This window comes from Cervus elaphus, chromosome 24 (genome assembly GCF_910594005.1).
Source record: "Cervus elaphus chromosome 24, mCerEla1.1, whole genome shotgun sequence".
In the NCBI taxonomy this organism is placed as follows: domain Eukaryota; kingdom Metazoa; phylum Chordata; class Mammalia; order Artiodactyla; family Cervidae; genus Cervus; species Cervus elaphus.
In genome coordinates, this window is record NC_057838.1 from 62726773 (window position 1) to 62949267 (window position 222495).

The window sequence follows — 222495 nt, forward strand, 5'->3', positions numbered from 1 at the left end:
GTAGTCAAAATCATACATAGAAGGTAGAACAATGGTTACCGGGTGGGTGGGGCAGAGGAACTGGAGAGTTATTGTTCAATGGGTACAGAATTTCAGTATGGGATGGTGAAAAAGTTCTGGAGATGGATGGTGCCACTGAACTGTAGACTTTAAACATGATTAAAATGGTTCATTTTATTCTATATGTAGTATACAACTTAAAAAAAGGAGTACTAAGAACGCTTAATGCTGACTCCGAACTCTACCACTGAGAAAGTTCAGGAAGATAAGCTATAACTTCGGTAAGTTTGGCAAGTAAAATCCTGCTCTATACTTGTTTGAAATCCCAGCTCCCAGTGAAACTCTTCACTGTACTATTGTGATTTATAATAAATGTATATTTGGTCTTCGTCTCCAGTCTCCATTTCTGGCACAGAGTTCCTAGATCCCTTGGAATTTCCTAAGCGGAAAGAGCAATAAAGATATCTTGATATTCATAACAAACTCTGGTCAACCACACCCGAGTTTATGTTAACTAAGTGACTTTTGGAAAGCACCTATGGATGGAGGCTGGTTGCCAGGGAAACTAACCAGGTGATTAGAGGCTGGAACTTTCATTCTGCCCCCTTGAACTCTGGGGAGGGGAGAGGGGCTGGAGGTTGAACCAATTGCCAGAGATTTAATAGATTCCATCTGTGTAAAACAGTCTCCATAAAAGTTCAGAAGGAGGGGTTCGGAGAGCTTCTGGGTTGGTGAATTCGTGGAGGTCCTAAAAGAGTGGTGTTCGAAGAGAAGGTATGGAAGCTTAAGCCCCTTCCCCAATACTCCGACCTGGGTACCTCTTGCATCTGGCTGTTCCTAAGTTATATTCCTTTATAATAAACCAGTCATTTAGGAAGTGAAAAGTTTCTCAGGGGACTTCCCTGGTGTCCAGTGGCTAAGACTTCATGCCCCCAACACAGGGGACCTGGGTTTGATCCCTAGTCAGGGAACTAGATCCCATATGCCACAACTAAGAGTTCGCGTGCCACAACTAAGGATCTTGCATGCTGACATTAAGACCCAGATGCAGCCAAATAAATATTAAAAAAAAAAATGTTGTCTAAGTTTCTCAGAGTTCTATGAGCTGCTCTAGCAAGTTAATCAAGCCCAAAGAGGGAATCCTTGGAGCCTCTGCTCTGTAGCTGGTGGGTCAGAAGCACAGGTGACAAGCTGGACTTGGGGTCAGTGTCTGGAGAGGCTGGGGGCAGTCTTGTAGGACTGAGCCCTTAACCTGTGTGATCTGATGTTATCTTGCTCTCTCCGGTCGGTTCGTGTCAGAAATGAGTTGGACTATAAGACACCCAGCTAGTGTCAGAGAATTGGTTGATGATGTGTAGGGGGAAAATACATCAGATTTGATGTCAGAATCAAAGCACTAAAGCAGGTCGAGGTGTGTCGGTTGATGTGACTTGATTATTACTCAGCATGTGTGTGCTATAGGTCTCCTTATGACAGGACGGCGCTGAGCACAGGGTTATTACTAAGACTTTGTTTTGTTTAATTAAGGTATAATTTACATACAGTAAAATACAATGTGGTTACAGCCCAATTAATTTTACCTACATATACACCCATTTAACTACTACCCAGATCAAGAGAGTTTAGCAGCCCAGAAAATTCCCTCACACTCCTCCACCCTTGGCAATACCCTCCCCCAGAGGGAATCATTAATTCTGCCTGTTTTGAATGCTGTATAAGTGGGATCACTTATTATTACATTTATGAACTCGTTTGTGTCCAGCCTTTCATTCCACACAGTATTTTTGAGACTTTATGTTGTTGGATGTGGTAGTTCTTCTTTTGTTGTTGTTTTTTTTAATTTTTTATTGCTGTGTAGGATTCCACCTGTGAGAGTGTGCCGCAATTCATTTACCCATTCCTTTCTGGATTTTTAGGTTAGTTCTAGCTTTTGCTTTTTACAAATAAAGATGCTCTGAACATTTTTGTGTAAGTGTACTTTTGCGCACAAGCATCCATTTCTCTTAAGGACCTATCCGGAGAAGAACTGCTGGATTGTAGAGGTGTTGTATGATTAATATTATTAGAATTATTCGATTATTAGTACAAGGAAGATGTTAAGTGGGCAAACTAAGGTTGAGATAAAGCTTTACAGGAATTCAGAGTTGAGAAAGCTCATTTCCAGTGGGGCAATCAGAAAAGTCTTCATGGAAGAGGCATTTGAGTTCAGGGCTGGAAGAGAAAGGTCAATGTAAAAATGTTCAGGATAAAGTTATAAGGGGTGGGTTGGGCAAGCTTTCTAGATGAGGGCAAAATGTGGGCCAAAGCAGGATCTATATATGTTTGGGGTGCATGACCTCTTAAGCTCCTGAGGACAGTGGCCACGCTGGTCTTGCCAGCTCACTGCCCTGTCTGCAGCGTCTGGGCTGGCACACAGGATACTCAGCAGAAATGTGCTGTTTTGAGCACTGAGTGGTTCAGTATGGCTGGAGCAGAGGGAGCTTGTTGAGAAGCAGTGGGGAGAAGGATAATGTCTTAGTTATCCTCTGCTATGCAACAAATTATCCAAAATTCAGTGACTTAATTTGATAAGAAACATTCATCATCTCTAGCAGTTTCTGTGGATCAGGAATTTGAGGATGACTTGGCTGGCCAGGCCTGGCTTGAAGTCTCAAGTGTTGTGGTCACACATGGGCTGGAGCCTCAGTCATCTGAAGGCTTCACTAAGGCTGGGGCATCCCCTTCCACAGGGCTCACTCACTTACCTGGCAAGCTGGTGCTGGCTTTGGTGGTGAGAGATGTCCCTTCCTCCCCTTGAGGGTTCCTCTATGGGACTGCTTAAGTGTCCTAAAAACATGGTACCCAACATCCCCCAGAGTGAGCGGTCCAAGAAGGAGCCAGGAGGAAGCTATAATCTCTTTATATGTTGGCCTCCAAAATCCGAGCATCATTTCTGCCATATTCTAAACAGTAGAAGTCATTAAATCTGCCTCACATTCAGTGGGATGGGAATGAGGCTCCACCTTTGAAAGGGAAATAACCAAGAATTCTTGGAAATATATTTTTTAATATATTAAAATTAAAAAAAAAAAACCTCTGAATCTTTTCTTTCTTTCTTTATTGTTCTACTGAGTCTTCATTGCTTTGTATGGGCTTTCTCTAGTTATGGCGAGCAGGGACTACTCTTCATTGCAGTGAACCGGCTCCTTATTGTGGTGGCTTCCTGAGATAGGGAGCATAGGCTTTAGGAGCAAGGGTTTCAGTAGTTGCGGTACATGGGCTCAGTTGCTCCACGGCATGTGGGGTCTTCCTGGGCCAGGAATTGAACCCATGTCCCCTGCATTGCCAGGCAAATACTTCTCCACTGAGCCACCAGGAAAGTCCTGGATGTATTTTGTGCAGGCATGCTAAGTCGTTTCAGTGGTGTCCCAATTCTTTGCAACCCCATGGACTGTAGCCCACCAGGCTCCTCCACCCATGGGATTTTCCAGGCGAGAATACTGGAGAAGATTGCCATGCCATCCTCCAGGAGATCTTCCTGACCCAGGGATTGAACCCTCTTATGTCTCCTGCATTGGCAGGTGGGTTCTTAACCACTAGTGCCAACTGGGGAGCCCAGACATATTTTACATAACCACAGGTAATGAGGGTGGGAAGGCTTGTCTGCTCAGAATTCACAGACTCTCAGAGGTGAGCAGGCTTCCAAGTGACCCAGCCTCCCTTGGGGATCCAGCCGTCCTGCCCCCGTGTCATCTATCCAGGGGACCACGAGCCCTGGCAGTGGTCAAGGCAGTGAAGTGTGCAACTCAGTGAAGACACAGCGCCACATGCTGTGGATGGAGGAATCAGAAGTGGCTTGGACCAGGGCAGGAGGTGCTCACCTGGTGAACGTGTAGCCCGAGGACATGAGCCTCCTCCCCGCGGGAGAGTCAGGGAGGGTTTGTCGGGGGTGGCGTCTGGGCTGCATTCTTCCAACACTTTTATTGAGCCCACAAGTGCGGTGCTGGCGATATCCATGGAAGGTTGACCGCACACGGTTTGCCTGCACAGAGAACATGGAAGCTGCTCCTGGGAGCCGAGGCCTGGAGGGACCCCCCCCCCCCACCCCCCCCACCCACGGGAGTCTACTCTCCTCTCTGCCGGCACTTCTCTGAACATGCCATGTGCCAGGCCACTTCTCAGCTTCCTAACTCTGCATCTTTGAGAGACCCTGGAAGGTCTCTTTCCCACCAATTGATTCTCAGGTGAACTTTCAGGATTTGGTCACTGAACGGATGAGTTTGAGGAACTCCTACTGCCTCTCAGGAAGCAGCAAATGCCACCTCTAGGCCTTTTCCTTTCTCCACCCAAGACTGGTGAGCAGCCCTTCCCACCCCCATCTTCCCAGTGTGCAGGCTTCCCTGGGGCAGGCTCCTCAGGGCCTGCATGGACTCTAGCTGTGGGGATTATAGTACATATTTTTAGAAGTCAGTGCTGGGCATATAGAACACTGAGTAACTGCTCCTTTTGATAGTTTGTGAATTTCTGGCATTTGGCTGTGTGACCTTGGGAAAGCCTCTCTGAGCTTCAGTTCCTTAACTGTTACAAGAGAAACATTCAAGCCTCATTGTGAGAGTTAAAGATGACCTGGGTGAAACTTTGAGCTGTTCCTTGAACTCAGGGTTGGGGGAAATGGGGCATTTCTGTCCTGCCCTCCTTGCAAGGCTGGCGTGCGGATTGAAAACAGGTGTTGTGGGTGCTGAACCAAGGAGGGCTGTGACTGTGCTGCATCCTTTTCTCTGAGTCACTGTCCTCTGTGAACTTGGGGAATGGAGGGCAGTTGTGGAGGAGAGCCAGAGGATTAGTGCCTGTGGCCCCAGGTTGTGCTTTTACATACCACTTTCTCGTTATTCACACAACCAGGGCTGTGGGAATCCTAACCTCTTTTCACGCTGTCAGCCCCGCCGAAGCTCAGAGCCTCCTGACCTGCCTGCAGGGTTCTTTGAAGCCTCAGCCCAGATCAGCCAGGAGCTGGAGCTGGACAGCACAGTGACAACCCTGACTGGGGAAGAAAGAGGTAGGATGGGAAAAAGTGAGGGCTGCAATCAGGGAGATACTGCACGTCAAGGGGAAAATGAACATTTGAGACGGAGCCTAGGATACTGGTTGCAAGAAGACCAGAGTTGGGCGTTCCCTGGTGCTTCAGTGATTAAGACTCCACGCTTCCACTGCAGGGGACATGGGTTCAATCCCTGACTGGGGACCTGAGATTCTCCAAGCCACAGTCAGTCAAAAAAAAAAAAAAAAATCACAGTAGAGAAGTTTTGAAACTGGAAGGAACCGTGAAGGATAATGGGAGCCAACACAACTGATTTACAAGTGAGAGATCTGGGCTGCACAGAGGGTTGGCGGCAACAGCAGGGCTGGAAAGCAGGCTTCTTGGCTCCCAGTGGGTTCATTCTGGAGGGTGCCGAGGGTGAGCTGCAGCTTCTGGGCTCTGACTGAGGGCCAGAGGGGAGGTCAGTGGGCAGCTTAGGCCTTCAAAGGGAACAGGAAGTCTTTAGGGAGGTTAAAGTTGCTGAAGAGCTGGGAATTAGAACAAACTGAATAATCTCCCAGATTCACTTGCAGACTTCTCATCTCCCGGAAGGTCATGACTTGACCAATTTTTCTGTCACAAAAGTTGCCCTCCTTGTCAGCTCCCGAATCACAACAATAGCAAACTTTGACCACCACACACAGGGCCTTGCTGTTCTCCCCATTGCTGGCTGTCTCTCCTGCCTAACTCTACCCTTGCTGTCAGATGTCAAAGCCTTACACACTCTCTCTCTCTCTCAGTGGTTCCCCATTGTTTACTGAGTCAAAACCACATGCTCTTGTCTATCTTTTAATTCCCATACCAGTCTGAGCACAGTTCAGCTCATTGGCCTCCTCTCTTTCCACTCTGCCCCCAAAGCCTGTCTGCTCCCTTGCATCTTCCCAGAAGGACCTAGCCTTTTCACACTGCCCTATTTTATCTGCTGGGTTGCCCTTTTCCCCCTTTCCCTACTCTGCCTTTAAAATCTAATCTTCCAGGCCCCTTTCCTAGGACTCCTCCTCTCTGAGACTCTCCTCGACCCCTGCCACCCTCCTTCCCCAGCAGAAGTCATCACTTTCTCCTCTCTGCTCCCACAGCAGAAAAAGCTGGTTATTTCGCTACCACATCATTCATCAAAGTCTGACTTGCACTCCACAACACTGGCTTTCCACCCCAACGTTTTCTTATGAAACATTTCACACGTACAGCAAAGTTGAGCAAATTTTCCAGTTAACTCCCATTTTTCTGACGTCTTGTTTCTACCATTAACAGTTTATCATCCTTGTTTGATTACATATCTGTCCATCTTTCCATGCTGCTATCCATCTAATAATCCGTATTATTTTTGATACATTTCAAAAGGAATTCTAGACATCAGTACGCGCATGCGTGCTAAGTTGCTTCAGTCATGTCCGACTCTGCGACCCCATAGACTGTAGCCGCCAGGCTGCTCTGTCCATGGGATTTTCCAGGCGAGAATACAGCAGTGAGTTGCCACAGCCTCCTCCAGGGTATCTTCCCAACCCAGGGATCAAACCCTCATCTCTTACATCTCCCGCATTGACAGGCAGTTTCTTTCCTACTAGTGCCACTTGGGAAGCCCAGAGGTAAGTAAACTTCTTGCTAAATACCTCTAGAAGTATACCATTAATCGAGTTCAATTGTTTGGTACAATTTTTTTTTTTCCTATTTTGATGTGAAATTTATATGCAATGAAACACACAAATCTTAAGTGAACAATTGCTGGATGTGAACACATGCATGCAGCTGTGCAATCCAGCCCCTCTCATCATATAGCTCAGGGTCATCACTCAGCATATTCCCTCCTGCCCCTTCCCAGCACCCCCTGCCCTGCCTTCCTCCTAGGCAAGCACTCTCTTGATGGTTTTTCCTGCCTTTCCTGTCCTGGAACTTCATATAAATGACTTCACATAATACGTACTCTTGTGTAAAGCGTCTTCCACTCAGCATGTTTTTGAGATTCAGACAGGTTACGTAAAATCAGTTGTTTGTTCCTCTTTATTGCTGAGTAGTATTCTATTGTGTGGATGTACTATAATTTTTGTTTGTCTGCTCACCTGTTGATGGATGCCTGGGTGTTTCCAGTTTGAGTCTATTAAGAATATATTTGCTGTAAACATTCTTGAAGAAATCTTTGTGTGAGGATGTTTGTTTTAATTTGGGGAGTGCTATGCTGTGTGCTCCGCTTTTTCATTCACTCCTGTCTGACTCTTTGTGACCCCACAGGCTGTAGCCCACCAGGCTCCTCTGTTCATGGGGATTCTCCAGGCAAGAATATTGGAGTGGGTTGCCATGCCCTTCTCCAGGGGATCTTCCCAACCTAGGGATTGAACCCAGGTCTCCTGCATTGCAGGTGGATTCTTTACCGTCTGAGCCACCAGGGAAGCCCAAGAATACTGGAGTGGGTAGCCTATCCCTTCTCCAGGGAATCTTCCTGACCCAGGAATTGAACCAGGGTCTCCTGCATTGCAGGCAGATTCTTTACCAGCGAAGCCCCAATTTGGGGAGGGGAAAAGGTAAATACTAGGACTGGAATTAAGTTTGTCTTTTTCTTCCTCTGGATTGTGAGCTTTTAGAAGGCTGAAGTATTTTGTCTCTAGCTGCCAGCATAGTGCCTTTGTATACGGTATATTCTCAGCATATGTTTGTGGAAATGAAACATAATTCAAGCACAACCTAATTTTCCCATATACTATATAACATGTACCTCTAATTTAGCATACCATGGGCCCAGTGAGATGAGTATTGTTTTCTGTAATCTTCCCAGTGAGCCTCTAAGGTAAGAGTTAGGAACCAGAGGGGGAAAGAAGTTAGGTGAGCTGTTGAAGGTCACAGAGCAGATGAGAGGAAGAGACAGAATTTGAAACAGACACTGTTTGTGTGAAGCCCCTGCATAGAGGAATCTCTGTGCCACTTTACTTCTCTTAGCTCCTTCAGCTGAAGCCTCGGAGTGGTTGTCCCAGTTCACCTTTATCTGCCCTTAGTGGTTGGGCGAGATTGGCCGTCTCCTTTCCCCCTGTTACACATGAATGACTGTTTTCTAGTGGAACTCCAGATCTCACTTACCTTGATAGAGATCAAAACAGGAGGGAGGGATCTAGTCAAGCACAAAACGCTGGGTGTCAACAGGTAACTGTGGAGAGAGAGATGGGATGAAAATGCATCACTGTGCAGTCATCACAGGGAAGGTTGGTTAGGCAAAAATCAACAGCGGATGACACATCTGGGGAGTAACTTTGACGAGAAGCAGCATCTGAGCATGTTGTGAAGCGTCTCTCCACAGACTGCATGTTAGTTGCAAGGGAGAAATTAGAGTACTCTGGGGAAGTCAGAATGCTCTTTGTCTCCATGATCAAAATTTACATCACTAGTGAATGGCAGATGGCCATGGGCCTCCTAGAATGATACCCTGAGGACATGCCATAGCTCATGTGGTATTCTTATGGGGATGTATTGATACAGGCTGATCTAACCACGAGAAAACATTGGACTCCCCAAATGAGATACCTTCTAATAAAAGAAAGGAATTTTGAAGAGTTTGTATTCTTCAAAAACGTTAATATCGTAAAGAAGATCCCCATGTACACACACACAAGGGCTGTGAAAATATTCCACGTTAAAGGAAATGAAGGAGACGTGACAAAGAAATGTGACATTTGATCCTGGACTGGATCCTGCTCTGGAGGAAGAAAAAACATACTTTAAGAGACATTACTGGGTCAATTGACAACATTGGAATATTCGTGGTAGATTACATAGAACTGAGTCAATTTAAATTTACTGAAGTTGAAGTCTGTATTATGGTTATAAGAAATACCTTCATTAGGAGCACACACTGAACTATTTAGGGATAAAAAAACTATGATGCATGTGATCTACACTCAGATAGCTCCCAAAATATTTTTTATGTGGGGTGTATGTGTGTGTGTGTAGCACATAATCTAGCAAATGAGAAAAATATGGAAAAGAGGTGAATTTTGGTAAAGTGTACATGAGAGTGCTATGCACTGTTTTTATCCTTGCAACTTAGTATGTTTTAAATTATTGCCAAAGAAAAGTTTTAGAAAATGCTCCCTTGCAAAGTGCCCAGAATCCTAATTCAGTCAGTGTGGACTGTGCCCACAGAAATTCCATGAACATGGGCAGCTCCTTGCTAAATATAAGTCAGTTTGTCAAGCCAAATGGTTGATCCCAAGCTAAATGAAGTGCCATGGAGCTAAGATAAGCATCTTCTAAAAGAATCCCTTTTTCTTTGTCTCCTCTCATCTAGAGCATCTTTCTAGAGCACATTCTCACCAGAGGCTTGTTGAGTTGGCCAGATCTGCTTTCTGGCTTCAGAGTGATGCCTAGTGAGCTCTAAATACAGGGTCTGAAGTCTGAGTCCTGCTTCCTCTCCTGCTGATCTGGTGCATGATGCTGGCCTCTTATCTGTGGGGTGAAGGGTTTGGACCAGAGCAGAGCTTGCCAACTGGAAAGCCAGGAGGCACTGGTTCATAGAGGTGTTTGGCCTACACAGTATTCTTTTAAAAAAAAAAAAACAACAAAAAACAAAATTCACATTTAGGTTGGGATAAACTATACAAAACTGATTTTAAAAAATTGATTTTCTTCACCAAAAATAACAGCAATATTTTCTGTATTATTCTTAGATAAACCACAAAACACTTATTTTTTGTAGGTTTTCTAGGTTTTGCTTGTAAATCAAGATGAGGCAGTAGATACAGTCATGGAAAAAGGCAGAAGAAAACAGACAAATCAGTTTTCAGTAACCATGGGCTCTGATCTTTTCTTGACCATGAAAGTGAAGTGTTCAACATATACTTGCCAAAAAACTTATAAAGATATGGGCTCATAAAGGAATGTAAGCAGCAACAACCAGATGTGGAGCAACAACGACATGGGCTACACAGTGTTCTGGGAAAGACTGAAGGCAGGAGGTGAAGGGGATGACAGAGGATGAGATGGTTGGATGGCACCACTGACTCCATGGACATGAATTTGAGCAAGCTCTGGGAGTTGGTGATGGACAGGGAGGCCTGGTGTGCTAGAGTCCATGGGGTTGCAAAGAGTCAGACATGACTGAGCAACTGAACACCGTATTCTTAAAAGCTTGATCAGTTGTTGACACTCAACAACCAGGGTACTGTACATAAATGGCTCCAGTGTGACCACACTGGGTCCACATTTCCAGTAACTGGCAGCAGTTAGCAATTAGCCAATTGCTGGAGGTGGGGTCTGTGCCCTCCTGCTCCTCACAGCCCCCACCCTACTCTTTTATATTGTGACTAACTAGCTTCCCCATTTACAATTTCTGCTGGCTGTTTGGACTGGAAGATCTTTAAGAGCCTTTCAGTTCACATCTTCTCTGACTGTGGCTTATCTCTTTAGGGGCTTCGGATGCTGAACAAGAGGTTGGATGAAGTGAAGAGTATGGTGAAGAAGCAATAATAGAACCAGGATGAGAGTTATCTGAAGTGTTTTGAGACAAAGGGCCAGAGTCTAGTTCAACCTGCTGATATACCCAGTGGAGCTCTAGATGGGATGTGATACTTGGTCAAAGCTGGGGAGAAACTAGGAGGTTTTATTGAGACCAAGTGTTCAGAATGGAAGATAGAAGAACTGGGGAAAAGCCACGTGTCGGCTGAGCTGGTCAAGTGCCTGGAACTGAAGCTGTGACTGTGATCAATCACAGTGATGGGGTCACAGTGGAGGGCAGTTTTGACTTGTAGCCAGGAAGTGGATCCTGGAGAGAAAAAGGAAAGAGGAAACAAAGTAATGAAGGTGTAGTGGAAAGAGCACTGAGCAAGGAATCAAAGGATGGGATTTCTGGTTCCAGATCTACCACTTACTCATCGTGTGATTGTGGGCATATTACTCCACATCCCTGAACCTGTTTCCTCAACTTCGAAACAGAGATGATAATACTAGCCCTGCCTATCTCAGAGTTATAGAAAGTTTAACTGTCATACCAGAGAGCAAAGCACTTAGCAGCTGGGGAAGCACTATCCCAATGTGAGATGGAATTCAGAAGGTATAATGTAGTCTTAGAATGTCAGGGCTGAAGGGCCATGTGAATGTCTGCAACCCTCTCATTTCACATATGACGAATTTGAGGCCCCGAGGAGAAATTTCACAGCAAGTGTAGGGCAGAGGTAGGCTCAGTGCTCCATTAGTTTCAGAGTAGAACTCCCTTTGTGCTCCCTCTAGGTGTAGGTAAATGAAACTCACCAAAGGAAGAGAGAGCTAGCTAGGGGACTTTGGGTTCAAGGGATACCCACCCCAAAAGGATGTGTTTCATCCTATGTACTCAAAAGTAACAGGCCTGGACTTCCCTGGTGGTGCAGTGGGTAAGGATCCACCTGCTAATGCAGGGGCCACGGGTTCAATCCCTGGTCTGGGAAGATTCCACATGCTACAGAGCGACTAAGCCCGTGCGTCACCATTACTGAAATCCAGGTGGCTAAAGTCTGTGCTCCATAGCAAGAGAAGCCGCTGCAATTAAGAAGCCTTCACTCCACAGCTAAAAGTAGTCCCAGCTCCCAGCAACTAGAGAAAGCTCACACAAAGCAACAAAAGACCCAGTGCAGCCAAAAAAAAAAAAAAAAAAGGACAGGCCCTTGTAATTTCTCTGGAGGTCACAGGAACAAGGAAATACTTAGTGAACCTTGAAAGAAGCAGTCTTCTTTTAAGGGAGAGGAAGTCCCACCCAGTGCATTACGCAGCACCTAAGTGAGGGAGATCACAGAGGGAGAGGTGAGACCATCTTGTTCTAGTTCCCCTGATAGAGATGAGGAACCTGAGGCCTAGGGATGGGAAATGGCTTGCCCAAGGCCATACGACTTGTTCCTGGCAGAGCTGGGACTGTCATGGGGTTTCTCAATCTGGAGCCCAGTTCTTTTACTCCATGTACTATTTGGGGTTGCATTTCACTGCAAATGGCAGAGACCAATGGTGCCTCACACCAGTGGATATTTGTTGCTAATGATGGCTTTAGGAGAGAGGAGTTACTTTTCTCTTTTGCTAAGAAGTCTGGAGGTGGGCAGTCAAAGATTAACATAGCTGCTGGAAGATGTTAAGGCCTTAGTCTCCTCTTATCTTCTCTTTTTGGTTTCTCTTTTTCTTTTTTTTTTTTCTTTTCCTCTTATCTTCTTATTTTCACCCTCAGCCCATGGCTTTTGTCCTTATTTTCTTGAGATGGCTGCTTTTCCTCTAGCCATTGTGTCCATATTCTGGACAGGTGGAAGAAATGAGGCTGAATTTGTGTTTTCATAAAGCCTTACCTGAAGGCTCCATATCATATATATATATATATATATATATATATATATATACATATATATAATATTTATATAAAATACTCTATGTTATATATTAACATGTTGTATTATATTTACATGTAATACAGTAAGTCCCTTACATACAAACCTTCAAGTTGTGAACTTTCAAAGATGCGAATGTTCATTCACACACATAAGTTAGTTCACATGTCGGGAGTACATTGCCCCATGTGTTCATCCCCTACAAGTGATTTTGCTTTTGTGTACTTTACTGTTCAGTGCTGGATAGAGTACAGTAGTACAGTAATTTTATTTCAAGCCCAGGATGTCTTGAAGCAAGCATAAAAGCAGTGGTGATATAGCGGTTACTACTGTATCTTTCAAGGTACTGTACTGTGAGGTTAAAAATGTTTTCTTTATTTTTTGTGTTTTTTTAATGTATTATTTGTGTAAAAAGTATTATAAACTGATTATAGTACAGTTTGGCTATATATATGGCTGATTGTGTGAGTTGAGTACTTAGACTAATTTTGTTGGACTTATGAACAAATTGGACTTAGGAACTCATTTTCAGAACAGAACTCATTCTTATGTAGGGGACTTACTGTATAAATTAATAAGTATATGTGTATGTACAGGTATATTATATATGCATATATGTATGCATATGTGTAATATATATATCAATTCAGTTCAGTTGCTCAGTTGTGTCGGACTCTTTGAGACCCCATGGACTGCAGCTTGCCAGGCTTCCCTGTCCATCACCAGCTAGCTCCCAGAGCTTGCTCAAAATCATGTCCATCGAGTTGGTGATTCCATCCAACCATCTTATCCTCTGTTGTCCCCTTCTCCTCCCGCCTTCAATCTTTCCCAGCATCAGGGTCTTTTCTAATGAGTCAGTTCTTCACATCAGGTGGCCAAAGTATTGGAGCTTCAGTTTTAGCATCAGTCCTTCCACTGAATATTCAGGACTGATTTCCTGAATGTGGGTTGTAGGATCTTAGTTCCTTGACCAAGGATCGAACCTATACCCCCCACACTGGAAGCTCAGAGTCTTAACTACTGGGCCATCAGGGAAGTCCTTCTTTCATCTCTAAAATGTGGGGTGTGCTGGTTCAATCCCTGGTCAAGGAGCTAAGATCCTACAACCCACATGCTGTGTGTAGTGGCAAATTTTTTTTTTTTACCATTTCTAAAAAGGGTTTGGGCTAAATGACCCCAAAAGACCCTTCTAGGTCCTAAATTCTATGACTCTATGCTATCTGAATTTGAATCCAAGTAATTATATTTCCCTCTCCTCATGGAATTCTAATGTAAACATCATAAATTATGATAAAACCTGGTATGTAAAAATTATGTATTTATTTGACAAGTGTTCATAGCAAGAAATTTCAGCCAGGGATTCCTACCTTGAGAGCATCAAGATATCTCCTTATATTTTCTTCTAAAAAGGTATAAAGTTTTATAGCATTTTTCTACAGGGGGTCTTACAACTCTGTTATCAGGTTTATTCCTAGGTTCCATGTCAATTTTGTTGTTTCATTGCGATGAATGAGATTTTTTTTTCTATCTCATTTTGTAATCCATGACTATTGGTATTTAGGACGGCTGTTCCTTTTTGTATGTTAACTTTGTATTCAGTAACGTTGCTGAATTCTCTTATTAATTCTAATAGTTTGTAGATCTTCCCAAATTTTCTGTGCAGAAAATATATTACCTACAATTCAGGATAGGCAGAGAAAACAGCTTGAGAAAAGTCTGGACGGGGAAAGTTCAGAAAACAAAGAAGGCAGATGCTGGGTATATTGAGAAACAAAACAAACGACATGGGGAAACAGACAGCATCACTGCACAGGGTCTTGGAGGCCATTTCCAGGATTGTCATGCAAAGAAAAGCTACTGAAGTAGTTTAGGTTAAAAATGGAGGGAAGGCTCTATGGTATGCCATTGGGTTCTACCCATGTTTGTGTCTTAGTCAATGGTTTGATCAAAATTTGGATGGATTAAAATTGGATGGACAAATATAAAGTATGCTTTTCATGGATAATAAATGTATTGGACAACTTTAAAATGTCTTACTGTGAACTTCTAGAGCCTCAAGAATATATCCTTAGACACTGGACTTTAGGTACAGGATGTTTGCTAAGATCCCCTCCAGCTCTGAGACGCTGGGGATCTATGTGTTTTTTTTTGTGTTGCACTGTGTGACTTGAGTGTTCTTAGTTCCCTGACCAGGGATACATCCCGAGCACCCAGCAGTGGAACCGCAGCATCCTAATCACTGGATTGTCAGGGATTCCTGGTGATCTGTGTTTCCATACTTCGTACCCTGAAACTGAAGGGAATGTTCTTTCCCATTGAAGGTGGGCAAACGAAAAGTACCTGTATCTCAAGAAAGAATCAGGGCAGATCCATGTTTATACAAATAATTTACCACATATGTGGTTCAGTTCAGTTTACTCAGTTGTGTCCAACTCTTTGCAACCCCATGGACTGCAGCACGCCAGGCCTCCCTGTCCATCACCAACTCCCAGAGTTTACTCAAACTCACGTCCATTGAGTTGGTGATGCCATCCAACCATCTCATCCTCTGTCATCCCCATCTCCTCTCACCTGCAATATTTCCCAGCATCAGGGTCTTTTCAAATGAGTCAGTTCTTCGCATCAGGTGGCCAAAGTATTGGAGTTTCAGCTTCAGCATCAGTGCTTCCAATGAACATTCACGTCTGAGTTTCTTTAGGATGGACTGGTTGCATCTCCTTGCAGTCCAAGGGACTCTCAAGGGTCTTCTCCAACACCACAGTTCAATAGTGTCAATTCTTCGGGCCTCAGCTTTCTTTATAGTCCAACTCTCACACCCATACATGACTACTGGAAAAATCATAGCTTTGACTAGACGGACCTTTGTTGGCAAAATAATATTTCTCCTTTTTCATATGCTGTCTAGGTTGGTCATAACTTTTCTTCCAAGAAGCAAGCGTCTTTTAATTTCATGGCTTCAATCACCATCTGCAGTGATTTTGGGAGCCCAAAAAGATGAAGTCTGTCACTGTTTCCACTGTTTCCCTGTCTATTTGCCATGAAGTGATGGGACCAGATGCCATAATCTTAGTTTTCTGAATGTTGGATTTTAAGCCAACTTTTTTCACTCTCCTCCTTCACTTTCATCAAGAGGCTCTTTAGTTTATATCTGGTAAGTCCTGTTAATAGGTATATAAGAGGTGCAGGAGCGGGTATATGAATTGGAGGGGGCATGCAGAAGGTCATCAAGCTTGGCAGAGGACTTGGAAGTAGCTATGGCAGTATACAGAGAAGAGAACAGGGAACAGCATCCATGTTGATAGAGATATTTCTGAGACAGGAGTATGTGGTAGGCCTGAGAAGGGAGAAGGAAGGGGATAACTGAGATGGGTGTCTAGCTTGGGATACACAGAACATGATGACTCTATTATCTTATGCAGTGGAGGATTCTAACACTTCTGAATCTTCCTAGCCATTTTATGTCTAAGGAGCTCAAAGCCCAAAGCCAATTCTCTTTGTGAAGCCTGGGGCACATCTCAGTTCAGTTTAGATGCTCAGTCGTGTCCGACTCTTTGCGACCCCATGAATCACAGCACGCCAGGCCTCCCTGTCCATCACCAAATCCTGGAGTTTACTCAAACCCATGTCCATCGAGTCGGTGATGCCATCCAGCTATCTCATCCTCTGTTGTCCCCTTCTCCTCCTGCCCCCAATCCCTCCCAGCATCAGGGTCTTTTCCAATGAGTCAACACTTCGCATGAGGTGGCTAAAGTATTGGAGTTTCAGCTTCAACATCAGTCCTTCCAATGAACACTCAGGACTGATCTCCTTTAGGATGGGCTGGTTGGATCTCCTTGCAGTCCAAGGGACTCTCAAGAGTCTTCTCCAACACCACAGTTCAAAAGCATCAATTTTTCGGCGCTCAGCTTTCTTCACAGTCCAACTCTCACATCCATACATGACCACTGGAAAAACCATAGCCTTCACTAGATGGACCTTTGTTGGCAAAGTAATGTTTCTGCTTTTTAATATGCTATCTAAGTTGGTCATAACTTTCCTTCCAAGGAGTAAGTGTGTTTTAATTTCATGGCTGCAATCACCATCTGCAGTGATTTTGGAGCCCAAATAAAGGGACACATCTAGGGGCTGATTATTCCAGGCAGCAGGAAGAAGGAACAAAGTAACTTTTATAGCTCCCACCTGTGTGGTTTCCTACAACAGTTAACTTCTTGCTTAGACCCACAGTGGGCTTTGGTGTGAAGTAATGCTAATTTCACCAGACAGGAAATCTATCTTATTCATCTTTGTACAGGTGCTCTTCACTGTGTGGCCCTTCCTGATATGCCAGTACTCCATCAACATCTGTTGGATGAGTGAATTCAGGCTTGGCAATGGTAGTTCTCCTACTTTGGAGTCTGGGTAAGGTGAGAGAGGGGGAAAGCCCTCGGTTTGGGCCAAGACACCTGGTTTATTAACTGATGTGTGATCTAGGCCAGTTATTTCAGTTAGCTGTGATTGTCCTAAAGTCCCTTCCAGTGCTCCAAATTCATACTGCTATTCCTTTCTCACTTATCTTTTAATTTATTTAATTTTATTAAGTATAGTTGATATGCAATATTTTAATTTTCAAGTATATAACAGTGAGTTAACATTTAAGTATATTACAAAATGATTACCATAATAAGTCTAATAACGATCAAAATTATTACAGTGTTTAGTAATTATTAACTATATCCCTTATGCTGTATACTACATTCCTGAGACTTAGCTGTAACTGGAAGTTCATACCTCTTAATCCCTTTCACCTATTTTGCCCAACTCCCCACCCTCCTCCTTCTCTAGCAGTCATCAGTTCTGTGTATCTATGAACTCGTTTGTTTTTGCTTTGTTTCATTTTTTTAAATCCTATAGATAAGTTAAATCATATGGTATTCATCTTTCTCTGTCTTAATTCATTTAACATAATGCCCTCTGGGTCTGTTCATGTTGCTGCAAATGACAAAATTTCATTTTTTCCTATGGCTGAGTAATATTCTATTGTATGTATCCCACACCTTCTTCATCCATTCATCTACTGATATGCTCTTGCAATGAACGTAGGGGTGCCTGTATCTTTTCAACTTAGTGTTTTTATTTTCTTTGGGTAAATAGCCCCACCCCCTTATCCTTCTACTCCCCCCACTTTTTTTTTTGGCAGCCTAGAAGGCATATGGGATCTTAGTTCCCCAACCAGGGATCAAACCTGCAACCCCTTGCATTGAAAGCGTGGAATCTTAACCACTGGACTGCCAGGGAAGTCCCCATCCTTTTACTGTTAATCCTTTCCTGTATGTCTAGGCTCTTAATACTCCTTTACAGTCATTATATTAATTGTAAACTCTGTAAGTGCTTATTGTTAGGCACCAACATAAGCACTTTGCTTATTAACACATTTGATCCACATAACACTAATAAGGTAGGCACCATTATTATGTATTTTATAGTTGAGGAAACTGAGGTACAGAGAAATTATATATCTTCCACAGGCTCACAAACTTGTAAGTAGCAGTGCTCAGGGAGTCCAGGTCAGAGTCCAGTTTAAACTACCTAAGTATGCTATCTCCAGGTCATCTTACCAGTAATTATGAGAGGCTGGTGATGTATTCTCTCATTTTTTATAAATAAGGCAACTGAAGCTTAACTGCTTTACTGTTACACAGCTAGAATGTATCAGGGCTGGACCTCTGGCTTTCAACCAAGTCCATGTTCTTTCTGGTAACCAGCCTGCTCTAGAGGTTGAGTATAAGGCCCCTAGTGCCTGGTTGACAGAGTCAAACCCCACTCTGTCAATTACTGGCTTGCTGACATTAGGTTAGTTCTGTGTTTGTTTTCTCATCTGTAAAATGAGAATGAGAACATGAATACCAACCGTACAGAATTGTCGTGATGATTAAATGAGTTATTAGGTGTCGAGTGCCTGGAGCATAGTGAGCATTCAGTAGGGTGTCAGCTATCACTTTTAAGTTCTGAACCAGCATTGCCCAACAGAAATACAATGTGAACCAAACAGTAATTCTAATTTTTTTCTAGTAGCCGCATTTTAAAAAGTAGTAAAAAAAATAAGATTATTTTAAACATATTTTACTTAACCAAAGATATTCCAAACTGCAATCAATTTTGTAACGACCCACATTGTAATCAATTTAAGCTTAAGAATGAGCTAAGCCTCGAAATTTCGGTGTGTATTCTATACTTTATAGCATATCTCAGCTTGGACTAGCCACGTCACTTGGGACTGGAGGCAGAGCAGCCCATGAGAGGCCCCCCCGCAGTCGCGTCCTCATCCCGCTACAGTTCTTTACCGCGACCAGCTGGCCGGCGCCCCGGGCCCCGCCCCGCGCCCCTCCCAGGTTACGTCATAGAGCCCACAGGCCCTGCCGGCGGGGAGACCCGGGCCCGGCCGCGTGTGCCGGGCCTCTCGCATCTTCCCCTCTCCCTGCACTCAGGTTCTAAAAGAAAGCGACGACCAGCACACAGAGCAGCGGGGGAGGTCGGCCGGTCCTCCCGCCGCCCAGGCAGCAGCAGCAAGCAGTAGCGGGCGGGCGGGAGACGCGCATCTGAAGCCCCCTCACGTATTTCGCCCGCCACTGCCCTCCTCCGCTTGGCCGCTACCCCGCCTAGGTCGAGGCGGCGGGGCCGGCCCCTATTGGTCCGCCGCGGCCCTCCGCCCGCCCCCTCGCCCCACTTATTGGCCGAAGCCGCCGCGCCCTCGGGATAGGCGGCGGCGGCGCCCCTCCCTCGCGCCGGCCCTCAAGAGGGCGACGAGGAAGCGGCCGCCTCCCTGCGTCCCGCCCCTCGGGCTCGCTCGCTGGCTCCCGGCTCCTCCCGGCCCTCTCCCGGCTCCCTCCGGCTCCGGCTCCGGCTCCGGCGCGGCGGCGGCGGCGGCGGGTAGGTGCAGCGGCAGGCGGGGCCCGATCGGAGGGGCGGCTTCCTCACTGTCCCCGGGACTGCCCGAGCCTCGCCCCGCGGTCGCCCGGGACCCCACCAGGCCCGCCCGAAGCGGGGAAGGGCGGTGGCCGCCGGCCTGCGGGACGCGGGGGCGGTCGGGCGAGGGGGGCCTGCGGGCGCGATCTTCCAAGTCTTGGAGGCACGATAAGGGGGCCCGCCGGGCGGGGCGGACCGAACCGAGAGGATCTGGAGCGACGGGGCTAAGCCGCACTTCTCAGGCGCGGGAGTGGGGCTGAGCCGGGTGAGCGAGGGTCGGCTGCAGCCTGGGGCCCTGGGTGGGGCTCGGGGACACTGGAGAACTCAAAGGTCGTGCTGTGAGGCTTTTGAGGGTCAAGTGAAGTGGGGCGGAGGTGAGCCTCAGAGAGGGTGCTGGGTCAGGGGGTTACGGGAGGAGGTAGGGGGTAGTCAAGAGAACGTGGCCCCAGGCTGGGCTCTCCCGGCGCGCGCTGCCCTAGCACTGTTTGGGGAGTAAGCATGTGTCTGGCTGCGGGAGTGCGCATGGGTCGCTGCCCGCGGATGCGAGGATAGGACCTGGAGGGGCAGTTAGAAATGTTACCCAGAACGGAGATCGTGATTTAGCACATGGGCCAGGTTCTCCACTAGTGTGTTGCCTTAGCTGTTCTTTGGAGAAATTACTCCTTGGGTGTGGGGGGAAGTGTTAGGGTTTTGCTTTCATACAGGAATGGGTAAAGTGAATGCATTTGGTGCTTTGGGGAGGAGACAGGATTACGTTTAGCTTTGTGTTTTAGGGACCCAGACCCAGAGTGAAACGTGCTTCTCAAGATAGTGTTACCCAGCTTTCTCCCGGGAACCCCCTCTTCTCCCCTCCCTCTTCGGGTCAGTTACAGTATTGCTCCCCAGGGCCTCTCGATTCCCTTTCCGTGGCTCCCTAGGATTGCTGTGTTTCTTGCTCTGTGTGTATCCCGCCCATTTCCCTGCTGCTGCACTTTTGGCAACTGCCTGTGCTCTTTCCCAGGGATGGTTGTGGCATTGCATCAGGGGATATTTGTGCTTGTAATTTGCTCACTCAGCCCAGGAAGAGGGAGAATAGTATGCTGCAGAGATGGGGGCTGGGGGAGGGGGAGGTGGTGCCGTTCGCTGGGCTGGGCAGACAGAGAAATGGGTGTGGTGAGGGAATACAGCTGCTCTAGGCCTATAGGGTAACACTGCCCAGTCATCAGCTCAAAGAGATTCAAAGAGCGGCAGCAGCAGCTATTTTTATAAATCAGTCCTGAATCCAAGCTGAGCACATGGATTTAGAGTGAACAGTTGTCATGCTCTAACTATTACGGTCTGGGTGTTTGGTCGACAACACTAGAGTTGCTAAGCAAGAGACTCCCTCTGTACAGTGCAGGGGGTACTTTACTTGCAACGTTTTAACTTTGCCTTTTTCAACTCTCTTGTACAGGACGTGTCTCTTCTGGGGGTGTCTTTTAAATTGTTGTGGTTTGACGGTCCATACAGCTGCTTTTTAAATGAAATGTTTTTACCTCATTTATACACTTGCTGTCAGATATGGCTTAAATAGAATAAAGCTATCACTTCTTGAGTACTTGCTGTCTTCCAGGCACTAGTTATAGGTGTTTATTTCTAGGTGAGGAAATTGAGACTGATGGAAATCAGAGGTCACACAGATTAAGTGGCATCAACACCAGGGTCCTTCTGACTCCCACACAGTAGTTCAGAAACTGTAGGTTCACACAGGGGTGAGTCAAGCTCTTGAGAATTTATTGGTGCAAAGTAATCTCACTGGAGAATGATAAGCCAGGTATCAGTTTATTTATGTCCAAAGTTTTAAGTGCCATGTGAACAACTGGCATTAATTACCTGCAGGCGCAGGACACCTCCTTTGTTTCTGGACAGGCAAATCAGTAATAAGAGTGCAGTTGATTATAGAATTGAAACTAGGAGCACTGGATTTTTTTTTTTTTTTAATTTTTTTATTAGTTGGAGGCTAATTACTTCACAACATTTCAGTGGGTTTTGTCATACATTGATATGAATCAGCCATAGATTTACACTTATTCCCCATCCCGATCCCCCCTCCCACCGCACTGGATGTTCTTAGGGAATGTTTTAATCAAGTTGCAGAAGCCTAGTGGGTCCGCCTTCTTTCTCCATTGTGCAGACTCACATATTTACTCACATATTTATATTGGACAGTGCTGGGGAGATTCTAACACATTTCCTCACTGTCTCAGTTTTTTTTTTTTTTAATAGATAATTTTATTTATTGTTGGGCAGGGACTTTTTCTAGTTGTGGCGAGAGGGGGCTACTCTGTAGTTGCAGTGCGTGAACCTCTCATTGAGTTGGCTTCTCTTGTTGCCTAACACGGTCTCTAGGTACTGGGGGTTTCGGTAGTTGTGGTACTCAGGCTCTAGAGCACAGGCTTAATAGATGTGGTGCACAAGCTTAGTTGCTCCGTGGCATGTGGGATATTCCTGGATCAGGGATCAGGGATCTAACCTGTGTATCCTGCATTGACAGGTAGATTCTTGACCACTGAGCCACCAAGGAAGCCTTTTCAGTTTTTTAAGTTGTCTCTGCATATATTTGTCATCCCAGCATACATACTTGAGTTAAAATTCCCAAATTTATAAATAAGTTTATATTACATATTTAAAAAGTCATTTTCCATTGTTTGGTGACAGTAAAGGAAACACCTGGATTTTCTTAGGTTTACGTGGCTTGGCTTTATTTTTTTAGAGAGTATAAAAATGTTTGTGTACTAATTGGCTTTCAAGGGAGAGAGTGACAAGTTTGTCAAACGTTTTCAGAGTGGCTTGAGAACAGGGAAAGATGCTTGCAGTTTTAATTTTGGTTGTCGAGTGGGGGTGGGTGGGGATGAGCTTTCCCTTGTGTGGCTTGAACCTCCCACCTACATCAAGATAGGTGGCTTAGTTTTAGAGATGTGGTTCCTAATCATCTTAGGGTCTTCTTCTTTTCACCGATCTTGTCTCTGAATTTGGTGATCCATCCTTTGGCTGTGTAAACTTTTGCTGTTGACACTTCAAATTTTTGGCATCACTATTCTCCTTTTCCTCTTTAAAGTATTAATCATCACTTGTTGATATGTAGGTTTTATTTTTCCTTAAAAAGCAAGGACATCTGAAAAGAACATTTTGAAGTTGTCTGGATATAGTTCGTATGATTTGCTTAATTTGAAAAGGAAACTGAGTAGATATCTCTGATTTCTTTGTCCTTCTAAATGGCATTCTTAGAACCAGCTTGTGTGTACGTGTGCTCAGTCAGTCTTGTCCAGCTTTTTCTGACTTCATGGTCTATCACCAGGCTTCTGCATTGGCAGGCAGTTTCTTTACCACTGTGCTACCTAGGAAGCCCCCAGAACCAGCTTACTGTGATAGCCTTATTGCTTGGAGTGAGTGTGTTGAGGACAATTAGGGTCAGGAAAGGGGATCAAACAAACATATTGTACCCACTACCTTCTTAGAGCATTCTACGCTAATTTCTGAGTGCAGAACTTAGGGGAACTGTTTTGTATGTCATTAAAATTTTAAGCTGGAAAGTCAACCGAGTTGACTTTTGTGATTCTTCACAGGTTAGACAGTTCATCTTGTCACCGTAAAACCTGTTTTATTAGTTTGCATTTATTTATCTTTTGACATTTATTTATAACCTTTCCTCATCCCCTTCCTAATTTTACAAGGAATATGCAGTTAAAAAAAAACTTTTACTTTGAAATAATTTTAGATTACAGAAGAGTTGTAAGGGTAGTACACAATTTCGCTATGCTCTTCATCCAGCTTCCCTTAATGTTAGGGTTTTATATAACCATGATAAATGTATCAAAATTAAGAGATCAACATTAGTTTGACATTAGCAACTGACTTACAACAGATTTTCCTGTGACTTCCCCAGTTTTTCCACACTGATAACCTTTTTGTGTTACAGGATTCAGTCCATGATACCACATTGCACTTAGATGTCGTGGTCCCTGAGTTTCTTCCAGTCAGTGACAGTTTCTTGGTTTCTCCTTGCCTTTGACACTTGACACTTTTGAAGAGTAGTGATCATTTGTAGAGTGTCCCTGAATTTGAGTTTTCTGTTTTCTCTTTTTTTTGTTATTTTGTTTTGTTTTTTCTCTTGATTAGTCTGAGATGAAGCATTTTAGGGAAGAATATCAAAGAGATAGTATGCCGCTCCTGTCACACATTTTGTATCAGATGATATCTGATATCAACATGGCTTATTGCTGATGTTAACTTTAGTAACTTGGTTTTAGTAACTTGACTGCCTCGTTTTTTATAAAGTGACTCTTTTTCCGTTTCCTTGCTTCATTTGTTAGAAGCTAGAAATGAGTCACTGAGTCAGGCCCACACTCCAGGGCAAGGGAATTTAAGCTCCACCTCCTGAGTATCAAAGACTTTGTGAGCATATGTTAAAACCACCCAGAGTAATTAGTAAATATCTCAGAAGAGGCTATACAAGGATCTGATTTTTTTCTTGAAGTTTCATCCTCTAATGTCAGTGAAACTTGCCCACAGCAGCAATTACTGTGCTATTCTAGTGGTGGTTTTCTATTTCTCTCATTCCTCCTACGTTTATTATTTGGAATTCTTCTGTAAGAAAGATTTGTACTTTTCCTCCCATTTACTTACTTTAATCATTTAGTATGGATTCATGAATATTTTTCCCCCTTTGGGTTGTATTTCATTGTATAAATTCTTCTAGTTCTGACCATTTGGCACCTATGTTCTTTTGACACGTCCCCCTCCTACCCTGTCCCTTTTTTCTTTTTTGGAGCACATTTTTACTTTCTGATATCACAGATGCTCCAGTCTGATCTTGTATTTTCTCTGCCTCAGTCCTAGAATCAACCATTTCTCCTGGTTTCTTTTATTGGAGAAAAATACTTCGAAACCAAGATCTGTTTTCTAAATGAACTGAGTGTACTCATTGCTACTGGGATATTACTGCTTCTTGACACTCTTAGGGAACAGAGTTAGGAAATATATTTATGTATACTGACCCAGGTATACATCTGATTTTTGTTTTTTTGGCCACCCCTCACGGAGTATTAGTTCCCTGACCAGAGATTGAACCTGTGCCTTCAGCAGTGAAAGGACAGAGTCCTAAGCACTGGACCGCCTGGGAATTCCCTACACATACCTGTTTCTGTATCTATTTGTATATAAATATAAACATGGGTTCATACTGGTCTCTCTGACTCTAATCCAGCATCACAGAGTTCATTGTAGTATTCCCCTCCTTGCTTATTTGTAATTTCTTTCTCTGACAGTGAGATACTTGGTTCTTTTTTTTTTTTCCTAAGTTCTGTGAGTCCTTCTAGTGAATTTTCTTTTTTTTTTTTTCCCATTTATTTTTATTAGTTGGAGGCTAATTACTTTACAATATTGTAGTGGTTTTTGCCATACATTGACATGAATCAGCCATGGATTTACATGTGTTCCCCTTCCCGATCCCCCCTCCTGGAGATATTTGGTTCTTATTATTATTATTATTATTTTTAATTTTATTTATTTATTTATTTGGCTGCTCTGGGTCTTAGTTGTAGCATGTGGGATCTAGCTCCCTGACCAGGGGTCGAACCTGGGCCTCCTGCACTGGGAGCTCAGAGTCTTAGCCACTGGACCACCAGGGAAGTCCCTGGTTCTTATTATTTACAATAGATTTACTTAATAGTTCAACCCTAATCTGTGTGTAAAGTAGCAAAGTACAGGGTTTTCTTTTAGTATTTCTTTTTTTTTTAATTTAATTTTTAACTGGAATATAGTTGATTTACAATATTGTGTTAGTTTCAGGTGGAAAGTACAGTTTTAATTGTCACCTAAGGTAAATTCCAAAGCATCTTGCTGTTAACCGATTTAAATTATATTCCTATAATATTGGTATTTTAAATTACTATTTTTCAGTTCCAGTGGAGAGATGAAATCATTTGCCCTGGCTAAACAGGGAATGAGTGACTTTAGCTGAAATTGGTGACCTATTCTCACTCCCAATGATAGGTTTAATCTTAGTCAAAGCAACCTCTAAGTATCTTGACTATCTTTGTCCCTTCTTGGTGGGATTGTTCCTTTAATTAACGAAGTTCCTGGATCTTAGTGTTTGGTTTTTTTTTAATTTTAAACTTGGGGAGTGTTGAGAGCAAGAACAGTTACTTTACTGGACTTCTTTCTACTTGCAGAATCATAGACTTGAAAGAGATCTTAGAGATAATCTAATGCAGCTTTCCACATGGTACAAGTGAATCCTCCAGCCCTTTCTTTTCATAAGTACTCCCCTAGATAGGGATTTCATAGCTGGTGGCTATCAATTCCAGGTTTGCAAGTTTGTCCTTTTCGGAAGACTTCCTTGATAAAGATCTCAGAGGTGCATCCCTGTAGTTTTTATTTACTGGTTCTACTTTTGCTCTCTACAGTTATTCCCTGTAGATCCAGTGTCCACTTTATAACTATTCAGTGACAGTTATTTTGTCCTACTTAAATTTTTTCTTTTCCAGACTAAACAGTTTTTTCCTTCTAGCCGTGTCTTCTGAAATTGGCTTTCTAAACTTTTTTTACCACGTTGGGCCTTATCCTGTGGACATGCTACAGTCTGTCACATGTGTTCTGTCCCCTAGAGCTTCTGAGGACAGCTCAGATGGTTCAGTTTTGGGAGACCCAGTTTCGATCCCTGGGTGGGGAAGATCCCCTGGAGAAGGGAATGGCAACTCATTCCCCATTCTTCCCTGGAGAATTCTATGGACAGAGGAGCCTTGTGTGCTAGAGTTCCTGGGGTTGCAGAGAGTCCCGACACAACTGAGCCACTAACACACACACACAGATAATACTGTATTAGGCCTTGGAAGTAAAGTGGTTAAGGAATTAGAAATGATCCCTGCCCTTAGTGAGCTAAGTTTCCATCAGTGCTGCTTCAGAATAAATTAGCTTCTTTTTTCTTCCAATATCCACTTTTTTTCAGTGTTAGTTTATACTTGTCTGATAGTAAGCGCATCTCTAGGTCTTTTTTTCTCTAGAGCTGCTGTTAACCAAAGTCTTTGTCCTTGGTTGGTTTCTTGAGACTATGTATAGGACTTCTTTACACTCCTATAAGTGAAGTCGCTCAGTCATGTCCAACTCTTTGCGACCTCATGGACTGTAGGTTACCACATTCCTCTGTCCATGGGATTTTCCAGGCAAGAGTACTGGAGTGGGTTGCCATTTCCTTCTCCAGAGGATCTTCCTGACCCAGGGATCAAATCCAGGTCTCCCACATTGTAGGCAGACACTTGACCATCTGACCTACTAGTACACTCCTATATCCTTTCTATAATTCCTGATTTCTCTCCATTGTTTCAAAGGGGACCTTTTGAATCCTGATTCCATTCTCTTTGCTTTATTTATCCTTTCTATGTCTATAACTTTGATATGTTCTTTCTTTATTTTTATTTGTATAGATTAATATTCAGCTAGAGAATTCCAAGATCAGATCCTGAAGTGAAGTGAAAGTCACTCAGTTGTGTCCGACTCTTTGTGACCCCATGGACTATACAGTCCATGGAATTCTCCAGGCCAGAATACTGGAGTGGGTAGCTGCTCCCTTCTCCAGGGGATCTTCCCAACCCAGGGATTGAACCGAGGTCTCCCTCATTGCAGGTGGATTCTTTACCAACTGAGCCACAAGGGAAGCCCTCAGTTCAGTTCAGTAGCTCAGTCATGTCCAACTCTTTGCGATCCAATGAATCGCAGCACGCCAGGCCTCCCTGTCCATCACCAACTCCCGGAGTTTACTCAATCTCATGTCCATTGAGTCGGTGATGCCATCCAGCCATCTCATTCTCTGTCGTCCCCTTCTCCTCCTGCCTCCAATCCCTCCCAGCATCAGGCTCTTTTCCAGTGAGTCAACTGTTCGCATGAGGTAGCCAAAGTATTGGAGCCTCAGCTTCAGCATCGGTCCTTCCAATGAATACCCAGGACTGATCTCCTTTAGGATGGACTAGTTGGATCTCCTTGCAGTCCAAGGGACTCTCAAGAGTCTTCTCCAACACCACAGTTCAAAAGCATCAATTCTTTGGTGCTCAGCTTTCTTCACAGTCCAACTCTCACATCCATACATGACCACTGAAAAACCATAAGCTTGACTAGACAGACAGACCTTTGTTGGCAAAGGTCTGCTTTTTAATATGCTATCTAGGTTGGTCATAACTTTCCTTCCAAGGAGTAAGCATCTTTTAATTTCATGGCTGCAGTCACCAACCCCTGCTACTGCTGCTAAGTCACCTCAGTCGTGTCCGACTCTGTGCGACCCCATCCCTGGGATTCTCCAGGCAAGAACACTGGAGGGGGTTGCCATTTCCTTCTCCAATGCATAAAAGTGAAACGTGAAAGTGAAGTCGCTCAGTCGTGTCCGACTCTTCACGACCCCATGGACTGCAGCCTACCAGGCTCCTCCGTCCGTGGGATTTTCCAGGCAAGAGTACTGGAGTGGGGGCCATTGCCTTCTCCCACCAACCCCTAGTAGTGTGTAATTAGAAACAAAACTTAATGTTTATTTTCTCCTTACTTCTGACTTTATTACTTAAGTATTAAAGTATTTCCGAAAGAGATCTTGATTCTTATTTTCTGCTGTAGTTTGTGTGCAAAATTGTAATTAAAATATTTTACATCTTACGACCCTAAAGGCACAGCTAGTTTCCTTCAAACAGTAGTTATTGATTACTGATTGAAGTTAGTTTATAAGATTTTTTCATTATGCCAAAGTATAGATTCTGACTTATAAGTGATTCACATATAAAATAGTTACAGCCTCTCTCTCATCCCTCACCCCACCCCCACCCCACATATGTTGAGACTGTCATGAAAAAAACTTAAAAAGCTTTGAGAAGATTATGCTATATTCTAAAAAAGGAAAAAAAATGGAAAAATTTAGGGGAGATTGGGGATAGGTGGTGAGTAGACACCCTTAAGAAAAAGTTTGCTTCATTAGCGTTGTTGTTGTTATTAAACTGTCTGAAATTCTCAGATATCGTTCTGCTGTTGTTGAACTGTCTGAAATAATACGATATCTTTTTTTTTTTGCGCTGTTGTTAAACACTGTCTGAAGTTCTCAGATATCATTTAGATTATAACCCATTTTCTCTTTTAGGAATAGAAATACACAGGAAGATTCTAGAGGGCTCTCAATTGTTTTCTTATAGGTAGAACATATTGGAGAAATGTGTATTCAGATCCTTCATCCATTTTAAATTAGGTTATTTGTTTTTAATCCATGAACTTTAAGAGTTCTTTATATAAATGACATATATATATTGTTCTTTATATTACATATATATATATGACAAATCCTTTGTCAGATATATGTGTTATAGTATGGCAGTATTAGCACTGAAGCAGATGTCAAAAAACAAGAGTTTAGGTCCAAACTCTATCACAAAAGAGTTCTGAAGTCTGGGGCAACTCAGTGAACCTTTTTATTTACAGAATCAGGGTGCTGATCATACCTATCTCACAGAGTTGTTGTGAGAATTAAGAGATATGTAAATGGGGAAGGCACCCTTTAAAATGCTAGTGAGATATTGCCTAGTGGTCCAAGTAAAATTATAATCTTGGTGGATGTGGAATTGGTGGTGAATTTTGGTGTTTTCAGTGGGAATTGCATTGCCTCTAAGTTTCATTTTACCATATATATGGTAAATTGGCTATAAAACGATGAAATTCATAGACTCATGAAACTACTGTGAGGCCCAGAATAATTGTCTTCTTTGAGGTCACATACCACAAAGCTGAGTCAGGACTTGAACTGTAATTTCTAGCGTTCTTTTTACTATGTTCAGTTTAATAGCACAGATCCTTCTGAATCTTCTTTACACATAGCATTGTGATAAGTGCTGTGGGTGATTTTGGGTGTGTGTGGTGTGTTTGTGTGTAGATACATACTTTTATTTTTTGAGTGGGTAACACTGAAAGTGGATTGGCTGGTTTGGAAGGTAGGTGTATATTTAACCTTTTAAGAAATTGCCCTGCAAGTAGCTTCCTCATTGCCTTCTTTCTAGATTCCATATATATGTGTTCAGTTCAGTACAGTTCAGTTGCCCAGTCATGTCCGACTCTTTGCAACCCTATGGACCACAGTACACCAGGCATCCCTGTCCATCACCAATTCCTAGAGTTTACCCAAACTCATGTCCATTGAGTCAGTGATGCCATTCGACCATCTTATCCTCTGTTGTCCCTTTCTCCTCCCACCTTCAATCTTTCCCAGCATCAGGGTCTTTTCAAATGAGTCAGCTCTTCGCATGAGGTGGCCAAAGTATTGGAGTTTCAGCTTCAGCGTCAGTCCTTCCAATGAACACTCAGGACTGATCTCCTTTAGGATGGATTGATTGGATCTCCTTGCAGTCCAAGGGACTCTCAAGAGTCTTCTCCAACACCACGGTTCAAAAGCATCAATTCTTCAGTGCTCAGCTTTCTTTATAGTCCAACGCTTACATCTGTACATGACTACTGGAAAAACCGTAGCCTTGACTAGATGGACCTTTGTTGGCAAAGTAATGTCTCTGCTTTTTAATATGCTGTCTAGGTTGGTCATAACTTTCCTTCCAAGGAGTAAGCGTCTTTTAATTTTATGGCTACAGTCACCATCTGGAGTGATTTTGGAGCCCAAAGTAAAGTCTCTTCTTTTTAATATGCTGTCTAGGTTGGTCGTAACTTTCCTTCCAAGGAGTAAGTGTCTTTTATTTTTATGGCTGCAGTCACCATCTGCAGTGATTTTGGAGCCCCAAAAAATAAAGTCAGCCACTGTTTCTCCATTTATTTGCCATGAAGTGATGGGACCGGATGCCATGATCTTAGTTTTCTGAATGTTGAGCTTTAAGCCAACTTTTTCACTCTCGTCTTTCACTTTCATCAAGAGATTCTTTAATTCTTCTTCACTTTCTGCCATAAGGGTGATGTCATCTTCATATCTGAGGTTATTGATATTCTCCCAGCTGTCTTGATTCCAGCTTGTGCTTCATCCAGTCCAGCATTTCTCATGATGTACTCTGCATATAAGTTAAATAAGCAGGGTGACAATATACAGCCTTGACGTACTCCTTTCCTGTTTGGAACCAATCTGTTGCTCCATGTCCAGTTCTAACTGTTGCTTCCTGACCTGCATACAGATTTCTCAAGAGGGAGGTCAGGTGATCTGGTATTCCCCTCTCTTGAAGAATTTTCCACAGTTTGTTGTGGTCCACACAGTCAAAGGCTTTGGTATAGTCAGTAAAGCAGAAATAGATGTTTTTCTGGAACTCTCTTGCTTTTTTGACGATCCAATGGATGTTGGCAATTTGATCTCTGGTTCCTCTGCCTTTTCTAAAACCAGCTTGAACATCTGGAAGTTCACGGTTCATATATTGCTTGGAGAATTTTGAGCATTACTTTGCTAGTGTGTGAGATGAGTGCAATTGTGCAGTAGTTTGAGCATTCTTTGGCATTGCCTTTCTTTGGGACTAGAATGAAAACTGACCTTTTTCCAGTCCTGTGGCCACTGCTGAGTTTTCCAAATTTGCTGGCATATTGAATGTAGCACTTTCACAGCATCATCTTTTAGGATTTGAAATAGCCAAACTGGAATTCCTTCACCTCCACTAGCTTTGTTCGTAGCGACGCTTCCTAAGGCCCACTTGACTTCACATTCCAGGATGTCTGGCTCTAGGTGAGTGACCACACCACTGTGATATTATCTGGGTCGTGAAGATCTTTTTTGTACAGTTTTCTGTGTATTCTTGCCACCTCTTCTTGATATCTTCTGCTTCTGTTAGGTCCATACCATTTCTGTCCTTTATTGAGCCCCTCTTTACATGAAATGTTCCCTTGGTATCTCTAATTTTCTTGAGGAGATCTCTAGTCTTTCCCATTCTATTGTTTTCCTCTGTTTCTTTGCTTTGATCACCAAGGAAGGCTTTCTTATCTCTCCTTGCTACTCTTTTGAACTCTGCATTCAAATGGTTATCTTTCCTTTTCTCCTTTGCCTTTAGTGTCTCTTCTTTTGTCAGCTATTTGTAAGGCCTCCTCAGACAACCATTTTGCTTTTTTGCATTTCTTTTTCTTGGGGATGGTCTTGATCCCTGTATCCTGTACAATGTCACAAACCTCTGTCCATAGTTCATCAGGTACTCTGTCTATCAGATCTAGTCCCTTAAACTTATTTGTCACTTCCATTGTATAATCATAAGGGATTTTATTTAGGTCATACCTGAATGGTCTAGTGGTTTTCCCTACTTCCTTTAATTTAAGTCTGAATTTGGCAATAAGGAGTTCATGATCTGAGCCACAGTCAGCTCCCAGCCTTGCTTTTGCTGACTGTATAGAGCTTCTCCATCTTTGGCTACAAAGAATATAATCAATCTGATTTCAGTGTTGACCATCTGATGATGTCCACGTATAAAGTCTTCTCTTGTGTTGTTGGTAGAGGGTGTTTGCGTTCTCTTGGCAACACTCTATTAGCCTTTGTTCTGCTTCATTCTGTACGCCAAGGCCTAATTTGCCTGTTACTCCAGGTGTTTCTTGACTTCCTACTTTTGCATTCCAGTCCCCTATAATGAAAAGGACATCTTTTTCGGGTGTTAGTTCTGAAAGGTCTTGTAGGTCTTCATAGAACCATTCAACTTTAGCTTCTTCAGCATTGCTGGTCGGGGCATAGACTTAGAGTACCATGATATTGAATGATTTGCCTTGGAAACAAACAGGGATCATTCTGTCGTTTTTGAGATTGCATCCAAGTACTGCATTTTGGACTCTTTTGTTGACTATGAGGGCTACTCCATTTTTTCTAAGGGATTCTTGCCCACAGTAGTAGATCCAATGGTTATCTGAGTTAAATTCTCCCATTCCAGTCCATTTTAGTTCGCTGATTCCTAAAATGTTGATGTTCACTCTTCTCATCTCCTGTTTGAGCACTTCCAATTTGCCTTGATTCATGGACCTAACATTCCAGGTTCCTATGCAATATTGCTCTTTACAGCATTGGAGTTTGCTTCTGTCACTGGTCACATCCACACTGGGTGTTTTGCTTTGGCTCCATCTCTTCATTCTGTCTGGAGTGTGTGTATATATATATATGTATATATATGTGTGTTAGTATATAATTTTTTTTTTCCTCTCTAACTTACTTCACTCTGTATGACATCCACATCACTATAAATGATGCACTTTCATTCCTTTTTATGGCTGAGTAATATTCCATTGTATAAATGTACAGCATAAACGAACAACATTGTAAAGCAGTTATACTCCAATAATAAAATAAAGAAATTGCCCAACTTTTTTCCATGGTGATTTTACTATTTCTGTGTCCTCACCCACAGTATAGGAGAGTCTTAGGGTGCATGGGTATTTAAAAGCTCCCTGCTGCTGCTACTGTTTTGTCATTAAGTTGTGTCTGACTCTTTCAAACCCCATGGACCGTAGCCTGCCAGGCTTCTCTGTCCATGGGATTTCGCAGGCAAGAATACTGGAGTGGGTTGCCATTTCCTTTTCTAGCCGCGGGTGATTTTTAACTTTTTAAACTTGGTTTTTTATTTTATTTCTCCATGTTTTTTTTTGGCCATGCCAGGTGGCTTGTGGTCTTTTTAGTTCCCCAGCCAGGGATTGAACCCTGGGGCCGCACCAGTGAAAGCTCTTGAGTCCTAACCACTGGACTGCTGGGGAATTCCCTAATCTTCCTTAGTTTTGATGGGTTCTCTAGGACTTTGTTCTGTTGTTAAGACTTTTTAGTAGGTAAGAAATGTCAGCTTAAAGACTTGCCTTGTGTTATGTTCCAAAGGAAATGTATTAGTGATATATGAATGCCTCAGTTTATATGATTTGGGATGTTGGGTCCCTTTTGGTGATGGAACTGCTGCACAATTCTGCTGCAAACTGATGATTCCTGAACCTGTGTATATTAAAAGCTGTATGATTGGGGAGGAAAAAAAAGCTATATGATTAATATTTTAAAGGCCAGAGGTATGAGAGAGATGTTCAAGAGTAGTTTAATTCTGAAATAATTAAGACTTCATGTGTCCATAGATTCAATGGATCATAAAGAATCAAAGTAAGCATAGTTGCTATTACTCTAAAGTTGATATCTTAGGTAGTTTTTTATCATTATCAACTTAGTTTATAAATAAGTTGGGCTGTAACTATGTTCTTTTACTTGAATTATTCCATCATAGAGCCTGTTAACTGACTGTTAACTCTACTTTCAGTTTCATTACTAATCATAAAGTCGGCTGATACTGCACCTAGATTTTCATATCAGGTGTTCATGCAGGGGAACTTAGTCAGAAAAGACAGTTGTTTTATTGTTTTTAAATGAAGTGACAACACAGGTCCTTGTATACATTTTTTTCCTTTAATTAATGAATGGCTTGGATATTTTTAGTAAAATTAGAGACTTTCTTGTTATTGAATGACAGTTTTGTCAGGTAAAGGGTCTTCAGTTCAGTTCAGTTCAGTTCAGTCGCGTCCAACTCTTTGCGACCCCATGAGCTGCAGCACGCCAGGCCTCCTTGTCCAACACCAACTCCCGGAGCCCACCCAAAGGGTCTTCCCTGTAGCTCAAATAGTAAAGAATCTTCCTGCAGTACAGGAGACCTGGGTTTGATCCCTGGGTCGGGAAGATCCTCTGGAGAAGGGAATGGCAATCCCCAGTATTCTTGCCAGGAGAATCCCATGGACAGAGTAGCCTCATGAGCTACAATCCATGGGATCACAGAGTCAGACATGACTGAGTGACTAACGCTACGCTTTGTCAGGTAAAAAGGGCTGTGCTCATACGTAATAGAGATGGTCACCAATTGTGACAGTTAATCTTAAAGACAGACCAATAAATTGATTGAGAGGTGAGTTGTTAGAATAAGAAATAACGACTTTAATCAGAAAGCTAGCAGACCAAAAAGATGGCAGAATAACATCTCAAAAAACTATCTTCTGGGCTTCCCTGGTGGCTCTGTCGTAAAGAATTTGCTGGCCAATGCATGAGACATGGGTTTGATCCCTGATCCGGCAAGACCCCATGTGCCCTGGAGCAACTAAGCCTGTGCGCCACAACTACTGAAGCCCAGGCTCCTTAAAGCCCGCACTCTGCAAGGAGAGAAGCCACCACAAGGAGAAGCCTGGGCACTGCAAATGGAGATTAGCCCCCACTGGCCTCAACTAGAGAAAAGCCTGCACAGCAACAAAGACCCAACACAGCCAATGATAAATAAAATTATATGTTGAAAAACCCATCTTCCCTCAGTCTGAATTTGGACTCCTTTTGTATACAGGAGAGGGAGGGGCCGTCTGGGCACTGACCAATGGCTGAGGAGAACCACTAACGGTCGCTGGTTGACAGTTGCTCACTAACGGTTGCTTGCTTGGGGGAGGTGCTCATTGTGGCACCAACCAATGGCTGAGCAGAACCACTAACGGTCGCTGGTTGATAGTTGCTTATTAACGGTTTCTTGCTTGGGGGAGGTGCTCATAGTGGCACCAACCAATGGCTGAGCAGAACCACTAACGGTTGCTGGTTGACAGTTGCTCACTAACGGCAGCTCCAGCAGCTGTCAATGTGTGTGCTGGCCTTGATGCCTCTATACTCGGAGCAGAAAGATGGGACACCAGAAAGTGACCAGGACCTCCAGCCCTCAGTGGAGCTAGGCTTGCAGATGGTGGAGACCTTGGTGGCCTTGCAGAGGCCGTTGACATGCCCATTAGTGGGATCACTGAGATGGCTGGTTCCGCCTGTGACTGGCCTCACTCATCAGCTGGTGACTGATGAGATAGCCTGGGGGCTGTTGTCCCCAGAGTGGGCAGGCCTGGTGAGCTAGTTGTGGCCACATGCGGGAGAGGTGCTTCAGAGCTGCCCGTGCCCTGCCTTAATGGAGCGGGGTCTGGCCTCAAAGATGGAGGAAGGGCCCCTCACACCTCAGGTTCCGGCTGGGGAGGCCGCTATTACTGGATACATGGTATTTATGTGCGCTGCTTGGTTTGTAAAGAATCTCTGCTATATGGTAATTTCAGATTTCATGCATAGTACTTTTTTTTTCAATTGAGGTTTATATTTTATTTTTTTATTATAGCTGATTTATAATGTGTTTGCTTTCAGTGTACAGCAAAGTAATTTAGTTATACATACATATTTTCATTTTCTTTTCCATCATGGTTTAGACAAGATATTGAATATAGTTCCCTGTGCTGTACAGCAGAATCTTGCTGTTTATCTGTTTTATATGTAGTAGTTTGTATCTGTTAATCTCAAACTCCTAATTGAATCCTCCCTCACCCTTGTTCCCTTTGGTAGCCACAAGTTTGTTTTCAATATGAGTCTGTTTCTGTTTTGTAAATAACTTCATTTGTGTCATATTTTAGATTCCACATATAAGTGATATCAGTTACTGTTCTTTTTGTGGAGAAATACCAGTATACTTTATTTTCTTGAAATCAGCTTTTTTGTTGTTGTTCTAAGATTGTTTTGTTTAAAACCAGTGAAATGGAACTGTTAGATTTTTAAGGGTCTTATTTTTGAAATGTTGATTATATTATTCAATCTAATTCAGTAAGTGATTTTTTTTTTTTTTTGACTGCCATGCAGCTTGCAGAATCTGTCTCCTGACCTGACCTGACCTGGTGGTATAAGCCCAGAATTCTAACCACAAGGCCAAGAGGGAACTCTTGGCCTTTTGAGTCTCTTACACATTCTAGGTTCAGTTTAGGTTCTTTGGGTATAAGACTGTGTGGCTTAGATGATAAAGAATCTTCCTGCATTGTGGGACACCTGGGTTTGATCCCTGGATTGGGAAGATCCCCTAGTGAAGGGAATGGCAACCCACTCCAGTATTGTTTCTTGGGAAATCCCACGGACAGAGGAGCCTGGCAGGCAGAGTTGAACCCAACTGTGTGACTAAAACTTTGACCTTCAAGTGCTGCCTTAAGAAGTCCAAATATTTAGTGTATTTGTCAGTTTTTTGTGTGGTTTTTGAATTCTGTTTTTTAATTAAACCTGTAACTTGGAGATAATTGTTGATTCATATGAGGTTGTAAGAAAACAATACAGAGAGATCTTTTGTACCCTTTGCCCTAGTAGTACTTTGCAAAACCATATAACAAGGATATTGACATAGAAACAGTTAACAGTAAATGGTACATCCCCTCTGGAAAACAGTTTGGCAGTTTGCCTGAGTACAACTGCTGGGTCATATGGTAGTTGCCTGTTTAGTTTTTAGAGAAATGACATTTATGTTGATATAATGTGGCAGTCTGGGCTCTGCAAGTGGTCTTCACTGATACTGCACTGATGCTTGCCTACTTCAGGGATGAAGTTTGGGATCCACTCCTTGGTCCCTGACTCCATCCTAGAGAGGGTTCCACCTTTGCCATACGGTAGTGTTGGGACTACTGTGTTTTCTCTGGTGTTTGGCTGAAGTAAAGTGGTTATTGTCTAAAAGTTTTCTGTCTTGCTTAGCTGCCTCTTTCCTGGTCCTTGGGCTAAAGTGAGCAGAGTTTTGTTGGAGTTTTCCTTGTCTGCACTCTTAGGTGTTTCTGGATTGCCAGGCTCGTCATTTCCAATATTGAGATATATTAGACAAAAAGAAAACGCAGGGAACTCATAACTTTTTTGTTCCTTAGTTTTCCAAGGTCCCTTGACATTTTACCTTCTCTCCACCTTTCAAAGTCTTATGTTTGTTTTATATATGTATAATATCCAGGATTTTTAGTTGTAACTAATGGGAGGAAGAGGAAAAAGTAGATCTGTATTTTCCAAGAAACATAAGAGTTTTTGTATTGTTTTAAAAATGACATTTATTTTTCTATTTATGAGAATGTATATTTAACGTAGAAAATTTAGAACATAAAAAAATGAAAGAATAACAACACTTTGATATATAATCTTTTAGCTGTTTTCTGTGAATATACATACTTATTTTTCTTCATACATAAAGTATGAACTGTTTATACTATTCAAGGACTTTCCACTTAACTATTATAAGTATCATTCCTTGTCAGTAAATGTTTATGTATAATGACATTTTTTGGTGGTATCAGTTAAGTTGTAATGTATATACTCAGGAGGTGATCCATATGTGTTACTCTGCTAGGTTAAGTGCCTAAGAGAGAGTCCCCATACATAAAAAGGATGTACTGTTTCCCATGAATCTCAGTGTTTAGACATGGCTTTTTTACAAGAGGGAGTCTGAAGTAAACCAGATTTAGCTATTAGTTTCAGAAACTCTGGGTGTATGGGTAGAAACTTAGGTTTTATAAGTATCCACATGTCTTTATGAATGCTATTTTGATTGAAATTCTTGTTCATATTTTCCATTATGTCATAAGAGGGGTCATTATACTTTTTAGGAGAAAATCAGAGATAATAATGGCTTTTTGTTTTTTCTTGGAGGAAATAGGAGATACCAGCAGTGTTTGTTTCAGTAAACCCTAGCATTAGTTTTCTGCTGGAGTTTGCAAAACATAAGCCAGAATGATTTTAATATTTTTCCATAGTGCAACTTTTTCTAATTGCTGTGCAATATATTTCCAGATGTTCAGATTTATTGGGAAGTTTAGATTATTTCATAGATTGGGATTTTTAATATTTGATGTCCAGATTCATGTAGCAGATCTAATTAAAAATTATTGTATTTCATTTTTCCACTTTGTATCTTTTTCTTAGTATCATGAATAGTTGCACTGTATGTCAAACTGAAACTAATAATGATAAAATCACTTTACAGATAAGCATACATGTAGAGGTATATAATATTTGGAGTTGTTTTAGTTTCTATTTCTTAAATATGAAGGTGTGTATGTCATAGTTTAGAAAGCTATTCTTTCAACCTAACATGGAGTCATTAATTAGACATAAAACTGTAATGTTACTGCTTAATATTTTTGAAACTTCAAAATCGTATCACTTTACTTTTGCTTTTCCAAAAGTGATAAGTAATGCTATGAAAAATTTTTTTAATTTAGAAAAAGGAAAATATTTACCAAGTTACCAGTCTTCATATTCTTTTTACAAGCAGTTAATCATTGAGGAGTGCTCAGCAAGCTGTTTCCTCTTTGCCAGTCTCTATAGCTTATGGTTTGGAATAGTCATCACTATCTGATAGTAAACCCCAAATGTCCCACACCAACCTCATTGGTCTCCTCCACGTCTGTTGTGGCAGATTGTGTTCACTCTCTTTAATCCCTCTACTGTACCAAAATCAGTGATTGCATAAAAGATTGTACATGGAGTCTGATTTTATAGTTTGTTTCTAAGAAAATACTTTAATGGAAATTCATTTAAAATGTCTCAATAGCCCTATAAATGAAGTTGGAGACTGACTGTAATATGACTTACTGGCAAAGGATGTATGTGTATGTTTTAAAATCTTAGGCTTTTCAGAGGTGGTGCTGTTTAATAAGACTAAATGTGAATCAAGATCTGTTTATCATCTCTTCCCTTATCTCTTCATTTTTTTCTTCATGTTTGTCCTGTATTATGTTTGGTAATATGGAGCACTAAAGAAAGGTAAAAGTCATCATCAGTTCAGTTCAGTTCAGTAGCTCAGTCATGTCCAACTCTGTGACCCCATGAATCCCAGTACACCAGGCCTCTCTGTCCATCACCAACTCCTGGAGTTTACTCAAACCCATGTCCATCGAGTTGGTGATGCCATCCAACCATCTCATCCTCTGTCGTCCCCTTCTCCTCCTGCCCCCAATCCCTCCCAGCATCAGGGCTTTTTCCAATGAGTCAACTCTTCTCATGAGGTGGCCAAAATACTGGAGTTTCAGCTTCAGCATCAGTCATTCCAATGAACACCCAGGACTGATCTCCTTTAGGATGGACTGGTTGGATCTCCTTGCAGTCCAAGGGAGCTTGTGCAGTCCAAGAAGCTTGTGTTTCTTCCAGCCCGGTGTTTACCATAATGTACTCTGCATATAAGTTAAATAAGCAGGGTGACAATATACAGCCTTGATATACTCCTTTCCCGATTTGGAACCAGTCTGTTGTTCCATGTCCAGTTCTCACTGTTGCTTCCTGACCTGTAACAGGTTTCTCAAGAGGCAGGTCAAGTGGTCTGGTATTCCCATCTCTTTCAGAATTTTCCAGTTTATTGTGATCCACACAGTCGAAGGCTTTGGCGTAGTCAATAAAGCAGAAATAGATGTTTTTCTGGAACTCTCTTGCTTTTTTGACGATCCAGTGGATGTTGGCAATTTGATCTCTGGTTCCTCTGCCTTTTCTAAAACCAGCTTGAACATCTGGAAGTTCACGGTTCACATTGCTGAACCCTAGCTTGGAGAATTTTGAGCATTACTTTACTAGCGTGTGAGATGAGTGCAATTGTGTGGTAGTTTGAGCATTCTTTGGGATTGCCTTTCTTAGGGATTGGAATGAAAACTGACCTTTTCCAGTCCTGTGGCCACTGCTGAGTTTTCCAAATTTGCTGGCATATTGAATGTAGCACTTTCACAGCATCATCTTTCAGGATTTGAAATAGCTCAACTGGAATTTCATCACCTCCACTAGCTTTGTTGGTAGCGACGCTTCCTAAGGCCCACTTGACTTCACATTCCAGGATGTCTGGCTCTAGGTGAGTGATCACACCACTGTGATTATCTGGGTCGTGAAGATCTTTTTTGTACAGTTCTGTGTATTCTTGCCACCTCTTCTTGATATCTTCTGCTTCTGTTAGGTCCATTAGCATTTCTGTCCTTTATCGAACCCATCTTTGCGTGAAATATTCCCTTGATACCTCTAATTTTCTTGAAGAGATCTCTAGTCTTTCCTGTTCTGTTGTTTTCCTCTGTTTACACTGATCGCTGAGGAGGTCTTTCTTATCTCGCCTTGCTATTCTTTGGCACTCTGCATTCAAATGGGAATTATCTTTCCTTTTCTCCTTTGCTTCTCTTCTTTTCACAGCTATTTGTAAGGCCTCCTCATCATACCTTTTCTTTTTTTTTTTTTTAGTCATCATACCTTTTCTTAAATGTATAATAGTATTGAGAAAAATCAGACATGTAATCTATGGGTGTTAAAATAACTTTTTTCTTGTAGGGAAAATGCAGTGATTAATTGAAGTAAATTTTTCAGTTAAACTCACTTTTAAAGTCTTCACAAATGGGAAGTTTTCTAAATGAAACAAAATTTTTCCAGAATGTGACACATGCTGAGTAATTAAAAAAAAAAAAAAAAAGTTTATGATGGGACTTCCCTGGTGACACAGTGGTAAAGAATCTACCTGCCAGTGTGGGAGGCAAGCATTCAATTCCTGATCCAGAGTGATCCCACATGTTGAGAGCCTGTGGCCCACAACAGTTGAGCCTGTGCTCTAGGGCGAAGGAATGCAAGTACTGAGCACATGTGCCGTAACTACTGAAGCCTGTGTGCCCTGGAGTCTGTGCAACAAGAGAAGTCACCACAGTGAGAAGCCCGCATACTGGAGCAGAGTAGTCCCTGGTCATCACAACTAGAGAAGAGCCCATGCAGCAACAAAGGCCCAGCACAGCCAAAAATGAATAAATAAATATTTTACAAAATGTTTATAAGTTAAGGCAAATAATCGTAAGAAAATAAAACAGTATAGGAATATTAAATGAAAACTGAAACTTTCTTCCTGGCAAATGAAAATTGGTTTCTCATTGATTAATTTGTATTTTTTTAACATGAGATAGGCTCTTATGAGTTTATTAATCATCTAAATTTCTATGAATAGTTTTGTATCCTGGGCTTGTTTTTCTGTTGGGTTGTTGACATTTTCTTATTGTGAGAGCTATTAGTACATTATAAAAGTTAAAAAGAAAGTTAGTCCTTTATTATTTGTAATACAGCTATTTTCCTCCTTGTTTGTTAAACTTTTGCCTTTTAACTTATGTTATTTTTAAAATAAGATTTAAAAATTTTTGCATAGTCACAATTTTCAATATTTTGATTTCTGGGCTTTTGAACTTTAGTAATAAAGTATTTCTTCCATATACACAAGGATAAAAAAAATTCTGGAGAGCCTTCTTGATAGGGAAGTTTGCATTTGAGAAATTTAGTAAGATTTTAACAATTATCTTCTTTATATGGACGTGGAATTGAGGTATCAAGAGATCACCACATAGTAAATGGTCGTCATACTTTTCACCACTGCGTAATGCTTTTCAGTGGAACTTGAAAGTGAATCCATGAAAAAGTGAATCCATAAAAGCCCTTATTTTATTGTTTAACTTTTTATTTGAAATTATTTTGGACTCACAGGAAGTTAAAAATAATAGTCTTGTGTACTCATTACCTAGCTACTCCCAATAGTGACTGACGTCTTAAACAGCTATAGTATAATATCAAAACCAGGAAATTTACATTGGTACATTACTGTTAACTGCATTACAGACCTTATTCAGTTTACCCTAATGTTTTATTTATTTATTTATTTTTAACTCTAACATTTTAAACCTGCATTTGTGTATGTGTGTATAGTTCTTGTAAACCTCTTCTTTCAACCTGTCTCAATCATTTGATAACCACTAATTTGTTCTCTATCTTTATAGTTTTGTCATTTTGAGAATGACATAAAATTAGAATCATAGTATGTGATCTGTTGAGATTAGCCTTTTTTCACTAAGCATAATGCCCTTGTGCCCCATTGTATCAATAGTTTGTTCCTTTTTATAGCTAAGTAATATTACATGGTACTCCAAGGCCAAACTTCCCTGTTACTCCAGGTAGCTCTTGACTTCCTACTTTTGCATTTCAATCTCCCATGATGATAAGGACATCTTTTTTTGGTGTTAGTTCCAGAAGGTCTTGTAGGTCTTCATAGAGCTGGCCAACTTCCGCTTTGGCATTAGTATTTGGGAATTGAGTTGGATTACTGTGATGTTGAATGGTTTGCCTTGGAAACCAACAAAGATTATTCTGTCATTTTTGGAGATTTCTCTCAAGTATTGTATTTTGAATTCTTTTGCTGACTATGAAGGTTATTCCATTTCTTTTAAGAGATTCTTAGCCACAGTAGTAGATACGTTGATCATCTGAATTAAAGTCACCCATTCCTGTTCATTTTAGTTCACTGATTCCTAAGATATCAATGTTCACTCTTGCAATATAGTGCTGGACCACATCCAATTTACCTTGATTCCTGGACCTAACATTCCAGGTTCCTATGCAATATTGTTCTTTACAGCATTGGACTTCACTTTCACCACCAGATACATCCACAACTGAGCGTCGTTTCTGCTTTGAGTCAGCCTCTTCTTACTTTCTGGAGCTGTCTCTGCTCTTCTCCAGTAGCATGATGGACATTTTCTGACCTGGGGGTGCTCATCTTCTGGTGTCATATCTTTTTGCCTTTTCATACTGTTCATGACGTTCTTGAGGTAAGAATACTGGAATGGTTTGCCATTCCCTCCTCCAATGATCTGTCCTTCTTGGGTGGTCCTGTGTGACAAGGCTCATAGCTTCACTGAATTAAGTAAGCCCCTTTGCCACAACAAGGCTCGTGAAGGTGAAATGCCGGACTGGATGGATCACAACCTGGAATCAAGATTGCTGGGAGAAATACCAACAACCTCAAATATGCAGATGATACCACTTAAATGGCAGAAAGTGAAGATGAACTAAAGAGCCTCTTGAGGGTGAAAGAGGAGAATGACAGTTGATGTGAAACTTAATATTCAAAAAGCTAAGATCATGGTATCCGGTCCCATTATTCATGGCAAATAGAAAGGGAAAACATGGAAACAGTGACAGAAATTTTATTTTTGGGGGCTCCAAAATCACTACAGATGGTGACTGCAGCTATGAAATTAAAAGACGCTTGCTCCTTGGAAGGAAAGCTATGAGAAACCTAGACAGAGTATTCAAAAGCAGAGACGTCATTTTGCTGACAAAGGTCCATATAGTCAAAGCTGTGGTTTTTCCAGTAGTCAGATGCAAATATGCGAGTTGGACTATAAAGAAGGCTGAGTGCTGAAGAATTGATGCTTTCAGATTGCTGTGCTGGAGAAGACTCAAGAATCCCTTGGACTGCAAGGAGATCAAACCAATTAATCCTAAAGGAAATCAACCCTGAATGTTCATTCATTGGAAGGACTGATGCTGAAGCTTTGGCCACCTGATGCGAAGAGCTGACTCATTGGAAAAGACTCTGATGCTGGGAAAGATGGGGGCAAGAGAAGAGGGTGACAGAGGATGAGATGGTTGGCTGGCATCACCAACTCAGTGGACATGAGTTTGAGCAAACTGTTGAGAGATAGTGAAGGACAGGGAAGGCTGGCATGCTGCAGTTCACAGGGTCGCAAAGAGTCGGACATGACTTAACAACTAAAAACCAACAAATGTTACATGGTATGGATGTCATGTGTTTAGCTTTATACTGTTGAAAGTTATTTGGGTTGATTCATATTTTGTTGTTGTGAATAAAGCTGCTATGAGCATTTGTGTATGCTCAATTGTTGTTGAGCATTGTGGAGGTTGTTGAGTGAACATAATGTTTTCTTTGGAATAAATACCCAAGAGTTTGATTGCTGACTTGTATGGGAAGGGTGTGTTTGATTTTTGAAGAAGCTGTCCAACTATTTTTCTGGATTGGCTGTAGCATTACATTCCCACCAGCAGTGTAGGAGAGATCCAGTTTTTTTGCATCCTCACTAGCATTTGGTATAGTCACTCTTTTTATTTTAGCTGCTTTAATCTGTGTGTGTATTTTTACAGTTCCTTAAATAGCAGACAGCTCATAATAAAACAGCTTCAAATACCTTAAATTCATAGATTTTCTCTTTCAGTTAAGTTTTTTACTTTCTGTACTTGCATTTCAAGTTTCAGTGTTTCATTGCATGTTGCACACGAACACCTTTTCGTATATGATCTTACATTTGATTATATTTAATAGCTTTAAAATTTGTTGTTTCATAACCACTATGTCCATCTCTGGATCAGATTGGTAGGGAGATGCAAAGTGACTTGGTTTCTTGAGGTGGGTAAAGCCTAAGTTAACCCCATTACCAAGTCCACATGTATTCTGGGATAATTTATCAACTTTCCCCACTTCATATGTTAGTAAAAGTTATGACCCATACTACTTTCTTTTTCACAAGAAGGTAATAATACTGACCTGTCATTGTTTACTCTATTTATTCATCTCTTCTTCCTGTATAAGTGCAGTTCCACAGCTAGCTGTCTCGACCTAAGATTGCATTACAAAAGTGACTTTTGTTGTATTATCCATTTATGTTCATTTTCGTTCCCCAGTTGCCCAGTTCCCTATTTTTACCTATCCCAGTAGGCATGACTTGGGAATTTCTTACCCTTAAATTGAATCTATTTTATAACTAAAATAGAATCTATATATATTTGAACTTGACAAAAAATAAGTTCATATATAGGAAGTGATTATTATAACCTGAATATAATATTTTCCATTAACTTGTCATTATTTTGTACAGCAAATATGATGGAACATAATATAGAATCATATCCTTCACATTCACTAAATCATGTAGGTTTTACCCCTAAGCTCCTCACATGGCTATGATTTTGAGTGCTTGCTTTGTAGTACTTCTGCCTTTACACTTTGTTCTGTTGGTTGGAGGGGGAAATCTTTATTTTTCTTTTCTAGTTTTTTTCTTCTGAACTGCTGTGGTTTATATTCAAATTGAGTTTGAGGGCTTTTATGACATACTTTTGCCTGGTCTGAGGCAGGCTTGTGCTGGGTGTTTCATGTATTACTTCATTCAGTCTTTATAATATTTCTGTGTAGACATTTTCCTTATCTATAAAGTTGGGAATAATAGATATTAGAGAAGATAAGGCCCAAGGTTGTACAGCCAATAAAAGGACAGATTCAGGTGTCAGTCTTTTTGATGATAAAGTGTATGTTCTTGCACAGTACCATGCAGCCTTGCCTGGTTAATTCCTTTCAGGCTTTTACTTGGTTCTAGATGTTCCCAGATACATGGCGCTATTTGAACTAGGTGTGGATGGAGGAACAGCATCCAAAGCAAGGGTATGAGATTGTAATACGAGGAGGGTGCTTGCTCCGTTACTTGTGGCTTTCATGTGTTGGTGTAATGGGAGAGGATCAGCCCACCAAGATCAGCTTACAGCTCAGGAGCAGCTCTACAACCTATTTTAGTTTCCAAGTTGTTATTATCTACCTTGTTCTTTGTCTTGTTTTTTTTCTCCATCATCCTTTTCGCTTTTCCCTTTTTGCTTTTAAGAGGTGGAAAACTAGGAACGTGTTGTTTAAGACCTAGCATTTTTTTCAAATGCTTAATATTTATGTACCTGATGAGTAGCCTTCATCAGTTTCCTTCGTTTAACAAATTCAAGACAGACCACCATTCCAAGTGAAATTTTATTTTGAAAGAGAATGCACTGAAAATCGGAACTGAGAATAATGAGATGAATAAACATTGAAATGCCAACTTATTTCTAAGGAATTAGGGTTACTAGTTGTGTATTGTAATTGTGTCTTCTTTTGACAAGTTGTTTTCTTTTAAAATTAAGTTTAATTACGCTTCCTTGGACTATTATTTGTTTCCTCAGTTTTGAAATTCATTTGATCTTTTAAAATTGTAGCTATCTTTTGACTCCTTGTAAGTTAAATAAGTTGTGTCAGGCCACCTCACTGAGCGAATTCCTGCCGTACCTTACTAGGTTTTTGATGCCCTACTCTGGGCCACCAGGGCTCCCTCCCCACCCCAAAACAAGGACTCTAACTTTGCTGTCCCCTACCTAGTGCTTTAGGCTGAATTGTTTGGCAAGAAGAGGATCAGATTTGATTTTTCGGGGGATAATTCTGATGACTGTATACAGTCGGGTGAGGAACTGTGTCGGAGAGCTCTGATAAGAGGCTGGTATAGAATCCAGGTAAGGGAGAAGATTTGAACCATGGCACATGGGGATCAATGAGGAAGCTCAAGCACTGTACAATTCATGATGGTGATATGATTAATTATAATGGCTATCATTTATTGAACACTTAATGTGTTAGAATTAGTGAGGTTAACTCTCATACAACTGTTGTAACAGCTCCATGATTGCAGGTCATAACATTTGTGTTGTACAGATAAGGAAACTGAGTCATGGAGAGATTACATAACTTGGGGCCCAAGTTTACCTAGCTCTGCACTATGCCAAAGCCTTTGACTATGTGGATCACAACAAACTGTGGAAAATTCTGAAAGAGATGGGAATACCAGACTACCTGACCTGCCTCTTGAGAAATCTGTATGCAGGTCAGGAAGCAACAGTTAGAACTGGACATGGAACAACAACAGACTGGTTCCAAATAGGAAAAGGAGTACATCAAGATTGTATGTTGTCACCCTGCTTATTTAACTTATATGCTGCCTACTTCATGCGAAATGCTGGGCTGGATGAAGCACAAGCTGGAATCAAGATTGCCAGGAGAAATATCAATAACTTCAGATATGCAGATGACACCACCCTTAATGGCAGAAAGAACTAAAGAGCCTCTTGATGGACATGAAAGAGGAAAGTGAAAAAGTTGGCTTAAAGCTCAACATTCAGAAAACTAAGATCATGGCATCTGGTCCCATCACTTCATGGCAAATAGATGGGGAAACAGTGACAGACTTTATTTTTGGGGGCTCCAAAATCACTGCAGATGGTGACTGCAGCCATGAAATTAAAAGACACTTGCTCCTTGGAAGAAAAGTGATGATCAACCTATACAGCACATTAAAAAACAGACATTGCTTTGCCAACAGAGGTCCATCTAGTCAAGGCTATGATTTTTCCAGTAGTCATGTATGGATGTGAGAGTTGGACTATAAAGAAAGCTGAGCACCAAAGAATTGATGCTTTTAAACTGTGGTGTTGGAGGACTCTTGAGAGTCCCTTGGACTGCAAGGAGATCCAACCAATCCATCCTAAAGGAAATCAGTCCTGAATATGCATTGGAAGGACTGATGTTGAAGCTGAAATGCCAATAATTTGGCCACCTGCTGCGAAGAACTGACTCATTTGAAAAGACCCTGATGCTGGGAAAGACTGAAGGCAGGAGGAGAAGGGGACGACAGAGGATGAGATGGTTGTATGGTATCACTGACTCGATGGACATGAGTTTGAGTAAACTCTGGGAGTTGGTGATGGACAGGGAGGCCTGGCGTGCTGCAGTCCATGGGGTCACAAAGAGTTGGACACGACTGAGTGACTGAACTGAACTGAACTGAACAAAAGGAAAAGCAGGATGGGAAGTCAGGCCTTCTGATCTTAGAACCAGTGCTATGACTGCTGGGGGTTTGATCATTAGAGCTGTGCAGCAGTGCAGGAGTTTTGCTGTGAAGTAATGTGTGCATGATGGTCACCAGTGTCGGCATCACTGACCCAGATATACTCTGTGGTTAGGTTAGATTACCCCGAGGGGACTGCCCAGAAGTCCCGAGATTCTGTGATTTAAGTAATACCGATTACCTAATAACACAATTCAGAGTTTATATTATATACTACCTGTTATTGGACAAACTACAAAATCGCTGCTAGCTCTTCTGTCTACAAATTACTATGTAAAAAACAGGTGTATATCAGTATCAGTGATTTGTTGTCTTACTCCTTTCAAAGGCTGTTGGTGACTGACTGATCACTGCACATCTGTTATTCAGTTCATGCACAGATAACAAAGCATGCAGTTCTCTTGCCTCCTTGTATGTGACATTTTACAAAAATGAACAGTTGAAAGAAGAAACTGGCCAATAAAGAAGAAAGTGCAGCAGAGAACCAGAGAGTTCACTTCCAGTGTTGGATATGAAATGCAAATTGTATGTGAATGGAATTAAAGAAGAAATAATACACTGTGGGAATGTTGACACTACTGTCATTAAAAAGACTCTGGATATGCAGCTATCGAAACTCAGTGAAGGTGAGCTCATCTCTGTAAATGAGGAAAAAAAGCTTAGTGAAAAAGATGAAGATGAAAAAAAAAAAGATGAAGGTGTCCCAGAGAAGGAAGTGACTCGGGCAGGAAATTTCACATTAAAAGCATGCTCGAAGGTACTTTTTGACATTGAAAACACAAAGGAAGCTAATGTAGACTTAGACAGGAGTGTAACAACTTGCCAAAGCATGGAAAAGATGCCCATTCCACATTACAGGTTAACTACTCTTGATAAGTTTTTTCGAATAACTTACACATGATTTTCAATGTTTCTAATCTTTTACAGCATACTAAATAAATGTTAATTTGCCTGTTTTTTTTATTCTTATACAATTATAAATGACAGAATTTTTAATATTTCAACAAAATTTTTAAAGACAACAGTTGTAATTTTCCTCATTGATCATTACTGGCATTTTGCATGGTTTCAACTTGTATTGTTACTTTGGTCTCACGCTGCTATGGAAAATGAAGACTGCCTACACTTCACTGTTGAAAGTTTAGTTTTTCTTGTCATCAGTGGCTCCCTGTAGCCTTTTCTTGCAGAAATTTTTATATGCATCTAACATTGTGTGTAATTTTATGTGCATCTAACATTGAATATAATTTCCTCAAACAACAAAGTGTGTTTCTTTTACCAAGCTTTGCTATTAAAAAAAAAAATTGTGCTTATGGAAAAAGAAATAAAATGTCTTCTGATAATAAAAAGAAAATATCCAAAAAAAAAAAAAAAAGAAAATATCCCTGAAGCTGATATTTGGGGTAATCTCATAGGAAAGATGTTAGTTTCACATGTCTGGTGCTGTTTGTCTTTCTCTCTTTTGGGGGGATGGGTAACAGTTTGAGATATTATTCACTTACATACAATTCAGCCATTTAAAGTGTAGAAATCCCTGGTTTTTAGTATAGTCACAGGTGTATGTGACTAATACTACAGTTTTAGAACATTTTCATCACTCCCAAAAGAAACCACATACTCTACAGGCATCTCTCTGATCTTTTTATTATCTACCTCCCACAAGCCCTTGAGAACCACTAATCTTTCTGTCCCTCTAGATTTGCTTGTTCTGGACATTTCATATAAATGAAGTGATACAGCATGTAGTCTTTTGTGACTGGCATCTTTCATTTAGCATGTTTTCAAGGTTCATCTGTCTTGTAGCTTGTATTAGTATCCTTCCTGTTTACAGACACACGAAATTCTACAGTTTGAATATATCACATTTTGTTTATTCATTCATCTGTAGATGGACATTTTTGTTTCCACTTTTTAGCTATTATGAATAATGCTGCTGTGAATGTTTGTGTTCAAGTTTTTGTGTGGACATATTTTAATTTCTCTTGGGTTTACACCTAGGAGTGGAATTACTGGATCATATGTTTAACCTGTTGAGGAGCTGCCATACTGCTTTCTAAAATACCCATACCATTTTACAATCCTCTTAGCAGTATATGCCCACTCCAGTGTTCTTGGGCTTCACTTATGGCTCAGCTGGTAAAGAATCTGCCTGCTATACGGGAGACCTGGGTACGATCCCTGGGTTGGGAAGATCCCCTGGAGAAGGGAAAGGCTACCCACTCCAGTATTCTGGCCTGGAGAATTCCATGGACTGTATAGTCCATGGGGTCACAAAGAGTTGGACACAACTGAGTTACTTTCACTAGCAGTGTATGATGGTTCCAGTTTCTGTCCTTGTAATTTTAAACATTTGTTATCTGTCCTTTCTTGGCTTATCATCATCCTAGTGTATCTGAAGTGATATCTCACTGTGGTATTGAGTTTAATTTTCCTAATGACTAATGTGCTTATTGGCTATTTATGTATCATCTTTGGAGAAATGTCTGCCTACATTATTTGCTCATTTTATTAATAAAATTAGGTAATTTTGTCTTTATTACTGCTTTGGAAGAGTATTTTTAGATATGTATTCTAGATAGAAGTTTCTTATTGTAGATATGTGATTTGTAAATATTTTCTCCTGTGTTGGATTGTGTGTGTCTTTTGTTTTTTGTATAATTTAAAAAATTTATTTTTTTCTATTTTTGGCTTTGCTAGATCTTCTCTTGCTGCCAGGGCTTTTCACTAATTGTTATGAGTGGGGCCTACTCTTTGTTGCTATATGCTGGCTTCTGATTGCAGGGGCTGGGGGGCGGTGGGAGGACATCTCTTGTTGCAGAGCATGGGCTCTAGGCACATGGGCTTCTGTAGTTGTAGTTGTGGCTCCTGGACTCTAGAGCACAGGCTCAATAGTTGTGGCCCATGAGCTCAGTTGCTCTGTGGCATGTGGATCCTCCCAGGTCAGGGAAGACTTCCTTTGTTGCTTGCACTTGGTGCTAAATTTAAGAAACTGTTGCCGAATAGAACCATGAAGATTTATCCCATGTTTTCCTGTAAGAGATTTATATTTATAGCGGTTGGATTTGGTCTTTGTTTCAGCTTGAGTTAATTTTTGTATATGGTGTGAGTAGGGGGTCCAACTTCACTTTTTGCTTGTGGATATCCAGTTGTTTCAGCACCATTTGTCAAAAAGACTGTTCTTTCCCTGTTAAATTGTATTTGCACCTTTCTTGCAAATTGACTATAAATGTGAAGATTTATTTTCAAACTTTCTATTCTGTTCCATTGATCTTTATATCTGTACTTGTACTAATGCTACATTGTCTTGATGGCTGTGACTTTGTAGTATGTTTTGAAATAAGGAAGTGTGAGTCCTCCAACTGTGCTGTTATTATTTCAAGATTGTTTTGGCTGTTTAGCTTGTCAGTTTCCGCAAAGAAGCCAACTGGGATTTTGATAGGGATTGCGTTGAGTCTGTAGATGAGTTGGGAGGCGTATTGCCTTCGTAACAATATTAAGTCTTCCCACCTATGAATTTGGGGCATGTTCTTTCTCTGTTTTTTTGTAGTCTTCATAGTACTATAAGTTGTTTTTTTTTTTTTAATAAATTTTGTACTTTGTTAAATTTATTGTGTTCTTTTTGATGATGTCAGTGGAATTAATCTCATTTTTGGATTGTTCATTGCAAGTGTTTGATGCTCTTTTAATATTGACTTTGTTGAATTTAAAACTTTCAGGAATCAAGGGTCTTCTTATTGGCTTGTAATTACAAGTGGAGGAGGCTTGTATTGTAGCTTTCAAGCAGTTTGTGGTCAGACGTTGAGTTATTCAGTGAGCACTTTTGAGCTATAGACCACTTGTACTTAGGAGTTCCAAACTGATGACTACATATGCCACTTGTATGGCCAGTGTGACTGGTTTTGAAAAGCCCTTTCAGTTCTAAAGCAAATGACTTGGCAACAAAAATGCCTTTCATTCATATCATTCTTTTGTTTTTCTTGGTGCAAATAGCTGTAGTTAAGAGGAACAGTTAGATTTTAGTGGTTTACCAAGATGCATTAGAGGAAGTCTATAAAAGGATTGTTGAGCCAGACAGCTTTCAGATTGAAGACCAGTCTATTAGCAAGGCAGGAACATCTTGCAGATAGTTTGGTTAACTTGTATGTTAGTGTAAGGAGAGTTGAAACTGTGTCTTTTGAGATGAAATCTGAAATTGTATGGGCATGTTTCTCATAAGTATAGTTTTATCATCTACATCAGAATGATTTGGGGTACTTCAAAAGGCAGAACATGGGCTTCTACCCAGACCTACTAAATCAGATTCTGGAGATAGGACTCTGTAATCTATTTTGAATCATCTTCCCAAGGAATGTCCACATTAAAGTTTGAAAACTGCTTTTGTGTACCTTTTTCTCTTAAGAGATTATTTTTACCAGAATAGAAAATTTTACAGGAAGACCTTAAAAAAACAGAACAGAAGATATCAGTACATTTTACATACTTCATTTATATGTTTCATTTATATGTATATGTGTGTGTAATATATAACTATATGGGTGCTAATATGGGTCATTATGTGAAATGATTTTTTTCCCTGTGGGTTGTGATCAAAAGAGAAAAAAATTGAAGGTGTCAGAATTAGAAAAATATTCAAGATATTTTATATTATTTTGTATCTTTCATTTTCATGGAACTGCAATAAGTGTTAGTGCGCATCACTGAACATTGTTGTTCTTGAGCTCACAGTTTATAGCAGGTAATTGTTGTTGTCTGACTGCTAAGTCGTGTCTGACTCTTTGCAACACCATGGACTGTAGCTTGTCAGGCTCCTTTGTCTATGGGATTTCTCAGGCAAGAATATTGCAGTGGGTTGCCGTTCCCTCCTCCAGGGGATCTTCCTAATCCAGGGATTGAACCTGTGTCTCTTGCATTGGCAGGCGGATTCTTTACCACTGAGCCACCAGGGAACCCCATAACAGGTAATAGACATATAAATAATAAAGTTGGTTAGTGGTGTGCTGGCAACACACATCGTATAGCTAGAGTGCTCTGAAAGCCATGGAGGCTTTCCTAGAGACTGAGTGAGTAAAGGTAGGCCTTGAAAAAAGTGGAAAAGAACAATGTCATTTTAGTTATTGAGAGAGAATTATTTTAGAATTGTAGAGGAAGAATTGCTATCTATCCATATTTAAGTTATTTCTGATTCGGTGTAGTGATGTACTTATCCACTCTTACTGCCTGCATGAATTCTGGTGTGGCGCCAGAGTGCATGGGGATCACTTAGGGTGTGAGGAGGTGAAGGGAGGTTCTCGAGCTCTTGTCACAGCTGTCCTCCTCCTGGAGACACTCTTTCTTTCCTTTTCTGGGAACTTTGTTTACTGGAGTTTGCTTGTTTCTTTTTCCGATTTTATTTCATGTTAGCGCTTGTGTTACTGACCTCCTTAGGTGTGTTTTTACCCTTTAAGAGTTCAGGACGTGGTGGGAGGGGGTGGTCTGGTTGAGATGTGGAGGAAGCGTCATGCATTTCAGAAGGGTCAGCTCTGTCTACTTCTGTCTTCAGAATCCTTTTCAGGCTCTTGGCCAGTAATTTAACTTTAGCCTTTATCTCTCAGTTGACTTTATAACCATCTTTTTGTTTCATCTTAAGGTAGGCCGGCATTCACCTTTAGAATGTCCAACAGCCTGTCCACAAACCATCAGAGGTTATGCTAGCTTTTGTTCCTTATGGTTGTCTGCTGTAGAATCCTTTGTTTACATCAGCCACCTTTAGTCACCTGATTTTCACATACATACTAACACAGAGATTTAGGACGATTCACTCTAAATAGTGCTCTTGATCTGTTTTGTTTTGCCTGAGTGTTTTAGAGCAGAGGCTGATCACTGGCCACGTAAGCAGAAGAAACAGCCTGGGTATGGCCCTGTGTGGGAGCATTTGTCCATAGCTCCATCGGTGACAGTATACCGCTTGGAGCCAAGCAGAGAAAAGGCACATCCATGTACTTTGAATGCCTCCAGTCTCTCAGTCGTGACTGACTCTTTGTGACCCAAATGAACTGCAGCATTCCAGGCTTCCCTGTCCTTCACTATCTCCCGGAGGTTGTTCAAACTCATGTCCATTGAGTAGATGATGCCATCCAACCATCTCATCCTCTGTCACCCACTTCTCCTCCTGCCCTTAGTCTTTCCCAGCACTGGAGTCTTTTCCACTGAGTCGGCTGTTTGCATCAAGTGGTCAAAGTATTGGAGCTTCTGCTTCAGCATCAGTCCTTCCAATGAATATTCAGGATTGATTTAGGATTGACAGGTTTGATCTTCTTGCTGTCCAAGGGACCCTCAAGAGTCTTCTCTAGCACCACAAATCAGGCAAGTTACTTAACCTCCAAGTGCCGTGGTGTCCTCATTTTAAATGGAAATAATAATATACCTCCATACTAGAATTGTTCAACATATTCCTTGAATTGATACATGTAAAGTGATTGGAATAATACCTGGAACACAAGCATGCAGTAAATGTTGAGGTGATGCTGGAGAGGAATCCTTATTTATTCATACAAATTGACCCAAAGTAGATTCAATATTTGGACTGGAATATGAAGTTTGCTTTTTTTTTTTTTTGGCCACACTCTATGGCATGTGGGATCTTAGTTCCCCGACTACGGCTAAAACCTGTGTTGCCTGCAGTGGAAGTGCAAAGTCTTAATCACTGGACCAGCAGAGAAGTCCCTGAGGTTTGCTTTTCACTTGTCACAATAATTATTTCTGGAGCATTGAACAGTTCTAAAAGTATTTCTTTTCGTTCAGTTGTTGTCAGTTATCAAAGAAAGGGAGAAATTCTGTAGAAAAAGTGATTTTTAAAAATGGTCAGTATGTGAGCTATATTTTTTCCTTTTGATTTCTTATTTTCATTTTCCATGCCTGGACAGTAAAAATAGATCTGGTTTCCTAGGTTATCACAGCTTGTAACAAAAAGCTTTTTGATAAAGTTGGCTGTTGGGTCAGTGGGATGAGATCATTCCTTCCTAAGTAGTTTGCAATGGTTGAAGTATTTACTGAAACAAAAGCCTGCTGGGTCAGCTAACCACACAATAAGCCTGATTTTGTGGTTATGTTCAGGGCAGGAGAGTGTGATAGAATACCCTTGATATGTGGAAGAAGGTGAAAGGTACTTGGCACAGTACCTCTGGACCGTGGCTGGGCACGCGTGGAAAGAGATTAGAATGATATAGGGTCTCAGGCCACACTTAAGGGTGGAACCTGGATTGAGGCCTTCCTTGAGATGTGATGAATTAATTGAAAACAGAGTAGTCCTTCTGCATTTGGATTAGTGCATCTCTAATTAAAAATGTTTGGCATTTTCAAACTAGAGAAAAGTTGATGCTTCAGTATTGAATACTTTAAAATGCTTAAGTGTATGTTCTGTAAATTTCAATAACAAAAGAAAAAGACCTATTAAGGATAATTGGAAGGAAAATTATACACTCATTTTTCTGATTGTACCAAATTAAACTGAACACTTAGAAGCTTTAACCAGGGCTTCAACGTTCACATGATGGGTATTGAATCCAAGAATAGATAATTAAATAGGAGACAAGAATCTATGTCAGGAGGGCCATTTCAAAAAGAATAGCTGTTTGGTGCTATTTCCAGTAGGTAGCCTGGCTTATTTTGTTGACCTCTGAGAAAACTAAAGCTTCCTAACCTAGCATAGGAAGTGTTCAGAATTTTAATACCCCTTATCTTTCCCTTGTTTCCTGCTTTGGAATAGTATGGAACTGAGAGGAAATCTTGGTTCTAGTTGAGATTTAGGAATGACCTTGAACAAGTGTCTTTGTTAATTCCCTTAGCCCTTTTCTCATAAAACGAGGAATTTGGATTCAGATGCCTTTTTGTGTGTGTGTTTGTGATTTGGTTGGAAATATTAGACATACATTGCTAAGTTATTTTGTTTCTCTGAATGTGGGATTCTACATTTCAGAGCATAGGTCCTTATTAGAGTTGGTCATTCTCTGTGAATCTACAAAGTTACAGAGTTAAGAGTATCAGTGAAAAAAAAAAAAAAAAAGTATCAGTGGTAGAACTTCAGATTTGAAACTTTAATGGAGAGCCAGCTAGTTTTCAGTGATTAGAGTCTTGGATGTTAATGTATAGACTTTCTTCCATGGTAAGTTTCTCATGGAATTGTAGATTTTGTGAGAGTGCAGTTTTAGGTCATGGATCAGATTTATCCCCTTCATGGATCACAGGCTTTTCAGGTTTTTCCAGTAGTCATGTGCAGTTGTGAGAGTTGGACCATAAGGCTGAGCAGTGAATAATTGATGCTTTTGAATTGTGATGCTGGAGAAGACTCTTGAGAGTCCCTTGGACTGTAAGGAGATCAAGCCAATCAATCAATCCTAGAGGAAATCAACCCTGAATATTCATTGGAAGGACTGATGCTGAAGCTCCAATACTTTGGCCACCTGATGCGAAGAGCTGATTCATTGGAAAAGACTCTGATGCTGGGAAAGATTGAAGGCAGGAGGAGTTGGGGATGACAGAGGATGAGATGGTTGGATGGCATCCCTGCCTCAATGGACATGATTTTGAGCAGGCTCCGGAAGATGGTGAAGGACAGGGAAGCCTGGCGTGCTGCAGTCGATGGGGTCACAAAGAGTTGGACACAACTTAGTGACTGAACAACAACAACAATCAAATTTAAGTTGAAAGTGAATACTGTTTGTTATTGGAATGTTGGAGATGGATATCACATACAGTTGTCCCTCAGTATTCACAAGGGACTGGTTCAAGGACCCACCTCAGATACCAAAATCCCCTGGAGGGCCGAGTTCCATAGCCAGCCCTCCATATCCGCATCTGTGGATTCAGCCACTGTGAATCATGTAGGGCTATACTGCTCTTTTCTTTAGATCTGTTTCTGAATACCTGTTATGGGAACAATAGGGGATATATTGTGGGCAATTTATGTTTTTCTGTATTTCAGAATTTCTGTAAATATGGCCCAAGTTCATGACTTGGATGCTTAAACAATGTAAAATACTGAAATGGCATCAGCCATTCAAGTGCTCGATTGCTTAGAGCCATAGCGCAATCTCCCTGATTACTTTGGAAGTGTACGTTTTGCCCATGTTCAGAAATAAAGACAGCTTATAATTATTACATCAATATTTTTATGTAAATAAGCCCATCTAAGTATTTTTAAACTTAATTTTGTAAACTATAGAAAATAGATTTAGATTTACAGAAAAGTTGTTAGGATCTTCCCTATTGTTAACATCTTAGATTAGTATGGTATATTTGTTATAATAATTAATTAATTTTAATACATTATTATTAATTATTGTTTGTTTGGATTTCCTAGTTTTTATCTAACAACCTTTTCTCTTCTGGGTCTCATCCAGGATACCATATTACATTTAGTTGTTAGGCTTCTCTTGGCTGGGACAGTTTCTCAGGCTTAATTTTTTATGACCTTTTTCATGACCTTGACATTTTTGCAGTGTATTGGTCTGTTATTTTGTAGATGCCTTCAGCTGGGATTTATCTGATTTTTTTCTTATGTTTTGACTGCTTATATTTTCAAGAGGAAGGTTATAGAGGTAAAATGCCCTTCTTATCATGTATCAAGGGTACATACCATCAGCATGACTCATCCCTGTTAGGTATCAGGTGATCAAGAGTAGGCTTCTCTTTTGTCTCCATTTTCATGCTGTACTTTTTTGGAAGGAGGTCACTGTGTGACCCACCACACTTAAGCAATCAGGGTTAAGTTCTACCACCTACAGGCTGAAAAGTCTAGACTAATGCTTTGGAATTCTTCGTGGTAGCTTTATTTGTTCTTCACTAATTTATTCAATCATTTATTTATATCAGTGTGGATTCATAAATGCTTGGGTTTTGAGTTACAATCATTTCAACTTTTAGTTAACCCGTGTGTTCCTTTCACATTGCCTCATTAATTAATTAATTATTTTAATAGCATTTCCTACCTTTCTGGCATTACAAGATGTCCCAGACTTTGCTTGTACAATTTCTGTCCTGATCCTAGAATCAGTCATATCTCCAAGGAGCCCGTTTTCCTGTGTAAGAGAAAATAATAGAAACCAAGGCCTGGATACTACGTGTGCTTGTTGCTTATTGGAATGCCCCTGAAGATTTTAATTAAACTTTATCTGTGTTTGAATGGAATGGAAATGTCCTATTTATGGGGGAAAGTTTAGGCTTGTTTCTTATTTATAGACCTCTTTCTCCCATTCTACTCTCTTTTCTGTCACCTCCTTTTTCAATACAGTGCTAAATTTTAAAATATGTATCATATAAAATGCCATTAAACTAGTGGTTTGTAGCTATAATATATAGAATTTAAAACTATTACTGCCTTAGGAAATATGAGTAACCATTATTGCTCTTTCCTTAAAGCAGCGGTATCTGGACACAGCTTTTCATGTCATTGACTAAAGCTCTTGAAAGAGGAGTTAGTAATTCTTACTTCCAGGAAAGTAAGACACTTAGGGCTGTGCCCTAAAGAAATTGCCACCGTTTTCATGCTATGTGTTTTTTTCGTCTCCCTCTTCCATCTTGCCTGTGTAGTAAGTAATTTAGTTAAACCCAGCTGCTAAAACACAGCAGAAATTCTATTACTATTAGGAACTGTTCAGAATTGATGATGCTTTAAATAACTCTAGAGTAGGAGTCAGACTCTTAGAGCAACCTGGCAGTTAAAGTGAGTAGAAGAGGATTCTGCTGCAACACTGTTTGAGTGGATGTCTGCTAAAGGCAGTCGCTTCTCAGCCCCTGTGTATTGTTGCTGAGTGGGAACGTTTACTAGTCTGATCTGACTTTTGAAAGAAGCTATAGATCTGTGTCTTCATTCACAGATTTCTGATTTTTGAGATGTTGGCACAGATTTTTCCAAAACACTCTGTAGGCCGCTGCACAAGGGGTCCTGTTAGACCTAGGATCACTGCTTTATGACCCCTGAACTAGGGCATCTCTTACAAATTCATTGAGTATGCACTCTGGGGAGAGAATTTCAGGCTGGGTGGCAGTTGTAAGACCTTGGTTCTGATTGTCGCTTTCCCATTAATTAGCTGGATGCCTTTGGGCAGAGGGAATCCTCTTTGGATCTCACTAGTTGTACAATATGAGAGTAAGCTGGATAATTTAAGAATGCCCCTTTATTCTTTATTATTCTATGTTTTTACGCATGTGTTTCACTTGAACTCTACAATGACCATACAGGTTTATCAGTATAAGCAGTTTAGGAATAGAGGGGTCATTAACGTTTTCTCCAAATGTAGATTCTTATAGACTACAGGTGCTTCCCAGATGGTGCCTGGAAAATCCCATGGACAGAGGAACCTGATGGGCTATAGTCCATTGGATCGAAAAGAGCTGAACAGGACTGAAGCAACTTGGCGTGCACATGGATAGACTCTAGAGGATTCTTGCCTGCTTTCCTGGCGGATCCGTCTGCCTACTTGCTGCCTCCATTCAGTATCTGGCAGTTGTGCACATGTAATGATACATGTTAATGTTTCTCTTTCTTCAGATAAATTGATTCTGACGAGAAAACCTGTATTGATAGCTGTATTGATGCGTGGGCCTTTTGGGGGCTACGATAAAACCGGCAGTGGACAGTTTTCTTAGTTATGAAGAACATAGTATCATTTCTGTAGTATGATTTGTTTCATTAGTTAAAGCTAATCAGATGGTGGCAGTTTGCAGTAATAATGTATTTGGTGTTCGCTGCTTAAAATCAACACATAAAATTGCATAATGACATCCTCATTAACAGCAAAATTGAAATCTGAAAAACTACATTCTGGAATTTAGTCTACAGAGATAAGAAAAGACTATTGTTACCTTCTCTTTTGACCTCAGACTGCTTTTTATCAAGAAGGTTTTATAGGAAGATTTAGATTCTTTTAGAAAAATATTAAAGACAGGAAATATAAATTTTTCAGGTACTTTGAGAATAATAATATTCACTTGATATACTTAGATCAGCTGTAGCATTTTTGGAACAATTTGTTCATTTGGCTCTGGAGATTGTCTTTGGAATGAAGTATCTTATTGTTAGGTAATTTGGTAACAAACATACTTCTATTCTGATGGCCAGTCTAAATTCCTATTTTGTATAGATTGCCAAAGTTTTTCAAGACACCTTTGATTTGATTGGGTGTAACATGAGCATTCATGATTTAGTCTTTCATGGGAATGGTTATTTACAGGTAATTTAATCCTCTGTGAACTTCACCAGGCAAACTTAACCCTAAATTTTAAGTAAAAGTCTAAACTAGTGGAGTAACAGACAGGTGGGATTTATGTTTATACAGGTACTGAAGCAATTTTGGCCAAAACATTTGAGTTAGTATTCGAATGCAGTATACTAATTAATGAAAATTATGTAGCTTCTTTGTAAATAGCACAAGCTATAAGAATTCAGAAGAGAATATGTAAGAGGTTTTTCTTTTCACATGTGTAGACTTTGCTCTTTAGCTCTTAATGACAGCAGTCAGGAGCCTCTAAATCAGCATAATAGTGGTTTTTTTTGCCCCTAAGCAAGTGCATTGGTGTACATGCCTAAAACAATTAGTATATTTTAAACACAGTGCATAGCACGTAGTATTAGGTCAAGCCTCACAAAAATGAAGGTTTTCTAGGTTAAAAACAAATATCAGTAATTTTATGTGGTTCCACTTAATAAATACTCAATACATTTTGTTGACTTGAATAGAATGAGATCATGGTAGGCTAAAAAAGGACTTCTGGATAATTCTTTTTATAAATAAAGTAAGGTGATTGGCCCAAGATCTTATATCCAGTTTATGGCAGAGGTAAAAAGATTGCAGATGATCTGCCAGTGGTGAATTATTTTAAATTTGACTTGATGGAGAAGGAAATGGCAAGCCACTCCAGCATTCTTGCCTGGTAACACCCATGGACAAAGGAGCCTGGTGGGCTACAGTCCATGTGGTCACAAGAGTTAGACATGATTTAGCAGCTAAACGAACACCACTGTCTATCGGGAATTAACTCTTGACTTTAACGAAGTTGTTGGACATTTTCCCAGAATTTTCATATGAGAAATGAGCAATCTGGGAAGCTTAAAATTAAATTTGATAATGAAAATCATAAACATGGTCTACATTTAGTGCTTTTGAAAATGTCAGTAACATGTATATAATTTTATAAAACTAAAGGAGTACAATATTTAAACTTAATATCCTGTAAAGTTCTACAAACTTAAGTCATCTAGTTTTTACTCATTGTATTAAATTTTGGCATTTTGTTTTTTTAAAGAAAATTTGACTTGAGATACTGTTAAAAGCTTCAGTTATTTTGTTTTCTTGTAGAAATAAACGCATAACCTGAAACTATGTATTTGACTATGGACCTAGTGCCCATGTTAGTTACTCTTCATAGAAAAGACTATTTTCACATAGTATAATACATTAAAATTACTTCATAGACGATAAGGAGATAATAGAGTAACAAATTACGTAGTTTTATGTAATTTATTTTTCTGTTGTGGTATACAAAATTTTAGATAATTTCTGCAATATTTTTAAAGATACAGGTCAGATGTGAGAGCTAGTGTCAGTCATAGTATTTGGGATGGATACCTCTGAGATTTTTTATATCTATTAATAAAATCCCTGTATTAGGGTAATTAATGCTGTCTAGTATATCTAGCATTTCAGTACTTTCAGTTCAGTTGCTCAGTCGTGTCCAACTCTTTGCAGTCCCATGGACTGCAGCATGCCAGGCTTCCCTGTCCGTCACCAACTCCTGGAGCTTGCTCAAACTTGAGTTCATTGAGTTGATGATGCCATCCAACCATCTCATCCTCTGTCGTCCCCTTCTCCTCCTGCCTTCAGTCTTTCCCAGCATCGGGGTCTTTTCCAGTGAGTCATTTCTTTGCATCAGGTGGCCAAAGTATTGGAGTTTCACCTTCAGTATCAGTCCTTCCAATGAATATTCAGGACTGATTTCCTTTAGGATGGACTGGTTTGATCTCCTTTCAGTCCAAGGGACTCTCAAGAGTCTTCTCCCACACCACAGTTCAAAAGCATCAGTTCTTTGGTGCTCAGCTTTCTTTATGGTCCAACTCTCACATCCATGCATGACTACTGGAAAAACCATAGCTTTGACTAGACAGACCTCTGTTGGCAGAGTGATGTCTCTGCTTTTTAATATGCTCTCTATGTTGGTCATAGCTTTTCTTCCAAGGAGCAAACGGCTTTTAATTTCATGGTTACAGCCACCATCTGCAGTGATTTTGGAGCCCCCAAAATAAAATGTGTCAGTGTTTCCCCATCTATATGCCATGATGTGATGGGACCAGAGGCCATGATGTTTGTTTTTTGAATGTTGAGCTTTAAACGAGCTTTTTCACTCTCCTCTTTTCACTTTCATCAAGAGGCTCTTTAGTTCTTTGCTTTTTGCCATAAGGGTGGTGTCATCTGTGCATCTGAGGTTGTTGATATTTCTCCCGGCAATCTTTATTCCAGCTTCTGCTTCATCCAGCCTAGCATTTCGCATGAAGTACTCTGCATATTAGTTAAATAAATAGGGTGACAATATACAGCCTTGACATACTGCAACAAATAGTTTCAAGGGATTAGATCTGGTAGACAGACTGCCTGAAGAACTATGGATGGAAGTTCATGGCATTATACAGGAGGCAGTGATCAAGACCATCCCTAAGAAAAAGAAATGCAAAAAGGCAAAATGGTTGTCTGAGGAGGCCTTACAAATAGCTGAGAAGAGAAGCTAAAGGCAAAGGAGAAAAGGAAAGATACATCCATTTGAATGCAGAGTTCCAAAGAATAGCAAGGAGAGATAAGAAAGCCTTCCTTAGTGGTCAATGCAAAGAAATAAAGGAAAACATCAAGAAAATTAGAGATAGCAAGGGAACATTTCATGCAAAGAGGGGCTCAATAAAAGACAGAAATGGTATGGACCTAACAGAAGCAGAAGATATTAAGAAGAGGTGGCAAGAATACACAGAAGAACTATACAAAAAGATCTTCATGACCCAGATAACCATTATGGTGTGGTCACTGACCCAGAGCCAGACATTCTGGAATGTGAAGTCAAGTGGGCCTTAGGAAGCATCTCTACGAACAAAGCTAGTGGAGGTGATAGAATTCCAGTTGAGCTATTTCAAATCCTACAAGATGATGATGTGAAAGTGCTGCACTCAACGTTCTAGCAGATTTGGAAAACTCAGCAGTGGCCACAGGACTGGAAAAGGTCAGTTTTCATTCCAATCCCAAAGAAAGGAAATGCCAAAGAATGCTCAAACTACTGCACAATTGCACTCATCTCACACTCTAGTAAGGTAATGCTCAAAATTCTCTAAGCCAGGCTTCAACAGTACGTGAACCATGAACTTCCAGATGTTCAAGCTGGATTTAGAAAAGGCAGAGGGACCAGAGATCAAATTGCCAACATCCGTTGGATCATCAAAAAAGCAAGAGAATACCAGAAAAACATCTACTTCTGCTTTGTTGATTATGCCAGTGCCTTTGACTGTGGATCACAACAAACTGTGGAAAATTCTTCAAGAGATGGGAATACCAGGCCACCTGACCTGCCTTCTGAGAAATCTCTATGCAGGTCAAGAATCAACAGTTAGAGGCAGACATTGAACAACTGACTTCTTCAAAATTGGGAAAGAAGTACATCAAGGCTGTATATTGTCACCTGCTTATTTAACTTACATGCAGAATACATCATGTGCAATGCTGGGCTGGATGAATCACAAACTGGAATCAAGAATTCTGGGAGAAATATCAACAACTTTAGATATGCAGATGATACCATCCTAATGGCAGAATTCGGAAAGGAACTAAAGAGCCTCTTGATGAGGGTGAAGAGGATAGTGAAAAAGCTGGCTTAAAACTCAACATTCAAAAAAACAAAGATCATGGCATCCGATCCCATCACTTCATGGCAAGTAGGGAAAAAAGTGGAGACTTCATTTTCTTGGACTCCAAAATCACTGCAGACAGTGACTGCATCCATGAAATTAAAAGACACTTGCTCCTTGGAAACAAAACTATGGCAAACTTAGTGTTTTCAGAAGCAAAGACGTCACTTTGCTGACAAAGGCTCATATAATCAAAGCTATAGTTTTTCCAGTTGTATGTACGGATGTGAGAGTTGGACCATAAGGAAGACTGAGTGCCAAAGAATTGATGCTTTCAAATTGTGGTGCTGGAGATGACTCTTAAGAGTCTGTTGGACAGCAAGGAGATCAAACCGGTCAGTCCTAAAGGAAATCAACTGTGAATATTCCTTGGAAGGACTGATGCTGAAGCTGAAATTCCAAATACTTTGGCCACCAGATGCGTAGAGCAGAGTCATTGGAAAAAACCCTGATACTGGAAAAGATCCGAGGCAAAAGGAGAAGAGGATGGCAGAGGATGAGATGGTTGAATAGTATCACTGATTCAGTGGACATTAACTTGGGCAAACTCTGGGAGATAGTGAGGGACAGGGAGACCTGGCTTGTTGCAGTGTATGCGGTTACAAAGAGTCAGACAGGACTTAGCAACTGAACAACAACAAATATTACTTTAGCTGGAATCCTGTTAACTAGAACCCAGTCACGTCGTCTGTCTTGTCACTGCAATGGAGGTGGGAGATGTTAGTTCTGAGTGCCCAGGAAGAAGAAAGCAGATTGGTTGAGCATTGAGCATCTCATACTCCCATTCAGTTTGTGCATTCTTAGATTCTGTATTTACCACAGAAATGTTTCTCTTATTGCTTGTTATTTTTTGTACCTTTGGTCATTCAGAATTTACTTCCAAATTTCTTAGAAGAAATTTAGTTTGAAAGTCTTTGTTATTTTAGTTTATAAACTCTTTGGTACTTGATATATTTAAGACATTTGTTGTTTGTTTGGTTTGTCTTTTTGGTCTTTTACCCCAGGATGGTTATATCATGTTATTTTCTTTTATAGTTTCATTATTGGTTTAAACTTTTTGAAAACTTCATTATGCCTTGTTTATTTTTGAAGGATTAAAAAATGCATCTATGGCAAACATCTCCCATTGCTTATTCAAGAAATACACTAGAATATTGAACATAGCCAGCACCAGAGCCACCAAGTCATTGTCCACTCATGTTCAGTCTGTCAGCCCACTAGCAGAAGGGAAAACAGAGAAACCTTATCCTGTTTTTTTAAAGGTCAGCACATGCAGGCTTGTAGACCAATAGAGAAGCACATTCCAGTGAGGAGGCAAAGTTCTCTTTGCCTTCTGCCCACTTGAGATTAAACTTAGAGAGTCAGCAGAAGCCTTTCAGCTTTCATTTCAGTTGCTGTTATAGTTATCCCACCCCCTTCTTTCTGTGATCCATTACATATACACTTCTGTACATTCTCGGTCACTCAGTCCTGTCCACCTCTTTGCGACCTCATGGACTATAGCTCGCCAAGCTCCTCTGTCTGTGGAATTTTCCAGGCAGTAATACTAGAGTGGGTTGCCCTTTCCAGCCCAGGGATTGAACTCTAATCTCCCGAGTCTCCTGCATTGGCACGCGGATTCTTTACTACTGAGCCACCTTGGGAAACCCCCATTCACTTTTGTACTTAAGACCAAAATGTATCTTTCCTCATAGATATGTCCTCTGTTAGTAAATCTTATGAGAATGTTTTAAGCCTAAGCATTAAATGTAATTTTCCCTTAAAACGTATAATTAGCTCAAAATAATGCCATAGTTCAGTTTGAAACAATTTGAATCAATACTTCTCTTGTATAGTTCTCCCTCTGATAAATCACACCTCTACCCCCACTGCAATTGGCCTTTTTTTCCCTTGTAGGCAGAAAAATATATGCTATCTGTACCACATATCTAAGTCTTTTAGCTTTTAAAAATTATACTGTTTTTGGAAAGATTGATTTTAGACAGAGTTGTTTCCATATCCTAGTGCATAACCATCATCCTGGGGTTTCTTTTCATATCTCTTACAGGATAATCGTACTATTATTTGGATACTGTGGCTTTCCTTGGATGCTGTGTTCATTCGTTCGTCACTTTTCTTAGACTCTGTGCTGAAAGTTCATTTTTAGGAAGGATGTCTGGAAAATAAACTTTTAAAAAATTTATTGCATGTTTGAATTTCCTGCTCTGGTCCTGATTCCATAGATGGCTTGAGTATAAAACTCTAGGTTCAAAATAACTTCTCTCACTTTTAAAAGCATCTCCCCGTTGCTTTCTTGCACCCTAGCATTTCTAGCATTCTAGTTGCTGTTGTTTCTCATAACTTGGTAGATATTGTTTGGGGGAATTTTCTTTCTTTCTCCTTTTCCCCTCTGTCCTTGTTTCTCTAACTCTGTCCATCATCTCTGTCTTCTGCTTCCCCCTTTTATGCTGTGATACATTATATATACCTTTTGGTATATAAAATGTGCAACATTTAAAGATAATAAAAAGGTAAACATTTATGACTCTACCAGCCAGCTTACAAAATTGTACTTTACTAAACCACTTGTTGTCTCTTCCCTTTTAATTTTTTTCCCCACCAGAGTATCACTGTTCTGAATTTGTGCCTTTCTTTGTGTTTAATATTTGTGTACAGATGTAGGACTCTGTTAACACTGTGTTGAAATTCATCCATGTTGATGTGTTTTTCTCTAATTGATTCATTTTCAGTGCTGTATTGATTTTATTCTCTGTATCTGTTGATGTACCTTAGGGTTCTTATGAGGTTATTGTTATTGTGAATAATATTGCTTTGACATTCTTGAACATGGATGCAAGAGCTTATCCAGGATATATGTCTAGAATTGGAAAGCCTGGGTCTAAGGATGTATACAAATTCTTGTAAACAATGACATGCTGTTGTTTAAAATGATTGTATCAATTTATAGCAGTGCAGGGGAGGTCCAGTTGCTGCTCATTCTTCCTAATGCTTGATATTGTCTGACGTTTTCATTTTAGCAACTCTGTCAGGTATTTACTGAATCTCAGAATAGTTTTTAAGTTACCTATCCCTGTTGATTAGTGAAAGTAAGCACTTTTTTTTTTTATTGAATTTTTGGATAGGCTCCTATAATTGTTAGCTGTTCTATTTTGTTGTGCTTTTCATTTGTAGAATTTCTTTATATATCTCATATATAGGTTTTTTTCTTTTTACATACTGTGGATATCGTCAGCTCTGGTTTGCTTTCACTCTCTTAATGGTATATTTGGGTGGTTATAGATTCTTACCTTTGATGTTGTCCAGTTTATCATTTTTAGCCTTTTATGGTTAGTGATTTGTGCGACCTTCCTCACTGCCTCGCCCTCTCTTTTCTGCCTTTTGACTTTAGTTCCTCATTGCTTCTCTCTCTGGTTCAAAAAGAACCTGGCATCTAGACCCCAACAAGATGATTGTTTTGAGACATTAGTCTGCCATCTTCTTAATCAGTCGGCTTTGTGAATAAAGTCATATTCCTTGCCTTAACAGCTTGTCTGTCAGATTCATTGGCCTGTTGTGCGGTAAGCAGAGTGAGCTTGGACTGGGCAACAGGCTTAGTTGCTCTGAGACATGTGAAATCTTTCCAATCCAGGGGTCGAGCCTGTGTCCTCTGCATTGGCAGGCGAATCTTAACCATTGGACCACCAGGAAGTTTGCTCTGCCTATTTTAATATAATCCCTGAGCTAGAGGCTTCTACATTTAAAAATGATTGACAGAAAGTTAAAAGGAGAAAAATATTTCATGACAAGCGAATACATGAAATTTGAGTTTGTGTCCATAAATAAAATTTTACTTTAACAGGGACACTTTCATTTCTTTATTGTCTTCTGAAGCTTTCGTACTGTAATGGCAGTGTTGAGTACAGGCAGCTCTTGCTGTGCACAGTTAGTTGTGGAGGACCTCACTTTAGCACAGTAGTTCAAGACTGTAAAAATGGCCATGCAGGGTGAAACTGTGCAAAGTATTAATAATCAATGGGAGGGACTTCCCTGGTGGTCCAGTGGTTAGGATTCTGCACTTCCGCTAGATGGGGCATCTGGTTAGGAAACCAAGATCCCTGTGTGCCATGCGACAAGGCAAAAAAAAAAATCAGTGTGAAAAATTATTGTGAACTTCAGAAACTTCTCTTGTTTCTTGTTATAAATGCATAGGGAAATTAAAAAAAAAGGAAAATGAATATATAGTACAGTGTAATTTAAAACATTAGAATCATTGAGAATTAAAATGTTTTCTTTCTTAGTAAAATCTTACCAAGAGTTGCTCTCTTTTTGTGATACGACGTGGAATGGGCCTCTTCTCTCTGCCTTGGCAAGTTGTCATCCCGGTTTCTAAGTTTGGATCAGCTCCCCACATTGTTTGCCTTGTGTTTTCAATGTCACAGTGTGCCTTTGAGAATTGTTTTAATGTCAAATATCTTGCCTGTGTCACTTCCTCTTGAACATCCTCATCTTTTTCACCAAAATACATAGATGAACTCACCTTTACTACGTTCCTCTGACTGCATGTACAGACTCTTTGGAGTGACTGTAGAGTCTGCATTCCCACAGTGAAGCTGTTGCTTCTGTTACTCCATTCACATTCAATTTGAATTTCACTTCCAGTGTTACTCTTCTTTAGTTCTTTGCTACACTTTCATTTTGACCAGTTCCCTCTTAAAGCTCCCTTTTTCTAAAATGTCACATGGGTTTATCACTGGTAGACGAGGCAACACAGGTTTGTACTTGAACTGAATAACAGATGCTCAGTCACAAGTCACTAACAGGCTTTGTGATGTGATAGGTCACTAATCTTGACGCACAAACTGTTATTCATGTAGTAATTTGTAGACTGAAGAGCTAGCAGCAAATTTGTGCTTTATGCAGTTATTCACAGTTAATATACTGGAACTTGAACCAGGTTGTTGAACTAGCTTATAATTTTTCACTACCATATTCTTGTCTGGTTTTGATATCAGGGTATATTACCAGTAATTATATAGTAATCACTAGCAAATACCTAAGGCACAGTGTTCCAGGCACTGTTCTAACATTTTATGTATCAGCAGATCCATAAGTAGTTAATTCTGTTATTCCCAACTTACATGTGAGGAAACTGAAGTAAAACAATTAAGAAACTTGCCCATGGTCACATAGATATTAAGTGATTTAGATATTAAGATTGAATGTGGGAGACTCAGGTTCGATCCCTGGGTTGGGAAGATCCCCTGGAGAAGGAGATGGCAGCCCACTCCAGTACTCTTGCCTGGAAAATCCCGTGGATGGAGGATTCTGGTAGGCTACAGTCCACGGGGTTGCAAAGACTCACGGCTGAGCGACTTCACTTTCACTTTCTGGTAGTCCAGTGTGGATCCCAGCCTCTCACGTACTACAGACAGCCTCTAACCTACTACATTACACTTACATACATTATACTTTTATTAGTCTTATAAAATGAGTTGAAGAGCATTATTTTTCTAATTTCTAGAGTTTGTGTTAGATCAGTACCTTAAATATTTGGTAGAATACTATAGAACCCTTTGTGGTGTGTGTCTGTATGTGTGTATGTATTTGGAATATTTAAAAATAACTTTCAGTTTCTTTAACTGATTTCATACTGTTGAGGTTTTCTATTTATCATATTTTGTACCAGTTTTTGTTATATATACTCTTTTAAGAATTGATCTTTTTCATCTCCTCTTAAAATTTGTTGTCATAGTCTTATAATCTTTTTTTTCTCTCTTCTGCATTTATGATATTTTTCTTTTTCCTTCCTAAAATTGTTCATTTATTCCTTCTCTTCTTTTTTGAACAATCTTCCCAGAGGTTTGTTAACTTTGTTGGTTAGTTGCTATATTGTGTCTGACTCTTTGGTGACCCCATGGACTGTAGCCCATCAGGTTCCTCTGTCCATGGGACTTTTTAGGCAGGAATACTGGAGTGAGTTCCCATTTCCTTCTCCAGGGATCTTCCCATCCCAGGGATCGAACCTGTGTCTCCCACATTGGCAGGCGGGTTCTTTAGCACTGAGCCACCAGAGAAGCCCCTGTTAACTTTATTAGTCCTCAAAGAGGACTTTTACTGATTTATTCGTGTTTCCTTGTGCTTTATTTTTGTTTATGAGTTTATTTTCCTTCCTTTGATTTTACTCAGATTTATTTTTATCTAAGATATATGTTAACCAATTAATTTTATTCTTCTTTACCTAATATAAGCACTTAAGACTAGGGACATTGCTTAAATTCTCTTTTTAGGTATATTCCACAAACCTTGCTATGTAATATTTTTGGTATTATTCAGTTCTAAGTATTTTTTTTCGTTATTATTATGGTTTAATCTATGGGTTATTTGTAGTGTTTTCAAATTTCCTAGTACAGGTTTTTATTTCTAATTTGTTCATATGTTTCATAAATGTGGAATGCATAATAATTTTTAAAATATGAGACATTTCCTAGTATACATTTATTTTAAAAAGAAAGTTTCATGAATGCTGGAAGAGAAAATGTCTTCTCCAATGTACCACGCCACTTTCCAGTGTAGTCTAGTAGTTGAAACTTGTATATTAAATTGCTCAAAGCTTGTATGTACTTACTGATTTTTTATATTCTTTTTTTTTTTATATTCTTGATGTGTCAGTTACTAGGAGAAGGTTTACAATGACATGCCCCTGTGAAGTTGGATTCATCTATTGCTCCTCATTACTATCACTTTTATGTGTTTTTGAATATCTGTGTTGTTAGATGGGGACAAGTTTAATATTGATAAATCTTAGTGAATTAAAATTTCTGTCATTTTATTTCTACTTACGGTGTTTTTGCTTCGAGTCAGTTTTGTTGCGGAGAAGGCAATGGCACTCACTCCAGGACTCTTGCCTGGAAATCCCATGGACGGAGGAGCCTGGTGGGCTGCAGTCCACGGGGTCGCGAAGAGTCTGGCACGACTGAGTGACTTCACTTTCACTTTTCCCTTTCATGCATTGGAGAAGGAAATGGCAACCCACTCCAGTGTTCTTGCCTGGAGAATCCCAGGGACAGGGGAGCCTGGTGGGCTGCCGTCTGTGGGGTCGCACAGAGTCGGACACGACTGCAGCGACTTAGCAGCAGCAGCAGCAGTCTTGTTGACAACTATATGCCTACACCAGTCTGGTACGCATTTTCTTACACGGTTGAACCTTCTCTAGTAGATGCTGCTGGTGCCCTGTCTGGATTCGGTTAACCAGCCAGCGTGTCACTCAGCTAACGACTGCTTTGCAAGGGTTACAGTAACCTGGCCCCTTACCTCTTGGCCCTGACTCGGGGCTGCAGGTGGGCTCCACAGCTTCCCCAGGGAGGAGGCAGAGGCTGGACTCAGCTAAACCCAGTTTTACCTCCCTTCCCTCTCCTGCCGCTTTCTCCTGAGGGTACTCTCTCGGTTTATAAAAAATCCATGTTTCAGGCTTTGCTTCTATTAAACTGAATCTAAAGCATCTACCATCTCAACAAGGGAGAACTTGATCTCTCTTTCTAGTGTTAAGTTGTACGAATCCTGTTTTATGTTTCATTTTGGTGAATTTCATCTTTAATGTATTGGGTAGATTTTGTTTTAATTCAGTAGCTCTCAACTGTGGGAGTCCTTCAGAATTAACTCATTTTGAAATTGCTGGACTGTCTGATCGATCCTGTGCCAGTGGCTTTTCACTTTATATCGGATGTTTTCCTCTATTTCACGTAAAATGTTAAAGGGTTTTGTTAAATAATAATTAGAAGAGTTCCTTTGACTTTTCATTTTGCTTGTTTGGTTTTCACTTTATGTTAAAGGTAAGACTTTTACCACCACTAAGGCTACTCTTCAGAATGCCTACTAAGTACTCCCATAGAGTTCATGCCGTCTTCTTTCCTGCTCAGGAGGGGGGAGCGCTGTGCTCCGGCGCGGATTCCGTGCCTAGACCAACAGCAGGAGAGCCAGCAGGCTCCTTCAGCGGGTGAGTGGCATCCCCACCAAGAAGAGGCTGGCGTCAGGACACGGAACAAGGCACAATCAGCAGAATGCCCGTGTGTTTAATGAGTGCCAAGAGGTGTCCCTTTTTTATACTAGATGCCTAGGATAAAAGGTGCTTTCTCTTCCATCTTGAAACTCGGAGTTCAGGGTGGGCTCGGGAAGAGAGACACACTGGCAATGAATAATTACAGAACTATGAGCACAAATTCCTATTTCCTCTTAGTTCTGTCTTCTTTTTCCCTTCACTTTCACGGACGTTTTATACGGTAAACTATGAAATACCATGGCTCTGAACTTCAGAGAGAAACTTCACTTAATGGAAAGGTTTTTCTTAAATAAAGTAGTTCTCTAAAGCTAAGAACTGAACAGTTACGATTATTCCATTCAATTTCCCTAACCTAAGTAGCTTAAAATTCCGTAATATATTTATTACTCCCTGACAGAGACAGGTGAGCTGTTGCTATAGAGATTTGACATTTTACCGATTATAGAAGTTTTAATATTTATATATAGTGATGTTAACATGATGGTGGTAGCTGGTCTCTTGAACAGAAAACAATTTGTTTTTGCCACATTGCATCACGTTGTTGGGCTTTTCTAAAAGCAGAGCGCTATTTTTATTGCCCTGCCTAATAATGATAAGATGACCAGCCTGGAGAGCTGGCTTGTCTGGTTACTCCCTGTTCACTTTCTTTTCATGATGGCTGTGTCACAGGCCATGTTTGGAAATAGAAGAAATGAGGTGAATATTCTTCATTAGTGATGACCTTTCCACCTTGAATCTGTTCATTCCTCTTCCAGTTCTGAATTTTGTAGCTTCAGCACCTCTAATTAATTTTAAAATAGGCGTGTTTTTCATTATCTTCTGTTTACCATTTTAGAGCTGTATGTTTAGTTCCCTGTGTTTTGTTGTCTTTTGTTGTTTCGGCCCATCTTCTGTGTAAAGTAAACCACTAAGAGAAGATATGCACATTACTTAGACAGGGTCTTTCCCCTTTGGGACCTAGTAGTTTACAGGAGCTCCTGGTATATACAGCTCACTCTAGTATAGATCAGACTGTACTGTTTGTTACAAGTATAGATGATGTATTAGTTCTGAATAGTACTGGAGAACAGATTCTAAAATGGAATCAGAGAAAAGGTGATAGATAGGATGTGGACCTCAATTATAAGACTAACAAAGAGGAAGTAGACAATTTGAAGTGTGGAGAGCAATATGAGCCAAGGTATGCAGGGATAACATCAGTGGTCTGCTTGTAAAATGGCAGGTGGTCTTTTGTGACTGAAATATATATAGAGACCCAAGTGGAAAACTGCTGATGGTTGTAGTAGGTGGTAGAACTGGGTCCTCTCAAATTGTGTGGCCTTGATATCACACTAAGAAGTTTGGTTTTATTTTTAAATAAGTGTTGGAATCCTCTTCAATCAACCAGCATATTTTCCTGACATTCAGATCTTTTCCCAACTGCTTTCATCCTTTAAGAAGGAGAGGTAGAGCAAAAAAATTGATTTTGAAGTGTAGTGATATCACTGTAAAATTTCAAGATTTCGCCAGTTTTGTCACATGCTGCGTCTGTGTCTGGTATTCTCTGGATCGCCTCTTAGCCTGATCCTCAACCCCAGTTTCATTTACAAGTGATTTGTTTTCTCTGTCTTTGTCATCTGTTAAAGTGAGAGACTTGAATCCTAGGTTATTTGAACTATTTTTCTTTTAACTAGTTTTTTTTTTTTTTTTAAAGCCTTTAGAGATCTTAAATGTTTAGAGATAATTTTTGGATAAGTGTAAGCAAACTCTGGATGTTTTTTTGCCTGCTAGACTGAGGTTAAATTAATTGGGACAAATAGTAAAGGTTTAAAAAATGCTTTCTCTTTTTCAACATTTGGGGGCATTAGGTATTGAGAATCAGCTTAAGGTTCACTCTTCTCCTAAAACAACTGAGATAAACCTTTGCTCTTGGGGATGGTCACAGCAGATGTCAAGTGCTGCGTCACTGTCGTCTCTTGGCGCGCACAGCCAGACTTCAGCAGACAGCATGCTCTGTATCACATGGCTGACAGTGGGAGGTATCCAGTGTAGATTCTTCTTGGGGAAATAGATTCAAATTTACTTGGATAGAAATGTGGCAGGTGCTTGTTTAGAGACCCAAAATGCATTCAGTCGGGATGGACTATAAGCTGCCTGGATAGCTGCTGTGTAAGTAAGCAAGCAAGGCTTTCCGCCTCATGCTGCAGGGTCTTAGTTACGTGAATATGCGTGTGCATGTGTGTGCAGTGTTTTCATATTACAGGACAAGGCTCCCTAAAATAGCAGTGCAAAAAGGAATTCTTTGCTCTGGGGACTGCATGGGAGTAATGTGAATCAGTGTGTTCTTTCATACAGGAATGTCACTGGGTAATGGCCTCAGCTATTCTAGTAATCAAGGACTCTCTCCTGTTGCTAATCCTATGATGAACAGGACAAATGGTGGTGGTGAACAGAACCTCGCCAAGCCTGGAAATTCCATCAGTTCGTCATAGTACAGCTGTTGTCCTTAGTGCTCAGGGAGGCACCTGGGGGTGGAAAATTAATATATTCCACGGGGGGTTGAGTTTATTGCTCAGGACAGTTAAGATGTTGCTGAGCTGTCTGTTGCCATTTCCAGCCTGGTTCTGGGGAGGAGCAGGAGAAAATTCACTTTAGCCTCAGGGGTCATACGTGCCTGCAAGCTGTATAAAGACCTCTTTTGTTATTGTTGTTCAGTCACTCAGTCGTGTCTGACTGTTTGTGACCCCATGGACTGCAGCACGCCAGGCTTCCCTGTCGTCCACTGTCTCCTGGAGTCTGCACAAACCCATGTCCATAAAGATTTGGTTTTACTTCAAAAGAAATACTATCTTGATTGAAAGTATAAACGAGTTTTCAAGTTGAATAAATTAAAAGCAGAGCACAGCCACCAGACGAGGTTCAGCTTGATGTGTAATAGACCTCTGAGAGGAGTTCATCAAACAGACCTAAGGGATAGAGTCCCCGTCTAGTGACTGAAAGCGTGCTGGGCAGACCAAAATGATTTCATGTTGAATATGAAATCTTAATGATGCAGACTATACCTTTCACCTTGTCAGATTATAAGTGATCCCTGGGACTGTCTGGGATGCTGGGTTTCTTCCAAGCCTGAGGAACAAGCTCTGCATTTTGGCCACAGCACTCTCTTGGGATGGCAGCTTAGTGCTGGCTTCAGAATTCTCTGTCATCCAAGAAAAAAAAGGAAGAAGAAAATATTAGCCCACATATCTTTACAGTTCCATGTCTTGTCCATAACTCTCCCCTCCACTCCCACCCCCTACTAAACAGGACAGAATATCAATCATGGAGACAATTTAAGTGAGTATTATGAACAGTTTCCTACCTGGAAGAATTATTATTAAATGTTTCTTTATTAAATTGATTATTTGAAACTCAATGCATTTCCCTTAGTTAAACAGTATTATAAATGATGATTAATTTTGATTCTAAGTTAATCCGATTACTGAGAAGCAAGCTTCTTCCTTTTTTCTAAAACTGACAGGAGTATTTCAAAAGGTTTCTGAGCTTGCCTTTGTCGTTCCTCTCTTCCTTTTACCTCCTAGGGCCTCTGGGCCCATATACCTTCTCCCTAGTTGGTTACCTTATCCAATCTGCTTTATTCCCTGAAGTATTCCATGTTGCTACATTATATTTCTTCCTTTTTACCCTAAAACCAGAAACTCAGACACTTTCAATGGAATTTACCTCAGGGGTTGAGAGGAAAGCTAACTTGATCACTAAATTCACACAAAGCAGAATGAAGGCCCTTCAAGGGGTGTATGTCTCCTTATGCCCCTTTAAATTGTGAAATAGGGTTCTGTACTTCTTATAAGAGAATGCTAGCTGCTGCAAGTGAATCTTAGCAGAAGTTTGGCTAATGTGACCAAGTGAAATGAAAATACCGTGGTTATGAGAAGTGTTTGAGTATGTTGGTGGGCATTAGGCTTCTGTTCTTCCTTTTCATGAGTTTTCTTCCTCCAGTTTAGTTTCAGAGTTTAGCAGTTTTGGTCAGGGGCTGGGATGGGGAGAAAAGTAGGGGAGGACAGAGGCAACAACAGGCCATTTACAAACGAGAATGCTAATTTCTCAGCAGACAACCAGACAGAAAGTGCACAGGTCCTAACTGAGTGACTATAGGTAAGACTGACCTAAATCTCTGGGAGCTTGAAAAGTTACCCATACTTCTGTGCATTTAAATTATATAGGAACACTATTTAATCTGTATAGACCTAGAAAATATTTTTAGTCCAGTAATTAATTCCAGAGTTTGTGATCTGAAGTAAACCATACAAAAGAGAAGGTGCTTGTGACTTCATCATATATTCTTATTTACTCTTTATGAGCACATAGCTATTAATAGTAAGGCTAGTCAAGAGACAAAAATTGTCTTCTGTGCTTCATCATCATGTCCTGTCATTTCCTCTTGCTTTTGGTTTACCTAGGTATTTTCAAAATCCTCAGTAGATAATTTCACGTCAGGCATGTAATCAGAATGAAGATCAGGTGTCAGGAGTGCTGTGTTTGTGTGTGTGTGCTCTGGTGTCTGGTTAAATAATGTGGGGCTTATTTTCTGGCAGAGTGGTGTCATATCTCCTTTGATGTTAGCCAGAACTGGGTGGGGTTTCTTAAGCTGCAGCGGGATTTGTCAGGCTAGGGCTCTGTGCACTGGGGAGTTGGTTTTTCGTCTTTCTCTTTGCCAAAAGGCTTTTGCCTTTTTTAATAAACCTGAACCCAGTTATAATTGAGAGTACTTGATGTATAAAATAATAGTCACACGGAGGGTCCAAGTGATGAAACTGAATTATAAGTAGTTTATCGAATAGTCAACCTCAGGAATTGTTTCACATACCACTCTCATTTTACAGCCTAGGGAACTCAACCCCAGGAGGTGACCCACTCAAAGCCAAACTGAGAATCAGACTGAACTAGTGAAGCACGGAAATGTCTTTAACCAGCTTTTTTTCTTATCTTCTGTCAGCAAATTCATTCAAAGTTAACAGTATAAGCAACTATATTCAGTATTTTGCAATAACCTATAAAAGAAAATAATCTGAAAAAGAATATGTATATACATATATATATTTATATATAAAACTGAATCACTTTGCCGTACACCTGAAACATTGTAATCTACTATACTTCAATTAAAAAAGTCCAAACTCAGATAAGTTTCTCTTTTATCTATGCAAATAGAAGAAGAAAAGCATAAATAGTCAATGTGAGATAATTTTTTAAGTTAGATCCTTCTCATTCCCAAGAATATGTTTTTGGATTTTCTTGAGTATCCAGATTAGAGAAGGACACTGTGTGAATAAATATTGTTAAGTGACCTTAAATGTTTCTGTATGTGTTGGATGACATTCATTCATGAGCTTATTAAGATCAATTTTGGAGCATTTGCAGAACTAGCTTAACCTATTTGTAGAGCACCTAAGGAATTTATTATACATGTTTTAGAGTAGAATAATTATAATTGAATAATTTTCTCTTTATTGAAAACTAGGCCTTTTGGGCTAAAAGCCAGTATTTTCACTTCTACTGGCTAGTATTGCCTTTACAGAGTCATTTTCCATAAGTATATTGTGTGTGTTTAAATCATACTTCTATTTATATGTGATGACATGAAAAGAATAGCTAAACTGTGTTGAAAAGCAGATGCTGGGTGGTTGGGTGCACAACCCTCCCACTTTCCAGCTGTCAGATTTTCTATCAATTTTACCCTCTTAAGCCGAATGTAAGCTGCTGTTCATATTCCGTAAACCACATTTCAGCCGAGAAAATGGTTTGGGAGGTTGCAAGGCAGGGAGGAGAGTAAGATTACAGTGAATAAAAAGCTGCCCTTTGAGAATCTGCACTCAGATAAATGAGGTTTAAAAGGTTTTGCTGGTTTTGCTTGTGTTTTCACCAGTGTCCTAAATTAGGGAAAGTTTTGAATAGATTGCATGAAGTATTATAGAAGAATAGATCTGTTGGGCTCTTACTGTATATTTTTAAAGATGGTACAGGTGTTCTTACAAGCTCTCTTTGACTGTGAAACTGTTTATTTATAGACATCCTTTATTGTTTTTTGCTCATAACAGCTTTCAAAGGCTAACTGTAATAATAGTTACCATAAATAAAAAAGAGAAAAGCAGTTCCTTTTTATGGAACCCTTTGACATTCATCAGGCCTTTACAGAATTCTTTTTTTTCGCCTGGCTGTGCTGTGCGGCATGTAGAATCTTAGTTCCCGCACCAGGGATTTAACCCACCCCTGGCAGTGAAAGTGAGAGTCCTAAACACTGGACTGCCAGGGACTTCCCGTATACATTTTTTTTTTAAACCAGTGTGTTTGTACATTATGTATATAAGATTTTTAACTTTTTAAAAAGTGCTTTTATTTATCTGTCTGTCTATGGCTATGCTGAGTCTTTGTTGCTGCGAGTGTTTTTCTGTAGTTGCAGCAAGCAGGAGAAGGGGCTGCTCCCTGTCGTTGCTTCTCGCGTTGCTGCGCCCGGGCCCTAGGCTGGGCGGGTTTCAGTAGTTACGGCACGTGGGCTCAGTGGTTGTGACTCCTGGGCTCTATCAACAGTTGTGGCCCACAGCCTGCGGGATCTTCCCAGATCAGGGATTGAACCCATGTCTCCTGCACTGACACGCAGATTCTTCACTACTGAGCCACCAGGGAAACCCTCCCATATACTTTTTAGTTTCAGGTTATGTTTAAAAATTGAAAGCTTGGTTGGTGTTCTGTAAAGATAGTAATGGACATGACCACAGAGACTGCCTTCTCTAGCTAATTCAGGGAAGATGCCTGCATTTTTCATGCCAGCAGGGCCAAGTGTAGCTTGGTTGACCAAGTCCTTTGCAAGTGATTCATGAAGCAGTATTTACCCTTACAAGATAAGGCCCAGATTCCTAGTCTCTGGTAAGGAAAAGTGATTTCACTTGCCTGATAGTATTTAACCTTTTTTAAAAATAAAATGGGAATGTAACCTAACCTGACCTCCTTTTGTATGTATTTTTACCCTGGTGGCTGAGTTGGTAAAGAATCCGCCTGCAATGCCAGAGACCTGGTTTCGATCCCTGGGTTAGAAAGTCCCCCTGGAGATGGAAACAGCTACCCACTCCAGTATTCTGGGCTGGAGAATTCCATGGACTACAGTCCGTGGGGTTGCAGAGAGTTGGACACGACTGAGACACTTTCACTTTCATTTTAAGAATTACTCTGCAACATGATTTGGAAATTAAGATAAATGGAATAGTTTAAAGGATTTTGAAGACTTGAAATCAAAACACCTGATTTGAATTCTTATAGCTAATAAACTTGGGTAAATATAGGGGTCTTTTTTACCCTTCACTTTTCTTATTGTTGAAAAGGACAGAATGACACTTGCTCTGTTTACCTCCTAGGATGTGAGGAAGAGAGTTTACTTTGGGTAAGACAGTCTGTTACTGAGCTTTTATTTTCCATTCTATAAAATGGTAGAGTCTCTTTTAGCGTGAAAATTTTGCATTTTAATTCCTTGTTTGTTTAAAACAATGACAAGAGTTTCTAGGAATGTTTTCTCTTTGGCACTGCTCGTCACATGAACCCTTGTTTCCCTATTAACCAGGCAGTTGCAGTGGTGCAGAATGGCTGACCTCAGTCTTGCAGATGCGTTAACGGAGCCGTCTCCAGAAATTGAGGAAGAGATAAAACGGGACTTTATTGCCACGCTGGAGGCAGAGGCCTTTGATGATGTTGTGGGAGAAACTGTTGGAAAAACAGACTATATTCCTCTCCTGGATGTTGATGAAAAAACCGGGAATTCGGAGTCAAAGAAGAAACCATGCTCAGACACCAGCCAGGTTGAAGGTAAGTAATTAAACTGGATATAGGTTCAGAAAGTAGATTAGTGACTACACTTTGGGTTATAATCTTATAAACTTTTGAGGAAACTAAACTGAGTTTTTAAGTATAAGTTAGTAACTTTCTCTTTATGTACATTTCTTAGAAACCAAGGAGGTAGGTTCATTACCTTTTAGTTGAATATGTATTCTTCAGGCTGTAGATTACTCTTAACCTTCTCTTAACCCTAAAGTTTCTTCTGTAATGTCTCAACTACTGTATAATCTGCTTATTAATTTCCTAAATTAAACTGCCTGCTATGCCTCTTTTTTGAAAGTAGCTTTGTAAAGTTAGATACTTTATATTTATAACAAGACTTAATTTGGATTGGAGTCAGATGCCACCTGTCTTTGAGAGTAATCCTAGGTCAGGATTAAAAAATGGATTAAACCCCTTTAAAAGAGATTTGCTGCCTTTATATATTGCTGGATCAAATTTGCTAACATTTGAGGATTTTTGTATTTATGTGCATGTGGGATATTGGTCTGTTTTCTTGTGAGGCCTTTGTCTGGTTTTAAAATTGAGGTCATGTTGACATCATAAAATGAGTTGGGAAGTGTTCCCTCCTGTTCTGTTTTCTAGAACGGTTTGTGTTGAATTGATTTTTTCTTTAGTGTTTGACAGACTTTGTCAGTGAAGCCATCTGGACTGGGAGTTTTCTTTGTCAACTTTTTGACTAAGAATTCAGTTCCTTTCAGAGGCAGAGAACTGTACATGTTTTTTCTTCTCAAGTGAGCTTTGGTGGTTTGTATCTTTCAAGAGATTGGTCTGTTTCCTCTAAGTCATTGAATTAATGGAGATGAAATTATAATACTACCTTATCCCTCTAATGTCGAGGATCTCTTGTCATGTCCTCTCTTTCATTATGAAAATTTGTTTCCTCTTTTCACTTGAGGAGTCTAGATACTAGTTTATTATTTTTTTTTTAAAGATCCAGCTTTTGGCTTCATAGGTTTCCCCCCCCCCCCCCCAGGTATACAACAGACCCTGTCAATATTTGTATGTATAAATAGAAATGATCACCATAAGTCTAGTTAACATCCATTACCACATATAGTTATACCTTCTCTTCCCCGTGTGATGAGAATTTCTAAGGTCTGTTCTCTCAGCAACTTTCAAATATAGTACAGTGTTATTATTAACTATAAAACTATGCTGTACATTGTATCTTCAGGATTTACTTCTTTTATAACTAGAAGTTTATACCTTTTGAACTCCTTTCACCCATTTTTCTACCCACCCCCCCACCTCTGGCAACCACATAAAATAGGCTTTTAATGTTATAAATTTCTCCCTAATCCTAGTTGTAGATGTGTCCCATAGATTTTGATGTGTTATGCTTTTTATTTTCATTCAGTTCAAACATTTTCTGTTTTGTCTTATGAATTCCTCTTCAATGTATCAGTTATTAGAATTATGTTAATTTCTCAGTATTTAGGGATTTTTTTTTTTAGATGGTCAGAAGACCCTTTAAAATTTCAGTTTATTAAAATTTTTGGGGGGTTTCATCATATGGCCTGTCAAGGTCGGTGTTCTGTGAGCACTTGCAGTAAAGTGTACAATGCTGTTATTTATTGTGTGAAGTAGTCTTATTAATGTCAGTTAAGTCCAGTTGGTTGATAGTGTTATTCATGTTTTTCATATCCTTGCCTACTTTATGTTTACTTGTTCTCATGACTTGAGAAAGATATTGAAGTTTTGATGTAATTTTGTGGATTTGTTTCTCCCTTCAATTCTGTCAGTTTTTGTTGCATGTTTTTTGAAGATCTCTCATCATGTGCATATATATATATTTACATTGTTATGTCTCATCATGTGCATATATATTTACATTGTTATGTCTTCTTGATGAATTGACCTCTGATTGTCTCTTTATTCCTGGTAATTTTCTTTTTTCTGAATTCTCATTTTCATCTTGCATTAATGTAGCTACTCTAGTTTCCTTAGTTAGGGTTTGCTTGGTATGTCTATCTTCTTCCTTTCACTTTGAACGGGTTTCTTTTTTAATATTTATTAATAATGGGTTTCTTAGAATATAGATGGTTCTTGCTTTTTAAATCTAACCTGAAGACTGTCGTACATATACACCATGGAATTTTACTCAGCAGTCAAAAAGAATTCATTTGAACCAGTCCTAATGAGATGGATGAAACTGGAGCCCCTTATACAGAGTGAAGTAAGCCAGAAAGATAAAGAACATTACAGCATACTAACACATATATATGGAATTTAGAAAGATGGTAACGATAACCCTATATGCAAAACAGAAAAAGAGACACAGAAATACAGAACAGACTTTTGAACTCTGTGGGAGAAGGTGAGGGTGGGATGTTTCAAAAGAATAGCATGTATACTATCTATGGTGAAACAGATCACCAGCCCAGGTGGGATGCATGAGACAAGTGCTCCGGCCTGGTGCACTGGGAAGACCCAGAGGAATCGGGTGGAGAGGGAGATGGGAGGGGGGATCGGGATGGGGAATAAGTGTAAATCTATGGCTGATTCATATCAATGTATGACAAAACCCACTGAAATGTTGTGAAGTAATTAGCCTCCAACTAATAAAAAAATTAAAAAAAAAAAAAAAATCTAACCTGAAGAACTCTTGTCTTTTAGTTGATGTGTTTAGACTATTTATTGAAATACTTGACGTGATTATTGATATGGTTGGATTTAATCTGTCAGTTTGTTGTTACTTTCCTGTTTCTTCCATCTGTTCTTTAGTCTAGTTTTTTCTATCTGCTTTTGGATTAAGTGAATATTTTTATGATACTGTTTTAACTCTAGTATTGTCTTGTTATGTATATTTCTTTTAAAAGTTGTTTTATATTTGACCTAGATTTTACAGTGTACATTTTAAATTTCTTCCAGTTTGCCTTCCAGTAATATTCTACCATTTCACCTAGAGTGTAAAATTCCATGCAAAACAGTAAATGTCCAAATTGTCTTTCATATTTTGTGTTAGTCATGCACATAATTTGACGTTTTTTTGTGTTAGTCATATACATAGTTTGACATGTGTTAGTTACCTACATTGTTATTATTTTTGCTTTAGATTGTCAGCTATCTTTTAGAATGAAATAAAAATATGGAGGAGAACGCTTTACTCTCATTTTTACTATTTTGGGCATTCTTCATTTTGTGTGTGTGTATGTAGACCCAAATTTCTGTCTAGCACCATAGTCTTCCTGCCTAAAAACTTCTAATACTTCTTCTCTTACAGTACAGATCTAGTTAACAGTAAATTATCTCACCTTTTTTAATTTGAAAAACAAACCTTAAGTTTTGGAAGGTATTTTTTGCTAGGTGTCATACTCTGTGTTACTCTTTTCTTTCAGTAACTTAAAGGACAATTAGTCTTCCAACTTGCAGTTTCCGATAAGAAGTCTGTTAACAATCTTGATAGTTATTCCTTTTATTCCCTTCCTCTGCCTGCCTTCAAGGTTTTATCTTGATCTTTTAGCAGCTTGAATATGTTGTGTTTAGATAATAAATACCTTTAATAAATACCTTTAAAAAAAGGTATTTCTTTGTCTGCACCAGGTCTTAATTGTGGCATGCAGGGTCTTTCAGTTGTGGCATGCGAACTCCTGGTTGTGGCATGTGAGATCTAGTTCCCTGACCGGGGATTGGACCCAAGAGCATTGGAACCTCGAAGTTTTAGCCACTGGACCACCAGGGAAGCCCTAGCTGATATTTTGCCTTCCTAGCATTCTCTGAGCTTGTTCTCTGCTTTGCCTCTTTCTTTTTCTCTCCTCCTTCTGGGATTCCAGTTACTTTTTTGTTGAATTGTTGAGTATTGTCTCACCGATCTTGGATGCTTTGGTTTTTTTCCTTCCCTCTTTTTTCCTCTTTTTGTTTCATTTTGGGTATTTTCTTTTAACCTGTATTCAAGTTCCCTGATGTTTTTTGCTGGCTGCATTGAGTCTAATAATGAATTCTCAGTGACATTCTTTATCTTTAATATTTTTACTGTTTTTAACTTACAGCATTTCTATTTGACCTTTAGAGCTTCCATCTCTCTGCTGAAATTAGCTATCTATTAATGCATATGTCTGTCTTTTTCACTATAGACTTTAACACATTAATCATAATTTTTAAATATCTTTCTAGTAATTTAAATATCTGGGTCATTCCTCAGTCTGATTCTTTTGTCTCTTCACTGTTTTTTTCTGGTACTTTTTATGTGTGTGTTAATTTCTGAGTGACTTCTAGACCTCACATGTAAAACAGAGACCGAGATAAACAGATTCTTGCCTGGCAATGAGTGTATGGTTAGGCTGCTCAAGATGGCTGCTCTCTTGCTCTCTGTATGTACGTCCCCTGTCGGGCCAGTGCCTGCTTCACGTATGCCCTACTCACATGACTGACCTTCCTACACCCTTGCCCTTTCCTAGCTGGTGATTGTTTTTTATCAAAGGGGCCATGAGGGCTGTGCCCCTCCACTGGTTTTCCTGGTGCCTAATGAGCCCTCCTGACATCAAATCCTGTATAACTGATAATCACCCCTGCCATCTGGGAGCAAAGACTACCTCCATGTCCTAAGCCTGTCTTCCGCTGCATGTGGCGGGGTATCACTCCAGGACCTTGCTTCAGCTGTGTGAGGCCCCCCATCCATTTCACCGTTGATGTCTCTGTTGCTGACTGTGGGCTCTTTCTTCAGTCTTGGAACTGGGCAAGACCTTGTAGACCTGGGGGTTACAGCCCAACAGTGGCATATCTCTTCTTTTACTAGGTAGTTTGTTCAAAGTGTTGAGGCCAGGGCTGAGCTAGGGTTGGGCTTTGCTGGTACTGTGATGGTCTTCATTGCACTACTGGCTTTAAATGTGTCTGTTCCTGGTCCTTAGAGTAGGGGCTGAGGGGCTGAACGGCCTGTTGTCAGTCCTTGTTCCACTCGCAGCTTTTGGCCTCTGCTGTGCACCTGTGCCTCCGGAGGTCCTCTTTCCCCTCCCTTGTCAGAAGAGTGAGGGGTAGCCTGGGAGGGGCAGGAGTTTTGTTTATCTCTGTTTTTGGTGTTGGTTTAGGCTCAGTCCTGTGTGCATGTATCTCATGGTTGAGTGTTTTTCTCAGTAATATTATCCCTCTTACATGGATAGGATTTTCTAAGTATTGGTGTAGGATCCTGGGCTCAGACTTTTTCTGGCTCCTCCCTAAAGTAAGAGGGGATTTTTTTCCTTACTCCTTCCCCAGCTGCATCAGGCCTTCACCTGGCCCTGGGATTGACAGGGTTTGATACTTCTCCCCCAGCAGCTGAAAGCTTTTGTTTGCAGAGGGGAGAAGGGCCCTAGGGGACAGGACTTCTTGCCTTTGCTTTAGTGGCACCTTTTTCTAGTCTGCATCATGGAGGGCAGCACCCTGGTGTCCCCCCTCCCCGCCGCCAGTCTTTGTAACCTGCGAGTGGATTTTAAGTCCTTTCGTGTCTGTGGAGCCCAAGGACCCCTTACTCTCATGGCTAGCCTTCACTTAGCCTTTAGCAGGGCTTCTCTGGTGGCTCAGATGATAAAGAATTCTCCTGCAATGTGGGAGACCTGGGTTCGATCCCTGGGTTGGGAAGATCCCCTGGAGGAGGGTATGGCAACTCAATCCAGTATTCTTGTCTGGAGAATCCCATGGACAGAGAACTCTGGCGGGCTAAAGTCCATGGGGTCTCAAAGAGTCCGACTTGACTGAGTGACTAAGTACAGCACAGCTGTTAGCATATTTTTTGTATTTTTCCCCCATACCACCTTGTTTATAGAAGGCTTAACATAGGATAAATGGGAGGAAGAGGAGAGGTGGCTAGTTGGAGACATCAAGAGAGAAAGGAAAAGAGCTTCCTTATTTCAGTTCAGTCGCTCAGTTGTATCCGACTCTTTGCGACCTATGGATTGCAGCATGCCAGGCCTCCCTGTCCATCACCAACTCCCCGAGTTTACTCAAACTCATGTCCTTTGAGTCAGTGATGCCATCCAACCATCTCATCCTCTGTCGTCCCCTTCTCCTCCTGCCCCCAGTCCCTCCCAGCATCAGGGTCTTTTCCAATGAGTCAACTCTTCGCATGAGGTGGCCAAAGTATTGGAGCCTCAGCTTCAGCATCAGTCCTTCCAATGAATACCTAGGACTGATCTCCTTTAGGATGGACTGGTTGGATCTCCTTGCAGTCCAAGGGACTCTCAAGAGTCTTCTCCAACACCACAGTTCAGAAGCATCAATTCTTCGGTGCTCAGCTTTCTTTATAGTTTCTTTGTTCAAAATGCAGTTCTTAGGCAAACCTTAGATACGACTCGACAATCTGTTTTGCTTGGTCTTCCTCTATTTTTGGTGAGCAGCAGCTACTCTCTAGTTGCGGTGTTTGGGCTTCTCATTTTGGTGCCTTCCCTTGTTGCAGAGCTGGGCTCTGGGGTGTGTGGGCTTCCTTCAGTATTTGTGACCCGTGGGCTCTAGATCTCAGGCTCAGTAGTTATGGCACCCCAGCTTAGTTGCTCTGAGGCATGTGGGATCTCTCCAGATCAGGAATCGAACCCATGTCTCCTGAGTTGGCAGGTAGATTCTTTACCACTCAGCCATCAGGGAAGCCCAGCAGTCTGTTTTTTAACAGGCTCTTGCAAGTGATTTGGATGCCCGTCCCTGACTGAGAAACACTGATCTTAGAGAAAGGGCCTAAGTCAGTCCTTGGAAGGATGACTAGATCCTCAGACACGGTCCTTCAGCTGACTGGGGCTTTCTGTTGAGGAGCTTCGCAACTAACTTCATTGGCCACCAGAGGGCGATGTTGGCACACGTCTGACTTTTGCGCGAGGAGGAGGCCTTGCATTGAGACCATGCTGAATCCCCGCCATTTTGCCCAAAGCGGACTTACTGTGGCTCTCTTCTTCACAGCACACATGCCCTCTTGACTTCTTGCTGTTTCCCTTTTCTGCCAATTGATATGCCAGCTGTGGGACTCTGAAATCTTTTGCAGGAGACAAAAAATGTAACAGTTATCTCAGAGCATGGGATTAGTTTTAAGAAAAAAACTTGGGTTGTTTTCAGTGCTATGTGTCTTTAGCTGAGAATGTTTTCATTTCCTGAAGCCGGAGTCTTGTCTCTCTGTGAAATCAGAAAGAAGACAGTATAGAGTCTTTTGAATGAAGACTTACCCAGTAGTGCACAGCTTTCCCATGATTAGAACCCATGTCTTATCTACACAGCAGTATGCAGACCTTTTTCCTGCTGTAAAACCTCATTGTTTTTCTGCAGTAATGTTTTTATTCTTCTCTCTTGAGCTTACATTTTTGAGATCATTAGTTGTTAAATGGTTAGAATCTCCATCTCCCTTTTATTTTCTTCTAAACTCATTGCGTTGCTTTTATTTTATTCTGGTAAGTGGCTTATTTCTTAGTTTTGCAATTATGATCTAGTCTGGTAATGTCATTTTAATGAGCTTTTCATAAGGCAAAAGTTAATTTCAGTGTTCTCTAACCTAAAAAGGTTAATTTATAGTTTAGTGATCAGTCTACAGAAGATCTATAGTTGTATAGGTAGATCAATATGGTTGGTCAATCTACAGTTAAATAACAATGAGAATAATAATAGTTGACGTTTACTTAACAAAATGGATTTGCCACAGTGCTGCCTCCAGTGTTCTTGCTTTAGTCCTCTTGGTGACCGTGGGAGGTAGATATTACCCCTCTTTCAGACGAGGCTGTTTTTAAGGCTCAGGAGTTCAGTTCAGTTAGTCACTTAGTCATGCCTGGCTCTTTGCGACCCCATGGACTACAGCACGCCAAGCTTCCCTGTCCATCACCAGCTCCCGGAGCTTGCTCAAACTTATGTCCATCAAGTCAGTGATGCCATCCAACCATCTTACCCTCTCTAGTCCCCTTCTCTTCCTGCCTTCAATCTTTCCCAGCATCAGGGTCTTTTCCAATGAGTCAGTTCTTTGCATCAGGTGGCCAAAGTACTGGAGCTTCAGCTTCAGCATCAGTCCTTCCAGTGAACACTCGGGACTGACTTCCTAGCAGAAGGGAATAGTATTTGACCACTTAGTTTACAGTGATAGGACCACAGCCTGAACCCAAACCTTGTGATTTAAAACGGTGTGTTCTTTCTGTGAATCCATACTGTCTTCATGAATGCTTACTTTATGATTGATTTAATGTCTCATAGATACTGTTTTTCAAAACTAAAGATTCACTTATTTAAGTCAAAAGAATTATCAGACCTGTAAACAGTATGTTCAGGGAAATGTAAATGAGAGTCTTATTTTATTTGCATAAAGAGCATGTACTTGAGAACTCTACTACTAAGTTATATAAATTTATAAAGTCTTCTACTTTCCTAGACAACTATTTTGCATCTTCTTGTTCATTTGAGGACTTTTAGAACAGATATTCAGTAAACTCAATCAGAATAGAATTGATATACTACCCACCCCTCAGCCAGTCTCCTAACCTACATTTTTCTGTGCCCTTTCCTCTGCTCTTACTCTGACTTTCAGGAGTGAACTGCTCGTGCTCTCGCTCAAGGGTACTACTGTAGTCTTTGTCTCTTCTGTCTCTTGTATCATCAGTTTCTCTGGGTCATTCATCAGCATCAAATATACCCTAGTATTTTCCTTCATAAGAAAAATTGTTCTACCTCAATCTATGCCCTTCTCATTTACTTTTCTTTTATTCTGCTCCTTCTTTGAGTTGCTTTCCCTCTTAAACCCACTTCCATCCAACTTTAACCCATACCACTTCACTCAGTTGCTCCTTTGAGGGTACAAGCCTTTACATTGGCAAGGATGAATCTAGATCATTTTGACCTGAGCAACCAAAAGGAGTGATTTATCATTTTGTGAGATGGGAAGGCTGTAGAAGGAGTAGATTTTGAGGGAAAGGTAAGAATTTCAGTTTATCTGATAGTAGAGAAGATATCTAGTCAAGAGCAATAGGCAGCTAGATGAAAGAACCTGGAATTGAGAGCGTAATTCTGGGCTGGAGAGACACATCTGGAGGTTGATGATAATTAAAGCTTTGGCTGAAGGTGGTGGTCTACAAAAATTCCTTTATGATTGATGTAATTGTCCAAGAACATTTCCTATTTCCTGACTTGCAATCCTGGCTCACGTCTACAAGTCCTTATCCGCCTCTGTCTTTTTGTCTTCTCCTTGGTGAGTGCCTTTCGTACCTGAGCCTGCCCTTTTCAAGGCACTTGTAAAGTCATAATTAAGCTATTTGTTGTCTCACACTCAAGCTGTTCTAGAATAGGGGTAGTATTTTGTTTATTTTTATATTCTGGCAGAATGACACATTTAGCAAAAGCAAAGAGGCATAGAATAAGTTCATTGTGTACCAGCAGCTTCAGGTTGCTCAGTGATAAGAAACAAGAGGTCAAATGATAAGTGAGACAAGTGACAGAGTGGAAGCAAGGAGACACACGTCCAGCGACATTACGCGGAGTCTCACAGTCTGGGCCGAGATAGAGGCAAGTGGGAAGCTTGTCAGATGTGTGTTAAAGAGGGGTCACTGCTCTTGGCACAGGGTAGCGGTACAGTCTTTGCTTGTTAAGCTGAATTGAGATCATTTGGTCTGTTACTGAACTGAAATTATCTTATTCAGGTTTGGGTTATGTTAAGGTGCAGACTAACAGGTAACTCTAAGTCTGCAGACTAAAGTGGTAGGTCTTCATTTAGGTGTAGGTGTCTGATCCTGAACCCTCTTTATAATTTTTTGCAAAGACTGTTTTCTGACTTTGATTTGAAAATATACTTTATTTCTTTCCTAAGTTTCTTTTTGGAAAAGAAAAAAAATAGTACTAACAGTTATAGTTCATAGTAATGGTACCCTACCTGGTGTGAAAGAAAAGCAGAGATTTCTTAAGAGGTTAATTGGCCATGTTTTATCTATAGCTGAGAAACTTTTAAAAGTTGCTTAGGGCAGAGATACCAAAGAAGTAAACTATCTGAATCCAGCCATCTTTCATGTACTTAAAAAAAAAAAATCCTTTCCTCAGAGATAAAATGTTTCCGGTATTCTTAGGCACAGACTCCAGGTATGTTAGGAAGAGCATTTGTTTCTTACAGTTAAATTTCTAACTCTGGAAACGATGCAGGCATCTTTATGTTAAGATCGCTTCGAGAAGCCACAGCAGTGTTCCTCCCTCCCCTGTGTAGATGGCATGTCTGGTCCTGAAAACAAGGAAATAGCACACAACTCATGGGCTCTGGTATTGCTCTCATTTGAAATCTTCTGTTAATAGCTTTAGTCCCTTGATTATAAAACTGAAACTTCACTGTAAAGAAAATTAGAAGATTAAAGTGTTTTAAAAGTACAGTCTCTGAAATTTTGTTTTTGGAACTTGAAGGTTTACTTAGGAGTTCCAGCTTTTGCCTTCTCCCTCCTTATTGTCCCCTGCTGCTGCCCCGTACACACACAGGCGGTCACGTTTATTCCAGTCGTTCATTGATTCTCTAAGCAACTTTGTTGAGAATGCTGTATTATTAAGGAGAAAAAAATGATCCTCAAAGCTGTGACCTCAAGGAGTTTACAGTTCATTAGTGAAGGTAGTCAAGTGCCAAAAGAAAGGAGCAAATAAAGAGCTGTGTGATGTGAGAGGGGTGTGATAATATCTGATTTCAAGACTAGGAGAGGAAGCTTGTCTTGAGAAGGAAGCACAGGTACGGGCAGAAGCGTTTCATTGCAGATGCTTTAGGTTTATGTGTGTGGTGGAAAAAGGGGTAGGAGATCTCTTCTGACACGGCTTCCTATTTTCTCTGAAAGAGGTGAGGTCATAATGCTGAGAAATGGAGGTGGAAGGGGATACAGTTTTGAAGAGAATAGAGGTGGTTTAGAGTAGACATTTCAGTGTGTGGTGTAGACAGGAATGTTTGGGCAAGTACAGGTTGGTAATGATGAATTTATCATCATATATCAATCTGCCTTTGCTTTGGAAACAACCCAGCTTCTTTTGGCCATCTTTTCTTATAGGGAAAACTGAGTGTAGATATATGGGAATCTCTGTTCTAGCATCACAGTTTTTCTGTAAATTTAAAGAGCTGGTCTACAGTAAAAATTTTGTTTAAAAAATTGAAATTCAAGTAAGTGAAAATCTCCCCTAACTCTGACTTATCTATTTATTTTTTAAGAAGAAGTAGATCTTTTAGGATTATTTACTATGTAAATTACAAACAGAAATTTGTAAGTTTTAAACAAATAGGTTCAACCTCTGTTTACTTTGCCACTTGGAAATTTTTCTACTAGAATGTATAAACCATTCTTTGTAACCCTGCATTGGTCTAAAGTAGTAATCTTGAAACTTTTTAGTCACATACCCATATGGGAATTCTCAAAAATTTTGTACTCTTTGTACATTTTTAAGTTGACAACTATATTTTTTAAGCAGAAGTTAACATAGTTGGAAAGTATGTAATTTTCAGGATGTTTCACTTTTACCACATAAAATAATAGTTATATCAGTCCTTTAAATGTATCCAAATGCTTCTAAATATATAGCATTTTGATTCCTATTGTCATTTACTTAAAACAATGCATGAACAAGCTGTTCTTTATCATTTGAAATGTAAATCTTTCTTTTGATCCCTTGAGCCCTCATTTCTATTCCATTTGTCATAGAGTTTTATCCTAACGGAATATATTTTTAAACTTGAAAGGTTTTTTTCTTGGATAAGTTATCATATTTCTGTAACAAGTATGTAAACTTAAATTTTGATGTTAAAAGTTCCTGTAACCAAAGGATCCTAAGTATAACTTGGTCCAGAGGAGATTTATCATCACAATTACTAGTAGTATCCAGTTGATCACCTTTGTCACAATTTTGACAAATTATTACCAATCATAAAAGTTGAATCTGATTGGATTTTTTTTTGGGGGGGGGTGGCTGCTTGGCTTGTGGGATCTTAGTTCACCAACCAGGGATTGAACCTGAGTCTTCTGCTGTGGAAGCACAGAGTCTTATTCACTGAACTGCCAGGGTATTCCCTGGAAGTGTTTTTCTAGTGAGATTATTTGCTCTATTATTTTCCTTGATTAGATTCTAAATCTGTGAGTAACAAATTTTTTTGCTGCTATGGAAAGGATTTAACAATATTTATTCCTGTTGTTTTCATAGATAATAACAGCCAAAAAGCCCTATTCACACAGCTGCTTATGTGAGAATGGAAGCTTTATTATAGCAATATATTCAGTTCTTTGAGTTCTATGCTAAGAATTCCATAACTCAGTATTATTAAAATTTATTTTTAATGTCCAATCAGAAGACAGCCTCATTATGACCTCTTTCAATTTTGGAAAATCAAAGAATTGGAAACTCCCTAACCTAGAAAGGATTTGTTAATCATTTAGGGGCTTGCTTTTGTTTCATGGATGTGTGGTATTTTCTTTCATCCTTATGAGGAAAATAACATACTTCTTTTTAAAAGTCTAGTTGTGTCAGCATTGTTTCCCTGAGTGATGATTTATTCTCTTTGAGTGTGGTGTCTTTTTTTTGGTAGTGGTCTCCCTGAGTTATTTGGCCATGCTGTCTGTTTGCGAGTCCCTGGTAGGGACGTGACCGTGCTGCCAGGTGTCGTGTGGGGCTCCCCCACCGCTTCTCTGGGTATCGCCATTCACCCGGCGAGCAGGCTTCCTCTTTGCCAGAGCATTCAGGTCTTTTCCCACCTGGGGATTGGCACAAAGCTGGCTGTTGTGGGTGAGGAGGGAGAGCATGGGGGACGTAGGGCCTGGCCTGGCAGCTTTTCCTGAAGTGCCACCATCGCGGCTGTCTCCAAGCCTCGAGTCACCTCCAAGGAGTGCTGTTTCCTTGCTGTGCCTTCTTTGGGCTGGGGTTTCTTTCTTCTCAGGGTGGTCTGTTGGCTTCATTTACTTAGATATTTCTTGTAATTTCTGGTCTGCTAGGGGGTACCCTTCTTGATTTCTAGATCTTTTATTGCCTTTTTTAAAAACCAATCTTTCCTGCTACTTCTGACTGCTTGTGATAGCATGTTGAAGCTGGCCTGTGTGCTTCAGTCTGCTGTCTGTCCACTCTAAGGTGCTCAATTAAAACAGTAGTTTATATTTGTGAAAATCTTCCTTTTAATCCCCGTCTCTGGTTCCCTGCACTTCATTCCTTAGCAGTTAGCAATGATGTTTGGTATATGTTTTTCCATAGTTTTCCTGATTATTTATGTGTGTTGTTTTTCATAGTGCTATTATGTCATACTTGCTTTTACTTTATTCTTTTCTTTTTTTTTAAAGCAACATGATTATATATATATATTTTAATATTTATCTATTTGGCTGCATTGAGTCTTAGTTGCAGCACATGGATCTTGGTTACATCACATGGGATTTTCACTGTAGCACACAGGCATGTGTGATCTAGTTCCCCAAGCAGGGATTGAACCCCTGTCCCCTGTGTTACAAGGCAGATTCTTTTTATTTTTTTTACATGGCAGATTCTTAACCACTGAACCACCAAGGAAGTCCCTGATTATATTTTAATATATGTGCTTTTTTCTTTAATAGCATTTGGCATCCTGAAATCTTCCCATATTAGCTATCTCATTTCTTGTAATAGCTGCATCTTATTTCACGGCTTAGTGAATCTCCCGGTAGGCATTTGTTACTTTTAAAACAATGCCACAATAAGCATCCTATTTACTTTCATTTTTGTGTACTTTTATATCTTTTTCATAAACTACCTACCTAAAATGAATTGTTACGCTGGTATTTCAAAATTTGGTAAACTGTCAGATTTTCTCACAGAAAGTTTGTTTCTCCAGTGGTGTATGAGATTACCCTTTTTCTTACACCTTTGCCGTCAAGGGCTATTATCAAATTTAAAAAAGATTTCATCATACTTATAGCCAAAAGATGATATCATTTTGTAATATGCATTTTCCTATAGTCTACATTTTATTTTCTTTTTGCAAATTGCATTTTAAACTGAGGTAAATTTTTGAAAATAGGCACTCTTTCTTGAGCTAGGAAGAATACATTTTATAAGCTTACTGTATGAGTGTGAATTTATTTATGTGAAATATGTTCTAGCTCATGTTTGTTTTCTCTCTTGATAAATAGAACACAATATGTGAAACCCTAGCATGGTGCATGATGCACGCTGGGTATTTAAGAAAAGTCTGTTATCTTTCGTTCCTTTTATTTTCCTCCTCTTGTTCCAGTTAATTGATATTTTCTTTTCAGTCTGCCTTATTCTTTTAGGTTTTTCTCTAGTTGTTCCTCTGTTACCTAAAATAACAGAATGAATGATCTTTTCAGTGAGTTTATGTGAAAGATTTCTGCCTTGGGTTTGTGAGACCCAGAAGTTTGGGCTAGACTTTTACTTGTCCTATGAAAAATCTGTCTGTGAGGTTAAGAGGATTTGCAGGAACTTCTTGGGTTGGCAGGCTAACTGCAGAGCTAGGCAGGTTGCTGAATGTTAGATATAGTCAAAGCTTTTCAGAAAGGTTATATGTCTTCAAATTGATCTGTATAGTAAGAGCAGTCAGTATCCCATCAGAATTTTTTTTTATAAATCAACTATTTTATTTATTTAGAGATTTTATAAATCTCTAAAATTTATATGGAAAAGCAAAAACACTAAACTATAACAACACAATTTTGGAAAAGACCTAATTTGGAGGACACACATGATGTCACTTTAAGATTTTATAAAATACAATTTTAATTATATTGTGGTACTGGCAAATGGAGAAGTTTATAGATTAGTGGAACAGGAGAGTCCAGAAACAGACCTACATGTAATATGGTCAATTGCACCTTTTCAACAAAGGTGCAAACCAATCAGTGGAATAAAGGAACAATCAGATATCAGTGAACAAAAAAGTGAACCTAGACCTATATCGTAACACCACATAAAAAAGGGCTTATTGTGGAACCTAAATGAAAACCATAAAACTTCTGGAGGAAAACATCAGAGAAAATCATGTGACCTTGTGTTAGGGAGAAATTTCTTAGATACCCCACCAAAAGCATGGAAACATGAAGGAAAAACTGTAAACTAGACTTTATCAAAATGGAAGTCTTTTGCTGTTCAACAGACACAGTTAAGAAAATGAAAATATGTTTCTTGGGTGTATGTTTTTGGAAAATACTTTAATTGGAGAAAATATTTGCAGAACTCACCTGATAAGGGTTTGTATTCAGAAAAATAAAGAACCTTCAAAATTCAATAATAAGAAAATACACAACCCAATTGAAAAAAAATAGTCCCCCAAATCTGACCATTCAGTTGATCAAAGAAAATTAAAGACTGGCAAACATATGAAAGGATGCTCAGTGTCCTAAGCTATTAGGAAATGAGACACCAGGTATATTGTTGTTTTTGTTTAGTCGCTAAGTCATGTCTGACTCTTTGTTAACCTATGTACTGTAGCTCGCGAGGCTCCTCTGTCCATAGAATTTCCCAGGCAAGAATACTGGAGGGGGTTGCCATTTCCTTCTCCAGGGGATCTTCCTGACCCAGGGATCGAACCTGCATCTTCAGTTTGTCAGGCAGATACTTTACCCTTGAGCTACCTAGGAAGTCCACATGGTCTCTATTAGAATAGCTTTTTTTTTTTTTTTTTTAAGAATAGCTTTTTTTTTTTTTTTTAAAAAAAAGCCCACTGCTTCCAGAAGTGCTGCAGGTGACCTCCAGGTAATCATCATGTACAGAAGCAGTGATGGGACCCTATACTTTTTAATGTGGCAGTTGTTTTATTTCTTTTTGGTTGCATCGGTTCTTAGTTGCTGACCAGGGAATACACCTGCGTCTTCTGCATTAGAAGGTAGATTCTTAACCACTGGATCACCAGGAAAGTCTGTGTCCTTGGAGTATTTGGTTTGAATCACTGGTTCTAAACCACTGGTGCTACATGGTAATTTATTGAGTATAATGATAGTCTTTGACAATGTACAGGGCAGGAAAGACTTTGACTTGCTATAAGGAAGCCTTCTCCTGTAGTTGTGGCTCCTATTAGAGTTTGAATGCTGTAGAAATTAATGACTCAGTTCTGTTCCCTGTTTTTGGGTTTCCTTTCATTCGATCTTTAAATTTTGGACAGATTTTATCTGCTGTAAGCTAATGCTTTGAAGAGTGACAAAAATTCCAGTAGTTAGACAGTAGTGGCATCTGTTTTTCATTTTTCTGTCAGAGTGGGTAATTATTCTTTGTGGTCGTTGCAGGTACTCCATCTTCTCAAGCCACAGTGCTCGCTAACGGTGACCATGGAATAGAGCGGAATGATGTCACTGGTAAGTGGTTCCCGGAGTCCTCAAATGTGTGGGTGGAACAGTCATGGTAAACACCTAACACCTTGATCAGCTCCTTTGAGGAGGATTGTTAGTGGAAACATATGGATTATTTGTCAGGGTACTCTTATTCTTGGTTGTTGTGTTTAAATCCAGGGCATCTGCCCCATAACATTTCCAACAACGGAGAGAGTGAATTTCATTTGATATTCTGTGAGTATATTTTACAGTTGTACCACTCAAGAGCTGGGTCAATCTTAATAATACACTTTTTTTTTTTATAATACACTTTTGATGCAGAATGACCATCATCAAAATATGTAGTGTTGGGGTCCTCTGGCTGCCACAACTCTTTGAGCAGGTCTTGTCCCTGACTTCTGTCCACACTGTGCTTAGTTTGCTTTCCATGGGTCACTGCTAGGAAGCTTGTGAGCTGGAAATTGAAAGTTCTTTCCTTTCTCTTGGGCCCTCAGTCTGTTTTGTCTTTATTTTTTCCCTTAACTGTTACTTTGAAATTTATCTGTAACGCCTAGCCCATTACCAGGGCTTGCACTGAGTTAACTGTGGTTTCCCCTGTGTATTTGTAGTGAGCAAAATTTTCCAATCAGTAGCAGGGTCCACAGGGATGTATTCTGTAAATAAATTGTTTAGGTAGCTAATATGAGAGCCATACTGAATTTTTAAAAATAGTTGCACTTAATTTGCTTAATTGAGCAATCAGGCTGATGCTGTTGACCCAAATGAAAAGACTTCTGTTCAACTGGGGCATAACGTTTGCTTCACATTACTGCAGGGAGGCCGGCACTAGCCATGGCTGTCTTTCTCTTCTTGCATGCATACCTCAGCGTTTAGAAGTGCTGCCTTGAGTTATCAAAGGATTTCTCAGTTCCTCAGGCTTCTATACAGCCTTCTGTTAGCAATATCAGTTATTCTAGGATTTACTCTTTATCCTGATTCTGTGACCTTTAGAAATGTTGTATACATCTTTATACCTTAGGTTTATTGATGGCTAGGTTCTTTTTTTCCCCCTCCCTCCACCCAGGTTCTATTTTTATGAATGTTAGTTTGACCCAGTGACAGTAAATCCTTACTAGCGACTCATTAATTAGGAACTCTTTACTTTAAAAGCTGGAAACAACCAGAAGTGCAAATTTACTTATCTGTTTTGTGAACTAAAATTTTTGTGATTTTTTTTTTTTTAATAATCTTAGTTCATATGTGGTCTTGACTGTTTCTGTGCCTGCTTTGAAAGCAAAGGTCTACTATATAAGCTTTAAGAAAGGCTTTAAGAAAATATTTAGAGAAATATCCCCATGACTAAAGGAGAAGACGTTTGAACGTTAACTTTTTAAAAATGAATAGGTTCCACTTTCTTTAACAAGGAGGTAGTGCCAGGGGAAAAAGGGATTGACTTGGTTAGCCATTGGGAAGAATGAATTCCATTTTCATCTAGGAAGGAAATGACTATCACCACTAGAGTAGGTTTCTTCTCTAGCAGGATGTCAGGTCTGACCAGAGGAGACTTAAACTTGATGTAGCAGTTTTTTCCCACTGCCACAGCTTAATAGTGCAGGAAAAAAACAGAAAAACAAAACAGGAAAAACACGCAGCCTGACCCTTACTGTTTGAAGACTTTAGTTCTGTGGCATCAAAAAAAGAACCCAACTGTTTATGAACTGTCCTCTGCCATTATGGAAGCAGGTCTTTCTGCTCTTGGACACCTCCCCACCCTAGTGTAGAATATAGTTTGCACACCTGGGGAGATGCTATCATCTGAATTTGACCTCTTGACTATGTTAAAGCAGGTGCTTTACTGAAAATATGCATGTTTCGTTGGGGATGGGAAGGGGTAGGAAGCGGGCCAAGAGTGCATGTTTGCGGAGCATGTTGTGACAGCATTCTAATTTGGCCCTCACTAACTGGAGCATGTAGCTCTGTGCCGTTTTGAAATTTCCCATTTCTGTTTCTTCAGAGTGTTATCTGTAGTTCTAGGAGCAGACCTGCTCTGCTGACAGTGTATGAGGATTTATGAGCATCTTGCTATGTTGAACTTGCTGTTTACTAATGACCTGTGCTTTTCCGTCCTTTCCTTCCCCTTCCTACTTCTCCCTCCCTTTCTATTTTTCTCCTCCTAGAAGCCTAGCGTGTCTCTCAACACTGGGGCTGCTGCAACACCAGACCAGTGATCTTTCCTAAGCACCGTTACACTTGTAAAACCTTCAGCATTTTGCAGAGCTTTGCTTTCCTTCCTGGACACGATATAGAAGAGCCTGAGGGTAGTTCTTCGGGGCCCGTTTCTGCTGATTCCTGAGCAAACCACCTGCTTCCTTTTGTGCTCCGCAGGGCTGTATGGAGCCTGCTTTCCCTTTGTGAGCTCAAAGTACCAGATGGATTTTTTTTTTAATCCTAGTGTTTTTATGAGGGTTGTCCAGTGTCTTTTATTTCTTGTTCTCTTTTAAAATTCATTTTATCATTTAATTCAGTCTCACATTTTCTTTTCTTTAAACATTTTTAGTTGGCCTTTTTCATTTGGTTTTCTGATCTTCAACCTGCATCAGGGTACTGTAAGAGCAAATGAGATGGCGTGCTTTCATAAAGGGATCGAGTCCACCAGCACTGCAGTGAACCTCCCTCTTCCTCTCCTTCTTCCCTCTGTAAGCTTGCTTTTAGGGTAGATTCATCCTTCAGGCTACCTGTTTCTCTCCACCTTACTAACATTTGAATAATGATAGCTGTTTTAATTTGAAGTTTTCTAATTTAGAGTAGTTCTGATTAAACTTTGAAAAATATTTGCTTAAATGAAATCATCCTTTGTTACTTGCAATTTGGGCTGAAATTGTTTCTGTTAAACGAAATTATCTATTTGTGCAGGCTTACATGCTCTTAAAAATTTGACAGCCTTGTTATTATGTATGAAATTTCATATCCAAAATTTCTTTCTTAGCTTGATCATGAGCTATCAAAAAAAAAAAAAAAACTTGGTAAGTTAAGGAAAATGGAATCCTATATTGTTACTGGGATGTTGATACAGATAGAAAATAGCTTTCTGTAGCAACCTGAGAAGTTAAATGACAACACATTGAAGAACTGCAACCAGTTACCAGGTTTCTAATGAAATGATTATCTGAGTAGACTCAAGCCCTGTTCAGAGTTTGCCTCCTTTAGAACTCTGGTGGTGTCTTTGTGTAGCCTGAGGTGGAACTGAGTCACATATGAAGACTTGTGTGTTAAGTCCTTTACCGTAAACCTCACCGTTTATTTTTACACACTCTGAGGATTGTCCCAGTTGGAATTTCTTTTTTCTCATTCCTCATTTTTCCAAAATAATAGCTAAAAAAATCTGAAACCATCTGGGACATACACTGTGGAACTTTTAAAATGATAAGCTTTGATTGGATTTTTAAAAGTAGAATATAAAGCATGAGCCATGCTTTGATATTGTAGAGGAGTTCTGGTTTAAGATCTAGAATGTGAGACACTCTTTAAAATTTTCTGTCCTCTTACTGACTATGTAGGCTTTTATAATCACTAAGCTACTGATTGTTTCAGATTGAATATTTAGCACTATGTTCTGAGGAAGATTTCAAGATGTACATTTAGATCCTCTGATAAAAAGTACATTTGGGATGTGAAAGTTAGAATGTTGTGAAAGTTTAAACCAAGTCTCTGCAATGACTTCTAGACTTTAGAAAGTGTTCCCTCCTGTGGTCATAAGTGTTTATTCCTTTGCCAGGAATTCCTTCTGTGGGTTCTGGAGAGAAGACAGTTACAGGAGGCAGATTTTAGAGGAAGTGCTTAGCCTTACCTTCTAAGTAGTTGATAAATATGAAAACTCTTACCATTGGAGAAAAATCTGAAAAATAGCACAGGAAAGCAGAACATCTAATAAAACATAACTCTTTCTCTTCGGTATGTGGTTGTCTCATATGTTTTTCTGGTGCCCTTTTTTTTTTTCCTGGCAAAGGAACTTTTTAGAACTGATAGTGGTAACTTTAAAAAGTCATACTTGACATCCTTTCACAGTCTCCACAGCTTGTCTAGGTAACAGGTGGGTAGAAAAGCCTGGGTGCAAGCCCTGTGGTATGGCTGGGTTCAGAAACACACACTCATGCTTCATTATTGACATTGACTTATTCCACTTTAATTTCCTTTTTGTCATATTTATTTTTGTTTGAAATTTGTTTTTGTTTTCTAAATATGTTTTCATTTTGAATTTATGGAATTGTCGAAAATTTCTACTAATAGCCAGCTAAACTTTCATATATATTGTTAGCTGTATTTCACTTGGATGTTTCATTTTGAAGGAAATATATATAATATTTCATATATAGCTTCATATGAAGTCCTGTAATAAAATGTTGTATTGCCATGATGGTCATACCCAATGGCCCAGGATCTCACTGGTGAGTTAGCCAGACTGATAAAGGTTGCTCTATTGAAATGGTTGTTTCTTATATGCAATCTCTCCTGCTCTGTCTCTTATTCTTCTTTGGCCCAATGTAGAGCTTTGTTTTTAAATAATATTTTTATAACTTTATTTACACTCCTAAGTTTGTATTTTTTGTGATTATAGTTTTCAACGGTTTTGTACATTGGAACATTTTTATGTGATCACTGTGCTAAATAAATCACACTAATAAACATCTTACACTAACACTATATGGACTGGATTTTGGCTGGGTTCTTAATTATTGAAGTATAACGTGACCAGAACATGAGATTTGTAAATAAAGACCCTTGCGCTTTTGGTCTAACAAAGCTTCTAATTTGACCCATAATAATTCCATAATCACTTGGTTTTTTTACTTTCTGCCAGCTACCTTCACTTACATTGTCGTTTTAGACAGAATGTACTCCCTTTTATCTGCAATCTATAAGAGTTAAGAAACCGAAATAATTACTTGATATTTTATAGCATCTGATAAGAAAGATAGTTGGCAGAGTAAGCAGTTTGTGGTTTGTTGTTCAGCAGCTAGGTTGTGTTTGACTCTTCTGTGACCCGGTCTGCAGCACTCTCAGCTCCTCCGTCTTCTAGGATCTCCCTAAGGTAGCAATAAGTTATTCCAAAAATTATTCCATGGCATATCAATTACTGTTAAGATACTTTCTAAATGCTACACTTAAATTTTGTTTAGTCTAATTAAAATTTACATTTACATTCTTCCTAAAATGCCTTCTGAATTAATAAAATGTGTTACATTCACATGTGTTTTAGTGTTTTAGTTTTGTAACCACATTGTTTGATCATCTAGTAGTCTGTATTGGGGAAAAATTTAATGGAATGCCCAATTTCCTAGCCATTCTGGGTTAGTGTTTTCTTTACAGTAGATAGATTTGCAAATGCAATATGTTGACTGAATTAAGACAGTGAAAAAGATAGAATATCTAAGGTAATTTGCATGGCATAAGTAAACTTTTTTAGCTTGGCAAGCAGTTATTTTTTTTTTTTTTTTAAGAAAGATCAATTTTTTGTTCTTGGGTTTCCTTTCATTGAGAGCTCAGTAATTGATTCTTAGTTACTATAAAGAATAATTTTCAGTCCTGACTAACCTTATAGGTACCCTACGATTAAACTCTTCATGATGGGGCAATCCTTGTGTTTTATTAGTGTATTCACTTTGATGAAAGTGAGATGAAACCTGGACTCAGTTGGGTTCTTCCTCTTTGTTGACCTGGCAATATGGTAGAGTTGGGAGGCTGGAGAGGGTTCTGGACAAACACATAGGACTGGTGGGGCAGGCACAGAGTATTAGGTTTATTTCTAAGTCATGCGTAAAAATGGATTATCCTCCATTTTATTTTGATGCTGTTTTCATTACAGTGAAGGCTTAGTAAGATTTAACCACAAATTATTTGTAGAATAAATCTGCTGCCATGGAGGCAAATTACAGTTATTTACACTGTTTGGGGCTGGATGCAGTACACCAAGTGCTCCACAAATGGCAGTGTTGCCAGTGGTTTCCACTGTGATCAGAGTAGGTGGCTTTTTATTGTGATAACTCTTCTGAGTGTGATGTGTTACCATTCCCTCAGGTCAGCCCAGCCGTGAAACAAACAGTAAAACTGCTTTGTTAGAATGTCATGACACTGAAAATGTCCTGGGTGTATTTCATTCCTGTCACCTGTATCATTAGATGAAATGCAAAGGATTTTGTGTTAGAAAAGTTATTATTTTTTTTTTTTTAGAAAAGTTATAAGCCATCAAAAATATAAAATCTAAACAGAAAAATCGGTAATGTTAGAGTCTTTGAATAGCTATTAAAACCAACCCATAAGCTGCCGTTAGATCTTTTAATGAAGCCTGAACATAAAGCTGCACACTGTGTCCTTGGATGTAGACACAGCAAGGCAGCCGTTCCCCCGCCCCTGCGCAAATCCTGAAAACAAAGCTTTAGTTTTTAGCTTTTTCCCTTTCAGTTTTCAGATATGAGTTGCATGTTGGAAACGCACCAGTAAACTACTGTTTGGTGGTTTTGTTTTTCCCATCTAGTATTTCTTAAAAAAGTTTTTTGTTGTTGGTTATTATTTTCTGGTAAAAATAAATAACTTCTTAGAAAAATCCACATGTACCCATTAACACAACATGTTACATTTACTTCTAGGGTATTTAGGACTCCCTTGAAAGGAGCTCAGGGAATGAGCTTGAGAACCTTCATCCAAACACAGCATTTAATTATACAGTGAGCCGTTCGATTTCTATTTCTGTTGGAATTAAATGAAACCAAATAGCTTCTTCCTGAGCTTTGATTCAGTCCAGGCTTCTGATACACTTTTTAAACTTAAGTTTGTTTTTATGATTTGCTTCTCTTTGTGGAATGAAACTCTACCCGATGCCAGAAAGCATATGTTGATAATAGAATATTTTCTTTTTCATTTGTAATTTTGTAAGTAATAAAAGAATACATTCTCCTTTTTAAGAAAAATTAAAGCATTATAGATAGAGCCACACTATCAGAGACCAGAAATTTTTACTCACAGAACTAACATTCACACACAGCTACTGTAAGTTGATCTTGTATTTTTTACCTGAATCTAGACATGAACATATTTTTCTGTCTGATTCATCTTATTAATAATAAGGGCAACGTACTATTGTAAAACACATTAAAGTTTGTAGAGTGCTTTTGACTGTATAACAGTATTTATTTTTCATTTGAAGAAGTTGAAGTAGGTTAAATAAGAGAGCTCAAAATTGAACCTAATCTGGTAAGAAGGCCTATGCTCTTCCTACCACAGCGTCATGTCTCAGTAGATCTTCTAACCTTCAGAAGTCAGTTGAAAAGAATGGACGTTTGAAGTCCTGTTTAAAGCCTTTCTTAGACACTATTTTCTGGGAGAAAATCTAGACTGAGGCAAGGGTTTTTTGGCATGTAGGTAATTTATTTTGAGAAGTGATTTGGGAAACAAGCGTGGGAGACTGCAAAAAGTGAAAATGAAAAAAAGAAAAACCAATACAATCAAGTATTACTAACTTTGTCACTACTGTGGACTTTTCCTGAGGTCTTTTTCCTATTGGGTAGAATTTAAAGGGTGAGAGGTGCAGGGCACAAGTGGTGCCCAGCTGACCAGGAAGTTCACTCAAACAAAAGATCTCTCTGCCTATACTTCACCATAGAGGATGATATCCTTGAGGTCTATACAGGGAAAACTGAACTCTCATCTACCATGGAACTAATTTCAAAGCCTAATTGTTAGAAACTGTGTAACTAACCATTAGTTTTGGAATTTCCTAATGTTTTATGAATCAGTTTTAGTAGTTTCTCTCTTTCTAGGAGTTTGTCTATTTCAACTAGGTTATTTAAATTGTTGACATACTGTAGTTTTTGGTGTTCCTCTATAACCTTTTTATTTCTGTAAAATAGGTGTAATGTCTTCTGTTTTATTCTTGAATTGAGTAATTTGAGTCGTCTCTCTTTTCTTGATTAGCTGAAGATTTGTCAATTTCATTGAGCTTTTCAATGAGTCACCTTGGTTTTCTCTATTTTTCTCTTTTCTATTTCATTTATTTCCACACTCAGCTGTATTATTTCTTTCCTTCTGCTTGCTTTAGGTTTAGTTTGCTCTTCTCTTTCTAGTTCTTTAAGTAAAGGTAGAAGGTTATGTTACTGACATGATTTTTTTTTTCCTTCCCTCTTAATATAGGTATTTACAGCTGTAAATTTCCCTCTGAGCAGTACTTTAGCTGCATCTCATAAATTCTGGTTTTCATAAGTGTTGTGTTCTCATTTTCATTTATCTCAAAAGTATTTTCTAATATCCTTTGTGATTTCTTTGACCTATTGGTAATTTAGGAGTGTATTAATTTCCACATATTTGTGAATTTCATAAATTAACTTACTGTTGCCATTTCCTAATTTCATTCTGTTGTGATTGGAGAACATACTTTGAGTTATTTCAGTCCTTTTAAATATATTCAGACTTGTTTTATTGCATAACATATGGTCTGTCCTAGAGAATGTTCCATGTGTACTTGAGAAGAATGTATGTTGTTCTGTTGTTGAGTTGAGTGTTCTATAAATGTCTGGTAGGTTTACTTGATTTATAATATTGTTCAGGTCTTCTGTTTCTTACTGATAGTCTTCCTAGTTATTCTATTCATTATTAAAAGTGGTATATTGAAGTCTCCGAACAATCATTGTTGATTTGTCTATTTCTCAATTTTGTGAATTTTTGCTTCGTATATTTTAGAGCTCCCATCCTAATGCTTTAAGGAGAAATTAAAATAATAATGATTTTATATACTTTTTACATTACATTGTTCAAGAATTAATTTGTTGTGAAAGAATATGGGGTGTGGATAAGAAGATGTATACACATGATTACTCCAACTATGAGCTTACAGCAACAGTATTGAAATATCAGTCACTGATAGGAAGATTCAAAGTGCTGTTTCAAGATGCTCATCATCGCTAATTATCACAGATCAAAACTATACTACAATGAGGTACCACCTCACATAGTCAGAATGGCCATCACTGAAAAGTCAACAAATAACAAATGCTGGAGAGGGTGTGGGGAAAAGGGAACCTTCCTACACTGTTGGTAGGAATGAAGTTGGTACAGCTGCGGTGGAAAACAGTATGTATGGAGGTTCCTCAGAAAACTAAAAATAGAGTTGCCATAGGATCCATCAATCCAACTTCTGGTCATATATCTGGAAAAAAATAATTTAAAAGGTATATGCACCCCTGTGTTCATAGCAGCACTATTTACAATAGCCAAGACATGAAAAAAACCTAAATGTCAAGCAACAGATGAATAGATAAAGAAGACGTGGTACATATATATGATGGAATTCTACTTCGCCATAAAAAGAATGAAATGATGCCATTTGCAGCAATGTGCATGCAACTTGAGATTACCATACTACGTGAAGTCAGAAAGAGAAAGACATATGCCATATGATACCACATATCTGTGAGGCCTAAAAATATGACTCAAATGAACTTGTCAGTGAAACAAAAAGTCTCACAGACATAGAGAACAGACTTGTGGTTGCCAAGGAGGTGGGGGAAGGGCTGAATTAGGAGTTTGGGATTAGGAGATGCAAACTATTATACACAGAATGGATAAATAGCAAAGTCCTACTATATAGAACAGGGAACTACATTCAGTATCTTATAAAATAAATCATAATAGAAAAGAAAAAAGTTTTTTCAAAGAATTTTTTTCCCTTAAAATATCAACTATTTTTTTTTTGTAGAAGTTGAAAAATCTATCCTAAAACTGTCATAGAATCTCAAAAGGATCCAAAATAGCCTACACAGTCTTGAAAAAGAATAAAGTTTGAGCTCTTAGTCTTCTAAATTCACTATAATGCTGCAGTAATTGAAACAGTGGTGCTCTTGGCATAAAAACAGACATATAGACTAAAGAATAGAATAGGGGGCCCAGAAATAAACCCTTCTATATATGGTCAAATGATTTTAGACACAGGTGCCAAGACCATCCAATGGGGAAAAGATAGTCTTGGTGTTAGGAAAACTGGAGGTCACATGCAAAAGAATGAAGGTGGATCCCTATATTACATCATATACAAAAATTACCTCATAATGGTTCAAAGACCTAAATATAAATATAAGGGCTAAAACTATAAGACTCTTGGAAGAAGACATAGGGCAAAAGCTTCATGGCATTAGATTTGGCAACGACTTGTTGGTTGTGACACCAAAAGCACAAAAGTAAAAAGTAAAAGCAACAAAAGTAAAAACAGATAAATCTGACTCCACCAAAAAAAACTTTTTGTGCATCAAAAGACCCCTATCAGTAGCATAAAAAGGCAACTCATGGAGTGGGAAAAAATATGTGCAAAAACATGCATCTGAGAAGGAGTTAATTATCCAGAATATATAAAACACTACTACAATTCAACCATGTGAAAGCAAAACTTAATAAAAAACAGCAAGGGACTTGACTGCACACTTCTCCATATATTGGCTTATATGCCAATAAGCACATGAAAAGATGCTTATCATCACCAATCATTAGGAAAATGCAAATCAAAAGTACAGTGACGTACTGCTTTACACTTGTTAGGATCTAGGCTATTGTTTTAAAACAAATAAACAAACAGAAAATAACAAGTATTAATGAGGATGTGGAAAAACTGGAACCCTTGTGCATTGCTGGTAAGAATGCAAAATGGTGGAACCGTTATAGTATGATAGACCCTTGAAATATTAAAAATAGAATTACTGTATGAACCAACAATCCCACATCTGGATATATACCCAGATAAAAGCATGTACTTTGTACACCCATTTTTATAGCAGCATTCTTCTTAATAGCCAAAAGGTGGATACAACCCAAGTGATATATACATAATGTATAATAGAGTGGTGAAAGTGAAACTTGCTCAGTCGTGTCCGATTCTCTGCAACCCCATGGACTATACAGTCCTTGGAATTCTCTAGGCCAGAAAACTGGAGTGGGTAGCCTTTCCCTTCTCCAGGGGATCTTCCCAACCCAGGGATCCAATCCAGATCTCCCACATTGCAGGTGGATTCTTTACCCGCTGAACCACAAGGGGATATACAATAGAGTATTCTTCAGCCTTAAAAAGGAAGGAAATTCCAACAGTGCTCCAACCTGGATGAGCCTTGACGAAGTTATGCTAAGTGAGAAAAGCCAGTCACAAAAGAGTAAACACTGATGCCACGTGTGTGAGGTACTGTCTGTAAGTAATCAAGTTCATAGAGACAGAGAGTAAAATGATGGTTGACAGAAATTGAGAGGAGGCAGGGAATGGGGAGCTGTTTTTCAGTGTGCACAGAGCTCTGGAGATGGATGGCAGTGATGTTTGTGCATTAGTTTGAATGTACTTAATGCCAGTGAGCTGCACATTTAAGAATGGTAAAAATAAATAAATAAACAATACTAGCTCATTAAAAAAATTTTTTTTTCAAAGTAACCATTGTGTACTTACAGACCTCTTCAGAATTGATGTGTTGATTTATGTATTAGCCATCTTGTGAGTTTGTACTAATTTTTCCGGTTGCGCAGAGAAATGCCCAAATTTATAAACATTATTTAAATGCTAACCAGAGTTTTAAGGAACATCTTGTGAGACCAGATGTAATACTGGTTAAATTCCATGAGGAGGTTGGATGAGAACTAAGAAAACTTGAAGTTAGAGCTTGAAATCTCCATTTAGATGTAGAGTTGACATGTCAAATTTGAGGGGTCCTAAACTGAACTTCTGCCCTGCTCCCCAAAACAAACAGAAAACAAAACCTTCTCCAGCTCATTAAACAGAAAGAGAATATTCTTGTAGTTGCTCAAGCTAAATGTTTGACTTCCCCTATCCTCTCTTTGTCTTGCATCTCACGTCTGTTTGGTCAGAAAAATAGATCTGCAACCTGACCGCTCCTCCCCTCCCCTCCTTTCCTCTCCCTGGTTTGAGCTACCACCTTTCACTTTGACTGCTGTAACAACCTCCCAGATCAGTCTCCCTCCTTGCATTCATTTGATCCCTGTAGTATATACTCAAAAACACCCAGAGTGGCCCTGTACATAGATCATGTTATTCTTTTGCTCAGAATCCTCCAGTACTTTCCTATCTTAGAGTAAAAGCCAAAGTTCTTACTCAGATACCATAAGGCCTTATGACCACGTCTCCTTATTCTTCCCTTTAGCTTTGCTTCACTGCTGTTCTTACCAGAGTTCCTGGACAAGACAGGTGGGCCCCTGCCTTGGGGTCTGAGCACTCGTTGATTTCTCTGTCTGGATGCTTTTCCCTCAGATACACTTGTAGTTCACTCTCCACCTTCTCAGAGAGGTCTTCTCTATCTTACCTGACATTGTACCCCTTCCACTTTTCTCTCCTACTTTGCTTCAGTTTAATCCATGGCACCCATAGCTTTATCATTTGTACAATTTAATTACCTTGTTTAATGTCTGACTTTCCTCATTAGAAGATAAATGTTTCAAGAGGGACAGGGCTTTTGCTTTGGTCGCTGCTGTGGCCCAGCACCTAGACTAGTGTCTGGCATAGAGTAGGTGCACAGTAGCTATTGAATGAGCAGTCTTGTTGAATGTGGGTTTGTTTTTATTTTTAAAGATGAAGGAAAGAAATGTGGTTCTACAGAAGGAGTCTGTTTTAAATTGACAGCATTATATCTGCTAAGATGAAAGGGTAGAGGCTGGGAGGAGGCTAAGGGGCCCAGACTGGAGCCGAGGTGAGCTCTGGGGGAGCTCCTGGCAGTCATTGGAGGAGGGGATTTCTGCCTCGTTCTAAAGCATATCAAGACTTTGGCCCATGGATCCCCTGTTACATTTCTGTAGCATTTAGGAGATGTGGCAGGGAATAAAGACTTGTGCTGTGAACTTCCTGTGCTATTGAGAAAATTACAAACTTCTAGACCATAATAGCTGTTTAATGTTGAAGAGGAGTGGGCCACCTTGCTATTTTGTGTTTAAACAGATTACCTGGCTTAAATTTTTGTATATTGTGAAGTTTCATAAGGGTTTGATTATGTTTCCTTCTTTTTTTTTCACCAGCATTTTTCTCTGAGTAGGTGGTTCTTTCTGTTTGTTTCAGGACTCACACAGGCAGGGAATGTTAAGAACAGGGTCAGATGTAATTGCAGTGATTTTTGACAGGTTATTGGTACATGTCTTTCAGGAAATAAGTCCCTCTAGTGGTTTGTTTACATTTGAGAAAGCTGTGTAAAGAGCAGGCCTAGATCTACCACCTGCCAAACTTTGGTCTCTTAGGCAAGTTGTTTGCCCTTTTCAAGCCCAAAGTTCTTCCTGTATAACAGGAGAACTAGTAATAAAAGAATTGTTTGCATTAGGGGACAGAAAATACTTTCACTGCTTAGTAACCTGTTTGAGGGGTTAATAAATGTAAAATGATTCTTTAGAGGTTTAATAAATGTAATAATGATTAACATCCACATAGACAGTTCTTACAAGTCGAACCTAGTAAATAGTGCTGCTAATAAATCATTCTCTGTTAGGTCATCAGCCCCCTTTCCTATCTAAATGTGTGTATTTTTATTGGATGTAACTAGAGCACATTCGGTATCCTTTGTCTTTGGAGATTCTGTATTTCCAGAGGACAAAATTGAGGGTGAAACTTTCAAGAGACTCCAGGCAAACTGAAGGAAGAGCCTTTGTTTTGTTTCTTGTGAGGAAATTAATTTAGGACTTTGTCACTGCCAAAATCTGGGACAGTTGATTCTCCATTGGAGATTACAGCAATTTGAAATGAGCTGAGAAGATGCAAAGCTGTGTAGATTATAAATTTAAGTATTAGCGATCTTCATTGAAGTGTTATGCTTTCTGATTAATAAAAGATAGTATTTCTGATCGTTGGTTTTTCTGTGTAGAATAAAGAGCTAATCTCCTGTTGCAGCTGTCGTAGGTGTTGGTGCTGAGCAGCAGAGGTATGCTCTCGTGCACATGATAGCCATTTGACTAGAGATTAGCATGTCCCTGTAATTCGTGTTCTTTGGGATAAACATTGCTTATTCTTTTCCCCATTTTTCTCTGTAATGTGGCTTTAAACCATCTTATGGATTTTTTTTTAATTGAGGTATAATTGACATAAAACACTGTTAGTTTCAGGTGTACAACATAATGAGTTGGAATTTGTGTAGGTTGTGAAATGATGACCACAAAAGACTGTGGTTTGTATCTGTCACCACCCTTAGTTACAGAAATTTTTTTCCCCTTGTGATGAGAACTTTTCACTCTTAGCCATCTCAGTGGTTTAATTCTCAGTATCTATATCAATCAAGGCCTAGTCAAGAGTCAGAAACCACACAGTACTTTGAATGGGGAATTAATTACTGAGGGGTAAAGGATGAGATGGCTGGATGGCATCACCGACTCGATGGACATGAGTTTGAGTAAACTCCGGGAGTTGGTGATGGACAGGGAGGCCTGGCGTGCTGCGATTCATGGGATCGCAAAGAGTCGGACACTACTGAGCGACTGTACTGAACTGAACTGAAAGAGAACTTGAAAGCAGATGCCCCACCTACGCCAGGCCAGGGACTCATATCCGCTAGGAACCAGGCTGCAGCAGAAGAGGTGCAGCAGAGGAGCTAGCAAAGCTTCCTCTGTATTCCAGCCACACCCCATTGCCTGCATTCCTGCCTCAGCTCCACCTCTGGTCAGGTGAGCAGCAGCATTAGATTCTCATAGGAGTGCAAACCCTACTGTGAACTGCGCGTGTCTTCTCCTGAGACTTTAATGCCTGCTGATCTGCGGTGGAGCTGAGGTGGTGATGCTCACACTGGGGAGCCCCTGCAAATACAGATTGTCATTAGCAGAGAAATTTGCACAGAGCCCATAGTAAATAAGTTGCTTGCAGACTCACATCAAAATCCTGTCAGTGAGTGACAAGTTGTGGTGAGTTATATAATTATTTTAATACATGTCACAATGTAGTAATAATAGAAATAAAGTGCACAATAAATGTAATTCACTTGAATCATTCTGAACCCTCCACCCCACCCCCGGTCTGTGAAAACATTGTCTTCCACAAAACCTAGTGCCAGAAAGTTGGCAGCTGCTATTCTAAAGGATACGGAAATGGCAGGTATAGGGGAGCAGTTAACTACCCAAGACTGAAGCAGAGTATATAGTAAAGAAAAATTTGGAAGAATGCCCTCCTGCTCCAAAGCCAGTTTCTTTTCTTGGATGTCTTCACTGGATGTTTGCTGAGGAAATGTAGACCGAGGTTGGCAAACAGGAAGCTGTATGTGGACGTGCTGCTGAATCAGTGGGAAGGCAGCTTGGGGCACTGGCAGAACTTGCCTGAGAAGATGCTCACGAGAGTGCCCGTTAAAACATGTTCGGATGAATGCCACTGGATGTTCTGCACACCAGCAGAGCATCACAGGAGCAAGGAGATGGAAAAGCACATTGGAAGCAGGAGAAGCCCCTTCCTCATCACCCTCTACTAGCTTTAATATCATGCCAACTGGCAAAGGAGAAACATTTACAGGGTCCGGCTCCGTTATCACAAGCAAGGCAGTGAACGGAGACTGAGTGAACTGAGAGGGAATGCATTGACACCTGGCACAATCTACCCGTTTGACTCCTTAGTACCCACATGTACTTGTCTACATATATTTGAGTTTTCACATACCAACAGAACAACTCTTACGTTTGCATTTAACAAGGTATAGCTATCTCTCATATGATGGAGGTGGCTTTCATCCTTTCCCCAAAGTGAGATGCTCAGTACCTATAGTCATGGTATGCATACAATCCTCAAATCACAGTGGCAGTGGATAATATTCTTTTGTCGGGAGACTGATTGTAAAGTTAACCTTTGACAAATTATAATAATGGAAAGAAGGAAGAAAAGAAGAAAATTATTGGAGTACGCAAACAGAATATAACAAAGAGAAAATATACAAAGCCATCAGAGTTCTTCTTTTTGTAATTAGTCACAGGACCAGAATTGGTATCTCTGAATTCTTTGTTCAGCTACCCATTTTATGGTTCCCTTGCCCTCAGCCAGAACCTTAGCTGGTAGAAATTCTTTTCTTGGTGAAATGATCTAGAATTTAAAGTTGTCATTTCTTCAGTAGTATGGCCTTTTTTAAAAATTGTCATAGTTTTCCATGGACCTTTATTATTGACGTGGAAGTATTAAGAGGTACCTCACAGACTCCACTGGGTTCCATGCCTGATCCTCCTTGCTTTTATTGAGTTGCAGCAACCCGGTTTTCCCCTGATAATGAGGCTCAATCCTCCCAGCAAGTACAGTAGCCCTTTTTCCTGCCCATTGGTTCAGTGGAGTAAGGAGTCCCAAATGGCCATGTAGGAGTCTCATTTTCTAGTTCAATTAAACTCTTGTATATATTGGTAGGTGTATTTCCTCCTTGGAGACTAAGACCTTCAAATTTGCAGAACTCAAATCTGTCAGGACTTGAAGTGAAAATTTGATGAGTGAGTTATTGGATACAATAGTGTTTTCCCCTTGATTCTCAAATCCACATATTATGGCTGTTGTGGAGACGGCAATCTATGTGGTTCTTTGATTCAAAGCATTACCCCCATTCTTTTAGGGCATTGTTTCCCAGTTGAAACTACAACTGAGTAAGTGATTATTCCATCTTTTAATTGGGCCAGCCATCCTGGGTGATGTGCTGTGATAATGCCAATTAATTCTATGGGCTTGAGCCTTTTTTTTTCCCCACTTTGCTGTGAAATGACTTTGTTGATTGGAAGCAGTGCTGTGTGAAATGTTACGATGGTGGCTCAGGCATTTCATGAGCACTGGCAGAAGCAAGGTAGGAAGAGAAGGCAAATCTATATCCAGAATACATGTCTAGTCCACTGAGAACAAATTTCTGCCTCTCCCTAGTTGCTCCCACAATCTCCCCATGATGTTCAAGTGTGGTGTAATCAACTTAGTCTCCCTGGGAATGGTACCCTGTGTGAGTCTGTGCTGTTGACAAGTTGGATACCCTTGGCAATAACTTAGCCAGGTCAACTTGGTTTCGGGGAAGCCCGTGTTGATCCCATACATAGCTTCTCTCCCTGCAACAATGGTCACTTTTTCATGGATCCATTGAGGAAGCACTCTGGTGCCTGAGGCAAGAGGCTGGCTGATCTCCATAGAGTCATTTTGTCAGCTTGGTTATTAAGGGCTTCCTTTATAATAAATGGGCTTTCCTGGTGACTCAGATGGTAAAGAATCCACCTGCAATGCAGGAGTCCCGGGTTCAATCCCTGCATCGGGAAGTTCCCCTGGAGAAGGGTATGGCTACCCACTCCAGTATTCTTGCCTGAAGAATTGCATGGACAGATAAGCCTGGTGGGCTACAGTTCATGGGGTCGCAAAGAGTTGGACACAACTGAGCAACTAACACTTTCACTTTTTTTCTGTTTACAGTGGATACCCTTTAATGATTAGTGTGTAGGGTACAATAGTATAATAAGTGTAAACCATGTCTCACTCCATGGAGAGTGGCAGCTAGATGCTCTGCTCAAAGGTCCAACCACTTGGAGGATTTTCTCTCACCATTGTCCTTCAGGGTTACCTTTACATGGGGCTTGGGTGCTGTGTCTGTGCAGATTCATGTATAAACCAGACTGGAGTTTTTTCTTCCCTAACTGAGCAAGCTTTTAGAGCCACTTCTAGCTGCATAAGTTAACACATTAAAGACCAAATATAGAATTATATTCTACCCTCCTTGGTCAGATGTCCTTAGAAACTATTTCTACACCCAGTCCCCAAGTTTCTGCCAATATATTATTATCAGGAGTCTTTTTTTTTTTTTCACTGTGCAGGCTGTTTCCTTCAGGATTCATAGGGTATATCTGTTATCCTAGACCTGGCTTGGCATTTATCTATAAAGGACCAGATATAAATATATAAGGCTTTGCAGGATGTATGGTGTCTGTCAGCAGATAACTCAGCTCTGCTGCTATAGCACCAAAGTAGCCCTAGACAGTACATAAACAAATGAGTGTGTCTGTGCCCATTTATTAACTGGTTACTGAAATGTGAATTTCTCAGAATTTTCTGTTTTAATTTTTTAAACCATTGAAAAATGAGGTTTGGGTGATGATGTGTCAGTATAGGTTCATTGATTATAACAAATGTACCTTGGTGGTGGGTATTTTGATGCGAGGAGAGCCTTCTGGTGGTGATACAGGAATATTTGGGAAATCTATGTACTTTCTATTCAGTTTTGCTGTGAACCTAAAACTAGTCTAAAGTTTTAGGTTGTGGGCTGTTACAAAAATAGGTGGCTGAGCAAATTTTACCCATACACTGTGGCTTCCCAAACACTGCCCTAGAGCGTGCTGAGATTTGACCCTGGTTATGGGTCCAGAGAGAGTGGCTGTGGTAGGCCACAAGAAAAATGAGCATCCTCTTTCAAAGCATCTGCCCCAGGTGAAATTTTCTCAGGGATTTAGTCAGTATCTTCAGGCTCCTAAGGACAAGCTCCTTCATTCGCGAGGCCCACAGTGACTTGGGGCCTCATGATTATAAATTTCAATTATGGACCTGTGGCTACAGGAAATAAGAGATTCTCCGGGGCTGTGATTTAAACTCTTGATTTTCAAGCTAACTCTGAGTTGGTTCTTTTCTTTCTTTGAGCACTCAGCGTATTCAGTAGGCTCTGTCCACACTACAGTTATTGCAGTCATCGCTCTTGCCAAAACATTCAAGTGCAACGGTTGCTTGGGCTCCCCAGGTACTTGCTTTAGTTTACACTTCAACACAATCACATTTGACAGCTCAACTAACTGTTGCCACTGTGTGCTGTGGATTAATAGTATCTGGTAAGGTGCTTAATTAGCATTGCACTGAAATCCAAAGGCCTGACAAACCAGTCTCCACATCTCATGTTTGTAAAGCCTGTCTTCTAGAGTCACCCTACTTTTGGTACCAATTTTGTGTTAAGGTCCAGTCAGCAAATAGAAACAGTAATTTGAACAAGAGAAAGTTAATACAAAGAATAACTAAGTAATACTGGGCTCCCCCGGTGGCTCAGCGGTAAAGAACCCACCTGCCAATGCAGGAGACAAGAGTTCCATCCCTGATCCAGGAAGATCCCCTGGAGAAGGAAATGGCAACCCACTCTAGTCTTCTTGCCTAGATAATTCCATGGACAGAGGAGCCTGGCAGGCTACCATCCATGGGGTCACAAAGAGTCAGACATGATTGAGCAGACACACATAAAAACTAATAATAAAGATATTACCCACTAAAGGATAAAGAGAACGCTGAGGAGTAAAGGAATAGCAGATAACGGACCTGAGGCACGATATATAAGAGAGGGATACATGTGAAAGAGGGCCCACCCAGGCTGAGATTCAGACCCGTCTGAAGTCTACTGGAGGGTGGAGAAGTTCCTGAGATGCCACAGACTGAGGGGTACCAACAGAGCTCTCCATGAAATTCAGTGGGGTGACAGCAGAAGTGGAGAAAGGTCGCCTGCTTGGTGCTGCTGAAACTTGTGGAAGGAAGTGAGCGCCACTCAGTATCTCACTCACCTGAAGAGCAAGAACAAAAGAAAACACCTTGGAGCCTGGCACATACTGTAGATGCTTAAACAGAAGTTGAATGAATAAATGAGTACAGCTCAAGGTAGCATTAAATTGTTGGTATCTTTGTTACGTTTGATTCATTCAACTTAGTTAAAGAAAAACCAGGATTTGACCTGGCCCAACCAATTGAAATTGATACACATGAAATTCTGAATGGTTGTGTTAAAGGATACCTTCATTTGACCTAAAGAAAATCACCCTGCTCGGGCACCAGTGAATCCTTCTGAAGATTTGGTGTGTTTGCACTGTTAACACACCTGCCCTTGTTTAGAAGACTGGGCCTCAGTTGTGACCAGAGGGCACAAGTGACTTAAGTTTTCATTCCATTTTTTCCAGAGCAGAGAGGAAGCTACCACATCAAGTGCCTACAGTGATAACCCTTTTATCAGGCAGTGAACTGAAGAAGCAGAGGTCTGTTGGGTTTTGGAGGATTTCTGGCAGGTTATTTGGCCTTGCCTCCCTTGCTGTATGGTAGTTAGGGAGAGTCAGGAAGAAATGTGCCTCTGGTTGTGTGTGGAGAGAAAGAAGAGATGGAGACCTGACCCTGCACCTAGCTCGGTGCCTCTCTTTGCTGCCTCGGGGTGAAGATCTCACTGCCTGTCGCCTCTGTGTCAGGAGGAAGAGGGGCAACAGACATCGTGGGAAACCAAACCCTTCCACAACCCCACACTGCTGACACACTTCTTCTCAGAATGTGAAGAAGTCCTTCAGACTCTGAGGGAACAGGAAGAGAATAAATAGTTTGGACATTAATTTCCTTCTTGCTTCGTGTGTGCAGTAGTGTTCCAAGTCATATTCTGTAATGAGAATGTTAAATATCCATGAATAATTTGCCCTACTTGGGACAGTGGGTTTTCATTCTCAGTTTAGAGCTGGAATGTCAGTTTATCCTGGAATAAATTGGCAGAATGAACAGAAGTTGTGAAATATGGACTGTGGACCTGAATGCAATTTAACGTTCACATGGGATTTCTACCACAGTTAAATTTTGATTATGGCTACTCATAAAGTGTTTTCTGGCTTTAAAACAAAATAAGTTAAATACTTCTATTTATATAAACTGTTCATCAGAATGTGAAAATATAAATGGGGCTTATTATGAGTTATTGATATTTTGGGGGGATATTTGAATTCTTATTTTGTCTGAAGAAAGAACCTAATTTTTCTCTCTCCCTATTCTTATGACTCAGCTGGTAAAGAATCTGCCTGCAATGCAGGAGACCTGGGTTCAGTCCCTGGGTTGGGAAGATTCCCTGGAGTGGGGAATGGCTACCCACTCCAGAATTCCAAGGACTGTTTAGGCCATGGGGTCGCAAAGAGTCGGACATGACTGAGTGACTTCAGTCACTCATCACTTTCACTTAGGGTAGCTACATCTTGTCACAGATAAACGACAGTCATAGCTTATGATGTCTGTTGCCCTGACACAATTATTAATTGTACTTTTTTTACCCTTAAATAGTCCTAACCAGGACTAAGTCTTTGAATAGGCTGATTTAGTTTAACATAGATTTTTATTGTTTAATAGCCCTGAACATTTAGAAAAAGTAAATTTGTATACTGATTATATTTTAATATTCAGCAAAAACATATAATGTGAATGAAATTAAATAGAACAAAGGTATTACAAAAAGTAGAATCTTTAATTTTCAGGTTGTATCTTTAAGAAAAGCCCACCAGAATTATCAGTATTTTGTATGTCCATAAAGAAGACTGAGAGCCGAAGAATTGATGCTGGAGAAGACTCTTGAGAGTCCCTTGGACTGCAAGGGGATCAAAGCAGTCAATCCTAAAAGAAATCAACCCTGAATTAGAAGGCCTGATGCTGAAGCTTAAGCTCCAGTGCTTTGGCCACCCGATGTGAAAAGCCGATGGAGATTGAAGGGAAAGGAGAAGGGGCGGCAGAGGAAGAGGTGGTTGGATGGCATCCCTGACTCAGTGGACATGAGTCTGAGCAAACTCTGCGAGGTAGTGAAGGTCAGGGAAGCCTGATGTACTGCTGTCCATGGGGTCGCAAGGAGTCGAACATGACTTAGTGACTGAACAACCACAATGTTCAGATTAATTCTTCCCCCTCCAAACTGCAGTCATTTCTTCATTCAACAGCCATTTATTGGGCACCATCTGGGTGTCAGACACAGCATTTGTGGCTGGCAACACCGAATAGAAAGACGCACTCCTTGCTCTCAAGTGGCCCGCCATAGAGCCATTGAGCCATATCGTGTATCACATGCTTATGTGTGTGCACAGTCTTCCACACAAACACTGAGGAAAGAAGTCCCCGTGGAGTGGTACATGCATATATATCCTAGAGGAGTGAACCTGAGAGGATGAGTAAGCCTGGAGCAGGCAGACAGCATGGGGGAGCAAACTGAAGTATTACAGATGGATACAGCAGGTCACGTGAAACAGTAGGATGTGGGTAAGGAATAGTATGGCTAGCTGGGAATGATGCTGAAACATTATTTAAGACTGGCTTGTGTAGAATCTTGTGTGACTAATTTCAGTAATCTGTGAGTTTTGGAAAACACTGAAGAGTTTTATGTTTTATGCTAGGAAGAGGAGCGTCAGACTAGAGGCAGAGGCTCTAGTTGGTTGTTTGACTTTTCAAACAGATGGGCAATCTGATTTCATCTGTCCTGCACTTAACTCCCTCCACTTAACCCTAGATATTTTTTGAAGCAAATCCCAGACAATCTTATAAAGATTAATATATGGATAGGACAATATGATGTCTTGGATTTGCTTAAAAAATATGATTCCTTTTAAAAACATGCTTATCCATTCACACACACACGATCAGTCAGTTCAGTCACTTAGTCGTGTCTGACTGTTTGCAACCCCATGGACTGCAGCACACCAGGCCTTACTGTCCATCACCACTTCCTGGAGTTTACTCAAACTCATGTCCATTGAGTTGGTGATGCCATCCAACCATCTCATCCTCTGTCATCCCCTTCTCCTTCTGCCCTCAACCTTTCCCAGCATCAGGGTCTTTTCAAATGAGTCAGCTCTTCGCACCAGGTGGCCAAAGTATTGGAGTTTCAGCTTCAGCATCAGTCCTTCCAGTGAATGTTTAGGACTGATTTCCTTTAGGATGGACTGGTTGGATCTCCTTGCAGTCCCAGGGACTCTCAAGAGTCTCCTCCAACACCACAGTTCAAAAGCATCAATTCTTCAGTGCCCAGCCTTCTTTATAGTCCAACTCTCACATCCATATGTGACTACTGGAAAAGCCATGACTTTGACTAGATGGACCTTTGCTGGCAAAGTAATGTCTCTGCTTTTTATTTTTATTTATTTATTTAATGTCTCTGCTTTTTAATATGCCGTCTAGGTTGGTCATAACTTTTCTTCCAAGGAGCAAGTGTCTTTTAATTTCATGGCTGCAGCCACCATCTGGAGTGATTTTGGAGCCCCAAAAAATAAAGTCTGTCAATGTTTCCATTGCTTCCCCATCTATTTGCCATGAAGTCATGGGACCAGTGGAGAAGGCAGTAGCACCCCACTCTAGTACTCTTTCCTGGAAAATCCCATGGACAGAGGAGCCTGGTGGGCTGCAGTCTGTGGGGTCGCTAAGAGTCGGACACTGAGCAACTTCACTTTCACTTTTCACTTTCGTACATTGGAGAAGAAAATGGCAACCTGCTCCAGTGTTCTTGCCTGGAGAATCCCAGGGACAGGGGAGCCTGGTGGTCTGCCATCTATGGGGTCACACAGAGTCGGACACAACTGAAGTGACTTAGCAGCAGCAGCAGCAGCAGCAAGGGACCAGATGCCATGATCTTAGTTTTTTGAATGTTGAGTTTGAAGCAGAACAGACTTGGTTCCAAATTGGGAAAGGAGTACGTCAAGGCTGTATATTGTCACCCTGCTTATTTAACTTTTATGCAGAGTACATCATGAGAAACGCTGGGCTGCATGAAACACAAACTGGAATCAAGATTGCCGGGAGAAATATCAGTAACCTCAGATATGCAGATGATACCACCCTTATGGCAGAAAGCGAAGAACTAAAGAGTCTCTTAATGAAAGTGAAAGAGGAGAGTGAAAAAGTTGGCTTAAAGCTCAACACACACACATTCACACCGCATTTCATAATGTCAGATGTCCAGTTAGTATTCAGTTCACCAATATTTCCTAAATTATCTCATTTGTTTTTTTACTAACTGTTGGCTTGTTCAAAGTAGAATCTAAATTTCTTTTAATCCATAATTCTTCTATAGGAAATATTCTTTAATACAATTTGAATTTTGCTTGTGTTTTAAAGATGGTAGAGATTTATTGTGTTTATAACAGGAAGAGAGAAGGGATAAGAGACCAAGTATAGGTGGTTGGAGCAGTAGATGGTACAGGGAGAGATGATGGATGGGGTCCTTGCATGAATGGTGTCCTTGGAAAGGAGAATGATATGCATTTCTTATATTCTCTAGTTTGACAGGTTTCTGTGTTGTTGTTTTTTCCAAATCAAAAAAAAAAAAAAAGTGAAGGTGGAGGATCATACCTCTTTGACAAATAGGAAGGAAAGAAGTAACCATGGACTCATGTAGATAAGTTTGGAATAGAGACAAGGTCAGTGGAAGAATACTGTTTTCTATAAAGTAAGAGTTTACATGGGATAGAGGATGCTGGCGAGAAGAGTACAGAAACAACTTTTTAGAGATTGAAAAAGGAACTTGTGTAGAAACATTTTTATAGGAACGGTGTACATTCAGTATGGTAGTAAATCGAGTGTCATGGCAAGTAAAAGGAACAGCCGAAAACAATGTAGTGTTTATAGCTCAACTGTTGCTAACTTAGGGTGTGTTGTGGCCTTATGATAGCAGCCTTCACCTGTGCCCATTCTGGGAAGGGCACAGATTTCTGGTTGAAGCAATATGAGCATACTGTGGTTTTTGTTTTTTGTTAGTGAATTTCTAAGACAAGCATGCTGGTTTGTTTTACAGCAAACCAAAAAGAAACTGTTAACTCAAAGTCAATCTCTTTTTCTTCTTGAGACCTTCAGTGCTTCAGTGTTTTCAAATAGTATTAGAACTCTAGAAGTCTTTTAAAAACATCTCCAGCAATTTAGGGATGGCCATATATCATTCAAATCAGGAAGGTTAATGGAGTCTTTGCCTGTTTAGTGCAGAGGAGAAAGACATCCTAATATAGTTGGATATGAACATTTAAAGCTATTTTATTATAAAAAGTGGAATTGGTGGAAAATCTGAGAAAAGAGTTTTCTTCTGTCACGTGTTTCTATTTTTAGAAAATAGAACTAGAAGTACTTCAATTTTTATTTTGAAATAATTACAGATACACAATGAAAGAATAAAACAAATAAAACAAAGAACTTTCACATGTTTTTCCAGATTCACCAATCAGTAGCATTTTGCCACAATTGCTTTATCATTCTATAATCAATATATGTATGAATATACACATTATTTCCCTAGCTAATCTTGTTTTATCTTTGTGGTAATAATTTAAGACATTCTCATATGTGTTACTTATAGTGTCAACAGCCATTGAAAATATATATTCCTAGATTTATTTCCCCATCTTATCTATGAAACCCTCTTGCCAGCATTAATTTTGTTATCTTTCCATGTACTTTAAACATCGTCATATAATTTAGTGCTTAATGAGATAATGAGATATTTTATTATATGTACTCCCATTCCTCAGATGGTTAAATTTCTATCACAAAAACATAGTGAAGCGTGAACTTTGTCCTGGACTTCTTGACTCTGGGGGGAGAAGGGGGGGTGCTGGGGGAGGGGCTAGAAGAATGATAGTAAATATGAGCCTACAGTGTAGTACATAGAGGTGTAAAGTATAGACTAACAGACTTTTGTAAGTGGAAGGGAGCTTAGATCCCAGGTATTGGTAGAATGCTTTGATGGTACAGGTGAGAATATTGAAGTTTGAAGGAATTAAATGAGTTAACTCTTTGGATCAAGCTAGATTAGTGCCTTCGTTTTCTGCCCCAGTCCATGCCCTTTTTGGCTTCTTTATCTTTTTTACTTGACTCTCCAGATAAATAGCAGAATTCTCCAGAGGGAGAATATATCTAAATACTCTTAAGGCATCAGTTCTCAAGCTTTTTGGCCTCAAGACCAGTTTTCATGCTTAAAAATTAGGAAACTTCCGAGTATGTTCTCTTGTGTTGATGGCATACATAGTCAAGGTTTATCAAATTATACACTTTAAATATGTGGAGCTTATTGTATGTTTGATGTACCTCAGTAAAGCTATTTACAAAATTATTAAGAACCCCAAAGAACTTTTTTTATATAATGGGTTTTATCTATCAATATTTATAAATTGGATATTAAAATGGAGACTTTAGAAACATTTTTCAAAACAGCAACAATAAATATTATTTATATTAATTATAATTTATATTAAAATATATAATGATATGTTAATGTTAACACCCTGCTCAAGGGTTAACATTTTTAATGAGTGTACTTTTTAAAAAAAAGTGTTCAGTAAGAAGGCTGGTGTTATATCTAAATTTCTGGTGAACTGTCTGGTTTAATAGAAGACAGCTGCATTCAATCTGTCACAGTATGTTGTTTGAGTTGAACTATAAGAAGAAAATCCATCTCACATATATATACATATGTAAGTTAAGATAAAGGATATTTTGATAGTTTTTTCCTCAGGTAACTAGATATTCTTTGATTTGACATCATAATTGGAGAAGTGGTCATTTCTTAAAGGTTACTTGCATTGTAGAATCTGAAACCATATCAATGAACTTTTTTTTATTAAGATCTATTGGTCTGTGTTGGAGTTTGAATGGCTCTTATCTGATACAATTATTCAGGCTTTGATATATAGAGATACAGATATTACTAGACTAATTGACACTTTAAATATCTAGCTATTTGCCTTTTCTGTAAAATGCTTCCAATTTCATAGAAATAGAAACTGGCCTTTTTTTTCCCCCATTCTACATTTATGGGAGAACCAAAGTGTCTAGGGTTTTTTCCATTGTATTAAGTAAATTACTTCTTATTTTAAATTTCATTTTTCATTCTTTGTCTGAAATAGACTCTCTAAGTAGATTGCAGTTATGCTTTTTAAAAAAAGAAAAAAAACAGAAAAAACCCCACATTTATTCTGAAGGCTGTTGTTCCTGCAAGGGAGTTTTCCTGCTTATACTTTGGAGTTTTAAGAAGGAAATCTAGGTCAGTAACACTGAATGAAAATGTGGGAGAGAGCCTGTGTCAAAAATGCTCATTATTAACACTGTTGGCCAGAAGCTATTCTGAACATTGCTTCCAGGCTGGGCTGCCTCACCAGCACAGAGAGGAGATTACCGGAGGTGCTTATTCTTCTCCAGAATGTGTGGGCAAAATGTACCCACTTCACTGATTAACAACTGCTTTATTTCCCAAAGGATAAGAAATTTAAGCAGAATCACAGCCTTTTAAAGTTTATTTTAGAAATGATAGACTGTTGCTTAAATGTTTCTTGTGTTTCTTAATGCTTTTCATATTAAATATAAATCGCTTTCCAAGAAGGTTGATGTATAGTATGAATTTGTTAAATCATCCAGTCTAGAATAATGACCCTTGTGGTAATTTTGATACCACCTTATTTTTTGAGCACAATTCTGTGCCATGCACTGAGCTAAGCATTATGAAGAAATAAAGTGATAAAAGCATACTTTTTACTCTTTAAAGAACACATATTAATGATTTGGAGAAATAAGATTAACACATGTTAAATAATGGATTTTTTAAATGATGAACATAGAATACTTTAAAAGTTGGTTTTTTAAAAATAAAGACTAATAAAAAAATATGTGGTTAAGGGCTAAATTGTTTGCTAAGAACAACAACAAATGTTGAAAGAGCTAAGAAAAGGAAAATGAGCATTAAAATCTGAAGAGAGGCTCTGTGGAAGCTCTGACTTGGTCCTGGCCTTGGGTTGTTGGTACAAGAGGGAACATTTCAGACAGGTGGATCACATGAGCAAAGGCATAGGGGCTAGAAGCACAGGCTTCGGTAGGGGCCGTTAGGGTACTAACCTGCTTTCCTGTTGGAGTCACAGGAAATAAGCCTGGCATGGGTTCATTTCAGTGGATGACGAATGGTATTAGATTAGCACCCAACACTTTCATTCTTATTCTGTGGGAAGCATTTGTTAAAACCCTAAGCAGATTGACTTTATTAGCTTTGAAATAAGAGATGGTAGATGCACCTTCTCTAAGTAGGCCATAATTCAAAGATTGAAATGCTAATACTTTCCTGTGTAATGTAAAATTATTCTTTTATTAGTGTAATTCTGGAACTGAACAAGTATCCTTAGAGGGCATTATTGAGACGGGGAGAAATAAAAAGGCTGTCCTTTGTTTACACGGTTAGCTTTCAGCAGAGCAGAGTCTAGCGCTTAATCTATACTAGTACTCAACCCTTTGCTTGCTGGCTTGCGTGCTTGTTTACTGTCTCCCTCCCTCTATCCCTCCTATCCCTTCTGTGGTTTAAACACCTTTGCAGATTTACTAGAATATTTACTAATAGTTAAGTGGGGGAAAGAAAAACTATTCTCGAAGACAGCCAAAGAGCCAAGTTTTGAGACTATTGCTTACAGTCTGTTGAGTCAGTTACAAATGGAGTGCTATTGTCAACCTCAAGGCATCAGAAAAATCTTGTTTTCTCTTATCATCTTCTGGTTGATTTCTCCTTAATAATTCAGAATGGGGCCGTGCTATTACATTTGTTTTTTTTTATTTGAGAACTAAGCTAAATTAATTCTATAAAATCTTAACGTATGTCTACATGAAAACCTGTACTTGAATGTTCATAGCAGTTTTATTTCAAAAGACAGAAATAGAAACAATCACATGTTAACAGTGGTACCTTATAACTTTTGTTTCCTGTTTCTGTTTGAAGGGTTTCCAACTGAATTCCTTGACGAGAAGGTAGCCTACCAGGGATTTCAGAACAGCCAGAACTGGCCAGAAAATACAAACTTTTGCTTTGAACCCGAGCACGTGGTAAATCCTATCCAGACTGGTAAGTGCAAGACTTGCTTGTGACCGCTGAATGTAATAACTTAAACATGAAAAGCCTCCAATCACCACTCAGATAAAACATTTCAGCCTAAATATTGCTCGTAAAGCACAACCAAGGTATAATTATTCTCTCTGAACATTTAGTTGACCTTTTTCCTCTCTATCCTTTCCTCTGAGGCAAGTGCCCCTTTGTTCTCTCCCCTTCAAAACCTGTTTTGACTAAATGAACTGAAATTCATCTTCATTGAGGACTAAACGATCAGTTGTACCCTAGAACTTTAATTCTTCTGTAGAGAATTATAGTAATAAGGACACCATTTGTGGAATGCCTGTTTTGTTCCAGGCACAGTGCTAGAGCCTCAATATATGTACTCTCTACATTTATTACCTAACTCTGCCAAATATATATTATCTTCATTTGACAAAAGACAAAATGAAAAGCTATACCCGTTTCTATAAAATTCAAGCTAATTTATATAGAGAAAAAAAGCTGTAGTTGCCTAGAGCTAGAAGTGGCAGGAGGGGTGGGCTGCATAAGGACCTCAAAGCAGTGGCATTGATGCCTCCATGTCAGAGCAATCAAATTGAGAGCTCAAGGTATTTGTTTCCACTTACACTATATGGTTTCTTTTTTGTTGTCTAACTTATAAGGTGCTCATAACAGATTCCAAATGATCTAGTACTTGATGTTCTGTACCACTCTCCAGTCATTGGTTACCCTGGATATATGTAATTTTAAAAGAAGCTTTATTGAGATATTGGAGAAGGAAATGGCAGCCCACTCCAGTATTCCTGCCTGGAAAATCCCGTGGACCGAGTGGCCTGGTAGGCTACAGTCCATGGAGTCACAAAGAATTGGACACGACTGAGTGACTTCTCTTCTTTTTTATTGAGATATAATTCACATACCATACAATTCACCCATTCAAAGTATACAATTAAGTGGATTTTAGTATATTTATATATATGTATAGCCATCACAAGAATCCATTTTAGAATTATCACCCCCTAAAGAAACTCAGTACTTCTTAGATCTCACTCCCTACCTCCTTATCCACCCTAGCCCTAAGCCACCACTAACTTACTTTATGTCTCTGTATATTTACCTGTGAAGCTGTGAGTGGGAGATTCCCTTCCACTAAGGGGAGGGAATGTAGAAAAAGAAAGGTCTTCATCTCTCCTCCATCTTTAGTTCTCAGCTTAAATATTTGTCTAGTGAAGACCTTTCTTGACTTGAACTAAAGTATATCCATCTATTAAATGTTTTCAACCCTTATCTTAATACATCTTAGGATTTTTAGAGTGCTCAGGGTCTGCATATCATACACACCCAGTAAAATATATTGGCCACCTGATGCGAAGAGCCGAGTCATTGGAGAAGACCCTGATGCCCAGAAAGATGGAGGGCAAGAGGAGAAGGGGGCAACAGGGGATGAGATAATTGGATGATATCACCAATTCAATGGACATGAGTTTGAGCAAGCTCTGAGAAATAGTGAAGGAATGGGATGGTGTGCTGCAATTCATGGGGTCGCAAAGAGTTGGACATGACTGAGCAACTGAACAGCAACAAAATAGTAATGAATAAATGACAGAATTTCATAGAAATCTTTGATTTTTACATGTGATTTGGCAGCTTCCTCTCCTAATACGCGAAGCATGCAACCTTTATTTCTGGTGCTCGTTTAAGGCCTAGACTTCCAGTGCGGCCGCCTTTGGCAGTAGTAGTAGAGAATTAGCATTCACTGAGAATAGAAATGCATGTTCTCAGGTCCTGGCAATCTGTTAAGGCTTTCCAGAGTAACTCAGATGTATGTTGCATTTTGAGATCCCTCCTTAGAGAGCAGAATTCTTGCTTGGCCTGAGTGGCTTTGCTCTTTTTTTGTAAGAAGGTAGAGTTTATCTGATGTTTTTAGTGCTTTTCCTCATGCCAGCTCCTGAGTATAGAGTTCATTCTCTTCAGATGCCAGCTGTTCACCTTGTCTCATTCAGACAGCTTTTGGTTTGTTTTTTTTTCCAGACAGCTTTTGAAATGCAGTTTTCTTCATGATGTTCACAGGAGGTGAAAATGTCCTTTTTACTTTTTTTTTTTTTAATAGCCTAAAATGAATGTCTGCTCTGTAAATACATATTGAAAATTTAGTTTTATTTGTACTGTCACCTCCTAGTATAGACTTAAGCGTGAATTTTACTTTCAGTTTTGTGTATTTGTTGCCTGTCAGATTTAGATAATCAAATATTAGAGAATATGAGATTTTTGTATTTTTAACTGTGAAAATGAATTAGTGAATATTTGATTCCCTGGCACGTTCAGTCACATATTATCTTATTTAACACACTGTTGACAATACACAATATTCAATAATATTGAATATTCATTCAATAATAAATGCTAATCTTTCTAGTTATATTCTGGAAATGAGTTTTATTTATTTATATATTTATTTATTTTGTTTATTTTTTTTTGGAAATGAGTTTTAAATTCCTTCTTTATTCCAGATCCCTTTAAGATGCACCATGATGACGGCCTAGAAGATTTGCTCTTTCTCCCCAGTGGAACAACCAATACTTCAGCATTTGTAGAACAAAATGATTCCCTGAAAGACAATTATGGTATGATTTCTCTAACTGGATTTATTTCTTAACTGCAGACAATTAATGTGGCCTTTCATTCATCACATTTGAAGTGAACCACTAGGGAACCACTCTGACTGTCGCAAGACTGTTTCTAAATTGGGCTTCCCTGATGGCTCAGTAAGTAAAGAATCTGCCTGCAGTGCGGGAGATCCAGGTCCAATCCCTGGGTCAGGAAGATCCACTAGAGAAGGAAACGGCAACCCATTCCAGTATTCTTGCCAGGAAAATTCCATGGGCAGAGTTTTAGTCATAGAGAATTCATAGTTGAGCTGCTCAGGGGCTGCTCACCTCCTCTTATGGGAGAATCTTGAATCCTGTATCCTAGGGCCAGGTTCCGTCTCCACATTTTATTAGCTCATGGCCTTATTAAGCAAGTTATGTCCTCCCTAAAGTTTGATTTCTTTATAAAATGGAGCCACCATTAGTTCTTACCTTAAAGATGTGGTGATGATTAAATAAAATTATGTAAAAGTATACCACGTAGTGTCTGGTACATAGTAAAACATTAAACAGATCTTAGTTATCAATTAGTAGTATCCTCATTCCTGGTTTTATATAGCTTAACATGAATGTGACCAAGGTCCTGTAGGGCAGGCAAAACTTTACTTCTGCTCATCTTCGGTGTTCAGTTGAGTTTAATAAAAAGATTTATCCAAAAAAAGGCAAATAATTTGTTCTTCCCTGGTGGCTCAGATGGTAAAGAATACGCCTGCAATGCGGGAGAGTTGAGTTCAATCCCTGGGTTGGGAGGATCCCCTGGAGGAGGGCATGGCAACCCACTCCAGTATTCTTGCCTGGAGAATCCCCATGGACAGACAAGCATGCAGCATACATCACTTGGGAAGAAAGCAACTCAAAGTGGTAGCTTAGAAATTCAGTTTGTGTAACATCCTCAAGAAAGAGTAATAAACTTACAGAGAAATGACAGGAAAAATGAAGCAGTTTTACACTTCCAAGAGTCATATTGTGGGAGCATAAATATGTGGGAGGGAACAAATGGAGTCAGGTTTGTTGGCAGATTCCTCTGGTGCCCTCTCTGGCCTGATAAGCATCTCTTGCCAGTGAAAGGAAAATTTATATCCTGCCTTTAGTCAGAAAGATGGTAGCTTTTTCTGGGTTTGCTGTTTGCTTGGTTGCCTTCAGCTCAAAATTTTTATGTCAAAGTGGCGTATCTGGGGGTGACATGTTCTGGTTTCCTTCAGTACCCATCATCAGTAAGTCCCACTTCAAATTATGTTGATAATTTTGTTTTTTGTAAAGATCCTGACTAGTAGTAATATGTCTCACTTGTGCTTTCCTGTGGCCTGATGATCTCGTGGAAGAAGGATGTTAAATAAATTGACTTTGATGCTGTTGTCTAATCTCCTGAGTTGATTTTGGCTTTGACTCCTGGTTTATTGTTTTTTTCCAGCTCACTAGCTAGGGAGTCACTTAGTTGCAGTGACTTCTCTCTTTACAGCATCTTTATTCTCTTCCTGTATTCTCTCTCTGCTTTATCCCAATGAATGCCCCTATCACTTCATACCTAGAGTATCTCAGTAGTCACCTGTCAGAATCCTGCTCCCTTTTAAAATTATTTCTGAATATACCTGACCACTCTGACTTCTTGTTCTTTATTCATATCTCATTTTCATGATTAATACCTTAAGACAGCACCCCCTGTCCTTTGGGGTTTTTTTGCTCTTGATTTATCTGGTTTTCCAGCTCCTCCTTCTGTTGTTTGTTCTAATCTTGTTTTACCTCTCTGGTTTACAAGACCTGTTTAAATCAGATTAATCTCATAGTCCCAGAAGCATTCATGTGCTTTTGGCATCTTCATCCTTTGCTTTGCTCAGTGCTCAATTTCCATTCCTGAAATTGACTTCTTTCTCCTCTCTTCTTACTCTTGTTTCTCCTCTGAAACCTTCTGTGACTGTTCTGGTCTTCTTCATGGTTGTTTGTAAACTCTAATAACATTTAGTCCATACAACACAGTTTTCCTTGTTTGATATATGTGTCTCTTGCCTCTCTATTGTAATCCTGATGGCAAGGACCCGGTGATATTGAATCCCATGTGGTATTATGTCTGGCAGAGGACAGCATAATAATAATACTTTAAATCTGTCTAGTTCTTAATAATTTACAAATCATTTTCACAAAATTGTAAGTTTTGAATCTTTGCAAAACACTGTAGAAGGTGGCCAGTCAATGTTGATTAATGGTGTGACACCCTAACAATAGCCAAACCTGACAAACATCAGCAATTTTTACTTTTAAACTTTCTTGCTTTCTTTCTCATTGTTCCTTTTGACCTATGTCTTTATGGCAGTATATAAACTGATTTTAAATATCAAATGTATTTTTTCCTCAATGTTGACTGAGTTTCAAAAATGGATTTCTGTTTTACTATTAGGTATGTTACCCTGCGACACATTTGCTTCTGCAGCTGTTGTTCCTCAGGGGTGGTCTGCGGAAGCCCCAAACCCTGCACACTTGGAATCCTTCATTTCCCCCGAGGCCGTTTCACAGCCTCTGCAGCCCACAGCAGGTACATTATTAGACTCCTTCTTTGCACTTAATAGTTACAGTATCAGTAATCATCATATAGTTTTTAGCCTTCTGCTTGCAGTATTGATAAAATTTTCACAACTGTCACAGATGTTTTTAAACTTTTGAACTTTTTAAACTTTTAAATGTTTTTAAAGTACTGATTTCACAGCTGGAGGAATTAAGTTGTAGTTGAAATACAATTAGGGTTAGAGGACAAAGACAGTCCGTGTAATTCAGTGCAGATTTAGAACTCTGAGGTAGGGGGTTTCTTGATGTCCACATGTTCCCTTTCTGCCACTAATTGGGTACCTGTGTGTGTTTTTTGGTTTTGGGGTTTTTTTGACCTGTGTTTTTTTTTCTCCTTTGCCTTTCCTCCTCCACTATATGTTCTGCCAGTATTTTTTATTCTTCTCAATATTGAAACTGTTGAAGAGTAGCAACAAATGCATTAACTGGACAGCTTTTTAGTTATGTTTAGGACGTTATGGTCAAAAAAGCCAGATCTCTCATGCTCTAAAAAAGTAAGTTTTGAGTGAAGAGCTATGAGCAGGCAATGATGGATCCTAAGTGTCCGACTAAGTGTCCAACTTGCTTCCATTAGAACCAGCTGAGAAAACAGAAATGGCATCAGGAGAAGAGGGAGCGCCAGCAGAAGCATTGGAGATGATGATGAAACTGCAGGCTACTGACATGGCGCCATCTCGAGAAGCGGAGATGGTCCTGGCCAAAGACGTGGAGTCACCTGCCAACCCAGATGAGGCACTGCGCAAGGACATGGAGTCATCCATCGAATCAGATAGGGCCTTAGTCAAGGATGTGGTACTACCCGTACAAACAGAGGAAACTGCAGTTAAGGATGTTGTATTGCCCACAGAAGCAGATGTGTCTTTGGACGAGGACATGTTACTGTCCACAGAAACAGAGGTATCCGCAGCCCAGGACGTGCCACTGTTCAAAGAAACAGAGAGCACACCACCTATTACAATGGATTTGACCCCAGCTGAGGGCACAGTCCCACCTACAGACCAAGAGATGGCCCCAGTCAAGGGTGTAGCGTCACTCTCAGAGATAGAGGCGCCCCTGGATGAGGACATTGTGTCATCCACAGAAATACCCTCAGCCAAAGAGATAGCCCTGTCCTCAGAAACAGAGGTGGCCCTGATCAGGGAAATGAGACCACCCCCAGAAACAGAGGCAGCTCTAGACAAGGACATGGCTGCACCTCCAGAAACAGAAGTCATCATGCCAGTCAAAGACATGGCTCCACCCCCAGGAATAGAGACGACCCTGGCCAAGGACGTGGCTCCATGTCAAGAAATAGAGGTGACCCTGGGCAAGGATACAGTTTCACCTCCAGAAACAGAGATGGCCCTGGGCAGGAATGTGTCTCTGCCCCCGGAAACAGAGGTAACCCTGGCAAAGGATGTTGCTCGGCCCCCTGAAACGGAGATGAACCTGGCCAACGATGCGGCTCTGGCCAGATTCTCAGAAGCAGAGGTGGTGCCAGTTCCTGTTAAGGACATGGAAACTGCACGGACCCAGGAAGCAACAAGTGGGGATTCCCAGCTAAAACCTCTCCAGGATGAGGGGCAGTCAGCTGTACCTCCTCTCATGACTTCACCAGGTATGGGCTTATGTTTACTTGCAACATTTCTGTCCGTGCAGTCTCCAGAAGGGTAACGGACAAGCGTCATGCCAGGTAAAATGAAGACAGTCCCACTGTACTTTGCAAGTCTACACACGCTCCTGCTCCCCTAGAGAGTTTCTTCTCACCTTCACCCTCCTCCAGCTGCCAGCCCCTTCTCCATCCTTGTTCTCGCTCATCTTCCTGTTTTCCTTGTAGATAATTGAAGATTGAAGTAATTAAAGAGAACTTTCACAAAATTCCACTTGCTCATGTATCTTACTACCTGTTTCTTTATCTTAGATTCTGCCTTCCCTCTTGTTGCCATCAGCAAATGGTCCTTGCTCCTAGTCATCAGGGCCAGCATCTTTGTCTTAAACTAAACCCCACCTTGTCTCCTTATGCACATTGCCCTGGCCATTCTCTCTCTTCCTGCCTCTCACCAATTTCCGCCACTCCCCCCGCCCACCCCACTTTATATTGAATCTTTCCCACCAACATAAAAACTGTTGTTATTTTTCCCTTGTGTAAAAAAGCAACAACAAAAAAAACCAACCATCCCAATCCCCCTCGCCCTCCCCCTTCAAACTACCACTCCAGTTCTCTTCTGCCCTCATAGGAGCATCCCTCATTCCTCAAAAACTGTTCCCATTTCCAATTTCTGCCAGGTGGAGAGGTAGCTGAATCAGTGCTTTTCTGAAATCTTTGTGGTTTTGACTTTTACCTTTAGAAGCAGTCATGGCCATGGGCCAAAAGCACAGCTTGCCAGCAGATGAGGATTCTGTGTTAGAAGAACTAGAGCAAAAGAAACCATCCAGTCAAACTTCTGAGCTTCCTTCAGAGACTTCAGGTAAGTCAGGAAACAAAGTGGCCTCTTTGAAACCACTTAAACTGGGAAAGATGGGAAGGTGTTAGAAGACATTGTTCCTGGTTATAAGGTGGTAGTCATCAGGACCACTTACGAAGCATCTCTCTTTCTTAACCAGATTTTGTGTTGATTAGGCAGAGAGTCATCTTATTAGATATTTTAAAGTTATCATTGCATCAACCTAAGACACGTCATCCAAGACAGCCATTTCTGTTATATCCTGCGTCGCCTTAGGCAGGTTATTTAGTTTCCTTATATCCAGTTAACTCAGTTCTAAGACGAATGAATTGGTCACATGTTCTGTTACTCCTTGTTAGTTACAGTTCGCTCCATGGCCCAACAGCTTCAGCCATTACCTAGGAGCTTATTAGAAATGCAGGATTGTTGGCTCCTCCTCAGGCCTTCAGTCATAACATGCATTTTAACAAGTTTCCAGATAATTCTTAAATACATTAAAGGAGCCTAAAATACTTGCTAACTTGAAAGTTGGATTATTCAGTGAGCTTCACACGGTTTTGATGCTAAGCCAGGAGCATGTACACGTGATTATCAACTTTATCAACTTAGTGATTCTTTGTCTGCTATTCTGTGACTGTGGTTAGAACATGCACTTGGGGGCAGGGTCCAAGACTTAGTTCACTTGGAATCTCTACTGCTTTGAACACTGTCTAGCACCAAGTAAATAAATATATGACTTTTAAAATGTTGTTTTAGTGATTCAGCATATCATTAAAGATTTCGCAAGTCCTTGTGTACATGTCATGCTAAGACATAAGTTCCCAGGCATGAACTCTGAAATCAAAGATTTATGTAACAATTGAATTAAATAGTATAAGAGATAGCACCAAATAGCTGCTGATTAATACCCAAGTTAAATGTTATAAATGCTGTGAGTTGCTAAAGCCTAGCAATTTTCAAGAAAAACAATAATTGGCCTGAGCTATATGTAGTAAATGGTAGGATTTGGAGGACATTGGAGGGATAAAGACAAGAATAAAAGTCACTATTTAAGTATTTTCGTATTCTTTGAAGTCATTCATTGCATCAGACTTGGCAAGAGCAGTCCTAGTCTGCTCTCACGGAGTCTCTTTCCAGGATCTTGGATCCATACTGCATTCATTGACTAAGAGGCCAGAGGTGGTACTAGCTGACTTCCTGAAACTTTGCCAAGGATGCTCACCTTAATTGTTTTAATTCATCACCCTATTTTCCTTATGTATATATCTCTGTCTTTTGGGAAGTACCTTTAGCAACAGAACATTGAAATTTAACACATTTGTCTTTCAAAGTAGGAGGCTATGGTTCTGAAATAGTGTGGCTGTTTCTCTGGCCAAAATACTAATTCAGTATCTTTTCTTTTTCTTCTTTTTTTCCTTTTTTTTTTCTTAAAGTAGTATAGTTCTGTTCTTCTGGTCTGTTTCCCAAGTAATTGGTATAATATTGATAAGTAGTGTAATTTTGGTGACAGGCTATTAGAATTGTAAAATCATATGTATTTCATTCAGTCAATTAATGGGACCAAAAGAGGAGCTTACTGTTGTTATCTTGTGAATTATGTACCTGTTAAAAATAATTACACATAAGCATCAGTTGAGATTTATAGGTATTTAGGTGCATATTATACAGTTCAGAAGATCTCTGTTTGAATTTCTTTTCTCAAGTTTCAATTATTTTGTAAATCTGTTTTGGAAAAAAAAAAAATCTTTACCTGAGATGATGATCTTGGGTCTTTGTTAAATATTTGTTAATTCCAGTTAAGAGTGAGAAATGTTTTGGAAAAAACTGTTTTCCTAAATGAATCAGTTTGTGGGTTGGTGAAAATGTCACTGTTTAAATGTCAGTAAATGGATTTTTAAAAAAAGAAACAATAACCAGGGATTTTCTGTTTGGAATTTTAGCCAGCTTCATGTATTGCAGGTACCCCTCCCACACAAGCCAAACCAGCGTGCAGACCCAGTGACCGCAGGTCCACCCGGCCCACCCGGCCCAGGCCTGCCAGGGTCCCTCCTGAGCTGCTGGGGGGCTCTTCTCCACGGAAGACTCTTGATCCTGGGCTGGGCCCCTGCCCTTTGTCAGAGCTGGGTTGGGTTTCTGGTTCGTCTTCCTGTGGTGAGCCTGGGAACCAGAGGAAAACTATTCATGGTGACTTCCTTGAACCCCAGAGAGATCTTGGCAGGGAAGCCTGGGATATAGAAAGCTCACCAATGATGATGAAGAAAAAAAAGAAGAAACCAAAGCAGAAGAGGTATTCTCAACCCCGGGCTGGGGGCCCTTGGGATGATGACAATGGAGACGAGCCTAAAGGTTATTCCTTTGCCACTGACTCACAGAAGTCAGTTGTGCCCCCCAGCCAGCCCACCACTGGGGGCACAGAACATGGACTAGTCTCCAGAGAGGACTTGAAAGGGGGATGTGAAACTGATTCCAGAGAAGCCAAACTGGTAGCTGAGAGCTTTGTCTCAGACAGTCTAAGTATTCCTTCACGTCCTTTGGAAGAAGCCCCGAAAACTACAGTAAATTCTCAGCCCAAACAGAGAGTTGAGGCACAGGTGAATGGTAACAAGTCAGCACCACAGGGCCAGGACAAGAAATTGCTGCAAGATGAGTGCAAACTGCAGGCTGCACCCCACCTCCAGACTCCTGTGGATGAAAGCCACACAGTCAGCTCCCTCAGTCTGAAAGGACCCCTGACAGAAGTTTCTTCATACAAAGTAGAAATTCCTTTGGAGGTCAGACCCAAAGAGGGTTGCTCTCCCATCATGAACCAAGAGGCTGTGGATGGAGTTTCAAAACCCAGTGCAGCCAAAGAACTGCCTACTTCCATATCTACTTTGACAGCAGGTGATCCATTAGGAAGTAGTCTAAAAGAAGGGAATGATGAAAGTAAAATGACTGAATTGCAGAATGACAAACAGAAAGAGTTTTCTGAAGGAGCTGAAGAGGTTAAAGAACTAAAAAAGGAAAGTGTTCCCAAGCAAAGACATGAGAACAGCATCTCTGCTTCTGAGCAGCTGCAGGACACAGTGTTAGCTCAGGCCCCTGGACTAGGGAATGAACCGTTTAAGAGAATGGCAGGTGATGGCAAAGGCAGGAAGGGAAGAACAAGTTCTGGGAAGGTGAGAGCAAGTTCTGGGAAGGTGAGAGCAAAGTCTGAGCCACCGTTCCTTGCAGACAGCCAGGACAACAGAGCTGTCTTTGTGCCAAGTGGGAGGATGGCTACTGGGGATAAAAGTGAGGAGCTGGGGCTGGATTTTTCAAAGCAGCCAGGGACTGTGACTCAGTTCACTGAAGCAATGGTGATGGGGGAACCTAAGGAGATGACAAACCCTAGGGTGGCAGGCACCTTGCAGGCATTGATTCCTTTGGGAAGCGGGTCAGGCATGATTCAGGCTTCCAGTGCTAGAGCAGAAAGAGGTGCTGTAGCCACAGACATGCCAGTCGGCAGCCAGAGCAAGGAGGAAAAGTGTCCTTGGATGGGTCATGAGGCAGCTCCTTGGATTTTTGAAAAGCCTAAAAAAAGAGGCAGTGAAGGCAAAACCAAAAAGTATAAAAATAATTATTCCACACAGCCTGCTAGAATGGAGAGGAAGGAAGAAATCCTTAACCCACCTTTTGTAAGGAAGGATGGGGTTACTGATAGTACTCCCCATCAAAACAAGGAAATAGAACCTACTGTCCCTTTGTTGTCACGTACATCAGATACACCCACAGTGGAAGTAGTTGACCAAAAGGGTAGAAATGTTGAGGTTAATTCCTTTGAACTTGGGGCTCTTGGCGGAAATAAAACAAACACAGGCAAGGATTCTCCTATTACTGAACTGGCAACCAAGATGACAGACGTGAGTTGCCAAGACCAAATCCACGGGGCAGGATTTGTTCCTTCAGTCCTGTCTGAGGAGAATAAGACAGATGTGGCCAAAGGGCACACTGCAGTGGCTGACGAACCAAATAAAAGGAGTAATGATGGAAAAAGCACAAAGACTAAAAATAGTTTCCCTGAGAAGCACACTCTGGAGAATAAGATAGATGCAACAAAAATACATGTTCCCATGGAAACCATAGGGGACCACAGCATTGAAGGAATGGGCTATGTGGACGAAAATAGCAATATTACATTTACCTGCCCCAGAACTCCACCAGGGTTGATGAATAAGTCAGTCCCCCTGGAGGCTCAGGAATCAGCAGCCTGTACAAAACCACCCACTTCTACTTCTCAAGTAGTAAAGGAAGGTGATTCATTTCCAGGCACCTTGACAGAAAGTAAGCAAGAGACAGCTCCAGCCCAGATTCCCAGATTATTAGATGTAGATAGTTACAGCAAAGATGGCGTCCCAAAGGAAGAAAGACCCGAGGGTCCCTCAGCTGTTATGCCCTCTATGAGCATAGGAGGAGTTGCCATAGAAACAGTTAACAATCATTCTAACTGTCTTCAGAATAAAGGTGAGCTTGCTGGTGCCATGAAAAATGAAGCAGGGAGAGATGGAGGGCATGTGATAGGAGACTCTGAGTCCACTCCCAGTGGTGCATCAAAGCACTCAGTAGAGAAAACCACAGAGCCAGCAGGGGGGCACCTTCTTTCTGGAGTGCCGATAAATGCACCCAGCCTGGCAGGTGAGGTCAGACACCTAGAAGTATGTGCAGATAGGAGTAATTTCCCAACATGTCCAGTAAACAGAGAGTCTGAGCAAGGTTCTGCTCCAGTTTCAATTCCTCACCTACTGGGAGACAAAGCACAAAAGCCCAGTTCCTATAAGGACCAAAGTACTGAAGGTAGAGATTCCAAGGGCCCAGATAATTTGAATAAGGAGGTAGATATGACTCTCTCGCCTCCAGAAAGTGAAAAGGAGAAAAAGGATAAATTGGAAGAAATCAGTCTGGATTCTGACATCAGAGAAATGGCATATGTTTCCTTGGCACCACCAGAACTCCAGTCAGATGTCTTAGATGGCACAATCGAAGTGACTTCTTCATCGATGATAGATGAGTTGGTAATAACTGCTTCCGAAGCTCCTCAACTCCCAGAATCCAAAGGCAAGATCTTGGAGGCACCTAAGAAAATGACAGAAAAATCTGAATCAAAGGCACTGGGAGAAGGGAAGAAGGAAGATAAAAGCAGAGCGGCTGAACCCATGAAAGGCTACATGAGACCTACCAAGTCCCGAGGACTGACTCCACATTTACCAAAATCTACAATCCAGGAGCGAGAGCGATCCAAGCAACTCAAGTCCAGTGGTATGCATCTGCCGTGTGGAAATGTGTGTGCTTGTGGCTTTTGGTCAGCATCAAAAAGGCAAAGAGCTTGTGCTTTGGTTCCATCCAGACTCTAATCATCTTTGTTAACTGTTGATTTGTTGGCATGAAGACCTGTAACTGCTAATTACGTGTTTTCTGCGGCCAAGGCATGCATTGTGTCCAGCTTGGGAGGCTGGTGACCTGGTTGCATGCCTTTTTACCCAGCACTGAACCTTGACTTTCAGGGGAAGTTGAATTTCAAACGATGAATTGTTTAGCAGGATGCCTGTCACCATCTACAATATTCTCAATTAAACAACAAAAATAATGTGCCTCCTATATGTACAGCCAAATTTTAACCATTATTTTGTATAAGGATTCACAGGAGGAAAGAACATTTCGTGTCCAGCTGTGTTGGGGATTTTTTTTTTCCAGTATGCATATGTAGCTTATGCTGGTGGGATTCAATATCCAAATTGCTTTTGGAGTAAATGGAAATGGATGGCCCTTTATGGTAGCCTCCAACCAGATTGGTAGGCACAAACTTTATATATTTGTGTTTCTCATAGTGGGAAATGATCTCTCGATGATGGAGCTGTATCTGTTTTTGGTTTTTTTTTTTCCCTGAAAAGTATACATCTCATCATGGCCTTTGAGGTTGTTCACAGACTACAAACAATGCTGTTTCTTAATCACTGTTTCCCAGCTTGCATGATGTAGCTACTAACTCCAGAAGTGAAAACACGCTGGTTGGCCTTGGGATAGCCAGTTAGGTTTTTGAAGGGGCTTCATCATGGGATGGTGTTCTGCATGGTATGGACTTGTTATTTTGGGTAGAGCTTGTGCTTTGCATGAATTTGTACCCAGTAAGGAATGTGTGTTCTGTGAGTAGAGAATGCTTAAACATTGTTATTTGCCTAAGACATTCTGATCTTTTCCGTTTTTGTATCTTCTTTCTATTAGCTACCCTATTGTCAAGGCCAGAAATGAGAATGTATGTAAAGTGCTTCCAGCTTTCATTAAGATTCCCAGCCCTCTCTCTGGTTCATTAGTTGTAGCTTCTAGACCCTTTCTTTTGTTTCAGCGGTAGTTAAAACCGCTTTTAAGTTAAGTTTTCTGAAACTTAGGCATCTGTTTTAGCTCAGTGTTGCTGAAAAATGTAGAGGAGTTGTTCTGATTGTTGAGGAAACAGGGCGGGTGCTACAGGACTTTTGGGCCCCTCCCTTGGTTAGCCACCCTCAGAGATGTGTGTTAGGAGTAGCTTTGCATAATGGCCGAGGAGGAAGCGATATATCTTGGACAAAATATCTTCTCTAGATTTTATCACACCTTCTCCCTAAGGACAATCTATCTTTTTTTTTTCGCTAATTAAAACTTTGGTAGGTAAAATTAAAATCCTCAAAAAATTAATTTTTGAGTAGACTAATACATTCACATGGTATAAAAGGATATGCAATAAAATGTAAGTCTCCCTCTCTCTTTTAAGCCCCATGCAAGTTTCTCTCTGCAGAGGCAACCATTGTTTACAGTGTCATACACAGCATTCCAGACAGTTTATGCATAAAGAATCAATGACATGTATTTCCTGATTTTATAAAAGTGAGATATACCATGCATAATGACATGTGCCTTACTTTGTAAACCTAATTATTTTAGCGCTCTTTCTAAATCAGCAAAGCAAGGGGCTTCAGTGTTTTTTTAATGTGTACATGTGTGCCAAGTCATGTCCCACTCTTTGCGATCCCATGGACTGTAGTCAGGCTCTTCTGTCCATGGGATCTCCAAGCAAGAATACCAGAGTGCGTTGGCATTTCCTACTCCAGGCAATCTTCCCAACCCAGGGATCGAACCCTCATCTCCTGCATTGGCATGTGGATTCTTTACCACTGGCACCATCTGGGAAGCCCCCTTTTTAATTAGCTGTATAGTATTTCATTGTATGAAAATAACCCTAATATATTTTACTACTTCTTTATTGATAGATGTATAGGTGTTTTCCTTTTTTTTTTCCTATTAGAAACCAGGTACATAAACTAATCTTGTACATACAGAATGTCATACTTAGGTATATACTTTAAAAAGTACATCTATATAATAAAAAGAGGCTTTGAATTTACCCCTCTGGCTTGAAGAATGTGTTTGTCATTTTGACCGGTGTTGCCGAAGTTCCTTATCGGGCCAGAGAGGCACCAGGGCCGTTCTCCACCCTGATCTCGGCCAGTACTTGTTCCTCTGTACTGTCTCTAATAGTGTGGTTTTTCTTTTTTGTTAGGTGTGCCAACCTAATAGGTTAAAAAATTTATTCTTGGTATAAGTTTATTTTGTGTTTTACTTCTTAAATGACTTGCTTTGTTATCTAGTTTATGAAAGCTGTATCTACTCTTGAGTTTATAAAAAATTTAAATTTTTTACATTTTTAATCTTTCTGATCAGTGTAGAATTTGCTTATTTGTTTCTGTGTGTGTGTGTGTGTTTTATTTATGAAATGTGAGACACAATTAGTTGGTTTTCCTACTGTGTTGGGGTACTGTATCTCCCTCTGAAATGCCACCTTTGCTGTGCTCTAAGTAACACAGTGTGGCTTAACAATATATTTTAATATCTAATCGGTCTCTCCCCACATCTTGCCCTATTTTTCACAGTTTTCCTTACTATTCTTGCTTATTATTTCATATAAACTTGACTGTTGGTTCATAGTTTTGCAGGAGGGAATCAGTCAGTCTTGTTCTTGAAATCACAGTAAATGTATAGATTACCCTAGGGAGAGTTGTTGTGTATACTGAGATTTTCTGTCCAACAACATAATACATGCCACGTTCAATAATATCACACGTTTTAAGTTTATGTGTTTTCATCCCTTGCTGGTGTTTTGATGTATTTCCTTTGTGCACATCCTGTATATTTCTAGTAAGTCTTATTTGAAGGTGCTCAGAAAGCAGGTGAATGTTCCAGTGCAGAGAGTGTTGAGCAAGGCTGTGCTCTGAGGCAGGGGACTGCGTTGGAATGGGGAGTGTCTGGGTTTGTCGTGGGGAACGGGTGGGAACGGGGCAGGGTGACCCCTTATGCTCAACCACCGTCGGTTCACGTGGGCTCGGATGTTTCATGCGTAACTGGTAACAGACCTGGGCTTAGTAAATTTTACTTTTGTTCCTCACTTTGAATCATCTCCTGTGGTCAGATGGTGTTACCCATGGTTTTCAGGGTTTGAACAATGTGTTATTAGAGGTATCCTTAAAAATAATAGCAGTTACCGCCTATTGAGTGAGTACTAAGTGCCTAGTTGTCTGCGGGTAGGTGGGTGGTAGTCATGTACACAAACACATGCACTCACCCTATGGGACTTGGAAGGATTCTCCCCATTTTATGTGTGAGAAGATGGTACGGCCACACAGATAGTAATGGGGCAGAATAGAATTTGAACCCAAGTCTTTCTCTCAGGCCCATGCTTTTCTCATTCTTGCCTCAGAGGAACCTTCTAGAAGCTTTAGGTTCTTAAAAGGTGAAAGTTGATGATTAGTAATTATATTTTTAAAATTCTAGTACCTAAGTTGTATTACTAAGCACTTTTCTAGTTGGAAAATGGAGACACATCATGAGGACATAAACTGAATCAGTATCTAATTTAGGATTAGAATCTAGGTCTGTCCAGCATTTTAGTCTCTAGGCAGAGACTGTGTTTGATTTATTCATGTGTTCTCCCTAATACCCAGCATAGAGCTTGACTTTATATATATGATGCCTAATGACAGTTTTTGAATTATAAATGAGTTACCTTTTGCTAGGCTTATCTTCTTTGGAAGTAGAGAAAGTAAATATACTGCTAAAGTCTCTTCCAGCTTCATGATTCCTCTCTTCTTGTTTTTTCATGCCTTAAGTTTAGGGAAACTTCAGCAGAAGGTTCCTTTGCATATTATATGCATGTTTTTCTAAGCAGGGAACATTGAGATACTTCAGGAAATCTGAGCTCAGCTTGTCAGAAAAGGACTTCTTTGGGGACTGTGTGTTTTGTGTAGGGGAGAGCTGTTTTTCTGAAAGGGAGATCCTTCCTGGATTCTGGTATATCCGATGGCTCTATAGTAGGCCCCCTAGAAGGAAGCCAGCGGGGCTGGGCGTGGGACAGTTATCACAGGTCTCCATAGACAGGCCCTTCCCTTTGCCACAGTGAGAGTCTTTTCTCCCTTTTATCTGGCTGCATTCCTTTTTCTTCAGTTTGCTTGAGCCCATCTACTGTCTTAGAACAGTTGGGAATATCAGTTTATGGTAGGAAATTCTCTTGGTGTGAAACTTGAAGTAATTTATAAACACCATTTCCTAACAGTTTCAAGGCCCTTGTACATAAACAAAATATGCTCAGCAGATGAAAAAAATGATTTGTAATCTTAGAGCTGACTACAATCTTACAACTGGAAATGTGCCCATTTGAGACTATCTTAAATGTAGTGCCATTTGTGAAGTTTCCTAATTGCCTTCTTCCCACTTTCCCTCTCATTTTCTGGCTTGTTTTCTTTTTACTAGCTGCATATTAATGAAGGTTATTGGGAAATTCTGTATGTTCCATAAATTAAATTAGTTATCATTTGTTGAAACTTCCTGCATGCTCAGTTAAACTGTTTTAACCCTTGAACAGTTCTGTGCTACTGTTCACCTTCTTTGAACATCTAAATGTTCTGGGAAATGAGTCCGGCAAATATTGGTCGTTCTGCTTTCAAAGGAGTTTCTTCCCCTCACACTCCCTCACCCCTCACTTTTCTTTTTTTTTTTTTTTTTACCCCTCACTTTTCTTTACCCTCTGACTGACAGTAGCATTGGAGGAGTCACACAGCAAATGAAAACCAAAAGCAACTTGCTTCTGACTTTTGGTGTTGTAGATATTTTTACTTCTTTAAAATATGCAGTGGACAGTAGAGGGGACTTCCATTCTTATTTTTACCTGTGACATTAAGTAGGTCATTCAGCCATGAGCAGACTAAAATTGCTGGTTTTTAAGCTGTTTAGCAATGATGGTTATTAGTCTAAGTTTAGACAAAAATCTGATTGTCATATAAACATTTTCTATTGCTCTGCAAACACTGGACACGCAACATGATTTGGATTTTTTAGTATTTAGTTCATTCATTGAACAAACATTTTAATGTATCATTACTCTCACATTCTAAGGGTAGATTGAGAAGACACATCCTTTACGCCTCAAGGATTGTTGAGTAAGGAGATAACACGTAAGTTTTATTCTAGTGAGAGAAGTTCTATAATAGTTTGAGCTATGGGAATACAGAGCAGAAAGTAACTTAAGTCCTCTTAGGAGAGCAAGAGAAAGCTTCCTGGAGGACACGACATTTGGTGGGTCTGGAAGTTTGAAGGGCTAGTAAGCAAGGTATTCTCTTTTCAGGGAGACTATGCCTGGCTCAGTACTCAAAGGCCTGGGATTTTTAAGTTGTACTTCTTGAAGGACTTTCATCTATAAACATTTTAATACTTTGGCCTGTTAAATGACAAAAACAATGCAATTTAGTATTGAACTTGATGTCCTTAACTTAAGGGAGAACAATCCATGGATTGGGGGAGTACAGTGGAAAGCAGTGGACCACTTTTTCTGAGAGATTCTTTGAGCAAGAGTGAGTTTTATAGAGCATTATAAGTGGCAACTGGGGGAAGTAGGGCATGACTGGTTTTTGAGGCCTAGGGTTTCCTTATATAAGGCTGGCAGGTCCTATTTTCTAGGGTAAGGTGAACTGGTTGAAGCTGAGTTGGAGGATTGTGTTTGGTGTGTTTTAGGTTTGACAGGTGCTTCCCTTTTCAGCCTGATATAGATTCAGGGGCGACTGAGGTGGCATCCATTTTGTGGACCCTGGTAAATTACCTTTATCAAAGGTCATGTAAATCAGGTAACTAGCTTCAGTTTTTTCCTTCTCTGCTTCCCAACTTTTGAGAGTTAATCAGGAAGAATCATGATTTTCTTGAGTTAAACATATACTAAGAAATGGTTCTAAAATTTAGTAGAATATGAATTTGAAATATTTTTGCATACATGTATATTTATATATAAACACAAGCAGCCTTTACTTCCAGGTAAGAAACTAGATTGCAACTTCACAATCTTTAGCTTTTATTAGTGAAGAATGTCATCCATCACTGTAACCAGTAGACTTACTGACTTGATTGTAATGATAATTTATTAGAAATTGTTTCCTGGAGACAGTAACTGGGAACATTTGGTCAATCTGGGAAGTAGTCTTGTTCCCTTGGTAACTGAAAGAATGCAGAGAAACCAGTTGTGGAGCATATCAAAACCAAGGCCTTGAACGGGTTGAGTACAAGCTCAAGACAAAGGGCAAAAAACCAAAAACATCTGCCAGGGCATCTGCTGAGATCAAGTTGTGCCAGTGCCCCTGAAAGCTTGACAAGTCGTTATACAGTCTGATAAAAGGACCGTAGAGGTTACCTTCTGACCATACATGGGAGAGAGTCCGTGCACTTGCCTCAGACTCAGACATAATGGAACTTAAAAACCTTTAGCCCGAAGGGCATTTCAAATCGCCACTTGTCTAGATGAGTTTAATGATGGGAGAGATCAGGCCAAATGATAGAAGTCTGTGAACGGAATCTGTCCATTTCTCCTTGAGCAGAACTTTTTTGCGAGCCTACTTAATATGCTCCCAACACTGCTGGGCACCTTCAGAGCAGAGGTGGACAGATCTTCTAGAAGCTTCCACGAAAGGCACATAAGGAAAGGATTATGGTGTAGTTTCCAAATCCTGAGAAGAGGTAGGTCAACTATAGTTCTATGACAACATGAAGAATTAAGTTTGGGAGTTGGAGGTCTAGGAGACCTTACAGAGGAGGTGATGTTTCTGTGGGTTCCGAATGAGTAGGATCCGAACCCAGAGGCAAGGAATTCTAGTGGCAGCTGAGTCTAGAATTTGTGTCTTCAGGTTCTTGAGCACATTTCTTTTTGCCTGGGCATGCTCATCCTTTTAAGACTTCAGGTTCCTCATTCACCAATGTGATAAACTATCAGAGTGACTGATGAGTCTTGAGTTCCTTGACACAGCTGCCTCCTGTGGGTGAATATGCATCTGTGAGTGAGAGTGCGTCTGTGATTCTGAACTGGACTAGGGTACTGACAGGGCCTTCCTCAGATTTTACCGATTATTCTGTACTAGGGTTTTCTCTTGGTTTGCCATCCAGGTAGCACCTCATTCATTCTTGTTCCATGTGGTCTCTTCCTTGCTATGTACTGCAAAGCAGTTGTGTAATGAAACTGTAAGCCACTCTGTCCCCTCCCTCTTGAAAAGCCTCTGGATCCCGTGTTTTCTTAGTGAAGCAGGAGGACCTGCTTGTGCACTCATAAGCAGCCTGAAGGGGTGCTCTCACAGTTCTGGGAGCTGTAATAGGATGCCAATGTGAATGTAAGTTCTCTTGAGAAAGCAAAATAGTAACAGAAGATTGCTAAGGAATAAGACACACTTTCCTCATTCCTTTAAAGACAAAATTTGACTATGTTTTGTCATTAAGCCTGTCTGTAACCTAGACTCGCCTTTTATTTTTTTCCCATTGGTAATTAGAATTATCACCCTGTTGGTACCACCTGCATTTTTCATTTTATTATACCTCTTGCTTGTTTTTCCTTGGTGAGAGCTTTGCTGTAGAGTAAGGTGACCCTATTTTATTGCCAGTGCACCTTTGTTGTGCTTTCACCTATAATACCCCTGAGCTGCTTAAGGTTAAGATGAAGGATCAGTGTATATGAGTTCAGATTATGTTCAGAACAGAGGTTAAATTCACATTTTTTCCAGCATTGCAGCACTGCCACTTCTGACCATGAACATCGCCCTGCAGCAGGTACTGATGTTAATGCAGGAAGCATACGAGGTATGGTTCCTGCACTCTGGTTGGGAACTTGAGAAAATTATGTGAAGGGTATGAATAGTAAGCAGAGAAGGCGAGTAGTGGGGACAGATGCCCCAGTTAAAGAAATTTTCTTGCTCTGGCCTTCGTAATCTCTCATTTTATAGATCAGCAATAGAACGATCTTAACTTGCACTTTTTTCCTAAAAGCATGATTTAAAAACTATAATCAGATCATTGCAGTCGATGGCAAATGGCTTTTAAAAAATCCATTTTAAAAAGAAAAAACAACTTTTCTTCATCTTAGAAAAAGACATCTCTTGTGCTCTTGATAGAATATTTCACAATATCCTATGTTAGTTCAATTAGGGACTTACAAGCCAGGCAACAAATCTCAGCTTTGTTCAAGGCAGAGTTTGACCTATATCCTTTCAGTGTAACCTTTTTTTTGAGACCTTTTTCTCATAGTTCGTTCAGTCCTGGAAGTACAGTTTGTAAATTCAAAGCTCGGGATAGCAAAGAACTACTGAATTATATAGGGGCAGTGGGCTCTGGTGGGCCACAGATTGCAAGGATCCCTAAGTGCTGGAGGTCCAAGAAAGATGAGCTGCTCCAATGTGTTCCTGTTGACAACTCAGTGATCAGCAGGCCAGAAAGAGCAGCGTTGGTGCAAGAAGGAGAGACACAGCTTGTCCAGGGAACCAAGAGGGAGCAGGGGCAGGAGTAGAAGTACGAGGGACGTATTGTCACACAAGTGTCTTACAACTGGGATACGTGTCGCCAAAGCGCTGATCACAGAAACCTTTGAATGAACCGTTTGTTAGACTCTTACACAATGCAGAGCTTTGGATGGAGCGTTCATTGGGCTTTGGGGACTCAGTCAAGTGATTTTTCAAGTGAATTTGACAAGTTGTTATGACAGTGAACCTACTCTTCCCCCGAGGAATGAATGTCTCCAATTTTGATATTACATTGAGGGTTTTGTTGTGTTTTGGTTTTTTTAAGTGAAATTATGAGCAATTTTTTATAGAGTCATTGTTCTTCAGGGGTTGCGGCTGAGGATAAAGAGTCTTGTTTTTAAAACAGTTTTGTTGAGTGGGTAAGTGTGGAAGCGTGAGCATAATGTCAGATAAGCGAGTGTGTGGGTATACATGTATCTGTATTGGTGAAAGCCAGCATCGTTACTATCCTCCGTACCCAGATTAGCACCATCCCATCTTTAAAATTGCAGATCTAAACAGCATGCCAGTTAGCAGAAAATTATATTTTTACTTTTAACAGTGACATTCAGTTGTACAGAAAGGAGTAGGTTCCTTGCTTTCTCTTTCTTCTTCATTCATTCCTTCTTTCCTTTCACACTAGTAGATACATTTAGCTCCCAGCTGCTCATGGAGAGAGGAGTGTTGGGGGGCGGGAGTGGGTTTTGTCATGAATGCTGGGGACTCGGTGTGATGTCACTGCCAGCTATGTGATCGTAGGTGGTGTGAGAGCTCCGGGCGCGAGGCAGGGAGAGCAGTGGAAGAGGCGATGTCGCTCTCACACAGGCAGCCAGCCTCGCACGCCGCCGCTCCCAGCCAGCTCCGTCAGGGCCAGCCCACACAGTGCCGGGCAGACTCTCCGAAAGAAATGAGCCAAGCCGGGTTTGAGTGGCAGAGGACAGAGGGCAAGCTGAATGAGATCGGGCTGAATGTCAGCATGGACGGGCAGCTGAAAGACGGGCTTGTGAAGAATGCCAGCTTCCTGGAGCAGAATAAGCTCTGCTTCTTTGAGGGGAAGCTAGACAAAGAGCTCGGCATTGAAGCGCAGGGCAAGGAGTATCAAGCCACCTCGGGTCACCTTGCAAGCAGGTATGTGATTGCAGACACCTACCATCCCTCAGAGGGGAGCTCAATGTACCAGAAGGTGGCCGAGTTCCATCTGGGACCCAGAGAGGGGCCAGACAAAAACAATGCCACTACAGTCCTGGGGACGGTGATGGGGAAGAATGCGCCGGAGACTGAGAGCCAGCCAGATCTGCATTTCCCCGGGGCTGCTGACATGCCCACCCAGCATGTTAAGGAGCAGGAAACCAGTGTTTGGAACCCCAACTTTCATCCAGTGTCAGAGGCTCAAGTCCGTCCGCACCCAAGGGAAGGAACTCCAGGAAAGGAGAATGGCATCCCTGCCGGCCGCCGGGTGACGGGGGTGGAGAGTGACGGCCCCAGGCAGCTCGAACGTGAGTCCTCACTGCCGGCGGCGGGAGCCCACCCAGCCCCAGCTGTTGAGCACTCACCCCCTGCCATTCCACCAATCACGAGGGTCGAGTTCACCCCAGAGTGTTGGGATGCCAGCTCTCATATCCAAGTCCATGATAAGGAGGTAGAGAAATTGAGTTTTCCTGAGGAGGGGGCTTCACTTGAGCAAGCCCCCCAGCAGAGAAAGGCAGTGCGCCGGGCCCTGTCTGAATGCTCTCACCTCTCAGTGCCCCCGGCCGTCAACCTTGCAGACAAGTATCCTGAACGTCCCGCCCGAGAAGATCTTTCTTCTGGCCTGCTGCCCCTCACCAGTAGCCCAGTGCCGAGTCCCACACCCAAAAAACAGGGGGCTCCTGCCATTAGACGCTCTATGACGGTGGCTGAGGAGCAGACAACCAGGCACAAATTGAACCCTGGAGAACTGCCCATTCTGTCTACTGAAGAGACACCTCCTTTCAACTGTGAGGAACCAGTGGCCAAGAAGAGAGAATTGACCCACTTCGGCAACAACCACAGTAGCAGCAACAGCTCTGGGAAGAGGGAACTGGGCGCTGCTGGGTTCTCTCTCCCTGGTAAGCTGGAGCAGATTCCTGAAGTGAGCAGCACAGAGAAAGGACAGGAAGATACTAGTGAAACAAGAGCGGACTCATGCTCCCAGGTCTGCCAGGGAGGTGAGAAACAGCCAGGACAGCCGGTTCTGGCAGGGAAAAAGGAAATCGAGGTCACTGCAACCCTGAGCACTCCATCGTTCCTGCGTGAAGAGACCCCACGTGATGGTATGTTTCTAAATTTTGCCTCCATGGGGAACAAGCAGACAGCAAGGAAGGAACCAAAGTGACAGATTACCGGCAGGAGCCTTAGGCAGCTCATTCCTGCTGGAATCTATGACTGCTTGGGGAAAGCTGAATTCCCTTGCATCGGAAGGTTGGGGAGAGTGAGGCGAGAGAGTGCACAAAGTGACTCCAGCTGGGTCAGCCTGCATGTCTGCTGGCGTGACAGATGGTGTGGACTGAGGGTGTGGGCTGATTGGGGTCAGAGAGGGGTGGGCTTAAGACACACAGCCCCTTGTTTGACCTCATGTCACCCTGCCCAACCCACCCCCCATCCTCCCACCCCTCAGCTCTCTGTTGGTTTGAACCAGATGATTCCCAAGCCCTAAATCATCCAATCACAACTGATTGACTTCCTTGCTTGAAAATCTGTCACTGTGTGGACTCACAATGGCTTTATCAGCACTAGCGTCGTCTCATTAAGTAGCGCAGTCTGGGTGCGAGCTCTGTTTCCCGTTTTGCTTTTGAGAATGTCTTACTTTTGTTCGAGCTGAAAAAAGAGCCTTGTAAAGCTGGCTATTTAATATTCTTTTCCTGTTACTCATGTTTGACCCAGTCTTGCTTCTAGTTTTCTCTCTGTGTATGTGTGTTAGGAAGATTTGTGGGGAGAAGGGGAAGAAAGGGAAAGAGGAGAGAGGAGAGACTTGCAATTAATAAACAGCTGAAGGTTGCAGTTCTTGCGGCTGCCCCTATGTCTTTCTTCCTCGCCCTTTATTCTCTTCCCCATCCCCAGCCCCCCACTGGTCTTATTGTTGGTGGTCTACAAAAGCTTGCTTTCCTCTGAGTCCAATTTGAGCACAAAGGATCAGGATTTACAAGCTACTTAATGGAGATTAAAAATGTGTGTTTTGTTTGTTTGTTTTAAGAAAGAAAATAGCCTTTTTCTGGGAACCGTTTCCTCTAGTATTTATACCTCTCAGTACATTTTTTCAAAAAATTTTAACTTTTTTCCTTAATATTAAGTGTATTTTCTCAGGGAAGGGTAAGTGGAAAGGACCCTTGAGGACTGATAGTTTTGTGTGGTTTTCTTTAATGGAGATGGCCAAATAAACATCATATTTCCTTTATGATTTATTATAGACTCAAGTATATATTCTATGCTGTAGCTTCCTTCTGTGGTGGCAGAACTGTAAGGTCCTCATGGATAGGATTGTCTCATAATTTTTTCCCTTGATCACCACGTGCCCAATTCAGTGTTGTATACCTTCTAGATGGTAATAAATGAAGATATTTGTTTATTTCAGAACAACTTTGTCCTAGTTCACACTAACAGAAATTCATGCTGGTAGGAAAAGAAAATGTCAGATGACTGACAAACCTCACTGATCTGTTCACCTTATAAATGTTTGAATGCTGACTGATAAAATTTGTAGATAAAACTATATAAAGATTCATTATTCAACATACATATCATATGCCAGTCACTACCTAGGCACCATCAAGTGACTAGCTGGGCTGGGCAAGGGTCAGGGGGGTGGGGTTGTGTGAGAGGGTTTCTAAATCATGAAAACTTTTTGGAGGAGGTAGCCTTGGAAGCCTAGGATGCCTAACTATGTGGAGGGAAAGCCTTCCAGTCAAAGGTGTGATGCTCAGACAGCTCACATTAGGTAAAAGAATAGTGATGAGTGTTTATGGGGCTTCTCTTAATGATTATTTAGTATCATAGGACAGAAACACACACCCAGGAAATCCAGTTTATAGAAAGGTATTTACTGACAGGCAGTCTCAGGGAATCCAATTGCAGGAAGTGTAGCTTGGCTACAGCCATCGTGTGTCTCTCTGAGGACCTCTGCTGCTCCCTAACCATGCATTCCATTCTCTTCCCCTCTGGAAACTATTCTCTGCTGTCTCTTACTTTTTGCTTCCTTTGCGACTCTGATCTGCACAGGACATTGGTTGCCATGGTTTTGGGTTCTATGCCCTACCTTATGCCACTTCATATCTCAGGAACCCAAGGTTGCTTGACTGTAGTTTTCATATTTTCCTTCTTTTAGGGAAAGAATGAGTAAATATATCTTATTGTCTCTGCTTGGTCTGGTCACCTCTTTGCCAGGTTCCAAAGCCTTCTTCACCAGTGTTGGCTTTTTTGAGCAGCCCAACTTCATCTGGAGCTCCTCTGGAGAAGCTTGTAGGTTGACCAAACATGCCAAAGTCATCCATACATCTGAGCAAGAAATAACGGGATGACAAATCTAGAAATTTGTTTGGAACCCAAGCTTATTTGCCCCGTAAGATATTTAAACATTTCTCCCATGTTCAAAAAGCTATCCTGCTTGCCTGCCTATGACGGTAAATACAGTGGCCCAAAGCTGGCTTTGAGGAGTTCACCTGTTCTCAATAAATAAGATAAACTGGAAGTTAGAGGTTTTGAAGGCACAAAAATTCCCTTGATGACAGTGGGATTCGTGTAGTATTAAAGGTGAGCTACTGAGATAGGGGAAGTATAACATAGGTGAAGTCAACTGGACTTGAAAACTGGGTGTGGAAGATGAGAGAGAGAGATAGATGGGGCAGTGGGGAGGGAGGAATTGAAGATGATGCTGTGATTTTGAGCCTGTGTTTTCCAGCATGTATTCGTACAAATAATGGAAACATCCATCAGAAGTGAGCAGCTTTGTGGAGCAGTTGTGTTCCTTTTGAACATTCTTTGTGGAACTGTGGGGACTTTTGGGTGGTGGTGCAAGTTGAAATGTTGTGTGGTTGTTTCATAGCAGGGAGATTTCATGAAGTGTTTGTGCTGTTTGCTGAAAAATCCTGTGCTTATTGAAAAATGTTCGTACTGGTCTGGAGCCAGTGACAAGAAGTCACACATTTGGTGGGGATCCTCTTTCAGGTGGCTATAGAACAAAGATGTTACCAATGCCTTACATGGTGGGAGTGGTTTTCTTTTTCATATTTTTAAAAGTAAAAAAGTTCCATTTTGACTAGAAATATATACGGTTTCAAACATCAAAAAGTACAAAATGCTATCCTTGAGAAATTCTCCTACCGAGACAAAGTGACATTGATTCACTTTTTCATGCTCCCCCTTGTAAATATAGCTAAAGACTCTGGAAAGAATGTACCAGATAATCAGAAAAGGAATGTGAAAGGTAGAAGGGAGAAGGCAGGCTGGGTAGGGCTCACGGTTGGAGGAAGGAGAGCCTCCCATGTGTCCTGGTCTGAGTACTGGAGCGTATCTTCAACCTGGAATCATCAACAGGCATAGATTTAAAAAAGGAGAAAATAAAGAGGAAAAGACAAAAAGAAAGAATGCAAGACCTGCTCTCTTTTGCCAAAAGACCCAGAAAGGGGAAGCCCTGTTTCCCTACCCGTTTCCAGGAGGAGGGATGGGCTCAGCCCTCTTGCAGGTGCCGCGTCAGCAGAGGTCGTCAGGGCCTACCTTCACAACGGGCAGCACTGCAGGCCTAATCCACCCATACGTGCAGGGAACCCCTCCTCTATCCCTGCCGGGAAACAGCACCCCTAGACCTAATTAGTTTATCAAGGTCACAGGTCACAGGTTACGCTATGAACATGTAAGAAACTGCATTTCTGTATAGTAACAAAGAAACTATTTTATTCAAAATCCTGTAATAAAATTCCTAAATAGCAAAGAGCCAGAAACAACCAAAATGTCCTACAGTAGACAAAGGGCTAAACTGTGGTACAGCCATACCATGGACTTATCATGTCCAACATGGATGCAGCTCAGAAGCCCTGTGCAGAGTGAAAGAGGCCAGGTATGAAAAGGAGTGCGCTGTATGATTCCACTTATGTAATATTCTTGAAATAATATTTTAGAGATGGCCAGCAGATGAGTAGCTTCCAGAGATTAAGGGATTGGAAAGGGAAAGCTGGGTGGGGTGGCTATTAAAAAAATAAAAAGGGTAACATGAGGGAGCTCTGTGGTGGTGGAACAGTTAATCCGTTTTGATTCTTAGTAGTGGTTACGTAAAGCTGCACATGTGATAAAGTTGCACAGAACTGTTTACGTGCACACACACACAAACAAATGAATGCATGTAGAACTGGACAGATCTGAGCAGCTCTGTAGATTGCACCAGTATCAGCTTCCCAGTTTTGATAGTGTACTGTAGTTACACAGGATGTCTTTGGGGGAAACCAGGTGAATGGTGCACAGAACCTCCCTGTGCATTTCTTTGTAACTTCCTGTGAATCTGTACTTCAGAGTAAAAAGTTTTAATATAAATATACAGCCTGTCTAGTTTTGTGCCCCAACCCCCGCCCCATCCCAGAATTGAATCACCATTGTTTTGTTTCATCATGATCCTTCCAAAGACTTTTAAAATGCATGAAAATAAATAAATAAAATGCATGTACAAGTATATTTGCAATAGAAGTGTATTGTCTCATGTTATACCTACAATTATGTGCTTTGCTTTTCTTTTTGCTTAGAAGAGATTGTTCCCTATCAATCAGATTCAGATTCTGAATCAGTTTCAGATTCAGAGGTTACATTGATATTTCTGCCATATACTTTGACCAGTTTTCAGTTAACAGAATTCTAGGTGGTTTTATTACTTTGCCTTTAGAAATAATGATCTGGGGAAAGAGCTTGCAAATTTGCTATTTGGCAGGTATGTGAATATATCTCTAAGATAAATGTCCAGAAATCGTACTTCTGAATTAGAATTTATCTACACTTGGAATTTTCAGAGGCACAGCTAGATTGCCCTGCATATGAGTTGTACGCTTCACACACTTGCCAGCGATATATGTCCTCGTATTCTCTCTAGCAGCTACATTCAAATTTTAGGACTTTTAACAAATGTTAGGTTAGAAATGACATCTCATTTCTCTTAAAGATTGGATATCTTTTCATATTTTCAAAAGTGATTTGTATTTCTTTTTCTGTAAATTGTGTTCTTATTCTTTTGGCCATTTTTTAGTAGGTTGTTGGCCTTTATAGCAGTTACTGATCTGTAGGAGTAAACATAATAAGCTCTGTGTATTTGATGCGAAGTTTAATACTTTTTTCCTGTTTATCATTTGCCTTTTGACTCTTCTTGTTGTTTGGGACATGTTGAGCCTTTTTATTTTTCTATACTCCAACCTATCTTTTGTGGCATCTAGAGTTTGTGTTAGTTAGAACGGTCTCCCCACACCCAAGTTACAAGTTTCATGGTATTTCAGTGCATTCTGGTGTAGCCTATTGAAATCTGGAGTCACCTCCCCACAGTGGTGCTGCTGGGCATAGCCTTAGGCCATACACTATTTCTGGCCCTGGATCTGATTGCATGGGTCTCCTCGGCCTTGTTGGAAATCTGGGTCACCGCTAGAACCAGATCAGGTTCATCTCACATCCTCCATAAAGTGGTGCTTTGCAGGGAAAGGAAGTAAGGGGAGAACATTGGATGATCATCTGGCTCTTATCCCATCTCTCAGCACCCTTTATTCCAAGAGATAAACTCCAGTAGAAATGGTTTTTGTCCCCTGTTGCTCTGGGAGTTAGTGGTAGGGTGACAGAACGCCTTTGCCAGTCTCCAGGGAAGGGAAACCAAACTTCAAGGGCCGTTTCCTTCCATTGATCATTTGTGCAAATCCTAGTTAGGTTGCTTCTCCACAGGGACAGGCTGGAACCTAAAACTGTCCTTCGATACAATGAGGGAAACTGGGGAGTCTTGTCCACTTTCAGCAGCACAGCTCTGTGGATTTTCTCAGGATGAAGTGCTAGTTAGTGGTGTGTCACTGCAAAGACTTGTGTCTTCGCAATGGGTGTGAGAAACATTTGTTTAGCATCACTTTCCCCCCTTTAGGAATAGCCAAACCAGAAGAAGGACAACCTGCTGGAAGCGTGTCTGGAAATGACATCACCGCCCCTCCAAACAAGGAGCTTCCACCAAGCCCAGAGAAGAAAACAAAGGTAAGTACAAGGATGGTGGGTTGTCTTCTACTGCCGTAATTTTTTAAAAACTACCTTCTGCTATTATTGTTTGGATTATGCAAGTTGAAATTTCTTTTTTCTGAGCTAATAATGTGTTCTCCTTCTTCAAGTTCGAACATGCTTAGAAAATATTTTATATTCCCATTTTATCATGGTGGCCTAACTTAAACCCTCAAATCTCTGCTTTTGACCCTATTATCTTGAATATTCTGTAGATATTTCTGCTTCCTTTAACAACACCAATAAAGGGAATTACGGAATTATTCAGAATTCCATTCTGAAGTCTCTCTTCATGAAAAAGGAGCACAGATTTTTAAGATGGAATATAGCTCCAGACACTTATTCTAAAGTACAAATGCTTATTTTAGTGTGGTTGGTATTACATCGCAGAGTTACAGATAGTAAATAGCTTAATCACCTGCTGGTTAATTTCTTCACAGAATTATTGCAGCCTTCAAAAGTTAGTTAATTGTTTAAAGTTATTACTGAATTTAAATCTTGAGATGTTCAACTACTGGAATTTGTGACATTGTCATTAAGAAACAATTTCCAGTTTTCTTTATGCTCATCCTGGTATCTTTCCACTATTTACTGAGCTCAGAAGAAAGGAATGCTAATTTTCAGTTGCATCTTTCCTCATTGCTTATAGTTTTACTTTGAATTGTGCAATTTATACTTTTTTAAAATTTGTTTTTATTCTTGTCTGTGTGTTTGATGTTGCCCTTTAAAAAAAACAAAAACAAATCAACTTAAAGCCTTTGGCCACCACTCAACCTGCAAAGACTTCAACATCGAAAGCCAAAACACAGCCCACTTCTCTCCCTAAGCAGACAGCTCCCACCACCTTTGGTGGGTCGAATAAAAAACCCATGAGCCTTGCTTCAGGCTCAGTACCAGCTGCCCCACCCAAACGCCCTGCTGCTGCCACTGCCAGGCCTTCCACCTTACCTTCAAAAGACGCGAAGCCCAAGGTAAGTAGCCACCTGAGCACTGTGCCAGGGAAAAGTTCTCCCCTCCAACCATCGGATAGTTAGACGCTGTTGCTTCCAGACATGGAAATAGGCTGGGAGGCTAGGGAAAGGAAAGGGAAATGGGGAAAGGTTAACTCAGATCACTTTGGGTGCCCATGATGCAGCCATGACATTTGAAGGCCTTTTCTACATTTTTTTTTTAAAAACCTTTTTTGGCCACTGCACATCCTATGGGATCTTAGTTTCCTGACCAGAGGTCAAACCTGCTTGTCTTGCACTGGAAGTGCAGGGTCTTAACCATTGGACCACCAGGGAAGTCTTTTTCATTTTGTGCCTTTCTCTGCCCTGGTTGGAGGCAATATTGCCTCTGCTTCCACTCCTCCTTTCTCCCAGCTCCTCCTCACTCTTCATCTATTTCAATACTTGTTAACCAGTTTCCCCTACTCCTTATGCCAATCACATACTCATTTTTGGTATAATTCTGACATCAGATTCTCAATCAGATTCAGTTCTTTGTCTTTCTTCTTAATCATCCTGCAGAAGTGAATTTCCTCCATTAGCTGATGATGATTAGCTCTTCCAGCTTATCTCAGCAGATTCCAGCATCATGTGATAACTTACTTGTGTCTGGTATTAGGCTTCTCCCTGGGCTCTTTCTGAAGTTTTTCAGTTTTCCAGGTCACCCACACATTACTGCTTAGAAACTGGGCAGTTCAGAACAGCATTAGCTTCACAGGATTGGTATGGGAAGAGAGGGTGGGTGGAATCTGTGGCTGCCCTTTCTTAACATCTTGTTTTCTTTGAGAATGGCCTTTAGATCAGCCTGATGTTACTCTTCGAATTCATGTTGGGGAGGAGCTTACCATATTAAAATGTTAGTGTTTTAATTTAATCTAGTACATAAAACTGGTAGAACCTAAGAATCGTAGGCTAGGTTGAAACCGCAGCCAAGAAACTGAGAAATCCTAGTATAGACTAGGAATGAGAAAATCTCGGAACACTTTCTGATCCTTATTTACCAAGTTGAATGCTTTTCCTGACGTTTAGAAAACAATTTATTTGAATAAGGGGGCAGAGGGAGGGCGGCTGGAGCCGTGGTGTCAGCTTCACCCTGACGCTTGCTGAGCAGCAAGTCCTGAGGGAGACAGAAGGCCGTGGGAAGGAAGGGGTCCTGTCTGGTGAAATTCACTCTGTAACAATAACAAAAATGGAGCATGCCATACAGATTCCTTGATAGACATTAACTCCTTTAATTCTCTCAGAAACCCCTGATAATGGATATTAGCATTCTCATCTCATAACTTAAATAACCTTCCTGGGGACCAGAGCTAGTCAGCAGCGGAACCTGTGTTTGCACTTAGGTCTAACTCCAGTGCTTGTGCTCAGGGCCTCTATCAACAGTCCTGTTTATCTTTTAGATAAGATATAGATATTTAGATATTTTGAGAGATGGATAGAAACTAAAGCCGAATAAAATCTAGTTGTTTCCTTATTTTGGTAGAAAGATTTACAGAAACAAACGGGATAAAACTATTCAGATCTGTCAGTCTGACAGAGGAGAAAATAAAAGTTGAAAAATCAGGAGTAACTCCAATTATGAGAGCAGGCCCGTTCTGCAGCTCATTGAGGCCAAAAGCAACCTGAAGAATGTCATGTCTTTCAGAGATTTCTATCCCTTGTAACCTTTTTCTAAAGTATTTTATCATTGTTACTGTTACTAGCAAAATATAAGACCCTACTCAATTATTCTGACTGACTGTATTGAAAACTGAAAAGAGCTGCCAGAGAGCTCCTGGTTTAGTCCTTAACATCTTAGAGCAAATAGAGCAGGAGTGCCCCTCCGCAGAACCCATGACTTTTTCTAGACAGAGCTGGTAGTTAGACTATTTCCCTGATTCCAACCTTAGGTTCTTTACATGATGCCTGGGCCCTTCATTTGTAGCCATGGTCATTAGGGTTAGATTTTCTCTAAATCAATGCCAACCCTTAATTTCTAAGAACCTCCTTAGCTGATTTTTCATTTAAGCTATGTCCTTGTCTCTGCCCACATCCTGCCCTCTGTATGGCCATTTCTCTTGGAGCATAAGAGACAGACCCACTATGTCTTTGGCTTGGCTTACTCTCTTGAGTAACACGGTAGGTCTGTTCATCTTCTGTTCCTGCAGACACCAGACTGTGCTGATTCCTTCCCTTTCTTGGTAGTGATAGTGTGCCCAGCCTCCGTGGAAGAGGACTGGAGTGACCCACACGCCTGTGTCTACGCCTGAGGGGCTTTTCCCTTTTGCAATCAGTCAGAGCTCTGGCATCAGCCTCCTCTTGCCCTCTGCTTGTCAGGCCCACATCCACCTGCCCCTTCCCATTTGTCCCTATGGTCTTACAGAATTCTCATCCTCCAGTCCCTAATGGAGCTGATCCTTAGTGATCCTCTGTTCTGCCCTTCTTTGTGCAGAAGAGGGGATCAAGCCCAGAAAGGCTCAGTGATTTGCCCAAGAGCACACGTGAGTCAAGGGGCTGCCTGAGGCTGAAGCTTAGGCTTCTGACCCTATTGGTTTGGCCAGTGCCGTCTCCATCTGCTGCCCCATCCTGTTCAGAATTCACTGGGTGCGTCTCAGCCCACAGAACAGCTGGATTGGACTAAACATTTGTCATTTTTTATAATTTCATTTACTCTCTGGTCGAGTATTACTACATTAAATGCATCAGTATTTAATGCAGTGGATCGTGAGGCAGACATGGTTTGCAGTGTGGTGTATTTCTAGGGCTGCTCATCCTCACTGGTTCAGGTTGGACTGAGGTGGTTTGACTCCCTGTTTCCTGATCCCGATCACAAGGCACCCTACATGGCCATTTCCCATGTTGTCTGGAGGACTTTGATCCTAGAGCCACATATTTCCTATTAGTAGCTGCCAAGCCCACTGTTCTCTTGTTTTCTGACATCTGCTTATATGGAACCATCCCTTGGCATGACTTCCTGGGGTTGTTGCTGACCTACCGCTCTTATTCCCACTTTCCCACTTTTGACAGCCTGTTGCAGAGGCGAAGATTCCTGAGAAGCGGGTCTCTCCATCCAAGCCAGTCTCTGCCCCGGCTGTCAAACCTGGCTCCAAGAGCACCCAGGCTGTTCCCAAAGCCCCAGCAGTTGCGACTCTTGCTTCCCCTGGGTCAAGCAGTAGGAACCTCTCCACACCCTTGCCCAAGAGGCCCACTGGTGAGTACTGAATGTCCCTCCCATGGGTACCAGTGGCTTTACCCCAGACAGCTCCAGACAGCTGTGTAGATAGAAGAAGGACTTGTGACCCAGTTCTTCATGGGCCCATTGGAAAGTGGAGCCTCGATCTCCAGGTGAGGTTAGCAGCTATGTGTATCCAGAAGAATCCTGAGTGAAGGGAACTCTCATGAATTCCCAGGTAGAATTTACTGTTCCTTTCTCAATAATTCCACAGTACCCAGCACTTTGTGTTCATGGTCTTTCATAATAAGAAATAGGCTGTTTAAAGAAAGGCCATGTGGAAGCATTGTCAAGACCATAGAAATGACTAAGTGCCTGGCCTTGGACGCTCCATCTAGGGGTGTCTCTACTTGACTGTCTCATTTACTAGTCTGTTCCCAGAGCCTGACACAGCCCCTGACTCAAACGATTCAGTCATTGTTGAACGAATGCATGAATCTCAGTTTAGGATGAACCATTCAGTGGATCATCTTGTTTAAACATGATATTAAAAAGTGTATATTTGTGCAGCAGTCAAGACTGAGGGGAAACCTGCAGAGATCAAGAAGATGGCTACAAAGTCTGCACCAGGTAAGACCCATCCCCCACGTTGTGGAATCTAGATTTAAACCCCACGTCTTCCTTGGCTTTAAGGCTCCCTTTTGCTTTCTCCCCTGAGCACTTGTTATCTCTTGTTCCTCCCTGAGCAGCTGACTTGAGTCGCCCAAAGAGCACCACCACCAGTTCTGTGAAGAAGAGCACCGCTGTCCCTGGGACAGCACCCCCAGCAGGGGCTCCCAGCCGAGCCAAGCCCACAGCCACGCCTCCCCGGCCCTCGGGGACTCCTCCTGCGGACAAGAAGCCCACAGCAGCCAAGCCCAGCTCCTCTGCCCCGAGGCTGGGCCGCGTGGCTACCAATGCTTCTGCCCCTGATCTGAAGAATGTCCGCTCCAAGGTCGGCTCCACCGAAAACATCAAGCACCAGCCTGGAGGAGGCCGGGTGAGTCCAGGGAGCTTGGGGTCCCCAGCATGCTGGCCCCTGCTTCATCCTCTGCCACATCTAAGCACTGTTCCCAGGCGTGTCCTTGCATCAGCCCAAGGGGCCCACCATGCAGGGGACAGTCAGGACAGTGGGTTCAGTGTCAGGGAGTTTCAGCCTGGGCTCCACCTCCCAGCAGCAGGATGCAAGTGGGCTTAGCTCTGGCTTTCTCTTCTCCTCGCCTAGTCTGCATATTGGGGTTTGGGCTTACATTTTTGTTTGGAGGCAAAGGGTTCTGCTTTATTTACAAAACAGAGGATGCCTCTGAGCCTTGCATAGGTGAGAGATATTGGGCAAGAGCCTGGTCCATTCTGTTCCTTCTCCTTGCTCAGGCTAGGCAGAAGATGGACTGCCTCTTTGTTCCCTGAGCTGTGTCTTGGCTGAAGAGTCTGTCTGGATGAGGACTAGTGTCCTCTTGTGGCCAGGGTGACTTGCTTCTATCCCTGGCTTTCCAAAACAAAAGGACTGCGGTAGAGTGTCACAGTGGAAAACCAAGCTCTTCACTTGAAGGACTTTCTGAGTGCATCCACCCCAGAATTACTTAACTATTAGCAACCATGGGGCTTCTGTGTGTGCAAAGGTGGTGGCAACAGTCCAGGCTCAGTTTCTGGAGCAGTAACCTCCTCATCTCCTGCATCATTCTCCAGCGCTTAAACCGCCGCCACCACTTCCCCCTGCTCAGAGTAGGACATTTAAATTGCTTCAGTCCAGAGCTGCTGAAAAAATTGAAGGGGGTCCAAAATGAGAGAGAATCCTGGTACTGTTGGAAGACGTTTATGGAAAACTGGGATGAGGGCCTAGGGGTTGCTTTTGCCAAGAGAGTGTCGCTCCGGCGTTGGGCAGCCCAGCCAGGTGTTCCGCTGTGTGTCGATGGCCTTTCCCCACTTCTGTGCTCTTCTTATGTGTCCATGGGAGTTGAATAACTCAGTCTGGTGACGAAAGTATTTTCTATTCTAACATACCTGAGGGTGTGACACTTCCCGTCATCAACGCTGGCTTCCTGTGACCATGGCAGCTTGCTTGGAGCGTATGAGAACATGGGGGGTGGACTGTGATTTGAAAACCCCGGTGCACACTCACATTATCCCTTCTTCCTGCCTCTTCTCCACGAATGGTGTCTTGATCTCTTCCTTGTATCTCAAGACTGGTTTGCGACCCCTCTCCCTCCAGCTTGGTCTGCCCTGGCAAACGGTTGTTTCTTTCTAGGAGCAAGGGTGACCTGCTTCTGCATGGTGGCCTGGCCTGGATTCGAGTCCCCTCAGTCTTCTTCCCTTCATGGCATTTGGGCTGTTATCCTCTTGGTTTGAAATTTGCCCTCCCTTTATCTCCATCCAGGCCAAAGTAGAGAAAAAAACAGAGGCAGCTGCTCCAGCTCGAAAGCCTGAACCTAACGCAGTCACTAAAGCAGCCGGCCCAATTGGCAATGCACAGAAACCGCCTACGGGGAAAGTGAGTTTCATTTAGACTTTTACCTCTTGAAGGTAAAAGACAATCAACTGTTTCTTCCAGCCTGAGTCACTTTCCCTTCTTTTGCACCTTTTTCCTATCCCTAACTAGTTTCTACTCCTCCCCATGTCCCCTCCTCTGTTTGATGACTCAGGCATCAGAAGATTTTCTCTAACAACCTGAAAGTTAACAGAGCTGGGCGCCTGTTAGCCCTTTAGGGGGTATTTATTCAGGCGGATAAAATGGATGCAAAGACTTTCAGTCACGTCCTTCACACTGACCTTGATCTGAAACCTACCTGTTAGGCCCATGGCATCCACCTTCTTCCTCAGTAAGACATGGTACTGGTAACCTTCCAGCACCAGGAACCCCAGAGCCCTGTGCTTCAATTTCAGCTGAAGGCCCCTCTCCACACCGGTGGGTGTAAAAATAGCTTCATTTGTCCTGGTTCCCCAAGGACCTCTGAACTGAAAGTTAGGATGCTCATTCCCATTTCCCAGTAGAAAACACACTCGGCATAGGGATTGCAGCATTATGTGGACAGCAGAGGTGAGTGGAGGTGCTAGATTCTTTCCTCTTGGCTCCACACCCTGGAGCCAGGACCCTCCTCTTGCCCTGGGAACCTTCTGCCCTTCTCTGTGGCAGATCGGTGGTCGGGGGCTGCCAGAGAAGCCTGAGCTCCAGCCCTGAGGGACCAGGATGGGAGGGTTCCGGCCAAGGACTCTGTGTGGTTGGCAGGCGGGGAAGGCCGCACCATGGCTCCTGGGGCCTTCCAGAGGTCCTGTACAGGCCTCTGGTTCAGACCTGGTTCATTAGGAAGGTGGTTTTGTCACTGATGTTGTTAAGAAGGCAAGAAATAGTTGGAGTTTCTCAGGGTAGATTTCTCTACTTTGTGGAGAACTCTTCAGTTTGGGGGCTGCATCACTTGGGATGAGCTCTAAGGAAGGAAAAGAAGGCAGTTGGCAACTGTTCCTTCTTGAGAAGCCTCAAAAAGAATTCTTTGTCCCAGACCTTGGAGCCTGGGCCTTCGTGTTACTCTGTTCAAGTGGAGCTGTTCGTGCACAGCACAGTGGGCGGGTGCCCTCTGCGTGTGCCTCACTGCAGCCCCGCCCAGAACCCGGTCTCTTTGCACGTGGAACTCACAGGACACAGGAGGTTGGGCATCTCGAGGACTGTGGAAGAGATTTTACCCTGGCATCAAAAATGACCAGAGCTTAACCGCAATTGCACCATCTTTTCTTTAGCTCCTCGTGGTAGTGTAGCAGTGGCTGTGGTGGCGCCCCCTGGTGCCCAGGGCTCTGCATCGCAGGTCCAGCGGCCTCTGCTGTCCTTCCTCTCAGCATCAGATCTGATGTGAGCCAGCTGCCCCAGGCTTCGCCGTGCAGCCTTTGCTTTCCCAGAGCAGGTCTTTGTGCAGCGATTCCAGGCCCTAGATTTCAGGGAAGTGCCGCCTTGGGTGTGGATGGGTCCAGATGAGCAGGACTCTTGCAGAGAGGAGCCTCGGGGAGAGAACAGATGTGGGTGGGCTGTGGTGGATGGGGATCGAGGCCACTGCAGTCTGGACCCTGGGAACAGCAGCTGGCCCCAGGAGCGGTGAGGATGTCCGTGTAGCATCTGGTGACATCTACTGTCCTTGTGTTGTTCGTTCATGTTTTCACTCTTTCCTGCTCCTTCCCGTCCCTTGCCCTGTGCTTTTCCACAGCTGTTCTGCTGGAGGTAGGCTTTTAACAGCACCATCTGCCACTCATCATGGTCACGTGTGTACTCACTGCCTGCCCCGTGTCAGTTCTAACCAGCCCTCTCCCTTTGTGTTGTTTTTTGTTTTTTTTTTTCTGTTCTCTAACACTCCAGGTCCAGATAGTCTCCAAAAAAGTGAGCTACAGCCATATTCAGTCCAAGTGTGGTTCCAAGGACAATATTAAGCATGTCCCTGGAGGTGGTAATGTAAGTATGCGCTCGGGGCCACTGGTGTCTGAGGCCAAACCCCCCATGGGGCGCACTGGGGAGAGGGCCACCCCCACCCCCCACTGTCGGGTGAATGGATTCGGGGGACACCCTGATGCTCACATGAGTTCAGACTGGGTGTCCCTGGTGAGCCCCAGGGCAGCTGGGTGACATCCACTTAGCATCTTTTCGCCCCTGTGGGTGGGAGGCCTTGCTGTCAGAGACCTGGTCTGAGGGATGCAGTCAGCAGCTGGCCCATCGTCTGTCTCAGGTCCGCCCCAGGGATGCGGTGGTTCTGACCTGGAGACAGATGTCAGGGTTCCTCCCGAGCCCGTCCTTGAGTCCTAGCTGCTCTAGAGCACAGAGTTGGTGACCAGGCCCTCCCCATCTCCTGGGTCTTCCCTTCATTTTCATGACTCTGCTCTCTTTTTCCCTCTTGCTCTTTCTCCTCCTGTCTCTCTGCCTCCTTCTCACTCCCTTCTTTCTGCTCTCCTTCCCTCACTATTGCCCTTTTCAACCCCTTTCTCCTCCAGTTTCCTTTTATTTTTTCTCCTTCCCTGTCCCATCAGACATCCTGTCCATCATGCTGCTACTCTGTGCCACCCTTAAGATCTTTGTTGGGGACGCACATATCTAGAGCTCAGAGGGCAGTCCTGGGGGAGACCATTGTCATTAGCATGTGGAGAACGCCCTGTACGTTTTCCATTTCCCTGTGACAGACCGCAGCAGGCGGGACGCTGCCCTCACCGCCTCTCCCCTTCTTCTCTCCCACTCCCAGAGGAGAGAGCTGCCCTGTCCTGGTCTCCCTTGTTCATTCAGTTCCTTCTCCTTGCTGCCCTGACCTGAATTAAGTCCCATTCTGCTTACCCTCTTCATTTTTAGGCTCCATCCTCCGCCGTCTCAGTGGTCATGCCATCCTGCCCATGGGTTACAGAGGCCCCCACCCCACAGTTCTGTGAAGGTGCAAACACAGAGCACCTGTTTTTTCCCCACATGACTCCCCTTGCTTCATGTCCTTCCTGGGCATCTCCCCACCACTGACTCTTCCTGGCATGGTTTGGCACTCAGGTGGACAGTGCTGGGCTAACTTGGAAGTTGGCCGGACACTGGCCATCCTGATGTGGGAAGATTGAGATAGGTAAAGCATAAAGGCAGCACCTGGTTAAGGTGATAAAGATCCAGCCTGTGAGGGGCCCAGTAGGCACTGGCTCTAGCTTTTCCTCTCAGGCTTTTGGGCTAGATGCAAAAAACAGAATGTGAACAGTGCGGGGACTGGGTTGTGTGTGTGTGTGTGTGTGTGTGTGTGTGTGTGTGTGTGTGAAATAGAAATGTGTTTGTATATGTTGTGTGTGGTATATGTCAGAGCTCTGAAAATAGTCCTCGTTTATCTCTCACCTACTATGATCTTCCCACACTGCCTGCACATGACTTCAAATAGGATTTTTTTTGGCCATGGAATGTACTTTTTTCAAGTATTTCATTTTAGGATGCTTCCTTAAACAGCAGAGCTTTAGGAAACTGCCTGTGGCGATGTTTCCAGGTGGGAAGATGAGAGTAAACAGCCTAGACTAAGTTACTGTTGTGCCTTCCATCAGCCCCTCCGTAAAGCCACCATGATCATACCTGCATGGTAGAAGGGTGGCCACCAGCCATATGTGTCTAACCCTGACCTGCCAAAGCCCTCTTTCTGCCCAGAAATTCTGGGGTTACCGCACAGATGAGTGGCTTGGAGCAAGATTCTGGTTGGCTCCACACACGCCCCCACGTACACGCCCCTTTTTGAGAACCAAAAGGCCATCGGGCGAGAACATCACAGCTACTTCTTTGGATGATCAGAGTGTAAATTTTGCAGCAGTTTAGTTCCCTTTCACCCTCGTGAGGAGGGGGTGTGTGTCAGTGGTTTCTGAGACTGGTTGGCAGGGCCAGTTCACTAGCAGTATTGACACCTCTGCTGCCCCAGGGGCGGATTGCGTGGGCGGGCGACAGGAGGGAGTGCACCGATGCCGGGTGGTCCTGGAGGGGCTTGTGCGGGCCACTGGGCGTCCCTGGGTGGGGCCGTGGGGCCAGCATGGGAAACAGCAGCACGTGGCTCCTCTATGTACCAGCCTCATCTCAGTGGCTTTTAAGTTAGTGAGAAGCAATGAAGCTTTTTAAAACTTTTAATTATAGACATTTTCAAACATACACAAAATTAGAAAAAAAGAAAAAATGATTAAGTGAATTGGATGTCCTTTTTCACCCAGCATTTATTATTTTTGTGGCCAGTCTTATCTATATATGCTCACCTCCATTATTCTGAAGCCAGTTCTAGTTATATCTTTTACCTGCAAATATCCCAATATATAACTATAACAGATAAGAACTCTGATATACATGTGTATAATATAAAACCCCATAACATGTTAAACAAGTTTCTTTATCAGGATGCAAGTACGGTCCATAAGCTATGGTTGGTTGATTTGCCCGCTTGTAATCTTAGGTGTCTCCCGCTGTACACGTTCCTTTTTCATGGTAACACTTTTCATGAGTAAAACTGAATGGTTTGTCCTAGAATTTGGGTTCTACTGAGGATATCCCCATGGTTTCACTTAACATATTCATTAGTCCCACATTTTTCTTCAGATTAATTCAGGCTTGGTTCTTTTTTTTTACCCCCACATTCTTGCAGGACATTCATAGGCAGTGGTGGTGTTTCTGTTAGGACGTACATAATGTCTCACTCTTCTCATCTCTCTCTTCCTGATGCTGGCGGCTGTTCTTGCCCAAAACCCTGAGTTCAGCAAAGGTGCACTGTGGTGAAACTGGAATTCCCCCATCCCTTCTTCATTTATTGGCTGGACTGCATCTATAAAGGGAGACTTCCCCTCATCAACTGAGGACTAGGCTTCTCATTTGGAACACAGTCAAGAGTTGTGTGGGCTCCGCATCCTGGCAAGAGCCTGGCCGTGGCGAGTGACCTCGGTTGCCCCCTTACAGGTCATCTCGGGTGTGGTGCAGGATGAGCTTGCCACAGTTGCTGAGGACACGAGGTGGCCTGCTTTAGCATCTGCCAGACCTGTGACTGGGAAAAGTGCACTTCCCCACACTCCTGTGGAGGCATGATTGTAGCACTGTTGGAAAGACAGAGCCGAAGCTGAGGCTGCCATTTTGATGGTAGTAGGTACTCTGTAAATGATTGAGCACATGAAGCAATTAGTGTAGAGCCGATGTCCCTGCAGGAGACAGTATGAAGAGGAGATGGAGCGAGGGGAGACACAGGGAAGTCTTTGGAAAAGGTAGCCTCTGAGCTGGACTTTGGAGACCATAAAGAGAGCTTGGGTTTGAACCTGACAGTACACCCTCTCTCTGAGTGAATCGTTTTTGTGTGTATGTTTTTCTCCTCAGGTTCAGATTCAGAACAAGAAGGTAGACATCTCTAAGGTCTCCTCCAAGTGTGGGTCCAAGGCTAACATCAAGCACAAGCCTGGTGAGTGGTGCCTCCCTCATCCCAGGTTTCACCCCTGTGCCTCTGTCCTTTTTATTAAGACTCCTAGAGCCACCCACGCCCAGGGCACAGCAGTAGAAACAACATAGGCCTCAGCCCCTGTCAGAGAGGGGCTTTCTGGGCACTAACCTCTTCATTGGAGGAGGAACAGTTTGTAAGGACTGCCATTTGCACGGGCAGAGTCTTGAGGCTCTCCTGTGTACACAGCACTGTTGACCTAGGCGTATGGTAGAGGTGCTCTACCAGCTGACACCCTTCTCGGCCTCCCTGACACATGTCCAGGAGCTGGTGCTGAAGGAGCTTTAGAAAATGCTGGCCAGGCCTTGCCTGTCAGATGCAGGAGCAGAGAATATTTCTGAGCAGTGAAGCATCAACCACCAGCTCCTGCGGGGACAGGGAGCTATTCAGCAATGCTGCCTCGGCTCACGGGCTTGGATCTTGCTGCCACAGCAGTCCAGACTTTCCTTCCAGCAGCACAGGCCTGGCGCCCCTGCACCTCTGGCAGCTGGCGTGTTGTCTGGGCAGGGCCTGTGTTCTGCCTGTACCCTAAGAGTCTTGTGTGTCCTGGCCCAGAGTCTGCAGCAGATGTGGGGCAGGGCTGTATCTGCAGTAGCAGGCACACTGGCTGACAGCTTACCTTCATTTTTCCATTCTATCTGGAAAATCCACTGAACTTCTGAGATAACTTCTTCCCTAGTGACACTAAGTGACTTGAGGTCCAGGTTTTGCAATGGGCTAGAGGTCCAGTGGGTAGGATACCTGGAGAATTGGGTGGGAAGCTAGGTGACATGAGCAGAGAGGAGATGGGAGAGTGAAGAAGCCTCAGGGAAAAGCCCAGCTGAGGGTCTGGCTGGCTGTGAGAGATCTCTGGCCCTTGCTACCATGGCCGCACTCTGGCTGAGCTGCGAATGTTCTGTGAATGTTGCCCGTGTACAGACTGCCTTCCCTCTGCTTCCACCTCTCACCTTCCCTTCTTTTCGGGACAGATTTGGTTAAACTGTTCACCCAGACCATACGCCCATCCTGTCTTGCTGGTCACTTGTCTCCCCCAGTATCTGTGCTGGCAGCTAGAAAATCAGGATTCCAGGATCCTGACCCTGACCAGCAGGGTGTCCATGAGGCTGAAAGCGGGCTGGACTCCTGTACCACTGTCAGTTAGAGGGAGGTATCACTCCTCCAAGTGACCCCGAGGCAGGCGTGCATCTTCGCTCCTTTTGAGGCTCTCCTGGGGCTGCAGGCAGTGCACGGTGGTGATAGGGTAGCTTTCCTTCTCTCTGGCTGCGTGGCGAAATTGGCTCAGCCTGACCTGGAGAAAAGGAGCCCTGTTATGACAGAGGTGTTCACTGTGCCTCCACCCATGTCCTCAGGACCACCAGGAGCAGATCATGTTTTCCCTGTTTCTCTCCTGGGCACAGCCCAGTCTTTGGCCAGCCTCCTGGCTCTGCTTGTAGGGGTATTTTTCTGCCACCCATAACGACCCATTTCTTTTTGATTCCAGGTGGAGGAGATGTCAAGATCGAAAGTCAGAAGCTGAACTTCAAAGAAAAGGCTCAGGCAAAGGTGGGATCCCTCGATAACGTGGGCCACCTGCCTGCAGGAGGCGCCGTGAAGGTAGTGCTTGGGTCCTGACGGGCTGCAGGTGGGGGGTGGGCTTGTGGAGCTGGAGTCTGGTCCCAGCAGATGGGTGCCTGTCACCGCCCCTCAGTCACTTCAGGAGTCATGTTTCACCCACTCCATTACTGTTCCCATCGTCAGTCATCCATCCTGAGTGAAGCAGGAGAGGTGAAGAGGCCCCAGCCCGGTCCGCTCTCACCTGTCCAGCTGGAGACAGAGCCTTCTCCTGAGAGCCACGGGCCGCCTCTCTGAGCCCATCTCGGCCGTTCTCAGAGGAACGGCTGGTGTGCAGGCCCCAGGGAGGCCAGGGCTCGGTGGAGTGCCGTTCTCGCAGCACCTCGTGAGAGGGCAGCGCGGCGCTCCCTGTCAGGCTTCCTTCCGGGCCTGCGAACGGATGGCGCGTCTTTAGCTGCCCGTGGCGGCAGGCCCGACGTCCACCACCTCAGGCCTGTGCTGCCAGGCCCTGGAGAGTGCTCGGCTTCCTGTGCTGGTTGGGCCTCTCCTGCCTTCCCTCCCTCTCTTCCCTTCCCCTCCTTCCACAGTACTGTGAGACCCTTTGTCTGCCAGAGATTCTGTCCATGTTCCATGTCATCAGGTAGGGGGCACATGGGGGCAACGTCTTGAAGGCTTCCAAGCCTGAGGGTGGCTGCAGGTGCCTCGGGAGATGGGTGAGGAAGCGGGGATGTGAGTGGCGCTGTGGGCCTTCCTCCTGGGTCTGACCACCCCTCGCAAGCTCCATCCCAGCCTTGTCCCGGTCGCCCTCTGTGCTCCAGTTCAAGCCCCCACTGGCTCCCTTGACCACTAGGGGCCCTGGCTCTATCACAGACTCTCAGGTCATGCTCCACACCTCATGAGGGGCCATTCTCTGGTCAGCCTCCCTGGGACGCTAACTTCAGTGTGGTCCCAGCCACTTGACAAGCACGTACAGACCACGGCTCACTCCTGGGCCTTTCTGACCGCCAGTCCTTTCTTTATTCGCAGCATCTCCCTTTTTTTTTTTCTTTTAACCACTTCTGGAACTATTTTTCTAGCACAGAGGCCATATCTTTCACTGTTCTAAGCAAGGACCACCCTGGAGACTTCCGTTGTCACCTCTGGGCATTTGTGGCACAGGCGTACCAGCTCACCCAGTGCCCTGGGCCCCCACTGCGCCCCCAAAACCCTCCATCTTATGCTCTTGACTCAAATTGGGTGTCCACGGTCCCCAGAGTCCTTACTCTACCCTAAAGTTCTCCTGGCCCCTGTAGTCTTCGCTCATCATACCTCTTGGACACCTTCCTGGCTCCTCTTTGTCCCAGTCCCTGAAAGGGTGCCCAGCACAGAACAGGCCTGTGTCAAGGATGAGTAAACAGTGATTAGCCAGGCAGGGAGTCTGTGGGGTCCCTCAGGTCCGAGGTGGCAGCTTGCACCCCACAGAAATGTGTCCAGCTCCCAGAGTTCCCTAGCCAAGTCCTGACCTACAACTTGAGATCATTCCTTGGGTTTTTTTTTTTTTTTCCCCCTTGGGTTTTTTTGCTAACAACCTGCTGTCATAGTTGTTTTGATCTGGCATCAGCCATGTTAAGTAGTCGGGCTGTCATGTCAGGCTTCATGAGGTGCGTCCCTAGCCAGGCTGCACCCCCTTCCTGCCCCAGAGCCCAGGCCTGGGTTCTTGCCCAGCACTGGGCCATTCAAACCGATTTGGCCTGGCAGGCTGGGGTGGGGAGCACCTGGGCTTGACTCCCACATGTGACGTACGTTAGGCCGTGGAGGCAGTGTGGGTGGGGGCAGAGTGTGAAACCCACCACCATCACCATCCCACTCCCTCCCCGACTGACCCTGCACTGTCTCCCCACTGTTTCATTTGTAGACTGAGGGCGGTGGCAGCGAGGCCCCTCCGTGTCCGGGCCCCCCTGCTGGGGAGGAGCTGGCCATCCCTGAGGCAGCGCCTGAAGCTGGCGCCCCCACTTCAGCCAGTGGCCTCAGTGGCCACACCACCCTGGCAGGGGGTGGTGACCAAAGGGAGGCCCAGACCTTGGACAGCCAGATCCAGGAGACAAGTAAGTGGCTGGGCTTGGCCTGAGGGCCAGCCAGGGGCCCTGCCACTGGCTGCAAATTGAAACTCCTTTGTTTTCTGACTGGAGAGTGGCCTGAATTTTAACGAAGCAACCTTTTATTTTCCAGGCATCTAATGATGACATTCTGGTCTCGTCTTCCGTCCCCGTGTCCCCCCTCTTGTCTCCCCTGTCACCCTCTCCCTTCCTCCCTCCCGTGTCACTGCAGATTGAGACCTACAGGCTGACGTTCCGAGCAAACGCCAGGGCCCGCACCGATCACGGGGCCGACATTGTCTCCCGCCCGCCCTCGCTTCCCTGGCGGCCCCAGCTCAGGCAGCCGGGCCCCTAGCTCCCCGCCCCAGGCCACCCCCCCAGTCTGTGGCTCGGGCCCTGGGCAGCCCTCTAGGCACTCCCTTTCCTCCCTCCCTCCCTCCCTCCCTCGCTTGCCCAGGGCAGCAGCAGTTCCCCCCAACACCCACGTTCCTTTCACTTCCCGCCCCAGGCCCAGCTCCCTGCTTGGCTCGCATCCTCACCACTTTGCTCACCACTTCGCGCCACTGCTCCACGAAGAGGGTTGGGTGGAAAATGGGGTGGGGAAGAATAATTTTAGGATCTTCTGAGACCTGGGGTGTAGGGGCGAGCTGGATCCCAGCATCCTCTTCATTTGTTTGGGTTTTTTGGACCAAACCCAAGAGAAACTGACATACCCTCCCTCCTCGCTGGTCCATCTGGAGGGAAGAGTGGAAGCGGACATCCACATGATGGCTGCCGTTAACTGCACCCCCTGGAGCCTGCTAAGCCACTGCCTCTTCCTTTGACCCTACGATGGTGTCCACCATCCAGGTGGTACCAGGCGCCACTTGCTGCCCTCCCCGAGTTAGTCAGAGGCAGCATTGCCTATCTCCGCTCCTCCCCATACCTGCCTAGCTGCTGTCACACTTTATCTTTTCTTTTTTTTTAATAACCTAAAAACCAGTGGAGTAGTTTTGCAGGTTGAAGCCATGTCTAAATGAAAGTCCTCAGTAGGTGTTAAAGGAAACAGGGAGGGGGGATCCTGAAGCCTCCAGCCAGGAGGTCAGGCGTCGGGAGCTGCCCTGGCTGGGCAGCTCGGGGCCCCAGCCCGAGATGGTGTGGGCAGGGCAGGCGTGGTGTGGGGGCTGTGGGCTGGAGAGCAGGCAGGGACCGCTAGGGGCTGGTCAGTGTGGACTGGTGGTTCTGGCATTTTGTGTGTATGCTGCTTTTCTTTTCTAACCAAGAGGCTGGTTTTGGCATCTGTTTGTCTCATTCCCTGGGATCTGGTGGAAGACATAGGGTTGGGACTGGAGAGGGCCATGGAGGTCAAATTCCTCCAAGCCTGCAGCCTGGGACGCTGCCGGGGAGCCCGATGTGTCCGTCACTTGTGGATAGGGGGAATCAAGGCTGGAGATTTAGAAATAAGGACACGCGATGGGCCATCCAGGCTCCCTTGTAGCCTGACTGGAGAGGGGAGAGAGGAGAGGTGAGGCGAGCCCAGCCTGAGGAAGCGTGTCCCAGTTAGGCCTGGTCTTGGGATGGCTGCAATGATTAGCCCTGGGGATTATATTGACATGAAGATTCTTATTGCACTTGTATTTTTTGTATTAAAGTTTGCATGGTTTCTAATAAAGGATTAAAACGTAACAGTTTGTAGTGAAATGGCCTGGGAGTCTCCAAGCCTTCTCCTCTGAAGTGTTTTCTGCAGTGCAGACTTGGCCCCTCACCCTCCCACCTCCTCTTCAGGCGTCCCCTGGCGCTGAGAAGGTGGGGGGGGGGGGGCTCCCGAACTAAGCTTCATTCAGATTTGATGTCCGTGTAGTGGGAGGATGTCTGGGCTGGGAAGGTTCTCCCTGTTTCTGAGGTTAGCATTTTCTCCAGGGAGGTTTGACACCACATCCCCAGCTCCCCAAGCACTACCAGGGGTAGAAATTGTAGGATCTTGTGGAAAAAGCACTTCCGGAGCCAGAGGCCATCCAGGGTGCTTCAGCAGCACCAGGGACGTCAGGGTGTCCGTGTTTTGTCTGCAGAAAGGGGTGAGGGAGCTGGGAAGACACAGTGGGAGGTGGGGTGACAGCGCTGGGCTCCAAGGTACCTGCACCCATGTCTGCTGAAGTGGACGACAAGCTCTGGGTCTTCTTACTCCTTTGGCCAAAAGCAGGGGTGGGAGAGGTGACCCCAGTGGAGGGCCCTCGAGGGGGCGCTGGAGTGGTCAGTATTCTGAAGGGTGGTCTGGTCACACTTGCCCTGACAGATCCCACCAGCTGGAGCAGCTGAGAAGGCTGCCCCGGCAGGTGGGCCCAGGGGCCCTGCGTGCTCTGCTCTGCCACCATCGGGGCGGGGACGTTTCTGTGCTTCCCCATTGCTTATGGCTCAGCCGTTCCCCGTGTCAATCTGTGATTCTGTTGTAACGATTTCCAGAGTAAATAAATCTCTTCTGTCCCAAACATACAGGCCCTGTCTTTTGTACTTCCTGGTTTCTACCCCTCCCTGTCCCGATCCACCCCCCTCGCTGTCCCTTTGCATCAAGGGAGGGACTGGGTGCGCCATGAGTTCACCTCAGCACCTCATCTGTGAACCTGGGGCTGTGACCGGGGGTCAAGGTCTGAGTGGGCCTTGGCTGCTTATGGAAATGTCCCCTGCCCCACCCGCCTGAGCTGGGAGGAGGCAGCCAGACCGAATGAGGATGCACATGGTGGGCCCTGCCACACCTGTAAGGACAGTGCAGAGGCTAGGCTGGTCCAGGCTCCTGAGGTGTGGGTTTTAAGCCCCTTCTTCTAAGACTGTGGGCCCCTCCCTTCGAGCCTTCCTTCTCTTGGTTTGGGGAGTGTGGTCCCCAGCCCAGGGCGCTGAGGTCCTCCCTGAGAGAGGAGCCCCTCGGATAGCGATGCTCACAAGGGATAAATAGAACTTTATTTTAAATAAACATTTTCATTCTGTACATGGCCCCAGCAGAGACGGGGCTCAGTCGTCAGCCGTCTTGCGCACGTCAAAGCTGCCGCAGGGCCCGCGCAGCAGCTCCGCCAGCAGGGCGAGCAGCTGCCCGTGCTGCTCCTGCACGCAGGGCGGCAGTGCGGCCAGCTCGCTGCGCAGGCTCCGCTCCACCATGCGGCCCAGGGCCCGGCGCAGCTCCCGCAGCAGCCGCACCGTGCGCGAGTCGCCCTCCAGCCGCAGCAGGTCGCTGTCACTCAGGGAGATGGTGGCCCGGCGCCCGTCATCTGGGGGAAGGGAAAGGCGCGGGAGCCCAGGTGAGGCCCGGCCCACGGAGGCAGGGCAGCCAGAGGTGCGGAGGGGTGCAGGTACCCACCGCGGACGTGCACGTCCCCGTCGGTCAGCAGCAGCACGGCTAGTGGGTGCACCTGGGAGGAGTCCCGGACGAAGACGCTGCCGTTGGACTTGACAGCCATGAAATATGTCAGCCATCGGCTCCGTAGCCGGGTGGCCTCCCTGGGGAACAAACGGCTGGGTGAGGCCCCCTCCTGAGCCACCCCCGCTGCCCGGCTCCACCTGACGGGGATCCCCACCTGTTAATGGTCGACTTGTGCAGCAAGATGTTGCCGGATTTGGTCCTGTACGTGACACTGTTGGGCTTGAACTTGCCCTGCCGGGTCACCTTGCCCTGCCTCACCTGCAGGGATGAAGGGGAAAGGTGGGTGGGTTGAGCAAGGAGCCGAGATGGGAAGAGAGACCAAGGCCTGGTGCCCCGCCCCGAGACAGCACCTGGATGAGGTTGGGGTAGAGGCCCGCCATCAGCACCCCCTTCACCAGCTCCTCCTCCTCACTGTACTCGTTGCACTGGGCAGAGGCCAGGGTGCAGTCCGAGGGCTTCCCAACCAAGAAGGCCTCGTAAATGTTCTCTGAGAACTGCTTGATGAGTCCTGGGGAGGCAAAATCGGGGTGAACCTAGGGCTCTGCTCACCGCACTGGCCCAGTGCAAGTGGGAGGGGCAGAGGACTCAGGGCAGTGTGGGGCCCGCTGACCGTGGATGAAGCGCAGGCTGGGTGCGTAGAGCAAGTTTTCCTCCAAGTAGTTCTCACGGGAGCTGCGATCCTGCCAGCGCAGCACCTCCTCCCAGCCAGACACAGCCCGCACGAAGGCCAGATGGTCACTACCACTGTCGTGGCTCAACAGTGCCTTCACCTGGTGGGGGGAGGGGTGCCGGGGTCACAGGGCAGGGACCAGAGGGGAGGCCACCTCGGGACAGAAGGCAGTGGACGGCCAGAAGGGAGAGGAGGGCCGCGCGCAGGCACCGGGTCTGACCTTGTCCACCTCCGCCCGGTTCTGCAGGCTGCTGCTGAAGGGGTCTCGGGTGAGGCAGGAGACGACCACTAACAGCGGGTGCAGGCAACGGAAGATGGCAGCCAGCACGATGGCCTTGGCCAGCCGCGGGTCAGTGGAGATGTGGGCCAGGCGCTGCCCCAGGGTGGTCAGGTACTCCCGCTGGTCCAGAACCCCTGCAAGCTCAGCGGTCAGTCCCGCCCTTGAGAGCCACTCGGCAGCCTGGCCCAGCCGTGCCCCACTCACCAATCTCCTGGAGCAGGATCACGGCCTCGTCCACCGCCTTGATGTTTGGACTGTCTACAGCCTTGGAGAGGAACTCCACCGCCTACAGCGTGAACGAGGCAGAGCCTCCGTCAGCCTGCACCCCATCTGCGCGCTCCCAGGCCCCCCACCCACCCCTGCCGCACCGTCTTCTCTGGCATGTGGATCTTGGCCTGCAGCACCAAGTTCTCCAGGGGTGTACGCAGGATCTCTGGCACTTGGAAAGGGGCCATCTTCTCCAGCCGGCTCCGCGGGAAGAGGTGGTAGGCAAAGCCAGACTGGCAGCGGCCCGCCCGACCCCGGCGCTGGATCACATTGGCTCGTGACACCCACACGGTCTCCAGGCAGGAAACCTGGGGAAGGGGGCCTGTGAGCAGCCACACACACCCCAGAGGTCTTCCTCCATGCTCCCCCAGGCGTGGCCTTCATCCAACTTGACCCCTCAATGGCCCTCCCGCAAGAGGGACACAGACCCCACGAGTGCAGCCTTTCCCAGACACACATGGGCCCGGGGTGGACCGGGCCGTGGCCAGGCCATGAGAGGGGCGCCACCTTGGTCTTCAGGTCATAGCGCTCCTCCTTGTGCAGACCGCTGTCCACCACGTGCACGATGTCATTGATCGTGATAGAGGTCTCAGCAATGTTGGTGGCCAAGACGATCTTGCGTACCCCGATGGGAGGCTGCTGGAATATGGCCTTCTGGTCCATCATTGGGATGTTGGAGTGCACTGGGGTCAGCGAGAACACACTGGTCATGGGCACGCACCACCTCCGTCAAATCCTCCCCGTAAGAGGGCAGGCAAGAATTTGGACCCTATCTTGATGAAACTGAAGTCCAGATTAGTAATATACCCAGTAGAGGTCACGAACCCGGTAAAAAGTAGTGTGGCCTGGTGACAAACCCAAGACCCTGAGCCCAAGGCGAGTCAGTCCCTGGGACAGAGGGCAGACCTGGTGTCGGGGCCACCATCCTCGCCCACATGCTCTCACCTGGCAGGATGAGGTACTTGCTCTCGTGAATGCCCAAGGCCTCCTGGAGGCGTTGCTGGACTCCTTTGATCTCCTGCCACCCCGGCAGGAAGCAGAGGATCCCACCTGTAAAGAGGCCCTGCAGGCATGAGCCAGCGGCTCCTGGGAGACGGAGGGCAGGGTGGGCCTGGGGGACAGAAGCAAGCACCCACCTGGTTCCCCACGGGCATCGATGTGCAGAACCAGGTCAGTCACAAGGTCCAAATCGAGAGCGCATTCGTCCTCAGACTGCGGTGGGGAAGAGAGGCCAGTCACAGTCCCGGGGCCAGGGGTCGTGCACAGGACACGGCCACCGTGACTTGGTGAGGCCAAGGCACGTGACACCTCACCTCCAACCCTCACCACACCCTTGTCAGGCAGGCCCGGTCCTGGCCATTTCTAGCAGGGAAGGAGGGGATCCGGGAGGACAGGCCAGGCGCCTCGGCGGGGTGGGGCGGGCGCACCCCTCACCTCGTGGTGCCGGTGCCGGTGCGGGTACTGGTGCTTGCCCAGCTTGGCCAGGATGTCCTCCAGGTAGTGCTCCTTGACGGGGTACATGAAGCCGGGGACCTTGATGACAGGGCAGCCGCCAAAGTAGCGGGAGAAGCGCTCGTTGTCGCCGGTGGCGCTCATGAGCACCAGGCGCAGGGCCGGGTTGAGCCGCTGCAGGCCCTTGAGCAGGATCAGCAGGAAGTCCGTGTTCACGTCCCGCTCGTGCACCTCGTCCACAACCACGTGGCTCACGCCCTCCAGGCTGGGGTTGCTCTGCAGCTTCCGCAGCAGGATGCCCACCGTGCAGAACAGCAGGGCCCCTCCTCGGGCCGGAGGCTTGCTTTCCAACCGCACCTGGAAGCCCACGTTCCGACGCAGGGAAGGGCCCAGTTCGTGGCTGACCCGCTGGGCCACAGACACAGCCGAGATGCGGCGTGGCTGGGTGATGATCACGTTGCAGCGTGCACCGCGGCCCTCGGTCACGTAGCGCTCCAGCAGTAGCTGGGGGATGCGCGTGGTCTTCCCACAGCCCGTGTCCCCAGCAATGACCACCACTGGGTGCTGCTCAATGGCATTGAGGATGGTGTCCCGATGAGGGTCCACAGGGAGCTGGGGTGCCTCCTGCCAGACCGGCCCTCGCCGCCGCCACAGCTCCAACAGGCTCTGGCTCAGACGCAGCTCCTCTGCTTCTGACAGCGGCACGTAGGGCTTGCCTGTGATGGGGTCACTCAGGGGCCCCGAGTCCTTGCCCAAGGGCAGGATGTCCTCACCCTGCAGCCGGAGCTCTGAGGAGATCCACGAACTCTCCACGGGGTACTGGGGGACAGGAGAGGCAGATGAAATGATGAAGTGGAATACTTCCTCCTTTACCCACAGCCAGTGCCTCCACGACTCACACCTTGACCAGAGGCTGTGGTCCAAGCCGCCGAGCAGGACTCAGTCCCTGACTACCCCGGGACCATTTGTGGGCAAGACTGGATGGCTCGGGGCCAGGGTGCTCCCAGGCCACCCCAGTGGGGAAGCGGGGTCACTGTCGCCTACTTCAGGTGAAGGATATGGGTAGGTGAAGGGGAACATGGGGATTCTCTTACATGGTTCAGGAAGGTCTCGATCTTGCGGAGGATGGGCTCAGGCACCTGGATGGTACAAGGCCGGCGCTGGGTCTCACCCAGCTCTCGCAAGGAGGCCAAGTTATACATGGCGTGGGTGAGCGGCTCGTTGTTCCGGTCCACCAGTCCCAGGCTCTGTAGAGGGGACACGGATGGCTCGGTCTAGGGCCCACTCCCCAGAACTGGCTCAGACCTGCTCGGCAGCTCCAGAGAAGTCCTGCAAAGCAACCTCTTTTCTTGTCCCCTCCCAGAGCAACCTCTTTTCTAAGAGATTTTTCAGTTTGGACTGACATGGTACAGGAGGGAGAAATTAGGAACCAGGAAAATGTTAAGTCTCCACCAAAAAAAGTTAAAAACATTCAAGGAAAGTTTAAGACCTGATGTATCTGAATATTAATCAGAGCCCCCAGCTGACCAGGTCCGTGCCCCTGAGAAACCTCTCCCTGAGCGGCAGGGGCCCCCCAACAACAGCCCAGTCTCACCTCCATGAATTCCCAACATAGACCTCTGGGCCAGGTGGGCCAGGCCCTTAACAACCCCATAACACAGCCTGCAAGCTCCTCCGCTTTCTCTGCGCACCAAAGCCACAACCCCGATCCCCCCCACCAACCTTTCAAGTTCAACTGCCACACCACCTCCTACCCCTGCATGATACCCAGTTCATCATACAAATGTACGTGGAAATTCCTGTAAGTATCTACTTACACAACTTGGTAAAATAAGCCACTGAAAGGGAAACTCTTGTTTTATTTCCACGTATACCCAAGACCACCTCCCCAGAGGTAAGACAAAGCATTTCAACACATTTGAAAGCCAGCCATTTCTCTCATACTCTGTCATGTCCAGATTCTGCACCACTTCTAAGGAATTCTACCCCTGCAGGGACCAATCACCTTCCTCTAGCCTCCGAGTCCCAGGAACAAAAGAGGTGCCCACAGGGCCACCCTGCTGCAGGAGAGGCCCCTGTCCTTTCCCAAGACTGAGGATTTGTCTGCAGTTTCTGCCTGCAGGCATCCAGGTGCTTGCAGAACACAGCTGCCTCTGGGAAGCTTGCTCCTTCCTGAGACAGGTGTCTACCATGCTTGGGTCATCTTCTCATCACTGTTTTTGTCGCATTAAAATACAGACTTCCTCAAAGTCCTCCCAGTTAGCCCTACTTCTGTCCTCTTGAGTCAAAGGTAACAACACAGCCACTGCCTCCCACCACTGACCTGACCCCATCCCTCTTCAATTCTCCAGGATCTCGCTATCTCTCCCCATTAGTCGTATATGATGTTCAGTTCCCAGAGCCAAACGTGCACCAAAGGTTTCTGTCCACTTGGAGTAAAACACGGTGTCTTTCCTCTTAGTCCGCAAACCAGACCTCCACTGGGTTCAATGACCCCCACGACTGGGGAATCATCTAATTTCCAAAGCCGCTTCAAAACGACTGCGGGCTGTAAGCCATATTGCCTTCGCCTGATTGTTGGTCCCCTCATTCTGCATCCCACATGAAGTCACATTGTTCGTGTTGGCTACAAAGCCCAAGTTACCAAGATCTTTCTAGATACCAAGCCTGGCCCCCAACAGAGACACCATTTCTCCAGCTCCACACCATTCAGAACGATGAGCATGTCTCCTCCCGGTTTCACCCGGGTTCCAGTCCACAGCGCTGAAAAGGCTGAGCTCAGAGCAAAGCCCTTCTGGAGGAAGTGTGGAGAAGCCCTGGAAACAGCGCCCCCAGAGCCTGACAGACAAGGCTGGGACACCAGCTACTTCTGTGCCCAGGCCAAAAGCCTGGCAGAGGTGGATTTCATTTCCTGGAAAAGTGGACCTTTTGCCAAGGGTAGCAGGGAGCTCCAAGACACCTCATGCATCACACCAGGGACCCTTCCGCACTCACCTTCAGTTTCTTACAAGCCAAGGCTGCCGCTTTATTCTCTGCCTCTGCTTTGCGACGCCCCTTGGCCACGAAGGTCATGGGACAGGGCCAGAGGAGGGTGAGGGTGGCCAGCTTGGTCTTGGTGCCCACAGTATGGAACTGCATGAGGTTCTACAAAAGGGCGAGAGAGGGGGTTACAGACGGCAGGGAACGGGAACTTCTAAGTGTTCTCAGAGTGCCGAGGAACCCAGATATGGATTTAACCTGCATCTGAGCAGGTACCAAACATCAGCCACGAAAGAAGTGCCACTGAACAGGCAGAAGAGAGCCCCGTGAGGCCACAGTTCCAGGATCTTGGCATGGTTTCACAGAAGGAAATGGCATCTGGGCAACGCCCCTACCTGCCCTCCTAGCCCACTGTCCTCTCAGCACTTTCAAGGCACACAGGTGTGATGGCAGCTGTGGGTGGAGGCTGTCAACACAAGCTAAGAGCCAAGCACATCCTGGGGGAACAAAAAGGCCTTGCGCCTGGGGAGAAGCTCCGAGTAACCAAAGCCCCTTGGCCCGGCAGTGAAGATGAAAACCTTAGCAAGTCAGCCACCCACTCCCCGACCCGCCACTGGTGCCCGCACTCCTGGAACAGATCTGGGGTCTCCACTCCTACATTCCCCAGCCCCCTCCCAGGCTCCAGTGTCCTGACTTCCATTCTGCCCCTGCTGCTTCACCCTCCGAGGACCCCAAGCTCCTCCAGCTGGCCCAGGCTGGGCTAAGGGAACGGGCATCTAAGGCCTCCCACAGACCTACAGTCTCCCTCCCACCTGATCTTGGGGAAACCCAGACTTGAGCAAGCCGGCTCCGCACTCACACACGCTTTCAGGAGACCCAGCTCACCTTGGCTGTGGAGGAGGATGTTGCTATCTGAATCACCTTGGCCAGAAGGTTCTTGGGAAGTGGAAACTGGGTCAGAGCCCTGATAGCACTGTCGTCATCTGTCATTTCAAAGGAACCCCCCCTGAGAGGACCAAAAGTTCAGGTGAAAAATTGCTCTCTTCCCAAGCCAGTTTCACCTGCTCTGAAACCCAGGGGCTGACGCGGCGTCACTGCAGTGGGCAGCCAGGTGGGGGCATCATCAGTTGGCCTGTGGTCCTCTCACAGACACAGCACACGGGGCGTGCCCTCAACCCCCCCAGACACACAGGAGAGTGAGCAGCGGGCAGGCAGAGCAGGTGCTGGGCCTCTGAAGGGCTCAAGTGTGAGCTGGAGGGAAGCCCCATGCTGCTGTCTTGCAAGAGCCCAGCCAGAGCAGGCAGCCACAGCTGGCCGTCCCCCAAACAGGCAGATGTACTATGAAAGAGACTCTGACTGAGACGCAGGCAGGGGTCTCCCATCTCAGAGAAGGCTCCCAGGGAATACGCCCCCACCCCACGTCAAGGCGCAGCCGTTTCTCCGGCCGCCCCTGCCCCTGCCTGTACCTGGAATCCCTGAGTGGGGCGTGGGAGTCCTGCTGGGTCATAGACAGAAATTCAGTGACATCGATGGTCCCTTCTTCTAGCTCTTCCTCCTCATCCTCCTCCTCCTCCCGACCCAAGGAGCGGGACAGGCCCCCAGGTCCCCCTGGCCGGATGCTCTCAGGATTCAGCTGCCGCCAGGAAGTGGGTGGCATGGTGGGTTCTGGGCGCCACCAGCTGTCAGCCGGAGAGCCAAAGCGATCGGCTAGCACGCGGTATTTGGCTGCATCAAACAGCTCATTCCGGGGACCCAGCAGACCCCAGCCCTAGGGGAAAAAGAGGGGCGCTGTGAGGGCCCATAGCACCCTCACAGCGCAGGCTGTTCAGAAGCTGCCCAGTGACCCTGCAGGTCCCTCGTGTGTGGAAGCCACGCTTTTTCACCTGCCTGCTCACCTCAGGCCTGGCCCAGAACTGGACAGAGAGAGAGCACTTAACCTGTCTAGCATCAACAGATGAAAATGACAAGGTAAATTCTTATAGCTGTTAGACAAAAGACCAAGAGACTAAAGAAAAATCCCCATCAAAAACCCCATAGGGCAACAGGAAGCAGATGCATTCACAAAGTGATCTAGAAAGCTTCAGTGAGGGGGGTGACTAGGAAATATGCCGTCTATATTGTAAAACAGATATACCTCTGAAATAAGAATCCTATGCCGGGAACCTATTCTAGAACTAACACCAAACGTTTTTAAAGCCATTTATACAAAATTATTATTTTAAAACATTCTCTTCTAGAGAAAATCAAATAAGACATCTGCCGAGTCTCTAATGTGGACAAACCAACACGCCTGGCACTCTGGGCACCACCAAGAGAGAGGACACCAGGTCCCGGCCCTCAAGAAGCTCTGAATCTAAGAGGCAGAAGAGAAATGCAGAAAACCAGAGCCTAAGGAACAAAACAGTAAGCAAGAAGCTAGAACAAACAGGAGCGGCACAGGAATAGAGCACAAGGTTAAAAAATTCAAGTTGGGAGTGGTAGAGACAGCAGAGGTAAGCCGCGGATGAGCCAAGAGGCGTTCAGACGTGTGACGGTGGGCGCCAGAATCCAGGCCCCGCTCAGCCCCACCTGACTCCTGACAAGTTGAGGAGTGACCCACTCCCTTCTTAAAACTCTCCCCTCAGGCTTCTGAAAGAACCAGCTGTAATTTAAAATGGTATCAGGTAAAGCGTACTCACAACAGCAACAGTAACCATATATATACATTTTTAAAAGGTACAGAACTTGGTAAAAGGACGCAAACTAAGGGCGTTCCTGTGATGAAACATTTTTGCCCAAGGAGAGCAAAGCCGCCTACATTAAGCCATGTAACGTAACTCCAGTCAAAGTGTAGACGGACTCTCTGGGCCCTTGACAAACTGTCAGATCTCTCTGGAGGAACACACGAGGATTCTAGGACAGTAAGATGTTGTGACAGAGGACAGGAAAAGGGCACACCACACACAGCCACACGGAGAAAAGCCACACTGCTCGGGGCGGGGCGTGTGGGCGCCTGGCCCAAGGCTCGGCTTTCGCGCCTCTGCCTCACTGTTTACATGGACTGTCTGATGATACGGAAAACACACACAACACCCTCTCCCTTGGCCTCCCCCAGGACGACAGCATGCTTTTCCTCCCTGCTGCCCACTCACCTCCCACCCTGCTCCCTCCACGGACTGCTTCCCTCCCAGGGGCTCCTTGTGACGACTCAAGCTTCCCCACCGCCCGCTCTTCCTCCTGCCTCCGCCGTCAGACCCTCCGCTGTCCTCTGAGCTCCTTAACACCCCAGAGAGAAGCTCCTGCACCGCGGCTCCTGGCTTTCGCACCGGTTCTGGGCCCCCGTCTCTGGTCTCGCCTGACCCTGCCGCGGCGGCTGGGGACTATTCCTAAAGGCAAACTCAGCGTGTCATTCCAGCAGGCACCACCAGTCAGCAGGCTGAGCATCCACACATCAGTCAAGACTCCTACCGGAGACACCTAGTAAGTGTGCTGAGGACGTGGAGACGCTGGAACACTAGTGCCCTGTTGGGAAGGCACAGCAGTACCGTCACCACGGAAACACCACGGCACTTCCTCAAAGAATGAAGAATTACCGTATCATCTAGCAACTCCAATTCTGGGCATTAAGAGCAGGGTCTCGAAGGGGTATCTATACACCCAAGTTCACTGTGGCATTATTCATGCTGGCCAAAAGGTGGACCCCAAGAGTCCATCAATGGATGAATGCATACACAAAATGTCATATATACATACAACAGAATATAGTAGCCTTTAAAATGTCAGAAATTCTGACCCTTGCTACAACATGGATGAAACTTGAGGACATTATATTAAGTGAAATAAGGCAGTTACAAATTTCACTTATATGATGAGTAGTAAAATTCAGAAACAGAAAGAACTGGGTTGGCCAAAAAGTTCGTTCAAGTTTCTCCATAAGCTGTTGCAGTGGTTGCCAGGGGCTGGGGAAGGGACTAGCACAGAGAGTTGTTTATTGGGTGCAGAGATTCAGTTTTGCAAGTGGATGAAGTTCTAGAGATTGGTTGTTCAACAATGTGGCTGTGCTTAGTATTACTGAACAGTACACTTCAAAGTGGTTAAGACAGTAAACTTTTTACCCACAATTAAACATACAAACAAGACTACAAGCAGAGACAGGAGAGAGGACAGGCTGGGGAGGACTATGAGCACAACTTGCTGTGCATGGTCTTGGTTTAAAGTGCCTTTTACATTCAGGCAGAAAAACACCTCTTACCCTCGGCACTACTGACATTGTGCTTTGTTGCTCAGCCGTGTCTGACTCTCTGTGACCCCATGGAGTGAAGCCCGCAAGGCTCCTCTGTCCATGAGGATTCTCCAGGCAAGAATACTGGAGTGGGTTGCCATGCCCTCCTCCAGGGGATCTTCCCAACCCATGGATTGAACTCAGGTCTCCCATATTGCAGGCGGATTCTTTACCAGCTGAGCTACCAGGGAAGCCCAGTGACATTTGGGGCTAGGTAATTCCTTGTTGTAGTGGGCTGTCCTGTGCATTACAGGACATCTAGAAGTATCCCTGGCCTTATACCAGCAGCATTCCTCTTTTTGTGACTGCCAAACATGTCTCTAGACCTTACAAAGTGTCCCGTAGGGGGCAAAATAACCACAAATTGAGAATCCCTGAGATAGAGGCACTCAATGAGGGATGGCAACTTCCAAGACATTAAACAAACAAAGGATGGTTGAACTTCTGAGAGAGAAAGATATCCACAGTGGGAAGAAGTACAAAAAAAGAGATATTTACAGAGGGTGGGAGAGGAAGAGGAGCTTGGAATGAGCCAGAGAAAAGGACAGCAGGTATACCCAGCGGCTGAGAAAGATGCCCCACGGCGCCAAAGCCACAGGACATTCAAGCAGAGTGAGGACTGGAGAGAGGTTGTGAGCCTGGCAAAGCTGCCCGTCAGCCGACAGTCACCATGAAACCCTGCAAGGATGTGACGGGAACTGGGGACCACAGCAAGGGCTGCGGCGTTCGAGCGGAGAGAATGCAAACCACAAGCACAGAGAGCTGTGTGTGGGGAAGCAGGGCCTGGGGAAGGGATCGGAACACTGAAGACTTTTTTTTTTTTGGTTAAGCCTCCCTACTGCTTGCAGGATCCCAGTTCCCCAACCAGGGATCGAACCTGCGCCCTCGGCAGTGAAAACAGTGTCCTAACCACTGGACTGCCAGGGAATTACCCAACACTGAAGAAGTTTTGATGCCTACAGAAAAGAATCAGATGAGGAAGGATTGGAAAATTAAATAAAAGGGTGAGAGATGGGATGGAGAAGATGCAGTGAGAGGAGAGAGAAAAGAGAAGAGTTGTATGGAGACCCAGGATAGGAGGAGGGACTTTCCTCCTCAGATCCAGGAAGGAAGCAGGACAATGAAGTCTGCAGACTGTGAGCAGGAGAGAAGCTGAAGGAATGCAGCTTTGTCCCTGGCAGAGCAAAGACCAGGGAATGTGAGGAAGATCCAAGGATGGCATAGCCATGAAGGGAGTCAGTTAGGGAGGGAAAGAAAGACTGAGAGCAACAGTGAAGAGCTAGTAACTGCTGCCTGACCAAAAACTCAAAGCAACCCATGTCCAATCAGTGGGAAGTGATAGAGAAATGACTATTATTCTTGCATTGTAAGTAAGAGGACTATGGGGCCACAAGGAAAAACCTATATGAAATAACAGAGAGAAACAACACAAGTCAAGATAGAAGTCTATCTGTACAAAGGGAGTGCCCTCCACAAAGAGGTTCTTCGCTGTGGTTTCTGAAACCACAGAAAGTAAGTAACTACAGTGGCAAGAAAATAATATTCATCTGTTCCCTCAATGGCTGAAGCAAAAAAGGAACCACATGATGAAAAGGACTCAGGACAGGCTGAGTGGTTGAACACTCTGCCATCCTAAACCTAGGGGCACCTGGTCCCAGGAAGACCATTACTGCAAAAAGTTCGCAGGAGGGAGGTCTGCGTGGTTTTCCTGAGGGGAAGGTCACCTTGAATAGCTGGCAGGCCGCGGCTGCAGCCTGCCTCTCAGCGTCAATCTTCTTGCTGCCATAGCCTTCTACCTCCACGCTCTTGGGCCACTTTATGTGGAGGGTGACTTTCTGAGGAAGAGAAGAGAGAATTAGAACCCTTGCCTCTCTGGACTACAAAGGTATTACAAATCACACGGAGAATCCACAGGAAAGCTACAGACCTCATGGCAGCAGGGCTGAGTGCAAGACAGAACCCCGACCCCATCATTAGCTCCTTGGAAGGCTCCAATCCCCCCCCACCCCCACCAAGCCACTGTCCCACCTCAAGTTGCTTTGCTTCTTCAAAGTGCCATGTTCCAGCCAGAGGGCAAGGTGGAACCCACCCTTATTCTTAAAAATCTTCATTCAGAATGGTTTGCCTGCATGCTTCCTGGGCCCAGGACCTACAAGACTCTGGGAGCAGGAATTATCATCAACTCTAATCCTCCACAGTTCCAGGAAGTTGAGGAGGGATCAGTACCAGGGCCCACTACAGTGGCCTGTCACACAAGATGAGAGAACGTCTCACTTCACTTGCCCATGTTTCCTTTCCCTAAACTAGACTCTTCTCCAGACCTAGCTTTGTTCTGAGATTCTCTGCTGACCATTCTCAATTCAAAAAACCTACACTATGGCCTCCCTGACGAGAAATCTGGGGGAGAAAAGGGCAGCTGGTTTCCTTCCTGAGACTCAGACCAACGTGTTCTCCTGCCACCAGTTACCTTTTTCTTCGGTCCATTTGTGTGCACGTAGACCAATTTGTCTTTTGCATGTGAGATGCCAAGGGCTCTTCCAATCACACTGTTGAGAAGATTTTTGGGCTGTGGAAACTCTTTTAATAGGTCCCTAGAAGCTAAGAAAATAAGGACAAAGCATTATAGTTGTGTTGTTTCAAAAACTCTGTGGGGTATGTTTCAGGACAACCCTGGGCTGGATACTGAGGATGTTGGCTTGTGACCCCAAACCACCCAGGAGCATCTTAAAAACGAGGGGCAAATGGCTTCAGGGTTTACAGGGGACAGTGGAGCTAGACCCACTGGACAAGCATCTCCTCGTGAAAGAGAAGGGCCAATGCCCCAAACACCAGAGGGGAACCAGCCAGCATCCTCTTCCTCATCCAAGCTCCTGACTTCACACATCAGCTATAGAAGCCTACATGGCAGCAACCCCCCATAATCTGATGTCTGAAAGAAAGCACTAAACAGAAAAAACAAAACAAAACCAATCACACACACACACACACATACACACACACCCACAGGAGATCAAGACAGTGCAAGGCCCCTCCTCAAACAACAGATACACAGAAGGGAGGGAAGGCTGCAGTCTGAACACCAGGCCGCAGTTCTCAATCACCTCAGCACCCTGCCAAAGGCCTCCCCTTTCAGCCAGATTATGTGTAGGGACACTGATTAGAGACCTCCAGAGCTGAGCCACAGGCATGAGCTGGTCCTCCCAGGAGTTCACTGCAGTGAACCAAGTGGAGGCAGGATGCATCAAACATCATGAGAGATACCTTACATTTGTTTACTTGCACTCAGGATCAATCCCAGAGCACAAATGGGTGAGATGTCCACCTAGAGGCAGCTTGTGCCAAACAGAGGACTTAGAGAAACCATGAAGAATCCTGCTGAGAGTGGCTGAACAGAAGGAAGAGTCCCGAAGCACCACAGTGGACCTTCAAGAGATGCAGGGTCAGAGGAGATGGAAAGCTTTTTCATTCTCCACCCACAGTCTCTGGCTTATAATTCAGCTCCAGAAGATATTTTTGTAGGGCCTGTGTGTGTGTGCGTGTGTGTGTATACATATATGCACCTGTGCGCATCAATCGTAAGTCATGTGGGGAAGGTCTTCACAGCCCTTCACACTGATCCCCACAGGACACACGAGAATGGCCGTGGCGTTGGGAAAGTCTCTGTGTTCTGAAAACGCTCCTCCACAAGCTGTGCTGTAACTCTGCTGCCTGGGTTCAAACTGTTTCCCTGAAGCAGACTCCCCTGTCAACTGGCCAAGAGGGAAGATTCTGCCTGGCCCTATCTCCTTCTGAAGGATAACTCCTAAAACTACTGAGAATCAAGTAGCCAAGAAACAGTATGTAAGCAGACTCAAAGGGCTTCCATCCCACAGAAGGACCTAACTTTAAGTAGCCCACTAGACACATATAATATAGATGTGCAGTGGTACCCACTCCAGCTCTATGGAGAGGCAGAGGCTAGCGCACTCTCCGTCCATCCTTGATCGGCAGGGGTGCTCTTACTAGTTTCATTTCCTGCACTAATCAGGGGGCAAGCGCTGGGATCCACTTAGAGCAATCAGTCTCTATTTCAGATCCTAAAGTCCCAGATGTATACTGAGCCTTCCCTTTTTCTTACAACGGGAAGGGTGTGCTTACCCGTGATGCTCTAACCCTAGACCGCCGACCTGGCAGGAACTGGACGTTCACCTGTTTTCCCGGCTCCCCCGTGGTACGCACCTCTCACCTACTGTTGCCAGGTGCAGGCGCTCCAGTCCCAGACCTCTGCGCTTGGGGTCCACTTGGACCTGAGCCACGCTGTTTTACAGCAGTTGGGCTGCGGCCCGCCACTGAATGGCTGTCTCAGCCATACCGAAGAGGGCCCGACCCCGGCCCGCGCCCCTAGCTCTGCCATCCCCAGGAGTCAAGGGCATCGCAGCCTGGCTGCCCCCGCCACTGCCCTCACCGTTCACCATGCTTCCATCGCCTTCCCCAGGCTCGCCGGGGGCCGCCTCGGCCTCGGCGGCCTCCTGGGTGCGGTCGTGGCGGGAGCAGCCTGTCGAGAGGCCGCGCGGGCGTCCCAGTCGCCCGATGGCGCGGGGACCCGACGGCCGCAGGCGCGGAGAGACGCCGGCGGCCAGCGCCATGAGTCTCCTGGCGGTCGCCATCTCGCTCCCGCCCGCCCCCGCGACTCCCGAGCCGGGCAGGGACCTGGCAGAAGGGCAGGAACGGGAGGCTCGGGCACCGCGCGCCCCCTGCCGGACGGGCGGACCCGGGACCGAGCCGATTTCACACTCCAGTCGACCGGTGGGCCGACTGGATCGGTCTGGGATCCTGCCGAAATCACTCCCCTAGTAAATCCAAACCCACAAACTCGTCATCTGAAGGCCGGAAGAGAGAGTGGGGTTTTTCGGGAAACAGGACAGGCTTAATGTCCACCCAAAGAAATGAAGTAGAAGTTCCCTCTGGGTCCCACCCAGTGCTGATAGATCGCTTCTACTGCCCTGGCAAATTGGCTTGCACTCCAGCAGGCTGACTGTAAGATAGTGATTACTGCAAAGCCACCTCATTTAATGGCTTTTACAACTACTGAAGAATCTGGAACCAGGACAGGGAAGACCTCTTGAATACTAGCAAACCAGATTGAATCTCCAGAACAGGAGTGAAAGGTGAAAAATACCCGATTCAGACCCTGCGCCCAAGAACTGAGCTGGTGCAGCAGTGAAAGTCTGAAGCTGCTGCTGTTCTGCACGTGTGTGAAAGCCAGATGGGGTTCTGCCTCCAAACCACTGCCCCAGGGTTCCTTCAGGCTCATGCCTCTTCTTGCCTCTTCCCGCACTGAGGAGCAGGGTTTCGGTCAGGTGCGAATCAGACTGAATCTGCTTTGTTGGGGCAGTGACAGCAAGGGCCTCAAGGTCCCTTGGAAGGAGGCCTTTGTAAGACGTTAGCAGTGCAGCTGGAGGTAAGCTGGGGCGGGGGTGAGGGTTGTTTGTTGTTTGTTTGTTTGTTTTATAATTACAGATAAGATTCCCAGGATCCCCTGAAGAGCTTGTTGAAACGTTACTGGGAGCCACCCTCCGCAGTTTCTTAGTCATTACCTCTGGAGCGGGGTCCAAGACCTGCATTTTTAACGAGTTTCCAGATAATACTGAGGTTGCCGGTCTGGGGTCACACTCAGAACCACTGGCCTATGACAAGAACATGGGATTTAAGTCCTAACACCTGGGCTCAGTTCCAAGTCTACCATTTGCCAGCTGTGAACCTTGGGCCATTTTATCACTGGGGAAAATGAGGACGAACCTGCTCTACTCACTTGGTATGGCTGTGGTTAAGATAAAATGGGGATGTTTGGAAGAGGGATTTACAAAGTGCTCTGACAGAGACGCCTCTGCTCTCTGAGGTCTGAGACAATGGGGGACAGGGCCCTCGGAAGCAGATCCAGGGCAGAAGGGGGCAGCTCTAACTCCTTTTCCTCCCTCCCCTCCTCAGTGTATAACCATAAAAGCAGGAAAAAGGGAAGGCGGCCCTGGTACCAGTGGTTGACCTCACAAAGGGACATCATCATCCGTGTCAAACCCCTCTACCCCACATGATCCATCTAGGAATGGCAAGACCCTTGGAGCAGAAAATGATGCTACCAGAGCTTCGTGGCCAAGTGGCACTTTAATTTGCCAAAAGCTAAGGCAGCCACCCAGCTTCAGTAGTAGTTTTCAAGGGTTTTTAGCAGCCCAAATTCCCTCAAAAGAATCCAGAAGCTTAGCAAGTCAGGGAGTGGCAGCAGCAGGCAAGGCCAAATTCTGGAAACTATGGGATCTGAAAGCTGAAGGAGGCAACAGCCTAGACCTCACCTGGAAAGCAGGGCCGGGGCCCATCCTGTGTTTTAGGAAACCCTTAGAATAGCACTCTGCTCTGACAGTCACTTAAGCTGAGGTTGAAATGCTATGATTTCATGGATTTGCTTCCAGAGAGCACAAAGTGGAAAGGAAGATCGGCCATGAGCTTCTTCATTGTTCAAGCCAGGTACACAGGGATTCATCATACTGTTTTCTCTATTTTACAAAACATATCTCAAACAAATGTTTGAGATTTCATGTTAAAAAAAAAAGTCAGGTGATGGATGCCAACCAATTAGCTCCTTCTCTGGTAAGCTCTCTGCCCTCTTTTCCTATTTCATTTTCTCCATCTGGGTTCTAATTGCTAGTGTCACCTTGAGCAAATATTTCACCTCCACAAACCTCACTGCCTTTTCCAAAATGAGGGCAACTCTTAGACCAGGTCGTGGAACCCCTCTGGTTCTGCGATCTCTCCGTTAGTCTAGAGCAGGGGTGGTCAAACTGTAATCTGCAGACCAAACCCACTCATTCCCTGTTGGGTTGTTATAAATGAAGCTTTATTGGAACATAGCCATGCTCACTCATTTCTGTATCATCTATTACTGCTTTCGTGCTATAATGACAGAGTTAAGTAGCTGCATGAGAAGCCATATGGCCTGCAAAGACTGGAAAGTGTACTCTCTGACTTAAGGAAAGTTTGCCGACTCCTGCTTTAGAGGACCTTGAAGAAAATTAAAGGGGGTTCAGGCATGCCCCTGTTCCTTTCCACCAACATTAAGCCTTCTCTTCTACTGTCCATTCATTGGGAAGAGAAAGTTGACTCCTCTGCCTGTGAAAAAGGAGGGAAGTTCTGAAAAAAGGAAGGGTTAATTGGCTCAGAGATCTCTCCATTACTTCTGGATCAAGCACAACATCGGGTACTCAAAGTGCTAAATAGTGACATCTAGCAGCATGCACTTCAGGTTAAAAATCTGCTGAATACGCAGGAGAGGGCTTTGAGGGTTCTAAACTTTGGCGGCCCCAGGAAAAAGCAACAGGAGGAAGCCCGAGATAGTCTGTACTTCGGGCAGACCAGAGAACTTCTGGAGGGAAAGCAGAGGGGCCACTGACATCTGTAAAAACTTGGGTTACTGTTCTGTCCACCTAGTCAGAGTTTGATATTTTATGGACAGTCAAATGGCAAGAAATGGCCCATCGGTTTGGCAACAAGAAAGGTAATGGGACCTACAGGGGCTAGGGGACCACCCTGACCACCTTACCCATTCTCACAGCTTTCCCATCAATGTATGTAAAGCCGCAGGGTCCCCTGAGGCACACCACCACACCAAGAGGTCTACATCAGGGAAAGGACAGGACCAGTACTGTGGTCTCCAGGATCCTGCCAGCAGGTGAGTTATTCTATGTCACTTTCCAGTGCTCTACATCCCAGATCTGTGTGGGTGAGAAAGATTCCCAGGGGAGGGGATGGGACAAGGTTCTTAATTTATTCACCCCTGACTTTGAAACAAGGCCTTGGTAAGAGGTTGGTGGTCGAGTCAGGGGTAGATTGGGAAAGGAGGTGATATTTTTTTTCCAATTTCAAATCTGACTCTGATGGGCACTGTAACCTCTTTCAGTGGCCACCATTTTTCGAGCACTGTTCTCCCATTTGAATACCAGAGAGACTCTTTCTGCCCCGCACTTCCTTCTTCAGGACAGAGGTACCAGCAAAGCCTCTAGGGAATTAGAGAGCATGGCAGAAAGGTCCAAGAGTCACGTGGACTAAGGGGTTGTTGCTCCCGTCACAAAGGAACAGAGGCAAGCACCCTTTCTAGCTTAAAAAAAAGAGAGAAAGGGAAGGCAAAGATGCACACACCCAGATGCCTTCTGGAGACGCAGCTGTGAGAAGACAATCAGGCTCGGGGTGGGGGATGTCCGTTCCTCCGGGGCGACAGTGCAGGGCCCGCTGGGCTGCCCCACGGGGAGCAGCTGCTGCTCCCGAGAGCAGTGGCCTTCTCCTCTGCGTGTGCTCCAGGAGGCACTGCCTAGTCATGCTGCCTGGTTAATCCCGACTAACCATCTGTAAGCTTAGCCAAAGCACATCTGACACTCTCAGAGCCACTCACCTGCCATGTTGGAAATGTTAACGTTCAGCCTTTTCGAGTTACAGGGCATTTTAAGAAAGAAAGAAAAAAGGGCAATCAACTCTTGTTTTGGCAACGGTAGGGGGTGGCATTTCTCTACCACCTAAGTCAAACGGTCAGAGGGGCCGGAAGGACTGATTTCTACACTGCTGTCTGTAGTCAGGGCCAGCGCAGCAGGGGGGCGGTGTGTGTAGAAACCGTGTGGGCACATAGCAGCGTGCGCTGCAGAACCGGAGGTGCTGGGTGCTCCCCACACCCTTCCTGAGCTCTTGACCTTCAAAGCACTTTACAGACAGAGCCTCAAGTGGACATGCCGTCTTCACAGAAGGCAAAGACTCTAAGAACTGTAGTAGTGTTCTTCCACTAAAAACCTGAGGGAGCGGCGTGAACAGGCAGCCAATGGAGCTGGGAAGAGAGCTGTTGGGCCAGGAGCACTGGTCTCAGCAGACCTGGAGAAGATTTTGAGTCTGAGGGAAGAGAAGAGACACTCACAGGCAGAGACGCCTCCCTGGGTCCTGTGACTGGCCCTGCCCTGGGTGCCAGTGGGCTCTGAGGTGAGCGGTCACCTGTCTGGGGGCTCTGACACTCTCCCCAATCAAAGGGAGAGCTACCTTGCCAAACAGCCCGAGAGACAGAGCTGAAGGTCAGTAAAGTGCTTTGAGGTGCCGGAGGAGGTAGATGGTGATCTGTCAGGCGTCCCCAAAACCTCCAGATGGGGGGCACTGGGTCGAGCCGGGCTCTTTGCTCTGGCCCTGCTACGAGCGCCCTGCGTCTTCTGAGAGACCTGAGCCGAGACTGCCTAGAAGGTCCAAGCCCCCTGCGTCTCCGCCCTGGAGCCAGACACCCAGGCGGAGCCTGGGCTTTATCCCTGGTCACACGAGGAGGGTCTGAGCCAAGTGGCCAAGCATCCTGAAATAACCCAGACCTTTCCGAATGATGTCTCCCTGAGGGCAGCAAGAGCTCTGCTAACCCCGCTCCTCCTCGCTCCCCTTCCAGAGGCCTACGGCCCTGGCACCCAGGCTCCCTGTGCCGCCCGCCTCCCCGCAGGCCCTGGACCCAGCTGGTGCTGGAGACACGGCTCCTCCCTTACCTCGAGAGATGGTCCCTCCAGGGGCAGGGTTGACACACATGGGTGGAAGACGGGGTGGGGGAAGTTTGCACTGACGCTGCCTGTGCTGGGCCCGATCTGGGGAAAGAGAGAGGGCATCAGGGTGACGAGGTCTCACCCCTCACCGTACAGACCCCTGCAATGACTCACCCCAGAGCACCCAGGAGGCGCTCTGGGCAACAGCGCGGCACCTGGAGCCAGTCACAGGTTCTGAGAAACAGTGCCACCAATACCGCTCAGAAAGAAGGCAGTTGTTTCATAGACACAGATGGGACACATGACAGCCTCCGTTTCCCTTTGTCCCTCAAGGAAGCCCTCAAACTGCCCTAGTTCTTCCAGCTACCCTCCTTGAGTATAATGCCCATCCCATAAGCTTCTCCACAGTCTCACGGTACCAAGCAAATCGCCCGGGTTCTTCCACTTATCTGTCTTCCACTTATGGAAACTATCCCTGCATCTGCTATAGGCTCTCCGCACGAGCCACCGGATCTCAAATTGCTCTCTCTCTCTCCAAATTGGGGAGAGAAGGGACTTCTTGACTGCTGGTGTCCTCCCCAAGAGCCAGTATCAGATCCGCACTTTCTAGTCTTCTCTTTCTTGAAGTTAATGATTTACCATTCCAAATATTTCCATTCACTTGGGAGACTAAATACTGCCCACCAGTGACCTATAAAGTACATTTTTAGGAAGTTCCAAAATTTTGATATACACGAACTACAATTAAAATGCTCACTGAGCATTCCACGGGAAGGTGGACATCGATGGCTAAAGAAGGTGTAAGGTCTTTAAAACCACGTATGTGGTGACAACATCAGAGAACACCGGTGTGGGGAGAAAGGTGCATGAGCTCTCTGCTCTCTGCCCCACAGGTTTTGCTATAATAAATGCGGGAGGAGAGGAGCCAGGAGAGACAGTCACACACACTCTACACACTTGGGAAACAGCCCACCGTGCAAAAATGATGCCCCTTTCTCTCATGCAAATTAGCTCATACATGATTGGCAAATGTGGGGGAATGACATCAGTGAAACCTAAGAACCTTTGGTTCAGATCTAATTCTTCTAAGGCAAAGGAACTGAAAGGTGGGAGTGAAATGATCATTTTCAACAGGAAAAGAAAAAGGCCCTTCAGCTTTATTTTTTAAAAATTAAAGTCAAGTGCCTGTAGGGGATCGAGGTGGTAGACACACGGGTGCTCACCATACAACTGCCTCAACATTTCAGTATTTCTGACATTTTTTTCATAATACAGTGTTGAGGGAACCACAGACGTGCACTCAGGGTCCCCTCCCCCACATTCCCAGCAGCACTCTCTGCTTCAGGGCAGCCCCGCAGGCTCAGGGCTCCACCTCCGCTGGTGCTGTCTCAGCAGCTGCCAGCTCTGCTCACTTAGAAGGCTCCTTGTACATTTTCTGTATCACACTAAGCCGCCTGCCTCGGTGGGCCAAAGCTCCTTCCCAGTCGCCCATGACAGTTTTTGTCATATCCTGGTCATAAAGTTGCCAGTGTATTGCCTCAACTCTATTTCTGCCATAAGCCCTCTTAGAACATTACATATAGGTGTGTGATTTTGCGGAAAACATAGATGGTGTTACAGCAGAAGTGCTGTTACTTCTGGAACCAAGTGCCTAAGATCAAGGTTTATCTTGGAATTAATTCTGGCTCTGCCTTGAAGCTAAGGTTGTAAATGACCAGCTGAATCTTTCCTTTCCTGATTGAGGAAGGTCTTCATTCATATCCAAGGGTGCTGGCTTGGGAAAAAAAAAAGAATACGTGATTTGATGATTATTTTATTCCATTAAGCGTTTCCAGTAACCGAGGGAAGGTTGTTACAGTTCCACAACAACATCACAGAGCCCTCTTCTGACCACTGGAGCTGGAGGAAAATTGCACATTCTTGAGGTTGATATGGTATTTTTCAAAGTTCTGTGTGGACTATAAAAGAAAGACTCAGCTTGCTCTTTGTGGCCTGATTCTGACGGCATTACAGCTGAGAGACAAGAAAACTGTGAAGATGCTGGCAAAGGTAATAACAGGTTAGTTACCAGGCACACAAGTTTTCTAGTTGGCAGATACATAATAGGAAAGATGGTAGCCACAAGACCCAGGGGGCCACTGTCCACAACGCTACAGAGAATTGCTAGGCCATTACCTTCAAACCCTAAAAAGGCCCACCCCATCGAGAACATAAACCCCTGAGTACCAGAAATCATCTCTGAAACACAACTATCTCCACCCTAGTGGCCTGTACACAGCAGGTGCTCAATTTTGCAGCCATACAGCACACTGCACATTGAAGCAAGGCTGTTACTCTCTAGAAAAACATGAGCTATATGGCTGTTACCCCAAATAGATCAACTTACTCATATTTATCAAATGCCTGCCAACCTATGGCTAAGGGCCGGGGACAGACTACAGCCAAGAGCTTTTCATATATCACCTCTATCTTCACTGCACCCCTAAAGGTAGGGAAACAGGTAAGTTAACACCTCGTTAGTGGTAATGGGGACCAAATTGGAACCCTAGCCAGTTTGACTCAACCTTTATACCATGTTAACATTTTCTCTCAAGATTCATAATGCCCTAGGGAGCTCATAATTGCACCACGAGGAACAAAGAAACACAGAAAAACTCCCTAGGAGATAAAGAAGTGCTATACAACAATAAGTGTCACAAGGCTGGGTGTGTGTGTGCTAAGTCGCTCAATCATGTGTGACTTTTTGCAACCCCGTGGACTGTAGCCCGCCAGGCTTCTCTGTCCATGGGATTTCCCAGGCAAGAATACTGGAGTGGGTTGCCATGCCCTTCTCTGGGGGATGTTCCCGACCCAGGAATCAAAACTGCGTCTCTTTCATCTCCTGCGTTGGCAGGTGGGCTCCTTACCACTGGTGCCAACTGGGAAGCCCGTCATGACCCACTGTCAAGGTCATGATGAAAACCAAAAACCAGAAGACAGGAGAAGCATTCAGCCTTACAGCCATGAAGAGAGAGGTGTGCCTGAAGGAAAATATTCAAATAAGTGACTCTTTCTGATTAATGGTTTTCCTGGAGACCTTCAAGCATAAGACAGCTCTTGGTAAAAATACTAAACTGTGTGGAGAGCAAGGCCCCAAATTCAGACTGTGTCTGATTATTATGTCCTCAAACTACTTAATACCATGCATTTGTGAATTTACCAGGTGTCAGGCACTGTTCTAAGCTCTTTATACATATTAACTCATCTGATCCTTAGAACAACTCTATGACCACTTAGATAGTGAAGAAGGAGGCACAGCGAGGCTTGGTCTCCACCCGAGCCTCCTCGGCCAGTGAGACACAGAAGTGCGATGTAAATTGGGCATCGGGGTCGGTAGCTTTGGCTCAGTCAGGTTCTGCTGCTTCCCACTAAGATGAGTGCTAACAGTGTCAGCCCGATGGAAAACCTCTTGAACAAATCAATTTCCAGCCTAGAAAGTGAAGTCGAAAAGGCTGGAAAGGAATTTTGCCCTGAAAGTCTCTCAGCTGGTACCATTTCCCTATCACAGTGAGGAGGATGAGGACTCTAATTTTATTGGGCTGTCCATCTCTTTAAGAAATCAGTACTGTTAATTCAGACACTCCCACCAGGAGAGAACCCATTTTCGTCCAACTGTTACAAGTGGGTGGACATCAACACCCACTGATGAGGAGATAAACACAGCGCAATTAAATGTACTTAATTTTCAGCTCAAAATGTGCTTGCTGTCCACACTCAAGTTCAGTGTTTTCCTATTAGACACAGTTAACCGACACAACGAGGAAGACAAAAATTAGTTTTTTCATGAAGTATGAAAACAGATGGAACGGCTGAAAACAAACAAGGAGACAGGAAGAGGTGGCTCTGAGACCTGGAGCATCCAGCCTCCTTTTGGCCCCATTCAGTGGGCAACAGAGGGCACCACCTGGCCAAGGTTTTCCAGGCTTCCAAGGACACAAGTCGGAGAGGAGACGCAACTGGGAGCATCTTTTTCATCAGCAGTTATGGATGGCCTGCTACGGTCCTCATTTGTCAAATATGTACAGATAGGAGGCTCATGGTCAGCGTTAATACAGGTGACAGACACTGTACTCCTTATTCCCTTAAGGGAGAAAAGTCACGCTCCTGTCTAAGATATACAATGCCTTCGCGATCCGGTGCCTTGAATCTTCACCAGCTACACCACTTTCTACAAGAAGCTCTTGAACATTGTCCTCTCGCCCTGCCATGGCTCAACTCTCCTACTGCGTATGCAAGCCTCTCACCCCAGCTGCTGGAGGGCACTGATTTCAAGTCTTGCAGCAATTTCTCTAACCACTAATATAAAACAATGACTCAATCCACTTCCACCAGCTTTTACTGAGGTCTATCACGTGCAAAACGCTACGCCAAGTACTATGGATGATCAAAGAGGCCCTGGGTGCAGGGAGCTTCTAATCTAGTGAGTCAATGAGTGGTTCAGACAGAGGATGCATGAGAAAGTACAGAGGTGGTGCTGAGGAAATCAGAAAGGAGAGAGATTGTTTTTGGTTGATAGAATTAAGAAAGGTTCACAGAGGAAATGGTATAAAACACTGGCCTAGAAAAACAGTTGGATTTCAGTAAGTGGTGAATATGCACCAGGGGGATTTTCACAGGCTTCACAGCTGCCCATCACTGGGAAGACAGGCGTGAGGCCACAAGTGCAGTCACATCCTTACCTTTTCTGAATGAGTCCAGGCTGAACATTTCTGGCCAGGAAGGAAAGCTGGAATCCTAAGAAGGAGGGCCAAAAAAAAGTGGTTAACATTTTCGGTTCAGGAACCATAGAGCAGATTTCAGTAACACAGAGAGCACAGTCCAGAAAACAAGAAAATGAAGCTCTTCACTAATGAGCCCCAACTGCTTCCAGTCTTAAGGATAGAAGGGCCACCTCCACTATTAAGTAATTACACGTCTTTGCTTCTAATTGAGAGCTTCCTTCTTTTCTCTGTCCTAAACTCCATGATCCCTCCTAAACAGAAGGGGATGATTTCATCATGAGAGACACGTCTTTCCACCTCATCACAATACTTGCAGTTATCCTGGGATGTGTGGGAAGAAAGGAAATCCTACATGACCCCTTTTCTCTGGAAATGGGACTGATGATGGCCTTATGGACAAACTGGTGTACTGGGCTTTCAGAAAACCCAGTCAAGCCCTGAGGAATGGGACTTGACTGACAGTATCAAAGAGTGCTTCAAAACAAAAAGCTTTTCAAGGCGGAATCTCTATGAAATAACAAACGTTAAGTTAAAGTTCAACTGCTGGCCAAAAACTTTGCTGCATTTTGCTCATTAGTACATTTAACTAGGAATATACCTAGAGACTTAAAAACACGCATGCGCACAAAAGTAACACCTCTGGCTTAACAGTTTTGTTGCAAAAAAACACTCCAGCTCCACACTTACAGACTTTTTTTTGGCCATGCCACATGGCATGCGGGATCTTAATTCCCTAACCAGGGATCAAAACTGTGCCCCCTACAGTGGGAGTATGGAGTCTTAACCACTGAACCACTGGGGAAGTCCCCACAGTTTTTAATACTGTACTACTCCTGTGTCAGTGCGGTAACTGTATGTGGCATTAGTTTAAAAACATCTAAGACAACATTTTAGCAAATCACGATGAGTTGCAAATCCAACGTGACTGGGAGTCTAACGGCGCCTACCCTCCTGCTCCTGCCTGCTAGTCCCTCTCATTCTCAAATCGTGGGGGGGTGCGGGTGGAGGGCTGACCTGGGGACGAATCTTTCAGGTCCATAGCAGGTCTGCCCTGATGGCCTCCTCTCCCCCAGGGATGCCGGAAATTTCAGCCGATAGGATATGGTAGCTCAGAGAGAAAACTTCAATACAATATCAACAATGATACAATTTACTTTAATCAGTTACATTCTATAGATTCTTTCTATCCAAATTAAAAGAAAATAGGTGGAATTTGAGATTCTGATTTTACAGAAAATCTGAATATTATACAATCTAAAACATCTAAGTGATTGTTATTGAAGAATCAATACTTTCTTGCTAAGACGTTTTCAGTTAATTTGCTTGTAAATAGACTTGGTTTTGCTTTCAAAAAGCCCCTGATCCTCTCCATGCCAACCAAGGCTCATATGACACTATCTTTTCCTATATAAGTCTTAAAGAATATATATGATGAGATTCAAGATAGGATCTTTTAGAGATACTTTACAGAAAATTTCATAGAAATCTAAAAGAAAATCGCCTTTCCTGTTAAACAGTATTATGTTAGAAACCTTTGTGTTAGAGTCTCTCTTAAATAAATAATCTAGAGAAAAGTAAAGTAATATTATGTCAAGATTTCTTGCATAATGAAACACCACCTAGCTCCAGATAGAGTTACTCTGAGATGATTCAAGGATAGAGAGAGAGTATAATTAAATGATACCCTTCCTCCAAGACAGTCACAAATGGATTTAACACATGCCTTTTGCTTCACAGTGAGGCTGAGCAGGAGACCCACCACTGCTCTGTATGCGTGGCTAAATCAACTTACCTTACAAGAGCAGTGACAGTCTCTGATTTTGTATCCTTTTGAACTGGAGCTGAATTCTCTCTTTGCTATTCCTCATCACGAGGCTGGGCCTCCTCCTGGGAAGTACAATGCTGGGTCACTAAAGTGATGGCCCCCACAGGGGAAGAAAGTTGCTCCGGACCATTGAAATTCATCTACTAACTCTAATACACAAGGACAAGTTTTGTTAGTGGCATGAAACACACATCGTACACTTTGGCCTCACTTCAGGACCAGCCATGACCCACTCTATACCCATCAAGTTGTGAGCTGTCCTATACCGGAACCTGTAAGATACCAAGAAATACAATGTCACGGTAAAGAAGGACGTACAGTTCTCAAAGCATTTCCCAGAGCAAAACTTGCTTCAGTGGTTAAGACTCCCCTATGACTATAATAGAAACCTATCTAAGGTAGATAAAGAAGCTCTTTCAGGTTGTGAAAACAAGACTGTTAAGTACCATTTCTATTAGTAAAAGTACCATTTACAAAGTACTTCCACAGACTTTATCTCCCTTAATCTGTTTCCCCTGAGAAGGAAATGGAGGCAGATTTTCCCAGAGAAGTTTACACAACCTGCTCAGGATGCCGTAACTGCCTCAGGGCAGAATGCAAATCGCAGTTAAGGTACTGAGCTCCTAAGTTTTCTATGCTTATACTATACTACTTACTTCCATGATGTCATGCTGTTGCCTACAAGGTCCATGGTTCATTCTTTGAAGACTGTTTTATACTGACATCTTCAAAGGTTGAAAGAGGCAAGAAGGTCCACCTGATAAACTTTGGACCACAATTCCACAAATTAAAAGACTTTGAGAGTAAGTATCTTTTCAAGGTAAGGGGGCAATCTACAAAGCAGAAAATGCAACAAAGGATGTATTTTATGCACCTAAAACAGCTACATAGATAAAGAGCACTATGGAAATCCGAAATACTGTATCAAGGGGGGAAAAAAAATCTCCCTCCTGGAAACTCCAAGACTTAAGTGTAAATTATAAGATGTAGTCAAGACCCACAATGACAGCGGAATTATCGCCTTCAAAGAAACTGCAAGGGAAACCAGCAATGTCTCATTTCGCTCTGACCAGTTCAGTTACAACCAAAAACAGGTTGAGAATCTGCAACTGACCATTTGCAGTCCACTCGCTACAGTGTATGACAAGCCCCTGTGGATGGGGATTGCAAAGTGGACAACCTCCGCCTTGCAAAATCATAATTAAGGTGACCAGAGTTGCTACACGAGGACTAGCCAGACAGCATGCTAACGCCATACTCCTGGCTCAGGGGTTCTGAGGACTCCTGGGACTCCAGATCACTGCAAACAAAGGACCCAACATGCATTAGGTCTTCCCCTGCGAAATGGGGCAAGTCGCCACCAGCAAACAAAGAACATCTCACCCCTTGGTCTCCCCCAGTGACAAGGTCGGTGCAAAAGAGGGCAAACCAGGGGGGCCCGAATGCACCAGGCCTCCTTTTGGACGAACGGTCCAGGCGGCACGGGGGCAGACAAAGGTCCCAGGGCACTCCGGGGGCTTCCTCCAGGCCCTGCCTCGGGGAAACAGAGCATCCCCTGAGGCGGAGGCGTCGTTGCGCCAATGGAGCGGCTTCTCCCGCGGCCCCCGCGGTGCCCCAGGCTACGAGGCCCGCCCCGGCGGACCGGTCTGGCCCCCGCCCCCGCCCCGGCTCCATGGCAACGGCAGGCCGAGGCCTGGCTGCTCAAGGCTCGGCCCGGCCGGCTTCCCGGGCAGGCCTAGGATGCCCGGCCTGCTCCTCGGGCCCGCCCGCTTCTCCGCCCCACTCTCAGCCAAGCCGGCGGTCGGACCCGGACCCCCTCCTCGCGCTGACCACCCCCGGCTGCGGGAAGCTCCTCGGGGGTGGGGGCACGAAAGGGGAGAATTAAAAGCCCAATTCACCTGTTGTTACAGATGTGAAACAAGCCTCGATGCACCGCGCATGAGCCGCGGGCCCCCCCAACCACGGCTGGACTACAACTCCCACCAGCGGTGGCGCGGCCCCTTCCGGGTCCCGTGGCGGAAGTCCCGCCGGCTGCTGGCGCTCGGCGCTCGGCGCCCGGCGCCCCGCGCCACCTCTCCACCGCCACCCCCACCTTCCGCGCTCGACTCTCGCGTCTTCGCGGCTCTTGAGCAAGGTCCCCCTAGCCTGGGGCTCGCAGTGGCCCCCAGGGCTCACGCCGCCGGGCGGCCAACCCGCGGCGAGACACCCCCCCACCCCCGAAGCCGGGTCCAATGGCGGCCGGGCGAGGCGGGACTTCCGTCAGGGTAGAGCGAAGGGGGCGGGCGCGCGGGGGGCTCTGGGGGCTCCGAGGGGGGAGTGTGAGCCGCTCGGCTCTCACAGAGGCTTCGCCTCCGGGCTGTGAGAGCGGGACGACCTTCGGGTCGTCTGCTCGCCCGCCCCGCGCCTCCCGCTGCCAGTGAGGTCACAGGGCTCGAATCAGGGCTGAGTCGGGAACGAAATCCATCCCGCTCCTGGCTCCTGGCTGGAGTCCTGGGCTCCCACCCGCCTTCCTCGCAGCCGCTTGTTGCCACGCCTCTTCTATAGTTTCTCCATCTCCTCCACCCCACCCGCCTCAGGTCCTGTTTCTTCAGGGAGATGATGAGAATTTCTGCCTCACGAGATTGTTACGAGGGTGAAATCTACGTGATGGCGCGTTGGAAACGGTACTCCGCTAGGGAAAGGACCAGGGGGCCCTTGCAGGGCGGAGTGCTGCTGGGCGGCTGTGAAGGTCACGCCCCCTCCCTCTCCGCCCTCATTGCTCAGAAGTGAGAGAGGGCCTTAAGTTCTGTGCAGCCGTCCTCGAAGCGAGGCTCCGCCTGTGTGAGTTCAGTGAATTCCAGCTTCAAAAGGCGAGATCTCAGTGGGGGCTAGCTCTGAAGCTGGGTCACCATTTTCAGCTGGAAGGACCTAAAATGTGCTTTTAAGATGTGGCCGTATCGCGTTATTTTTGTCCAAACAGTTAAATTCAACAAGTATTTTCTATTATTTACTTTCTCTCTGCGTTGGACAGAAGGGTGAGGGAGGTGAGCATGGAACATCATTCATTTAAATAATTGTTACCTGTTTTGAGCAGGGCGTGGTGCTGTGAGGTGTGAGGATGATCCGTGCATGAATATTGATAGAAAGCAGTTGATAAGCAGGTATAGAGGATACAAAGATCCTGCCCCCAAGAGGCTTAGGGCCTAGTAGAGAAGATGAAAGTAGGCGTCAGGCAAAAAGAAAGTTATAAATGCTGGGGAGGAAGTATAAAGTATTCCAGGATTAGAGAGAACCACGTGAGCAAAGCAGAACACAGAACAAATCCTTAGAATATTCAGTAATTTAATGTGCCCATAGGACTGGATATGTGAGTGATCTTTAGAGGAGATAGAGCAGAAAAAGTAGAGTTAGGAATGCTACACTAGGATTTTTTAAACTTTCTAAAATTTTGTATTGGAGTATGGCCAATTAATAGTGTGATAGTTTCAGGTGAACACCAAAAGGCCTCAGTCATACATATACATGTATCCATTCTCTTACACTAGGATTTTTACTTTATTTTTAATCTATTTTTTGGTAAGACATTTTTACAGTTCTAAGTAGGAGAGTAGAATAACTGTTCTATTTTAGGGGCATTATTATGGAAGTGTGAGGATAGAGCCAGCTGGAAAAATATTAGCTAGGATACTAAGTAGATGAGTGTAATGAGGGACTAAACTGTGCTCAGCAGTGAAAAAGACAAGACGAGAGGGTGATTGTAGAGCACCAGACTGGTCTCTGGCCGCAGGAGTGTGGAGGGATCACTTTGAGGTTGTACCCAGTGCCTGGAGGGATTATGTTAATATGATTAAGTTGGAGGTGATAGATTCAGCCTCATTCAGATTGTGCTTGAAGTGGTGTTGAGAATGTTAAATGACAAAGACACGGTGCCTGCTCCAGAGGAAATTCTAGTCTGGAAGAGAGGATGAGAAAAGCATGCAAATAAATCTTAAATCAAAAGCTAGAGGAAGCCCTGCAAGAGGTACAAGTGGAATGTTCTAAGCACTTTTCCTTATTGCACATTTTATGTTTCTAGTTTTTTCGCTGAAGGTTTTTTCCTGTTCTTGAGCCTTGGGACTATTAATGAATGGCTGTATCTGGTGAGGCTGATAAAATGACCCATTTTATATCAAGGTGAGTGCCAGTTAGTGTCTGTCTCCCCCCCCCCCCATATTTCACCTCTTATGTCCTAGTCACTGCCTAGTCTTTCGCCTTTATCACTGCCTTATTTTCCTTCTCACTGTCCAGTCTCTAGATTTCATTCTTTGCTAACTTCTCTCTCTAGAAACTTCTGCACTTCTTCTGACAGTTTCCTACTTAGCCTTTGCAGCCTTGCTTTGAGCTGTTTGTTGTCCCCTGTATAGTGGCCCTGTTGAGAATAGTGTTGCTGTGAACGTTGGTGTACAAGTATTGGAACACCTGTTTGTTTTCAGTTGTTTTGGGTGTATGAGAGAACAGAATTGCAACTTGTTTTTGTCTTTGTTTTCGGCCATGCCTCACAAGCTTAAGGGGATGCAGGGATCTCAGTTTCCCTGCTAGGGACTGAACCTGGGCCAGGGCCACGACTGTGAAAGCACCAAATCCTGACCACTAGCCCACCAGGGAATTCCCAACTTTGCTTATGTTTAAAAGACAATTAAAACCATGAAACGCTCTTACCATTCTTCCTTCAAGTATTGGTAAGATTTGTTTCCTCTTTCCATCTGGGTCTCTGCTTAGATGTTCTCAGAGACAGCTTTCCCAGGCCATCTTGTGTATTTAATGTGTATCTTTAGCATTTCCACCTAGAATACAGATCCTTGAGGTCAAGGACTTAATCCTTTGTTCACTACTATTTCCTAAACACATTGCACAGTGCCTGGTACGATTCAGAAATAGATACTGAATAAGTGTTGTTGAACAAGGGAGCGTTGTCACGTGGCAAACTGGTTCTAGTTTAGGGAAACAAGCATTCGTATTTGGGGGACGTTAAATAGTGCTTTTTTTTAAAAGGGTGGTTTGGCAGAATCAGATTTAAGATGTGTGTGCCTTTGACACATTTCAGTTCAAAGCGTGTATCTAAGCATAATCATGTATGTGTGATAAAATCATTGCTACCTTACACTTAATTTTAAAAATCCCCACATCTCTTATTAGGAAATTAAATAAAGTAGAATACATCTGCAATAGTCTGCTTGGACTGTCAGAACAAAATATCAACGACCAGGTGATTTAAACAACAGAAATTTGTTTTCTTGTAGTTCTGGAGTCTATAGGGCCAAGATAAGGTGCCGTTAGAGTTGGTTTTTGATGAGATCTCTATTCCCAGCCTGGAGACAGTGTCCTCAGGCTTCCCAGGTGGGGCAGTGGTAAAGAATCTCCTGCCAAAGTAGTAAACGTGGGGTTGATCCCTGGGCCAAGAAGATCCCCTGGAGGAGGAAATGGCAACTCACTCCAGTATTCTTGCCTGGGAAATTCCGTGGACAGAGGAGCCTGGTGGGCTACAGTCCGTGAGGCTGCAAAGAGTTGAACACAACTGAGCACCTATGCACACAGTGTCCTCACATGGCTTTTCTTCAGTTGCTTGGAGAGAGGTCTCTAGTGTGTCTTCCTCGTATAAAAACACCAGTCCTATCTTACTAGGACCCCAGCATTAGGGCCTCATTTAACCTCAGTTACCTCCCTGAGAGCCCCCAGTCTCTAAACAAAGTCACACTGGGGGTTAAGTGTTCAACTTATAAATTTCAACATATGGACATAATTCAGTCCATAATATCATTAATCAAGGAGGAAGCAGCAATTTAAAAGAATGAATTATATCTAGTGTACAGACATGGAAAATACCCAGGAAATATTGAGTAAAACAAAAAGCAAGTTCTCTACCCAGTATGTTAATGATTCCAAAGTGCATTTTTTATTTTTTATTAATTTTTATTGGAGAATAGTTGATTTATAACATTGTTTCAGTGAATCAATATACATTGAATCACTATAAATATACACATATCTACTCTTTTTTAGATTCTTTTCGCATAGAGGTCATTATAGAGTAGACTTCCCTGTGCTACACAGTAGGTTCTTTTTGTATAATAATATTATTTATGTATTTCTATAATTATATATATTTATATATATATATAATATAAATATTATATATATTTATATATCTGACAGGACTTAGCGGTAATTTCAAACATACAAAAGTAAAGAGATAGTGACTGTTAGGTTAGGCAATCTGCCATGGACCCTCGGCACCCCTGCAAGTTCTTGTTGGGTATATCAAGAGTGCAAAGCCCTGACTGCTCTTTACCTTGACTGTTTCCCAGGATTGTGTTTTCAGCAAGCTACCTCTACCTTGAGGCAAGAAGTATTGTCTCCCCCATGACAAAGGGCAGACTTAGTTTCCACTTGCTGTAAAAACCCAATCTACCATCCTCAGTATTCCTCTCTGGCAATGGAATCCATTATGTGAGCAGACTACAGTGGTCAACTCTTTGTACTGCACCCAGGGAACTTGGGGCAGAGGTGAGTTTGGGACCTGTTGGAATCCAGCAAGACTCTCTGGCAACTGCTTTTGCTGTGATTAATATCCTTTGTGTCTGACTAAGGAGGCTTGTGTCTTCTGCCAGCTTTGATGAAACTGGTAACAGGGTTGCTACCAGTTTAGCTTCTAAGTAGGTTAAAATTCCAGACCTGTACCTGCCCAGATCCTGACAGTACAGTGAACACCCATGGTCCCCATCTTTCCCACCTAGTTTTAACAGTTATCAACTCAAGGCCAAAACTGTTTCATCTTTAAATCCAAATCATGAAGAAGGAAGTGGCAACCCACTCCATTATTCTTGCCTGGAAAAGTCCATGGACAGAGGAGCCTGGCGGGCTGCAGTCCATGGGTTTACATGACTGAGCATGTGTGCACAAGGGTGGAGGGAGATGGGTTGGTAGCAATAAACTGATAGAACGGAAAAAAAAAAAAAATCCAAATCAGCCAGTGTCCACCACCCCAGATTCTTTTAATCAAGATTATACCATTTCATCTGTAACAATTCCAGGGTGCATCTTTAGAAGACTAATTTTATTCAGCGTAATAACAAAACCAGTATCATACTTTAGAAAGCTAGTAAATCCTTAATATCATTTTTATCATTCTTAACTGTAGATTCTTTTGGGTAAATTTTAATCTTATCCCTCTCCTTTGTACCAATATTTTAAGTTTGGTACCACTGCAGCATCAAGACATGATTATAGTTTGTTTATAGATTTATTGATTTTCCATGGGTTAATTTTTTGAGCCTCAAAGTGCAGAAATAGGGGAATTTAGGTAATGAAGTATCACATGTTTTGGTATGCAGTAAACACAAAATCAGTTACTTCAAACAGAAGCTCTAGTTAATGTCATTGGCAAAATTGTACAAGTCAGCTATCCCCAACCTTATAAAATATTTATTGATAAAACTGGAAAGAGAATGTACAGCTACCAGGCTGCTTTTTAGCCATCACTGTTAACCATGGTACTGCCTAAGGACCAACGTTTTTTAAAAAAGTGAATGGAACTGACTTCTCGTCAAGATAGTACACACTTTGATGCTACTCCCTCTGCTCCAAACACGTGGTAAAATTAACCAGAAAAGGTTAAAATAACATATCCATATTCAAAAACAAGATAAACAATTTTGTTGACCACGAACACACTGAGGTAATCTTGCCTGGCTATGGATTCAGAAATAGAGGCAGTGTGGAGTTTGTAACTTAGAAAGTAATCAGTTGGAGGAATGTGGCTGTGTGGGGCCTAGATTGCAGCTTGCAATTAGGAATTTAGGTAGGGCTCCTTAAACCTAGTATTGGAAAAAATTTCATCCCATCTGTGCATGAAGACATAGTTTATGAAGTTGAATACTTAGGAAGCAGACACAACACTGAATCCAGACCTAAGTCCAGCTACCCTCTCACTTGGTGACTGGATCTCCTGGCTCCAAAATTTCATGGTGCAAACAGAGTCTGAAATTACTAATGTTAAGACTTGTTTCTATTTGGGGTTCCTGGAGGACTGGATAGAGGTTATCACAAAACCCTCAGGGAAGGAAAGATATTGTGAAATGGGAAACTTTTTCCATTCGTGAAGAGCTTAGAGGTTAAGCTTCCAAAGCATGCAAGAAAACCTAGCCAAAAGAAAAATAACCTACAAAATCAGCATCAAGAAATGAATTCATTGTAATTGAAATGAAAATAATGGAGTGAACTGAAAACTTTTAAGTATGTTTGGAATACTCAGAGACATAAAGGAAAGATACTTTTACTGAAAGAAGAAATTATGAAATAAAAGTGATCAGAAATGAAATGGTAAATGTTTAAAGAGCCAGTTAGAAATCCTAGAAATTAAAAATAGAGTTACTGAGTAAGCACATCATGAGCGAATACACCAACACTTAGGTTAATAATTACCACCCCTGATTCAGAAGAAGTAAGGTCTTACTCAGGAGGAAGATAAGACAGTGAATAATTTAGGATTTTGTTAGAAATTTTTATTTAGAGTATAAAGGAAATATAAATATAACTACTAAAGAAATAGAAATATAGTTCTCCAAGACAGTCAAAGAAAAATAAAACTATGAATTGAACAGAAGGCAGAATATAAGTAAAGAAAAAGCATGGTAAACAGAAAAATAAACATATACACCAAAACATAGCAATAATCACAATGACTGTTAAAAGATTCAAACTTTCCTGCTTTTTTGGTGTCAGTACTGGCCTTTGGGTCTTTTGAGCGGGACATGCAGTTCTTATATTGAACACTAGAGGGCAGCAGGGGTCACTATTCCTTTCCCCACCATACTCGTGCTCTATCGCCTAGTCATGTCCGACTCTTTGTGACCCTATGGACTGTATAGCCTGCCAGGTTCCTCTGTCCATGGTATTTTTTAGGCAAGAATACTGGAGTGGGTTGCCATTTCCTGTTCCAAGGGATCTTCCCGACCCAGGGATCGAACCCGCATCTCCCTGCGTTGGCAGGTGGATTCTTTACCAGTGAGCCACCCGGGAAGCTCTATTCCTTTCCCCAGAGGACTCACTGTAGTACTTTTGTCAAATTCTCACAAAGCAGGAATGTGTTTGTTTTTAGAGCTTATCTTTCATCTAAGACTCATTACCAGATTTTCTAAAAGTTATGGCGCTTAGAATTTCAGCTTACTCAATATAGTTGCCAAGGATATATTTAACTGCCTGGTAGATCTAGGAAGCCAGAGTTTTACAGATGGTACTTCTTCATTGATGGGAATTGGTTAGATATTCTGTGAATATGGCTGCGTAGCTACAGAATGAGATTCAAGCAGAGTATGTGTAGCTAGAGAGCCTTAGTAGGATCTTAGGACAAATAGATTTTTTTTTTCTTTTTGTTTTTTTTTTAATTCCATGGACAGAGGAGCCTGGTGGGCTACAGTCCATGGGGTCGCAAAGTCAGACACCACTGAAGCGACTTAGCATGCAGGCATATGTACTTTCCACGTGCTTGCATGTGTGCTAAGTGACTTCAGTGGTGTCTGACTCTCTGCGACCCCATGGACTGTAGCCCACCAGGCTCCTCTGTCCGTGGAATTCTCCAGGCAAGAATACTTGAACAAGACCCAATTTCCCCCACAGTCAGTCTCTCTCATCAGGAAGCTTCCATAAGCCTTTTATCCTTATCAGAGGGCAGACAGAATGAAAACCACAATCACAGAGAACTAATCAAACTGAGCACATGGACCACAGTCTTGTCTAACTCAATGAAACCATGAGCCATGGGTGTAGGGCCACCCAAGATGGAGAGGTCATAATGGAGAGTTCTGACAAAACATGGTCCACTGGAGAAGGCAATGGCAAACCACTTCAGTATTCTTGCCTTGAGAACCTCATCAACAGTATGAAAAGAATACTGGGGTGGGTTGCCATTTCCTCCTGGGGGATCTTCTCAACCCAGGGATCAAACCCACGTCTCATGTCTCCTGCATTGGCAGGTGTGTTCTTTACCACTAGCACCACCTGGGAAACCCATACTTACCACATATTGGGATCCTTATTTAATCCTCACAACAAATCTATAAATAAGAAATTCATTCATTCAACAATTTTTTGAGTGCCTACTATGTATCAAGTTCTGAGTGTTGGGGATATATGTGAACAAAAGGAATCAAGTTCATTCATGAACAAAAAAGAAAGTCCCTGTTCTCAGGGAGTTTACATTCTGGGAATTGTTATCCCAATTTTATAAAGGAAGGAACTGGGATATAAGGAATTTAAGGCAGTGACTCAGGGTCATACATTTAAGTAGCAGAGCTTATCTGACTGACCCCTTAAACCTCATGCCTCGCTGCCTCCCAGGAAGCCAAGAATTGAAAGATGGAGTCTTTAGGGTCAAGAACTGGAGGTGGTGAGGATCCTCTACAGGGTTTCAGGTGGAGAAATGGCAGAAACAATATGGTGTGATTCCCTTCAGGCCATCTTCCCTCATTCTACTTATAAACAGAAGCCAGGCACTTCAGTCTCCCCACACCCCACCTCGACACTCCCTGGGCAGGGTCATGCCTGGTTTTAATGAATTAAATTCCACACATCCTCAGGATCCCAGCCTCATGCAACCCCTGGAAACCCAATAAACTGGCCCTTTGTCCAACCAAATCTTGTAAACTTGGGTTCCCTCCTAACTCAAATGCTAGAAGTTGAAAGTGGGTGGTAGAGAAAATGATAGTGGTACTGGGTAAGATTACTAGCTATAAACAGTCCTCAACTTTCACCTTAAACTTTTCGGAGTGGTAGTCCAGTGGTCTAGGTTCCAACCTGCAATCCTGGCGAACCAATGCCTCTTACCAGGCTGCTGGTGCCGTCTTTGAACCTAGAAATCAAGGGGACTGAAGTGGGGAGATGGTGCTGGGGAAAATGAAACGAAAGAAGAAGGGCGTGAAAAGAAGGGGGAAATAAGAAAAAGGCAAAACAGAGGAATGGGGGAAGTGAAAGAGGGGGGAGAAAAAGATCGAGCAGACGGGGCTACCCGGAGGGATCTGCTGAAAGTGAGATCGGAGAGTTGGGGGAGTCGGGACCCCGCGCGGGAGGCGGATGCAGGCGAGCGGGAGGTCGAGGGCAACCCCAGCTGTCAGCTCAGGACAAATAGATTTATACAAGACATTATCTTACTGTTGCTGAAGACTATTATGAATCTTTCTGGCTAACAGTTAACCTTGAAAAATCATATGGTTTTTTCACTCTCTGGGTGGTCTCCCAGATAGGATTCTTTTTCTCACCCTTGGCTTTATTTGCTCAAAAGTTTACATTTGCTAAGGATAAGCAGAGGACCAACAGGGATGCTTAGAAGGGAGCACCCTTCTGCTCTGGCCAATTGTCCAATTTTGCCATTTTCATCTTTACTATATTAATTCTAGTGGTAGTGGCTATTAGTCACTTTCTGCAAGTAATACTTAGTTACTCAGACTGAGTTTGAAACCAGTAATTATGTTTAGCTTGTGTTTAAGTAGGCAGTGGCTCATTTTAACTTCATTTAGCTGATGTTGTCACATGAGAACAGAGTAATTTCCTTGTGCTACTAAGACCTTAGTGTATTATTGTGGCCCATGATAGATGTCTAATAACTTCATGGAATCAGTATGGATTGGCTACTGGAGTTGTTTCTTTCCAGAGCGACTAACAAAGGGAAAGAACCTTTGAAGTTGAGCTGTGCAATTCACCTTTGTCCAATGGCTTTTCCAGAACTGAACTATGCTATTTGTTCAAGTTTTACAAGACTTAGTGAATACTCAGAATTTCTACCTTGGGTATGAGTTCTGTGTATGCAGAAAAACAAAAGGAAATTGAATTTTAAAAGTAAAACTTGTGCTGAAATCCTATGGCAGTTTAAAGTATTATTATAACTGGTAGAAGAATTTCTGGCGCAGTAAGTCAGGAGGATGACAGAGCATCTCTAGGACTGGGAAGCAGTAACAATTAGGGAAGGTGTGGAAAGAACATTCTGGTTGCCTCCAGGTCATGAGCTGAGTGGTGGTCTTACAAGGGGTTTACTTTGGTATAATCTGGTGAACCCTACGCTTATGATTTATGTGCATTTTTGTAAGTACATCACACTCCAGTGAAAAAATTTTAAATTGTTGTTTACTGAATTCCATTTTAACCCAAACTACATTCTAAAGGTCTTCAGTGAAGGAATCTTTTCCAAGTCCCTGGGCTTTACCCTGCCTTGTCAACACTTTAGTTCCTTTGGGTTCCAGGAGGCCTCCTGAGCAGTGACTCCTCCCCAGTTTCTTCCAACTAAGACTCACTGGGTGTCTAGAAGTGATGTTACCACTATCTTTCTGAATATAGTCTAGTGTATGTTTTATGTTTCAATGTCACTGTCCTCTGTGTCTTTATTAGAGAATGAGACCAGTAGTGACCTTGAAGTCATAACTCTGGTCAGCACCTTAACAAATTATTAAACCTGGTTTTAACTTTATAAAGATATTATCCTTATTGTTATATCAAAAACTTGTCATAAGGCTTGGACTATAGTGCGAAGTATATCTAAGTATATTTTTTAAATTTTTGAAATAATTTCACTAACAGAAAAATTTAAAGAATAGTGCAAAGAAGTCCTGTATGTCCTTTACGAATTTCCCTTCTTGTTTGTATTTTCTTTTTATTTTTCATGCTTATTTCTGGATATTTCTTTTGATTTTCCACTTTACCCAGCTGTATCTAGTTTGCTATTAAAACTACCCATTGGGGGTCTTCCTGGCAGTTAAGACTCCGTGCTCCCAATGTAGGGGGGGCACAGGTTTGAAGCCTGGTTGGCATGCAGCCAAAAAAACCCAAAAAAGTAAAAGTACACATCAACTTATAATTACAATTATTGTGTTTTTTGACTTTAGTATTCCTACTTGCTTCTTTTCAAATCTGTTAGGCTCTTTTTCGCTTCCCTCGTGGCTCAGATGGTTTAAAAAAAAAATCCTGGATTGAGAAGATCCCCTGGGGAAGGGAATGGCAACCCACTCCATTATTTTTGCCTGGAGAATCCCAAGGAATGAGGAGCCTGGCAGGCTACAGCCCATGGGATCCCAGAGCCGGACATGACTCAGCGACTGACACACACATGCTCTTTTTTTGTTTGATGGTATTAATATCTAGTTCTTTCCTGAAATTTAGAATCTCCTCTTTCCTCTCTTTAAGTTAGATTACTTAATTTTAGTCTGTGTTTGACCATCACATTATCGACAGCCCCCGAAGGACTAAAAAAGTGCCTCTGGTTCTTGACACCTCATGCCAGGCTGCTCTCTTCTTGGAGAGACTTTCCTCCCTTGACTCAGGCTCCAATCAAACATGCCAAGCAGCTCTCCCACGTGAAAACCCTTCTCGCTCCACCTAGGCTATGCTCTCTGCGTTCTGAGCACCCTCCTTGGCACGTGTGGGACCTCACATCCTGTGCTGGGTTGCCCCCCTGCCCACGGACGCCCTCGTAACTCTTCTTGGACTGTAACCCCCAGAAGGCACACAGGCCCTCAATCATTTCCCGCCAGACTCAACCCACTCTGGGCTGCCATAGCCCCCTTCCCCACGCGAACAGTTGCTCACCTGGTGTGTTAGTCAAGTGTTAGTCGCTCAGTCATGTCTGACTCTTTGCGACCCCATGGACTGTAGCCCGCCAGGCTCCTCTGTCCATTCTGGAGTGGGTTGCCGTTTCCTATTCCAGGGGATCTTCCCAACCCAGGGATCAAACCTGCGTCTCCCACATTGCAGGCAGATTCTTTACCCTCTGAGCCACCAGGGAAGCCCAAAGCTTTTGGAATAAAATTTTCAGGATAGGAAGGGAATGGGAAGGAGAGAAACCTTTAGTTTTTAAAAAAATCTAATCTGAAATTTTTGCATTTAAGTGAAGCCTTTTATTTCTAGTAAGTTTAATGCAATTGCTAATAAATTTTGGGCTGGCCCTGTCATTTAGTTTTCTGTTTTTCATTTGTCCCTATACTCAATTCCAGTATTTTATTGCTTATTATTTTCTAATTCTCACTGTGGATGACATGCAAGTCTCTGCTGGTTCACTAGAAACTAAACATGTATCTTTAATTTGTCAAATATTAATGGTAATCAATATGTTTACATTCCTTCTTAGACCTCTACCATTTCTCCACTTGCAACTTGCCTACCTTTTTTGTTAAGTATTTAAATTCTATCTTTTAAAACCACACAAGACACTCTTCTTTTTAAGAGAGTTATCCAGTAAATATTGAGAGTTACCCACTATTTACAACTTCTTTGCTCTTCATTCCGTTTTTGCAAATCAGGAATCATTTTTCTTCTGTCTGATGTATATCCTTTAGGATTTCTGCAGTTTTACTACAGTGAGCATAAATGAGAATTTCTTTGTATTTACCATGCTTGGGATTTGTTAGGCTTCTTGAATCTATGAATATCTGTTGTCATTTTTACATACTTTCAGTCATTATTTAGCAATTGCCTCTACTCTCTCTCATCCTCTGAGCCTCAACTTACATGTATATTTGAACACTGTATCTTCTTTCTTACCCTGTCTTTCCCTTGCCTCATACCTCCCATTTTTTTCATCTTTCTAAACTTCAAGACTTATTTCTTCTGACTTAGCTCCCTAGTTCATTGATTCGTTGGTTGTGTCCAGTCTAGTCTTCAACATGTCCAGTGAGCTTTTACTTTCATTTATTATATTTTCTCATTGGCTCTTTTTCAAACCTGTCACTTCTCATAGTTTTCCGATTTCCAGATGAAACTTTCAAACTTACATTTTACTTCTTAAAAATAAGCATAGTGAATCTTAAACTAATAAAGTTTATATGTTAATTGTATCTCAATAAAGCTTAGGGGGAAAAAGAGAAAAAAGTTAGTTTTATGGATTTATATGTAATAAACTTAATATTTGAAGTCACTGTCGATCTGTTCTTTTTTTCCAAATTTTTAATTGTGATAAAATACACATAAAATTTGCCATGTTAACAATTTTTGTAATTTTTAATTTTTTTAACAAGGTTGATTTTGCATCAATGCATTCTTTTTTTAAAAAAAGATTTATCTAATTTCTTTTTTTTTGACTGTGGTGGGTGTTCACTGTTGCACGCAGGCTTTCTCTAGTTGCAGCAAACAGGGGCTACTCTCCAGTTGTGGTGCTTGGGCTTCTCATTGTGGTGGCTTCTCTTGTTGCAAAGCATGGGCTCTAGGCTCATGGGCGTCAGTAGTTGCAGTGCATGGATTCAATAGTTGTGGCACATACGCTTAGTTGCTCCCTGGCCCATGGAATCTTCCGGACCAAGGATTGAACCCATGTCCCCTGCATTGCAAGGCAGATTCTGAATCACTGGACCATCAGGGAAATCCTTAATTTTTATTTTTTAAATTGAGATATAATTGACATATTAATTTCAGGTGTACATGATTCAGTATTTGTATGCATTGCAAAATGATCACAACAATTAATATTCATCATTTACACAATTATAAAATTTTTTTCTTGTTATAAGAACTTTTTAAGAAAATATTTATTTATTATTTATTTTGGCTGCACCAGGTCTTAGTTGCAGCACATAGGATCTTCAGTCTTTGTTGCAGCATGTAAACTCTTAGTTGCAGTATGCAAGATCTTTAGTTGCAGCATGTGGGATCTAGTTCCCTGATCAGAGATTGAACCCCGGCCCCCTACATAGGGAACACAAAGTCTTAGCCACTGGACCACCAAGAAAGTCCCTTGATTTGAGAACTTTTAAAGTCTACTATCACCGACTCAATGGACATGAGTTTGAGTAAACTTTGGGAGTTGGCAATGGACAGGGAAGCCTGGTGTGCTGCAGTCCATGGGGTTGCAAAGAGTTGGACACGACTGAGCAACTGGACTGAAGATCTACTATCTTAGCAACTTTCAAATATGTAATACAGTATTATTAATAGCCACAATGCTGTACATTACATCCCCATAACTTATTTATTTTAAAACTTGAAGTGTGTGCCTTTTGACCGTCTTCATCTATTTCTCCAATCCCCCACCCTCCACCTCTTGCAACTACCTGTCTCTCCTCTGTCTTTAAGCTTGTATTTATTTTTGTTTTTTAGACTCCACACATAAGGGACCATCACGTGGTATCTTTCTCTGTCAGACTTATTTCCCTTAGGCATCTTAACCATTTTTAAGTGTACAGTTCGGTGATATTAATTACATTCATTATGTTATACAGCCATTACCCCATCTGTCTCCATATACCTTTTCATCTTGTAAAATTGAAACTCTGTACTCATTAAACTGTGGAAAATTCTTAAAGAGATGGGAATACCAGACCATCTGACCTGTCTCTTGAGAAACCTGTATGCAGGTCAGGAAGCAGCAGTTAGAACTGGACGTGGACCAACAGACTGGTTCCAAATAGGAAAAGGAGTACGTCAAGGCTGTATATTGTCACCCTGCTTATTTAACTTATATGCAGAGTACATCATGAGAAACGCTGGGCTGGAAGAAGCACAAGCTGGAATCAAGATTGCTGGGAGAAATATCAATAACCTCAGATATGCAGACGACACCACCCTTATGGCAGACAGTGAAGAGGAACTAAAAAGCCTCTTGAGGAAAGTGAAGGAAGAGGGTGAAAAAGTTGGCTTAAAGCTTAACATTCAGAAAACTAAGATCATGGCATCTAGTCCCATCACTTCATGGGAAATAGATGGGGAAACAGTGCAAACAGTGTCAGACTTTATTTTTTGGGGTTCCAAAATCACTATAGACGGTGATTGCAATCATGAAATTAAAAGACGCTTACTCCTTGGAAGGAAAGTTATGACCAACCTGGATAGCATATTTAAAAAGCAGAGACATTACTTTGCCAACAATGGTCCATCTGGTCAAGGCTATGGTTTTTCCAGTAGTCATGTATGGATGTGAGAGTTGGACTGTGAAGAAAGCTGAGCGCCGATAAATTGATGCTTTTGAACTGTGGTGTTGGAGAAGACTCTTGAGAGTCCCTTGGACTGCAAGGAGATCCAACCAGTCCATCCTAAAGGAGATCAGTCCTTGGTGTACATTGGAAGGACTGATGTTGAAGCTGAAACTCCAATATTTTAGCCACCTCATGCAAAGTGTTGACTCATTGGAAAAGACCCTAATGCTGGGAGGGATTGGGGGCAGAAGGAGAAGGGGATGACAGAGGATGAGATGGTTGGATGGCATCACTGACTTGATGGACATGGGTTTGGGTAGACTCCAGGAGTTGGTGATGGACAGGGAGGCCTGGTGTGCTGCGATTCATGGGGTCGCAAAGAGTCAGACACGACTGAGCAACTGAACTGAACTCATTAAACAGTAACTCCCCATTTTCCCTCTCCCTAATCCCCAGCAATGACCATTCTCCTGTCTGTCTTTATGATTTTGACTACTCTAAGTACCTCATATAAGTAGAATCATACATATCTTTTTGTGACTGTTGTGTTTCATTTAGTGTGATATCCTCAAAGTTCATCCCTGTTGCAGCATATATCAGAATCATTTTCCTTTTAAAACTCAACAATATTCCATTGTATGTATCACATTTTTTTTTTTGGCTACTGTGAATCATGCTATTGTGTATGTGGTTGTACAAATATTTCTTTAAGACCTTGCTTTCAATTCTTGTGGGTGTATACATGGAAGTAGTATTGTTGGATCGTATGGTAATTCTGTTCTTAATTTTTTGAGGAATCATCATACTGTTTTCCTGGAGAAGGAAATGGCAACCCACTCCAGTGTTCTTGCCTGGAGAATCCCAGGGACAGGGAAGCCTGGTGGGCTGCAGTCTATGGGGTTGCACAGAGTTGGACACAACTGAAGTGACTTAGGAGCAGCAGCAGCAGCATACTGTTTTCCATAGTGAGTGTAATGCTTTACATTCTCACCAACAGTACATAAGGGTTCCAGTTTCTCCTCATCCTTGTCAATACTTATTATTTTTAATAGTGGCCATCTTAATGGATATGAGGCAGTACATCGTTGTATGTTTGATTTTCATTTCTCTAATGTTTAAAGATGTTGAAAATCTTTTCATGTGCTTATTATCCATTTGTATATTTTCCTTGGAGAACTATCTGATCATTTCCTTTGTCAATTTTTGAATTTGTTGTTGAGTTTTAGGAGTCCACTATATATCCTGGATAAAAATCCTTTATCATGCATGCGTGCTAAGTCGCGTCAGTTTTGTTTGTTTCTTTGTGACCCTATGGACTGTAGCCCACCAGGCTCCTCTGTCTATGGGATTTTCCCACTCTACGGGTCACCTTTTTACTCTGTTGATATTCTTTTGATGCAGAATTTTAAAATTTTTCATTAAGTCCAATTTGTCTACTTTTTCTTTTGTTGCTTGTGCCTCTGATGTCACATTCAAGAAATCATTGCCTTTGGTGTCGTAAGAAATCATTGTCAAACCCAGTCATGAAGTTTTTACCCTGTGTTTTCTCCTAATAATAGTTTTATTTCTGATACTGAGGCTTTTGATCCATTGTGAATTAATTTTTATATATAGTGTGAGGTAAGGGTCCAACTTCATTCTTTTGCATATAGTTAATCTGGTTTAACCAGTCCCAATTATTGAAAAGATTGCCCTTTCCCCATTGAAAGGTCTCGGCACGCTTATCAAAAGATCACTTGACCGTACATGCAAAGTTTGTTCCTGGGCTTTCTATTCTTTCCATTGATCTATATGTCTGTCTTAGTGCCAGTACTATAATGCTTTGATTAGTTTTGAATTCAGGAAGTTGATTTCTCCAACTTTGCTCGTTTTTTTCAACATTTTTTGGTTTTCTTTTTCTTTTTCATTTTACATTCTATTGATAAAATTGTGGTTTTTGTATTCCTTCAAAAAACATCCCTGGGATTTTAATAGAGCTTGTATTGAATCTATAGATTTCTTTGGGTAGTGCTGATATTTTAAAATTATTAGGTCTTCCATCTATGAACAAGGAATATGTTTCCATTTGTGTTTTAATTTCTCTCAGCAATATTTTATAGTTTTCATTGTATAATTATTTTACCTGCTTGGTTAATTCCTAAGTGTTTTATTGTTTTTGGTTCCATTGGAAATGAAATTGTTGTAATTTCCTTTTTAGATAGCTCGTTATTCATATACAGAAATGCCACTGATTTTTTGTGTGTTGATTTTGCATCCTGCTACCTTGATGAAATCATGTATTAGTCATACAAGATTTTTAAAAATAGAATCTTTAGGGTTTTCTATGTATACAATCATATCACCTGCAAACAGAGATATCTTATTTCTCTCTTAAATTTGGATGCTTTTTCTTTTCCTTGACTAATTGTTCTGACTAGAACTTCCAGTACTATGTTGAATACAAGTGGTAAAAGCAGGCATCTCTACCTTTCTCTTGATCTTAGAGGAAAACGTTCATGCACCATTGAGTATGATATTCACTGTAGGCTTCTCTTACATGGTTTTTATTATATTTAATACTGAGATAGTTTCCTTCTATTCCTAGTTTGTTGAGTGTGTGCATTTTTTTAATATGAAAATGTGTTAAATTATGTCAAATGATTTTTCTGCATCTATAGAGATAATCAGAGAAGGCAATGGCACCCCACTCCAGTACTCTTGCCTGGAAAATCCCATGGACAGAGGAGCCTGGTAGGCTGCAGTCCATGGGGTTGTGAAGAGTTGGACACAACTGAGCAACTTCACTTTCACTTTTCACTTTCATGCATTGAAGGAAATGGCAACCCACTCCAGTGTTCTTGCCTGGAGAATCCCAGGGACAGGGGAGCCTGGTGGGCTGCAGTCTATGGGGTCACACAGAGTCGGACACGACTGCAGCGACTTAGCGGCAGCAGCAGCATAGAGATGACCATGTGTTTTTTCCCCTTTATTTTCTTAATGTGGTGTATTACATTGATTGATTTCTGTATGCTGAACCACCTTGCATTCCAGGAATAAATCTCCCTTAGTGTTTAATCCTTGTAATATACTGCTGAATTTCATTTGCCAGTATTTAGTTTAGGATTTTTTCATCAGTGTTCATAAGTGATATTTATTGTAGTAACCTTATCTGTTTTGGGGATCAAGTTAATGCTGGACTCATAGAATGAGTCTAGAGGTGTTCCTTCCCTTCAGTTTTTTGGGGAACGTTTGAGAAGGGTTAATATTGGTTGTTCTTTAAATGTTTAGTAGAGTTCACCATTGAACCATCAAAATGTCTAGGCTTTTCTTTTTTCTTTTTTTTTTTTTAGGCTTTTCTTTGTTGGGAGTTTTTGGGTTTTTGTTTTTTTTTTTTAATCTCTCTTTTCTTAGTTTCTTTTTGTTGGAAGGTTTTTGAAATAATTGTTTCAGTGTTGACCAGACTGCTTTTAAAAACCATCTAATAAAATGTTACATAACCTATTCCTCAGAGCTTTTATATTATTTCTCAACTTAAATATTAACACATTTATTTGAATTGAAAAATAAAGTAAAATTTTCTCTGACAAAAACAATTTTTTTCCCAACTGAGTTGACAATAAGACTGACTTTGTTAATTAGGTAATATGACAGACATTTCCCATAAACTACATGAGCTAAATTTGTGGCTCTAAGGTCTAGATGAACATATACCTAATCTTTAGTATACCTAATATACCAATATACCTAATCCTCTAGTAAAATAAAAGCTCGATGAAGCAAGCAATACTGTAATATTCTCAAGCAGATCTGAGTAAGTTGACTTAACGGAGATGCTTCTAAGCTAAAGGTAATATGTATATTAGTCTTTGTCAGGAGTCTTTAACAAAATACAGCGCAGACTCAATCTGGCTTGCCACTGTGCTTAAAAAAATTTCTTTTTTTCGTGGTAAATATATAATAAAATTTACCATTTTATCCACTTTTGGGTACACAATTCAGTGACATTAAGTACAACCACAGTGTTATACAACCATCACTACCATCCATCTCCTAAAGTTTTTCATCAACCCAAACAAAAACTCTTGTCCACCACCTGTTTTTGTGAATAAATTTTGTTAGAATATAGCCATGCTCACTCATTTATGTATTGCCTATAGCGGCTTTTGTGGTACAGTGGTAGGGCTCAGTAGTTGTCACAGAGAACATATGGCCCGCAAACCTAAAATATTTGTTATCTGACCCTTTATAGAAAATATTTGCTAAACCTGAAAGGTGGCCACCCCCTCACCCATCGCACCTGACGTTCGTTTGTGGGGAACCTGGTGCTAAACCATTCATAGACGACCTGCTTCTGGGTTGGGGTTTCATAAGTAGCAGAGCAGCTCCCTCACTGCAGTCTATTGAAAGTCAGCCCTCAATACAAGGGTTTGAAAAGCAAAGAAAATGGAAAAAAATTTTTTTAATTTTTTAAAATTAAAAAAAAAAGAAAATAGTTGCTAAACTGTACTCTTTGATACATCTCATAGAAGGCTTTTTGGTATCCTTCCCAGAAACTGAGAAGGCTAATGAGTCTAACAACAGGCAAACCATTATGTAATTTCCACTTCTTTTCAAAATTCTTTTTTCTTCAAAACTGAAGAAACCTAATCAACTCTTCACTTATTGAGCAATAAAAGTACTTTTTGATAGATCACTGTGTGAATTTAGTGTGTAGCTTGGAGAGCTAGGTGAAAGATCCAGTTCACCACTGAACACTTTAGCATGCATATTTTGAACAAGAGTTCAGTATTTCTTTAGTGTTCTTTTTTTCTGAGGGGAAATTTATAGTAAAATGCACAAATTTTACTCTTCCACAACTGGTGTGCATACATCTGTGTAATGCAAATCTATTTCAAATCAACTTATTATCACCCCCAGGAAATTCCCTCCTGTCCCTCCTTCCCCTGTACTTCCCCAGAGGGAACCCTACTTTGAAGTTTAGCCTCTTCTGGCTGGATGGCATCACTGACTCGATGGGCATGAGTTTGAGTAGACTCCCGGAGCTGGTGATGGACAGGGAGGCCTGGCATGCTGCTATTCATGGGGTCGCAGAGAGTCGGACACGACTGAGCGACTGAACTGAGCTGAACTGAACTGATAACTTCATATATATTGAATCATCCTGTATATATCCTTTCAGGTAAGATTTATTTAACTCTGTATAATACCTGGAGATTCATCCATAATGTTGCATGTACTAAGTTTATTCCATTTAGTTATTAGTTAATTTGTCAAATTGGATCTTGCTGTTTTTCATTATCGAGTTGGAAGGTTTTTTCCCTATTCTCTGAATATGTCTCATCAAAAAGTTTATAATTTGCAAGTGTTTTTTCGCATTCAGTTGGTTTTTTTCATTTTCCTGTCAGTATATTTTGAAGCACCGATTGTAATTTGGATGAAGTCCAATTTATTTTTTCTTTTGTTGTCCATGCATTTTTCTCCAGGCTTTCTTTCTCTATTCTATCATTCACACTACTGTAGTAGCTACTTTCTAATCTATAAATCTGATCATGTCGTTCTGTGTCTTCAAGCTGGTATTCCAGTGCTTACAAGCTATTCAAAATTCACTGCCACCCCAAGTAACATATTTGCTTCCAGTCCATGGGCTTAAGGAGTTTCACCAAGCATGCTTTCACACTTTAAAGCCTTTGTTCCAGTTTTTTTCCTCACGTGTTTGTGATCTCCCTTCCTCCCTGATCATATTCTCTTTTTTTCTTTAAAGGCTGGTCTGAAAAACTCACAAGGAGCTTGTCACTTTCTGTTCTGGGGTCAGAGAGCATTATGTTCAAAACTCCATAATGGCCAATCACACTTCATTAATAATTTAAAACTCTTCTGCCTCCCTATAGATCATTCATTCATTCATCAAATATTTATTGAACATCTGTTGGGTAACAGGCCTTCTCAGCACTGAGGGTACACCTGTGAGCAAGACTAGGCTCTGATGTAATTTATGTGGAAAGTAAGAAAATAAGAAAAATACCAAGTCATGGTGAGTCCTACCCCGACAATGTCAAGCTAGTATGATTGTTCAAGACTGCAAGGTCAGGAAGGATTACTTTTCTGAAGTACTTTTAAGCTATGATTTTGAAAGCGTCAGTTGGTAAAGAATCGCCTGCAATGCAGGAGACCTGGGTCTGATTCCTGGGTCGGGAAGATCCGCTGAAGATGGGATAGGCTACCCACTCCAGTATTCTTGGGCTTCCCTGGTGGCTCAGCTGGTAGAGAATCCACCTGCAATGCGGGAGACCTGGGTTTGATCTCTGGTTTAGGAAGATCCCCTGAAGAAGGGAAAGGCTACCCACTCCAGTATTCTGGCTGGAGAATTCCATGGACTAGGGTCGCAAAGAGTCGGGCACGACTGAGCGACTTTCACTTCACAAGTGACAATCAGAGGGGAAGGGGGGTCCAGGTCGCGGGAATAGCTGTTGCAAGCGGCCCAAGGCAGGAATGAGCTGGTGTATCTGGAGCCATGAGGGCGAGGAAGGTGTGTGAAGCCGAAGGTGGTGGGTCCCAGATGGATGTTTACAAAGGACGACAGGGTCACTACGTGCAGAAGGTCTGAGGGCAAGAGGGGACAGGCGCAGATTCCCACCCGGCGTGTGGGCTCCCCTGCTGGCACGCGACACTCGAAACGCGCTCTCCTCTCGGAACATCTCACACCAG

The 222495-nt window shown here is 42.8% G+C and overlaps 2 protein-coding genes and 1 long non-coding RNA gene across 16 annotated transcripts; 2 read left to right on the top strand and 1 right to left on the bottom strand.

The window, feature by feature from the left end:
* Window positions 1–73484: 73484 nt before the first annotated feature.
* MAP4 (microtubule associated protein 4) lies at window positions 73485–171979 on the top strand. 8 transcript variants are annotated; one of them, XM_043885653.1, is made up of 20 exons: window positions 73485–73637; window positions 79081–79322; window positions 95483–95551; window positions 123967–124089; window positions 126588–126701; window positions 129118–129252; window positions 129856–130878; window positions 131609–131728; window positions 133664–136978; window positions 153647–153753; window positions 154530–154745; window positions 157770–157953; window positions 158485–158544; window positions 158664–158953; window positions 160328–160441; window positions 162290–162382; window positions 165767–165848; window positions 167365–167477; window positions 169330–169519; window positions 169644–171979. In XM_043885653.1, the coding sequence occupies exons 2-20, from the start codon at window positions 79100–79102 to the stop codon at window positions 169649–169651; spliced, it is 6579 nt and encodes a 2192-aa protein (XP_043741588.1). In that variant the 5' UTR covers window positions 73485–73637; window positions 79081–79099; the 3' UTR covers window positions 169652–171979. The 8 variants fall into 8 exon arrangements, with proteins under 8 accessions (XP_043741588.1, XP_043741589.1, XP_043741590.1 ...); XM_043885654.1 differs by having other exon boundaries at window positions 169743–169942; XM_043885655.1 differs by lacking the exon at window positions 162290–162382.
* Window positions 171980–172419: 440 nt separating this feature from the next.
* Window positions 172420–200960, bottom strand: DHX30 (DExH-box helicase 30). 6 transcript variants are annotated; one of them, XM_043885662.1, is made up of 24 exons: window positions 200809–200960; window positions 198878–198972; window positions 198100–198206; window positions 197044–197098; window positions 192332–192427; window positions 191224–191252; window positions 185275–185405; window positions 184532–184642; window positions 180013–180314; window positions 179432–179552; window positions 178562–178711; window positions 176662–176814; window positions 175550–176386; window positions 175252–175327; window positions 175061–175165; window positions 174623–174798; window positions 174217–174423; window positions 174053–174134; window positions 173789–173982; window positions 173509–173668; window positions 173249–173406; window positions 173053–173156; window positions 172836–172975; window positions 172420–172746 (listed from the first exon to the last, which is right to left on the bottom strand). In XM_043885662.1, the coding sequence occupies exons 3-24, from the start codon at window positions 198122–198124 to the stop codon at window positions 172493–172495; spliced, it is 3666 nt and encodes a 1221-aa protein (XP_043741597.1). In that variant the 5' UTR covers window positions 198125–198206; window positions 198878–198972; window positions 200809–200960; the 3' UTR covers window positions 172420–172492. The 6 variants fall into 6 exon arrangements, with proteins under 6 accessions (XP_043741597.1, XP_043741598.1, XP_043741602.1 ...); XM_043885663.1 differs by having other exon boundaries at window positions 198878–199059; window positions 200809–200957; XM_043885667.1 differs by lacking the exon at window positions 191224–191252.
* Window positions 200961–201004: 44 nt separating this feature from the next.
* On the top strand, window positions 201005–220902 carry LOC122682667. 2 transcript variants are annotated; one of them, XR_006337475.1, is made up of 3 exons: window positions 201005–201933; window positions 202965–203062; window positions 220748–220902. It is a non-coding gene; the product is annotated as an uncharacterized LOC122682667 (long non-coding RNA). The 2 variants fall into 2 exon arrangements; XR_006337474.1 differs by lacking the exon at window positions 220748–220902 and adding an exon at window positions 218469–218519.
* The last annotated feature ends 1593 nt before the right edge of the window (window positions 220903–222495 follow it).

Excerpts from the sequence above, each read along its gene's own strand:
- MAP4 (XM_043885653.1), top strand. The coding sequence starts at position 79,100 with ATGGCTGACCTCAGTCTTGCAGATGCGTTAACGGAGCCGTCTCCAGAA. Across the intron at positions 79,323-95,482 it reads AGACACCAGCCAGGTTGAAG|GTACTCCATCTTCTCAAGCC; the intron begins GTAAGTAATTAA and ends TGGTCGTTGCAG. Across the intron at positions 158,954-160,327 it reads ACCAGCCTGGAGGAGGCCGG|GCCAAAGTAGAGAAAAAAAC; the intron begins GTGAGTCCAGGG and ends ATCTCCATCCAG.
- DHX30 (XM_043885662.1), bottom strand. The coding sequence starts at position 198,124 with ATGGACCTGAAAGATTCGTCCCCAG. Across the intron at positions 179,553-180,012 it reads GCCCCACTCAGGGATTCCAG|GGGGGGTTCCTTTGAAATGA; the intron begins GTACAGGCAGGG and ends TGGTCCTCTCAG. Across the intron at positions 172,747-172,835 it reads CGGGGACGTGCACGTCCGCG|ATGACGGGCGCCGGGCCACC; the intron begins GTGGGTACCTGC and ends CCCTTCCCCCAG.